The sequence below is a fragment of the Prionailurus viverrinus genome, chromosome B1 (assembly GCF_022837055.1).
Source record: "Prionailurus viverrinus isolate Anna chromosome B1, UM_Priviv_1.0, whole genome shotgun sequence".
Taxonomy (NCBI): Eukaryota; Metazoa; Chordata; class Mammalia; order Carnivora; family Felidae; genus Prionailurus; species Prionailurus viverrinus.
In genome coordinates this window covers 32026903-32315260 of record NC_062564.1, presented here as the reverse complement: position 1 = coordinate 32315260, position 288358 = coordinate 32026903, and the positions used below count along the sequence as shown (strand labels likewise).

Here is a 288358-nt window from a genome sequence, read left to right as displayed (position 1 = left end):
CTGTTTTATGGTAGTCTCATAACCCCTTTTATTTCTGTAAAACTGGCTGTAATGTCCATTAGTCATCATATTTTTATATTTACCCTATCCAATGCCTGCCCAAGTTGGGATACTTGGTAGCCATTTAAAAAGAGAATGTAAAAGAGAAAACCACCGGACCCTTCGAACCATGTGGACAACCTATCATGGGTAACTTCACTGAGAAGGGATAGACTTGGAGAAGGAGGCCACCAGGAGGAGGTCTTCAGGTCAGAACTTGGGCTAGCAGGAAAGGGCTCCCAGGGCTGGCCCTGAGTGCGGGGTGATGACTCTCTGTGAGATGTGGCAGAGTCTTCAGGCAGGGTGTGGATCAGGGAGACATAGTGGTCTGGCCCATCATGGAGCCCAGAACCTGCAGAGTGAACTTGACTTGACCATGAGTGCCAGTGGATCTAGCATGCTTCCTGAGCCCAGCTTGGGCAGTTCTTTTCACACAGCTACAGAGATGACTAAAGGTATTGTGTAGTAATCCACCTGGGAGGTTGTCTGGCAGGGGCAAAATCTGTCTATCACTGTGTTCTTGGAGAAGTAGAGTCCAGGCGAGGAATCTCTTAGTGATCTTTCTTCGGACAGGGTGGGGCACTCTGACTTCTTGCCCTTTCATAGTTCTGACCAGGAAGAGCTATAGAGAACCACACATAGTACATAAATGTTGAGAAGGCATGGCCGGCTTTGTCTCATGGTTGGTCTTCCTCCAGCAGCTTTGAGGCTCCTCTCACAAAAGCAATTCCGTAATCTGAGGGAGTGTGCCTTATTCCCTGCTATGGACAGCCAGAGTAGGCAGGCTGTTGTTTTTATGTAAAGGGCTAGTCTACTTGCCCAGCACGATTTGAGACACTCATTTGCAGTTCTTCCCTTCCCATCAACCCTGACCCCACCAAGAATCTCTCCTTACCACCTACGTTAGCTCACTTTTGCACATTCCCCACATCTCGTGCAGTGCTTGGTGCTTAGCAGGTGTTTGACAGATAGGTGCTGGATTCCTTCTATTACTGTAGTCTTTCCACAGTGCCCTACTTGAGGGAAGATGGAGAAGGGGCACATTCTCTGCTGCGATCATAGAGACCGAAGGGAAATGTGTGTGTCAATGAGTCTTTCTTCTATTTCCTTCTTCTCATTTTTATTCAACTACCCAGAGACCAGCATTCTCATTTGAGGTGTTTTGAGAAGCAAGCAAACACAGCAGATGACAGGCAATGCTAGCTAACAAATTTTTTCCCCTTCAAAGCAGGTTAGTAGGTTCAAATAAAATACACTGAAGAGGCATTACATGAAAACAAAACGGAAACTGTGAAGTGCAAGCTGATATTTTTAGAAGTTTGTATAATGACAGGTCAGATTCCTGAGGATTAGCCAAAGTGGCAAATCTAACACCACTTATTCAAAAAGGGGTAAAAGATATAGCAGGCAATTATACTTTAGCAGCAGTTGCGGGGGGAAATCAACTCTTCTTGAACTTACTGAGGGGACAGCTTGAAAAGTGTAATTTGAATATAGATAGCCAACTAGAAGGTTTCTATGAGGAGGGGGTTGGGAAGCTGGAGGAAAGGGAAGAGGAAAGGAAGGGGGTTGCCAGGAGTTCATTATTTTCATATTTTAAAGCCCTGCACAGTTTGAAAGGATGATTGCCAGAGGGGACCAGGAAAATTAGTGGTTGTTTGATTCAGGATCAATTTTCAAATCTGCCCAGTTTATAATTGTGCACCTCTCCCTGTCATCACTCATGTGATTCAGGCTCCAGATGTTCAGGGTTGAAATGTCCCCAGGGCTCACCACCTCCTTGGTATGCCTCCGGGCCTCTCTGTCTTCCCCCACCAAACAGTTTTCCCCTGGACTTATTTATTGATATCTGGAATGCCTGCATAGGGACTTAGAAATAAGAAGTGAAAAAGAAACACTTAAAACACGGGGCTCAGGCTTCATGTGTATCACCTTTGCAAGAAGTGACATAGATTAAATCCACACTGAGACATGGAGGGCCAGGATCCTGCTCTTTTCCAAGAGCAGATCTTTGTGAGGACAGAGTTCTGAGATTCCCAGGAATGAGAAAGATGAGGAGGGGCTGGATCATAGAAGACAAATTTGGATAACCTGACAGTTTTAATTAGAACTCACCTGCGTTTGCTGTTTATCATTCCTGACTTTAAAGATAACGGGAGAACTTCAGAACTGGAAAGAATCTTGAAGATCATCTGGCACAGCCTTACTCAAACTGGGTTCAGCAGACTCTTGGGATCCACAAACATATTCTTAGTCTACAAGTTTTTTTATGAGATTTAAAATTTGTCTTCTCACTCTGATGGTGATATAAATATATTATCAGAGTATCAAAGGCATCTGAATGCAGATCCAGACTTATGTGATCCTAGGACAGTGTTTATGGTTTTTTTTGGAGGGGAGGGCACCACCCAAAGGGAACTTGTACTTGGGCTTGTCCAGCTGGAAGCAAGTTGGTAGGTCCTAATATCACAACGACAGCTACCAGCCTCTGTTCTCTGTATACTCACACTGAATTCTTTACCAGCAATAAACACAAGCTTTATTTGCCAAAGATAATTTACAATTAAGAGACATTTTCATAGACTATGATTTTTGTCCCTAAAGTTTTTTTTTTAATAAATTAAGACTTTGATTTGACATCATGGAAATGACATACTATAACAGATGGCTAATGAAAAAGAACAGAGTCAGGTTTAATAGATGAATTATGCATTTCATAAAGTTAAGATGAAATACTATCATGGCACACTGTCTGAATGAAAGTTTCCAGTAATTTTAAGAGAAGAAAGTGATATGAGAAGTTTGTCATCACATAACACACAGAAATATAAACATATCAATCAATCCCCAAAGTCACTGAGTTGTAGCCTTCATCACCCTGTTCATGTTGGGGATAACAATTTAGTTTCTGCCAAACAGCATTACTTATTATCTTAAATTAATGACTTTTATTGTCTTTTGGGTTTTGTTTCTATTCACTTTGCGAATATGCCTTTGTAGTTATTTAATACTTATAAAAAGTGATGCTGAATTTTATATTTGTACAAAACATATAAAAATATATTAACATTGGGTGTTTACAAATTTTTTCTCCCCCACGACAAGGAGTCTGAATATAACTTATCCTTGAATAACACTAATCTGGTTCTTTGTTCTTATTTAAAAAAGTGACCTTTCAGTATTATGGGTATGTCTCAGTGTTGGAACCTCCACAGTCTTTCCAAAGAAAACTCAACCATCCTCTCCACCTATATATAAGTTATTCTATATTCCGCCCAGTGTTGATTGCTTTTTCCCTATTCCTACGTTTGCTTCTTTCACTCCCCCAGATTCCCTCAGTGTTCCTACGTCAACCATAGCAAACTTCTGCTCATGTTTCAAGACCAGCTTATTGAAGGCTGCTCTTCTGGAAAGCTGTTTTTTCTAGCACCATCAAGCAATTTTCCAAATCTCAGTGGATACTGACTGGGTGTCCCACAAACTTCACCCAATTCTCCCACTACCTACCTGGAGATAGCATCAGATCCCACAGGTTAAGGGCTCAGCCCTAAAAGGCTGCCCCCACTTCAGACACCATCACAGATCCAGGTTGTCACCTGACTGACTGGCTATAAATCACAGGTTTCCATGACCCTCTTTCAGGCTGGATTAATTTGCTACCATGGCTCAGAGAACTCAGGAAATCAGTTTACTTACTAGATTATTGATTTATTATAAAAGATATTAAAGTATCTGAATCAGTTGTCAGATGAAGAGATATATAGGGTGAGGTTTAGAAGAGCCCCCAACACAGGGGTTTCTGTCCCCCGCCCCCCGTGGAGTTTAAAGTGTGCCACCCTCCCAGCACATGGACATGCTCTGATTCACCAACCTGGAAGTTCTTTAAACCTGTCTTTTTTTTTTTTTAATGCCCATTTCATTACATAGGCATGATTGATTAAACGTTTGGCCATTGGTGATTGAACTCAAACTCCAGCCCCTTTCCTCTGTTTGGAGGTTAGGGATGGGGCTGAAAGGTCCAGCTCTTTAATCATAGTTCCACTGGGAACCAACCCCATCCTTAGTGCCTTTCCAAAAGTCACCTCATTAACATACTCAAGTATGGTTCAAAGAAGTTTGTTATAAATAACAGGACACTCCTTTCACCTTTATGGCTCTGGAGCTATTTTAAGAATCAAGGACAAAAGACCAAGTACTACAACAAAAGATGCTCACATTTCTCTTATCACTTAGGAAATTCCTAGGGTTTTAGGAGCTCTGACTCAGAAACTGGATGAAGACCAAATATATATTTCTTACTATAAATCACAATATCACAGAAGCCTTCCTTCTTTTCCCGGTGTGGTGAGTGGCTCTCTCTGTGTTTGCCACAGCTTTCAGTTTCTATGTCTCATGCCACACCCTTCATGAGACATTTAACATATCTACTTACTCTCTAAACTTCTGACTTGCGCTCACCTTGAGGAGCCTCGCCTTACTCATCCACGATTCTAGTCTGTGGCTCATTGTCAATTTTTAATAAAAGTCTATTAAGTAAGTTAGACCTCTCTATATTAAAACAATACATCCTAATGAAACTGATCATCACCCCATGAGGCACAACCTCTAATGTCACCCTTGCAAGATTTTTAGGAGACATTACCTGCTAGATTTATTTTTACCAAATTAGAGCATGAGAAGAATAAGACAGAAACAGAGGAAAATTTTGCCAGCAAGACATTAGAATCCCTGGAATTTATATGCAGAGGTGGGCAGGAGGCTATCTCCAGGGTCAGCTTTTGACCTTCCCATTTATGTTTGAGGAAGAAGGGTTGGAAGTTAATTCTTGCTTGAATCTGGCCTTGTGATTGGTTGCAAATGGAAAGACTTCTCGTCTCTGCAGGAAATGATGCCATCACATTGAGAAGCTGTTTTTTGGACTGGCAAATGGAAAATGTTCTTAATGAAAACACAGAATAATCACTCTGAGTGTGGGGAAGAAGCACTGGGAGGAAAAAGGAGAAAGAATACATATTAAATAGATGTGCCTACCAGCATACTGATGAGGAAAGGGATTTAGAGGTTATTGTAGGAAAAAAAAAAACCTCTTCATGTTATTATCCTAATGCCTTTCTGTAGCTTAAAAAGTGAATATACAGAATGTGTCACAGTGGAAGGAAAATGCCAATCAGTGGTCTCTAAAATAGAGATATGGTGGTCACTTTCTAGAGCTATTATAGAAACTGTCACCCAGTCCAACCCCCAAATTCAGTTTCACTTGTCAGACTATTCGTCCAAAGCTTTGCTTGGAAAATATGGTCACCAAGTTGTCAGACATATATTGTAACAATCATAGTGGCTCATGTTTACTAAGTCCTGACATATGTTCTAAGTGCTTTATAAGTATTAATTCCTTTTTCCCATTTTACTCAGGAAATGGAGTCACCAAGCAGGTAAGAAATTTGGCCAAGGTCACATAACTAGTGCGTTGCTCAGCCTAACTTCAGAGCTCCAGCTGCCTAGCATTATGACAGTCTGCCTTCATAGCAGAAAAACATGGGCTTTCGAGTCATGCCAGTCTCCCCACAAATCCTGAGCATTGGGCCTTGGCACAGGACAAGTTATTTAATGTTTATCAGCCTCCATTTTATCCTATGCAAAATGGGAATGATGATATTTAACTCATAGGGTTTTGTGTGGATATACATAGAGTTCTTGGTACAGTACAGAGTAGATAATTTCCTTGCACCTACATTCTCCTTGCCTTAGGAATCTTTATAAGACAGAGCTTTAAGGTTTTTGGAGTGAGACATGATGTGTTGAGGCTGGCTTTATGGGATGGTGTCACCAAGAAGGTATACCCCATCGGGTTGAGGTGCCAGCGAGGTCATGGACAGGTGCACGAGGATGCTCAGAATCAGAGACTGACAGAATTGTTCCTCTGTCCTTGTATGTTCTCTTCAAGGGGGATATGGCTTAGGAGAATCAGCAAGATGAAATTTAAAATTAAATTGCTTCCGCTAATCCTGTGTGCTTTCTGCAAACTGAGTAAAATACCCCCAGACGTGCACAAATGTGACTACCATGGTATTGGTGATTAGCTCATGTCATTTGCTCAAATGGAGCTGAAGTCCTGATATTCTTGGGGGAGGGTAGAGACATATGATACAGAGGCAGGAGATGAAGCAGTGCTGGAAACAATAAAAAAACTTCATGTTGGTGGGGGCTCACATCCTCAGTCCAAACCACTCACATTGGACAATGAAGCGGATTCTAACCAACGGGGAAATTCTTGAAATCCTTTCTACTGCCCTAAAAATGCCCGTCTACAAACCGGGAGTCTTCTCCATCAATATTTAAGCCAGAGTGAAGAACTACCATCAGGTGGCACCAAACCACAGCCCGCACAGGAAGGATTTGGATTGCATAGCCAGACCACTGGAATGCTTCCAGAATTTCAAGCTGGTCACATGTGCAAAGTCCACCTGGTCATTTCATTAACCTTGGACAAATGAGAGATGACACTTTGCACAACCGAAGTTTGGGGACATCACACACCATGTTATTGTGGGTTTTCTCATGTACGCTGACCACCTACTATTTGGGGACATATGTTAAGTGCTTGGGATTCAGAAGCAAAAAAAATCTAGCCCCACCTTCTGGGAGCTGATGGTTCAGTGTGGAGATGGTCAAATAGACAAGCAATCACACCGTGATGTGACCAGCGCCACCACAGTGGAAAGCAAGGAATGCTTTGGGACTGCAGAGGAGACACAGGAAGGACATCTGAACCATTTTCCTGAGGCAGAACCGGAGGATGAGAAGGGAATTCCAGGCAGAGAGAGCAGCTTGTACATCGACCTAAAGGAGTCATGGTTTGTTCCCAAAAGTCAAGAAGAAGAACATGAGAATGAGGTATGAGGCATGAAGGACCCCAGCTGCCATGATAAGGAGCTTGAGCTTTTTGCTGTGTATTCATAATCCCTAGCCTTTTCTGGGATGCAGACTATAGTGGGCTTTCTGGTCCCTTTTCTCTGGAAAGAAAAGCTATAGTGACACACACATACACGTGACTCTTACATTTGACATTCAACTTCAGGGACAGTTTGGGGCCCTCTGGCACACACTTATTTATGGACTCATACTTAATACATCCCACCTAGAAGTAGTAGAGATGAGTAGAAATCAGATTTTGGGATGAGCAGGAATGTGTCCATCAAATAACTGGAAACAGAAGATGGATTGGAAGATGTACAGCCTGAAGACGAGGAAGATGGGACCACAGTTGGGAGCCGGTAGTCACGGATTAGACAAAACAATGGTTTTGTGCAATCTCCTCCATCTCCAAAACTTTTGTTGGGTGGTGGATAAGGCACAGAACCCAATCACTGGACTCAGAGCATTTTCTGCTCCACCCCATTCTTTCTCAGGAAGGCGCCAATGATCTTGAACTCAGCTGTGAGGGAAGGCAAGGGGAGGATAATAAAAGAAGCTGTAATCTACAGGTGATATCGCCAGCCCCTAGGGTACAGATTGCCTAGGCTAGTACCCCAGAAGTTCATCTCTGAGAACATGCCCCTGGAGTGTGTCGTCTGCTTCTAACAACCACAGTGGTATCTCACTAGGAGACCAGGAAGCCTCTGGGTAGCAAGACATCATTGCTTCCTCTGTGTACTGGGGAGACGGGTAGGCATGCCAAGAGGGAAAAGTGCTTTCCTTTAGCAGTGAGATAAGGATGTGGAGATGTGAACTTAATCCCGACTCTTCCTGGGAGAACCTGGCAAGTGTCTCTGCACTCCTATTTCTACATCTAAGGGAGTAACAATAAAAGTGCTAACATGCTCTGGGAGGAGTAACAAGGAGAAGCATTTTGTAAACTCTGCAGGAAGGTGATGCAACAGTGGCGGATGGCAGGTTCACTGGAGGAAACAGCAGAATTATAGCCATCCTTGCTTTGTGGCAGACTTTTGATTTCTCCCATCACTAAAGGCCCTCCCAGAAGTAAGGGAGCCCTGCCTCCCTTTCTTGTTGCCTTCTGCAACTCTCTTGCCATGTGACAGCAATATGGTGGAAACCGGAGAAAAGAAAGTGTCCTGAAGCAGTGGGAAGCTTGGAGTGTTGAGAGAGCCTCACTATCTCTCTAAAATAGCTGCTTAGGGAAGCCAGGGCTGGCTCCACCGTACCTGGTGTGTGTGTGTGTGTGTGTGTGTGTGTGTGTGTGTGTGTGTGTGTTTTGTTTTAAGTTTGGGTTTAATTGAATTTTCATTGATGCCAAGAGCGCCTATAGCACTTGCTGTCCCCCATAAAGTGGGCAGTAGCTGCTCAGAATGGCTTGGTTTCCTTGAAGTCACGTTGTGGCAGACTGAGACCCCCATCCATCCAGTTCTACGCCTGCTGCTTTTTCCTTAGGACCGTCCTCGCACCTGAAGAAGGTGGGAATGATGAGCCCTGCTGGAGTCTAAACCAATCTGCTGTTCCCTTCAGACTTCCAAATGCTTTCTCCGCAGCGTGATGCCTTGTTGGGCTTGAGGTATTTTGTTTTTTGTTTTTTTCACGAGTCGAGTTTTGGCACCATTTCTATCAGTTGCAATGGAACAGAAGAGGAGGGTGGCTACAGGTAACAGATTATTTTTAATTCTGCCTTGTTATTTGGAACTGCTTTCCCATATGTTGTTGTTGTTCAATTCCTTGCATGAATTTTCTCAAATATTTGTAACATATGTCATATCTATATGCAGATTTTAAATTATGGATGCCTTCATCCAATCATTTTCGAAGGAGGAAAAATCCAAGTCTAATACTCTCAGGCAGGACCACAGTCTCCTGGGCATCAGTTATCGTTCAGGTAGACACATCTGGTGAAATGCATCACATCAAATTAGTATCAAGGGTATTGAGACTCTGAGACTACAGGCAGACAACCCCCTTCTAATGTACTGCTTTTTAGATTGTTGGGGAAACTTGAATCCCAATTCTCCTGTGAAATGAGTGATACTAACATGCCTGTTCAAATGCTCAAAGTGAAGATCAAAGCAGCAGTGTCCAAATTGCCTTTGCAAACAAAGCAGCCCCTTGCATCCCCCCTGGGGATACCGTGCTAATTTTATCTACTCTCCCTGGCTCTTCTGCTATTAAATAGCAATAAATAAATGTTTTTTTCTGGGTTTGCCAGTGGCTTATTTGTCTGACAAACAAGCTCATTTCCTTTTAAGTGTGAGGTTTTAGTCCAACTAATAGAATTAATCTATTTTTAATGAAAATGCGAATGGCTTTTACTTAGAAATCTACCTACCCATCTCCCTCTTGGCAACAGGCCCCTCCCCCCAGTGCCTTCTCTGAACACATACAACCAGCCATGAATATTTCAATACATCTCAGGCTTCCAGATCAATATAGGCAACTCTCAAGCCCTATTGATTTTCAGAGGTTTGACTCACAAGGGTGATAAATATTTCTCGACTTATGAAACCTGAGTTAAAGAGGCTTTGCTGGCCCTTCAACTTTTCCAGACATCTTTGTCTCCTCTTCTGTCCTCTTCCCATATCCCTTCTGCTCCTTCTCCCTCCCTCCCTTGCCCTGCACCCCGCCTTCAGTGTCGCCCTCCCCCGCCCCCAGCCCCCCAACAGCCCTGAGATGGAGTTTATGACTAAGCAATACGTCCTGGAGAAGCAGGCACTGTTTCCCCACTGGGTCCACTTCAGTTCAGAGGGAGAAGAGCCACGGGAGGAGAGCAGTCATGGCACGATTCGGCCCCCATCCATCTCGCCTGCAGGGACCCTGCCAGCTTCCCTCTTGTCTCTCTGATTCATTTATCAGCACAGCCGACTCCTCCTCCTGCACACCTCTGAAGATGTAATCCCAGAAGGCGACCCTAGCAACATATGAGGAATTCCCCACTGAGGCACAGGAGCTGAGCTGCTCCATATGGGTAGGAAATAAGCTAATTATACAGTCAGCCATGTCCAATGCCAGGATGTATGTTGTTATAAGTTTATCCAGCCTAGTTATGAAGCAGTGAGCCTGAAATTCTTGGAAAATTTTACCGAACCTTTGGCATTTGATCCACCGTGATGTGCGTTGGATTAGGAGGAGTTTGGAGACCCAGGTACGGATTTCTCTGGCTCGCCCTGGGAGGTTGGTCAAATCAGATGACTTCCCTTCCTGAGCCTCTATTTCCTCATTAACAAAATAAATTCATTCATTCATTTACTTACCAAATCATTGCGGAGTTCCTCCTATGTGCTAGGGACAGAGGCTAGAATGGCAAACAAGAGAGATACAGGTCCCGGCTCTGTTGAAGCCCATCATCCAGCCAGGACTAGTCAAGGCTATACTAATGGGGCTTCCTCCTCTGAACTCCCATATTGCATGCCTCTAGATACTGCAAAGACATTGTATATAAATATGTCATCATCAGGTTTCCAACATGATCCCTTGCTTAAACTGTGTGCGGCTTGTTGGTCTGGATTGTGCCTAGATCTTTGGAGATGCTTGTTCGCTGGATAGCAGTTGAATAAATTGGCTCTTTATACTCTGTGTCCTGCTGAACATCAAGTAGAATTGAGGTAGCAATCCTGTGTGTGGAGCCACAGCAGAAACATACTCAGTAGTCATGGATCCTGCTTCAGTGGTTTTTCATTCCAAGTCTTGTGTAAAGAAAAGCGTATGAAAGGACTTACAGAAAACGAGTTATAAACTTGAATAAGTTGAATAAATTGTAGTGAATATAATTAATATATTTGTAATGAATATAATATATAATATAGGTAAATATAATATAGGAATATAATATAATATAATATAATATAATATAATATAATATATAATATAATATAGGTATATGATATAGGTATATATAATTGTAGTGCATATAATACATAAGTGAATAAGTAGCTGTGTTTTCAATGGAAAGTTAGAGATGACCAAAATGACCCTGTAACCAAAACAGACAGACAGACTAACGTCTTTCTCTTGAAGCACAATCACGTTTTGAGTAAAAGTATGGTAGAATATGTGAGTCAGGGGATAAATCATTTATTCTAGTAGCCAGATACATTTTTGCATTTCAACTTTTGAAAAAGTTTTAAATTTATTATTATTTTCTTTTTTTTAATTTTTTTTAATGTTTATTTATTTTTGAGACAGAGACAGAGCATGAACGGGGGAGGGTCAGAGGGAGGGAGACACAGAATCCGGAGCAGGCTCCAGGCTCCAAGCTGTCAGCACAGAGCCCGACACGGGGCTCGAACTCATGGACCGCGAGATCATGACCTGAGCCGAAGTCGGCCGCTTAACCGACTGAGCCACCCAGGCGCCCCTAAATTTATTATTATTTTCAATTTGAAAAGTTTTTCAAGCTTTATTGAGATACAGTTAACATATAACGTTGTGTAAGTTTAAGGTGCACAGTGAGCTGATTTGTTATACATATATGTTGCAGAATGATTCCCACAATAGTATCTGTTGACAGACGAATGGATAAAGGAAATGTGGTATATAGTTACGGTGAAATATTATTCAACCATTATCAAGAAAGATAGCCTGCCATTTGTGACAATATGGATGAATCTTGAGGGCATTATGATAACTGAAATAAATCAGACCGGGGAAGGCAAATACTTTATGATCTCATTTACATTGGAATCTATAAATGCAGAATTCGGGTGCCTGGGTGGCTCAGTCAGTTAAGTGTCCTACTCTTGGTTTTGGCTCAGGTCATGATCTTATGGTTCATGAGTTTGAGCCCCGCATCAGGCTCCACGCTGACAGCATGGAGCCTGCCTGGAATTCTCTCTCTCCCTCTTTCTCTGCCCTTCCTCTGCTCTCTCTGTATCTCAAAATAAATAAACTTAAAAAAAAAAAAAGAATGTGTAGAAACAGTGAGTATATTGGTGGTTTCCAGGGGTGGGGGTTGGGAAAAAGAGGGAGTGAAGAAATGAGGGAAGTTGATCAAAGCGTACAAACTTCTATCTGAAATTTTTAAGTGAAGTCACATTTGCTTCTTTTTTTTAAATTTTATTATTTATTGAGAGAGAGAGATAGAGAGGGAGAGAAAGAGAGAGAGGGAGAGAGAAAGAGATTGCAAGAAGGGAGGGGCAGAGACAGAGGGAGAGACAAAATCCCAAGCAGGCTTCACACTGTCAGTATGGAGCCAGATTCAGGGGTCAAACTCACCAACCGTGAGATCATGACCTGAGCTGAAAACAAGAATCAGACGCTTAACCTACTGAGCCACCCAGGCTCCCCAAGTCACATTTGCTTTTAAGTGACCTTGAACAACACTCAAACAGGCCCGGTGACTTGGGTTGGAAAAGATGCACAAGTCTCCTTCCAGCATTGGTATTGCTTGATTCTACATGGCATTGTTTATAATTTATGTGAGCTCAGAAAAAAGTCCCCTCTTCTATGCTACTCCCTCATAAGTCATGCAGGGTCAGCTCCCCTTTCTCAGGGAAGCCCTCTCTGGGAGCGTCCTTCACCCAAGGTTCAGTGAAGGGCCTCTCCCACACTTACCTCTGTTTCCATGATAAGTTTTCTTGACTGTCTCCACTAAACTTGGAGCCCTCTGAGGACAGAAGTTATGTTTTATTCTGCATGACATTTCTAACATCTTCCTACCACATTGCTGGCACAAAATAAGTACTAATAAATATTTACACTGAGTAAAATTGAGAAGTTCTCTGCTTAACATATTGAATAAATAAATATTAATAGAAGATCTAGAGATCTAGAGTGGGGAGGTGCTGATGCAATTCCTTCTTGCTCTTAAATCCTCAGGAGGCATGTAGGAAAGAAATCAGGAATCATTTGCTTTCTGTTTCCATTTCACTGGAAGAATATGGTGACCATTTTGGTACCATTGAAAGATATTTGGTCTTTGTCCCCAGTTCCTGGCACAAACCTCCTAAAATTTTGGAATTTCCTGGGTGATAATTGTGATAGGAGCCCCTTTTGTTCTAATGAGGCAACTCTAGGCAAGCCCCAGATATGTCCCGGATGGCAGCTGGTCATTGTTTCAATGAGGGATGGTCACTAGAAAGACCAAGCCTTGATTAGAAGCTTGAAATTTCCAGCACCCCCATCCAACATCTAGGGAGGAGAGAGGGGGCTGGAGATTGAGTTAATAACCAATACCCAACAATTTCATCAATCCTGCCTACATAATGAAACCTTGATAAAAACCCCTAAACTACAGGGTTCAGAGAGTTTCTGGGTTAGCAAACACACTGAAGTGCTGAGGGGGTGTTGTGCCCTGCCTGTGTGTTTCCCTATGTGTCTCTTCCATTTGGCTGTCCCTCGTTGTATTCTTATAACAAACTGCTAATAGTATGTGAAGTGTCTTCCTGAGTTCTGTGAGTGTTCTAGGAAATTATCAAACCTGAGGAGGGATCGAGGAACTCCAAATTTGTTTCCAAGTCATACAGAAGTGTGAATAATCTGGGTACCCTACTTGAGACTTGTGTCTAAACTGAGGGCAGTCTTATGGCTTAAGCACTTAAGTCTATGGAGTCTGGTGCTAATTCAATGGTAGGTAGTGTGAGAATTGAACTGAATTGTAGGATACCCAGTTGGTGTCAGAGTTGGTTGATGTCAGGAGAAAAAGCCACACATTTGGTGTCAGAAGTGTGAGCAAAACCAGTTCAACCACGAAGACAGCCTTTGCTGTTTGCTTTGGCAATAAGGGTATCTCCTGCTATGAGAGAAGGCCCAGTCTTCCACCATGAGGACATAAGCTTGTAGCTGAGTAGGTATTTCCTGAGTGGGTTGTGCAGGGAGTCATGTACAGAAGTGATGATATCATCAAGAGTTCTTAGGGGCAGGAGCTGGTTTGGGGAGAAGATGGAACTCTACAGTCTTTCATTTGCTGTGGAAATTCTGAAGGATCTCAAAGACCTCCCTGGGGAACAATCCAGTTACTCTCCACCAGAGACAGAAATGCAAACCACATTGCAGAGTACAAAGTTGCTCTCCAACTTGACAAACTAACACCTTGATGGTGGCAGAGCTAGCAGTGGAAGTGGGGGTGGGAACATGGCATGATGTGGATGACAGCAGCTTTGCCCTCAGTCTGCCAGATGCTTTGCTGGTTGCTTCCACCAGCTGTCTCATTTTCTACCTCTCAAAACTCTTTTATAGATAAAGTACTATGATCCTTAGTACACAGATCAAAAATTAATTCTGAAGTTCTGGGGAAAGAAAATCTGATTTTCACATCAGAAGTCACAAAGGTTGCAAATGTTCCAAACTGTGTGTATGGCTAGGAGATACAATAAACAGAGCACTTACATTGCCTCAGTTTTATTCAAAGTGGTGGGGGCTTTGGTGGTGTTGGGGGGGCTGGTTGCATTTTATTTATCAAAAATGTGAATGCAAACTTTACTTCACTATGTAAAGATTAAAAGCACATCTGCAAAAGGGCTGGCTTAGTTGGTGGAGCATGTGACTCTCCATTTCAGGGTCATGAGTTCCATCCCCATGTTGGGCATGGAACCTACTTAAAAAAAAAACAAACATATCTTGGGGTGCCTGGGTGGCTCAGTCAGTTAGGCATTCAACTCTTGGTTTCAGCTCAGGTCATGATCTCAAGTTTCATGGGTTCAAGCCCCGCATGGGGCTCTGTGCTGACAGCATGGAACCTGTTTGAGATCCTCTGTCTCCCTTGCTCTCTAACCCTCCCCCACTAACACACTCTCTCTCTTTCTCAAAATAGTAATAATAACAATTATAAAAAGCCATACACATGGGGCGCCTGGGTGGCGTAGTCGGTTAAGCGTCCGACTTCAGCCAGATCACGATCTCACGGTCCGGGAGTTCGAGCCCCGCGTCAGGCTCTGGGCTGATGGCTCAGAGCCTGGAGACTGTTTCTGATTCTGTGTCTCCCTCTCTCTCTCTGCCCCTCCCCCGTTCATGCTCTGTCTCTCTCTGTCCCAAAAATAAACATTGAAAAAAAAATTAAAAAGCCATACACATCTGCAAAGAAAGTGTGCATGGTAGCAGGTTTGCACACCGTGCTCCCAGTACTTCCAGTGGCATTGTGGTTATTTGACAGAGAATTTGAAACATAGGGATGCACGAGTCCTGGGGTGTCACGGCTTGCTGTGATGGAGCTAGAGCTAGCTGAAGAAGTTGTGAAGAATGTCAAAGAATTTTTAGGCATTAACTCTGGAGTATAATTTCTTTTTCTGTTTCTGAGAAGGAAAGAGGGGACAGACTGCTTTACTAAGTAAACGTGCAAGCAACATTTGTTCTCCAGCTAGTTCTCCAGCTAGTCCCACTCAGTGACATGCCCTCCATTGCCCCCCACTTACCTCTTGTTCCAAACAAGACACCCTCATAAGTACAGTCAATCTGGAATAAAAAATCAAGTTGCTGTCTGTTAGTGTCTAAATGCATCACATGTAAACACGTGGATGGATTTCTCAGTAAATCTTGAGGGGGTATGTGGTGTGGTCTGGTTTTCAATCTAGGTTATGTAAAGTTTGTGAAATTTGCTCTGGAGCATCTGAAACTGAGTTTACTTGGGATGTCCCAACGACTTCTGATCTACAATGTTATAACTTCCATGGAAAGGGAAAAGAGTTTCATATACGAATCCCAAATTAGAAGTCTCAAAGGCAGGTGCTCTGAATTGATTCACTGTGGAGCTACTTCTAGAATGGGCAACTCTATCTTATGAGGCCCAGACTTCATTTACATGATATCCAGTGAGACTTTATTATTACCCTAAGTGATGCCGGAGGCGGCGAGGGGGGCCAGCTAGTAACACACGTTTCCTCAGCTGAGCAGCCTTCCTTTTACATTTGCCTCTTTTGCATTGAGCCATTCTCAACGTTTATTTATTTTTGGGACAGAGAGAGACAGAGCATGAACGGGGGAGGGGCAGAGAGAGAGGGAGACACAGAATCGGAAACAGGCTCCAGGCTCTGAGCCATCAGCCCAGAGCCCGACGCGGGGCTCGAACTCACAGACCGCGAGATCGTGACCTGGCTGAAGTCGGACGCTTAACCGACTGCGCCACCCAGGCGCCCCTGCATTGAGCCATTCTCTAATAAGCATTAGCTGACTATCCCAAACAGGGCTAAACATCTACTCTAAAAGGTAACCCACTGCAGATTAGCATTTTAGGGCTAAAGCGCACTGAGAACATCACCTTGTCAAAGCTCTCACTTTAACAGTGAGGTAACAGGCCCAGAGTTGTGAAGTGACTTGCCTAAGGTCATTAAATTAGCTGATAGTAACACTGAAACAGGACAGGTGTCTCCTCTCATCTGAGTGCTTTGTTGTTCCAGATAGCGCCCTATCTTTTCCAGGCGAACACCATGGAATTTTCAAAAGTATTTGGCTTATTTGAAGGTCATTTGTTTCTGAAAACAGGGAGCTCATGACTTATGAAACAAACTGAGAAACTGAAAATAATTTCTCATCGGGGTGTTATTGTTGAGCAAATGTTTCCTATCCTCCGTCTCCCCCAGGAAAGGAGTAGACTTTTAGACACCACTGGTGGGCCGTTTGGCCAGTGAAACGTGAGCAAATTTGAAAATTCCACATCTGAGCAGAGGTGTGCTGGTGTGGTGTGGGTTCTGTGCTCTCTCCCTTTCCCGTAAGAAGGACATGCTCCAGCTTCCTGGGTCCTAAAATAGAAAGTCATGAGACAGCCCTGAATCCAACTTGCTGCTGAGATGCTAATCAACAAACGCATGGGCAAAGATATAGATGTTGGAGTCTATGGAAATTAGGGGGGTTTATTATATAGCATATATTGGGGGATATTTATTATATGGCATATCACAGAGCACGCTAATGCACTCAAGCAAACCTTTCCTTATGTAGTCGTACCTTGCTCTCACCTTTCATGTTGCGGTGTATAAATTCAGACTGTCCCTTCAGTTTTCATACAAGAAAGTTGCATCCCAGGTAAGATGCTTTATATAAGGGCACATTGGAGAAAATAGAGGCATAGCTGCAGTTAAAATTCATATATCCTTCCTGATTTTCAGAATTCAGTTTCACAGGGTATTTAGACATGCGATTCGTATTACCTTTCAGGTTAGAGAAAAAACCAAGGCTATTTGCTTTTTTGGTTTTGTCTATTTCTTATCTATCCATCATCTTTCTTTCTCTCTACTCCCCCCCACCACCACTCTCCCCCACCTTTATCTATCTATCTATCCATCCAACTGTGTATTTGTTTGAACTAGAGAAAGGTAGTCTTAAAGTTCTATTGTGTTCACTGTTGTGGGGTTGACATTTTAGTGCCTAAAAAAATTCAGCTGAGTTGATAATGTTTAGTTGATCTGTCTGCATCTGATTATGCTTGTTTCCAGATCCAAGCAGTTGTTAATGAAACAGTTGCTGTTTTGTTGACAGAACATTAATTACTTGATCTTAGGACTCAGTAATTGCACAAGCCCCCTCTGTATACATTACTAATTACATTAGCAATTATATGGCATTTTAAAGACAAAGAAGTGACTGAAGCAATTGCAGTGTCACAGGTAACCTGCTGCTAGATTTCAATCACATTCCTCACGTGTCCATGATGTGCTGAAGCAGTTCTGATGCATCTGTGACACCGACTTGAAGAAATGGCCTAAGACTTCTTGCCTATGAACCCACTGCCTAGTGGGAAGCCCATCAGGTGGGCAGAGATAATGTCAGGAAAGTCTCTTTAGCACTCATTTCCTTCCTCTATTGAAAGAAAAATCAGAGAGAGAAAGGTTGGACCAGAAAAATTAATTCATGTATTTAACAGATATGTGTTGAATTTCACTACGTTAGCTAAGTTACAGGCCTAGTCGATAACTCTGTAAAGTTTATAATCTTGTGGAAAAGACAATAAGTAATAAACACTAAAATAAGTTGGTAATGGTCAGAGTAAAGCTTGTTAGCTGCTGTAACAAATAGCCCTCTAAATCTCAGCAACTTACTATAATAAAATTCTATTTCTTGTTCATATCTTGGTCAGCTCTTTCTAAGCGGTGGCTCAAGGATCCAGCTCTTCCCTTGCATGACCCCATAATTCTAGGCTTCTTCATTCCCAGCTGTGGGGACAGAAGAGAAAGTTCAGGATCTTGGGAGATTTTAGAGAGCAGGCCTGGACGGCCATACTCCATTTCCCCTACATGTTACTAGCTGAAACTGATCACAGGGCTTCTTCTTCCCTGCAAAAAAGGCTAGAAAATATAAAGAAAAAGGAAGAAATGAGCACTGATTCTGTGTCCACCGCACTACACAAGTACAAATGGTGACTGGTGCTATGGAGGACAAGCACATAGTACGATGAAAACATGCAATGGAAACGTTCACTCACTTGACATCTGGCATCCATTCTTCTTCCTGATAAGAATGCCCTCATTGCCTGAGAAGGGAACTACCCTCTATCGTGTGTAGTTTTTGTGGAGCTATCATTCAAGTTTTCCTATTTCTCCATCCTATTCCTATCAGGCTTGTGCACATGGTATGCCCATCAGATTCCCTCCCTGGACCTTAACCTCAACTGGAGAGACACAAAAGACAAGGAAAGGTAACATTTCATTCTCTACTGTGAAAGAACCATACACCGACCAACTTGTCACTTGGATCTGTATATGCCCAGTCCCTGTCCTTCTGGCCTATTTATCAGCTTTCCTTTCAATCTCCGCATGATCTCATATTGATCCAAAGGATTCCCTTTCTTCCTAGATTAACCAGTTGGTTTCTGTGCTTACACCCAAGAACTAATTGACACAGGCATATGAATTACATTGGGAGGTTTAGTGTCTCTCTGTGGAGCAGCATTTTTGCTTATAAATGAAGCATAAGTTGGGGTTACCTAAATGAAGTGGGGAAAATGATTTCTAAGGCAGAGAAAATCATATGCAGAGGCCTTGAGGTATTAAAAAAAACCTTACAGTGTCTGAGAATCATAAAGTATGCCTAGCTGGCTGGAGGTTGTGGAGTGAAGGGGAAAATAACAAGATGGAACTGGACAGGTGGGAAAATAATAAAAATTGTGAGCAGTGTTGAGCATTTTGGATTTTGTCTTAAGTGCATTGGGAAGCCACTGAAAGTTTTAAAAAGGAAAGAGATACAATTCAATTTACACTTAAAAAAAAAAAAAACCACCACCACCACCACCAACAACAACAACGCACCCAAGCTAGTCTGTGAGAGACAGAATGGAGTCAGAGTAGAAGCAGGAAGATCATTCAAGAGTCCAGGAGTCAAGAGACAGGAGGCATGACCGTGGTTTGTCTTGGTGGCTGGCAGAGAAAATGGAGAGAGGAAGGCACTCTGGATGTGCATTGGGATAAAACTGACACAGCTTGGTGACGAATAATATCCTGGAGGCAGGAAAGGAGGGACAAAAGGAATGACGTCAGTTTCAGGAGGTTACCATTACTGAGATTTAGAAAAAACTGACAGAGGGGGCGCCTGGGTGGCGCAGTCGGTTAAGCGTCCGACTTCAGCCAGGTCACGATCTCACGGTCCGGGAGTCGAGCCCCGCGTCGGGCTCTGGGCTGATGGCTCAGAGCCTGGAGCCTGTTTCCGTTTCTGTGTCTCCCTCTCTCTCTGCCCCTCGCCCGTTCATGCTCTGTCTCTCTCTGTCCCAAAAATAAATAAACGTTGAAAAAAAAAATTAAAAAAAAAAAAAAAAAAAAGAAAAAACTGACAGAGGAATAGGTGAGAGTGACAGAGTTAAGAACGCCTTTTTGGCACTGAACTGCTTTAGAGACTCCAAGCAGTCATGTCAAATGTCGATATATAGGTCTGGCATTCAGAAGAGAAGTCTTGGTCAGAAATACAAACGTAGATAGCATGGACTTAGACACTGCATTTGAAGCCATGGAGAGGAAGAGACAAGATATCTGATAACTCCTGAATCTACTACCCTGGGATGGGTGCCTAGGTGGCTCAGTCAGTTAAGTGTTCGACTTCAGCTAATAAGGTCATGATCTCATGGTTCCTGAGTTCGAGCCCCACATTGGGCTCTGTGCTGATAGCTCGGAGCCTGGATCCTGCTCCAGATTCTGTCTCCCTCTCTCTCTGTCTCTCCTCCCCCTCAAAAATAAACATTATTACCTTGGGAAGCAGACAACAATATTGCACCACCCATCCACTCACCTAACCATGTTTGGGCTATGCCATATCTTTGGGCTTAGGGCCCTGTCCTTTTAAGGAAACCAACCCTTCCTGCACTACTCTGCCGGGACACAGTTGGAATGGCTCCCTCTATTCCTGAAGCTTCCCTCACTCCCCAGTCATTTCCCCTCTCCTTTCAATCCCCTTGCCTAGTTTCTGAGCAGCAGCCCTGCTCCCACTTCCCCAGATCTGAAGCCAGTTGTGTTCCTCTAGTGCAGCCCCTGGCTCCCTCCCTCAATGGCGCGTGCTAGTTCTAATCTGTGGGCTATTTTTCCTTCCCTACCTGATCCAGCCTGGCCTTTGAGCCGTGCCCCTGGTGAGCTCCAACCTTTGAGGACTAGCGCCGTGCCCTTACATTATTTCATGGCGCCTGGCCATTGGCCCGACTACTGCTTTCTAGAGTTGAAGGAATGGGTAAAGCAGAGAGAGAACAGCAGAGACTAGCTCCTGGGAAACCAGGCTGGTGATCTGAAACTGGAGAAGTTCCCCAGACGGTGTGAGGGGGATTGTCCTCCTGACCCCTCACCTCCCCACAGCCCTGGGTCATCTTCCTCTGTTTACTTGAGAACACGCATGTGAGAAAACAGGACCTGCCTGGGCCAGTGAGCCGTGTATGAGAGAATTTGAACTTTATTGGTCCTGACACCTCTGCCTTGGTATGTGCGACTGTTCGTACACATATGGATCGGATCAAACGAGATAATTTATGCGAAAGCACTTTGAAATTTTTAGAGGGCTATCCCAAGTATTGCTTGTTGTTATTATTACATTCCACAGGAAAGCCTTTCCTCTTTAACATACCCAAGTATTTGATTAAAATTAGGTGGCAAATTGGCAAACCTATAAAATGCTTTCTTGTGTAGCCTGTCACCTATACCTATGGTGGCCATATGGTCTCCATTTTCCAGGATGGCCCAGATTTCATGTCATTTTATTCTTTACAACAGAAAAGTGATTTGTTAAATTCTTAACCAAATGTCGCTTCATTATTAAGCCTCTGTAAGATTTTTCTCAAGAATAAATTCTTAAGTCAGGATAAGGAGTTTTGTCAGCCCACGCATTTTAATTTTTTGGACAGGTACGGCCCTCCGTATTTAATACTGTCATCCATGCAGAATGGGAAGCATTCTGAAAAGTCAGAGCACCTCTTTTATCTCCTGCATCTGGCAGGAGGGGAAAATGAGAAGAAAATCAATTCTCCTCCTTTTAACAAGTGAGTAGATCCAAGCCAGAATGGCCTGGGTGGCACCATGGCCTTGTGAGGACAGCCACCCTGGAGTTAGTTGGATTTTAATGGAAGGGGAAGAGACGAAGGGGGACTGGCCACAGTACCTTTGTCCCTTGTTGGTTCTCCCCTCTTTGTTTTCTTTTCCTCTTTTTGGTCATCCAAGGCTTTCCAACAGGGACTCTGCAATGGCAGCCTTTGGGTTCTCGTTGTCCACATATGCTCCGTGTCCCGTGGCTGTGGGAAGAAGTCATGAACAGAAATTAAGAGGGGAGGAGGGACAGTGGGGCTCCTGCTTGATGCCCACAGGCTTATTCTTTAGGGAAGAGAAGGCTGTTCATGGGGTTTTTCTCTGAGGCGTCATTTCCTGATCTATTCTGAAGTAGCTGGCCCAGCAGGCATCTGAGAGATGTTTCATAAATGGCTGCATCCTCTTCGCTACTTCCTCTCCTTCTTCTCCTTTCGAAACACCTTCTCCTTTGCACAGCCTTCTCCTAAAATCCTAACACGGGGGCTCGTTTGGTGTTGTTCCACAAAGGATTCAGTGAAGAGGTCACCTTAGGTTTTCCAGTCAAGAGAATTTCTATGAGTAAGAATCCAGTTTCTAGAACATTGTAGGCCAGGTTGCATTTGAGCTTCAGTTAAATCTAGCCCTGACCCAACCACCAATGAGCACCGTGAGACAGAGCAGCTCAAATGAGCACCGCAGGCCTTACTTTGCTTGCCTGTGCTGTGAAAGAATGGTCCTTCCACCTCCGTGGAACAGTTCAAAGAACAGAACACCTTTTGTCCCAGATACTCTTCATTGGGTTGCACCCTTTAAGCCTCTGTACTCAGCTCTTCCAGCCGGGCACGCAGCTACCATTTTTCTGCTTGTATAAATCTAGTTTGATGAATCTTGGAACAAGTACCTGCTAGATGCTTGGCACTTTGACACACTTTTTTCTCATCGAGACTCATCTTCCGAAGAACAGTGTAGGAATGAGATGAAACAACATGGACAGAAGCATCCAAGAGAGAACGAGGACTCGGGGTTTCACGGAGCTCATACTCCCCGCATGAAGTCACTTAGATGAGAGGCAGCCAAACCAGGATTTCAATCCGGGTGTTATGGCTCCGGGGCCAGTGTTCTTCCCAGCACATCACAGCAATTGCATTCAGAAGTTGTCGCTCTTTAAAAAGAACCAAAAAAATGAAAATTCTGTAATCCAGGAAATCCCAAGTCTTCTAAAATTAAAGAAGTTTAGAGGAGAGTGTAAGTCATTTTGAAAAGTGAACGCTGTGAATCACCACAGCACTGCCTAGCCAGGAAAACGTTTGAAAGGAAACAAATAACAAAGATATAAATGTTACCATTCTGACTTTTGATAGTATTAAGATCATTTCACTTCAAACAAGCATGTTTATTCTTCAATATTCAACGTCCTCAGTCTTTGAGGACACTTCTGGTATGCACTTACAGAAATAAACTCCATATTCTACAAAGGGCCTAAAGGAAGACGTTTGGAACAACTTGTTCTACTTTTGCTAATGAAGAAGCTGAGGCTAGGGAGGACGGTGGCTTGCGTATGGTTGCTCAGCCGGTGGAGAAAATGGCAGAATCGTGAATGAAAGAACCTTAGCATTTTTGCTTGAATGAATGGATGCATGGTATTACCATTCGCTGATGTAAAAAACACTTGGATTGGAGGATACATTTTGGGGAGATGCAAAAGTTTATTTTGGATATGTTGGGTTGAGCTTTCTGTGAGATATCCAAGTAAGCAGCTGTCTGAACCTCGAAAGAGGAAGTATAAATGTGAGAGATGTCAGCATATAAACAGGTACTAAAAGCCAGGCTCGGACTGAGAGTGGAAATTGGCGCAAGCTCTACAGATAGAGGGGACCATTTGGTTTATCATCCAAACCAGCCACTTAAGTGCAAGAGGTATTATTATTAATAACTACACTGGGACAGTGTCCTTGGCAAGCTAGAGTGACGGTAGTCTCTCTCTTGAAGGTAATCTGGCAATATTTGAAAAATGACAAATGCACATGTTCGTTCACCCACTTCTGGGAATTTGTCCTGCAAATATACTATAACTCTTCTCACATATGTGCAAAAGGACAAATTTATTAAATACCAATTATATTATTATTAGTGGCAAAAAATAGAAAACAACATAGATGTCAATAAATAGAGGAATGATCAAACAAAATATATACATTAAAAATTGGAAGGGATTGAAAGGCGAAAAGCACTGCCCGCTGGGCCTGAAGATGGTTTGAGGACACAATCAGAGAACGGCAGGAGCCCAAAGCTGCTGCTGGGGCCACTTGCCCCATGGCTGGACCAGGTCCTGGACTTCCCTCTTGGTTCTGCCCTTCCTACCCCTCTGTAGGCGCCTCCCACCAGGAGAACCCTCCAGGGCTTGGGATCTGCTCTCTCTTAAAAAAAGAAAAAAAGAAAAGGTCTACAAGACAACCATTAAAAGCCAAGCTGTTATTTATGCACAATGGAAGTCTTTAAGATGGTTAGTTTTATATATATATGTATATGTATATATATGTGTATATATATATATGTATATATATATACATATATATACACACACATATATGTATATATGTATATATATATTTATAAATTATATATATTTATAAATTATATATTTAGTTATATATATTTAATATATATACTTATTTAATTTATATATATTTATTTAATATATATTTATATAAATATTTATAAATATATATTATAAATTTATTTATATATATATATATATATATAGTGCAGTTATATTTTTTTAAAAGGTACAAAACAGTGAGTAGCCTGTGTTACTGTGGGAAAGATGGGCAGAGGATAATATGTATATGTATATATGGAGACTACCTCTTAGAAAATATACAAGAAATTGGTAAAATTGATTACCTACAAAGAAGGAAATTGGGTGACTAAGGGACAGTTGTCAGAGGGAAATTTTTCAGCATACCTTTGGACTATCTTGAATTATGAACCATGTTAAAATATTACCTCTTAAAGAAAAAAAAATAAAATTAAAGATGAATCAATAAAATAAAGTCAGCCTGAACTTTAACCCATAGAAAAAATGTATTGTGAGGCTTGTAGTGTTTTATACATTTTCTTCTTACAAGGTGAAAGCCACAAATGCTTAGACCATGCCGGAAAAAGGGTACTTCTCATTAATGGTAACCAAGATATCCTTTGTAAGACCAACAGACTGACACTAAATAATATCAGAGTGGCTAATATGTCAGAGTGGCTAAAATGAACAAATCAGGAAACATATACAGAATTGCAAATTGAAATTAAAAGCTGTAAGAAGTTTCAGCCACGGTGGAGAACTGGGACCAGGTTAGTCCTTCTTCTTAAACAACAAGGAAACTAGACAAAATATATGAAATGATTCCTTTCGGACACTGGAAGTGAGCAGAGAATGACTGTGACAGTGAGGGAAAAGAAACAGTGAGGGGAAATCATAGCCCTACAATTACTGCGGCTTTCCGCCTGGAAGCACTTTCTGGAGCTCAGCACAGGGAGGAGGAGATCAAGCACAGCAGGGCCATCTTGCTGAGTTGAGGAGACAGAGATTGAGGTTTAAATGGTCTAAGGTGGTTGGGAGTTGTGGGGAAGACTATTAGAGGCAAAGAAGCAATGCAGAGAGAGAGAAAGATCCAGAAATCTACAGAGGAGCCTCCTAAAGTCTGATGCTAAATGTTAAGCTATCTATCTATAAGGTGCAAGTCCATGAAGCCATACAAAATCCACTGGTGAGGACGGTAAGGCTGAACAGTTGGCAGAGCTCACAAGACCTGACAGATGTTCAGTTTCCAATCAGCCCAAGAGGAGACACATTGTCTAACACCCAGGCATGTGGTAGATACCCCAGAAGGGTCATGTCTCAGTGAGAGTTAAATTAACCCTAGAGAAAAACTACTCTAGATTTTCCCCTACAAAGTTTAACCAAATCCACAAAGGATCAAACTCATCCTTTTCAAAATAAAAATCAACTCTTTCAAGCCTGACAACAAAATCCAGACACGCAACAGTGTTAGATCCACAATATTTATAAATATTTATATAATATCCCACAATAACAAAAAAATTACTAGACATATAAAGAAGCAAGAATATATGGTCCATAACCAAGAAAAGAGTTGGTTGATAGACCAGAAATTATAAAGATAATGGTATTAACAGAAAAGGACTTTAATACGGCTATTATAAATATGTTCAGGGGTTGAGGAGGAATGGGCGTATAAAAAAGAATCAGTTGGAAATTTTAGAACTTCATAATGCACTATCTGAAATTTCAAAGTTAACCAAATGTACTCAGTAGAATATTATACGCAGAGCCAGAAGAGCTCAGTAAATTTGAAGACAATAGAAACTATTCAAACTGAGGCACAGAGAGCAAAAGTTTGGGGAAAAAAAGTGAAGAGTGAAGTGACTTGTGGGACATTATCAAATGATCATATCATTGCAGTCTCTGAAAACTGCAAAACATTGCTCAGAGAGTTTTAAAAAATACCTAAACATATGCTATGTGAGGGATAGTATGTTTATTTGTCAGAAGACTCACTATTAAGAAAGTCATTCGTCCTAAATTAACCCATAGAGTCAACACAATCAAAATCTCAAAAGGCTCTTTGGTAGAAATTGACAAGCTAATTCTAAAATTTATAGGAAAATACAAAGATCTAAAATAGCCAAAAATTTTTTTTGAAAAAGAACAAAGTTGAAAGACTGATTTCAAAATCTACTATAAAGCTCTTAAAATCAGTGTGGTATTGGCATGAAGGTACATATATAGATTGATGAAACATAATAAAAGAAATAGGCCCCCACCAAATATATGCTCAACTGATTTTGATACAAATGCCAAAAAACAAAAACAAAAAAAACAACCCAACGTGGAAGGGATAATCTTTTTAATAAATGGTTTTGGCACAATGGATAACCTTAGGAGACTAAAAATAAAAACAAAAAACCTTTTACCCTTGTTTCAGGCCAAACGCCAACATAACCTGAAATAGATCATAACTTAAATATAAATCTAAAACTCAAAGTTCCAGAAGAAAACAAAAAAGAAAATCTTTGCAACAGTCAACCGTTTAACATTGGAGTAGGCAAAGATTTCTTAGCCCAGATGCATAAAGCACTATCTGTAGAATTGAAAGAGATTGATAAATTAAATCAATCCATAGAAGGGGAAGCTGTTAGATTGGACCCCATTAAAATGAAAATTGTTGTTCTGCAAAAGACTCTCTTAAGAGGAAGAAAAGACAAGCTACAGACTGGGAAAAAACCATTTGTAAATCTCTTATCCAACCAAGAACTAGTATTTAGGATGTATGAAGAATTCTCAAACATTAGAGTAAAAAACCAAAAAAAAAAAAATTCAATTAGTAAATGAGCAACTCATGAAGAAACATTTCACTGAAGGTGAAATATTAAGAGGGCAAAAAAGCACATGACAAGATATTCAATTTCATCAGCAATTAGGGAAATGCGAATTAGAGCTACAATGAAAACCACTATGCACCTCTCAGAATGGCTAAAAGAAAAAACAGTGACAAGACCAAATGCTGGCAAGGAGGCAGGGAAACTGGATCACTCACATTTTGCTAATGAGATTGTAAAATGGTACAGCCACTTTGGAAGATGGTTTGGCAGTTTCTTATAGTACTAGGCATGCAATTACCATATGACCCAGCAATTGCACTCCTGGGCATTTATCCCGGAGAAATGAAAATTTATGTTCACACAAACACCTGTCCGTGAATGTTCATGGCTTTATTCGTAATAGCCCCAAAGTGGAAACAACCTGGATGTCTTTCAGTGAGTGAATAGTTAAACAAACTGGTATATGGAATGCTACTCAGAATGAAAAAGCAACAAACTACTGATACATGCGACAACTTGAACGAATCTCAAGGGAATTATGCTGTGGGGGGGAGGGGGGGCGGGGAATCCTCAAAGATTACATCCTACAGGATTCCATTTATGTGACATTCTTGAAATGAAAACCTGAAGATGGAGAACAGATCGGTGATTGCCAGGGGGTGGGGACGGGGTGTGGGTGGGGAAGGAAGGTCTGTGGGTGTGGTTATTAAAGGGCAACACAGGGAGCATAGTATTCTGCCTCTTGACTATGGATCCATGAATCTACACAAGTGATAACTGAATATAAACACACACACACAGGAGTATACATAGGACTGGGAAAATCTGAATATGACGGGTGGGCTGCACTTAGGTAAATATCCTGGTTATAATGTACTACTGATAGTTTTGCAAGGTGTTACCACTGGGGGACTGGGTAAAGGGTCATACGAGGTGTCTCTCTAGTACTTTTCACAACTGTAAGTCTATAATGATCTCAAAAGATGCTTAACATTATTAGTCATCAGGAAAATGCAAATTAAAACCACAGTGAGATAGGCTATACACCCATTATAATGGACAGAACCAGAAAATCTGAAAATACCAACTGTTGGTGAGGATGTGGGGCAACTGGAACTCACATGCATCGCTGGTGTGAGTGAAAATGACACAGTAACTTTGGAAAACAATTTAGTCTTTTTAATTTTTTTTTAATGTTTATTTTTCAGAGACAGAGAGACAGAGAGAGTGCAAGCAGGGGAGGGGCAGAGAGAGAGGCAGGCACAGAATCCGAAACAGGCTCCAGGCTCCAAGTTGTCAGCGCAGAGCCCGATGTGGGGCCCGAACCCACGAACCGTGAGATCATGACCTGAGCCGAAATCAGATGCTTAACCGACTGAGCCACTCAGGCACCCCCAACTGAGTCTTTCTTAAAGATAAAATAAGACATATGCTAACAATATGCTTACAATTCCCTTCCTAGTCGTTCACCCGAAAGAAATGAAAACATCAGTCCACAGAAAGTCATGTATGTGAATGGTCTTGGTGCTTTACTCATATAGCTAAAAAATAGAAAAAGTATAAATATTTATCAACAGGTAGATGAGTAAATAATTTATAGTATATTCATACAACAGAATACTACTCCTCAATAAAAAAAGAATGAACTACTGACACATGCAACAACATGGATGGATTGCAAAAGCATTATGCTTGATGAAGAAAGACAGATACAAAAGATTACATACCATATAATTCCATTTATATGAAATTCTACAAGAAGCAAACTAATTTATGGAGGCAGAAAGCAGAGCTTTCAAAAAGCAGAGCAGATGCTTGCAGTCAGGGGTGGAGGATGTGTTTAGGGATGATGGAAACACTCTAATCTCAGTTGGGCTGGTGTTGATGTGCCAAAACTCACCACACTGTATACTTTAAATGGATTTTTTTTAGGGGCGCCTGGGTGGCGCAGTCGGTTAAGCGTCCGACTTCAGCCAGGTCACGATCTCGCGGTCAGTGAGTTCGAGCCCCGCGTCGGGCTCTGGGCTAATGGCTCGGAGCCTGGAGCCTGTTTCCAATTCTGTGTCTCCCTCTCTCTCTGCCCCTCCCCCGTTCATGCTCTGTCTCTCTCTGTCCCAAAAATAAAAATAAACGTTGAAAAAAAAAAAAATTAAATGGATTTTTTTTATGTCAAAATGAATCACAATCAATTTTAAAAGTAACCAAGGAAAAAAAGGTTTCAGAGAATACACAGATTCTGTAAAATATAAAGTCTCTCAACTACTCAACAAGTTTGCCAAACTCTCGCAGACAGTGAAGTCAAAGGACAGAGAGAGGCAATGAGAGAAAGAAAGCATAGATGTGAAGGTCAGACCATGGAAACTTGACATATGGCAACTATTGTCCCGAAGAAGACAACAAATGGGAATAAAAAAAACAAAAACAAAAAAAAACCTTTAACGTGTAGTCATAGGAAAGATGATAGCTAGCTAGGAGGGTAGGTAGTTAGAGCCTCAGACTGGTGTACCTGTTGCACAATTGATAACAGGATGTGAATAACTTCTCAGTCTGAGAGAAAAAGGAAACATGGTGCATACGGCTAAATAAAGAAAATTGCAAAAAGGCACAACTATAAAAAGTGGTGTATCAAACATGAGACAGGGCTTTTGTTGATACCGTTAAGCATAAATGGATTAATCTTCCACATATGAAAAGAGTATTTTGAACTTCTAAAATAACAACAAGTGAAACGCAGATATTTGATCCTTCTTCCATTTTTAACGGAAATGACAAGAGAAAGTAGAAGAAACCAGGATTTCTAGATGTTGGGAAAGAAACAATCCAGCTTCCTTAAGCTTTGGAGGTTTGTGCCAGATGCACAGAGAATGGAACCAAAACAGAGAGATAACATGAACATCCTTGAAATTTACTGCCCAAAGAGTAGGCAGAGATTTGGGACCCTACGAACATCCCTCAGCTCTTAGGAGGAAAGAGTGGCTGCAAAGGCAGCCACTGTGTCTTTAGCCACTGTGTCTCAGTGATGGTCAGCACCCAAAATAGCCAAGTACCGCAAGTCCAAAGCCAGCACTGATGGTAAATGGATTTATTCCAATAAAACAACAGAGCTCTTATCTTTTGCGGAAAATGACAGCACCAGAAAGGAAACTGACCAAGAATGGAGAAAACACATTTCAACAAATGGTGTGGGGAAAATTGGATATTCACATGCAAAAGAATGAAGCTAGACCCCCTATATTACACCACTTACAAAAATTACGTCAAGATGGATTAAATACTTAACATAAGACTGGAAACCATAAAATTCCTAGAAGAAAGCATGAAAGTAAATAGCTTTTGGACACGGGTCTTGGCAATAAGTTTTTGGATATGACACCTAAAGTACAGGCAATAAGATAAAAAATAAACAAGTTGTGACTACATCAAACTAAAAAGTTTCTGTACAGCAAAAGAAGTGATCGATACAATGAAAATACATCCTATGGAATGGGAAAAATATTTGCGAACCATATATCTGATAAGGGGTTAATATCTCAGGTCTATAGAGAACTCAAACACCGTACTTGTCATAAATAGACATTTTTCTGGAAATATATGAATGGCCAACAGGCACACAAAAAGATGTTCAACATCACTCATCGTTAGGGAAATACAAATCAAAACCTCATCTTGAGATGAGATATCATCTCAAGCCTGTTAGAATGGCCATCATGGAAAAGACAAGAGATGACAAACAATAAAACTTCTAGAAGAAAACATAGGCAGCCAACTCTTTGGTATCTGCCACAACAACATATTTTGGAAGCCATCAATAAGATGAAAAGACAACCTACTGAGTGGGTGAAGATGAATACTATATGATCTCATTTACATGTGAAGTAAGAAGAAAAACTCATATAAAAATAAATCAGCCTTGTGTTACCAGAGGTGGGGAGTGGGGTGTGGTGTGGGGTAATTAGATGAGGGTGGTCAAAGGGCACAAACTTCCAGGTATAAGATAAAGAAGTTCTGGGGATGTCACGTACAGCAAGCTGACTGTAGCGAACACTGCTATGTGATCTATGGGACAGTGGTTAAGAGGGTAAATCCTAAGAATTCTCATCACAAGGAAAAAAATATTTTTCTTTTTTTTTTCGTATCTATATGAGATGGTGGGTGTTAACTAAATTTGTTGTGATAATCGCTTTATAATATATGTCGATCAAGCCCCCATACACCTTAACAGACATCCAATTCTGCGTGTCATTTACATTTCAACAGCACTGAGGAAAAAATATGAATCTTTAAATTAACCTATATATTAAAAAAAGGAAACTGAGTACAATTTGGGGGCACAATCCTCTCAGTCCTTGATATAAATGGTTAGCAAGGGATACATAAGGCTGGAGAATCTCAATAATGTAATGACATTGATTAATAGATATCTTTCTACCCCAAAGCTTCATCTTTTTCTCCAGTATCCTGAACTACTTTTTTTATAAAAAAACAAATGCGGTCATATGTTAGACCACAAAGAAAACATGTCAAAAACACCGGAAATCAGAAAATGTATAGTCTGCATTCTGAAATAATGCAAGGAAACATAGAAATTAAGGACGAAATTATGAAATAAAAGTCCCCACTGCTTAGGAATTAGAATGCACACTAAATAATACCTTTGGGGCACCTGGGTGGCTCAGTTAGTTGAGCATCTGATTCTTTTTTTTTAATGTTTCTTTATTTTTGAGAGAGAGAGAGAGACAGAGAGAGAGAGAGTAGGAGACACAGAATCTGAAGCAGGCTCCAGGCTCCATGCTGTCAGCACAGAGCCCGATACGGGGCTCAAACTCACAAATGGTGAGATCATGACCTGAGCAGAAGTCAGACGTTCAACCAACTGAGCCACCCAGGCTCCCTGAGCATCTGATTCTTGATTTCGGCTCAGGTCATGATCTCAGGGTCATGGGATAGAGCTTTGAGTTGGATTCCATTCTGAACATGGAGCCCGTTTGGGATTTTCTCTCCCTCTCTCTCTCTCTCTCTCTCTCTCTCTCCTTCCCTTTCTCTGCCCCTCTCCCTTCCTCATGCTCATTCCCTCTCTCTAAAATAAAAAAAAATAATAAAATAAAATAAAATAAAATAGCTACTCAGTACCAATCTTGCAAAAAGCAATGCAAATCCAAAATTAAGAATATTATATCAGTTCCATCATTAAGCAACAAAACTGATCACATTATACAAGATAGAAGGAGTATTGAGAGGCTCCTGATGTAACACAAAGAATTGAAAGACAAGCTGAGCCAAGGTGTCTCAGGAAAGCCACGGAAGGCTGTTCTAGACTCTCACACTGGGAGCTCATGGGATCTCACTAAGGCTTTAGCTAAACCTGGAAGAAGCAAGTTCAGTAGACAAAAACAATAGTTATTATGACTCCATGGATCAGAAAAATACAAGTTAAAACCAGTGGGTTGGAACCAGATCTGTCCTTGGAGAGAAATTAAATAACATTAAATCATTTTGTTTCTAATAAGTGAAAAGGTAAATAAACTTCACTTAAGTTAAAACAGGAAACATCCCCACTACACCATCCCCAAAAGGAAAGAAATAAGGAAAACTTAATAAAAGTACCCTAACATTTAAATAGAGGATTAGTAAAGCTAAGAATTGATTCTTTGCAAAAAATAATCAAGTACCAAATTACTAAAAGTCTAACAAAAGGATATACTAAATTAGACCACAAGAAAAATCCAGTAGGAACTGTATGCAATTCTATGGTATTCAATTTAAAATTCTCAATGCAATGGTAGGAAAATTTAAAGTAATAAAATTGACAAGTGATGAAATAAAACTCCTTAATTAATCAATAATGATGAGTAAAACAGAAAAAGCTGTCAGATTATTATCTCTCATTGCAGCTCCAAACCCACAAGTTTTTATGAACAAATTTTAAAGTTCTTTCAAGAAAAATAATTCTTGTTACATAAGCTAGAAAATAATGAAAATTTTCTAATTTATTTCATGGTTCTATGTATCCCTCAAGAACACAAACTTAGTACTTTGAAAACTGAAAAATAAAAGCCAATCTTCCTTTGGCCTTGTCCACAAATCAAACACAGCAGCTTAGTTTAAATAAAGAACACAGCAGAATCAGGAATGCAAAAATGGCTTGATGATAGAACATCTATTCATATAACTCATTAGTTTTGTAAATAAAGGATGAGTCACATGATTATCTTACTAGATGCCAAAATACGTTGGTGATTTCCAATGTCATTCTTGATTTTTAAGAAAAAAATTTCAAATGAAACTTCTCAGCAAGAAAGGAGACTTCCTTAACCAGAAAAAGCATATTTATGTCAAATTGGCCAATATCACATTTAATTGGGAAACCTGGATATAAAAGTCAGACCTAGGCATGTGAGCTTGCTATCATCACAACTTGTTAGTTAATATTTTCCTGGAACCCTTAGTCAACAGGACATCAACAGAAAGAAATATGAAGTATAAACTTTGGAAAGGAGAGAAAAACTGTGATTTGCCTCAGAGGTTACTAGAATAATATCCTTGATGGGCTTGGGCTTTTGGAAACCAAATTCTCTTTATTTTCTGCTTTTTGCCTGTTTATTTCTCCCCTGAGGCAATGAGCAACATGCTTTCTATCTGCTTCAAGTAGGGAGAGAAGGAAAAGGGAGATGGACTGAAAAGAAAGAGGGAAGGAATCGGGAACAGCCCAAAAATATTATTGCACACACTCACGCACACAAATACACATGCACACACAGAAAACAAATCTGGAGAAAATGATAACAGGGCGTATTCCTTAACAGTAAAATAACTATTTTTTTTTTCTTTACACTGGTCAGCAGTCTCCAAATTTTCTACAGTGAACATTTATTACTCATGTAGTAGGAAAAAAAAAACATGATTTCAAAAAAAGAGGCCAAACAAGGGGATTGTAAGAAATTAGTCCCGGAGCTGTGGCTGGTGGGGAGTTGGGGAGCAGAATCCAAAGGGAAGGGGTCACCGGGATGTATTGAAAGAACTGTAGCTCCGTATCCAGAAGACCTGGATTCATTTCTGGTTGCATCGCTCATAAGCCTGTTAACTCCAGGGAAATCGCTTAACTATCCAAGACTCTATTTCCTTTGGGAGAAACACCTATGTCCTAGTCCTCATGTTCCCCCTGGAGGGGCTTCCCTGGAGAATTAGGACTTTCACCTTGCCTGACGCTTGAGCTTATGGCTCCAGTTACCATACATCGCAATTTGCCCAGCACGGTGAATGCCTTTTGTCTCACAGTATTTATACATTTCTTTCCTTCTCACTCTCAAAACTGTCCTGGTTTAAACACTAACTTACGTGGTCACCCTACTCGTGACAGCTTTGTCTATGTGAAAATGGCTATTTTTTGTTGTTTTAAATACACGTGGATTTCAGCGAACTCCGGCTGCCAGGGCAAGCAGGCTGCTGGGGTCTTGGCAAAGTCCACCTGCCTACGCGACTGGTGCCGTTTCACCTGCAACCACCCAGGCTCGATGAGGTATTGTCACCTGCTAGGCATCAGTAGGCAGAACTGTGCTTGCATCTTTGACCATGGATCTCAGCCAAGTCTGCAGGCCAAGAGTGTAAACTGTGTGGTCAGCAATGATGTACAGAGCACGAAGGTGTCTTGGGCCGGGCACAGATAAAGCGAGGCTAGGTCTGATGTCCCGGAAGTCATCCGACTGTGTTGCTTTGGATCCCCTTGGAAGCTGAGGGAGAGAACCATGGAGGGATTAAAACTCCAATTGGATTCCCATGGCTTATTCACACTTTCCAGAATTCGCCCCCGTTTGGCGCTGGTTTGTAAAATACATAAGCACTGGCCAAGATTTTAGATTTCAGGACCTATATTGTGGGTTAGCCCACAGATTTTCTCCTTCTCCCAACACTGCTTGCCTCTGACAACACTACATACTGGGTTCTGAAAAAAAATAATTGTGATAAGTTAGCTTCTCAGGTGGCTGGAGATTTCTTGTGGTTCTAAATTTTGTGGAATATGGGCCTGATGTGATGATAATCTTCTGTGTTCCATTAACTCTTTGAACCCTTTAAAAATGGAGCTCCTGGGGGACTGTGCAGGAGTCACGCCCATTCCCATGGAAGACAGCCCAGTCTGCAGCTGGTAAAGGCCAAGACCCTCTGGTTGAGACTGAGCAGGGCTGGAAATTGAGATGAAATTTTGGACATGAATTTCTCTGTGTATCAAGTCACAGGAAAAATGAAAAATTCAAATTCAACTTTAATTTCTTTGGACTTTTAACCCCACAAGTTAAAGAAATTTAACTTTGGGCCTTAATTATTTTGGCCTGAAATGTCTTTGGACTTTCTTTAGAGGAGTATTATTTAATTTTTGGACTTCAATATATCCCTTGGAATTTCCTAATGGGAAGGAGTTTCGATTGCAATTTGGTCCCCTCTATGTTGCTGGCATTATACAATCGAGTATATTGTTACTTAACCGCATTGCAGAACCTCTGAAAGGCGTATCAGAGAACATGGCTGAACAGTTTTGGGGGGAGGAACACAGAATCAGGCGTGCCTTTGCACTTGGTTAAGTTCATGTAGTCTTTGGATTCGTTCGGAGTCTTCTGAAGGCAAATTCTAAACTGTCTATCTACGATCCCAGGAGGATTTTCCAAAGGAGCCGTGGCAAGGACTGGGGGGCTGGCCTCATAGAGTGGGAGCAGCACGGCTGTGAGATAAAGCCCCTCAGAACAAACAGCCACACCTGTGATGACCATGTGCTTGGCGGTTAAATTCCAGGCATTAGAACAAAAGAGCTGGGATGTACCAGGAGAAATCCCTTCCCCTCCCCTCCTTGTGTTTCCATGAACAATATTGCTGGCTCTCCTGCCCTCTCACCCACTCAACCTTGTAAGGAGGAGGGAGTTATCCACTCGTGAAATGACAGCCTCAGTTGCATGGAGCTCATCTATCAAAAGCCTTTGAGCATGAGGGTTGCGCTCTCTTCCCCCTCCTCCTGGATTCGTGGTAAGTGAATCTGCTGTGAAGACCAAACTTGTACTTGAATGGGCTGCCCTTGGTCTATGCTGATGTCCGTGGTGTGTGCCTGTGGGGAGAGGGGCGGGGATGTTAACAGACTCATTGCATATGTCAGCCGCTCTCCCTGGTAAGTTTTAGCAGTAATAAAGCTGACATTTTCCTCTTCGCTCGCCTGGCTTCTGTAGGTTCCGCACTTGGGCAAGAACAGAGGTATTTGTTTAGTCTATAGAGCCCCGGAGAAACCTCATCTTTGAAGGGTGAATGATAAGTACCGCTACCATACAAAGTTGTATTGAAAAGTTAAGTGGATAACGGATGTGAGCATATTTGGTGAATTGCTGATCATTACGTAGTTTGGCCAATGACCACTGTTACCTTTATTAGGTCTAAGATAAGCATCACCTACTTCCCAAATCAGAATTTAAAAGGGCACTGCTGGCTGTTCAGTCGGTTGAGCGTCCGACTCTTGGTTTCAGCTCAGGTCATGATCTCATGGCTGCTTGGGATTTTCTCTCTCATTCTTTCTCTGTCTCTCTCTATCTCTCTGTCTCTTGTCTCTCCCTCTCTTTTGCATGTGCATGCTCTCTCTCAAAATAAATAAATAAGCATTAAGAAATAAATCAAATAGGGGCATTCTGGGTAGCTCAGTCAGTTACGTGTCAGAATTCAGCTCAGGTCATGATCTCAGGGACCGTGAGTTCGAGCCCTGTGTCAGGCTCTGTGCTGATAGCTCAGAGCCTGGAGCCTGCTTCAGATTCTGTGTCTCCCTCTCTCTCTGCACCTCCCCCACTCTCACTGTCTGTCTGTGTCTCTGTCTGCGAAAAAATGAATAAACGTTAAAAAAAATTAAAATAAATAAAAAGAAAGCGCGCCTCTGCCTGTCGCGTGTTAGCAGAGTGCCTGGCCACCACTTACGGACTCCCTACTCCGTGTATGGCACTCGGGATGGTTTCCCCCTCTGAGCATTTCTGGCTCTACATTTGCAGTTTTCATCAGAATGTGAGGGGAAAGGAAGCTCGTGGGAGAACCCTGCCACGTGTGCCACCGGGAGGCCCCCGGCTGTCATTTCTCATGAACACAGAATAAATACATTTGCTGTTGATAGCGCCTCATGCAAAAAAAGCTGGGAAGTGGCCGCCCCCGCTCTGTATTCCTCTTCAAGGTTGCGAGGGGGGCATAGGTTGCCCACGTCTTCTCTTCTAACTTGATATCTTTGTGTGTCAACTTCCCATTAGCTATTCTGTCGACACGGCGCTCGGCCCCAGCTGCCCCGCGCACCCTATCCCCCAAGCAGAGATAATGAGACAGTGCTACTTATATAACCTGGTCTGATTAGAGTCTCAGATCTTTGCACCTCAACAGCTGTGTGTTGTCACCAGTGGAAATTTTTAACTCGTCTGCCAATTCCCAGGTCGCCCAAATAAGTGGCTGAAAGAGTGGCTGCTGTTTCACCGTTTATTAGAACAGAATTTAGGTTCTGATAAACCCTAATGCTGAAAATTAGCTCCGAGGAAACTGTGGCCGCGGTTCCTGGTCTCTGGCCGATAGGCACAAGGAGAATTTATTCAGGTGGGTTTTTTTTTTTTTATCCTGTAGCCCGTTCGGCACACAAATTACTTCAGAGCTATTTTTAAAAACGTAATAAGACCAATACTTAGGAGAGCCAGACACAGTGTGAGGAGGATCAGAAAGCATCTATTATGGGCTCGACATTCGCTCTCCCCCAAAGCCTCAGATGATATTGAAAAATCTCTTCCTAGTCTTCCTGGTGGCTGAGCCACGTCGCTGGAATCCTCTGGGTGTTGGTCAGACTTGCCATGGGTGGAGAAGTCATTTTGGCCTGCAAAGTCATGTCGGAATTAGCCTTTTAATACGGGCAGAGTGGGGGTACCCCGCTGGCTTTCCAGACTGTGTGACACACGGCGAGGTCACCTCTAGGACCGGCGCATTCGAACCTCTGGCACTTGAACACTCTCTTCAAGGTCTATAGAGAGAGAGGCCTTGCACCCTTGGTGGTGCGTTCGAGTGTTTCACACCCAGTTCAGAGGAAAAAGGAAAATTCGTTTTCAGGCGCATTCTAGAACTTTCCTTCTTGTTGTGACACGATGAAGCATAAACCCTCCTTCATCACCACTCCCCTCTGAGTCCTTTAGGCATGGTTCTTGGAGGTTGTAATGAATTCCACCCCCTCAGCCTTTCCTTTTGCAGACCAGAGTGATCCATAGATCAACCAGGATACATTGCATCCCCAGCTGGGAGCCTCGGAGGGAGAGGAGGAGGCCGGCCACTAAAGCAAAGTTATATGACACCGTTCCTGGCCCTGTTGGAACCTACCATCTAGTGAACAAATTCTTTAATTTTTCCCTGTCAGGAAGAGTTTTCTTGTCTCTCCCCCGAGCTTTTGTTCATTTTGGCCGCGTCCTTCCCAAGCCTTTCCAAGTTCTCCCCATTCTCGCCTCAGGTCAGAGGCCCAGCTTGAATCTCGGACAGGAAAACAATAATCTTATTTTAAAAGATTTCTACATTCCAAACACCTATAACATCTTGCTTGTATTATTTTAACATTCAAATGGGAAATCAGGAGAATTCAAGGCAGGGCTTTGCCACTGCCCAGCTGCTCAACGTCAGGCAGGGCCCCTAACCTTTCCTGGCCTCAGTTATGCCACCTCTCAGATGTGGGTAGCCACAGTCCATTACAGGCTTGCCGGGGGGATCAGAGACTAGGTAGTGAAAGCTTCTTGCACTGATTTTTTTTTTTTGTCCTTGGAGTGAAACATTTTAAACGCTAAAAATTACTACTGCCTTCTCGTGGATGAAAATAAAACAGGCCCATGGTCCTCGAAAGCAACAGCAGTGCGCCCAGCGACCTCTTCTGCGACACCTTTCCTAAGACGGAGCTGGATCTCTGCCGCCAGCTGCCCCCCAACCCTCCGTGCCCCCTCCTCCACCCCCAGGCCATGGTTCAGGCTTTTCCCGCCTGACCTGGGCGCCTTGGAGTTGCGTGTCCATAAACGAGCTCCTCCCTCAGGTAATGAAGCTCCGGAGGTAATGAAGCCCCCAGGAAAACGTGGGGCGTCTCCTCACCTGGGCGTCCCCAGCACATTTGCACTCGCCTCCCAGATTATGTTAGTAACACTTCCACATGTACTAGCATATTATCTCATTTAATCCTTCCGACACTCACATGAGCTTGTTCTTTGGGCCCATTTTACAGAAGATAAAACGTGCTCAGAAAGACCGAATCACTTTTCCATGGACAAAATGCTCATGAACAAGGTCACTTGCACATGAATCTTGGTCTCTGGGTTCTCCATTCCTGCTCCCAGTTCTGTCCCTTTCACGCAGTCAACATCCTCCTGGAGCTAGACCACCCCCAGGCGTCCTGAAGTCTCAAGTAATCCCAGGGTTTGTGCATTCCAAAAACACAGCTCAAGCCCCCAGGTATCTGTGAGCCACCCAGAGAGAGAAGCCCACCCAGAGAGCACCAGGCTGCCCTGGGAGCTTGCTCAGTCTCCCTGTCGGCTTCCTCTGGGCACCAGAATCTTGCCTGAAATGGTTCTGTAGTACCTACAAAAAGCTCGTGAGTGGTTTTAAACCCCAGACGTCACGTGGACAAGAAAGGTGTCGCTGGGAATGGCTGAAGCCACACAGTTGAGTAGACTCAGAGATGTAAACATCTCCCGGCGGCTTGTGATACTAAGTCCTACTGAGTTTTACTCCCTCATCACCAAAATGCTTAGCAAGTACAGATAAGGGGATCTCTGTGCTGGTCGTGACCAGATTTATCTTCCCGAGTTATAGAGTCGCCGCAGTTCCCTGTCCTTGTCTATCAGGGGACATACCCGGCTACTCTTCCTCAGCCTCTGCCAGCGTCCCTTGCTCAAGGCCCTGTCTGAGCAGAAGTGTGGTCAATCCCCATGCGCTCCACAAACTCCTCTTTGCTTCCTCCTCTCGGGGAGAGGGAAACAGCTCTTTCTGTTTCCTGAACCCTGTAGTGTCTCAACTCAGTCGATTCTGGAAGCTCCGTGCTGTCTGGCTGGCTGTCCCAGGGCCGTGGTGAGGAGGCAGGTGCTGTCTTCCACTCCTTTTGGACAAAATGTGGGTTCTAAGATAAAAATGGATTCCCCGGTGGGCAACAGCCTTCACCTTTATCAACAGTCTTTCTGATCATAGCAGACAGCACTCTGACATTTTTTCTACTTCATTTCCTGTCATGGATGGGCTCACTGTGCGTTCAGGGAGCAGCCCTTTCTGGCATCTTCGCCTGAATTAGAAGGGGAATGGGATGCCTCCAGCATTCTTGAGAGTGGGAGAGAAGTGCTCGTTTCCATCGCCTGTGTTATTTATTTGTACAGCCTAAGGATAGCAAAGTGGGGGAGCAGGAGGAAGGGGGAACAAAACAGCCACGTAGGCCGCGCTAAGGCTTAGACACTTCTTCCCTTGGATTTATCTTTCTGTGTCTCTTTGTGTCTCTTCATCTTTCTCTCTTTTAAACCATCTAATGAAGTATACAATTGACATACAGTAAACTATACGTACGGGGTGCCTGGGTGACTCAATCGGTTAAGCTGTCTTACTCCTGGTTTTGGCTCAGGTCATGATCATGCGGTCTGTGGGTTCGAGCCCTGCACTGGGCTCCATGCTGACAGTGTGGAGCCTGCTTAGGATCTCTTTTTCCCTCTCTCTCTCTCTCTGCTCCTCCCCCGCTCTCTCTCGAAATAAATAAACTTCAAAAAAAATTTTTTAAAGAGTCTGTTTTAAGAAAAAGAAAAAAGAGACTATGAAAACGTAAAGCGTGCTCTCTGACGAGTTTCGACATATGTAAACACCCACATAACCATTACCGCAGTCAAACTAGTAAATATCTCTATGACCCTCAAAAGCTTCCCCATGTTCCTCTATAATCTTCCCCTCTATAATCTTCCCCAGCAACCCCTGGTCTGCTTCCGGTCTCTATAGATCAGTTTGCTGTTTCTAGAATTTTATAAAAATGGAATCCCACAGTACGTAGTTTAGAAATAAGCACTTTAGGGGTGCCTGGGTGGCTCAGTCGGTTAAGCGTCCGACTTCAGCTCAGGTCACGATCTTGCGGTCCGTGAGTTTGAGCCCCGCGTCAGGCTCTGGGCTGATGGCTCGGAGCCTGGAGCCTGTTTCCAATTCTGTGTCTCCCTCTCTCTCTGCCCCTCCCCTGTTCATGCTCTGTCTCTCTCTGTCCCAAAAATAAATAAACTTTAAAAAAAATTAAAAAAAAAATAAGCACTTTATTGAGAGAGAATTCACATACAATAAAATCGACTTGCGTTAAGTCTACTTTTCATCAGGGTTCTCCGGAGGCACATCACTAATACGTATATGGAGAGAGAGGGAGACATTTATTATTAGGAGTCGACTCATACAATTGTGGGGGCTGGCAAGTCTGAATCTTCCAGGGCAGCCCAGCAGGCTGGAAACAAGCAGAAGTTCGGTGTCACAATATCGAGGCAGAATTTCTTTTCCTGAAATCTTTGGTGTTTGCTCTTATTAAGGCTTTTCAATTGGGTTTCACAAGGCCCATCCATATTATCACAAGGAAGTCCTTTTAACTGATGGTAGATGTTAACCACATCCATAAAATACCTTCACAGCAACACCTGGTTGATAAATAGGTAGTGTAGCCCAGCTGAATTGATACACACAGCCACTAAGTGCACAGCTCGGTCATTTTAGTCTATTTATTTACTAAAGTTGGGCCCCTATCACCACAACCTAATTTGAGAACAGTTCCATCACCCCAAAGTCTTTACACACCTTTTCTCTCAGATTTATCTCTGTCTCTTTCTTTGCCATCAAGGTTATGAGAGGGAAAGGGACCAAGCTACCTCTAGTCTAATTCTTTCAATCTTCAAATCCAACCATTTTTAGCAAGGCTTTTCTCTAATTGCTTACTGATGATCTGTTACTTATCAATATACCAGAATTGAAAAAGTCACTCTGTAACATGAGCCCATTCCTTGATTCATGTTCAAGAGCACTGAGTTCTGCTCTGTGCTAGGGGCTTTCACAGGAGTCATATGTGATTCTTATCACAACCGCACAAAGTAAGGAGGAGTTGGTCCATTTTGCAGAACACAGCAGAGTCCCAGAGAGGCCAAGAACTGACATATTCAATCCATAGGCAAACAGATTTGCGAACCGTCCTCCCGATTCTAAGTCCTTCCCTTGCAGCCCAGCTGCCCTCTTTAGATGTCACATGTCGTATATGTGTTAGAGAGCCTGATACCGCATCACACGCACATGACTAAACCTTGCCACGTTGAAGAAAAGCCTTGTGAAGGTCCTGAATGCGGGAAGCTTGGCTGGGAAGTGAGAGAATCCTCAAGCATTTTCACCTGGTATTTCCACTGGCGCTTCAGAAAGGACACCACAAAAGGGCATTGGCATATTTCGGTAGATTTCTTGGTTACAGCTGTTGAAGTCTTTGGTTGTTAGAAAACTAGGCTAGAGCGTGTTGGGGAAAGCACCCTTCCCAGATGTATCCCTCTTGTCTTTCTATTGCCAACACAGTCCTCTGTTAGGCAGAAAGAACCCGGCACCTGTATGAGGGACCTGAAGCATTTTGCCTAAGGCTTTGCACCTCCTTTGCTCCTTCCCTTTCCTGGACCTGCTGCCTTTCCCACAGGCTCCTTCTCTTCTGCCATGCTGATGAATGTCAAGGTGAGGCTCCACGTTCTGCTGTCATTTCGAAGAATGGATGCCGTCAATCGTATATCTTGTGCTCCCACAAAGGGACAGCCCTCTCTTCATTCCCCACATCGAAATGAGTCCTACAGGACAGAACCTCAGTGGGACTTCTCCTGCTTGTGCCTATCGCCTCTGAGAATTTACTTAACTGAACTTTTCTCCAGCATGGCACTCTGCTCCATGCCAGCAAAACCCGCCATGCTAGAAAATTCTTCCTCTGTTCTTGTTTTAAGATCAAATGGGTATCGTATGGCATATTTCAAAGTCGCTAAGAGTAAATCTTAAAAGTTCTTATCACAAGAAAAAAATTTTTGTAACTCTGTGTGGTGACAGATGTTGACTAGACTCACTGTGGTGATCATTTCATTATATATACAAATATCGAATCGTTATGTTGTACACCCGAAGCCAACAAAATGTTGTATGTCAACTATCCCTCAATAAAAAAAAAAAAAGATCAAATACATACTGTGTTCTCTCTTCATTTTCTCTTTTCTTCCACTCTCTGACATTCCTCCTTAACCCAAAGCGCAGTCAAACAATTAAGGAAAGACAACAGTAACCGGAATGAAAACTATATGCTATGCAAATCCGCATCTGCTTACAAACTTGGGTCCTTTGGCCGGTACAATATGATTCAACGTAGAAGAGAAGTTTAGCCTGAGGCGTGAGCATTTCCCCAAGCTTCTGGGCACACCGCCTTCTCTACCATCGCTATGCCAACCCTGCTAAGCCTGAAGAAAGGACCAATTTTTACAAGGCTTATTATACAGGAAGAGATTTCTTTCTGGTTTCCTTGCAAAGTCAGGGTACGTTTCCCAGAAGAGCTGGTTTGATTTCTGTTCTCACCTCTTGCCCACCTTAGTGAACCCAGGGAAGTGATAGATTCTTGGGTCTCAGCCCACACATACATAAGGATGGTGAAGACAAGAACCTGTGGCTTTCAGTTTTCAAAAATAAGAAAGTGAAGCTTTCACCGGCACTGAAGCTGCACCGCAGCATCACGTGGTAGGTGATTTTCATGGCTTATACCGTAGAACTCGGTACGTCCTGGATTTTCCACGACAACACGTTTCAGATACATCTCTGCGTGTCAAATCCCAAGTCCTGATATGTGCCCTACAAAGGATGATCACCTTGGTTATAGGTGAGCCTGTGCTACGTGAGGTCATTTTGGTAACTAATTTTTCTCGGATGGTGTCAAAGATGACTCTGAGTTCTGCCACACTGTATAAATGAGTCATATTATTGAGATGATACAGTGCAGTTACCAGGTGGTTTTGCTAATAATTAGAAACACATTTCTATATTTCATAGAACCAAGGCAAGGAAAACATGACCAGGAAAATGTTACATGTGGGGACAATTATTCAATAGGTCCTTGGCTGAGATTTGTGGATATGAACATAATTCAGAGGCAAAAATGAAATACTGGAATAATACATGGAGATTTCTTTTATTGATGCTGAATTACAGAACACAGGAATTAACATTCAGCCAAGTCTTGATAATTCAAGGAATGATGACCCAATCTGTAGAGTACCAGACCTTTTCCTCCTCTTTCTCATTGCCATAGGCTTCTCAAATTTGAGTAATGTGTTTCGGAAAAAAATCTTTAAGAGGCTACAGTGTTTCTTAAGTTACGTATACTAAAATTGTAAAACTTGCACAGAACTAAACTTTAAGATCGAATACTTATGCTTTCATATATGCTTGTTTTAAATAAAAATAATTCACAAAGGCCATCAAAATCACAAAATCAACAAATTGGATATTCACAACATGCATTTACAGTGATGGATGGTGTTGTTTTGCTGAAACAACATGGAACACCGCCGATCTTTCTATGTGACCAGAAGCAGAGGGGAACGAAATATAGAGACCAGTGTGAGACCCACAAGCCCCAAGTCCTCCCATAGAACATCACGCTCCTCCCCCAGGGACGTATGAACCCTGGCTTGAGGAATACTGCTTTTATCCATTTAGAATTGATCTTTTTCTATATTCCAAGATCTACAAGGGCAAGGAGAAAATGTGAAACCAAAATGGGCCAGCTATCCTTCTTGTTGGTAAAAGTTGTCACTGAAGGGGACTTACGGGTGATTTGTAGATTTCAATCAGATCAACTTTTGACCTCCTTTTATTGGTTTCCCATTGCCCTGGCTATTAGAGGATTATCTATAATATTGCCTGTCCCAAATTGCCTACCTACTGCTCAGCACAGGCTGGAGTGCAGCCTGCAGACCCACGGCTTTTCCAAAGACTCCCACACTGATTTTTAAAGACTGGAGCACATCTATTAGGACTCCCTTACATTGTAAGCAGATCCAGTTGAAGGAGCAGCCAACTCATGTATTGTGATGTAAATGGTGTTGTTCCACACCCCGTGCTTTTCATCTTCCAAGAGTTTCACAAACACGGACTAATTAATAAGCCTCTTTTCCATGCTGGCAGGGAGGAGTTGTAAGAAAAGAGCTGATGGGTGGTTTTCCAGATCAACACATGTTAATTTTTACCTAAGGCTGAGGAGAAAGAAAGAAAAAAATGTATAGTGTTGAACACGTAACTGTGTCGGCCACTTTCACATTCTTTATTTTCTTTCAACCTCACGACAGTCTTGGCAGGAAAAGAATCTTGGCACAGAGGTCTTCTTGTCACCAGTTTTACAGATGGGAAAATGACGGCTCCTAAAGGTAACTTTCTGACAGTTACACAGTTATAAGTGAAGGCTGGAGGTGGGACTTGAACTCAGGTCTGTGAATTTCCTGCGCTCACACTCTTTCTGTTACTCCATAGGACACAGACCGGAAGTTGAGCATTTTCGCTGTATTGGTGATTATCATTGTTATTGTTACCAGTTAGTGCTATTAATATTTAATGACCATAATATTTCATAGTTATTAAGTCACAATCTTTGAGGCACTTAGAATTCTATGCAACTATTCTGCTTTTGCTCAGTTCCGAAATGGCAAATATTTGGATTTGATATTACAAGTCATTTTGGTCTCATTTCTGTCTTACAAGCAATTTTTCATGGGTTCAAACTCTTGGAACTTGCAAAAATCTGGAATTAAAAACAATGCTTGCTTTGTCCTCAGAAGTTTTGTTAATGACGCACCAGATGTTCTGGTCTATGATAAAAAAAAAAATTCTTCTTAGTTTTTAAAGGAAGAAAACACAGACGGTGTTAAGGACACATCTTTTCAGTCTTATTATCACTTACAAAGAACTGGGACTGTGGCTTCTCTTGAGTGGACCACTCCCAGGTATGCAGAGCGCTAGAGAACTCTTTCCTGGCCTGGGGTCAATTATCCCTCCTTGACTTTTGCTATCGGTTCAAAGGGCATCATGGCCAAATAATGGTCCCAGTGCTGTTCACTCTTCAATCCACCGAACAGACCGGACTGAGCCTTGTGCTCTGACTCCTTCCCTTCTGAGCACCTATTTGAGAGGCACCTGGGACCTGGGACCATAAGAAGGAGATATTAACTGACCCCAAGGCAGGAGCAGTTGTAGTAGTTCTGTTCTTTCAAAGATGATAAACCAGAGACTATAGGGTTTCAGTACTCACACGCTGGCAAGTGGGAGAGCGAGCCTGGGGGCCTCAAAAACCCTGCTGGAGCTATTGTCAAATTTACTGAGTCTCTACGGAAGGCAGGCATTTCACATATTCATTTAATTGTTAATTTTTTGTTGCATGCCTACACTGTGCCCAGTACTATTCTAGGTGTTGGGAACAGAGCAGTGAAGACCAGAAACAAAAATTCAACACTCACGGAGCTTATGTTCTTTAACGTATATAGGTGTTGCTATTTAACCATAACAATGATACATACATACATATGTATATATGTGTATATATGTATATGTATATATACTCCTTAGCCATGTATATTTTTATTGATGTGATCTTGCGTAAATCACTGCATTGAGTCTTGTCTCCTCAAGTGCAAACCAAGGACAACCATATATATGTATACGTATATATATGATATACATGTGAATACATGTGTATACATATATACATACAGTTGCTTTTGGTTTGCATTTGAGGAGATAACGATTTAACGCAGTGATTTAATAAAGATTGCATAGCTAAGGATGATAGAATTTGAATCCAGATCTCTGCATTCTAGCCATTTCCATTTTATCATACCATGTTCTGTGCATATAATTATATAATTTATGGAAAATAGAATTTTACTGTTCCAAGTGGGATCAGCTATAGGGAAATAACCAAAAGCACTGATGTGCCATTTCAATATATTTCCAACATTCAGGCCATGGGTCCCTTTTTGTATATTTTTTCATTGAAACAAATTCCAGTAGTAGTTTTGGGAATTACTTGTATCTTATTATTTGTATTTGACTATTTGAAATCATCCAGGGGAGAAGGTGAAGATGTAGCCATCGGCCTGGGCCACAGGAGCTGGTTAGCAAGGGGAATCTACAAGGTCAAAGGTAGAATGGAGGGGTTCGTAGCACTACGCAGCAATCCCTTTTTCTTGAATTACTATGGTTTGGAGAATACGAAGCCATCAGATTAACACACTATCATAAGACCTTTCCCATCAATTCCCACTCAGAATCACTCAATAGAAAATAGGGAAATGCGAAAGAGAGGCATGAATTTCATCTTGGATGAAATTAGGAAAATCGGTGACCCCAAATCACGATTTGTGAGGAAGGCATGGCAATGGCATTGAGAGTCAAACAGGAATGTGTAGAGACTGAGAAAAGATGCTTCAGCTGATATAGACAAAGCTGGCAGGATGAGGTGTGATGATCCTAAGCTCCAAACCAATGGTCTTCTGTTGAAACAACTGGAAGTAACATATAGTCTGATGGCAGACACACCTCTGGACCCCATTTGGCAGAGGCATAAAGCACACTAGGTAAGACTGATGTGGGAAGGATGCAAGGAAGCCATGGACGTATGAAGTAGTCAGTGAGGAAGAGTAGCAGCCACTGTGAGAAATAGCACAAGTGCTGTTTTACCTCGCCCAAGAGGAAGTAAAAGCTAAAACAAGCATCTCTCTCTTTCTCGCTCTCTTCTCTTGTACACACACACACACACACCCCACATCCCTCTGAAATAAGAATTTTTGCTAGCCTGTACATGGTCCTAGACCCTTCCCTTTCAAACTTCTGGCAACTAGCTGATACAGAAAAAACTCACTTTAAAGATGAGTATTATTGGGCACCTGTGTGGCTCAGTTGGTTAAGCATCCGACTTCGGCTCAGGTCATGATCTCGAGGTTTGTGAGTCTGAGCCCCACATCGCACTCTGTGCTGACAGCTCAGAGCCTGGAGCCTGCTCCAGATTCTGTGTCTCCCTCTCTCTCTGCCCCTCTCCTGCTCATGCTCTGTCTCTCTCTCAAAAATAAACATTAAGTTTTTTTTAAAAAATGAGTATTATGAAGAAGGTATCAAAACATGATTTAAATGCATACGCCAGGAGAGAAAATAAAAAAAAAAAAAAAAGGTAGGTGATGACAACACTCACCAGAAAAAAAAAGAAAAGTTTTCACAAACCTGATGGTAATTCTGATCAAGCTCATTGCCATAATAATAATAAAATAATTTCTCTATGAAACAATAGCTCAAAGCAGAGATACAATAGCTCAATGGAAACAAGCAACACAATAGAAAGCAATGGAATATAAGCTGGTACAGCTGATGAAAAAGTGAAGGAAAAAATAGAAGCATCTGAAAAATTAAGGCCACATTTGAGGGAGTAGAGAAGAAGACAAGCATACGAATGGCAATATACAGGTACGCTAAGAGTCAAGGGTGGCTAGAGAGACCATGATAGATATGAATGATGGACACTAGAGATCCAGCTTATCAATAGCTGGAGTCTCTAGCAAGACAGACTGCAATGAAGGAACAAGGAATGTATTTTATGTTACAATTAAAGGAAAGTTTCCAAAAATGAAAGAAGCCTGGAAGCTACACCTTAAAAGGGAATGCTGTATCCCAAGGGGGAAAAAATGACACATAGCTATCAACACTAAGACAAATCACTGGACTTCACATACAGAGAAAGGCACTTTTAGGCAGGCAGATAAAAATATCAAGAGTGAGACCAACTGCCAGTTTGCATCTGTTTTCCAGGCATAATTATTTACTGTGCCCCTTCTCACGGTCAGAAGTGTCTGGACTTCACCAATTATGGGATTTCCTTGCTTATATAAGGGAAATTAAAGAGAGGAATGAAAAGGGAAGGCATGACTGCAGACATCCCCATAGCAACATTCAATACTGGGAGCTAGCTTTAAAACAAACCCTTGTATGACGTTCTCAGAGATATGCGGTGTAACCCCAGAAATTTTATACCCAACTGAACAGCCATTCAAATAGAAACAGAGCAACCATTTTTTTAAATATGCATGAACCAAAGTAATAATTCTCCTGAGTCCTTAAATCAACTGCTGGCAAACAGTCTTCAGCTAACCAGGAAAGAAAAAAGGAACTGGGGCAGTTGTGCTCCAATTTAAAATCATGATATCTTCGCATTCCCCGCAATCTGTTCCTCTTTATTCCCTATTTCGGTTAACGTTATCACAGAATCCAATTGTCTAACCAGCAGACTGGGACTTAATACCAGCCCCCTCTTCTCCCTCATTCCCACATCTAATCAGTCTGTAGGTCCTGTCAAGCTGCAAGGCTCACTCTCAAATCTTTCCTCTACTTTCCATCTCTATTGGCAATCCTTAGGTCAGGTATGTCACTCTTACCAGGATTATTGCGACTTCCTCCTAATTTGCAGGAGTCATTTAAAAACACTTATCAGCGGGCATGGCATAGGTACTGATCAGTCAGTATGGACACCTGCCGTAGGCACCAATACAGCACACAGGTGCATATGAGCCATCTTTCATCCCTCGCCTGCTTGGACTCCTTGCCTCCAGTAACCACTTGCTCCAATCCATAATCCACACTGTAGTTACTGTCATTTTTCTATAGTTTAAAGTGTATCGGGTCACTCCTTGACTCAAGTTCCTGTAAGAGTTTTCCGTGACCTGCTGCACAGTCCTGGGGATGAAATCCAAACTCTCTGGCATGGTCTCCAAGATCCTTTAGGACCTTGCTTCCACTTCATTCATAAAGTCTCACATTCACTGCCCCACAGCCACTCTGAACTTGCAGTTTGGTGAATGCCCTAAAAGCTCTTTGCCATTCAAGAGTGGGATCGACAAGTCAAGTGTCATATCTGGAACAGAAATGGAATGCACATTTCCCTAAAAGTTCCCGATTCTGGTTCTGGAATTACATCATGAAAATCCACATGGGATAAGTTCCAGGGCCAAGGGGTCAAGCAACTGACCCAAGAGGCTACCAGCCAGAGAGGTCTCTTCTCTCTTGCTTTCTTTCCATTTTGAGATTTCTATATTTATTAAGCAACCAGCCACTTTACATCATAGACACACTTCATCTTTTTTTTTTTTTTTATTAATTGACTGACAAGATCGTCCCTAAGGATTGGCTCTCAAAGTGATGCTATTTCCTACCATTTGTGACAGATCAGCTACCTCTCCCACATGGAAAGGCAGAGCTGCCTCTGGGGATCAAAATTCAGTGTGTTCGTTCACTAATTTAACAAGTATTTGTTGGGCACCTCAGGCACTGAGCTCAGTGCTCCACATAAAGTGTTGAGAGAGAGATGACCCCTGTTCTTATGAGCCTTCAGCCTAAAGTAGACAACAAATGAATCCAAATCATGACAAGGACACAAGCAGAGTTCAGTTAAAGAGAGTAAGTGGGAAACCTGCATGATCAGAGGTCGGCCAAGGCCTCCATGAGCACAGGATACTTGATCTCAGGCCTGAAGGACGACAAGACACCAGGCTGCAAAGAGCAAGATCTTCCCCGTGAGAAGATCAAGGGCAAGCACGGTCAAGGCAGAGAGATAGTCTTCACAGAGAAAATCAAAACTGAGGTGACTTTCTCAGATTAGTGCTTAGAGATACCATCTCATCCACGCATGCAAGGAACGCGGTTTACGTGGTTTCAAGAAACTATACCCTTGTAGACAGAAAGGAGATAATCCAATCATGAGTATGCTTGTGAACAGTCTGCTTGAAAATGACATTGAGGAGCACATTCACCTAAATGTGCTTTGTGAATTTCCCTTTACATGTCTCTGTTTGTGACAGCCTTCCATCTGCAGCATTCACTATCAACCTCTGCCACAAAATTCCTACCATTCTTTGAAGGCCCTTTCAGCCCTGCCTCCCCCCATAGAACCTTCTCTGACCACTCCAACCCTCTGTGATTGCTGTCTTCTCCGAGTTCCTGCAGCCCTTCTATATTCCTGTATGAGCTATTCTCTATGGATTATTTCCTTCCAGGGGCATGCACCTTGCTCTCTTCCTATGACTTTAGACTGGCCTCAAGCCTTTGTGCCCAGCCTCCAAATCTTGACCCAGTGTCTGATGGGTCAGTTATAACATTTGTTCAACATGCAGTTTCAAACTTAAGTAGACCACCCACCTACCTCAAGAATTCCATACAGCCAAAGTCCAACCCAGGAAGTAGGATCCTTCTGAGTTTTTATGAAGGAATTTGACCAGATGGATACATAAATAAATGCGTACAGAAAAATGACCTAAAGTCACACATATTCTCTCCTGCAAGTGAGAACCTCAGAACGCTTTCCATGTAAGCAAAAGCTGTAGTAAGATTTCCTCAACCAGAGCTCAGGGACTAATAGTTATGAGAAAATCCCCAAACATAAGAACAAATCCCAAACTATTTTTTTTTTTTTTGCACTTCAGGGGGAAAAAAAAGGCAAAGTTCCAATCATTTTTACAGTACAAAAATTTTATTTTTTGTTAGGATAATTTAAAGTTTAAAACTGAAGTAGACGTATTCATTTTACAAACAAGATATTCTTTAATAAGTAAGACCATTAAAAACAGTAAACAAAAAAGCTGTCTTTACAAAAAGCTCTGTGCATAGCAACTTTATACTGTATATAACTGACAAAGCAAAACGATAAAAGGAAACTATACAGTGTGAAAATGAGACCTTACTGTACAAAAGGTAGAGAAGATAATGGTTTTTAAACCATGCATATTGAAATGTGCAAAGAAAAACTGGAAAAAATATGATGCTATAACAAAAAAAATGAGATAAATAACGAAGTAAATTGTCCCTTTACATGGAAAATCTTACACAGCTCCTCTTACAAAGATAGGATAGAATTTGTAGTTACCTATAGAAATACTCGTATTCCAAGTGGCACAAAAGTAACCTGGGACCGGAATGACTCAACAGCAAGACTGAAGAGGAGAGAGTAGCTTTGTTTTTAATTTATTAGTACACTAAAAATAATCCGTACACACATTTGTACAATTAAATAGATCTGTCGCTGCCAAGGTTCTAGCTGAATGGTCAAGGATGTCTGGTATTTAGTTACACACATTTTTCGGTGTCAAGCTATCAACAAATTCTACACTCATTTTGAAGACAGTACTCCGCTCATCTTCATGCAAGAGCAAAATTCACAGATTCTAAAAGCAATGCTACTTAAAAAAACATTTCCTTATGTTGGATTGGCTCGAATCCAGGTCTAAACACGCTTAGTTTTGTTCTGCCTTCACTTTTGGACGGTGGTGTTTGTATTCCACACACTCTTCCTCTTCGATCAGAATTTTCACAGGGAACTTTCTCTGGTGCGTTCCCTATGTTTTGGTGCTGTAAGCCCTGACTATGAAGGACTGTCAGCAGTAATTATAAGCATGCCAGGTTTCTAGAATCTTGGATTCTCATGTGCATAGAAATAATATTTGGGTCATATTGAGTAATTCCAGAATGGATTGAAGGCAGGTAAGACCATTGGGGGCTGGACAGCTGTGGGCAGGTATCAGTGGGGCAAACAGAAGGGAGGTGGGATTTGTGAAGTCACCTAAAATTGGCTCAGATGCACTGAAGATGTGTTTCCATGAGAGCTGCAACAATTTCTGATGTTAGAACCCCAGACCGAAATCTGTATACAGACTGTACCGTGGTACCAATGAGGCAACGAGGAGAACCCTGGCCTAGAAAAAATGACGTCCTTACCGGAAATCCAAACGAGTCTAGATACATCTTCAGGATCACACAGACTTTCAGGACTCAGCCACTGTTAGCCGCTCCTGCAAAGTTTCCCTAAGAGCTAGTCCCAGAACTAGGAAGAGTCCATTGCAGACCTGGGTACCCGTGCTGTTTCAGCACAGAGGCCCCTAGTCTCTGACCCTGCTAAGAATCTGGGTATCTATCTTTTTGAACATTAGGAGAGGGATTTAGGGCTTTTAACATTCCTCTTCCACACAACCATCCCATTCTTGTCTGGAAACTGTGTCAAGTTAGATACAGATTTTTTCAAGAAAGTTGAATGCCATGAAAGGGGAAAGCTGCAGAGAGAAGAAAGGACACGGACATTCTAAGACTAGTGCTTACGAGTCCAAGAAACAGGATCATCTTCCTTAAACCCTGTCTCTGAAGTTCCGTGGAGCTCATAACCTCTGTGCTCAGCCAGGTAACCAACAAGGAGGGGGCATGTGGCTCTATCAAGGGAGAATTCCAAAGGGGCCACTTGGTTGGGAAAGTCACATGGCTTTGGCTCCTCTTTAAGGCGAGACACGTCTTGCTCCGGGATGCAAAGCCTGGGACACACTAAAACATGGGAATTTTCCACGCTGCTTGGAGGAGAGTGTTGAAAGCCAATATAAATCTTTCAAACATTCACAAAGAGTGAATACCAAAAGGGACATGTAGACTATTTAGCAAGTGGACGGAGCTGGGAATGAGTGGATGACTTTGAGTATTTGTGTACGTGCATGGACTGAATCTTTGCTTCTGCCTTGGGCTCTTCTGTAGGAATCTGTGGAAGGTACGCGTTCTTGCCCATGGGTCAATAAAATGATGGGAAAAGTGGGGGCGGGGATGCAGGAGGGGGGATAAAAGTCTAGTAAGTAACTGCAGGAATAATCACACACCTTTTAAACTCATTACTACTTGTTTGCATCATTTTCATTTTACATCAGGAAGAGAAATTCCTCTCTCTTCCAAAAAGGTCTTAATTTCTACCTCTACTTACAATAAGTTACACGTTTATTTATTTAAATAATTGTAAAACATTTTAAAATTTTTCCCTTTTTTGTTTTTTTTTTGTTTTTGTTTTGTTTTGTTTTTTAAAGAGATTAAACTATAAGCAAACACACATACAACATTTCATCATTCAGTTCAGGTTTCGTTTAAGAATGTCTTCCATGCTGGTACCCTGTTGTGTTCAATTTTTTTTTTTTTCTGCATAAACTAAATTGGTATCTGAAAGGCTTCATAGAAAATAGAAACTTTCAACTTTTTTTTTTTCCTACAAAGAAAAACAAATAGTATCCAAAATATTAAGCATGAATTGTTTGCCAATTTTTTTTTCTTAAATATTTTACAAACATAGGAAGGTGGTTCTCATAATGTTCATAACAAAGAATTGCATTTCTGCTCTTAGCACTGACTACGTCAATGACATCTTTTGTCCTTGTCGCCAAGAGGGTCAGTTTGTGTAGCCACCATGAGAGCTATCCAGGAAGCGGGAGGCCAGGTGAGATGCAGCTCCTTGCACACCCAAATCTGTCCGTCATGTTCGTTCTGGGGCACGACTCTCCCCAAAGAGCTCATAGTGCTTTCTTCAGTATTGGTCCATCAGAGTAAGTAGTTTTGTGCTATAAGAAAGCAGTTCCTCTTCTTTACATCGGGGGCACGACAAGTCCAGTCATGGCTGCAAGGAAAGAGTGGCACAGAAATGAGACTCAGAGATGTTGACACTCGTGTCTATAACCCGGAGTGAGGGGCGGGGGGGTGGGACTGACAGAGTCTGGTACAATCCGGGGAGACGGTGCACTGATACGGGAAACCATTTTCTCCAGGTCTGGTCTAGCAGACAGCCCGGTCAGAGGCACCGAAGCCTTACGGAATCACTGACATATACACAAGGCTTGTTGAAGTTTTGTTGGGAGGCCAGGAGCTATGTTTTGTCTTGTTGTGTATCAACGGGTTGTATTCTTGACAGAACAGAGGTAAACATGTAAACTAAATACTCACATCCTTGCGTTATATTCATTTTGTAGCATCAGACTACAAAGAAGATTGTATGGTCTCAAATCAGTTGGAATAGGAAAGAAAGCTCCAGGTGCTGAGCCTATAGCGTCACTCACCGGGTGTCGTTTATGACCAGTAGGGCTTTCTATCCATCCTAGGTTTCTATCCATTCTAGCTGAAATGTGATGAGTTTTTTTCTTGTTTTTTTCTAACTAGCTCATCTTCCTTTGGTGCTTACTGCTGATACGCGATGCTCGTTCACTAACAAAATGCCGATCCCCTGGAATAGAAGACTTAATTGTGTTCCTAATCTGGGAGTCACCCGATCCCCACTCTTCAGCCCCTAGCCAAGTGTGGTGCTCAAGGTCTCCTCCATCTAGTGAGGAGGACACACACGATACCTGTTGGGGGCATCGGGTTCAAGGCTTCCCCTTGATATGGGAAACAATGCAGCCTCTGCACAATGTGGAAAAGTCACACGGCAAAATGCACCCTCTGACCTTGGCTTTCGGGTGATGAACCCATTCTTGGGAATCAGCAGAGCAGCTTCCTTGCCTCAAACCTGAAAACCCTATCTAGAACTTGATCCTTTGAGTTTTATTGTCTCTGTCTCATCTAGAGCTCACCGGATACATAGAAGCATTTTGCTGAGTGGTGCTGACCAAGCTTCTAAGCAAATGGCCGAGATTCTTCCTGCTTCCCCCAACACCACCCCTCTTCCCTCCTCCCCTCCTCTTCCTCCCCCGCCCCTCCCTCTGCCCCTTCTCTCCGTGCCAGCTAGTCTGCTCGGGCAAAATTGTCAGCCGCCTATTTCCCTGCCCATACAGCCTTTATTGAATGTTTGTGAGATCTGGATTAAGGTCTTACACAGCTAGCAAAGCCTTAATTATTTTTGCCTGTATTACTATATATTGAATCGATGTAACTTTTCAATAAAGGCAGTTCAATTCTGGACACTCCCTGATGATTTGGAGACATAGCAACCCTGGTAATTATCCCAGAGTGTAGGAGGTTTTTTATTTTATTTTATTTCTTTTCCTGGAGGGAGCTGGAAAATGAATCAGGCACATAGTGCATAATATTATCTCGACAATCTATACTCATCACTGCAAATGCCTGATAAATGAGGTAGAAGCTGGGAGAGTGAACACTACACGTATAACTCTCTGGCAGTGGGATTCTGGCTCACGTTTTCAACTTTAACTTGTCCGTTACACTTAAAACTCATCAGCCCCTTCCTTTTTCTGGGTCCTCGGGGAGTTACCCAAGCTGCTTAGGGCAGAGCCGCTCAAAGAAGAAGATCCACTGCCTGCAGGAAGAACAACAGATCTCACATATTTTCCTTCTTCCTACTCTCACCTCGGGCACCGGGTGGGCTGGATCTCCGCTACACGGTGACCCTGACTTTTTGCTTATAGAAACCATCGCCAACAGACAGAAAGCAGACGTTAAGTGGAGAAAAAGTAAGCATGCTCACTGTCGCGAGGGGAGCGTGCTTAAAACCGCACTTTGTTCAATTTCTCTCTGCCTTTGGCGTTTTCCAGGAAAGCAATAATCTCCCTTTGGTCCAGGTGGAAAGCAGGTATGGGCGAAGGGTGAAGAGAGGAACTGCACTATGCCTGTCCCCGGGGAGCCAGTGGGCTGTCGCAGCACAGGCTCTGGAATCCAAACGTCTGAGGTCACCTTGCTTGTGTGGCCTTGGGAAAAACGACTTGACTGAGAACGGTGATAATGGTACGACCTTCCCTTTTTGGTCACATGTGCGGCTTGGGCAAGGTAATCCGTGTAAAGCGTTTGGGTCACTGTCTTGCACGTGGTGCTCAAAAACGGCAAGCCTCAGAGACGGCTGGTTGCACGTGACCTCGGCAGATGATTGAGCCCCTCTCATCTTACGGACCAGCCTGTGACCACCCAGGCACCTCCGACCACACTCTTACTCTCCCGCCGTCTGTCTCTAGAGAGACGCGGCTTCGTGCTGATCGCCCCGGCACTCCCAAGACTCCTTCGCTCGGGGACTGTGGCTGGCTCGTTTGAAGCCAGCTTGTTTTCTCCTTCTAGGCATCAGCGGGACACCTGGTAGCATTGGACCTTGAAGTTCTAGTCACCTGATGCCAAATGAGGAGAAGTGGGAGTCTGCACTCCTAATTTAGGCACGGCTCTCCCCCTCCACCTCCTCCCTACTGTCTTCCTTCTTCTTCAGGCTCAAATTGCCAGAGGAATTTAGAGGGAACTGTAGGGTTCCCAAAGAGGCTTGGGACATTTCAGCGATTCTATAGAAAGGAGACTAGATCCCAGAGCCTGTGCCTACGCGCAACTGATAAAATCGTCACTCCTGCTGACATGGAACGTGTGGCTCAGACTGAGACTAGACTCCTCAGTCTAATTATTCTGACCTGTGGGGGACCAGAAGCTCACATGGCTGAGGACCCTAGGGAGGGTCTTCTGGCGACTGCTGTCCCTGCAGAGAAACCCCACTATGACTGCACAGACCCTTCCAGCATTTGGGGCCAACTCAACTCTGAACGGGTCACACCACAGCTAGACTTAGGCAAGCAGCCACAGGCAGGGGGTAGATTCCGGGTCATGGGAGCCGGTGTAAGATCTGTCCCGGCATTCCTGAGGGCCAAAAGCCAGGCAGGGCCCATCGTTGAGTATCTTCTGCCCAGAAGATCTGAGGCAACCAGCTCAACTCGCCCAGCTGAGTGCACGCGCAAGAGAGATAAAGGAGGAAGGGCAAGTGGAAGTGAAGTCGTACTTTTCCTCTTCGAAGTGAAGCTGGAAATGTTGGCAAGGGTTGCCTGCAAGGAGGAAAGGGCTGCATCCCTCCCGACTTCCTCCTACACCTGCACTCCTTCTTAGCCTTTCGGGGGGCCCTCGCTCTACATTTCCCCAGCGAGAACTGTGTGGCCCCCCGACTTGGTTAAGGGACGTGACTAAAATCACAGCACTTAGAAAGGGGAGACATCATCACCGACGCCGGCAGCAGAAAGGAAAGATACACCAAATATTCGACAACCGTATCCACTTCCCGGTCTCGAGATGAGGCCATTCATAGAAAACGTTCTGAGCATATCCCCCAAGGACGGGATGGAAACCACTGGTTGTTGAGGAGAGACCAGGCAGGTAGTGACACTGAGCCGCGGGCTGAGCCTCTTTCTCTATGGATCAGGCATCTAGATTAGAACCAAACAGATCTATATTGTCCCCCTCAAATATACAGATGTTTCCAACTACTCACACGTTGGATGGCATGTTTCCCAGCTGCTTGTCTCGTTGAAAGTGAAAGAATTTTCAGGGACCTCTTCTTAGGGCTGAGCTTCCAGTTCTCGTTTCACAGTTTGTCTGTCCAGTCACTGGACTTTGAGGAGACACCACTGTCTCTTATGGTAGAATGGGACAGGAACCTACCGTGCCTCCCAGAGCTCTGCTCGGCCACAACTGGCAGATGAACCCTCACAGGTGACCCAGAGGGTCAGGAATCTACGCATAATCATAAAGCTACTAGGCAGATGCCGTCCTGGGGACGGCACAGGTCATCTGAGGTTCTGCTGAGCTCAGAGGCTCTGATCCATAAGGGGCTAACCAAACCTCTGCCCTGCTCGGTTTTAGCCAATGCCGCTAGTCGTGAATGTTTTCATGTCAAGACATGAAAAAGAGCCTAAAAATAATGTGGGTCGTCAGGATCCATGGTGTTCAGCAGGTTCCAATTTGCTCTTTTGCCATCAGCTGGCTCCCATTCACAGCGAGATGATTAGATTCTCGTGCACTCATCACATTTGTGTAATGTTATGTCATACTCTATTTTCAGACATTGCTCAAAAATGGGTTGGATGGGCGATATTCATTTTTGTTCTTAGACGGTGTATGTCTTTTTTCTTTCTTTCTTTCCTGCCCCACCCCTGATCAGGCACCTGCTATCAATCTGACTGGCATGTAACCAGAACTCTCACAATGGGCTGGTTGCTCCCAATGGATCCTGTCCATTTGTGCCATGGGAATATGTATGCAGTGTAGACGGCAAGACAGGTAAGCAGCAATCACCATACGGTATCTGATGTGGCAACGAGGCACCTTCTGGGAAACGGTGACATGGCCCTGTGGAAACCAAAGGTCTGGGGAGTCCAGACACTCCCGGAGGGTGTATATGGCTCTATCATAGTTAACTCTGTGACCTCGAAGAGCTGTCCGACTTCTCTCTTTTCCTCCATCTTGCTCTTGGATGGAGTACAAGCTCAGTTGTACAAGCCATCTGTGACCCATGGTGAAAACACCAAAGCACCTCTTTGTAGGTACATGGTTAAAGATGGGGAATGATGCTGTGCTGTTTGCTCTTACTCTGCTGGCTCTGTGGCCCATCTAATCATGGCGGTACCAAAGTGGTACCTTTGCTTACCTCTGAATCCATTTCCATTGCCACTGGAGCAGGCAGGTGAAGGGGAGCCTTGTGGCCTGATGACAGGGGCAAAGGCACTCTTCTGTTTGACAGCAGGAAAAACTGAAGAGGAAAATGGAAGGATGGAGGACGTGCTAGAAGATCCAACAGTAGGACTTGATGACATGACTGGAAAGCAAAGGCACAATCCTCTTAGGAAGGGACAAACCTAGGAATGAAGTCCTTTCTTCAGGACATACAACCAACACACATTACTCATTGGTTCCAGGCATTGTCCCAGATTCTGGGGATTCAAAATAAAGTAGAATGCAACAATGTCCCCGCCTTGCCCAGTGGAGGGAACACACAGACAAAACAATGAACAGGTTCACAGTCCTACTGGAGGAACATACATGATGCTAAGGAGACTCAGCAGACAGAGTCCTCTTCTGCCAGGGAGTCAGGAAGACAGCAGCAGGAGGTAATATGATGATAGGTCTTTGCTCATGACTAGAAGCTTGACAAGAGAACACTAAGACCAACATCGGCAAAATCATCAAATCTACTCAAGAATGGAAACCTCTTTTTCACCCTAAAAAGAAGTCCTGGCTGGGAGCTCTGCATTTCCCTGGTAATTCTCAGTGCTCCAGAGGTTTCATCTACAGGGTTAACATCTCTGAGAGTACCATCTCTATGGGCCACTGCCTCATTAAATGTAAACGTTTATTAACATCTAGGAGATTACCTCCCTCTCTCTCTCTCTCTCTCTCTCTACTTTCAAAGCCCCTGGGAAATGAAGTTGCAAGTTAGGCCCCTCTGATGTAATGTGTAGAAAAAAAAACACCAATATTAACACTAAAATTACTTAAAGGAAGCCAAAAGCTAAGTGTTGTAATTTCCAAGAACAATAAAGGCAATTTCCACAATGAAATGCCCTACCTCTTAATGTCAGATACTCCACCAAGTTACATCATACAAGAAGATAATTTTATCTTTTCTCTTCAACTAGCTCAAGTAAGGGGTAATCTCCAGTTCACAAGGGTAAAATTGGCAGATACAGCATCTTGGAGAATAAGGTCAAGTTCCAGGGACTCATTTCAGCACCGTCTCCAGAATTCTGAACTGTCCTATGAGGTGGTGAAGGAATTACTGAAACCTAATGGTCAAGGCTAGGAGTGCTAACTTCTGCTTCGTATCTTCAGTGGCCCAGCTACCCAACAAAGTAAACTTTGAAAGTGAGGACATGTATGTGACTTATGGTTCAAAGACCAAGTACAGGGTGAATTGAAGGTCAACTGTTCTGATGTCCTCTGTAAGACTCCATTCCCGTTTCTTGTCTCTCCATATTTTCTACCTCCATATGAAGATACTCTTTGGGCTATGGTCACACAATTACATATATAAAATCACCATATAGCATCCCTGCAATATGATGTCTTTTATAGCTAAACTACAAACCAAAGACCTCAAAAAAAGAGCTTTATCTAAAAACTGCTCATCCTTATGTAGTCCTGATTTAAGCGCAGAAAGACGCATCTGAGTACACGTCTGTCTTTCCGCAAGTAATAGGAATCAAGAGAAAAAATTGGAAAGGAGGATGAAGTCTTGGAAGAATCTCACATCATACTTGAAGATTAAACTGAAGAAAAAATTGGACTAATTCACTATTATTACAGAATAGGACACAGGGCTAACCATTGGGAGTGGATTGTATTCATACTCTCAAGCAAAATCTCCTCTTCCAGCATTGGCTTTCACATCAATAAAATGAAGTCGGGGACCTTTCCCCTTTCTGGAAGGCACACAATTAGAGGCCAAAGAAAAGCTGAGACTCCGGAGGCCCTGATTCCGATCACAGTCCAATCTCCACCACTCCATGTGAACCATGCAGGCACCAAGATGGCGCCTTGACTTCTGAGTCTGCAAAAGCACCACCTCTCCTCCCACACCATGATAGAGGAGGGTTTTTATAACATTAGGCACACATATACACCCTTGATTCCATTTATATTCAGCATCTGATTCTCTTTTACAAATACCTCTTTTCTAAACAACAGATCTCAAGCTAAAGTAGATTCATTAGGTCAAATGTGGCTGCCTCTCCATGAAAGAGTCGCCTCAAACTTCACTAAGTAACATGCAACAATTGTTGCAGAGTTGAATAAGCACAGTTATAATATGCCCAATTAAAATACCTTTTAGGAAATTTTTGTGAAATGCTAAATACCCAACTTAATTTAAAATTTAATGCAACTATAACAAAAATCCCAAGAGGAATTTTAATTTGTTTATGTCCACAAACCCAATCGTTATGTTTATCTACTTAAAAAACAACAACCCTATAAGAGCCAGAAAGTTCTGTTAATACTTCAAAAGTACTAAGAAAGCATTTATCTTAACAGATATTGAATCTTAGGAAAAATCTACATCAATGAAGTCAGTGTTATATGAGTGTAGAAACAGGCAGACAAATCCTTGGAGAAAATAGAGGCCAGAAACAGACCTGGATATATATGAGAACTGAAACTTAATAAAGGCGACATTTCAAATTAATGGGGACATAAATGCATGGGAACAATATACAAGCCCCCCAGAGACAAAATTTAAAGTGCTTCCTCGTGTTAAACACTAAAGTAATGTAAGTGGATTAATGAGTTATTTGCTAAAACAAAATTATAAAGGCGCTAGTAGAAAAATTAGGAAGGTTATATAATCTACATAATCCTTTCAACCTCAAAGCCTAAACAGAACATCACGGAACAGATTTGCCCCATGACGCAAAACTTCCTTAACACGCAGAGAAAAGGCAAATGACAAATTAGGAAAAATCTTTATCATAATTATTTAGATATGTTCTTATCCTCAATAGCTAATAGGCTGTTATAAATCAATTAGAAAACAGAAAAACATCCCAATGAGGAAAATGGGCAAAGGATCGGAAAAGCAAAGTCACAAACATGAGTGAGACATGAGTGAAAATGACCAAAAGACTTTCATAGGCCTAAAACATGTTCAAACTGATTAGTAATCGAATGCAAATTAGAACAGTCATGAGAGGTTACTTTCCACTTTACCAAACTGCCAAAGATTAAGGAGAAAGGAACAGGGCAGGGAAACACTCTTCCTTTATTAAGGGAAGGTTTCATCTCTCTGGGGGGACTTTGGCAATGTGTATTTAAAATCAAAGTATTTTTCTGTCTCTGTCCCAAAAATAAATAAATGTTGAAAAAAAAAAAATTAAAAAAAAAAAAAAAAAAAAAGGGGCGCCTGGGTGGCGCAGTCGGTTAAGCGTCCGACTTCAGCCAGGTCGCGATCTCACGGTCCGTGAGTTCGAGCTCCGCGTCGGGCTCTGGGCTGATGGCTGGGAGCCTGGAGCCTGTTTCCGATTCTGTGTCTCCCTCTCTCTCTGCCCCTCCCCTGTTCATGCTCTGTCTCTCTCTGTCCCAAAAATAAATAAATGTTGAAAAAAAAAAATTTTTTTTTTAAAAATAAAATCAAAGTATTTTAAAATGTGCCTATTTTTTAACCCAGCAATTTAATTTTGAGAAGTTAATCCCAAGGAGATAATCATAAATTTGCAAAAAAAAAAAAAAATCGATCCAAGGGCATTTTTATAATTGTGAAAAATTGGGAAATAATGGAAATGACCAAGCAACGGGGTAAACGATATTAAGTCTATAAAATAGAATGCTACGCAAATATTAAAGCTAATGTTGGAGAAGAATATTTGCCGACATGGAAAGATATGCCTCCTCAGATGAATAGGACAAATTACATCATAACATATACATCAAACCCAATTTCATTTTTTTAATGATTAACTTTTTTTTAATTTTAGAGAGAGGGAGCATGTGAGCAGGGGAGAGGAGCAGAGGGAGAGGGAGAGAGAATCTTTTAATTTTTTTTTAACGTTTGTTTATTTTTGATGCGGAGACAGAGTGTGAGCCGGGGAAGGGCAGAGAGAGAGGGAGCCAGAATCTGAAGCAGGTTCCAGGTTCCAAGCTCTGAGCTGTCAGCACAGAGCCCAACGCCGGGCTCGAATTGATGAACTGTGAGATCATGACCTGAGCACAAGTTGGACGTTTAACCAACTGAGCCACCCAGGAGCCCCGAGAGAGAGAGAGAGAGAGAGAGAGAGAGAATCTTAAGCAGGCTCCATGCTTAACACGGAGCTCAATCCCATGACCCTGGGTTCATGACCTGACAAATCAAGACCCTAACAAATCAAGAGTCAGGCCTTCAACCATCTGAGCAACCCGGGGGCCCCAACCCAATTTTCTTTTCTTTTTATTTAAAAAAAAAAATTTTTTTTTCAACGTTTATTTTTGGGACAGAGAGAGACAGAGCATGAACGGGGGAGGGGCAGAGAGAGAGGGAGACACAGAATCGGAAACAGGCTCCAGGCTCTGAGCCATCAGCCCAGAGCCTGACGCGGGGCTCGAACTCACGGACCGCGAGATCGTGACCTGGCTGAAGTCGGACGCTCAACCGACTGCGCCACCCAGGCGCCCCTCAATTTTATTTTCTAAGAACACGTACAAAGCAAAAATTTAGAAGGATGCGATATACATCAAAACTTTTAACAATGTTATCTCTGGCCGATGGATTATGAATGTTCTTAAATTTATTCCTTCAACTTCTTCATATTTTCAAAATCTTCTATGATGAACATGCATTAATTTTGATGTAGCAGAAACCAATAAAAGCTGTTAAAAGAAACAAATGGAAAATCTCCTTTTTTTTTTTTTTTTTTTTTGGTTAAAAATTATATAATCCTTAGCACTAGGCCTAATAGCTTTCCTGGCTGTTAATGCTCCTCTTTGATTTAAGGCTTTACTACCTGTAAACAAGGTTGCCTGTTAACGTTTCTGCTACAAAAAAAGCAGACACTGATAAATTTTCAAAATCCCGGGAAAAGCTTATTGATTATAGTGAACTTCGCAAGGCAAACATCACTCCTTCTGTCTGTTCTCCATTCTCAGGACCCAGGTCTGCATCATTGACAGATTTTATGGAGCCTAGCTTCCAATCTGTGACTTTGATAATTTTGCCACTTTTCTTTTACTCCCTCTTTCATTGATCCCCTGGCAGAATTCCATTTGTTGTGCATCAGAGAAGACACTGCAATTTTCAAAATGTATCTATCCATGACTAGAAGGCTATCCTTTAAAAGCTAACGGCGGTTGTCCCTGCACGGAAATAAAGCGTGTCATTTCTCTTTTCCTTTTTACATATACTTGCTTTTCAAATTGTGTATAATGAGAATGTTACTATTGTAACAGGGTTTCTTTTTCCTTCCCGGAGTAAAAGACAATAGAAATATGTCAAAATGTTAACAAGGTTGTTTTTTATGGTGGGAGTACGCTTTCTTTTTGAAACTACTTCCATATGTTCTAAATTTCCTATAATAATCATTTAATACTCTACCATAGAAAATGTCTTGATATCTGTTGTTGAAAACACAAAAATATTGCGCCCCAGGGCCCAGGCGAAAACTATGTAAATGAAGTAGGAGTCCCTGAGCACGGGTTGGATTTCTGCCCGTATAGATTCTGCCCCAATCTTTGGAATTGCTCGATGGCTACCCTGCTTTGGAAGAAGTGGTCCCACAAGCGTCGCAAGCCTGTTGAGTGGACCATCTTTGGGGACACCAGCGGGCGCCATTTTAGGAAAGCTGATCACATCCACTTGCAACTGAGAATTTCTCTGGACAACTCTCTCTCTATGGATAGAGGCCAAAGTAAAGGCAAGTCCGTCTGGCCCCCAAATCTCTGTGAACATGGGGAGTTAAGGAAAAACCACTTTTCTTCTTACAAGGATTGATTGGCCTGCATAGGCCCAGCTGGATCTCACCGGGCACATATCCTCCTTTGCATCGAGCCATTGCATTTGTTGGCGCTAAGGGGTCTGTCGGCATTTCATTATAACCCCCTATTGTCAGGGGTTTAGAATTCAGCCATAAAAACCTGCACTGAGCTGGAACTTGGCACACATGCTACCGCCAGGAAGTGAAGTTTGTATGTGAAATTGAAAAAACATCTGTCCGGCCATTTTTGAAGCAGTGTGAGAGCGAAAGCAGTGAAGACGCAGGTTTTTGATACTCTGCGATGGACATCATGCAAATCAACTTGACCGAGAGGCTTGGCTTTTTATTTATTTATTTTCTTAACGTCTCTGGCAAGTGATTGCTCCGGGGCAGGGCCCGGCTGCATCAGCATCGCTTAAAAAAGAAAACAAAAAATCATAGACTGGAGTTTTCAGACACAAGCAAGTGAATTGACAAAATGGTTTCCCCTGGGCTGTTTTTTATATTTCCCAGAGAAGTTAAGACTTAGCTGGCTAGAAATACAGGTCAGATGCTATTGTAATGAACTCCATGGGGTATTCAGTATTTTTGCAGTAGGGGGTTTTATTGTAATGAATGCACTGCTTGGAATCCATTCTCGGTTTGCAACTGCTTCGGACCCTCCTTCAGAAAATAGAGATCACACAGACCCAGGAGGAGCAAGGAGAAGGTTCTCTGTTGTGTGTCCCTACTCCCGTTGGGCAGGGTGCCTCTTTCTGGTCTTTATAAGCCATCTTGTTTTAATGGGTGATTTGAAGAATTGGGTGTTATCATTTTTCTTGTGGCAGTGGGATCGAATGATCAAGAAAGGATAGTGGAAGGAAGTTGTCACTGCTGCAGTGGGAAAGGAAGCTCCCGACCAAATGAATTAGCTAATAAGAAACAAGCAATTACCCAGTGGGCATATTCATTTAGCTGTTCCTCTCTGTCACTCTCTATCTCTATCCCTATCTTTCTCTGTCCCTCTCTGTGTCTCTGTCTCTTTCTGTCCCTCTCTCTCTCTCTCTCTCTATATATATATATATATGTCTCCCTGCCTCTATCTCTCTCTCTCATCCCTACTCATCCACCCCTGCCTTTCTTTTGGTCTCTCTCCCTCCTCACCACACTACATACTATATTATTATATTGACCATTGTTGAGCTACAAAAATGACAATTAATATGGTTCAGCTTTATACATGGATTTTTATTGATAAATGTATGTTGAACATATGAACCTATTTGGGGGAAAAAAGTAATTTCATGCTGTTTGGTCTAATAATGTATTATAAATACAAAAAGTATTTCCTACAGTATTGAATAATTTTAGAACATGGTATTCTGAACCTGGTGACATATTTCTAGTCCTATTTTTATGATTTATTGGCTACAAGTCCTTGAGTAAGTCATTTAATATCCCTTGATAACTTAAAGGGAAAATGATAATAATAATTACAATCATAGCCATGGCATAAATTGTTGTGGGGATCCCACTGGGGTCTATATGTGAACATGCTTTTTAGACTGTAAAGTGGAACGCGGTTGTGAGTTACTCTTGTTGTCACCATTATTATGTGACATTCTTTACACAATGGCTCTCTTGCCTTTGTATCGCTTGTAGGGGCTATTGGAGATGTGGTCCCTTCTACACAGTGATGCATGGGAGATATCTGTCCAAGATCTCAGCAACAGAAAAATCAGGTTTCTTCAGAGCTCCCCCCCGCCCCACACCAAGAAATGTGTGGACACAAAATCTTATGACAAGTAACGTTTCTCTCTTTGCTTTCCCATCTTGTAAGCCTCCGAACCAAGTTTATGGCTCTCTTGAATAGACTGAAGAGCATCCAGGTTAGTCCTTGGACTCGTCTAATTTTCCTATCCATATTTTTTAATTTTATCTCAGTTTCTTATAGTTATTATTTTACACTTTCAAAGCACTCATCTCACTATTAATATCCCCCCGAAATATTTTTGGAAGACGATAAGGTAAAAACAAGTAAAGAACTAAACAAATCAAGAAAGCGATAGTTTGTTTATCTAGACCGCCATGATCTATCCATATTTTTAAATTTTATCTCAGTTTCTGGAGGTCATTATTTTATACTTTCAAAGCATTCATCTCACTATTAATATCCCCCCAAATATTTTTGGAAGAAGATAAGGTAAAAACAAGTAAAGAACTAAACAAATCAAGAAAGCGATAGTTTGTTTATCTAGACCGCCATGATCGAATTGATCCAGGCCATTGGACATGACAGACACAGAACTCATGTCTTTACAGCAGTACGATTTTAGTTGTAGTAGAAGAACCAACCTCTAGTCTCTCTGCTACTTGGTTACTACGTCCTTATCACACTGAGTAGACTGTTGAAGGTAATGAATTGAACAGATAACACAGAAATAACTCATGGGTGTGTGTCCACAGAGAACCACAAGGCTGTGAAAGGCAGCCTCCAGATCCTTGGCATGTCACAGCCTGAGCTGTGTGCTGCCCTTGACTTGCCCTTGGCCCTGGCCTGGGGGAACCATTCTGGTGAACAGAGGGCCTGCTGTAGAGCCTTGCAATTGGAGCCAGAATTTCAAGAACATTCCACTCGCTCACACAGACTCTCCATGGCGGCTTCTCCCCTGGCCTGAAGTATCCCCCAGGCAGGTCTGAAGAACACATATTCTCTCAGGTTGCTTAGCCCGCGAAGCAACCCAAAAGAGTTTTCACGACCCCCTAGGACATCTAGCTAGCCCATAATAGGATTAAGAGATCCGTCTCACAACACTCTCTCATGAGCAGCTAAATTCCATCTCTCGGAAGGTACGTAAGGAGGAGAGGGCCATGTAACAAAGCAACATGGGAGCATGGTGTGATACACAAATCAACCAAACCACAAATTCCGTGTTCATATGATGGCCCGGCTCTATCCTCGCTGTGTGATCTCGGATAAGTCAACTGCTGTGCGCCTGAACCTCCTCACCCACAACAAGGAGGAAGTTCTTATAAGGATTAAATAAAACATTACATCCCAAAGTGCCTAATTGAGAGTGTGCATAATGGTAGCTGAAATGGAATCTCAATTCCCCTCTCCTGTCCATATGAGCCGCATTGCCCTTTCTTTGCAAAAAGCAAGTATCTTCCCTCTTTGTCTTTCCTTCAGAAGGCTTTGAGCAACCAAGTGCACCAAAGTCCAACCAACGGCGAAGAGCAGAGGGCAGGAAGGACATTTCCTCGGGAAACTGGGTTCCTCCTCCACGAGTCAGTCAGATGTAGGGATGCAACTCTCCCTCAAAAGGGTGAACAGTAAAGCCCAGGGACAGAGAGACAGGGAGAGCCGGACAGAGGGAAGGGGCACTTACTTCCATACGGGGAGCCTGTGGGGGAGCCGTTTAGAAATCCTGGTGACCCGGGGACGCCCAGGTTGGCCATGGGGACGTTGCTGTAGCCGTTCATGCTGTTACTGGAGGTGCTGTAGTTAGACTGCTGGGGGGTGGAGCTGGAAGAGTAGCCCCGCGGAGAGATGCTGCTTGTGTTGCGGATGTACCCTGGACAGCAAGGAGAAAGCCCAGGTAAAGGAACCGGCACACGCAGCCAGCACAGGCCAAACATGGCGGCGTGGGCCCACGTGGCCCCCAGATGGCAGAAACCCCCCCAGAGCCACCCTTGGGCAGGGTGGAATGTCTGCACTTTGTCTTCAGCCTTCTATCCTCCTCTCCCTTCCCCATCCTACAACCAGGCCATGTCCCTGACAGCCCCTCCTTCCTCTTGGTCCCCCTTTGCAGTCAACATCTCCGGCTCAGACCGAGGAGTAGTGACTAGCGGTTGGGTGCAGTGACAGCTCCCAAATCATCCTTCACGTCAAGTCCTGTGAGATCTCCAGGGTGTCACTGAGGAAGGCATTCTGGGGTCAAGTTGTGTACTGTAGCTATCCCTTGTCTTTTCGCGTATGTGGGGCCTAGAGAATAAGCAAACCAGTTTACATCCGCTAACCTAGTGTTTCCCAAATTTAACACACCACAGTATCTTTCCCGGGAGCGGTGGGCAAAAGGGATCCTGATCACCTCCCAAGGGCCACCAGGACTCTGCAGATCATAGCTTTGGGAACGTGAGTTCAAGGTTGTTACCATGCCCTGGGTGGGAGTGGGGAACATCTTCATTTAAAAATTGCTGTTAAATTCATCTAAATGTGCCATTCTTTGGCCAAAGACTTGGAAGCATCCGCCATCGAGTGCAGGGAGATCAGGTCTGTGGGAGGGATGGGAAGGGATGGCAGGGTTCTCATACTTCTGAAACCCCAGCACAGAGACATCACCTAACCTATCCTGAAATAATCCATTTTGGATAACAGTCTCTAAAGCTATGTAAAAATGACCCAAATCAGAGAAGGAGGAGGAGGAGGAGGAGGAGGAGGAGGAGAAAAAGAAGAAGAAGAAGAAGAAGAAGAAGAAGGAGAGGAAGAAGAAGAAGGCTATAATACGTCCACACCCACCCTTCTATAAGAAAAACGCAGCCTGGGCATGAAAATGAGGCATTGCCTTCCGATGGATGAATGAAATTGGAAACAAAGCTATCCCAAAGTTAGGGACATGATTAGGAAATTTATTCCTTTTAAAACATGATTTGTGATAAATGTAGCACCTTAATAAAATCGACCTCGGTGACAAAAATCTTTACACGATATACTTCAGGTGTAGAAAGCACTGTTAACTAGAGAATGTGCTGCTATGTATTTGTATATGAGATAATACACACATAGAAGTCACCAAATAAAGCCAAGCCACTCACCCTTGGCTCCTAGGAAGAGAGGGTTGTGCATAATAAATAAACGATAATGGCAATGACTCAGCCTCCTTTCACTATTCGAGCTGATGATCCCAAGAGCAGAAGTGCACATTTGAGTCAAAGAGTACCTGTAAGTCTAGTTTCAGGAAGCCGAAACCATTCTAAATAAGTAACAGTCCCTCCTAACCTTAAATATCTTCAATTAAGGGGATTCAACCCGGGACCTAAAAAGCCCCAAATCTAACAAAACATCACCTATCATGTTGAGATAATCCAATATGTGATCGGGAAGGGGGGGACACGCTTTTCTGATGGTACATGAATCAAGCTTCACCTCCCTCCACTCACGCAGAACCAACGTTTTAAATGGAGAAGGCGCTTGAAGCCTGCCTCCGGGAAAGGCTGTACCTTGATTATTTCCCTGTGTTGACTCTGAGATGCTGACGCCAAGCTGGCTGCCGTACGAATTGATGCCCATCATGCCACCGTGAGCCGGAGAGCTGGAGAGAGCTGGGATCTGGCTGGGATTCCTGGGGACGCTGTACAGGGCTTCCGCGATGTCTGCGGCCCGCTTCAAAATGATGTCCTACAGAATGGCAGGTTGAGGTGAGTGTTTTTATTCAACACAAAGACTCAAGCTCTACCGAGTGTAAGAGGTCAACGTCTAACCTGGTTATTGTGTGGTGTGCCATAGAGGGCCTCCACCAGATCCGCAGCTCTTTTCAACAGCATTTCCTAGGAAAAGGGAAGAAAGGGTAAGGGATGAGCGAAAGTAACCCCCCCCCCCCAGTGGCAAACACAAAGGAAAATTATGCATAAAAATCAAAAGTCCAGACATCCTCCCTGAAATATAAGTCACTGGCTAAGGGGTCCTGTATAATTGGTGTGACAGGCAGAATATACCTGTACGTATAAATCCCGCTATAAATATGTATCTACACGGAATCCATCTAGATAAAACGGTTCCATACATGATTGCACTACCAAAACCAAAACGCGACCAGATTCAAGGTGGAGCTGGTTAAAATTAATAAGGTCTGGGAAGTGCCATTAAAAACTTTCAGACCATTCCATTTATAAGATCTGGTACTCTAATTAACCAGAAATTCTTCAAATGATTGACTGGCCTGAGTTTAGCTGCTTGCCAAGGAGTTGTCCGTAATACTGAAATGATCTTGGCAGGGCCTTCTGCAAAATTTTATTCTAATAAAGATGAATTCTTTCAATAATATTTCCCCCTGTTCACTTTAACCAGAGAGAATTAGTAATCAGTAATCCCTTTCGTCTCATTTTGTCTTTTCCACCTCCTGCTTTGAACAGCCTCTTAAATTGCTATTAACCTACTTTCCAGATATCATCTAATTTAATGGTGGGGCTGGGGATTTTTCCAAGAGGAGAAATAAAGGTGTGATGGAGAAGCGAATGTGGTACTTGAATTTTACTCACAGTACAGAGAAGAGAACACGGCATATTATAACGTGTGTACTCAAAATGCGAGTAGAGACGTTAAAGTTGAATAATGTCTCCTTAATTGAATGTCTAATAAATTAATGTGCTTTTCAATACGGAAAGCTAAAATAATGGGCCAAGTTCATGACATAATTGTCCATAAGCAAGTTCACTTAAAAGTGATTCATTTCACAGAAATTTTACATGAAGGCATTTTTCACTTCACAAAATACCCACATACGGGGTGGTGCCTCTATGAATAGCTGATTGTGGGTTAATGTGCCCTTCCAACTATGGGCACATAAAATTAGACTGAAACACAAAAAAGGGAGGACTTACATTTTTAAGCAATTATACAATTATTTATTTTCATAAAGTTGGCAATGTTTTATAAGCTGGATACTTGTAGTGTATCTGTTTTTGAGGACAAAATTTTCAGATTTCATATTCCCTCAGGTATTAATTTTCTGGATTCATCTAAGTTTGCTGAAATCCTACAATAAGGTTTTCACCTGTCAACTTCCAAAGCATTTTTTTTTACCTTAGCTAATCTCTCTGGGTCTCCAGGATGCCTTGGAATGACTTTCTGCAGTCTTTGGAAACCGTAGTCTATGGTGGGTTCATTTAATGCTGAAAAATAAAAGTCCTCTTTTTGAGTATGTTTCATGGTCATAAAGCAGAGCTTCTCAGTAAGTCTTCCACCCGCAAAGAGAAAGGTTCTGGTATTATCTGAGAATCGATACATAATAGATACAATTCATTAAGGAATTTTTTGCTGTTGACATTGGTTAATTCACATTTGTAAGTTTGGAATTCACGGTAGTTTAGTGTCTTTGCATTCAAACGATATTTCAGAATTTCGGGATTATTACATTTACTTTACCATTCTGCCTTAAGTGCATACAACTTCTCATTCTCCGCTCACTCGCAAATAACCAGAAATATTACACAATCGACCATCTCCCCGTTTTCTACAAAGACAATAAACTACCCTTACATGCTTTTTCTCTTCCCCCCTCTTCCGTTTCCCAAGTATACCTTTATCATCTATTAATTCTCCTAATTATCAGCTTTTCTTATTCTCCTAAATATTTCCATTCATACATATACAAACCTTCTGTGAATTTATTCTCCCAAAGCCCTGTTCTTATGCAATACACTTTCAGAATTTCCCATTACATTTTGCTACACGTACATTCGTATGCTGTCAGGCTCCACCATATGCTGAAAGTCCCATAGAATCAGGACACATGCTTTGCTTTGCCACCGTGTTCTCATTGTCGAAGACAGTGCCCGGCACATAGTAGGCACTTGGCATCAGCAATTTGTAAAATGAATGAGGGACAGAGTGAATGAATGACACATCTCCCCATTTCTACCATGCTAAAGAATTTTTGGAGCGGATTCCCTTATCCTTTCTCCTTCTTCCTGTCTTCTTTGAGTTCTTATAAGTCTGTTGTTTAAATTTTGTAGTTTCAAAATTAATGCATGATCAAAGTAAAGAAAAAAGATGCCAAGAATAAAAAAGTAATCACCCGCACTCCCATTAGGCAGCAGTAAACACAGGAGGGTGTACTTCCTTTTTTAATCTTCCTTTTTGCACATATGTTTTATGAATATTTGTTGCTATTATTCTAAATATCAAAGCAACACCTTTGGTTCAAAAGAATTATTCAAAAAATTTAAATGCGGAAATAAAAAATACAATCATCCATAATCTCACCATTTTAGAGATGAGCTAGGTTAGCATTTTTGCTCATATCCCTACAGATCTAAACACACACGCATACTTAAAATTATTCACACTGTTACATAACCTACTTTTTATCAATTTAGCAACATATCAAACTTTTCCCCAGCTTATTCAATATTCTTTTATAACATTATTTAAAATTCCTGCATATTTTTCCATGTCATGGCCTATAATTTATTTAAATGGCTTCCTAACGTTTGCCATTTAACGTGATCCTTAATTTCTCACTATTATAAAAATCAGAGCCATAATTATCCGCTGTGTATAGTTTTAATGATTTCAATTGGATAATTCCAAGAATTAGAATTACTGGACCAAAACTATGATTTATGTTTAAGGCCTTCCACACATCCTGCCGAACTCTTCTCAGAAGACTGTACAAATTTGTATTCCCTCCAGCGGTGCATGTGGTCACTTTAACGTCTATTTCGTCATTCATCAGTGAAACTGAAGAGCTTTTTCTTATACTTGCTGATCATTTTAATTTTTTTCTTTTATGAACTGCTTATTGATTCTTTCCATAGTCCTTTCAATTGGGGATTAGTCTTTTTCTTTTTTTTTTTACTTGTAAAAACACTTTATGTATAAATATTTTTAACACTCTGAATGTCCCCATGCTATAATATCATATCCCAGTTTGTCCTCAGGTATTATATGTAAAAAGATCATCCCAATTCCATGATAAGTACACACACACACACACACACACACACACACGCAATGCGTGTGGTATTTGCATATACATATACAAACATATATGAATTCTCTTTCTTCTTCTTTTTTCCCAGGTCCACCAATAAAATGTGTACTGCTCATCATCTAGGTAATATGTTTTTTGTTTTTTGGTCTGTATTTCACTTGTTATCATTTTTCTTGTCAATACGATTACTCCCTCATCACATTTTCTAGGAGTTTTACTAGTGCCTAGAAACACTTTTGGTTTTTATGTGTCTGTGCAGGCAGCGTGCAGGGAGTGGGTGGTCGTATATGGCCTAGTCATTAAGAGATTCCTCTTTAGAGTCAAATGGATCTTGGGTTTGAATTTCAGCTCCACCGTTAATTTCTCTAAGCCTCTGTTTAAAATCCATCTCATGGGTTTACTGTCAAAATTAAAGAAAACCATTTATATAATGTCCCAGCTCAGTTCTTGGCCCAGAAAAGTTCTTAACCAAGGGCGGCTATCTGTTATTTTGTAACCAAACCCCTGACAGATGTCATTAATGTTTTCTGTTCATTCTTAGGACCATCCATTCATGGCATCAACAGATGAGGATCATTTTGTCTGTATATTAATTCCAACTAGTTCTCTTAATCTCATTCTCATGTTAGCTAAAATGTCCCAAATGGTCTAAAAATGAGGATGATTGTGGAAATTCTTGCTTGTTTTTCTCCGAATGGGAATGACATTGACATTTCACCATCAAATTATTTATTATGTTTCAATAAGGGTTTTTTATCAGGACTTTTTAGAATTCGAGGAAATTATAATCATGAATTTTCTCATTTGACAAGTATATATTATATTTGATAAGAGATTTCCCAATTTGTCACAATTAAGTGTTTCGTCACGGATATGGTATATTTCTGAATACAGTTTGTTAATATTTTCCTAAGATTCCTGCTGTGAGGATTAAATCATTTAACTATTGAGAATAGTGCCTAGCACATACTAATCATTCAACAAGTAGTAGTTACTATTACCGTTGCTGGGGGTTTATGTATCCATATTAATAATTGGGATTGTGTGCTTGGTATTGTCCAGCTTCTGGTTGATTTGTGTTTTATACGAGCTTTGAAAAATAAATTGAGAAGCTCTCTGTATTTCATCCTATGCTTTGTAAAATTTATACGGCATGGATATTCTCTCTTGACTAAAAGTCTGGAAGAACCCTGTGAGATTTCTCTCATTAAAGTCACCAATAACATTTTAACCAAACCAAGAGGAACTTTGCCATTCTTCTTTTTTTATATATATATTCTTTGAGAGAGAGAGACAGAGAGAGCACATAGGGAGGGAGGCAAAGGGAAAGGGAGAGAGAGAGAATCCCAAGCAGTCTCCACACCCAGCGCTGACTGGGTGAGTTCTCCACATGGGATTCTATCCCACGATCCTGGGATCATGACCAAAGCCAAAGTCAAGAGTTGGGCACTCAACTGACTGAGCCACCCAGGCACCCCGGAACTTTTCCACTCATATGATAAAGACGAGTTAGCATTTGACACTGGAAATACTCTCCCCTTGGAAATTCTTCCACCCATCGCCTTTCCTGAAAGTGCACTGCCTGTTTCACTCTACCTCCTTAGTCACGCCATCTCAGGCCACTTTGAGGACTGCTCTTCCTCCATCTTGTAAATGCTATTGCTCCCCATGACTGTTGCCAAGCCAGTCTTCTGTTTGGCTATACATTCTCCCTCAACCACCTCATCAGTGCCCCCATGATTTCCATGTCAAGCTACATGCCGACTGTCACAAACCTTTGTCTCTAGTCAAGAGAGCTTGCCTAAGATTCTGCCTTATCACTCCAAGTATTGGCTGGAAATTTCCACGGGATAGCCCATAGACTCCTCCCACTTAAGATACCCCAAGCCGATGTGGCTTTCTGTGAATTGTCATGTCCATTAGGTTGCCAATCAGAAACCTTAGATTCGTTCTTTATTTCTCAATATCATTTGTATTCTTCTAGACAATTCATGCATTTCATCACGATTTTAAATGTTTTAGCACAGATTCTACACAGTATATTTAGAATTTCTAAACATGGGGCTTAGTCCCACACCGTGAGATCATGACCATGAGATCATGACCTGAGCCAAAATCAAGAGTCAGCATTTAACCGACTTGATCCACCCAGGTGCCCCATGAATAGTCATATTTCTAATTCTGTCTTCCTTTTGTTCCAAAGAAAATATCCGAGACGCTTGGCTGTTAGTTAATTATTTATTCCAGCTAATTGCATTGGATTCTAAAAGGTGGCGTGCAGAATATCTGTCTTTTGGAATTTAAGTTTTTTCTGAATTAATACATATTAGTTTTGTCTGTGTTCCATGGGTAATGCTTCAAGTATATTATTTAATATATCTTTTTTATCATATTATTTAACATATTCTATATATAATTGCTACTATAAATTTGTCCTTCCACATTCTCCATGTATTTCTGATAGTTTTTTAATGGCTATATTTCTCTCTAGTAATGAGAAAGATACACATCCTATTTTAACTTAAAACAGTGCTTTTAGGGCCACCTGGGTGGCTCAGTCGGTTAAGCGTCCAACTTCAGCTCAGGTCACGATCTCGCGGTTCGTGAGTCCGAGCCCCGTGTCGGGCTCTGTGCTGACAGCTCAGAGCCTGGAGCCTGTTTTGGGTTCTGCGTCTCCCTCTCTCTCTCTCAAAAATAAATAAATATTTTAAAAAAATTTTTAAAAACAGTGCTTTTAGGTTTCTCTGAAAATCTTTTTTTCTAACTATTTGAGTCCGGTAAGCCCCTCCACATGGAAGGAATTTGGTCCACCCTTAATTTCTCTACCTCATACTTTCTACATTTTGATTGTTCGGTTGTCATCTTCAGCTAATATTACTATCGTTAGACGTTCTATGATCCGTCTCTTTTAGACTAATTTTCACATTGACATTAGGCTTTGCCATTACATTGACAATAATTGAAATACTCTAACTGCTTTCTCTCTTGTGATACCATAACTTTTCCATCCTTACGTTTTTCACTGGTTCAATTCCCCAGCAGTCAGGTTACAGCAGTAAGAAGAGCTGAATTCTATCCAAGCCCCTGCAATGAGACAGTATCATTTTGTCTCCCTCATATGTAAATGACAACTTCTCTGGATGTAGCACTGCTGGGTACCCTGGTCTCCATTCAAGATCAAGTTTCTGCTTGTGTTGCTTGTTCTTACCCTTTGGGTAGGGGGTCAGAGGAGGCCTGGAGGGGAATGACGGGTGCAGCTTTCTACACATCCTCCAACGTAACCCTGTTTGCACACACCAGCACACAATTTCTGGCATATTGATGACACCAAACTGGCTTCAAACACGAAGACTAGAGTTCCCTTATTTTTGTTGTTGTTGTTGTCGTCGTCTTCTTGAAAATATCCTCTGATATTTTCCGGGGCTGAGGGCAGATTAAACACTTGGACTCACATTACCATTTTATCCAGAACCACATGTGAGAAAACCTGTGTGTATAATTAGAATCCTTCCATAAACCTTTTTTTTTCCCACTTAGCATTAAAACGTCAGCAGTTTCTGAATCCTTTTTCTTTAATAACAGTATTTTTAGTGGCTATAATATTCAATAATGAAAATCGTTATTGCTGCCGTTAGAATTAACCAAAGGCTTGCTGTATTACAGGCCTTTTACATACGTTAGCTCGTTTAATCCCCATTACAACCCCACGATATGGGTTTTATCCCCATTTCGAATGTGGTTCCAGGCAGTAAAGGTGGAATTTGTGTCCTGTGTTCTCTAACTCCTAGGCCTGTGCTCTGAACCTTAGAGATGTTGTCTCAAGCCTTATCCAGATTCGCCAACGGCCGCCTGGGTCAAAGGCTACCCCTCTGCACTGAGCTACTGGGCTGAGCTGGTAAAGAGCAGAGAGTGTTGGCAAGTGGCCATGCCACCTTCTGCTTCCACCCACTCTTTGCACCCGCCCTTCTGCCTTCCCGCGCTTCCTCTCTAGCTTCTGGCAAAGGGCTGCAGATCTCCAAAGCGAAGCCTCGCCAGGTTGCCTGACTTCGCAGTCCCTGAGTGTGGGAGAAGGCCCCATTTGGTATCAATCAGCAAACACAAACAGCTGCCCAGGGCTGCAGGGAGAACAGACCTAGTGACAAAATGCTCTAAATCAATCATTGCCTTGTCTGTTTTCAAACCGGCACCATTTCGTTACCTGAGGTACTGATTTTCTTATGTGGAGAAAATGGAAGTTATAGAAATTAGTATGCTCACAATGTGTTTACTAGAAAGTAAGGGAAGATCCCCTAAGGTAGAAAATCTAGCCCCTCCGAGGGCCTCCCCCTCCTGTCTCCACTACTGTCCTTGTCCTTTCTAGCCATTTGCATGGCTACTCCCCCCCCCCCCACTGACAGGTTCTCACTCCCCCTCACTACAGCTCCAGGAGTCCCCCCATGACCACCACTAATCTCCATATCCCTTGTGCTTCCTGCCACTTGGAGAGGAATTCTCTACGGCTGGGCTTTAATCAGTACACAGAAGTGGGATGTAGATGGAAGTTTCTCTTGCACAGAATTGATCGCACATTTGTACCCACTGTTCTTCCCGTTGGATGGGAAACCACCAGGTCCCAAGGGTAATGTCCGCTTTATCTTGCCTGCCCTCCTCTCCTCACTCCCCACCCAAATCAGAAATAGCAGACTATCTCGGCCACACCGGGTTAGCGATGCATGTTTTAAACTGAGAAGTTGATCAGGCATCCTCATCTATTTCTGATGTTGAGTGTTTTTTGGCAGGCCCCTGCCAGACTTCACAGCAAACTGTGGGAGGGGTTCTGTGTGTATCCCAGATGAGAAGACAATGGTAAAATACACTGTCGCCTATACGGACAGGAAAAAAAAAATCACACGCATGCACACACGCGCGCATGCACACACACGACTTCGTTTAATCAAGGGCACGTCTGAAGCACAAATCATGAGCGGTGCTTAGTCAACACCAAGCCAAAAGAAGAAAAGTCGGTCAATGCCTCCAGTTTTCGGCCGTCAGAACATCCAGGTTGAACTGGACAACCTTTACTTTGGTTCCAAACTGACTTCCCAACTGACCAGCTGGTTTTGCATCCTGTCGGTTCAGCCTCACGTTGAATCCCGGCTTCCCTCCTCCCCATCTCCCTGGGTGTTCTCTGACATTTCAGGCCTCGGCGCGAGCCAAGCAAACCTCAATTAGCTAATGAGGTGCCCAAGATCAGCACCAAGACTGCCTCCGAGGGCCAACCAGATCATTAACCACCATCATCAGTGTGAATTTCCAACCTCTCCTACCACATGGAGTGGGGGGGGGGGGGGGGGGTGCTGTGAAACGCTGCCGGCCCCTTGGCTGACAGGGACACAGAGAAGTGCTAGCAGGGCAAAAACAGAGTAAATTAAAAATGCACTTCGATCTATAGGCTCTATTTATCTATGTCTTTCTTTAGTAACATCACATTAAGGTAAAAGGTCATATCCCCGCTGAAATATAATTTATATTTACCTTTTATTAAATAATTATGGCATGGCATGAAGTTAAATATTACAGAAGCTAATCAAGGGGGAATTCAATAGAGAAAACTCAGACATGAGAATTTCGTCTTTGCTATACATAGAATGTCTTAATCCTCCACTGGGAGTCATTCGGGTTTGCTTAAGGAGTTTAATAATACACATTTCAACTGCCACAGAATCTAAATCCCATTTGGATCAGCCTTGGAAAAACTTTCATCAATACCTTGAGATTTCATAATATTTCTCCTGAGAGCCTGGATCTTATGTGTCATTTCTCATTTTGATTGCGGGTATAATATATGAGGTTTCTTACATATCTTGGATCCGGCAAATAGATATAAACTATAAGCAGTGTGTAAAGGTTTTATTTTATAAGTAAATAGTATTTAACTAAAAATATCTACTGGGAACCACTCATTAGAAAAAAAGCTGGCTGGTGTTCAATATTAATTTTCCCCAGAGGTTGGTGAGATGTATAAATTCTATATGATTATTGCTTTCCTTAAAGGGAGGCACAGACACCAGATAATGCCTACCCTCTACTTCTGTTTCCAAAAAATATATAGGGGACACTGGCTAACATGGAATGGGGAGTCTTTGTGACAGTTCTGGTCAACCCTCAACAAAGACAGCATTGACACTGCAGGCAGGAGGTCATTTATGCCCTTGGCCGACAGGAGTACTCATCACAAAAATGGCGGCTTCAAAGGCTGATCAAATTCCTTTGCAGAAATTTGGGAAGAGACGAATCAGATGATGTGGTGAGGGAAGATCTGAGTGCTCAATTGGGCTGTCACTCTAGGATGTTGGCCTGGGTTTCAGCTTTCCTCACTGGTAAGTCTTCAGCTGGAGCCTACGATCATCACAGAGTGTATGGATGGCCATCAAGAGGCCAATAAAATTCTAAAAGTCTGAGCCTAGCTGTATGTTTGCCCATATGTGCATTTATCGGCAACAAAGGATCTTCACTTTTATTAGATATGCATAGAGCCCATGGTCCACTGAGGGGTCTAGACCACATAAATAGAGGATCTCTCTAGTCCTAACTTGAAATCTAATCCTTCTCCAATAATAAAGAAAACAATGGAAAAGAATCAAATCTCTGCAATGTGACTGCCAGACAAACACCAAATCAGAAGATGGACTTTGATACGCAAGCAAAGGGGAAAAACTGCATCACGGATACCTCTCTGTGTGGCTCTGGTCAAAGTCCTGTTGACAGGACAGGAAGGTGGAGAACAACTCAGCATGGGGAAGAATTCAGATGTACAGAGACCAGCTCTTGCCTTCATGTTACCTCTAGGACTTCTCCATTCTGCTTTTCCCTCAGTGTCCATCTCTTCAAAGAGCCTTGTGCCTCCATATTGATTCCTGTGGGGTCTGCCTTCTTTGTGCTTGGATTTTAGTTTCTCTCTCTCTCTCTCTTTCTCTTTCTCTCTCTCCTCACCTTCCCAATGTCCTTGTCCAATCATCTACCTTCTGCCCCACTGCTCATGTGTCCAACATGCAAAGCCTACGTTCATTTCTTTTAAGGCCTATGTTCAATTAGCACCTTAATGCTCCCAAATTAAATTTTTTTCAGAGCATTGGATAGCCAATGGAGGTAAAATGGGTCTGGCCTGGGATCTGCTTTATTCGCCCACCCATGACCATCTTCAAGGCCAGGTGGACTTTGGTTTCTCTCTCTGCAAAGACAGAAAGAAGCTGGGGCTAAATGGCCTCTAAGATCCCTTGTAGGCCCTTGCATATGATCCGAAGGCTATTATTTATTTGGTGCAGTGAAATTCTTCTTTGAGAAGCCGAGACGGGTGGGGCTGAAGCCATAGGCTGTTGAATTACATCGTCGTTAACCTTTGCTACATTGAAATCTTTCCCCACATCCGCTTGTTTCAATGTAGCAAAAGTTCGGTGTCACCAATTAAAAAAAAGGACAAAGATAATATAAGAACACATTATTAAGAGGCGGTACCCGCCTTCGTGGATACAGGAACAAGAACACGAGGTGAGAACCAGCAGTGCATAAGTGAAAGATTAGACTGAAGCCTTTGATATTTAATTTTAAATGAAATATTAATTTAATATTTAATTATGCTTTGGTTTCAAGAAAAACTGCAGCAGGAAGACAGATTGTTTGAAGAAGGGAGTAATATACGCGGTTAAGGAGACAACTGTAAAAATTAAAGATAAATTTCAAGGGTAAATCTAAATGCCACAATGGAGCAGTTATGAATATGATCACGCTCTCTGTAATGTGTATTTAGAATATTATAGCCGAGAGCACCAGGCCATTAAGGGGCTGAGACGTCTCCAGTGAAACAACAGCCCCCTATTCTGGGGCTTCCAATGGAGACATCATTCTTCAGACTCAGCTGAATGATGGATCCGAAATTTTACAAGAGGTGGGGGCAGAGGCGACCTCAGTACAACTGCAGGCTACCAAGAGGGCTATTGATTCAACCTGTTTCCAGGGTGAACAGGGACCAATTGTACTCGGGCCAGTTTTTGATGTCTGAACTGGGTATTTTTAACTAAAAATCAGATTCATTTCTTAAATGGGAATTTTTTTTTTCAGGGTACCGCTCTAAGAAAAAGAAAGAACGAAACGTGAATTGCAATGAGCTATTCACATTTGCAATCCCACTTGCACGCCTGTGAGGTGCAGCTTTATGAAAAGAGGACCCCACGCCCTGCACCAAGCCTCGGGTATGATGGAAAGGCTTGTGGAAAAATCCAGGTCTTCCATTTCTTCTCCCAACTGCTGCCTGTTCTTGGCCATTTTCTTGTTAACGCTTTGTCTTGTTAACACATGGAATCAGATGCAATTGTTTGTGCTAAAGCAAAAGGTAAGAAGGTCTCTGGGGACGGAGGTGAGGTGACATGAATTCTTTGGCTCCTCAGCGTCCCAGGGTCCCCATCCGTTCTCATTTGCCAACATCCAAGTTCAACCACACACCTGGGCAAGCAGCTCCTCCGTGCGTGCCTGGGCCACCTGGGCCGATTAGGTGTCTTCTGTCCCCCTTTGAAAACCCGCTCCCCCTTCTCTCCACCTTCAGAGCCCATGTTCTCAGGCTGCCTCGGCCCCCTCTGGCCCCGACAGAAACCTGATTTCTAATCTAGTCCCAGCTATGAAGAGCACGGTGTGGCGGGCCTTTCAAGAAGAATCCACCTTTTTCAGAAGGGAAGACATGCCAAAAAGCCCACCCTGGATCCGACGGTGCAGAAGGCGAAGCCACGTAAAACTCATCCCAGAAACGCGTGCCCCCCTGCCAAACGCCGACAGGAGTGAGCTGGACTTCTATTTCGATATTTCTAAGCATGTGCATTTGCAAATCTATACCATTTCATTTTCCTCATGAGATATATACCTTCCTATTTGCTCACTTAGGAACCTGACCTGCAGAAGGGTTAAGTGATTTGCACGAAAGTTGGGACTCAAATCCAGGCCTCCAAACTCAGTCCCTGTCTTCCACTCCAGCACTAGGTTCTCTCTTAATAAGAAAGTGGAGTTGGTACCCCTTTCCCAACTTCAGTTATTCGTGGAGAGGATAGTTTCTATGACTTCTAGGGAATTGGAAGCACTCCACAGAGTCTCAGCCGATCACACGACATCCTCACTTCGCAATGTGGAACAGCAGGGCACAGGCAAGGCATCGTCTTCTTCTTTTTTTCAAAAATCTTTTTAATGTTTATTTATTTCTGAGAGAGAGAGAGAGAGGATGAGCAGGGGTCGGGGAGGGGCAGAGAGAGAGACGGAGACACAGAGTCTGAAACAGACTCCGGGCTCTGAGCTCTCAGCACAGAGCCTGAGGCGGGGCTCGAACTCACAAACTGTGAGATCGTGACCGGAGCCGAAGTCAGACGCTTAGCCGACTGAGCCACCCAGGCGCTCCAGGCAAGGCATCTTCTGAGCCCCTCCGTGCTCGTTGGCCAGGCTTATCTCCTGTGCATTTCCTCAGAGTACCGGCCAGAGAGGCAAGGCCACTGGCATTTGCCAGGTAAAATATTGGATGAAGCCAAAGAGATGGCCTTGGTGTAATTTCTTCTATTTGCTATACGGGATTGGTGAGTAGCATAGGTCAGTGGTGAAGAAGGCAGCTTTGAAATGAGACACCTAGGACTGCACCTATCTCGGTGACCTTAGGCAGCAGCATTCTCATCTATAAGGTCGAGATACTAATAGAACATCACCATGGGGGAAAAGCAGTAATGATATGAGCTCGTGAGGTATGAGCCTGGCCCTACCTCCTCAAACGATGCCGGATATGACTACTGAATTCGTATCATCATTTCTTTTTCTCACTAGTCCTATCTGATGACAGAACTTACGGGAGACTTCTTCACCAACAATCAAACGTTTACACCAGATGTTTAGGCCAAAGAACCAGAGGAGTAACACTGAAAAGCTGTACTCATCTACCCCCATATCCTCGATGACCTGCCTTCAAAAACCATGACCTCTCACTGGTTTCTGTGGGTGGTGCAGATTTTATCATTATAAACTGGGGCCATTCTACCCCCAGATGCACACTCCAGACATCCCCTTCCTGCACCCACAAGACAGCCAGGAAGCACCTGCACGACCAATAACCATGATCCCACTGGGCGCCTCTACCGCGATTATTTTTCTGCCCTCCAAGTTCACTGTGGAAGGGTCTGTGAGGAAAGCAGAGGTCCTTCTTCCCTCTGAGCCCCGGCTGGTATACCATGCCTCGGTCCCCAAGCAGACAGAGGCAGTCGGACCTTTCCCGAGGAGCTGTATTCTCACGTGGATCTCTCAACTCCACAGCAGCAAGCCACGCTTTAGCAAACCACGGTTGGAGGAAAACAGATCTGCAAAGTCACACGTGTGAAGCAAATGTGTTGTTTTTCAGAGCCCTGATGCTGTTTATGCTGTACTTGGCGCAACAACCACGGGGAGCTGATTACTGCATTTTGGCTAATTATATCAAGTAAGTTACATCTAATAGGCTTGGGTTTATTATGATGGTGTATCCTTGGATACAGCAACCATCAATGGTTGGACCTTGGAGCCTCCTTTCCCACCTCCTGCTTTTTGAGTCTCCTAGAAAGTTCCACCTGAGAGTAAATATTATTGTCTTCGCGGTGCAACGACTCAGTCTCGAAGGAGCTGCCCCCGAGCGCAGGGTACTTTACCAGCAAGAAAGTCTCCATGACGGCCTGATGAGCAGGACTCAGGCTTCTCAAACTTGTTTCTTTGTTTAAAATACAGATTCTCAGACCCTCCCCAAAGAGAATGATTCGGTATGTCTGGAACGAAGCCAAGCATGCTTCTCATGCTCAGCCAAATTAGGAAAACACCTATGGGTAATAGTATAATTAGTACCAGAGCTTTACAGATGAAGAAAATGAGGCTCAGGAAGGTTAGCTGACTTGTCAAAAGGACAAACAAGTCATTGGTGCCACAGCCGGCATCCGAAAGCACGTCTTCTGGCTGAGTCCAGTGCACCCTCCCCTTGGATGCCAGCCGATCGCTGGTGCCCAGTCTGTCCCCACTAAAGCTCTCTAGATTTCTCAAGGTTTTCTTTTCCTCTGGAATCAAGATGCGATTTTCCACGTGACCACTGGAGCTGAGTATTTTGTCTAGACCTCTAGTGGTTTCTGACATACTATCCTGCAGCTGAGCACATTCTGAGGCTCCGAACGTGTGGCTCAGGAGGCCGGGCTGGCTGGAAATCCATAAGTTCTCTCCCCATCACCACCCAGAGAGAAGGTCAGGATTCTCCAGGCTCCCTGAAGCCAGGCCTCAGCTCCGGAGGCATTGTAGCCCCACCTCCAGTCACGGGGGGAAGCCACTGCCTCTCCAGCTCTTGGACCAAGATTCCCGATGGGCTGGAAAGTACTTTCCATGTTGGTGGCTGCTCATTGAGTGGGCAAGACCAGAGATCGCCAAACCATTTCCTGTAGCGCCTGGGCCCCTCCGTGAATAACATTAGCCACTTGTCTCTACCAACCCTAGTCCCATTTGGCTCAGTAACCTCAGGTAGAAGTTTTTAGAGAGAGTGACCTGCCTCCTGAGCCACCTGAACAGTGTTTGTATTTTTATTTTCTTCTCTATTTGTGAAAGAATATACTACTGTGTCCCCACCCTCCTCACCCTTAACTGCTTCCCATGGTCCTTCTTTCTCAAAGGCAGTCTTCTGGAAGAAGCTTCACTGCTTCCCTGGCTGGAAATACTCTTTCTTGTGCCTAAAGAATCAAGTCGACCAATGTGTGTTGTTTCAGAATTTAAATATGGGGAACATTAATTTTTTATACCACATTTTCTTTGTTTAATTATTAATTAAAAGTTACTTATTTTTTTCAGAAAGTAATAAATATAAGTAAGCAAAACTTAAAATAATAACAATAATGCCAACACCTAGAAACCACCATTGTTAAGACCTTCATATGCAGGGCTTTTTAATCTTACTGGGGTTTTTTATACAACTATTCCTTTTTCATATATATGTGTATGTGTTTATATATATATATATGTATGTATGTGTTTATATATATATATATATATAAACACATACATACATATATGTATACACACACATATATACATACATGTATATATGTATACATGTTCATTAAATCAAAAGGAAAAGGACAGAGAACATATTCATTACTTGTGATATATTATCTTATGTATAAAAAGATTCATTCATTTGTTAGCATAAGCTTATTTTATGCCTACCATTTGTCAACAACTATGTTACACATGTGGATAATTATATATATATATACATATAAAATATATATGGATGTTATATATATAATATCCATATATATTATATATATAATATGTGGGTATTATATAATATATATTATATATAATATTATGTATATAATATGTGGATATTATATAATATATTATATATATTATATATATTATATATTATATATATAATATCCACATATTATATATATAATATATATGGATATTATATATAATATATGCACATTATATATAATATATATGGATATATATAATATATATGGATATTATATATATATAATTTATGCTTTTTTTAACCTATATCACATCTTTCATGCAACTAAATATTCATTCATAGCATTACTTTTTTTTTTACTTTTTTTTTCAACGTTTATTTATTTTTGGGACAGAGAGAGACAGAGCATGAACGGGGGAGGGGCAGAGAGAGAGAGGGAGACACAGAATCCGAAACAGGCTCCAGGCTCTGAGCCATCAGCCCAGAGCCCGACGCGGGCTCGAACTCACGGACCGCGAGATCGTGACCTGGCTGAAGTCGGACGCTTAACCGACTGCGCCACCCAGGCGTCCCCATAGCATTACTTTTAACATCTAAAATGTGTTTCAGTGTAAAGAGACTTCATTATTTATTCAATGAGTCCCCTAATGGACACTAAGAATGTTTTCAATTTTCACTACCACAAACAGTGTTCCAATGAACAGCCTTCAGGCAAACTGAGTTATTTCCTCGGTATACATTACAGAAAGTAGAATTGTTGGGTCAAAGGGTATATGCATTTTTAAAGCCAGTGCCATCAAGGTACTCTTTAGAGCCATCTACTCTCCTGCAGTAGAGTGTTAGAAGTCCCACCTCCTTCTAATTTTGCCAACTTGGGTATTTTCATTTGTTTAAAAACAATTCTTTGCCAACCTGACAGGGAAAACAAATGTTATCCTATAGTTGCCTTAATTTGCATGTATTAGACTATTAATGAGATTGGGATTTTTAAAAATACGTTTGCTGCTAAACTGTATTCCTTCCTGAATTAACTCCTGATATTCTTTGCTAGCTTTTAATTTACACATCTTTCCTTTTCTCCTTAGTTTGTGAGATATCTAACATGCATCACTTTATCCACAAGGCATAACATAGTGGTTGACAAATTTAGTGGTTGGCATAAAGTAAGCTTTTGCTGAACAAATGAATGAATCTTTTTATACATAGGGTAATATGTCACATGCAATGAATATGTTCTCAGTCTGTCCTTTTCCTTTTGACTTAATGACCATCACCCTGACATGCAAAAATTTTCTTTTTATGTCATCACAGATGTATGCTTGATGGTTTCCTTGGGGTCAAGGTTAGCAAGCCTTAAGATTATAATATTTTGAAATGTGTACATTTTTTTAATGTTTACTTGTTTACTTTGAGAGAGAGGGAGAGAGAGAGAGAGAGAGAGAGAAAGAGGGAGGGAGAGAGAGAATCTCAAGCAGGCTCCACAGTCAGCATGAAACCCAATGTGGGGCTCGATCTCATGACCACGAAATCATGACCTGAACTGAAATCAAAAGTCACCGACTGAGTCACCCAGGCACCCTGAACTGTGTACATTATTCATTCAAAACATCTAATTCAAATATTTCAGTTTATAACATAAAATTAGTTATCTAACTTTTTTTTTAATGCTTAACTAGTGAGCCCATTCCCATTGGTTAAACATTCCATCTTTTCCACATTGACTGAGATGGCTCCTTATGTATCCATAGTACTCATGTGTACAAAACCTGTTTGTTTTTAAATGTTCTCTTCTGTGGCATAACATTTCTATGTATTCCTACAAAGCCCCATATTCTTCTAATTACTGAAACTCGCAATAGGTTTTCTAAGTCTGGAAGAGCATGGCCCTTCTCATTTTTCAAAAGGAGGGGTTCTATTTAGCACCTTTATTTTTCCAGGTGAACTCTTGTAAAGTTTCCCCAAACATTTTGTTAGTACTTTGATTGGCATTGTGTTAAATGTATTCATTAATTGACATCTTTACAATATTAAATCTTCTCACCTCTCCACCAGCTGGAAGTATTTTGGCCTTCCTCTGAACTCCCTTAGCACTTTATACCTTTTTAAAAATCCCTTTCTAAACTATACCCACCCAATTTTTCAAACTTGAAACCTGAGAGCTGCCTCCTCCCCTCCCTTCCCCAACCTTCACCCCATCCAATCAATCATCAAGTGATGCCAACGCTACCTCCTAGATTCCATCCCCTTCTGCCTGTTCCCACTACTGGTACTCTGGTCCAAGCTGCCATCATTTCCGGCCGGGGCCACCACACCGGCCTCCAGCTGACCTCCTTGAATCCACCCTGGCTTCCAAGCCATTCTCAACAACTCAGCCAGAATGATCTTTTAAAAGGCAAATCTGATCATGGCACTCCCTGGCTTTAAAATATTCCAATAGCTCCCCATGGCACTCGGGGTAGAACCAAATGATCAGCCCCAACCCTCCCTTTCCAGCTCGAGGCCAACCTTTCTTCAACTCATTCTTTCTCCCCTGTTCATAGTGGCCATCTTATATATCCCATTTTCTTTCTTACTCCAGGGCCTTTGCACCTTCTGCTTCCTGTGTTTGGACTGTTCTCAGCTTTCCCCATTATCTCAGTTTAAGAGGGTTCAATTTCCCAAGCATATGTCCCCAGCATCCTATGCAACTCCTTTTTAGGATTCATCACATTTGTAACTACTTGCTCAAGTTTCCATGGTAATAACCCTGATAGTAAAAGTTTCCATGGTAATAACCCTGATAGTAAGCATAGGAATATTATTAGTAATAAATACTTTTTTTTTAAATTTTTTGTGTAACGTTTATTTATTTTTGAGACAGAGAGACAGAGCATGAACGGGGGAGGGTCAGAGAGAGAGGGGAGACACAGAATCTGAAACAGGCTCCAGGCTCTGAGCAATCAGCAGAGCCCGACGCGGGGCTCGAACTCATGGACCGTGAGATCGTGACCTGAGCCGAAGTCGGACGCTTAACCAACTGAGCCACCCAGGCGCCCCAGTAATAAATACTTTTGAATAATAAGATATAGTCGCTCCCCCTCCCAAATGCTTACATACAGAGGTGTTCTAGACCTGGTTTCCACCAGCTCGTGAGAGCAAGCTGTTAAATTTTCAGAAATTTTGTGAGCCAGCTGATGTCATACTGGTAGCTAAAAATCACCCACAGTCAGAGTATTTGCACCATGGAAATCAGCAAATACTACAAACCCTACTGCTCCCTCCCCCTGGCTTTTCCCTGAAGAGCCAATTGTGAAACTTTTACCAGCACGCCACTGTTGCCATGCCCCATATTTTTAGTCCTCACCACAGCTCTGTAAGGTAGGCAGCCCGTTTTGTAGACGGGAAGGCTACGAAGTGAAGTCACGTACACAAGATTTCAGAACTATTTAGAGGCATCCAAGCAGCCCAAGCTTAGAGCATCACTGGCTTATCTTCACATCACTACACCATAATGAAGGAAGGATCCTGCTGGTCTGACTCATCTACAGTGTCCCCAGCACATGGCACAATGCTAAGCACAGCAAACACACTCCACCAATATTTGCTTCCTGTGGGGGCTCAGTTGATTAAGCATCCGACTTTGGCTCAGGTCATGATTTCGTGGTTTGCGCGTTTGAGCCCCGCATCAGGCTCTGAGCAGTCAGCCCAGCCTACTTCAGGTTCTGTGTCTCCCTCTCTCTCTTCCCCTCCTCCACTTGTGCTCTGTCTTCCTCTCTCTCTCAAAAATAAATAAACACCAAAAAAAAAATTTTTTTTTAAATATCTGCTTGGTGAATAAGTCGATAAAATCTCAGCACATCAGGAAGGCCGAGCTGTTGGTTAACAAGAATTGCTAAATAAAAGATGCCGGGCAGGATGGCCAGAGACCTGAGTCCTTATTCTGACTCTACCTTGAGAGCCATTGGGAACAAGTCACTTCTGCCTGGCTCTCAGTTCTCCCATCAGCAAAAGAGGGAGCTTGACCACATGATCTTCAATGGCTCATCATCTCTACCGTTCTTAGAATTTACAAGTAAGATAACATCTATTATTTTCATGGTTATGTGGGCTCCTCTTTGCCAAACACTTTGTTTCCACAGGCTGTGGATCATGGCCTCTTCTGTTCTGTCTGGCAAGTTCCTACTGTGCTTTAGAAATGTCACTCCGTTGTCACCTCCTGGAAAGCCCTCACTGATTCCCCAAAGTCAGCCACTCCCTGCTCAGTGCTCCATGCATTTATACCTCTTATGGGACTTAAGCCAATTATCATAATCTCCATGTGGTCGTCTCCCCTTCTAGAACTGTAAGCTGCTAGAGACATACTGAAATGACTGATTTGGTGCCTTGAGCATAATTCAGAGCTGATGTTTGTTCAGTGAATATATGAAGTGCATGGATACCTGGGTGGGTCCTGCCCTCCGAGATTCAGAGATACTTAGTCTGGGGCCCAGGTGTCAGTGACTTAAAGTGCAGCAAAGGGTGAGGACTTCTGCTGCAGAGACAGTTTTCACATGTACACACACATATGCGTGTACAAGCACACAAGCCCTGGTTCCACACGTCCACAGCCTCCCTGAGGATTGATGTCTTTCATTACTTCACAAGAGAGCTGAGGATTGGCTGCAGTGTGATTGCTATTAGTCCTACCTGTCCCCTCACAGGCCGATGGTCACGCATATACAGTGAGTATACTAGAAAAGAACAGAGATGCCAGAGTCCTGAATGTGGCAAGTGCCCCCAAAGTGAGACCCACTCCTCACCTAACTCTGGGGACAGCCCACATTTCTGCTGTCCTCCAACCCTACCAACCACTCCTTCTCAGTCACCTTCACAGGCTCCTCCTATCACCCCGAGCCCTACATGTTGGTGCGCCGGAGGCGCCATCTTGAGACTTCTTCCATCCTGTAGCTACACTCCCTTCTGTGGCCCTCTCATCCAGCCCCGTGGCCTTCAATCCTGTCTGGATGCCGACTGCTTCCCTGTTCAACATCCTCCGTGTCTTCCCATTCAAACCCCCTGCTCTACGTGCCCTTCCAACCTCGTCTCCCATTGTCCTCCTCCCCCCCAATGCTATTCCAGCCACAGGCATTCATGCTTTTCCCTGATGATGCCAGGCTTATTCCGACCTCTCAGTCTATAATCTGTTCTCTGCTTGGGACGCTCGCCCCCAATTCACTGACAGTCAGACACTGTGCTAGAGAACACTGAAGAGCCAAACAGAAACACAGGCCTGAAGAGTTCCAGGCGCAGAGGGAAGGCAGTGTGAATGGAGGCGAGAGAAAGTGAGAAAGATACGGAGGCAGGGGGACAGCTTTGCACACCTGTGATACAGGTCTTCACGCAACGTCCCTTCCTCACAGCGTCACTCGCTGACCACCTCACCCCAAGCCCTCCCTCATTCTCTATCCCTTACTTATTACTGTTGAAATTATATTACCTGTTTTCCGTGTTGTCTGTCTTCCCCTCTAGAAGTCAGTTTTATTAAGGTGAGGGATTTTCTTGGGGCGCCTGGGTGGCGCAGTCGGTTAAGCATCCGACTTCAGCCAGGTCACGATCTCGCGGTCCGTGAGTTCGAGCCCCACGTCAGGCTCTGGGCTGATGGCTCGGAGCCTGGAGCCTGTTTCCGATTCTGTGTCTCCCTCTCTCTCTGCCCCTCCCCCGTTCATGCTCTGTCTCTCTCTGTCCCAAAAATAAATAAACGTTGAAAAAAAAAATTTTCTTTTTAATTAAAAAAAAAAAAAAAGATGAGGGATTTTCTCTTGCCCATTTCTACATCGGAGAGCCTAGACATGTGCCAGGCCATGGCAGTAGGCATGTAAGAAACACTCATTTAAATGAATGAGTAAACTGTGTCCCTCTGGGGGCGAGAGCAGCAAATAGCTTACTTTTCCTGCAATAGACTCTTCCATAGACACACACACACACACATACACACACACACACGCTAACCCTGAGAGAGAAAATTCAAAGGTGGAATTTTAAATAAATAAACCTAAAAATTACTCTCCATCTACTCCTCATTGATATCTAACCAGACACTTACACATAAACGAGAATAGGAGGCTGGATCCAAACGAGAGACGAGGACGCTATAAAATACGATCAGAATTTCGTAATGTGCCTGATATATTTTTTAGGTTCATATGATTCTTTCTCTACACCCCTTATTTTCTCCTTCAAAGTACAATGTCCTGGTTGATCTTCCTGCCTTCAGTCATTCCCCTGATTGACTCAGTCTTTATATCAATAGCATTTGTTTTTCTTACGATAACCCCTTTGAGTTACTCTCCCTTGCCTGGGAACATTTAACGTTGTCTTACAAATCAAGCCCTAACTCCCATACGAGGCGCTTTCTTTTTTTAATTTTTTAAAAAATTGTGGTAAAACATGCATGACAAAATATACCATCTTAAACCATTTCTGAGGGTACAGTTCAGGCGTGTGAAGTACATTCACGCTGTTGTGCGACCCATCTCCAGCATTCTTTTCATCTCACAGAACTGAAACTCTGTACCCATTAAACATCAACTCCCATTCTCCCTCCCCCGACACCCGATAACCACCATTTGATGTTCTGTCTCTGACTTTGACCACTCTAGGTACCCTACAGGGCTCTCAAACTGTTTTATGTTTTCCTTCCCTCCCCTGCGTGGCTCATGTGGGCTAAGTTCTGGTCTAAGTTCTACCTGAGTGCATTGCCACAGCTGTAAACCGGCCCTCTCTTCTCCAGACACCTGCTCACCTCACCCGCTGGGCCTTAGTATGTGAGATTCCCATAGCTGGAACATTCTTCCTTCTTCTCTTTGCCTATTCAAATCCTCCCCACCCTTAAAAATAGTCTTTGGGGGCACCTGGGTGGCTCAGTCAGTTAAGCGTGCGACATCGGCTTGATCTCCCGGTTTGTGATCTCACGTCATGATCGCACAGTTCGCGGGTTCGAGCCCCGTGTCAGAGCCTGGAGCCTGCCTCAGATTCTGTGTGTCTCTCTCTCTGTCCCTACCCCGCTTGCGCTTTCTGTCTCTCTCTCAAAAATAAATAAATAAACATTAAAAAGACAGTCTTTGATTTCCATCTCCTCCTTGAAAACCCTTCCTCCTACTCTAGGCCACACCAAACTCATATTCCATTCATCGGAAACACTAAACATTTTGAATATTCAAATTCCTCGGCTGTTCTGTGCAATATACCATCCCTCCTCCAAAAGTTTCTACATTTCCAAATAGGAAGCATGCCTTATAAGTCATTGCCCCTTCCATGTAGAAAAAGTAGATACAAAGTAGATATTCAACAGATACCGAAATAATAATTTCCACTTCCATAAAATTTTAAAATACTTTGAATCAGTCTGTAGTATCATTGGGTAATTTTTATGAATCTTTTTCAAGAAAATTCAGTCACAGCCAGCAACTTGGTCTATTTTTTTTTATCTGATTGCTTAGACAAAATCCCATTTTAGGTGGTTCCAGCTGAGTTAAATCTATGAGGATATATACTCATGAAATGAACTCCCGTGATCATCTCTCAGACTGTTGAGAAACTGCTTGCATAAAATAAACTTTAGAATCAAGTCTGCATTTCCCCAGTCAATACCTATCACCCAGTCCACTATTCCCACACTAGTAGAAAGGCCTAGAAAAGGTAAAATCATTATAAATTGGAGACACTGGGAGCTAGAGCAAAGGTGAACCAGGAGCCAGTCTCCCTTGGATCATTTTCTCACCCACCTGTGTAAATGAACCTCCCAGGAGCTCCTTTGCAGAACTGCTTGGATTTATAAGATAATGTCACTTCCACTACTCCAGGGATGTGCCGGGGAGGAGTCTGCACTCGGATGGCATGAGGAGTTATTAGCTGAACAGGCAGGGAAATAAAATACCTGTTATACAAGTTATCACCGAGGATATGGGGAACAGGAGCATCTCCCTCAACAACCCCCCGGGGCAAACTGGCTGTACTCACAGTGCTCCAAACGCTCCAAACGCCCCGTCCCTGTGTCGCACGTGTTTCTCTCTCCCACTCTGGAATTTCCTCGCAAGGTAACCTGTCTGGATCCTTGCCTCCCCACCAGTGCTGCTCAAGTCCCACCACCCCCTGTATTCACTCGCTCCCTGCTTCCTACACTGCTACTCTCTCACATCGTGATTTGCCACTTTCCATATCCAACCCAGCACTGTACTCGTCTTTTTGTAATGTCTCGTTGGTTTTCTCATTATGACAGTGGAACACACCTACTTTAGACAGTTTGGAAATTATAGAAAAATATAAAGTAAAATATTAGCATTGCATAACCCAGAGACAGCCACTGTTAATCTTTGGTGTGTTTCTAGCGTTTTTCTACGGATGCATTTTATATCCGTAGACCTTGTTATCCTGAATTTTTTTTCACTTACCATTATAGCGTAAGTACGATCCCCTCTCCTGTGTCATTAGAACTTTGTCAAAACCTAATTTTTAATAATGGGTTTTAACCATTCCGTTATTCAATATTTAGGCTATTCCTAATTTTTCGCAATTGTAAACAACGCGCAACAAATATTTATCTTTTTAAGGGATTCGTGCCTACAATAAACTGTAGTTTACGTGTCTTTTAATTCTTGGTGACTCGCTCCTAGCAGGTACTCAACAACAGGCAATCACGTTTTTGCTGATGATCCAGGAATTACACTTACCCAAATCAAAACAATCTTTGGGCCAAAGAAAATCAGGGAAGCAAGTTGCCTTTGCCTACCTCACTCCATACAAGCATGGTCCCAAACACCACTTGGAGGCCATCAAAGAAGTTGTCTCCAATGATGATGACCATGGCTCCTCCTGTGGTCCAGCCTTCGCTCGGGCTAATGGCTTTGATGCAGGGGGTAGCTAGGAAGATAGGAAAGGAAAAGTCAGGGCTGTCCTTTGATGGTTGAAATTTAGAGTTTTGGGGATTGGCTGCTCTTGAAAGCTGTTGGTTATTTCAAGTTCAAGTTGAGCTTTGCTGACTTGCCATCATTCCCTAATTGGTTGCTGGTTTTCACCAGGTCATTAAAGCCTAATGAGTTGACCACTATATATGAAAACGTGGAACACTTAGCTAATTGTGCAAAGGGTGTTTTTAAAACCCTGTTGTTTTCCCCCATATTTTTATAAGTTGATCACACTAGAAATGTGTAAATCCCTTTTCTCTCCCCACCTCCTCTGCCCCAAGATGTTAAGATTTACAAGGCCTGTTAATGTGCTAGCGAGAGGAGAAAGTAAAATCTATCATAGTTGAGTTTTTTTCCGGCTCTATTAAGAGACAATTTCTAATCAGTTTCCTAACTTTGTAGGAAGGATTCCGCCCCCCCCCCCCCTTCTTCCATATGTTCAAGGCCTCTGGACTTTACATCCCAACAGGAACCCAATATGGTTTTCAGGCCATAACTAAAGTCAATCCATCACTCCATTTCCAAAGTTGACAGGGTCAAAGGTGGAGGAGAACTTTGGCAGGACTCCAAAAACATGAGCCCCCTTTGAACAGCCAGTCAATCACATCCAATCAGTCAAAAGAAACTGGATGGGTTCCTAGTTCTGAACCCTGGGATTTTCTTCTCCCCTTTCAATGCCCACTGTGGGAGAATTAACACCACTCCAAATTCTTTACTGATTCAATCATTTTCTTTCAGTTCATTAATTCCTATTTAAATTGATACAAGACACATTTTAAGGGCCAAGCCGGAGCGGGGGGCTGGTGGGCAGTACACAGCAAAACATCACAATAAAATAGTAGCCTAGGTTAGCCATTCACCCCCTATAACAAAGCCTTACCCAACCCTGGCGAGTTGGGGAGTGTGAAAGATGGAATTTACTTAGGTATTTGTCAGTTATCTTCCTTGATATGCTTTAATTTTTTGGACAACTTGAAGTTGAACAGTCACCAGTATTTCTGATGACTCTAATGCACATGGAAAACTACCCAGAGCAGATCATGATTTCTTCTTGTCCAAGCAAACAAAAATCAATTAGTGTCAATTTCATTCTGCACATTGTTTTGTTTTGCCCACAATCTGTTTAAGGGTACATCTGACACTTATTCATACATGTCTGGCAAGGTAACGTTCCTGTTTAACCAAGATGTCATAGGCCCATGTTTGCCTGAAATGCCCGTCTAGCAAAAAGAAAAACACAGAACTGGATGGAGGAGACGGTGAGGCATGGGGGCCTGAGTGTGGGCTGGGACGTGTGTGGCGTTGCAGCAGAATAGGCAGGCATCCGTGTTTACAACTTCACTTAAAACCCACATGACCTTGTATGCTTTCTCCACTCCGGCTTAGACATAAATGGAAAATTCAAGCCAGGACAATTGCGGACATCTCGACCTGTGTGCTGTTCTCAGCCCAGACAGCGGGCAGCCCTACCTTCTGACGGGTCCAGCCTTCTCGCCCGCCGTCCATGCTTGGAGTTGTTATGAACAAACATGTTGTCAGAAACAGCCAGCACGTGTCCATCCACATTCACCGTTGTTGACAACACGACCTGCGTATTTCAGGTGAAAGTGGGGTGGGGGTGGAGTTAGTTGTCCATAAAGTAGTAGAGGCCGTAGCATACTGATCTGCCAGACTTCCCCATGGCTAATGAGAGACGGAACAGAATCTTGGGCCGGGGCCATGCCCTCAGCATCTCAGCAGGCCATCCCCTCATAATTATGGCAGAGCCTTCTGGAGAAAGAGGCCACCCTTCACTCACGTGTTGTTACGTATCTGCATGCAAACCACGCCCAGGTGATGAAGTGGGGAAACTGGCCATCCGCCTGCTGGTTCTAAAAACCTCATTCTCAGGAGTGCCCGGGTGGCCCAGTAGGTTGAGCATCTGACTCCTGCTTTCAGCTCAGGTCTTGATCTCATGGCTCATGGGTTTCGAACCCCACTTAAGGCATGGACTGCCAGCGTGGAGGCTACTTGAGACTCTCGGTCTCTCGATCTCTCTCTCTCTCTCTGTCCCTCGCCTGCTCTCACTCTCTCTCTCTCAAAGTAAATAATAAACTTTTTTCAAAAAGATAAATAAGAACCTTGTCCTCTACCACAGGACTCGGACAATCGTTCCCAGCTGACCCTACATCTGTAGTCACACCAAGGAGCCGATTGTGTGTGCTCAGGAAGTGAAGATCTTGACACCAGTGGGGAGGTCACTTCTCCCAGCTTGGAAATGGGTTCTCCCACTTCTAGCGTGTGCTAAAGCAATGCTGGGCACCAGGACGCTGCCCGGGGAGTGGTCTGCGGTGGCCCCGCCCACTCGAGAGCTGCGGCAGAGATGCTCTGATCTTTTGGTGAGTGGATGAAGAAGCTGGAAGTCAGTGTTGAAAATGTAGGACAGTCGGTAAATCTAAGCAGAGGAAAGGGAAGGGATGGGTGTGGAGTAGTGGAAGGGCATGGATTGGGAATGAGACAGAACTGAAACGCCACGCCTGCTGTTCCCCAACCTTGTAACCTGGGACGAATTACTTCACCTTGTCTAATCTCTTTTTTTCCTCATCTGTAGAACATACACAATAATGCCTGTCTCAAGGGCTGAATAAAGAGAGGAAGGATACGGTGAGATATTTCACGTCAAGCGTTTGGGGCAGGGCCTGGAACATGCCAAATCGGGATGACGTCCGACCCTAATTGCCTCACCTCTGCCTTGTTTGACCTGTCAATAGGACAGGTGACATTACTCAGTGAGCCCCTCCCATAGCGTAAGCTCCGGGGAGCGTCTGGAAAGGCAGGCACACAGGCTGGGTACCAAATTTACGAGGCAGGGTCCCTACCCTTAAAAAGCTCATTCTCAGGCTACAGAGATATGGCTAACACATCAAACCAATAGCATGCAAAATGAAATCCAACTGAGGTCTATGTGTGTGCCTTAGATCAGGGGTGCAGGGGACATTCAAGACAGAGATCAGTCAAGGCCAGAGCAGTTGGGAAAGCATAGCAGAGGTGGGTGGATTTGAGTGCACCCACCACCTACTTGACCCAGGAAGACGGGCCATGCTAGACATGAATCTTTTTATCAGTTATGCATGCAATTTTTTTGAGAAAGTAACGTGTTATATACATATTCATGCATATGTATAGACCTCTTGAGGAAAGACATTGAATAGGTACATAATGAGGAGCCGTATTTAAAAATGACTCTTCTGTCTACTCCCAAATTAAATTTGCTGATATTCTACTGGTAATTTTTCTGCACACCCCTTCCTTCCTTGTTAAATGAAGGGCGGGAGGAAACCTTGACCCTGCCTTATCTCTAATATGAAATAAGATTCATTAGACGGCACTGAAAATTTTCCACTACGAATAATTTCAAGCAAACAAAATAAACAGAATAGTATAATAAATCCTTCTTCTAAGTTGAAGTTTACCTACATTGAAATGTACAAATCTTTGCTGCACAGCTTTGACAAAGAGATACATTCAGGTAATTCACACCATATCAGGACAGTGAACATTTCCATCTCCCCAGAAAGTTATCTTGTGTTCCTTCTCAGTCAGTCCTATCCACTGCCTAACCCCCACCCAAGAAAACCCTTCTGAATTTTTTTTTTACCTTAAATGGAGTTTTAGATGGTATCTTTAAAAATTTTTAATATATATTTTAATGTAATAGGGGTTCAAGAAAACCCCCGTAAGCATAAGTCCACAAAATATTTCACCTAGCCTGGTGCTGTGGGCATGACAGTGGCATATAGGAATTTTCCAGGGACATAAGTGGGCTTCAGTCATTCATTCCAAAAGCTTACAATGAACTCCTGCTACGTGTTGGGTATTACATCAGGTCCTGGAGATTGAAAGACAACAGAACGTCTTCCTAGTCAGCTACGTGTCCTTCCCACACTTCAGCTCCTGACTTGGGAGTGCACCACAGGTACGGTGTCCCTGCCTCTCTGTGACATCAAAATGAACTTAAAGGAACCTTAGTCGTCACTCAGAAAATTATCGTCTGTAAGCTCACAATTCAGGGATGCAGCCTTTGTCTAGCTCCGGGTCTGTTTTTAACTGTGCCCAAGTTAACATGTTAGGAGTCTGGGGAAAGTCCTTCCAGAAAGTTCCTATCGTACGGTGGCCACTGTAAGATGTAGACATCCATCACTCTCTCACACGTGCGCAGAGGCACAAGTTCTTATCCGGACAAGCATCAGATGGCATCATAGTCAAAGGAAGAGAGAAACTAAGTCTCCTAGCGCGGGGTTAGGATGAACACGAAGGTTGAAAGCACTCACCTCTGTATACGCTCCCCCTCTGAAAACCACAGGAGAAGGCAGAGGAAAAAAAGAGGAAGCGGACCACCCTTGTAACTTGTGTGTGCGAATGGATTTTCAAGGACATGCCTGCCACCTGTGGGAAAACCTGAAAACGCAAGGGTGCTTCCGGCTTTAATTGCCAATGAGCCGTCCTAGGCACAGTGAGGGGAACCCTAGCCTGTCTGAGGATTATGTGGCCAGAAAGAGCATTCTCTCTGAGACCACGTTAATTCATTCCACAAGCTTCTTGTCATACTGTACTGTAACGCTCCTCGTGCATCCCTGCCACAAAATGTGGGGCTTTCTCGAGCCAGCTGATTTCATCATTGTGCATTTGGGTGGAGTGAGATTCAGTTCCAAAGTGAACATTTCCCGAATGACATACCCTGATGGTTCAGATGCACTTCATTATTTTCTATTAACAATGGAAATAAATTTTAATCTCTTGCTGGCTAGCGCTGGCCTCTCGTGACAGCAAGGGAATTAACCTGAATTATTTCAGTGTCTGCAAAATTTATTACAAGATTTTAAATTATGTCCAAATGTATGTGCGTGTGGGTGTGTATATATATAGATACGAGGCAAGTTCCCATTTTTAATACTCCAACCTATCTTAGACTGTGAGGTATCTAGGAGAGCCTGTCAGTGAAACGGACTTGGCAATATGTCGAGGACTTAATGTTCAAACTCCACCGCGTGAAACCAGACATGTTTGTTTGTTGCTCTCGGACATGGAGGCACACGCCGACATTGACTTTCACGCGCATTCCCTCTACTCCTGGAAGCAAACGAACCGCATCGTGGAGGCGAAGACCCACTTGGTACACTGAAAGCTTCGAATGTAACTTCCTTCCCTGTTTTCTGGTGAACGATGACAACACCGATATTATTCTATTCAGACAAGTTAAAGTTTCTGAACGTTCGGGGACTAAAGGAAGTAGAATGTGCATTCCAGCATCGCCCCACTCCCAGGCCTTCCCCTTCCACAAGCCAACTTCTTTCCCCTAGTGAGTATTTCCTGGGTCACGAAGGCTGACCTTTTCCATCTGGAATCAATCAGTCAACCCCTGACAACTTCCTGAAACACCTCACTCCATTTCCTGTTCTCTCCCCCTTCTCTCTTTTCCCCTGGTTAGCTTCACTCTTCAAAACTGCAGGCCACAGCAGCTTAATGTTAGAGGGTCAGACACAGTTAGACTCCAAAACACTACACAAGGACACCTTTGACCTTCAAAAATCTTTACATCTTAGCTAAACAAATCAAGGTCAACATTTCTTACCATTACCTTGTTAACTATTTGTATGCATCTCTGCCAACGATCTTCTGATCATATAACCATCAACACTACGTGCTATCTCAGGCTCATAAGCTGATCTGTTTTAGAAGTAGCAAACTTCGGATTGACAAAGGATTGCCATTCGGAGGTTGCCGAAACTGAAAATCACAGGTATGATGGCAAACCTATGGAGAATACGGCCTACAAAAGAGCTTCGATGTCTCATCAGTGTCTCCGACCACCTAAACCTGATACCTTGTCTTTTCTGACGCTGTCAGGCTCTCTTGGAACTCCCATTCTGCTGGCACAGCCCGAAAGAATGCCAATTAGGAATACAGATGTCCATAATTTGTGTGGGATGGACCCCCGGTCGTAGCTGCTGACACCGTGACAGCTTTCATTTGTTTCTCATATCTGGTGTATCTGTATTTTAGCTCAAAGCTCTCAAAGGAAAGCCTGCAGATCTGAAACCCACGCTACTGTAAATTATAGCTCTCCCCAACTGAAACATTTCAGTTCAACCCAAAAGCAAAAACTATCATATTCATGCAAATATTATTAATGACATGGCACTTGTAAGACAAGTTTCCAAGAAAGAGAAGTAGGGATCCGTTGAAACTGTTTTCATTAAAAAAATTTTTTTTGTAATGTTTATTTTTGAGGGAGAGAGAGAGAGAGAGATAGAACGCAAGCAGGGGAGGGGCAGAGAGAGAAGGAGACACAGAATCCGAAGCAGGCTCCAGGCTCTGAGCTGTCAGCACAGAGCCCAATGCGGGCTCAAACCCACAGACCGCAAGATCATGACCTGAGCCAAAGTCGGACGCTAAACTGACTGAGCACCCAGGTGCCCCAAAATTGCTTGCATTTTTTTAAGTGACAGTAGCTTTGCACTTCTCGCAACTCCCTATTTTGCACCGCGTGATCTCTAAGTTTTGGTGAAGCCAGATCAATATGCACAGACCAACTGGAGAGTGGCCGTGTGCGTTCCGTTCTGAATCAGCCAATTAAATGGCAGTTTTCGCTACATGAATAAAAAGTCTGTATCTCCCCTTGAAAAGTACGAGAAAGTTGTAAGAACAAAATTTACAACTGTGTTAGCAATCTGCTAAGAGTACCCAAGAAAACTGATTGGCTTCCTCAAATTATATTTTTCTTCTCATTATCTAAAAGTACTCCCATGTCCCTCGTTCTAATAATTTATACAAAGCAGGAGCTGAGCTGTAAAGAGGTCTCTCCTGCCTATACAAGGCCACGGCGGGAGTTACCCTTTAGGTGGGCACATCCATTAACCCGTACAACCAATTTGCCACGAAAGGAACTGTCCCTTTGGTATCAGAATGATAGCATGCAGCCTGGGAACCTTTACCAACCTGACTTATCCCCACCCTTGAGGTATTTTTTATGTCTCACTCTGAGACGTCTTTGGCTTTTTGGAACATCACGCTTTTGGTTTTCTTTTTAACATCTCTCCTTCTCAAAGCTCTAACTGTATGGCTTCGTTGAATTGCTTAAGTCAGAGGAACGACCAGCTAGGATTCTACCCCCAGCCAGCCTTTCTCAGCTCCCACCCAGGTGTTCCTACAAAGGCCCGAAGCCTCACACAGGAGGGTGAAGGAAAAAGAGAAGTCAAAATGAAAAATGGGTGGAATGACTACACGATCTGCTTTTTGAAACAGACGAGAATCCTAGTGTCTGTCGTCATGAGAGAATAATTACACTGGTTAGAAACCTCCCCATATGGATCAGAGCTCCTGCTTTGAAAACACACCAGATTCCACCATCAGTCAGACACGTTTCCCCTCCATTTCAGTGAGGGTCATGCACCTTCTAGCTGAACGTGGGGCCTTTCGTAGTTTAATCTCAGTAAAGCTACACTACGTAGCATTTATAGCGCACTCAAGGTGGAAGGCTCTCGTATACCTACTCACAAACACGCGTCCACCAAGCTACATAAAATGGCCTCGAAAATTCCTGTTATTTTGCCAAGTATGGAAAAAAATTCTTTATGACATTTTACATCTGGAAATGGAATTAAATTCATGATGTGCTTTTCCCTTATAACTGTTCAGTTGCTATATATGTTATTTCAGCTTTCCCAAAGCGTAACTATTATGTGGGATTTTATTTTCCACCTGTGGTAGGAGGAAAGAGACATAGAGACCATTAAAGGGACAGAGAAAATCAAGACAGACTTCTGGTTGTGGTAGGCAACCAAGTCTGGAGTCCACAGCACGAGAAAAAAAATACTCCACTGGTGTTTTTATACCCTGGCTAATTCTCACATTCGACAAGGGGACTCTGATGAAACAGTTTTGTCTAAGCCTCCGTTAATTCAACCCAGGCTGACAACAAACAATTGGCTACTGAAAATTGTTTCTCCCCACCACTTTACTCTTGGCACACGTCGTATTTTCAAACCAGATTTAAAGACCAGATTCTTCTTTGTTACTGGACTCCAGGGTCTCCAAAATTACCTTTAAACACCTACCCCACAAGTATGGATTTTGTCATCTTTTTTTTTTTTTTTAAAGGAATTCCCAGAATTCTTAGCAATCGCTGCTGTTTCGTATTCCCTAAGGCTAAACTTTCTGTTCAGTTAAGGATCAAGTGCCGAAGGAGAGAACACAAAGTTGAGTGCTGTTGAGACAGATGTGGGGCATTGCGGGACTGCTTGCTTGAAAGTAGGGGGGACCATGGCATTAATGACATAACTCCCGAGAAGACACTTGCTGAAGTAAGAAGACAGCCCTATGTTTCAAGCAGTCAATGGTATTTTTTGACACTCCCAGTGACATTCCCAGTGACACTCCACGGCTACACGCAATGGAGCCTTACAGAAAACATTGTCACGGCTCCAAGGAGCTTACCAGGTAGTTGATGAAGCATAACAAACGCTACACATAATCAGAAAAGATGACTATATAGTAATGCATAATTGAAGACCAAATTGGGTGGCCGTTGCATACCCTAGGAGTCCAAAGGTGAGAAAAGTTAACCCGAAGGCAGTAACCACCATTTTCATCAAGGACGTGAAACTTGAGATAGGCCTTGAAGAGCTGAAAAAGTTTGGTTACGTGACTTGAGGTTACTGAAATCATCATTCTGGAACTTAAAACAAAACAAAACAAAAATCTAATGGGCATAAGTGCAGTAGTATGGCATATTTTGCAAATTTGGCTTAGGATGGCTGTCTTTTAGAGCCTGTTTTTTGGGTTGTTGTTTTTTTTTAAGAATTAAATATGTACAAAAATCAAGTGGCAATTTTTTTTCCAACCCACCTTTCGTGTCATTGGGGAGCCTGCTTTACAACTACATTTGCCCCATCTCAAAGGTCAAAGACACTTGCTGCATCCACCCTACCTCATTTTATTCCATCGAACCCATTGCTTTCCCCGTCCAAAACATACTCCGAGCGGGATGGTTCTGGTCAAGGGCTGTATTTTACTAGCAAACATTTGGAGAGCCACAAGGGAGCCTTAACATATTTGATGCAGTTCTCGATTCAGTTGGGCCATTTTCTTCCACCAAACTCTGCCCACCGGGGACCTCATGAATCACCTGTCTGTCGCTCATCAAAAACCAGGAGCATGCAGTCCCCATAAGCAGCTAAAAATCTATGCACTCTTATTGCAAAACTAAAAAAGCTTTGCTTTCCAGGAAGTTCTGCATCTGATTGTTCTGGAATGCGTTCAGAGGTAGGGTTTAGGGCCCAAGCTTGAGTCTCCTAAAATGCTGGAGCATTTAAGCTTTGTTTCCACTTACCTGAAATCTGACATGTCCTTTTCCCAAAAGTTATCCAGAGAGCTACTTGCTACCACTCTCCCTTTTCTCCCCCAAAGAAGTCAAAACACATTCCCTATGGGGGTGAGTCAAACCTTTTATCCGCCTGATTCTTGTCCCCATTTGAGATGCCAAAGGTCACGCGTTGGGTGGGGGGGGGGGGGGCAGCAGGGTATCCTGCTAAGCAGAGAAAAGCTTGAAGTGACCCACAGAAAGCCTTCCCTGAGCTTAAAGCACTAGACTGAGGGAAATATCCTCAGCCCCTCGGAGGGTTTTTTTTTTTTCTGACTCCAGATAGATAATTATTCTTTCCTGGACTCTCTGGTTTATTTTACCACCAGATCATGGACTCACCTGTTGATTAGGGAGGCCATAAGTCAAGTGATTTTCATTATGAGCTTTAAACCTGCTACTCAGTAGCCCAGCAACCTTCCAAGGGTGCATGAGATCACAGAGCAGCTGGGGGAGCTCTCGATTTGAAAGATTTGAACTGAAGAAACCTGCAGGCAGCTGGAGCTGTATTAAATTTTTACCATTTGGAGTTCATTTAAACTCTCGTTTCCCTCTTCAATGGGTGTGAGAGAAACATTCAACATTTTTTATTTAAGGAAAATAGATGGTGGTGCCATTAAAACGTTTTATATAAGAACTGGGGGGTTAAGAAATCGTAAGGGTTTGTTGGATGGATCCTGGCCCTGTTCCAAGACATGAGCAGCCCTGCCCTTCGCTCATGCGTTGTTTAGTCACACAGACTAAGGGCTGACGCCCAGCTGTGGGGACTGGGTGTCTCTGTCATCCACATTAATTTCCCGGTTGTTCCTGGGCAGTAACGACTGTATCCGGGCCCCAGGCCTCTCACATTATCCAGCTACCACAGCGATGCCAGTCAGGGCTTACGCGGCCTCACTTCCTTTCTTCATTCTGATGGAGGAGATCTTTCCGCCTTCCGTTCCCTTCTCTCCACATCTCTTCCTCCCAGGTCTGGCAGACCTAGATGTATCCTCACAGGGCACAACCCTTTCTCTCACCCCCTCCAAGTACCCCTCAAAACCCCCTTCTGGCAAGCCCATCCCGGGATTCTGTGAAGATCCCTATAAACAAACAGGAATCGACTTAGCACTGATGTCCTTCCCAATCTGGCTCCACGATGACTTTCCTTTCGTTAGAAATGGATGCCCGTGCCCCTCCATATATCTTGCCCGTTTGTCTCTTGAGGCCACAGGTGGTGAGACCTGTCTGTGTATATTTCTCAGTCCTCCCCCTAGAATCAGCGTATAAACAAAAGTTATGATTTTGGTGGACCTAATCCAAAAACGGAATCATTTAGGGGTGAACCTGAGGCATACGAGAGTCACTCAGAAAAGTTCAGCAAATGACAGTAAGAGTCTTTATCCTAACTACACGAAAGCTTTAGGTTTAAATGAAGGAGTTCATTTCATATTATGCTCGGGTGAGAGATATCTCAAGGCACATGCTACTAACTTCAGAATGACTAATGGACAAGTTGGTGCTACCTATATGATGGAAAATACTGCAGCCCTCTACAGTGATCAGGCCTGTTTATTTTTTTTTAATTTTTTAAGTTTATTTTTGAGATAGAGAAAGAGCATGAACAGGGGAGGGTCAGAGAGAGGGAGACACAGAATCCGAAGCGGGCTCCAGACTCCGAGCTGTCAGCACAGAGCCCGACGTGGGGCTCGAACTCACGGACCGCGAGATCGTGACCTGAGCCGAAGTCGGACGCTTAACCGACTGAGCCACCCAGGCGCCCCTGATCAGGCCTGTTTAAAACAGACTCCTTTTTTAAAAAAATGTGTTGTTGTTTTTTTTTTTAATTTATCTATTGAGAGAGAGAGAGAGAACACGAGCAGGCGAGGGGCAGAGAGAGAGAGAATCCCAAGCAGGCTCCGTGCTGTCAGCGCAGAGCCTGACACGGGACTCAATATCACAAACTGAGATTCATGACCCAAGCAGAAATCCAGAGTCAGACACTTAACTGACTGAGCCAGACGCCCGAAAACAGAGTCCTCGTGAGGCAAGGGGAAATCATGGACACCCAGGCCTTTAAGCTTCCCAATATCAAATAAGTAAGTGATCTGCTGACGTTAGTGTCCTCTTACAGCTGATGCTCTAAAAAACTTTGAAAACTACATGGAAGAGTATCCCCACTGACTGCTATCATAACGGCAGATATCGCTTAGTTCTACCTCAGCTGGCCTTGACCACACCACTGGGTTCTGACAGTCAGGGCGAAGACAACTGGCCTCATGCTGGGCCCTGTGCTTTCAGGCAGGTCACTTGAAGACCACGGGGAAGCAGAGCTAAGCCATGTAAATCACTCATTTATCATATTTTCCCTGTGTCTCCCCTCCCCGCCCCGGGAGATAAGTCTCTAAAGGGCAGGGAATTGTATCTGTTTTGCTTGTTGATGTACCTCTAGCACCTAGGATAGTTCCTGGCAAAGAGAATTTCCTCAACAATACTGGTTGGGTGAGTGAATGAAGGAGGGCATCTATGTTTTCACTGACTTGGAGCAGAAGCAGTCCGCCTGTCTATGAGAATGAGCTGGCAACAATTGCCCTGATTGTTATCAACTTCCGTGCTTTCAAATCTGATTGGGGGAAATGGCAACATATTTCACTTCTCCTTGTCTTGGCTTGATTTTCTTCTGGATTTTCCAACTGCCTGCTCTCCACCCACAATGCAGCGAAATAAAGAATGGGGTTCATCACGTCTAACAGGCCTGTCAGCTTAAACTAGGCACAAATTTCTTTTCCTTTTCTTCACTGAGCTGTTAATCTGGGTGTTTCGCCTAACTGTTCGATTTCGAGAAGGGCAGAAGTGATTTTCCGCACGTATGGTCCATGGATTTAGATACGTTGGGGACCACAGATATTTTTACTTTCCCTTTCTTCCTTCCCTTTTTTTCTTCTCCCCCTTAAAAATGTATCTGATAACAATTTATTGAGCTCTGCAGAATGGCTGGCATTGTGCTAGGCATTGGGGAGAAACACAAAAATTAAGGAGACATAGCAGTTACCCTCAAGCAGCACAGTCTCAGACAAACAATAATGACAAGACAATGTGATCGATGGTATAGTAGAAGTGTGGAGAGAATGGTATGATGTACAGAAGAAGGAGGCAACCACTCTGTCCGGTCAGGAAGAGTGAGAAAAATGCCTCGCAAAGGAGGTGACACTCAGGTGTAGTCTCTTTTTTTTTTTTTAATTTTTTGAAAAATTTTTTAATGTTTATTTTTGAGAGAGACAAAGCGTGAGCAGAGGAGGGGCAGAGAGAGAGGGAGACACAGAATCCGAAGCGAGTTCTGGGCTCCGAGCTGTCAGCACAGAGCCCGACGCGGGGCTTGAACCCATGAACTGCGAGATCGTGACCTGAGCCAAAGTCAGAAGCTTAACCGAGTGAGCCACCCAGGCGCCCCAGGTATAATCTTGAAGCATGAGTAGAAGTCACAAATCAGAGAGAGGTGAAGGGTTCTCAGGCAGAGGGGTGACTGTGTGGAAAGGTTCCAAGTAATAGTCCATGTCAGAGAAATCAGCGAGAGGTGCCTAGGGAGTGGTGGGTATATGGAAACATCAGGAGATGTGCGTGACAGGAGCACTGCCTGGTGTATCTATGAAGAAACTATTCAGCCTTTTAAAACCTGAACTTCTGTCTAGATACTTATATTCTTTTTTTTTAACGTTTTATTTTTATTTTTGAGACAGAGAGAGACAGAGCATGAACGGGGGAGGGGCAGAGAGAGAGGGAGACACAGAATCAGAAGCAGGCTCCAGGCTCTGAGCCATCAGCCCAGAGCCCGACGCGGGGCTCGAACTCCTGGACCGCGAGATCGTGACCTGAGCTGAAATCGGACGTTTAACCGACTGCGCCACCCAGGCGCCCCCAGATACTGATATTCTAAGCAGAGGAGTGACATGTTTTCAAAGTTAACTTTGGCAGTAGGGCTGGGGATTGACTAGACAAGGAAGGAGTAGAAGCAGGGACCTATTGCAGTTGTTTTCAGGAGGAGAGAGAGATTTAACCGCTACTTGGGTGGAGGAAGTGATACTTCAACGATAAATGAGGAGGGCACAGATCCAGAGAGTCAGGACTGAGATCTGCTGTGAACATGTGCTCATTAGTGACACAAGAGAAGATGCCCAGGAAGAAGGTAGAATGGTAACTCTGCAGCTCCAGAGAAGGGTGAGGTCTGAGGACAGGGATCCAAGAGCCACCTGGCAACAGATGGCATTCATAAGAGAATGGGAAAATCCATGAGGGAATTCCCAAGTGAACAGGTCCTCTTTGTAAGGGTTAAATGGAGGACGGCCATTTGGTAGACGAATTTCATTTCTTTAGATCAGGGGTCCATGGAACCCTAAGAAACATTTCAAGAGGTCTGGCCACACCTGATATTTTAAGTAAAACTTGGTTTCAATGTAGCTTTTGGTGGGGAAACTATAGCTTCTACCAAATTCTCAATAGGTTGTGAGCCAAAAGAGGATTAAAAGCTATTGTGTTTCGATAAATAGACATATGTATTTGTATAGGTCCAAGATACTTTGGACTTGAACTGAATTAAAGAAAGGTTTGTTTTAGGTTAGAAAGTGAATGTAATATAACGGTTTTGTTCTCATGGGCTCATTTTTGGAAAAAGAATTCGGTTCCACCAGTGTTTTGGAGACAGAGGAAAGAAGAGGGGTGAGAGAGGAGAGGGAGGTTGGTTGGCGTCGTGATTTGGTAAGAAGAGATTCATATTTTTATTCTGTTCAGATCAAATCTCCACAAAAGAAGGCTTCAAATGAAATATGTTTGACTGATCACGTAACAAAGTAGAGAAACGAAGTAATTGTCTGTATGGCTTAAAAGTGTTACCTTTGTCATTCTGAGTAAGATATGTATTTCAGAAATTCCCAAGTCACCATTCCTTCAGATCACAACCCGCCCCCCCCCCGCCCCACCACCATGATTACCTACAATCTCTGGTTTGGTTCCATATGTTGAACTTGACCCAAGTCTCCCACTTGACCCTGATAGCCCATAGTCATAGTCAAGGCTTTTCTCTATGCAAAGAGTATTCATTGAAGACTATACTCTTAATAGAATCTGAGCACAGTATAAAAATTATCATTTCTTCTTTGCATCAAAGAGCACTATCCAAAAAGAGAAAAGACAATGATGGAATGAGAAAAAATATTTGCAAATCAATTATCTGATAAGGGCCTAGTATCCCACATTTATGTGTGTGTATATATATATATATATATATATATATATATATATATATACATATGTATATACAAACACACATAATCACAATAAACTATATTTTATATATAGTTTATATATATATAGTTTTATATATAGTTTATATATATATATATAGTTTATATATAGTTTTATATATAGTTTATATATAGTTTATATATATATATAAAATATAAACCCACAGAACTCAACAATTAAAAGACAAATAACCCAATTAAAAATGGACAAAGGATTTGGAATGGACATTTCTCCAAAGAAGATACACAAATGGTCAACACGCACATGAAAAACTGCTCCACGCCATTAGCCATTAGGGAAAGACAAGTCAAAACCACAGTAAAATACCACTTCACCTTCATAGGATGGCTAGAATTAAAAAAGCAACAAAGAAGCAAACAAAGAAACAAGCAGAAACCAGAAAATAACAAGTGTTGGCAAAGAGATGGGGAAATTGCAACCTTTGAACATTACGGGTGGGAATGTGAAATGAGGCAGCCACTGTGGAAACCAGTTTGGCAATTCCTCAAAAAGCTAAAGATAGAGTTAACGTATGACTCAGAAATTCTACTCTTAGGTATATACTCAAGAGAATTGAAAACATATGTTCTGTTTGCACATGAAAAAACTTGCACACAAATGTTCATAGCGGCACTATTTATAAAACCTAAGTGTAGGAACAACCCAAGGGTCCGTCAACGGATGCACAGATAAACAAAATGCAGTACATTTTTACAATGGAATATTATCCGGCCACTAAAAGGAATGGAGGACTGTCACGGGCTACAGCACAGATGAGCCTTGAAAACATCATGCTAGGTGAAACGAAGCCAGACCCAAAAGGCCACAGATTGTATGATTCCAATTCTATGAAATTTCCCCCAAGAGAAAAATCCACAAGAGACAGCAAGTGGATTTGTGGTTGCCAGTGGGTGGAGAGAAAAGAGAATTGGGAGGTGTGGGGTTTCATTTGGGGATGATGAATGTTCTGGAAGCATATAGCAGTGATCATTGCACAACACTGTGAATATACTAAAGGCCACTGAACTGCACAATTTAAAATGGTTAAAATGATGAATGATATGTTCTCTCTGGGGTGCCTGGGTGGCTCGGTCGGTTAAGCATCCGGCTCTTGGTCTCACAGCTCCTGAGTTCAAGCCCCACATCGGGCTCCACGCTGAGAGTACACAGCCTGCTTGGAGTTCTCTCTCTCTCTCTCTCTCTCTCTCTCTCTCTCAAATAAACAAACTTTTTAAAAAGGATCAATGATATGTTCTCTGAATTTTAACTCAACAAGAAAATACAAAAGAAAATTGCCAATTGATGTTAGCACTACCCCCAAAATAAGACAATCAGAACCCACAAGCTTAAAAAAAACTCTTTCTCGTTCTCTGCAGAAGTTAAATATTTTCACATGGGATGAGAACTCGCCATCATTCTGAGATCAGCAATATTTATTCTGACCCTGTTGAAAGCTCAGACACGTTGAAACCCTCACTTAGTAAATAACCGAAGAAGTAGAGGAAATATGAGCATGCGTTTGCTTAGTGGGTACGTTTCCAAAATTTGAGAAAAATAAAATGACAAGGCTTTCTATTAAAAGTCTCTTCACATTTATAAGAGCATTCTCAAATGCAAAACTCTTTGGAAGTGATGGTAGTGAACAGGAAGATAGGAATGCAAACTGCCAACCTCTCCTCCCGACTCTGTTTCTTGGGGAAGTGAAAGCCAAGGTCATTCTGGTCATCGAGGTACTTTGGAATTCTTTTGCATCTCACACTTTTTTTGGACTGACATGCTGTCCTATTGCATTTGGAACGTGGAATACCATAAACTTCCACCTTGCACAATCCTCCTTGCGTGGTCCCCAAGAAAGCTCATTTTATTCCCATTTGTCTTCACGGCATACGGCAAGGGGAAGAAATTGTGTGATGCAGAGGAAGAGAGGCTGGTAATAGTGTTCAATAATGCGCAAAAAGTGGGCCAGTGCCAGGAAGATAGTTCGATAGCCATCAGATGGTGGGGGAAAAAAAATGACAAGAATTTTCTTTTTTTTTTTTTTTTTTTTTGCAAAGTAGTTCTCTCACCGTGTGTGCACCCACCTCCCCTGGCAACTCTTTAAGGACCCTGTTCCTAAACCCGAGAAGCTCTCTGAGCCTCGGGCGGGAGCAGCGACATTATCTGTGCGGTCCAGCACAAAACGAATACGTGCAGCCCCTTGCTCAGAAATGATTCAGGTCTTTCAAAAAGTCAACAGCAAAGCGCGCACCTAGCTGTTGTACACAGTGCAAACCCGCGGTCTGGTGGAAGGGGTTTGAGCAGACAGACGCTCCTGGCTCCTGGTTCCATCACATCCTTCCTGCGATTAGAGGCAGGTCACTAAGGCCCTAGAACCTCACTTTCCTCCCCCAAAACACGAGCTTAATAATCCCCATCCCTTCCGTTGCTGCCCGATTTTTTTTTTTTTTTAAGTCTCAAGCTTGAAGGCTATTGTCTAACGTGTCTTCAATGTTTCCACGGGGAAGAGAGCGCTGTATGTTTCGCCGGGGTGTGAATGGCAGGAAAGCCTTTTGGTGGATTAAATATGGGTCCTTCAAAGATTAAGGAAGGGGGCTGAGGGGGACTGCACTTCCTCTCATCTCCTAGCTGACACACTTTGCCTCTCTCTGTGTTTTTATTAGCTCGTGTCCTCAGTACATCAGTGGCAAGGGTGATGAAACCGGTGGCAGATTTAACTGCCAGGCAGCTGGGTCACTGCCCCGTGGGTCTTGTTGCCGTGCTGCGATCTTAAAGTGACCACGGCTGTTTGGGCTGCTGCTTTCCCAAAGGCTCCGAGAGAGACCACTGAATAGTTAATCGGTGGGAAAGGAAAGGAAGAGGCTGTTGCTTGCAGAAAGCACAGAGAAGCTGCTTTGAAAAATCCCAAGGTGGCGGAGTATCAAGAACACGGTTCCTGCTGTGGGCAGCTGTGTGTGCGAAGGGCAGCCTGAGGGCTTAAAATCAAATCTCCAGCACGGGTTGGTGCCCCTCCCCTGGGGCCTTGGCAATAGAGGCCGAGGGCCTAAGCACTACAAAATGAAGAAACCCTCAATGCTATGGGATGAGGGTTATCATTTAGAGTTATCTTTATTGTTAGCAGCATCCGTGAATAATGTTTTCTAAGGCAGAAAAAAAAAAAAAAAAAGAAGCAAGTGCTAAAGACTGGGAAAACAGGATGACTTATTTAACAGGAAAGAACCGCAGGCCCCTTACCTGAAACCTTCTCATGTCCCTCGGGTTTCCTGCTGTTTTCAAACAATTCTGATTGCACTTGAGGAAAAATTTGAGAAAGAATCTGCGAAGAGAAAGCAACGTGTTACACTCCGGAGTAAACAGTTTTTAAGAGAAAATAGATCTGCATTATATTAGATTTGATTGGAAAGCGATTGTGTTTCAAAGTCTGGGGAATTTCAGCCAGCCGCCTGGGAAGGAACACCCTGCCCCAACCCACTGCAATTTGCAAATTTGGATGTTTGCAATCACACGCCAGCTCCATCACCCGTTGAGGATTGTGAGGTGGCTCCCAAGCTGGGCTCCTGGTTGTATACCCGCCCCCCCCCACCCCCGCCACCCCCACCCCGAGTTGCAAGGGCACTCTGTCTCCCAAAAATAAGAATTCCAAGGCAGCACTGACTCCTGCCTCGCAAAAATGTCTTGCTCCGGGGTAAGAAAAAATGGCATGACTTCACCCAGAATCCTAGGGTTCCTCACGCATGTGGCTTTCCGCGGGCCACACACACCTTCACGCTCGCACACCTCACACGTATCCCCTCACCCACAAAAGGGCCCCTGATATTTTTAACCAATGTATATAAAAATCAGAAAACGGTATGTTGCCATCCAAAGGCAGATCGGTCTGTGCAGGAATACACTGGGGTTTTTATGATTAATAACAAGTGTGAATGTCCTCTCAGACCATCTGTAGATTATCCCGAAAAATACAAAGGCGCAGCATAATGGTCTGAGGTTATCATTCATAAGGCATATTTTAGAGCCCACAGCCTCTGAAATAAACTATTTGTGCAGGTTTAAAATTGGGAACCTTTAATCAGACAAGGACATGGAACAACAACAACAACAAAAATGGCAGAGGTGGTCTTTTCAGCCATTTACCTATTTCATGTTTTGGATTTTGTTGCAAAACACAATAAGTTTCTCATTTATTTCACTTGCAGAGTCCTTTTCCTTAAAAAAAAAAAAAAAAAAAAATCCAGCTTTTGCAGTGTTAAAGTCCCAGGTGAGCTAGGCCTATTTCCCTTTCTGTTACTATGACAACGAAATTTTACCGCAGTCCCAAAGTCCCTCCAGAACTCTCACATCCATGCCTTGAATTAGAACTTTAAAGGAAAAGATATACATTTTTTCCCCAGGATTTACCAACAAAAATAAGTGGAAATCAACAATGCTTCCAAAAATTCTATTTTAAAGCAACGGCTGGTGAGATGCTCTCAGGGTGACCTTCTGTTTATTTTCATTTTTTTTTTTTTAAAGAATCACACAAAAGAATTAGAGCACGCTCCGGTTAATTGTATGTAGCACTTAAAGAAAAAAATAATAATAATAGCCCTGATGGAAAGATAAGCAGTACACGATAAAGGAGGAGAGAGTGGGAACTGTATTCTGCGCAGTGTTTTCCGTGTTGGAGTCTCTTTTACTCCAGATTCCCTAAAAATATTTGGCCAAGTGCTCCTGACCCCTATCTATGAATAAGGTGGGGTGTGAATTTGGAAATAACAGCTAAATTTTTTTTCGTTCCGTTACGACATCTGCTTTTCACTTCTCTCTTTTAATCTTTGCTGGGGCGGGGGTGGGAGTGGGGCGTGGGGGGTGGGGCGGGGGCGGGGGTGGGTATTACTTCCGGTGCCATGCAGCCACCCAGGGTCTCCAGCCGAGGTACCTCTGGAATGACAGGGCAGAGAAGATGCCCCGCACTGCTTTTTTATTTTTTTTTCTTTTGCCCCTCACTGCTTTCCGCAGTGTCCAAATTCACCACCTGCCTTTGCTCCCTAAAATGCAGCGAAATGCCTGCCCGTAGCACTCGGAGACCGAGCAGAATTCAAACATTTGATTTTTGTGAGGGGAAATGTCGCTCCGTTTGTACATTCTCTGCAGAGGCAGCTACTGCCACTCACGACTCACGGAGATCCTTTAAAACTTGCTTTTTCTCACAGGAGTCCCCTTGCAAACAATGGCCCTCTCCCCCCCCCCCCCCCACCCCCCATGGGTGATTTACACCTTTTCCCCTCCTCAAACCAAATCAAGTGCCTTTTCTTACCAAGTCCTTGATGTTTGGAAAGTTTTGCTTCAGCGGAGCTCCTTATAATGCACTCTCTGTGTGTTAGACTTTCCCTTACCTGCCCTACCCTCTCCCTGAAACGTATCTGGTGAAGACATTAATGTTCGCGAAGGCATTATTACGCGCACGGTGTGGTAGGTGGAAAAGTGCAAAAAAAATAAATGCTTACAAGAAATCAAATTGATTGGGGGAAACGAGGGGCCTGCCGAAAGGCTCGATTCATTTTCAATTAGGAGTTCTTTGGATGGAAAGTTTTGACTCTTTTGCTGGCCTGGGATTGGAGTTTGTAACCTAGACAGCTCCCTGCACAGTAGGGATATAACCCTCTGTTCACAAAGGAGAAGGGAGTGGTGGCGGGGGGGGGGGGGGGGGGGGGGGAGGAGGCGGGGGGGGGGGAGGAGGCGGGGGGGGGGGAGGCGGGGGGGGGGAGGAGGCGGGGGGGGGAGGCGGGGGGGGGAGGCGGGGGGGGGGAGGCGGGGGGGGGAGGCGGGGGGGGGGAGGCGGGGGGGGGGGGGGAGGCGGGGGTAAGCCAAGCGGGGAGGGAGAGAGAGAAAATTCTCTTACGTTGTACAGTACTTTCTAAAGGAAGGCACAGCGACTTCTAAATGGCTAGCTCCAGAAACTATGGCCTGGATATTTTATATGTGAACCTAAAAATTAATGTAAAGGAATTCTGGGGTTTACTGATGTCTCCAATTTTTTCTCTTCCTCTTCCTGCTGTCTTCCACCTCCCTCGCCCACACCCCCTCCACCCACCGTGCTCAGGGGCTTGCTAGAGAACCCTTTACTAACTATACCATCCATTAGCCACAGGCAGGGAACAAATCCCCTGGGTCTGGATCCCTCCGAAGCCACAGCTGCCTGGAAAATGTCAGCACTCTGCACTCAGAAACGGGAAACCAAAATGAATTACAAGATTCGGACCAAATGTGCAGATTCTCATCAGGATGGATGTTGTTATTTCCACTTTCTCCAAACAGCGTTGACTCCATAAATATTATAGCCACTCAGCATATAGTACACTTTGCAAGGCTTCTGATCTCATTCCTGAGGAGCGAACTCTAACAACTGCAGGACTGTCCTTGTTTTATAGACGCGGGGAGGTGGGATCAGAATGGGAACTCTCGAGCCATCAGCTTTCAACCTGGTTCCTAGGTCCGCTGAGGCAACCTAAGGTACCAAAAGGCATTCCCGCACTCCACAAATATATATTAAATGCTGCCAGGATTCTAGTCTTGACCTGCTACCAACCAGCTATGCAACCAGGTTACCTCACTTCCCTGGGCCTCAGTTTCTTCCGCTGGGTTTAACTGGATGATCTCCAGGGCTGAGGCAACATTAACATTCTATGATCACAAAGTCAAGCGTGTAGAGCTGAGAGCCCTCCAGAAATGGCTGCACTGATAGTAGAAAGCACTGAAGACAAAAAGACCCCGATTTACTAAAGTCCAAGTGGGATGTTTGCAGGGTTTTCTAGAGATAGGGCAAACCCACTGATCTGAGATTCTGGAAAAATAACTAACTAAATAACTAAATAAGGCAGGACAGCTGATGGATGGAAAGTGAGGCATCTTAGGTGATGCCTTGGTCAGAGCAGGTGGTACCCTGGGGCTTGGCAGGCAAACTGCTGAGTGTCCATTCTCTCAAGACCCCTTCTGGATGCTTCTGAGGCAGGAGGAGGTGGCTCAGGAACATCACAGGTCAAAGCCACCTCTGTCCCTGCTCACCATTCTGGGTTGGACCAGTGGCTGAAGGGTGTCGGGATCACAGAAGGGACAGAAAGGAAGTTTGTCTCCTCTGTGCTATACCCTGAGCTAGGTGCTTCATATACGGCGTGTCATTTTTTTCTTGCAACAACTTTATGACTGATGAATCGTCTCGCAGCCACGAAAAACAAAGGCACCAGATTTTTCAGACACTTGCCCAAGATCACACAGCTTGTCCGTGGCAGAAACAAGGATTTGAACCTGGGTCTTTCTCGCAGCAAGCTCCATCTGGCGTTCTATGTTTCCTGAACCAATTAGATTAGGGCAATGATTGCACAGCTCTGTGAACAGATTAGAAGGCATGGCGCTGTACACATTAAATGGGTGAACTTTATAGTGTGTCAGTTATATCTCAAAACAGCTGTTTTAAAACAGAAAATGCTCAGGAAGGAAGGAAGAGGGAAGGAGGGAGGAAGGAAGGAAAAGGGAAGGAGGGAGGGAGAGAGGGACGGAGGGAGGTAAGGGGAGGGGGGAGGAAAGAAAGAGAACCACGTGAAGGATTCTGGTTTCTTGGTGAGAGAGCTATAGCATCGCAAGAGGGAAACATTAGGTCCAAGATAGTTGCATGGAAGTCAATGCCTACTAATGAAAGTCATGTATTTACCTATCTGATCGACTGCAAAGTATATAGTAAATTCCACAGAAGTTCAAGCACCATGGCAAATAAGATGGACAAAATCTTTGCCCTCATGGAGCACACAATCAACCTCTTCAAAATATACTTCTTCAGATTGTGAGAGGCGTCTGGAGACCCCTGAATATGGGTCTACGATCTCACGGGATCTCCTAGTACCCCAGAACTCTTCTTCTCCCAATCTGGAATACTGGAACACGCATCACTGTTAAGAGTAGAATGAAAGTTCTAGAAGGGTGGGTCTAGAAGTGTCCTGAGCCCTTCCCAAAAGGAACCTGAGTTTAAAACCGGTTGCAGAAATAGGGCGCTGAGTGACGGCCTGGAGGGTGGGAGAAGTGGGGCGGGGCAGGACGTGTCTCTAAATCCAAGGAAGGGCAATTACTCAGTATTCACGCCAGATTCCAGAATTATAACCAACGATCCGACTAGTACGAAACCCAGCAGAATTCTGTCCGGATTTGTGGTAGAGGTCATTCAATTCACCTCCCATTTGAAATCCGAGATCTAGCGCCTTCTAAAAAAATTGCAATACGAAAAGTGTTGCGGAGAGCACTGTGGGAAGACATGAACGTCTGCAAGGAAAAGATGAGACAGGGATGCGTATCAAAAGAATGTGAACTAGGGGCGCCTGGGTGGCTCAGTCGGTTGGGCGTCCGACTTCGGCCCAGGTCACGATCTCGCGGTCCGTGAGTTCGAGCCCCGCGTCGGGCTCTGGGCTGACAGCTCAGAGTCTGGAGCCTGTTTCGGATTCTGTGTCTCCCTCTCTCTCCGCCCCTCCCCTGTTCATGCTCTGTCTCTCTCTGTCTCAAAAATAAATAAATGTTAAAAAAAAAAAAAATTAAAAAAAAAAAAAAAGAATGTGAACTAGCACCAGTAACAGCCACCATCAGGTAAAACCTTACCCTATACAAAATAATGTGTAAAATACCTTTCACTTTGAAACCTTTTCCCTTAAAAAAACATATCTAATTCTGCCTATGCTGGAAATAATTTCTGCAGTACCATGATCACATGTTCCACACCACAAAGATGAGAATACCCCCACCCTCTCCAAAAGCCAAGAGCAAGGGGCACTCTCTCTGGTTCTCTCTCTCTCTCTCTGCCACGGTGGCCACATAAGCAGGCTGGCTCACCGAAGCCTGAGCCATATGTAGACTGGATATGCCTCACAAACCGTGTAGGTGTTTCAAGGCCGAAGTCCAATGATTTTCGAGGAAGACACATGTTATCTGGATTAACTACTAAATCGCCTTTTCTAGAGTCCAATAAATTAAAATACAATTGGCTCCCACTGCTTGTGGGTGCTTCTGAAAAGAAGGTTAACTCCTGTCCTTTAAGGCACTCCTACCACTTCTGAGAACTATCAGATGTAGGGAGAGGCCGGATCATCCAGTCATATTTGAAAGAAATGAGCAGTTGCCTCTCTTGTCCCAGGGCCCTGTCACGCTTGGATCCTCGGGGGACTAGGCAGGATGAGGGGCCGAGCTGGATGGACACACCTGCGGGGGCCATTTTCTCACTCAGAACGTCCAACATGGCAGCTCCCTCTGCTTTACAAGGTAGGAAACCCCCTAAGTGCTGGGTTTCCACTTGAGACCAGTAAAAAACATGATGATAATGCTCCAGCTTTAATCTAGGTCTTAACTGTAACATCCTCTTTGAACCTTCTGACAACAGAAAGCACGCATTTTCCTCTCCCAAAAGCCTACAACAGAATCCAAATCCTGGCGGCCAAAGTGAGATGAAGGGCAGCAGTGGGCCCCATGCTTGGCTCAAAGATGACATTGCCCTTGATAAATCTATTGATTGTTTAGGTATCAGCCCAAGGAAGAAAGGGCCCTGAAGCTTTAAGGGCCTTGTGAAGGGTCTCATTCAAGTCCACAAAAATTAAGAGACTCTGGAGGGGGGGGGGGGGTGGTCAAACTCCATTGGCTCTTGCTATGTCTTAAAAACTTGACAATGGGGCATCTGGGAATGGTTGGAACTTGACATCTGCTTGGTAAGATGACAGCCAAAACAAAGGTTCAAGAAGATCCATGGAAAGGGGAGATAACTGAAAAATGTTGACTGACTGGGATCTTTAGGCTTAAATCAAATACTCCTTTCTCTAAGCTGATTTTCTAGGTGATCTATTTATTTAAACAGTCCCTTAAAATGTAAATATAAATACATGAACAGAGCAGACAGAACCTTTAATCTCCACAGGCATCCCTATGGAAGAGTTTTATTACCATTAAGGTTTATCCACTTAGACTGCTTCGGTGAGAGGTCATTTCAGATCCGAAAAATGTAAGTTTACGGAAAATCTGGAAGCACCACATTGTCTTACTTACAACTACACTCAACCCCTCTCACTCCCCATGGTTGAAAGACTAATTACGGAGATGATTGTAATAACAATAAATAAATAACCCACATTCATCGACCTCATATTATGTGCCACGTGTGATTGTATTTAACCCACCCACCTCTGACAGTAGGAGAATTAACATCTCCGTTTTACAGGGGAGAGGAACAACACTCACACAGGTGAGATGACTTGTCCAAGGTCAAACAGCTAATAAGTAGAAGAGCTAGGAGAGGAACTCTGCTTCGTCTGACTCTTAGAAAAACATGGCTCTGGTGGGAGGTTGGCTGTGCTTTTTTTCTTGTTGTCTTTAATGTTTTCAATGTATATTTATTTTTGAGAAAGAGAGAAAGAGTGCAAGTGAAGGAGGAGCAGAGAGAGAGAGAAAGAGAGAGAGAGAATCCCAAGCAGGCTCCAGGCTCCGAGCCAGCAGCACAGAGCCCGATGCAGGGCTCGAACCCACGAACCACGAGATGACGACCTGAGCCGAAGTGGGACACTCAACCGACTGAACCACCCAGGCGACCTTGGCCGTGCTTCTTTTGAAGAAAAAGGTAGGACGTACAGCCAAGTGGCTCTTTGCTTCAGGGACTAGGGCCTCACTGATCTATGGGGGGGATCATGTGACATCCTTCACCTTATTCCATGGAAATGAGAGTAAAGTCATTCTTCATGTCACAAAACAAGACAAGCAGACAAAAGTCTATCAGGTATCCAAAAACAAGACATCCCAAGAACCCACATGGTCCAAACATGACATGACCCAAAGAGTTACAGCCTTCTAGAAAAAGAACACAAAATACTGCTTGAGTGGATGATGAAGATTAGGGGTCGTTTGTCCATCAAGACTGTAGAGGGAAGGGGCACCAGGGTGGCTCAGTCAGGTAAGCATCCAACTCTTTGTTTCAGCTCAGGTCACGATCTCACCGTTTCGTGAGTTCGAGCCCCGCATGCGTCGGGCCCTGTGCTGGCAACGTTGGAGCCTGCTTGGGATTCTCTCTCTCCGTCATTCTCTGCCCCTCCCCCACTCATGCTCTCTCTGTCTCTCTTAAACAAATAAATCAGCTTAAAAAAATAAAAGACTATGGAGACAGAAAAGGCTGGGAGTCGAATGTGCAACATGAGCAGTTGAATTAAATCTTGGAAAACATTTTTTGAGAGTCAAGTCACCAAGCTAAATTTTGAAAGCATTACCCAAGGGACCGAGGAGGCTCTCCTACATTGGAGATTTTTTAATAGACCAGCAAGTTCATTTCTTTGGCCGCAGATAATTTCGGTCTTACATGTGGCAGCTCACTGGGGTGTCCCCACCAAGTCACTGCCACACGACATCAAGGCTTCTGCAATTACTGTTATTATTTTTTGCTTGCTTTGTATTTATTTTAAAAAAAAGTTAGGGACCTTCAGTTTCTTCCTCTGTAACCCGACCCCCTGCACCAGTGGCGAGGATTAATTATCCACGCCAAGTGTTTGGGCTGGGACATAGTAACTTAGCGCCCTCACCTTTCCATAGGCGAACTTACGGCGCCTCGCCCTGAATTGCCCCTTCCTCGCCACCACATGTGAAAATGGCTCATTTTCTAAACAAAATTATACCAGAGGGAGTTGCCATAAATTCAGATCTGGTTCTCTCTGCATTGGTTACCTCTCCAGTATTAATATATACTCTACTGAAAGATCTTCCCTTAATTTTCAGGGAGAGATCATTTGTTTGTTTGTTTTTTTAAGTTTTTTTAATGTTTATTTTTAAGAAAGAGAGAGAGAGCGTGAGCAGGAGAGGGGCAGAGAGCGAGGGAGACACAGAACTCAAAGCGGGCTCCAATAGCACAGAGCCCCACATGAGACTTGAGCTCATGAACCGCGAGATCAAGACCTTAACTGACTGAGCCACCCAGGCACCCCTATTTTATTATTTTTTTAATGTTTATTTTTGAGAGAGAGAGAGAATGAGCAGGGTTGGGGAAGAGAGAGTGGGGGACAGAGGATCTGAAGCAGGCTCCGCACTGACCACAGCAAGCCCGATGTGGGGTTCGAACTCACGGACCAAAGTTGGATGCTCAACTGACGGAGCCACCCGGGCATGCCCTGGAAAGATACCGTAAAAAGAAAAAAAAAAAATGCCATTAAATCTATCACAACAGATCGTAGGAAGAGAGCAACAGCAGAGGACCGTGGGTCAGAGTCCTCATCCGTGTTTTCCGCAAACTGCGGTCAGGCAAAACAATTCGGTTCCTCACTGGCAGCGGGCCCCATCAGATCATTTTCTATTCGGCGTTCACTCCAATCACAAGCTCCTGGAAGTGGCACTTCAGTTTGGCACTTCAGTTTCGGATCCTTCATTACCAAACACACTGCCTCCCGAGTGGACCAGAAGGGAGCGACTTCCCCCACTGTGTAATTCTGACTCTGTATTGATAGACTCCATTTCCGAGCCATTTCGGGATTTCTTCCGAAGTGAGGGTCTCCCAGAGCTCACGTGCCAACAACCGACTGTCAGCAGTCGCTGAGCTGCGAAACCAAGGGGCCACTTTGATTCTCCACGTCTGACCAATAACACCCTATAGTATCTGAGGACCTGGGGTTATGTGGCGGGAGGTTGTTTTGCCTTTTTTTTCCCTTCTGGAGTCAGACACACATCCTCACTCCCCTGAATTCCATTACTTGGCAACATGAGGCTCGTAGGAAAAGAATCTCCAAGGAGAAGTTCTTGTTTTTTGCACTCGGATGAAAATCTGACACCATTAATGAAAATAATAATTGAACTCTTTGGGCTTGAATTGGAGTGAAACAGAACGCTAAGAGCATGTTTGTAATTCCAATTGTTCTCAGAAAGTGTCTTTGGAGGGCTCTTGGCAATGCGCGCTGTTCCAGCTTTTCCTTTTGTTTTTTGTTTGTGTGTTTGTTTTGCTTTGTTTTTAACCCGCATCCTCTTTTTGGCCGGATCCTTCCCTCTCCCTTTAGATCAATAAGAGGAAACAAGACGGAGGGAAACCGAACGTGGTACCAGCTGACTTCAGGAAGCATCATTCAGGGAGACTTCAGAATTGGAATTCAAATCTCTTTCCCTTTCTAACGCCCACGACGACTCGGATGAAGGAGAGAAATGAAGTTATTAGCCAGCCATCAGCTTAATGGGTCCATCCTATTTCCTTAGCGCCCCTTCTCCCCTTGGACAGCCTTCCCCTCCCCCTCCCGTGGCTCTGCCCTCCCTGTGAAGCTCATCTATGCTAGGCTGAGCAATGAACACCAATTACACCAAGAGCCCTTTGCTGCTGCCTGGTCCGCTGGTTTTACTGTTTTGCCAGATGGTTGAGGCCAATGTGTAAAACTCTCTACCCTACCATTAATTCATAACTTGGTAATAACTTTCCCACGGCTCCAGGAAATTGAAATGAAGTGCAAATGTGAATATTTGGAAAGGGAATCAAGGTTGGACAACTTTTCTACCTGCCAGCACAGATAACGGTCGGACAAAAAAGATAGCCCTTTCTACACAGGTTGGAAGGTTACTTTCCTGAAACGTTGGGCGGACCGACCCAATACGCAATATTGGATAAAGTGTCGAGCAAAGTTCAGAGTTTGGGTCCCTCCTATCACCGCTTTCCCCCCACAGTTTTTAGCTTTATCCTTACTGCACCTATGGGTCCACTCACTAATGACCTTGAGTTTGAGCATCTATGTAATGCTATATTCTTATGACAGAGTCGCAGATTAGCAGATATGAGCGCATTCTCTTGGTAAGACAGGACACCATCCAATGTTTTTTAGCATCATTAAACTAAAACTGACTTTTCACCTGCTCCCATACCATATGCAGCTGCAAATTTTTAAATTAAACTATGAAGCCATGCATAAATTTACATATATTACAGACTAGCCTCTCCATTTAACATGCAAATGTACTCCAATGTTTCAGAACACCTTCTGTCGCTAATTAATTTGCTGAATTATAATTAGACTAATCCTGCATAATTAATAAGCACAGATTTTTTTTTAATTTGTAAGCAGCTTGAGGAGATCATTCACTTCCTTCTATAAACTGCTAAGTAAGTGTTAAAAAAAATCTGGAAAGAACATGTGTGAAAAGGTATGTTTGATGTCGCATACAAACTCCAACTAGTGTGGAAGATACAGAAGTCAGTATTGATAAAGGTACATATTTGAAGCCAACATTCAAACAATCAAAAAAATCTCAGTCAGAGGATGGGGACTAATTCTCCCTTTGTCTCCTTGTATATAATGTTTTATTCTTTGCCGTCTATCCGTCGGATCTTGCAAGATCACAGAGGCGGGAGAGGATTAAAGTAACCGTATGTTGTATTAGGAGAGATAATGATATTAACACTCCACTGTATATCAAAACACTCTGTGCATGCTGGGTGCTTATAAGCCCCTTTGATGGTATTTGGAATCATTTTCATTTTGGCTGCCAAAAACACCCGAGATCCATCTAGTGGAAACAATTAAGTTCCATTAGTACTGTATCCATTCGGTAATGATTACAATGAAGGGTCCCTCTTTAATGCTGAAGAGTACGGTCTCAAAGAAACGCACGCATCTGTGCGCTTGAAAACGCGAAACTATATAGTTTTACGACCGAGCACGAGGCTCAGTTTTGACCCGGAGAATAAACCAGGGGCAGGAGAGTCCAGGTAGGGGTCGATAACTTGTTTGAAATTTTGAGGCAAGGCGGGAATCTGGAAGGCCAAAGTATGCTTAACAGACAGTCACACAAATCGAGGACAAAGCTAGAAACACAAAGTGGGCAATGCATGTCCTGGCAGGGGGGAGTGATCAAACTTTCAAAGAGAGGAGAAATAACAGGCTGGGAGAAAGCAGAGAGGTCCTTGGCCCTCCCACTCTGCGAAGTCACTAATAGTAGCAGCCAAAAAAGATCATTAGGCCGAAAGGATGGGGCCACTTGAAGTGTGCCTGGCTGTCTATCACTGGAATGCAGGTTTTCACAGGGAATGCACACAACAGCAACTTCCGAAGAAGGGGAAACATTTTCCCAGGTCCGTTACCATATACTTCCTCATTACTAGGCAGCCAGCATTTTTTTTTTTTTTTTTCACAAAGCTAGGACACAAGCTAGCTCAGGAGTGGAGATGAAAGTTTAAATGTTCTTTAACGGTTATTATTTATCTTTGAGAGGTGGGGGAGGGGGGAGGCGCAGAGAACAAGGAAGACACGATCTGAAGCAGGCTCCAGGCTCTGAGCTGTCAGCACAGGGCTGAAAGCAGGGCTCAAACTCACAAATGTTGAAATCGTGACCTGAGCCCAAGTCGGACGCTCAGCTGACCGAGCCACCCGGGTACCACTCTAGAGTGGAAATGCAAGTTTAGACGTGCACTAGCCCCTCAGAGGCCTGTGGCCACTGCCAGGAGCCAATGCCAGGGGGTCAGACTGACAGGCGGCTCCTGCTTCTGCCCTGAGAGGCATTCATCTTATTTTTTCTTTTTCTTTTTTTTTTAATTTTTTTTTTAAGTTTATCTATTTGTGACAGAGCCAGAGAGCGAGCATGAGCTGGGGAGGTGCAGAGACAGAGAGGGAGGCAAAGAATCCGAAGCAGGCTCCAAGCTGTCAGCACAGAGCCCGACGCAGGGCTCGAACTCACGAACCGTGAGATCATGACCTGGGCCGAAGTTGGACGCTTAACAGACTGAGCCACCCAGGCGCCCGAGAGGCATTCGTCTTAGACCCCGGCTACGGCCTGGGGCTACTGCAGTGACTAAGCAGACTGAGAAAAATATCTTGAAAGCACCTGGAAAGAGTGCAACAATTTTTCTGAGCGAAGCGATGTCATTACTTGGACAGCTTGGAAGCATAAGACACTGGGACGGGTTTTCAGAGCCAAACCGTAGCTTTTGCCTTCGGTTTCCACCTGAGGAGATTAAAATGGTTTTAGGCAGGTTTGTAAAAGCCTAAAAGAAAGGGAGCTCTCTGTGTATCTCGTAGTGACTCAGAAGGAATATAACAACAGCTGGAATAATGCTATTAATAAGAGGCAACAATTATCTTCGGTCAAAAACTACATGCATGGCCATGGAGATCCCGAATAACACCTTCACCTTTCAAGAGAACCCACTGTAATATAGCGTGCTCGTCTTTCAAACTCCCCACATCCCATTTTTGGGTTATATGGTTATAGTAGGAAACCTGGTTTCTGTGTAGTCGGGAACGGGTGCGGGTCTGTTTTGCTAAAGCGAGAAAAGGGCTTAATCGTTAAATACTGACTGAAAGGGAGGGCCTCCCCGCTTCCTCCCTGAAGTGTTGGACCAAGGACGCCACATCCTCTCTGCAGCAGAGCTTAGAGATGGAAAGAGCCAGAAGGTCACCCAGTCAAGCCCCACGTATGGATAGGCAAATGATTTGGTTTTGGTTTTGGTTTTCTTGGCTATTTTCTCCAGCTTTACCCAGCCAATTTCAAAATACGTACCAGGGGGAGAGAGCCGAGAGAAAGCAGTTGTGGCCCATGCACAGTCAGGTTTTGAGACATTCTTGACAACTTATTAGGGAGAAAGAGAAACGACTTTGTGGCCTTTAAACACTAAGGTAAAGCAATTCGTTAACAAACCCACATCACTTGTGGCTAATGGGTTTTTTTTCCCCCTCGTATATACATTCCAGGAAATTCCTCTAATTTTACTCTTTACCGGGAAGATCTTCCCCCCCCCTTGACTATCACTCCCAGTTTCTTCTCGTGATTCGTTCTGTCTCCATCCCTCTGTCTCCCCAGTTCGTAAATTCAGGACGGCGTGTTGTGCTTTTCAAGAGTCGTGGGGGGGGGGGGGGAGGCGAGTTGGGAAGAAGGGGTGGCCGGAGCAAAGAAGCTGAGATGATAATGACATCAAAGCTCTACCTCATCTGAAATGTATGACGGCTTGCCTCCACCGTAGCCGTGAAGACCCACATTCCCGGTTAATGCAACCTTCATGCCAAAAAAAAGGAAAAAAGAAAGAATGTGTAACCTGACAGGTAGCAGGTGGTACATATGGAATTATCATTGGCTATTAACACCAGGTCGGGTATCATATTAGCCACTTTCAGACTGCATTTGCCAAACCCACATAAAAATATAAAACCAGGTATTTCAATATTCTGTCACTCCCTTAGCAAAACAGATTTTCTTATATTACTCATAGTAGAGTCAGCCGGCTTTCATTAGAATTTTTTTAAGGTTTTTTTTTTTTTTTCCTTAAAGGAAGCACTAAACCTAAATGATATAAGAGAGAAACTAGGACAAAAATCAGGTCAAGAATTTGATACAAAAAGCATCCAGATAAAGCTAATAGTATTCCAGAGTGTTGTCAGTATCGCGGCCGATGATGACATTTGTCTAATCTCAACCCAACCCCTAGATCTACATGAGGTCCCAGGAATCAGGTATTATTTCTGATTTTTTTTTTTCATTCAATTCAAACTTTGCTGATTCTAAAGCCTCTCTTTACTTTCTGGGTATCACTCGTTTTCTGGAAACTTCCAAATCTTAGTACCAAAAATGGAATCTTACTCTTACATGCCACTAAGAGATTTTTTTTTAATCTGTTCCACTTTTTTTCACACGGGGCTCGAACTCACAGACCGTGAGATCATGACCTGAGCCGAAGTCGGACGCTCCACCGACTGAGCCACCCAGGCACCCCCAAAACTCTAGTTTCTTAAATAACGTCCAAACTGATGAAAATTGGTTTTCTTTCTTTAGCCCGGTTTTATGATATGCAGTGTTTTACAAGTCCAGACCATTTCCAAAGGTAAGAATGGATTTTAGGTAATTATCCCTGCCCTTCATTAAATAAGATCTGTTCTTTCAGCCAGGGGAGTAGAATGCGTGCCTTCACAGTACCTTCGCTTGAGGCCAGAGAATCACGATGACTCAAATAAAGAAAACCTTTCTTCAGAAAAAGATTGCAAAGGTGTTGGGTATCTACAGAGATCCTCAGCTTTAACGGTTCAAACGCTCATTTCCTTCACCAGAACAGATACCATTGCCACGTCAAAGTACACAGCACACACACATACACACACACACACACACACACACGAAACAGGGTAGCACAAAAAAATGCATGAAAGTTGCATATAGTCCCCAAAACTCTGTTGAGACTTTCAATGCCACGGGCTTTCTTACTCTCCAAAATGCCTTTGAAGTAAGTGCTGATAAGCCAAATGGACCACCGCAAGTTCTTTTGGGAACATGGCGGAGAATTCAATGAATGACTAAAATTTTAACACCATGAGGGGAAGAAAGGCTTGATCATTGACACGCTCAATATTCAGCAATCTGCAAACACTAAAGACTTGGATTGCCTCATATGAGCCGTCCCTTTCCCCACAGCTTAGAGTTGAGTTTGTGGTTTCTCCTCGTGCGGTAGATCATAGAACACAGTCATTAGTGAAAAAAAAAAATCACTTCCCTTGGGGAGTCAGCAGCTGACCTGGAAGTAAAACGTCTCAGCCCTTCACTCAGAGGCCACAGAGCCTGTTCTCCTTTCTCAGGGAGCTGCCAGGACTCAAGCGAACAGTAGGACTGGGTCCAGGAGCATGGGAAAACAAGAGCCACAGCTCCCTGGGGAAGAAGCACAGAAGGTCGCACAGCCACGCTGGGAGAAGAGCAGCTCCGTCCAGCCCGGCATTTTCTGCTGACTCAGAACCCAGGGAGCCAATGCCAGCTTCTCCCTGGCAAAGCCATCGGCAGGATCACCACCCCCAGAAACGGCCCAGAAATGCCTCTGGTCCAGCACCGTCACAAGGAAGTCATCTTGGCTCCTGGATGACTCAGAGCTGATTGGCTGCACATTGGCCCCCAGTTGAAGCTACAATTCTACTGTTCCTCCTGATAGAATCCTGCCTTGAAATCTGACAGAACAGGAAGAAGAAGGCCCGTTTTTGTTACCATCCCTCAGCTTGCCAAGGTGATTACAGTTTAGCCATGCTGAGCAAACAGCTAATCCATGGCTAAAGTTCTTTGTTTTCTAAGAAAAAGGAGATTTCCTCACTCCCAGGAACATGACTACGTTAATTTTTTCTTTAGATAGTGCAAGTTCTGAACTGATCAAAATGTGTTTCCACCCCCCTGCTTTGTTAGCCAAGGCCTTGAGTTGAGGGTAAGGGGAGCACTTGAGTTCAAGTTCGAGATAGAGTCCAACTGAAAGGCCCAGGTGTGGTTCGTGGCCTTTCACAGTTTGTCCTCATCTATTTTTTTATCATTATTTATTTTGAGAGACAGAGAGAGTGCGAGTGGGGGAGGGGCAGAGAGAGGGAGAGAGAGAGAGAATCCCAAGCAGGCTCCGAACCGTCAGCATAGAGCCCAAGGCGGGGCTCGAACCCACGAACCTCAAGATCATGACCCAAGCCAAAACCAAGAATCGGACGCTTAACTGGCTGAGCCACCCAGGCACCCCTGGTCCTCCTCTTTAAGCTTATCGTTTTATTAAGAATATATTCTATTTTGAAGCTGGCCAAGATTATGATAGCAAAGCCTTGCTCGGTGAACGAAGCGAGGCAGATGAACTTTTACATTACGATTTTAAAAAGCGATAACGCAGTTCTCCAAAATTAGCGGACTCCTTTTGGTTTTAACTCGGCTATGTTAACCGGGGCTGAATGCTAACCCTTCTCCTAATGAGATGACTCACCGAAAAGTGAAGATAAATGTCACCTACTTTTCATGTGATCTATAAAATTAATCTCCCATGCTTATGTTAATACCGATAATGTAGTGTAGGAGGCAGTGCGACCCACAGGATAAAACTTAAGAGGAAAGCGAGCGTGTTCAATTACTGCCCATATTACTCACAATATTTTCACCTCTCTGTTTCACTGCCTACTCTCAGCCCCTGTACACGTTCCCTCACATATCTTCCCTGTAAAATTGGGTATTACCTCAGGGAGATGCTGGGAGAATTACTTAGGTGCTTTGGGAAACAACTTAAAACACCTTTTAGAACTTTCTCGTGAAATAGCAGATATTGTTAATGTCCCTACCGTCGCGGCAGCCTTCGGTAAATAACCATGACACATTTAGCAAATTGTCTTTCTACTCGGTGAAAGACGATCCCACACAGGTAACCCTCCACCCAAAGGGTTCCGTTTATTTCCAGAGAATAAATTACACAGAAGGAGGGCACCATGGATAATAATTAAGTCCCCAGGAAGAGATCAATGCTTACACTTCAGGGGTTAAACCAAGAGCTGATTACATCGAGAAGGAATTCATGTTCTGTATTCAGCTGTAAAATAAACCGGGAGTTCTGTGTTTGGTGTCTGAAACATCTTTCGGAACACTAAATCAATTTAATATCAATAATTGCCAGATATATGCTAGATTAAATGAACCAACACACATAGCTTTGTTCACAGAGAAAACAGGGCCAAATGGCCTTCATTAGCATGACTAATCCCAAAGTTCTGTGTTTCGATAATCAGATGTCTAAGCCTGAATTCTGACTCTTGCAATATATAGTTTGGCACAAGACATTATACACCCAGCTATTCTTTGCCTTTCACGTGCATGCAGGATGTCAGAACAGCAAGGTGACATTTATAGCGTCCGTATTAGCCACAACTGCGCCCACTGGTGCTTGGAAACATACCAGACGCACAGAAAATGAGGAACCTGCTCTTCAGTGCAGGGCTGAGGCTTTTCCCAGACCCGTTTCTGGGGTGCTTTAGAAACACCTGCTTTGGCCTCGGGAGCCTTAGGGGGACCCTCTTAACAACAGTTTCAAAAACCAGGCCTTTCTTCATAACAACTCTCCAGCAGCCCCATCCTGCTGGTCCCTTTCCTGCCATGATTATAGGACCAAATGGGCCCTGTAACTGAAGGGTGGGTAGTATTTTCACCTCGGACCTGAGAATAGTTCCCTTTTTTTGAAATTCTAACGTATCTTTTCTCCTTGCGACTTCTCAAGTTTGAAAATTATAACAAATTTTGTCCCTAAACAACCCTGTGAATTTCAGGGTTTCTCTCAGGATCTCTTAACTAGAAAAGAATGGGCTTTTCAGAAAACCAGGGGCGTAGAAAATGAGCTGAGGAAGGTCATCAGAATGACTGGTGTGGGTGGAAACTAGGGAATCGTCAGGGCCCGGCTTCCACCACGGACAATTGGATGTGCAGGAAAATGTTGGCAGAGCACTTAGAACCTTGTAGAAGGGGGCTGTGGACATTATCATTTGTCGGCCCTGGTTTTCTAATCCTCAAGTCCACCCCCTCACCCCCAACCCGCCATTACATCACCTCAGCCAGTCCTTGTGAATATACTTCACCAGCTGCCCTTTGAAGAGTGAGTGAGTGAGAGTGTGTGTGTGTGCGTGTGTGTGTGAGTGTGTGTACTGCCAGAAACACAGAATAGCTCTTCAGGGCCTAATCACAAGGCGGCCAAGCCTCTGGACAGTCTCCTTTGGAGGTCTGTGAGCCTCAGGTCAGAACAGCTGCCTCTGAGTCATGGTGGGCTGTGGGGCCCCAAATGCCTTCATAGCTGATCTCTTCAGAGCTGAGAAAATACTTAATTTTCATTTCCATGATAGAAAGGAAGTTGTTTTCTGTTTGTCTGTTTGCAAAACCCTTACAACCCAGGCAGGGAATTACTTATTTTGAGCAAGGGGGGTTGGGGGCGCACAAGCACAGGAGGGGCAGAGAGAGAGGGAGAGACAGGAGCCCAAGCAGGCTCGCACTACCAGCAAGCACACGGCTGGCTGCAGGGCTCAAACCCACGAAGCCCAAGATCATGATCTGAGCCAAAATCAAGAGTCGGCCGCTTCACTGAGCCACCCAGATGCCACAGGGAATGCATTTTAGAGTCAAGGGTGACTGTCCCTAGACTGTGGTTTTGAAAACCACAGACTCCGATTATGAACGTTGCTGGAGCACAGCTCGTATGCACAAGTACCGGCCATGTCCTTGCAGGCTCTACTTTCCTGTGCTACGTGCGTGTGCACACTTGTGCACTGTGACGGTTCTCTTCCTTTCCCCCATTGATACAGCGGCAAAGAATTCCTCAACTGCCCCGCCTGGCAGGTGCTCCAAGGAGTCTTGACCCAAACATGCAGTCAGCTCAGAGGGGCAGAGAGAGTCCTCCTGATGGGAGGCAAGACCAGCAGGCGAGGGCTCCACGTCCCCAGGTACGGGGCCACAATACAGAGCGTGAGGAGGACGTCTTTATCCTCTCCACATGGTAGCCTGGCTGAGAAGTCAAGTGTTTCTGTGAGTTTTCTGGGACCAAATCCGAGGCAGGCTGGCTCATCCACTATAGATGCTATTGCAAAGAAAGGTATTTATTTATTTGTCTGTTTGTTTTTGAGAGAGAGAAAGAACAGGTGTGTGTGAGGGAGCAGGGGAGGGGCAGAGGGAGAGAGAGAATCTTAAGCAGGCTCCACACTCAGTGAGGGGCCTGACGCAGGGCTGGATCCCACGACCTCGGGATCATGACCTGAGCCAAAATCAAGAGTCAGGTGCTCAACTGACTGAGCCACCCAGGCGCCCCCAAAGGAACGTGAGGAGGAAACATCATGTCTGGCTTATGAAATCTGTCCGCCCACCCCACCTCTCCCGTCTTTCCAACGTTCTTCTCAAGTCTCGCTAAGAGTAATGCACTAAGCGCTTGGACCGGATGGTGGCGGAATCTCTTGAGAAACAATCTGGAGAGGAGGGCAGGCCTGGTGCCTTTGTGAGTGGAACCTCAGCCTTTACACCTTGACTTTGGCAAAGGAAACACAACTTTCTCTCTGGGCATCCCCTTTCTCTGATTCTGAGCAGGCTGTATTAAGAGTTTTCATTTAGTGAGAAAGTGTGCATTGTTCCTACTCTCCGTGACACTCACCGACTCCCCCAATGTGTCCCACCAACTCACAGAGGCCTGAGTCCCTTCCACATATCGAGGCTACTTCCTAAGAGATGCGATCGCCGTTAACGCTGGCGATAGTTTATTGTTGCATGTAAAATTTGAGAAGCACCCCGGAAAATTCTATTCATAATCTTTGCAGCCATCTACGTTCACCACACTTCCCAGAAGAAATGAGAAGAGAATCGCCACCAGCTCAGAAAACCCCTGAGATCAAGAAGGACGTGCACGTGATCTTTGGGGGCCAGTAAGGAGAGGCAGAAGTCCCAGGGAGAGTTTCAGGACTGTGACGGCTAGTGTGGAGTGTCAACTTGGCTAATGGCTAAGCCCCACTGTCCAGTTATTGAATCAAACATTAGTCGAGGTGTTGCTGTGGAGGTATTTATAGGATGTGGTTAACATCTGTAGTCAGTCGACTTTAAGTAAAGGCAATTACCCTCACAACGTGGGTGCGTCTCATCCAGTTACTTGAAGGTCTAAAGCAAACACTGGCATTTCCTAGATAAGACATTCTGCTTCAAGGTTTACAGCACCAACCCCAGCCTGAATTTCTAGGCTGCATATGGGTTTTGGACTTGCTAACCTCCCCGCACCAGTATATGAGCCAACTCATATATACAAATACATATATACACACACATATACACACACATATATATGTATGTGTGTATATGTATACGTATGTGTGTGTATGTATGTCCATGCATATATATATATATATATATATATATATATGTATATATTCTCTTATTGGTTTCTCCCGAGAGAGAACTTTTATCATTCTAGAACTTAAAGATGCAAAGAACCTAAAAGTACCAAAGAGTATACACTTTTCTGCCTGAGTGGATAACTCCGGGGTGAGTTGTCCTATTCTTGGTACACAGTAAACCTTCTGGGGACATTCCTTCTGAGTGGTACAAGAGGGGGTGGGGGAGAGGAAGGGGGGAATATTTCTGTGATTCATGCTGCTGTGGCCTTATAACAGTAATTTTTACAATACCTGACTGAAAAGTACTCAATTGGAACTTAAACCCTAAACAGAGTGAGTTTACATGACATTGTCGTCATTATGGCCCAGCTACAATCAAATGGTGTCAAGTACCACGGGCTTTCTCTCCTTCTCCGAGAAATCCCTATATTTCTCTGGAAGAGTTACATAACTCTGATGAGAAAACCTCGTAGAGAATAAAACCTGGCCTTCATGGTCCCAGGACAAGACCAGAATGTATGTATTCCATTCAATAAAGATAGAAATAGAAGGAATCATGCCCGCTGTATAAAGGACGAAGGCTTGTCCCCTCCTCCCCACGCACCTGTAGCCAGAAGTTTGGAAACTGTCAGAAATGGGTTTCCCCTAGCTTAATGGGAAAAGACATGGGTTAGAATCTGGTAGGGGTGAATGTTATTCTTTAGGATGAATTCAGTTAAGAAAAAAAAAAATGCACCGTTAGCATGTATTCCTGAACTCTTTTCCCCACTTTCTTGAGGCTATTTGGCATCCTAGATGCACAGGTTGGGTCTCTACAGGCCCAAGAACCTTTTAGATACCTGGTCATTACCGGCTTAAGTCTCAGTGCTAACTGTGGAAGAGAGAAAGAGAACCCCACAGACTTTTCACTTGCTCTTTGACCCCTTTCACCTTGGAGATGGAAACTGGAAATGAAGTAGAGATCAAGCCTTCTCCACCAGGAAGCAGACCACACTTGGCCAAACTACAAACACACCAGGAAATAGTCCCTCCTTTCCAAGATGAACCTGCTGCATAGGAGGCACCTACTGTACGGAATGCTTAGCAAGATGCCTCCACATCAACACTCGATACATGATAGTTGTTAGTACTATTAGTTTTAATTCAAAAAGAATGGTACAGAGAGAGTTCAACTGAAAATAATACACCTGGTGAGGGAACCCTGCGGGGCCAGGGGTTGGGCCCACTGGGGTTGGCGGTCTACGTGGGCAGAGTTCTCCCCAGGAGTGTTGTGAGATGGGCCAGGGCCCAGATGCTGCAAGCTCACATTCTATCAGTGGGGCCCAAGGCCGAGGGCCCAGGTAGAGTCCATTTAAAAAAGAAGGAAGGAAGCAAGGAAGGAAGAAAGAGAGGGACAGAAGGAGGAAGGAAGAAGGGAGGGAGGGGGGAGGGAAAGAGGGAGGGAAGGAAGGAAGAGAAAGAAAGAGAAAAAGAAAGAAAGAAAGAAAGAAAGAAAGAAAGAAAGAAAGAAAAGAAAGAAAGAAAAGAAAGAAAGGAAGAGAGAGAGAGAAGGAGGAAAGAAGAAGGGAGAGAGCGAAGGAGGGAAGGAAAGAAGGAAGGAAGGAAGGAAGGAAGGAAGGAAGGAAGGAAATAATACACCTACCTAGTGCTTACTGGATGTTGACCAGTGATCTGCTTCTAGTTCATCTGAATACTCGCAACAATCTTGTGAGACAGGTAGCCATGATATCCCCATTTAACACAGATGGGGACACTGAGGTATAAAGAGGTAAAGGCACTCGCACAGGGTCCCATAGCGACTGGATGGTGGAGAAGGGACATGAGCCCAGGTATCCTGGCTCCAGAGCAGACTTGTTTAACCACAGCACGAGGGTCCAGCTCCCTACCTTGGGGAAGAGGGAATCATTGCCATTTCTTTTTTTTTCCTGAAGCATTTTATCACGGTTTATCAGGTGATTTAAAGCACTCAGTACACTGTTTATTGAAAGCAGACACTCGATACAGCTATTCATTATATGATTAAGATTTTAAGGCAAGAGAACTTCTCCATTTTAGTATTTATTCACCTTGTTCCTTCAATGCCTTTCTATTGGGTACTTTTTTCTATTCTGCTTTTGAAACCTTGTAAGTTCTACCCATCTTTGGGGACACACACACACGTCCTCTCCTTTATAAATCCCAATCCTTCAGTCCACGGTGTTGTTCTCTCCTTGGCATATCTACACACATCTGTGAGGAAAATAACACTGGTCCTGGGCCTCCTTCACAGCTCCTTCCTCCTCCACCCCACCCCCCGAGAGCTGGGCCTTACCCAGATCCAGATAACTAGTGGGGAGAAGAGTAATGGAAGGACTGTGTTAGGAAGGGCTAAGGTTTGGGGCATCTGGGTGGCAGAGTCAGTTAAGAGTCCAGCTCTTGGTTTCAATCAGGTCATGATCTCATGGTTCCATGGATCATGGAACCATGATCTCATGGTTCACAGGATTCAAGTCCTGTGTCAGGCTCCATGCTGACAGCACGAAGTCTGCTCGGGATTCTCTCTCTCTCTCCCTCTCTCTCTCTCCTCTTGCCCAGCGCCCTCTCTCTCAAAATAAATAAACAACTTAAAAAGAAAAAAGAAAGGACTAAGGTTTATGAGAAACAGAGAGAGAGAAACAGAGACAGAGAGGGAGAGAGGGGTAGAGGGAGGGAAGGGAAGACGGTGAGGACTTGAGAGAATGAACAACAGCAGTGAATATACAGAACTCATGGCGGCTAAGGATGGGAGAGGGATGGAGAATAAAATGATGAGGCAAAAGCTTATGAATTGAATTCCCTTTCATTACTTTACTGTTCCTTAAACTATGCCCGGAAGAAAATGAATTACTTGCAATTACGTTTAGCCGCTGAAAGGTTTGGATGTGAGACCATGCGGAGACAGGCACGCACAGACTTTTGGTTTTATTCAGACTACACTCCAAGGCTCGGCCATGGTCATGGGTACTGCTGGGCTGCACCACTCACGGAGTACTTAATCTTATGCTGACTCACACTGTGTCAGGTAGTGTCGAAAACACCAGTGCTGGAAGACCCGGGCTAGAGTCCACCACTTCAAAGCTGTGTGACCTTCGGGAAGTCGCTGAGCCACTCTGAGCCTCACGAACAATTTCTGTCTATAAGAAGCAACGGGGACAGTATGTGTGGAAGCGTGCTGGGAGCCATCGAGTGCTACCTACACATCACTTGTCGCTCAGTGCCTAGCAGGGACTCATTAAAATCTTGCCGATTGACCGACCGATTGATTAACTCTCTGGCCAGCTTCCTTAAGAGTTTCCTCATTCAGTTGAGAAACGGGATGGCCATTTGTTGGACGACAAGCAACACCCGAGACAACCCACTCGGCTCTGCAGCAGCTGAGGCCAAGAGATGTTTTAAGCTTATAAATTCACTTGCGAACACAACTTCTGCCGTTTAATGAATTTCACCTTGGTTGGGACGGTGAAATTTGTCAAGAGAAAGGACGATGTCACGTTGGCTAAGTGCACGTTTGAGCTTGGAAGAACCCGGATGCCAAAGAATCTGAGTGCAGACGGCAAGAACACTAGTCCCCACCTGCCTTGCCCCGCCAGCTCCGGACTAAGACTTTTGAGAAACACCTCAGGGCTTCCCTGACCTCATGAAAACAAAAATGACTTGAAGTTAAATACAGTTGAAGCGAATGAAACTTCAAGCCACATTTTATTGAAATTCTCTTCATTGTCAGCCGACATTTTCAATTTCCATTTCCCTGCCTCAGCCCATTTTGCCATAGAAACTTGGATGTTTTCATTGAACAGCAGCCAGTGAACATTGGACTGAAGGGGCACACTATAAATTTGGAAAAATAAATAAATGCTTCAGAACTTCCACTTGAAAACCACAGCTAAAAATGAAATCAAATCTGACCCACCCCTTTTCTTTTAAATTGTGGGAACAGACTCAGTCTGCCTCAATTTTTAAGCCCATATTAAATTTTATATAAGCACCTTGGAGATCGACGCATGGCCTGGTCTAAAGCAATTGTGGAACTTTTGACTCATACATACAGCAAGGTTGGGGCGACTTGAACCAGAAGGTATCATCCCTCCTCCACCATATTCCTTAATAAACATGTGTGCTTAACAAATAAAAAGGGAAGAAAAATCAGTTTACGGGCATAGAGAGAATAATTCACTCCAAATTGCTCCTTTGATGAATGTGGACAAAAGGACAAAATTTGTCACCCGGCTAATATTACCATCAATATTTTGTCCAGCTACATTCCTTCCAATTTAAAAACAGTTCAATATCCCTTTTACCTTCAAGTAGCAGCACTTAATAAACAGTGATGGATGGTTTTTATTTTTGTTCGCATTTCAGTCTTCCCTGCGTCTGTTACAAGGGGACTATTTTGCTTGGGGGAAATGTAGATCTTCAGTCTTTCTTGCATTGACATGCATCCCTCAAGGAAAGACGGCCATATTTAATTCATAACCCCCATCGGCTACACAAACATACAACTTCCCATCAATTAGGCAACACAGAGATGTTGTTAAAAATCAATGAGCTTATTATTAAATATATTTTTTTCACGTAGCAATGATAGTTATTGCCGCACTATTGTTATTACTGCCGTGCCAGCTGTTTAGGCAGCTTTCAGAGAGTTTGATTGGTTTTGATGTTGCTCGCAAGGCATGCCATGAAACAAGGGATCGGGGTGAGGCTTTCCTGTTCTGTCTCCTGCCTTCCCTAGAAGCCATCAAGAGAAAAGGGGGAAGGAGCCCTGGAATGTTGGCAGAAGACCTGGGTTCCAATCCCCGCTTCTGCGCATAACTAGCTGTACGACCGTGGGTAGACCCCTTCTCTCTCCTGGGGTTTAGTTTCCTCATTTTTAAAAAGGAGAGGGCCACCTACAGGATGGCTGAGGGCCCCTCCATTCCAAAATTCAGGATTGTTTCATAACTCGTTTTACCAGCAAACAAAACAGGAAGAAACTGGTACAATTCAGCAGTTCTCAGTCGTTCCTTTTCAAAAGAATCCTGATTTAAAAAAAAAAAAAAAAAAAAAAAGACGGAGACAGAGTGGGGCTGGGTGGGGGGCGGTGGGGGACACTCCTGAATCTGGAACAGACGTTAAATTGATCCGAAGACCAAATATGCCCATATCTGTGTTTTCATCCTCGTTGTGTGTTTATTAAAAATAATTTTGATATTTTGACACATGCCACTAACTGTGGGAGCCTCCTGCCTACAAACAGAGATGTTAAAACCGTGCCAGCACATGCAAAGGTTAAAAACAACATTGCACAGATTTTGGCAACTACATCATGTGCTGTCTGGCCGCAGCTGATCTGAACTGAGTCCCCCGTAATTACAGGAGAAGGTGGAACAGGTTTGCTGCTAATTGGAAAATTCTGCAAATGGCAGCACTGAAGAAAATTGACAGTCGTTAGAATATTAGCAAAATGAGAGTACTGATTAGTAAAAAGCTCAGATGCAGACTCTTTTTTTTTTTTTTTTTTTACTGCCGGATTCTACTGGCAAATTGATAATAAAAGCTGAACTTAATAATAACAGCTGTTATTTGACCTGCTAATATTTTTTTTTAATCTGTTGCTGTTCCCAGACCAATAACACATTAAAAAAAAAAAAAAGGTCTGTATCCACTGTTGCAAAATTATTTTGAATCCCAAAAGGTGTATTCAGACTTCAGGCTCAGTGAAGGAAAACTGCTTCAGGGACAACCCATCTACAGGCACATCCTAATGAAGGTACGTTCACCTGAGAAGCTGTCGTGTCGTCTTGCATTTGCCATCTTCCAGCAGGTCTTGGTGGACATGCCAGGGTGTTACGTGTCTTTTCAGAACTGGGCCCGAATCCTACCTCTAGGACACTTTAAATCTGTGACTGGTGGGGCGCCTGGGTGGCTCGGTCGGCTAAGCATCCGACTCCTGATTCCGGCCCAGGTCAAGATCTCATGGTTCGCGAGTTCGAGCCCCACGTCAGTCAGGCTCTGTGCACGGACCGCGTGGAGCCTGCTTGGGATAGTCCCTCTCCTCTCGCTCTCTCTGCCCCTCCCCCACTTATGCCCTCTCTGTCTCTCTCTCAAAAAAATTAAATACATAAATAAATCAATCTGTGACTGGTAAAAAAAAAAAATCAAAGTTAACTTATTTTTCACTTTAAAGTGAATGGGAAAGGAAATTAGACGTTGTCAGACAGACCATGAGGCTCCTATCAGCACTGAGCTGTTTCCAACTACTGCAGGCAGAGAAATACAGAGGGGGGAGGGATTTGGGAATATACGTGTTAATGAGAATTGTGGCCATGAATCGATGGACTGTTCAAGACTGTAACTTCACCACACGTAGTTCCATATTATGTGGACACACATGGATAGGCCCAGAAGACCTCCATTTTGGTACGGTCTTCTTGGCTGTATGGCAATCTGGGTCAAGAATCTTAAACCCGCATATGGCCTTTGACCCAGCAATCGTATTTTAAGGGTTTGTCCCAAAGAAAGAGACTTGGAAATGCCTAATGCTCCACCTCCAAAAGATATTCCTTGCAGCGTTGCTTAGAACAGCGGAAACCACATTTGTCCTGAAACGAATCATTGTCTCTGATGTACAGAAGAATTCTACATAATTATCTAACATATCCTGTAGAATATTTAATGACACTGAAAGATAGTCTAGTAAGTTTAAAAAAAAAAAAAAAACCAGACTACAGAAGAGCCAACATAGGATAATCACTCTTTTTTTAACTACAGAGAAACAAGAGCGGAAGAGGGCTGGCCAAGGGGATTGGTGGTTATTCCCGGCTGGTGAGCTCGCGGGTCGTTTTCATTTTATTCTCTTTTGCCTGTCCGTGTCCTCGAAATTTTCAAAAACGATCACATGCTGTTTCAGTCGGAAGAGAACATATGCATTATTTTTCGGAGAAAAAGAATCTTGAGGCTTCCCGTTGTTGTTTTAAGCAAAAAATTCAATCTGTGACGGTGGGAACCAACAGCACTGCTGAAAGCCAGGTTGGGTTCTCTGCTGCCTTACACAACGTGAGCCCACCTTCCATCAAAGTCAGGAAAAGGGTCAGCTGAAAGCAAATCTTAGAACCCCGTGTGAAGAACTGGCCTGCTCATTATAGTTAATCACACACACACACACACACACACACACACACACACCTTTTTTGATAGGTACCTGTTCTGCAAAAAGGCAGGTAGGTCAGCAACACTCTAGGCCCATATACAGACAGATTTCCTGTTACGACTTTGGACTTCACACTCTGCTAATTTTGCCACTTCCTTCTGCCCTTATGATGGTAACGCAGAACCTCCCTTATTTTGAATCAGTGCAGGAGGGAGTCATTGCCATTTTCAAGTTTTATCTAGCCGTTAGTCTAGGGGGATTGGAGGGGAGTCCGGGGGTTGGACCCACACAAACCCAAATCCAGCCCACAGCCTCACAAAATACACCCCGTTCTTGCACTATAACAAGAAAAGTTCGCTCCTAACCAGACGCGGTCGCGCTGCACAGGGCCCTGTTGACGGATCTCTGCATAGTTCACCCTCAGCAACAAAATATTAGCGGCTTGAGCTCTCACAACACTCCCTGCACTTGAACATCAGCCAAGAAGTTGAGTGAGGCTGAAGCCTTTCGGAGCCGGCCTTACAGCGCATGCACGTTTGCAAAGATAGACGCGTTGCATTTCTTAACAGGTCGGCTTTTTAAAAAAATTCGCATTAACATCCTACGGGCGCTGTGGCCAAAAACATAGAATTCCAAAGGCAAATCCCCCAAGTTCAAGCGCTGCCAGAACTGGTCCGACTAGGCTCTGCCCGGGGACTGTAAACTGCCAGTTTCTTCCAGCGAGGAGCACAAAGCCCACGCCATTAGTTTCAGCCACAGGACCAAGCCACTTTCAAGCTGCTTCTCGCCAGGAGTGTGGGTGGGCAGCGGGCAGGATCCCAGCGCGACAACTAGACTCAATTGACTGTAACCCGGAGTTTTTTTCTAAGCGGCTGTTTTGGACGGTGGCACCCAGGCCCCCCATCCTTCCTTCTCTCCAACAGTTATGCATCAGGAAAACAAAGCGACGAGGAGGGGGAGGTGGGGTGTGGCGGCAGCCAGTGTGTTGCCAGATACAGTTAAGGGTGGAGAGGGAGGGAGGATTGGAAAGGGGGGTAAAAATCAAGTCACTTTCAATCAAGTGTCGCACCTTTAAATAGTGGTTAAATCTTTGCATTATGCAGCTCATCCCTTTACAACATGGGGTTCCCTTAGAGAATTCCCTGTTTACACTGGGAATTCCTCCAGGGCCACATCAATAAAGCTGAACAGATGTCAGGGTGGGATGCCAGCGGCAGTGGCTGTTGTCAGGGGTACTGGGGAGGGAGGCACAGAACAATGAGAGAGGCATCTGCTACACAAAGCCCTCACGCGTGGGTCAGGTTCTGCCAGTGTGTAGAGATTCCACCCTACCCTTTGTCTGGGCACATTGCCTTTCTTGTTTCTCGATGACAAGGGTTGACACATGTCACCGGCCCTATCAGGAGTGTTATTTGTTTGCCACTTGCATATGCACCAGCGTTTCTGACCTCCCCCGCATCTCCGCAGAATGCAGCGAGCAATGCTAAAACTCTCCAGCGCTGCCCCAATCTACAATTTCATTATGCACTTTGAGTGGAAAGTGGGATGTAGATGTCCTTCTTTTTAATTAAAAACATGATTGATGAGACTTAACTGACAGTAGGAAATGCAATTTAAATATTCCTTAAAGAGGCACTAACCCTGTTTGTGTGGTGAGGGCTGCATTCTGCCTCCAAAGTTGCAACCAGCGGGAGAAAGGAAATTAAAATAAAAGCCCCGTTCAAGTCCGCTCGGCTGTGGAAGGGTGGTAACGGAAGCCAGCATCTGCAGGCTTGTAACCAGAAACTTCTGCACATTAGGAGCTAATGTGAGGTGTTACTCGGTAATGGTAATGTTCAGTGTGATGAAAGGCCGCAGATGAGTGGAGAAGAAGACGATATGAAACCGTGTCAAAGCAAAACACAACTACTTGACCGTATTGCTAAGGGACAACCGGCTTCTAAAAGACCTTCTACCACAACTCCCCCATTTGCCGGCTCTACAGAAGTGGTTTTTGCCTTCGCTGCCGTGTTGCTGGGTTCCTCAATCCTTGGCTCCTCTCTTGAGCTCCTTCCCCTACGCTGTCCTTTAAATACGTGCATTTTAAGGCAAGTCCTAGATGCCCCGGGAAGGTTCATCTCCAGCCTGGACTCAGGCTGCGGCACTAAGGCAAACAGGAAAACGTTCACAATTTCATTTTAAAGGCCTTCTCAGATTTATTCCCTCGGTGACCGCTAAGTTATTAGGGAAAATTACGCGAACCACAGGATGCGGTAATACACAAATCATGGGAACCCCAAAACGCAATAGTCGGAGTAGGTTTTCCCAATCACAGGGCCTTCGCATTGAGATTTTCAGTCTAGAAATAATGGGCGACGTCGAATCTTGGTCTGTACCAAAATAGCGTTAAGCTAAACACCACCAACGATAGCCGTTCAAGACGTATTTTCAAAATAAATCTGCCTTCTTTTTCTTGGTATCGTTTACAAAGGGACTTTTTTGTTGTTGTTCCCGGACGCTTGTTTTGTTTCGCTTTGTTTTCCATGGAAATAGTTATTTTCTGAGAGACAGCAACTTTGAGTCAAAAAAAAAAAGAGAGAGAGACTTTTTCCTAAATGTATATGCAAGAGTAGCCGAGTCTCTGCTATGGAGCCCACTAAGAGTCTGATCTTTGTATGTTGTTTGTGCCTAAAGATTTTATTCTGTGTCGTCAAAATCCCCCAAAGAGCAGTAGATACCACACAGTATAGATCTTTTCCACTTAATTCCTAATTAAGGACTGATAAAAAAGAAAAGCTTTCATTGAAACGCCTGGATTAGAGGAAAACAATTGGAGTTGATTTTTGGTGAGTATTTAACTAGCAAAGGTTAATTAGAATTGTAGCAATGAGATGTAAAAGAACAGATTCTGATCAATTGATTAATGAGATGTCAGAAGGTACAAGAATTCACCTTTGGGAGAAACATATTAAAAATGAAATATATTTGCAAAGCCATAATGTCTTCCCTCTTATTGGGTTTATTAACACTAGCAGCAGCTGTAGATGCTTTTCCGTCTATGACAAGGTACAGAAAATTATGGCCCCCAAATCTACCAAAAGTAGCACCAAAATATTCCAGTTTCTCCTAACCAGGTTCTCCTAACACCCATAAAAGTTCACAGAGGCTCTAGGAACAGGGCAAAATCTTCAGCAATCCCTTTCTCTGTCCCTCTCTGCCTGTCCTCCCCCCCCCCCCCCCATTCCCTTGGCTTTATATATTCAGATTAATTTAAAAGATAAGTGGTTTTGAAGTTCTGGATTTGAAATTATTAAAATAGGGCAGGTTACGCCCATTCTGGATTTATTGATTCATTAGCCCCACATCAATTTCACTGCCGACAAGGGCGACGGGGTAGGGAATGGGTCTCCCCAAACGTTTTTCCTTTCTCAACTGACGGTACCGGTGAACAGACACATCTCCCTGTTTGTGGCATAGATGTTCTTTGTCACAATAGACCACAGTATATTATGTTTATATATGTCCTTCAGGCATGTCACAACAGTTTGGCATTCCGAGCGGCTCTACCACTGTGTACATTAAATAGTCATGTAGTTACATTAAACAGTGGGGAGTTCACACTTCACAACCACTCAGTGTTTTAAAACAGATGTGGGCTGTCTGTTGTCAGACGCTGGTGGGAAAGCTCAGAAGGATCTTGGTGGGAATCTCCAAACGATTGAGGGCTCCCCAAATTTTCCACCCAAGTTCCCTCATCCCCACCCCGGCCTAGAGGGTGTGGGTACGAGAGATTTGGGGGGAAACAGATGAGACAAGAAGGTGGGGGAAAGCAACAACTCTTATGTCTTAGTACAGAGATCTGAAAAAAAAAAAAAAGAATTCAGAATTCGGAATAGTTTGTGGCATGGAATATTTTGAGCGGGGTGGGCTTGCCGGGGTGTCGTGGGATTTACTGACAGGAGAATTTTTGACAGTTGATGGACAGATGAATTCCGTCATGGAAGCGTTAGTCGAAAGCGGCAAGGCCAGATGGAAACTCACAGCTTGTCTTTAATATTAATTTTCTTTTTTTTCAGGAGATCAGAATTCCCTAATTCCCTAAAATGTTTCAATGCATCTTGAGGTATTATTTTTCAGATGCCTTTCTCCACCTACTCTTAGTAAGAGTGTTCCTTTGTGTTAATGTTATTTTTCCTCCCTTACTTTGAAAAAGAAAAAAAAAAAAAAAAGCCCGGTTCGTTCTTTCTCTCTGTCTTTCTGTCTGTCCGTCTTTCTTACGGGAGTCTAGTTGTACAGCTGTTGAAATTCTTCCATCGTTTCCAGTAAATAGGGAAGACACATATCTTAACCTCATAAGATGCTAAATCTAAATAGGAGAAATGCTCCCAAAGTGGTTGTGACTTTGCACCGTGATGGCTGAACGAGCTAACGAGAAGATTTTCTTTGTGGCCGAATGGGAGACGGAACTCTTCGTGCTTTCGGGGGGTGGAAGGGGCCATTGTTTTTAGGGTGTCCATCTCCTGGATGGGAAGAAGTCATCTACTCTGTTCCGGGATGCAGTTGGGACTTGCTTACTGACTGAGTGGTGGTACACAGGTCACTACACTGGCCTGGCCCTCGTTGTCTCCCCTTGTAAACTACGGTCGGTATCGCGAGGAGGCAGCGAGGCCCAAGTGTCACGTCTCCCTTTAGGACGCTCCAAATCTTCTGAGGGAACGCCGAGTACTCATACCCAAAAGTCACAGACTGTGGCTTTCCTCCACTCACCGCCGAGCCCCTCAGAGACCGAGGCAGTCCCTCCACAGGAGCTCAGCGAGCAGGGACAGCGCCCCACCTCTACCGTCACCTTTTTCCTTCTGTTCCGCACGAAACACAACTGCCGTGCATTTCTCTGTCACGGTGACCTCCCTCTTACGACAAAGATCTAAACATTTAAAACGAAGTGACCCGGGGTGACATTCTATATTCTACCAAAACAAAGCTCAAATGCTCCTAACGTTTCTGTTCTATGATCTTTTCCCCCTAGTTCCTTTATGTTACATCACTGGATTTGCTCAGGTTGAGAACATTACTTTAGAACTCAGAGATACTTCTTCTATGTCTATGTATTGCCTATTTGCCTAACATCGTTTCAAGTTTCATGTAAAAACATGAACGTGGGACAGCTTTCCCCAGAGTTTCCGACACATCACTTTGGTCGTATGTCGGTTCTGTGTGTGTGTGTGTGTGTGTGTGTGTGTGTCCGGACACACACATATGTTAATAAGTTAGTCTTGGTCAACCAGCAAAGCCTTTTACAATTAATGTAATGAAAACATTTAGCCACACAAAGGAACTCAAAACAAAGCAATGGACTGTGGTTTGTTGGCAAAATGAAACAGAGACCTCCCCACATAAGTTCAAAGAATGTTTCTATGTGTCTCAGGAGGGGTGGGCAGTAGTCATGAAACCTCGTGCAGGAAGCTGTCACCATACCCTGATGTGTCCCCACTACGTAATCAGGGATGAGTCACTTAACTTTGTTCTTTCTCCTTAACTGCGAAGCAGAGAAAAGTTTATTAACCCAGACAAGAGAGATAGAGTGAACACAAATACCTGTAGGTTGTTTAGGGTTCCAGAGGACAGAAAGTAGGAGCGGTGGGCAGGATTTCCCAAGGACTAGATCTGGCCCATTAGGAAAAAAATTTGGCTGAAGTGTAACACTGCTCTAAATCACATTTGGTCCCCTTGTGACCCGATTTCCCCACCATGATAACTAACCCATTGTCCAGAATTCCTTAAAGATAATCACTCTGTGACTTTGCACGTTCGCCTAGATGACATCTAAGCCCCTCCTAATTACAAAAACCTATATTTGATGATTCTAAGACACATAGCTAGACAATGGGGTGTTTCACAAATATACCTGGAAACATCCTCGCGAAAGAATAGACTATTAAAACTGAAAGAGACCTCACGGGGTGGGGGGACTCTAGGCAGTCCCTACACCCCCACGAAGGCGGTCGCGGACCCAGACACAGCAACAACCTACATCTGAAGAGTATCATACAACCTCTTTTGAGCCTCACAGCACCCTTCTAAGGTGGAACTCACGAGCTACACATTTTACTGTCATCGAAATCAAGGACAGGGAGGTTACATGGCTTGCCTAAGTCCAGGCAGCTAGCAAGGGGAAGAACCGAGGCTGGAACTCTGAGCAGCTTCCGTCCTGAGCTGTCCCCTCTGTCCCTGGCACTTCTCTTTCAAGGACCCGTGAACATTGAGAGTGTCTCGGCAGCATCCCAGACATATGCGTTACAAATGATTAGCCACAGAGAACCGCTAACTACCAGAAAGGAAACTCTGTGGTCATGACGCTCCGTCCTTTCATTTACAAAAGGAAACTGAGGCTTGGAGGAGTCGTCATTCAGCAGACCACCTGAAATAAAAACCTTGATTTAAAAAAAAAAAAGAAAGAAAGAAAGAAAATCTTGATTTCTGCAGGGTTCCTCAAAGACCTTAAAATAGGCACCCGCCCCCTTGACCAGGCAAGTAATGATTTAAACCAGGTGAGTGCGAGAATGATTTCATACATTGCATTTTGCATGTGCCTCTGGAGGGAAGGCATGTGTAATACGTATATGGAGAGAGACCCCCAACCTCCATGGCCTCCCCCTTCTCCCACACATGGTAGACTAGTAAATGTTTGCTAGCTATTTGTAAGGCTGACAGCAGGGATAATTTTTCCCATGTGCCAAACAACTTCATCCTAAAGGAAATATTTTGCTCTGGCGAGATTTAATAACAATTATAATGATACTTTATATTTATATAGCACTCTATCTCTAAAATATTTTTTCAAGCCTTATTTTATTGGTGAGTTGATAGGGTGTGACAGCAAACCTCACGGGTATGAAGAGTGGTGTGGCAGTAATGGCCGGGATACAGGCCACTCCTCGCCAGTCCCTGGGGCTCTCCCTTCCCCATGCTTCCCCAGCCACCGAGCTGGATGACAACTGGCATCCCCAAAGTCATTACTGCACCCCCTCTTTTTCACTCACTTTTCTCATCTGAGATTTTGGCGGGGGGGCGGGGGAGGAATGGGACAACAACACTACAGGAGAAGCAAAGGAGTCTGGGAAAGGAAGGGGCAGTAGAAACCGTAACTCCTCTATTACCTGACCCCCTAGTCTGTGCCTTATGCCATAGAGAAGTATTAAAGACACCCAGGTTGACCAGAAGGATCCAACAACAGTCCCAGACCATTGGCTGCTGATAGAGGGGCCAGACTCCATCCACACTGGCCATTGGTTCTGTCTCCTTCCCTTCTTTACAAAACTCCCCACTCTCACCTATGCGTTGCTTATAAACACTCCAACTTGTTAAACTTGTTAAAATATGGTAGGGGGTTTCCAAAGTCAACCATTTCCATTCCTAAGATGGCCTGGGGTTTTAGTCCACATGGCAGCTAAATTATGGATCACTTGTTGATTCAACAAATGTTTATTGAGTAACCATTATTTGCTAAGACCTGTGCTAGAGACTGGAAATAGAAAGGGACTTACGGTCCAACAGAGGAGATGAACACTGGAGACAAAACTGTAAGATGGTGTGTTTAGACCCAAGACAGAGGGGAGTCCACGTTGCGGTAGAAATGCTTAAGAAGAACAATGGACTTCGCCAGGGAACACAGAATAGTCCTCAAGCATACCTGCCAGTTTGAAAACTAGACTTTTTTTTTAAAGTTTTATTTATTATTTATTTTGAGAGAGAGAGAGCACAGGGGAGGGGCAGCGAGAAGGAGAAAGAGAATCTCAAGCAGACTCCGCACTGCCAGCACAGAGCCCAACGCAAGGCTCGATCCCCCATGAGATCATGACCTGAGCTGAAATCCAGAGTTAGGCACTCAACCGACTGAGCCACCCAGGTGCCCCCAAAACTAGGCTGTCAAGAGCCACCTCCGGCAACCTGAATTCTAATATAACCTTTCCCCAGTTGAATTTGGTGTGTGTCTGAGAGGAACGAGGTCTAGTTAGATGGTAAGCTAAATCAGACACCTCTTTTTTTTTTAATATTTTTTAACGTTTATTTATTTTTGAAAGACAGAGAGAGAGCGTGTGAGCAGGGAAGGGATGGAGGGAGGGAGACACAGAATCCAAAGCAGGCTCCAGGCTCTGAGCTGTCAGCACAGAGCCCGACGCGGGGCTCAAACTCACGAACCGTGAGATCATGACCTGAGCTGAAGTCGGACGCTTAACTGACTGAGCCACCCAGGTGCCCCTAGACACCTCTTTTTTGAAGAATGTACAATTCAGTCACCTACGTATAATGCTGGCACATTGTCAGTCCTCAGTCTGCGGAGCAAAAGAAGCCCACAAGAAAAAGAGGTGTTTCCAGGATGGGGCATAAATCCTACTATGTTGCTAAGCATTCAGTTTCAGAGAAACTGATTGAAATACAACCAATTTGTATTTGATACAAATAGGATCAAATCCTATCTGTATGATATTGTTTGGATATCATACAATATAGGATATTGTTGGGAGATGTTCATAGGATATTGTTGTAGGATATTGTTGGGAGACGTTCATAATTTGCAGTTCTGAAAATTGGTGACAAAAAATATTTTCATTTTAAAAACGAGGTAACTAAAAAGCCTTATACACGGGCCCATGCACTAACCACCAGGTACGGGAAGAGTATAGTTTTGTGGATTCACTACGTGACAGTAACTCTGGGCACTTACTTGGGCATATGTGCACTCTGCAATTTGACCCTGTGAGCGGCTTGCATTTCATGCCTATTAAGTGCCCATGCTTCGATCCTGAAGGATTCTTCGGAGGGACACAGTAAGTGTCCTAGTACTTGACATGAGAAAAATATAATATATAGTATATAACATGTATCATACATAATAATATATAAGATATAGAACATAATAAACTCCATAAATGCTTGTTGGATTGATACACTTACTAATATATTCAATAACTGTAGCTGCTCCCTTTCCAGCCCTCTTGGATTTGGAAAGCACTTCTGACACAGTAAAGAGGAGTCTAAAGCCATCTCCCCTCGCTTTGCTTTCCTTCTCGTATTCTGAGGCTTCCCCAAACCCCTATTCTCCTTCCCTTTCCAGGGCTGAGCTCTTTATTACCTGGAAGTTCGTGGGTCCTTAAATAGTCTGAAAACTGGTTCACCCCCGTCTGGCTCGGGATTGAGAGAAGCTGCAAATTCCTCCATCCAGAGAAGAGAAAGTCTTCAGGCTGCAGCGTCCTGGAAATACACTGTTTTCCTTTTCGCTTTGCTGGGAGGGGCATTCCTCCAGCGCTCGGGGGGGTTTTCAAAGCCTTTTACAGTCATTAGTGGACTGACACCACATCCCTATGGGGCTTATCCCCCTTTTAGAGAGGCTCCGTGGAGATTAACCGCTGTCTAAGGTCACCCAGGGCAGAGTCTAACCCCTAGCCCCCTCCTCAGGCAGCTTCAGAGATACATATATGGCAAAAATCATTCTGGAAATAGAAACTGAAAGCCTTTTCTAGCTTGACCTAAGCCTAAATTGGAGATTCTACACATATCTTCTATCTTTGATAATTAAGTGAGGAGGTGGGGGCTGGGAGGGCCAGAGCAACTGCTCTGTAAATGAGCAGCACTGCTCATGCCCAGTGACCCCCCGCCCCCCCACTTCCCAGCTCAGCGGCCGCGTCCCCCTGGGGCCACAGAACTTAATGACTATTGTGTGTGCTCTTTCAGTGGTCAAAGGCTGCTGTGTGGACTTTTGTGTTCGGGAAATGTTTCCTAGGCGTGAACGTGGTAAGTTGCGTGTGTTTTAAGTCAACGAAGGGGTAACTTCCTCGGGCACAGGGTTTTTCTCCACGAAAACTCGAGTTTACGTCCATGAGTAACTTCATAGGACTCTTGTCTCTTGAAGCCTAGCACCTTGCCTCCCCAGCTGTGTAGGAGCTGAACTGGACTAACGGCCAAATATTTGTTTCTTTTCTGGAATAAAACTGTTCAACTAGAGTAGAACTCCAGAGGCTATCCGGTGGAAACACCTCATTTAAGACCGAGGTTTCCCGGCTCCTAATTCACTGTCCTCTTCTCTCTACCATCTTGGAAGCAAAGAATCTCGTATGGGGTTGCCCGTGACTGCTTTAGTCCTGGAGACCTAGTCCACGGGTACGTGACAACACTCAGCCGCTTACAACGGAAACCTCTGGGTTTATCTGGGAAGCTGGACAGCCCCAGAAAAAATACAGTTCTTCCTGAAACACCAAAACACCACGAAAGAAGCCTACGGTAATCTGGAACGTTCTTCTTCTCCTCCTTCCCATTCCTTGGCGGAAATAGAGCAGAATAGGACACTCGAGGATCCCCATGACTGCCGTGATATCTGGAAGGATCACAAATGTCCTTCACAGCTTTCGAGCAGAGGAGAAAGATCTAGGGGAGAACAGGGTGGCAGGGTGCTCCAGACTCACGGCCTGGGGCCACACGCAAATAGACCCTTGTTCCCCTTTGAAAAAGGGCTTATCTGTGTGAACAGATAAGCTGAGAAAAGAGGACGTCTTCATAAAAAAATTCATCCTCTTAAAATTTTTAATTTAAGTGACGTTAAGCATTTGTCATTTGCTTGGTTCACAGTGGGCACTCTACAGGGGTAAGAGAAAAGCTAACGGCCAGGTCCCAGCCCTCCAAGAAACCACAAGCTAATGAGAGGAAAAGACACAAATGACAGAGAGGTAGAAAGAAACTTATAACGTGTCTAAACAACGGTGTCACCATTCAGCTGAAGTTAACTGTCCTCGTCTCTAAACTCCCAAGAACATCTCCATCCTGCTTCTCTTTAGACCTCCGGTCGTTGCCTGCTATAGACAGTTCACTCCTCGTGGGTATCAGTTTTCTCTCCCCTGACAAGACTAGAAGTTTTGGCAGGCAGAGGTCAAAGGATGCTGTTTGAGTCACCCTTAGCATCTAGCATAGGACTTTGTACATGGCCGGCCTTGTACACACACACACACACACGCACACACACACACACACACATATATATGTAAATATAAATATTTATAAATATATATTTATTTATATTTATAATTTATATATTATATATAATATATATTTATAAATATATATTATATATTTATATATATTTATAATTTATATATTATATAATATATTTATAAATATATATTATATATTATATATATTTATATTTATAATATCTATAATATATATTATAGATATTATATATTTATATATATTTATATTTATAATTTATATATTGTATATATTTATAAATATATATATATATTTATTCAAATATATATATATATTCTTAAGTGCAGTGTTATATGTAGCCAAGGAGCCAGGACCTTAGTGGTATGCTTTTCCAGGCCCTCTGATCCAGACTGTGGGTCCTATCACCTGCATGATTCCAACTCTCTCTTTGTCATAGGCCCAGTTTGTCAATACTCTTCAGCTGTGGCCCCAAAGTTGAGCTCAATACTTCTGCCTTATTTCACACAGATTGCTTTTGGGCAATATCTCCCCTTGTTCCTTCCACTCATGTGGTGGTTGAGATCAGAAAATTTCTAACGTAATTCCATGGGTTGCTGACTTCCAGGGCAGCTGGCCTAAGGAAATCCAGGCAAAGATGCCCCCTTCTTCTGTATTTTTCCCGCATTTTATCCTCATTTTATTTAAGCTCTGGGCTTGAATGAACCTTCTTGCACCACCAGGTTAGAGAGGCAAAAAGAGTCACTCCAGGTTCACCCAATACTCAAGGCCTCTTGTGCCAAAATCACGATGTGAGAGGCATCATTTATATAGAATCAACTATTTCTTTCTCCTACTTTATGTCTCTTCTGTGTTTGGCTTCAGGGGTACAGTGAAAGCCTATGAAGTTTGTTTCTGATAATGCAATGCTTTGAGGGCCCCTGAATAATGGGTCTGTAACTGGGATTATGGGGAAAAGACAGAGAGGGTTGGAGGGAAGGTGGTTCTGATTCCACCTCTGTTAAATGTTTCATGCTGCCGGAGGGTAACTAAATTGATTGGGGTAAAGGGAATTTTTATTCCTCGTGCTGTCTAAGGATTCGGGGCTCCTCAACCTCTTAAAATCATCTCTCTTTCATTCCAAAGATGGGAGAGCCTTTTGCTGTTAATAGAGAATGTTGAAACGTAGTCTCAGAATGAGCAAGGGGTTGGAACTGGAAGGGGGTATTCTCTACACCCACTGCTATGCCTTCATCCAAGCCTCCCTCACTTCTTGCCTCAATCATGCCAAAGCTCCCCTAATTGGTTGCCCTGCCCCAGGCTCTCCCCTCTCATGCATCCCTCACTCCATACTCTAGCCCCAGTCAAAGGCAAATCCATTCAGGCTGTACCCCCTTTTAAAAACTTTTGATTCTCGGGGCGCCTGGGTGGCGCAGTCGGTTAAACGTCCGATTTCAGCTCAGGTCACGATCTCGCGGTCCGTGAGTTCGAGCCCCGCGTCGGGCTCTGGGCTGATGGCTCGGAGCCTGGAACCTGCTTCCGATTCTGTGTCTCCCTCTCTCTCTGCCCCTCCCCCGTTCATGCTCTGTCTCTCTCTGTCCCAAAAAAAATAAATAAACGTTGAAAAAAAAAATTTTAAAAAATAAAAAATAAAAACTTTTGATTCTTGTCCAACCACCCTCAATGCTGCCACCGTGTTCAGACCAGAGTCCATACTCCTTTGTTTGGCCTAAAAGTCCCTTAATAACTTGCCTCTATTGGCAAGAGCCCTAGTTGAACTTTTGCAGTGTGGCCCATTCCCCCTTCTCTTTTGCACGTTTTGTTGTTCCTTCTACCTGGATGCTGTTCCTGTCTTCCCTGCCTTAGTAGCACCTTTTCATTCTTCACCCAGTCTGGGCATCACACACTCTGATTATCCCTGATTCTTTTTTCCCTAGGCAGAGGTATGTAGGGGCCCTTCCTATAAATTTGGTAGAGACCTCTGATAAACACTTTCATGCTCTTCGGTCATTTTTGGTTTTCTCTAACTGAACCGGGACCCCCTAGAAAGCAGCAACTACGACACTCAACTCTCTCCATAGAACAGAAAATCTGTTCCATGGAAGATGTGTAATAAATGTTTCTTAATGGCATGATGATGCCAGAAAGTTCCTCCAAAGAGTTTAGTTGGCCAAGCATGCATTGATTTGTTCATTCATTCATTCAGCCATAGGATACAAGCATCCTATACTTTGGAGGTAGAATCTGATTAGAAATTAATCCTAAGGGAACTGGTTTTCTAAGTGATCTGATTTCTCCTTGGCCTGTCTTGAAGGAACCAAAAATGACAACGTGCAGTGTCTCTCCTGCCACATACACTCACCCCAGCTCAGGAGTTCTGTGGATGAATGAAAACTTGAGCGGGTTATTTCTCCAGAGAGCAGGCATTGTTACTCTGGGGAAACAAACCAATTCCATGACTTCGAGCAAGCATCCATGTAGAGCAGCTTAGACGATGATTGGCAAGAAGGCACTCCTCTTCCAGATACCTCTCTGGTCCAGAGGAAGCAAACCAGCTCATTGCTTCACCTTCCCCAGTTACAATGTCTGGTGAGGGATGGGCCCAGAGTCCCACTCTAATTATACCCTGTTTGACTAGGAAACAGAGTTCCTGATCCATTCCTAAATCTCAAGCTGATGTGACATTTATAACTACGTGAAAAAGGAAATGTTCTTTGCTGTGTGCCTTCACCTGAGATAATTGCACAGTGATAACACTGCTGAGGGGCCTGAGGCCCTTCCCAAAATGACAGGAGAGAGCCATGACTCATAAAAGCAGAGGAGACAGTAGTTCTCTCCCGGAGCCCTGGACACAAGGGAAATAAATGGAGCCTTCGCTGAAAGATGGACCTATCTCGGGGAACTCCTGAATTCTGGAAATCTCGGGGATCCAAAGTCTAATCCCGCATTGGTGCCAACTACCTCTCCCTTCCCTGTTCTCTGCTAAAGGGGACCAACCAGCGTGTGCCTTTAATACAAACTCCAACTACGATTGCAGGCCTCTGGGCGGCTGGGGCTTACCGCAAGTGACCTAGGAATCCAAACACACACCAAAAATCATAGCTAAACAGATAACAGGTCATGCACAAATTTACCCTTCTACTTTTCAAATGCTTTCAGTCGTGACCTTCATCATCATCATCATCATCATCCCCACCCTCACCATCGCTTCTCATACGTCAAACACTTTTCAAACACCATCCGCACATTAACTGATTTAATCCTCCGAACCACCCAATGAGGTACATGGCCCTCACTGTTCCCATTTTACAGATGAGAAAACTGAGGTACAGAGAGGTCACGTAGCTTGCCCATGTCTCACAGCTAGAAAGCAGCGGAGCTGTGATTCAAGACAGGCAAGCTGGTTCTAGCATGCCTTACCCCTATTGCATCATGCTGCCTCTTCCGTTTCTAACAGTTATTATTAAAAGTACCCCCCCCCCCATAATGGCATTGGGAGTCCTGATTTTTCTAATGTTTTTTTTTTCTTTAACAAGGTCCTCATGTAGTTTGGAACCCCTAATTGGTTAAATAAGAAGGTTGCAGGAGCTACTCCCTGACAGAACATTCCTACCAATGCCTGAAAGCTGGCCATCGGAGATCCCTCCCATGGGTTTAAAGGTGGCCATCAACATGTCCTTTTAAAATGCAAGTGCCCCAAGGAGGGTAATATAAAAAGTCACTAGTACTTTAGTACCAGTGAGGTTTCTGGATCATTCCTTTATTAGCATGAAAGAAAAAATCAAGGGCATTAGAAGGATAATGTTGGAAGTAGAGGAAGGGGGGTGGGGAAAAGAGAAAAGGAAGGTGGTCCTGAAAAGGATAGAAAATGACCACATTTGGAGGCAGGCAGGGAAGTCAAAAAATAAACTTGGCCTACTTCACAGTTTTGCCTAGAGCCGGCCTCGGGGCATTCAGCAGTACCACACAGGATGCCATTTTTGGTGAGATGTTTTAAAACCAGTTAAGGGCTAAATCATTATTTCTAGAAATATTAACTTCATCACCTTTTGAAATAAAAACTGTACCAATAAGCAAGAGGCCAAGTAGATCTGGGATTTTACAGAAGACAACAGGGCATAGTTCGTCAGCCTAGAAATGTATTAAAGGCCATGGTCTGAAGACCAACTTTGATGAAGGGCAGCCTCCTTAATCAGAGCATCTGAAACGAGCCACCTTGCTGAGCTGGCTGTTTCCCCTTTTATCACTGACTGATAAATAACGGACTGCTAGGTTCCATTACTTTTGCAAAGACCTTTTCCTTCAAAAATCATACAATGGCCTCTCAAATTCCATAGTTTGCTAAAAACAAGAAGGCTGCCATCTCCGATGCCCATCCATATGAGATTTACACGTTTTATTTAAAAAATAATAGAAATATACAATAAAATTGGCCTCATTTTTCAGTTACAACAAAGGCTGCAAAACACATGTGAAGTCTCTACATAAAGGATGCTTCTGCAACACATGGGTCCTCAGAATTTAAATGCCCCTATGTTCCAGAAGGCTCCTGGCTGCCGAGGCAGGTAACCAAACCACCTTTGGCCACTGCCCCAAACATCTCATCTACCTGGTTCAGAGAGAAACAAAAGTAACTATCAATGACACTTTATTCATTGCTGCATCTGAGGAATAAGATTTACCAGAGCTAAATGAATAAGAAAAAGATTGGGTCTCCATCTGGGAGGAATGGGTTAAAGTCCGTTAAACCATTGACCCTGGGTCAAAGATGTCATCATAATTGTTCATCAACTGCCTCAGGCATAGAACTACAATCTTGGGTTGGGGCAACCTTCAGGCAATCTTTAATGCCTTGGTGCTCCAAATTGTACCAGAAACGCATAATTCACAGGCCAGTTAACAAATGAGGCCAGTTCTCCACAATTTTAACACAAACTGACAAGAAAAAACTAGAATGAAAATTAAGTGTAACTCAGAAATAAAATGAAAATAAAAGGGTTTTTGTCCTCCACCTACCCCACACGGAGGGTCCCAGTCCAGGACAAAGTAGTTTTTTATAGATTTTCAAAGGAAAAAAAAAAAATCTCCATGCATGATGTATCTCTTTCTCTCCAAATGAAAACCAAAAATAGATGCTGCTTCCCTAATCTATCTGATTTGGAAATTATTTGGCATTTTTAGAAATTAATTTTTCCAGACAATTAAATTAGCCAGGAATTTGATATCACCATCTTATGTCATTATGTAGAACACATGCTGAAATGACACACAATCCCATTTTCATTTATTATTTTTGCAAATCCAGCGCACATAAAAAGGTGTTGGATTGACTGTGCCAGCAACTAGAATCTTCCCTCCTAGCTGGGGGAGCTGAGGAGTGGTTACGTGAGCTGGAGCCCAGGCCCATCTGGGCTGGAATTACCAGCTGTGAGAGCAAGAGCAAGTCCCACATCGGACAGGACAGCCCTTTATTGCCTGCTCCAGAATCCTACTTGGCCCATCCAAGTGAACATGATAAATGGCGCCACCACTGGATGGAATCCACCCCCTCACTTCCCAATGGCCACCTGGTATTTCTATGATGCCTGTGTCCAAAGAATTTTTAAACACTTTCCAAGTCATCCAACTCAGTTCTCCAACCCTTTTAGACAAAGACAGATCTTTGAAAACCTGGAAATTCACTTGGGAGGAGAGAGAACACACACACTACTACAGCAGAGATGAGTGAGTTTTTTACTTCTGTTCAGCCGGTAAGGGTGAATTGTTATGTTCTACCAAAAGCAGAATAAGGTTGAAGATTTCACTGGGCCCCGTAAGTCCCTAGGAAGAAATGAAAGCCCCGAGTGTTTCATGGGTAAACAAAGGCACAGAAAAGAGGAGCGATGACTTCCAGCATGTGCCTAAGACAAAAAGGCAAGGTCAAAGTTCTGACATTCAGAATTCATCAGAAATGATGAACACTTGTTTAATCATTCTTAATATGGATATTTTGAAGAGTGTTCGAAAGGGGGCTCTGGTAATTACACCAGGAAAACAGGCATGTAATCCAGGCCTGTCCAGGGCTACCTGAGACATGTGTTCACCGTGTATATGTGGAATTTACAATCCGGCTGAGCAATCAGTAGGTTAAAAACGATTACAAATCATTTCAGCCTTTTGGCTCTTCCCCACTCTGCCATGTTCACTCCTTCCGCAGGCTTTGTTAATCTTTCCCCAACTCCCTGACTAGAGTATCCTCCCTAACCTGCCCTTCATCTGAGCAAATCTTATGCTTTATTTAAAATCCAAATGAATGTCCACCTCTCCCACACAGCTCTTTCGGCCTACTCCAACTCCTTCTACTCTTTTCCCATTCTGAATTTTAAAAAATATTTATTGTATGTATCATATAACATGGCACTGACCTACAAAATACTTTGGATTTTTTCCTCCTTGCTCTGTGAGTATGGAGTTCTTTTTCCAATCAGTCTTTAAGTCCCTGGAAGGCTGAGATCTTTCTTGTACTTTTCTTGCATCCTCCATCGGACAGCCTCACAGATGATTCAGGAAGTTAGGATAGGAAAACAAACAAACAAGCTTCAAAGAGAATACCCAGTCAAGTTGCAGCTCAAGAACCTGGGATCTCCCAGCCCTGACATAGCCTGGGATAGAGTCCCCTGGTCCATGGGATCTTGCGCAATTCACTTCATAGCACACACATTGTGGTGTTTCTTTACTGTAATAATTGGGTGGTAATGACTTGTTTACGTAGCTGCCCATCACTATATTGGAAAGCTCCAGAGGGTAGGAACTCTGTTGGATTATCATATCCTCAATACGTATCCATAATACATAATAGACACTGAGTAAATATCGGTTGAGTGAATGACTGAAGGAATGAATGAACGCATGGTTTTCTTTAAAGTAATAAAATAGGCATTTATTGGACTTAATCAAATTATTCAATTTAGTCAGGAGAGGAGAGACAGAATCTTCTCTTCCCTACAAGAGAAGAGACAAGTCATAGGAAGCAGACTGGGATGAGATAGCTGATTCCTGGCTTCTGCTCCTCCACACTGCCTAGCAGAACCCGTTTCCATTGGCTTTTCAGTCCCATGCCATGCAGGGAAAAAGACACCGGATTCAAAGCCAGAGAAACTACATTGAGGCCTGCCTTCCACTGGGTCTCTGCACCACCAGAAGCAAGACCTTGTGCTTTGGACTTCAGAGTCTCCACCAGAAATAGGGGAAGCCTGGCCCCAAAGACTATAGAAGCCCCTTCCAGCCCCCGAACTCCCTGGCCCAGAAGCCTACTCACTGAGCACTCCCGCAAATAAATGGTGATTCCCAGGCAGGGTAACACTCCATCAGGGCTGGATGCACAAGGGCTCCTGCTCTCCACAGTCAGGGATTGACAGCTCAGCAGACAGAACCTCTGATTCTCCCTTCAGCTGCTTCCCAGTGGGAAAGTGAGCCTCACGGTAGCACATTAGGTTGCATATTAAACAGATGGGATGCCGATTTGAGACCTCTTAAAGGTGGGGGCTTTTCCTTTTTTTTTTCCTTTCTTTTTTTTTTTTTTTTTTTTTTTTGTATAAGCTGTTGTCAAGGTGCATTAGTATCTCTTTATTTAAACAATCTCCGTAGTCTTGGTACACAGAGCTGGGACTCAAAAAAAAAAAAAAAGAGTAGAATAAATAATCTATCATGCCAGCAACATAATTATAAGAACATATGTTAGCTCAAACTAGCTATATTCTAGTCATAGTAAGGGTATGTGTGGGAGAGAGAAAGATGGCAGGAGAGTCTCAAAATAGTTCAGGCGGAGGAAGAGTGATATTGGGATACATGGAAACCCAAACTGCTTTCCTGAAGCCTCCATCGTGGCGCCCAGAGCACCCCAGAAGGCTGCCGGCACTGCTGGCAGACTGCTATTAAATGCAGCCGCCTGGGTCTGGAGCTCAGCAGCGTCTTGCTGCTCGGCGGCCCTACCTGAGTGCACAGGCCAGGGGAGCTGTGTATTCCTGCTCCCCCACTCCCGCCCCCGTCTCTCTCCATCAGGTGTACAGATAGCACAAGTCCAAGGAGAAAGATCCCCAAGAGGCAAGGGCAACCTGTGGGTCTTGGTTCTCTCAAATGCCTCATACTTTGAAGCGCGAAAGAAAAAAATCCATACATTTGACACCTTCCTCAAGGGAGTCAATAGGAAAGAAATATATACTGTTTCCACCGCGTCTTCCTCTCTGCTCATCTAGATTTTACCTGCCATTCAAGGCCCCACTCAAATCTCCCCTCTCACTGCCACCCACCTCCAGCCCTCCCCAGCCCCTCCCCTAGGGAACTCCTGCTCATCCTGCAGGAAGCCTTTCCTGCTCCTTGCCCCAGTTTGGGTCTCTTGGTTATTTGCTGCTGCAGCACCCTGTGGTTCTGGATGATACTAATACCCACTGCACTTTTAATTATACCATGTCGGTCTTCCCCGAATGGATTGCAGCCCCTGCAAAGGTAGGAGCTGTGCCTAATTTGTTAAGCACGGTGACGGCTGTGCTGGCTCTGGGAGCTGGGGTCTCCGTGCTGAGGATGCAGACACAGCATGCCAGCCTGTGAGACAGCTGTAAACAAGGTGCCCCGAGAACTGAGAACTGCCGTAGGCCGGGAGGATCAGAGAAGGCTTGCAGACGACAGCCCAGTGCGCATCCCGGAGAAAAGCTCCAGGCTGCAGCAAAGTGGAGAAACTGGACCGATCGCTGCCAGCAGAGAGAGCCACGGCTCTATCTTAGCCTGACGGAGGCAGGGACCAGGACTGGGGGGGGGGGGGGGGGGGGGGGGCTGGGGGAGTTGGAAGGGCTTTCCTCGCAGGCACTAGGAGTTGGGGTGGGGTCCTGACACAGAGGGCAGATGCCCTCAAGTCTGTGCTCTAGAAAGTTAATTTCTGAGCCAGAAGAAGAGCCTGGAGACAGGAAACTGACCGCAGGCCATTATATTTGCCATGATAAGAGATAAGGGCCTAAATTAGCGGAGGCCTTGGGAATGGAGAGGGGGATGAAATTCCAGAAACATTTGGTGAGACTCTAAGCATTCCGGGGTCTTAAAAAGTTGAGGGCATAATAGAAGTTTAACAAATATTTGCCATCCTATAAAACACATACACTCACGTGTCCAGGAAAGTATAAGAATGGAAAGGGATTTTTATGAAAATATTTTAAAGCATTGTAATTTTAACACATTTTCCGTATTTTTAGATAGCCCACTGATGTTGTTAGAAGGACAAGAAATAAAGGATCTGAAGGAAGAAAAGAGAGAGCACTCCGGAGAGCCAATTCTTAGACACTCAATATTTGCAACCACAAGCCACATTCAAGGGCACGTTCACCTAAACTATTCCCATTGAAGCCGGAGCCCTTTAAAAGCTATTATTTTGGCACATTTAAGTGCTACCTTCTGTGTTTGGTGACTACTGATACAGAATTAGGGTACTGATACGCCTTTCCTTCCCCTGGAAAGCATGACCCCGAGTAGTAGGATGTGCCGGTAGGTCTGCAGATGGAAAGGAGAGCCATGATTTCTGACCCAGGAACAGCAGAGAAAGCAGAAGGGCAAAGGTGGAGCCCTACATGGGGACGGGTGGCACAGCAGTGACAGGGAAGCTTTCACGGTCACCTGCCCTCCAGTTCTCACCTAAGGGTCGTTTCAAACGCTCACATGTAAATGGTAGTCTTTCCCAAGATGACAAACCATCAGAACCGAATGTAACCCGGACTATTATGTCCATGGCGCTGATAAAGAACACGTGACATCTGGGCTTCATCCCCAAGGAAACACTGCTGCCCATCAAGGAGAGGAAAGGGAGAAGTCCAGATTGACATATTACCCACCACCATGCAGTTGCCAATATCCATATTGATAAATCGGGACATTTTGCCAAGGACCACGGTGACGGCCACATCTTCCACTGCTCTTAAAGCGCAGGACGGAGGTGGGTCAGGGCACACGTCAAAAAGCCCTCACTTTCACTCTTTGAAAGAAGGGTACCAGTAGGACTTCTGTGTCCACGCTGCCTTCCTGCCTTGCAGCGCCTCACCTCTCTCTCTAAAACTGCCCTCTCGCTTCCAAGAGCAAACTTTCCCGCCCCACAGATGACGAAGAGGGTAACACACTGCACAAGATGATACAAGATAGCCTGCAAGACATTTTCACACGTATTCCTTCAGAGGCGTCTCCCCAAACAAACGTGGATCTCTAAAAGTCACTGGGAAGGCGCTGTTAGTCCTGCTGGGATGGCAAAGCGACCCTGTCCAGCTTCGCCCTCCTATTTCAAAGTCAGAGACTTTTCCACTCCCCCACGGGCCACCCCGTTACCATCCCCCCTGCCTATGAAGCCCTAATATCTGGCCGGGTCTCCTGCGTTATTGAATTATGCCCAAGGCCGGACAAGGAATAGAAGAGAGCGGGATACAACCAAAAAGGAGTTCAAGCCATCCTTGCCAGATGGGGGCGGGAGTGGCGACGGGGACAGAACCAAACTGGCCAGGCTTCCTCTCCAGAGCCAACAGAGAGCATGACCGGTAGGGAGGGTCGGAGCTCCTGGCTGCACGTCCTTCCACGAGGTCCCCAGACAGACAACAAACCTGCAGGATGATGCGGGCTCTCCAGAGGTGGCGCAGTCATTTCTAACTAAAGACGACGCGGTGCCTGAGCAGACCCCAAACAGAGACCAGCACCTGGCTTCAGCCTGCCTCGCACTGCCCAGAGCCTCCCCGACAGAAACAGCCCCGTCGGCCCAGAGCAGGAAAAGGTAAAAGTAAATAAACGCTGCCTTAATCTCTCCCGTAGATTGGAACAATCTGAACCAACCTGTAATTTCATCCAGACACGCGGGGAGAATAATTTTTAAAGCTTTGCTGCGCAAATGCACCTCCACTCATTATGATTTCCCCGGCATTTTTTTTTTCCTTCCTGCCCCCTTCTCCATCTGCACTTTATTCAATGAACACATCTGCATTCCTTCTCTCTCTTTTTCTGGCCAGAAACTCTATACAACCTTATCACTGACACCTCTCTGCAGTTTCAAATTCCAACTTTGTGCCAAATCCCCATTTCCTGCTGCTTAATTTCCATTCATTTACTCTTGTTTTTGCTTCTTCTGCCATTCCCAGCATGGACCAGCTCCAGCCCAGCTTCTTCTAATTTTTTAAGGAAGGCTCCCCATCGAGTGCTATTGGAATCTGAGCCTGCACTCCATGCCAGTGACTGGCCATTGTTTATACTACCTAACGACAGTTGCCAATAGGAATGCTTCTTTCTCTTCCTTTGTTTCACTCCCTGCGTGTGTAGACTAAGGCCCAAGAGAACTTTTCCCCACATATGGTGACCCAGTAGGTCTGGTTTTATTATTACTTCAGTAGACTCTGAAGTAGCCTCTTTCCATCTTTTCTTCGAGAGGAAAAAGGAAAGAAAATCGAGTCTGGGAGCTTTGTTTACAGTTCCGTTAGTAGAATGCTCAGCCCTGGCCCCTGCTAACCTGCTGTAAGGACTGGGTCCTTGGGAGCCTCATCAAGGGAGGCTCAGGAAAAAGATGAGGGAAAGGTACTGGGGGTCAGGGGCGGGGTTAAGCTGAGGCCGAACTCTACAGAGATGTGGAGGGATCACCGCTCAGTATTTCTTAGGCTCAAGGATGACTCGTTAAGATTGTTCGGCAAAGCCAGGAGCACCCTCAGGTTAGTTTCCTGGCTTCCAGGGATAGAACTCCTGTTTAAAATAAGCTCTTCTAGGGGCGCCTGGGTGGCTCAGTCGGTTGGGCAACCGACTTCGGCTCAGGTCATGATCTCACAGTTGGTGAGTTTGAGCCCCGTGTCGGGCTCTGTGCTGACAGCTCAGAGCCTGGAACCTGCTTTGGATTCTGTGTCTCCCCTCTCTCTACCCCTTCCCCACTCACACTCTGTGTCTCTCTGTCTCTCGAAGATGAACAAACGTTAAAATTTTTTTTTTAATAATCTCTTCTAAGCAAATGAATTGTGGTTTGAGAAGGTAATGAATATTTCACTTCCCACAGTGGGACTGATCCTGGTCTGGTGCTTACTCAGTTTTGTTTTTTATTTGATTCTTCCTAAATCTACAGATGAACAGAGCTCATCTGCCAGCTCTGTTCGTCATACCAGAGCCATTTTGCCATCGCCCCAAGCATCTCTACCCCCAGGTTCTGTTCCCCATTCCTTTCCCACTGGTTCTCATCACCTACAAACTACATCTCCATAGCCCCATCGAAAACATGGCATCCAGAGCTAAAACATGGCATCCAAAATGGAAGGATGAGAGGTCAAGAATGGAGATGACTCGTAGGAAATGTCACCAAGGAGCAAGAAGAGAAAATCATCAGTTATTGCAAATGCTTAAGGGACCCAAACACTCCTGACTATCTCTTCTCCCATCTGTCTCTGCTATAGACCCTAAACTGTAGACCAGCCTCCCTGAAATCATACCACAACCCCGCCTTTGGCCTCCTGAGACAAAGATTCTCCTATATGGCATTCCTTCTCTGAAGCTATAGTTAGAACATTCTGTATCAGGAGGAAATCTCCATCCCACAAAGTTTGAAATGTTCTCAGGCATGTTCTCTCTTTCCCCAGCTTGCATAGCACCAATATTACTTCTTAAGAGAGCAAAAGGAAGGTGCTGTTTTATGACACAGATGTGCCTGTAAAACATTACCTTTTGTTGATCTACTTTATTCACATTTAAGAGCAAAGTCCTTTTTCCAGTAGAGCACAGTTGGGTTATCCTCTTGACCCAACTCGGGCCAACAGTCTCTCAAATGGTATAATTCACACCCGTATAATGCTAAAGAGTTGAAAGCATTTGTCAGATTTTTAAAAAGTGAGTCGGGGGTACCTGGGTGGCACAGTCAGTTAAGCGTCCGACTCTGGATTTCAGCTCAGGTCATGACCTCAAGGTCATGGGATCAAGCCCGGCATCTGACGTAGCTCCACACTCAGCATGGAACCTGCTTGAGATTCTCTCTCCCTCTCCCTCTGCCCCTCCCCTGCTCATGCTGTCTCATAAATAAATAAATAAATAAATAAATAAATAAATAAATAAAAGTCTGTGTGTGTATGGTTGGTCCTTCTCAAGAGCAGGAATACTAATTAGGTAATAATGCTCCATTCTGCAGATAAGAAACCAACAGTTCAGGGTTGTACCCAAGGTGGAATAAACACAAATGATCCAAATTCCTGGTTTCTGATAGAGCTACCTTTGAGCACATCTATCACCCTGAAGCAATGATCCTCACGCATCTAAGGTAGAAAGTGAGGGACTGGTGACTCAGAGATTATGACCATCCATCCTTACTTTGTTCCTCCAGTGCTGGGGTCTCCACGCCATGACAGGCAGATTCAGCCCTTGCTGTAGGAGTATTCAATACCATGGCGTCATCTCAGTTCCCTAGTGATGGAAAGTCTATCATCAGATGGGCCGTCTCGTTTTAAAGAAGTGGGATTCCAACCAGAAGAACCAATTCCATGCCCTCAGGCCAGCTGTGGCTCTCTTCACAGGGCTCAACACAAGGTTCCTAAAGCTAGCTTGTAACACATGCAATACCACTCATTCGTCGTCCCAACCAAAGCGAAACCACTGTCTCTGACAACGAACTTCACGTACAAATCAACAAATTGATGGCCAGGATAAATATTCATCAGATTTCGCCTGTGTAATAAGTGAACGAGGAATTAAAATCGGGAGGGTATCATTTGTCACGTCAACAGCCAAGGGGAGCCCCATTGGAAAGGTTCAATTTACTGTAAATTTTCTTCTTTGCTGGGGGATACCTGTGGGTGCCTATCACAGCAGATGAATCAGTAAAAGAATGGAAATCCTTTGCATGTTCAAGAGACTTTATTCTTTCCCTAAAGCACCATCAAAAAGTCTCCAGAGAGCTGGGTATGTTGGGTTGGGTGGATTCTTCAGAAAGCCAGAGTAGAATATGTACTTAATTAAACTCACTAAAATCTATCTTCCCCACTTCTTTCAGTTCCCCAGTTTTAGACTCTTCAACCTATGGGTATGGTACTTACTACTGGTATATGCACAAATATGTAAATATAAATATGCATGCACCTATCCACATGTGAGTTTCTCATTATATTATTCTCTTTGCTTGTACATGTGCTTGAAGTTTTCCATAAGAGAAAGTTTAAAATGTAAACTTAGAAGATAAAAATTCCACTCTCCTGGAGTCAATAAAATGAATTTTATTAACTTGATAATTATGGGACATTTCAAGTAATCAGCATGGAGACCCTTCCTCATTATACTGGTTTTCCTAAACGGCTCTCAACTTTTTGAACAGAAAAGAGTAATAATGAGTCTTTTTAGAAAGGGTCTATGCCCCAGGGCAGCAGTTGAAAATGGGCGGAAGGTGGACCAAATGGTATTGTGTGATAGCCCTCGGATGGAAAATGCATTTGCCATTATTCTTATGAAGTTAAAAACCCTCATTTTTAAAGAATCTTTCTGTAGATTACACCCTCTCCAAAACACCCGTAGAAGATTTATAAGCCAAAGTATATTTTCCATAATTCTAAAATGTCTTTCTACCCGTTGCTGAACTGACCTGGGCATAAGGCATGCAAATTCTCTGGAGTAGCCAAATTTAAACAAAACGAATAAAGTTTTTGGGAACGTGCATTCTGAATGCCAAATACAAATCCTATTTGTTTTCTGCTCCATTCAAACACATATTGTAAGTTAAGGTGTTTACACATGGCAGGCAAAACAAAGAAATAAGAAGGTGGCCCAAATTTTGGTTCTAAGTCCTATCCGGATATGAGCACAGGGTGTTGGTAGTATTAGCTCACTGATGCACCTGGTTTCCCCTGGAACCCAGTTGCAAGAGGGCTATTTTGGATAACAAGTTAGTCCCAGGATAACAGGCCCCTCCAGAAGCAAGAAGCATTGGCCTCAATGTAAATACCCTGGGTCCCAAGGGCCGGCAACCCCCTCGGATCAGCTTCTAACTATTATCCAGACATAACTGAATCTAGCCTCTGAACCGAAACCCATCCATCTATCACGGGCAACACCACACATTTTCTTGGATCCACACAGCCTGACTCCCCCCTCCATTCCCCCCCCCAAAAAATTCCAGCAAGTGTGTGACATCAACATGTTTTCCTCAGCTAACAAGCTTCTCTATTCACCAGCAGCCAAAAATTTTAAGTGGCTCTTAAACAAAGACAGCCCAACAAAGAATAATGATGTCAAACCCAAACCATAGTTCCGTGGTGTGAACACAAAATCTACAGGACTCAAGTTAAAAATGATTTACACACAGTTTGATCAGAGTCAGATGTAAAATTGTATCTTACTGGAGACAAGCCAGTGGCTATCAATCCGAATCCCCTACAAGTGATGTCATTAGTCAGAATCAATACATTATGGAGACAATTTTCTCTTTTTGTCTCTTGGCCCAGGGAATTTTCTCAGTTGAGTTTCATCACTAGATTGCAAGGCACTCATATTACAAAGCGGCTGACAGGCATCGCAACCAGGACTCGCCCACGTGGCTCTTCTGGAGGAACAGGGGAAAAGTTAAAGGAATAAATCCAATGAGACATGGGAGACTGAGAATAACAAGTCCAAGGTCTTTGTTGGCAGGTCCATTTTGAACTTGTCTAGCCCATTCCTCTTGTTTTATCCCTTTTAAGGTCATGACTTTGGATTCTCGGGTATAAGAACAACATTAGGGAAAATGCTTAGTTCCCCATCTCCCCTGGAAGGAACGACCTCATCACGTTGGCTTAGCCACGACTTAGAGAAAATGACTCGCTGATGAAGTTCAAGACTTCCAGGCTTTGACTCTGGCCTATATGCCCTCGTTTTTCTCCTCTGTGACACCAAACAGCCCCCATTTACCCAAAAGATCTCCATGCCCATGCTCTCCTCTTTGAACCCTGAAAAATGGCCAGGATGTGGCCATCTAATATGAGGGTAGTTCTGTAAGATCCTTCCCAGGTGTCAGCAGGTAGACAGGTACTTCTTCCATCATTAATGTTACCAAGGACCTCTTGCCTCCCAGCCTTGGTGCCATCTCGTAGGACCTTCCAAAGCTCTCTTAAAGGCATGACAGAGAATAAGAATGAAAACACAGGAAAATTAAAGAAAATGAGACTCGTGTTTCCTTATTGCCTTCAAACTCTTCCTAAGGAAAAATTCTCTATTCAGTCCCATGTGCAACTCCAACACAGGATATTTTTCCAGCTCACTGGTATTTCATAAACACCATTTGTTGTCATGTGGTTAAATTAAAACTGAGGATATCAAACATCAAACAGTATGTTAATGTCAAGTATGCTTGAATAAATAGTAAGAGTTCAACTGAATGGAATATGTGGATTGCTAGCTAATTAAGCAAGAAGCAGGTGTGAAAAAAATCTAATTTAGGCAATTTTTTATAATTAATAATGTTTACTTGTAGTACCCTTCTAATGGGGCTCTAGTTGCCTCTTGTGAATTGCTAGGAGTTTACTCCAGTATTTTAAAATTATAATTGAATGGATAATTTTACGAGATATCAGGTTTCCTTGCTGATGGTGAAGCACGATGTACATAGAAGGTTCCTGACGGTACTTTGTATCAATAGGATCAATTAGCAAATCGCCCCCAGCAATTAAAACTTCGAACACACACAGGCTCACGTCCTCACCGAAAAGTTCTCTTGTCAACTCCAGCACCAGTGAAGGTAGAAGGAAGCCTGGATGAGCCAATTTGAATGAGAATACGGTACCCATGCCAACGGATTGTTGGACATGGATGGTGAGGGCTTTGGTGAATGTCTGCAAAGAGCCGCGACAGCACATTTTGTTACAATTAGGTACAAAACATTAAGATCATATCTAAACTGTCCTGGCAAATTGCATACCAGCCATCAATTAGTCCAAGTATACATTTAAGGTTCGTTTTCTTTCCAAGAAGCCAAATGGAAGCAGAGGAGGAGAAAATGTCCACAGATGCGAAAGCAGACCTGGAATATTTCATGCACGTGACATATCTACTGCATTTAATTAAAAGAAGAATGTATGAGAACAATGTATCCTTCTCAATCCGGGCGGAGGGAACAAAACAGGACTGGATTAGATAGGACAACTGCAATCTCTAGAGACCGTCACATGTTTAATGGGAGCGCCACATGTTTGATACGTAGGGAAGTAAGTGGGTGTCCTGGACATAGTCCACTATTCATCATAATACCACAGCCCTGCTCATTCCCAGAGAGGAGACTTAAAACCATGAAACCATATGTAGAATATTAAAAATCATTTAACGTTAAAATACACATTATGAAAGCATGTACTTCGGGCAAGGCTGCAGTCCAAGAGAGCTCTGAGAAATCTCCAGTTCAGGAGATAATGGTTGTAAAGGTAAACACACACACACACACACACACACACACACGCGCGCACAGGATTTCACAGAAACCTGGCCCTCATCTCTTCAGTGCTGCCTTTTATCACTCTGTTTTCCTTACTGATTTCTGCAGTGAGATCAGTATTAATAATTGATGGAGAAATGATACCTAGGGCATCAGTACATTAATTTATAATTAAAGATGAGAAACACCAGCTCCTCTCCCACCACCCATCATTTGGAATAGATATATACGGCAGATACTAAATTGTTTCTCCGACAGAGTCAATAACCTTACTATATTTTCGTGGTCTTTTCATTGCCACTGAGTTAATCACAGCCCTGCCCCTAACCACATAGAATTTTATTTCCCATAAGAGCGATGTTTACTTTGGTTTACTTTGTTGGAACTCAGAGTACTTATTCAGTCTATAAAGATTTAGTGTAACAGATTGTGTTCAGCAACGTTAAAAGCGCTCCCTGACAGACCTTGTCTTACGTTGCTTTGCTTCCATGCAGATTCTGTGGGCTTTCGACGTCATCCAGTGCTCCAACAAGGCCGATGCTGAGGCTAGCTCCAGTTGCGTGGAAATGCCAACGCCTTTGGAGGCAGAGAGTTCCAGTTATTTTCCTCCGTCGCCAAAAATAATATATGAAGTGAAAAGTGAATGCCACGAACCTGAGCATGCCCCCAGGGAGAAATCTTATTTGTCAACTTTTGGCAGGAGATTGGACAGACACCAGAGATGGTACCAACTCAAACCATCGGTACTTTCATTCTTAACCATTCCAGCTCAAAACAGAAGGACAGACGGCTGTTGTCAGAGTTACCAGAAGAATGAGAGCCCCCTGGTCAAGGCGACGCGCCTCCTTCCCCATCCCATCCATAAATTCATTGTAGGACCCTAATGCCACCCCTTCTGCTGGTTGCCTCAGTCTCCCCGGCTGGAGGATGGGAGGATATTTACTAGAAGGGCAAATATCAGACCGGGTGAAGCAGAGAGAAATCCAGAGGTCGGTACCTGACCAAGAGCAGCACAGCCATGACCTCCCGGGACAGGGCATCAGCAAAGAGTCTCCTGCCCTCAGCTCTATACTGCTGCAATCGGCCAGTGCACTCTGTGGACACAGCGTAACTCATTCAAGAGTAACTATGGGGCGCCTGGGTGGCGCAGTCGGTTAAGCGTCCGACTTCAGCCAGGTCGCGATCTCGCGGTCCGTGAGTTCGAGCCCCGCGTCGGGCTCTGGGCTGACGACTCGGAGCCTGGAGCCTGCTTCCGATTCTGTGTCTCCCTCTCTCTCTGCCCCTCCCCCGTTCATGCTCTGTCTCTCTCTGTCCCAAAAATAAATAAACGTTGAAAAAAAAATAAAAAAAAAAAAGAGTAACTACATGTGGAGAAGGAGCTTCACATCCCTATCTGTAAGGTGGGAGAAGCCAAGGGGAAATAAGGATGGGGAACTTCTAGCAACCCAGATATGGGTACCTATTCCACCCCACCCTGGATCAGGCTGGCCCCTCCTCCAAGGGAAAGAGGGCCTTTGCCCCAGGCCCAAAGTCTTGGGGACGGTAACATCTTTCCCATCAGAGAGGGAGCTATATAGGTACTAGAGATTTTGATGAGTAGTCTGGCACTAGAGGACAGGAGTGTTCACAGCTCAACACCCAAAAAGCCCAAACAATCTGATTTTAAAATGGCCAGAGGACCTGAATAGACGTCTCTCCAAAGAAGACATCCAGATGGCCAACAGACACATGAAAAGATGTTCAACATCACTAATCGTCAGGGAAATGCAAATCAGAACCACAATGAGATCTCACCTTTCACCTGTCAGGATGGCTAAAATCAAAAAGACAGGAAATAAGAAGTGTTGGCAAGGATCTGGAGAAAAGGGAACCCTGGCGCACCGTCGGGAGGAATGTAAATTAAGGCAGCCGCTGTGGAAGACACCATGGAGGCTCCTCAAAAAGTTAAAAATAGAAATACCATGTAATCCAATCATTCCATGACTAGTTATTGACCTAAAGTAAACGAAAACACCAATTCAAAAGGATGTATCTATTCCCGTGTGTTTTGCAGCATTATTTACAACAGCCAAGATAGGGAAGCAGTTTAAGTGCCCATCAATAGACGAGTGGATAAAGAAGATGTGGTGTAAACACACACACACACACACACACACACACACACTGGAATATTACTCAGCCATACAAAAGGGATGGGCTTTTGCCATTTGTGACAACATGGATAGACCGCGAGAGTATTACGTTAAGTGAAGTAAGTCAGAGAAGGACAAATACCGTTATGATTTCACTCCCATGTGGAGTCTAAAAATCAAAACAAATGAATACACAAACAAAAAAAGCAGAAGCAGACCCGTAAATACGGGGACCAAACCGATGGCTGCCAGAGGGAAGGGGGAGGGGGAGGGGGGCAAAACGGGCCAAGGGGAGTGAGAGGTACAGGCTTCCAGTTATGGAATGTGCTAGTCGCGGGAATACAAGGGGCACGGCTTAGGGGACGTCATCCATGGTATTGTAATAGTGCGGTGTGGTGACGGAGGGCAGCTACACGGAGCACACAGCAAAGGATGCAGACTTGGAGAATCACCGTGTTGTATACCCGAAACGAATGTAGCATTGCATGTCAACTCTACTCAAATTAAAAAAAAAAAAGTTGTTTTTTTTTTTTTTAAAGAACAGGTCTAGTTGATGTAAGCCATTCACACCCGCCCCTCGCCCCAAGCAGAGGGAGAAAGGAAGGTATGGCAGGGTGGTAGGGCACCTCTTTGCCTGCACACACTTCCCACCTAAGCCCAAGCTGTTCCTAGGAGACCCAAAGGAAATCATTTCATGGACTCTGCCCTCACCCACACACTTACCAAACAACAACCAAACATCAATCTCGGTAGAAAGAAAACGAGCAGTGGTTGCAAGAATGTTACTGCAATCTGAGAGGTGTGCCGTAAACAACAGGGGGTGGGGGGGTGGGGAAGGGGAAGGGGGAGCTGTGTTCCATCATATAAAGCATGAGGCGGAGGCTTCTGAAGGAACCTGAGCTCCTTTCCAACATCCTGATGAGATGGGCCCTGACTTCCCTGAATTCTTGAGAAAAGACAGCCCATTCTGCTCCCTCCTGATGCTCCCACCTGCCTGCCATTTGGGCGGTGAAAGAATTAACAGCACAAGGCCACCCACTCCTCCGCGAATGCAGTCAGAAAGTCTCACTGTACAAGAAGACGAGGAGGAATTCTCTAGACCAAGACAGCGACGCTACAAGCCTTAATGCCCTGCCAGGCACGAGGTTGGCCAGAGATCATTTTCTGTGGACCGTCTATAGACAGCTTGCCCAAATACCATCCCTGCCTGTGTATTCATATAATTTCTTGAGACAATGTCAGCAAGGGACGGGAGAAATCATAACGGATACGCTGCAGTCGACGTAGCTACAATAACGGAGGGGAGGCTAATCAATAAATTCGTCAGTAATGACGCAAAAAAAATGAAGATGAGTCTCTATTGGTTGGGAAAGCAAACCTCTAATAAATGGCACACACACAGCATGTTGCTTGGTGGGGGCTGACCCTGGGTGGAGGCTCACAAGAAAAAGACGCTATATACGCGTATTAAGTCATCGCCAAGGACGGAGGCAAGAGGGGAGAGCTGACGCACCTGCGGTTGGGTCCGGATTCAAAAATAGAAAAATAGAGCACCCCCTTGCGTGGAGAATTGGGATGTCTGTGGATATGTGCTGGGGGCGGGTGGACACATTGAATGGCTGGGATCCTCACCCACTTTCCACGAGAGACCACAGCTCTGGGGCCAGACCTCCTGGGTTCACGCCCTGCTTCCCCCATCTGCTAACTTTCTTAATATCTCTAAGCCTTAAGACATCCACATGTATAACATGGGTAATCACACAACCCGCCACACAGGAGTGTTGTCGGGAAGACGGAATGGAGCAGCCAGATGAAACCCTTATCACAGTGCCAGGCACACACCGGCGACTCACAATAGCACGCATGCACTGTCTGCATGCACGCCGTGCAGCCTGCCTGAAAGAATCCGGGCAGAGCTCTGTTTTAAAAAATATATACGGGCTGCAGGTGATACTTTTTATGTTCACTGGCTATTTAGTGAAAGACGAGGCACTTGAGACCTACTTAAGAATCTCAGTGAGTCACATAATCGGAAAGTCCTCTTCAAATGGAGATTACGGTCCCGGTCTTTGGATCCTCCCAGCATCAAAGACTCTTCCTCTGAAGACACCCCAAAGTCAAACTCTGGAGAACAAGGAACTGTCCAAGAAGATTTAGGTTCGAGTCCGACTAACGACAAAATCCATCACTGAAAGTTGCCAAATTCCCCCATCCCGTATGTGAATTGCTTCCCCAGTGTCCAGAACTGGCTCCATTTCTGGTGGGCAGCCTGGGAATCGGGGATCAAAGAATTCAGCAAGCAGCACGAGCCAGAAAGGGAGGCTCTGAAATCAATCACCTGTTTCAGAAAATGGAAGGCAACGGAGACTCTTGTGTCTGGTCTCCGCAGGCTTCCAAGGGCAGGGCCATAGACCTACGGACCCCTCTGAGTTCCACCAGGCCTGGGGCACTTTCGTGGCCGGCAGGAAAGGCGGGTAGCGACGCGTGTAGGGCCCCCATCCTGAGAAGTCACTTTCTAAACTGAGACCGTAAAAAGGCAAAGGAAATTCTAAATGAGAGCATGTCTGCTTAACCAGAGCATCTCTTAGGACATAGCAAATGCATGTTGCCACTGGAGTACTTGCAAGTTCTTTCTCAGTGAGTCTCACTTATGACAGAGCAGTTAAAAGCTCAGGCTCGGCAGTCCGAAGAGTCTGGGTGGCAGAGGAACCATGGGCAAGGAACGTAATCTCTCCTGGCACCAGCTGTCTCATTTACAAAACGTGGATGACAACGTCACCTATTTCTCAGGATCGTGGTAAACATTCAACGGGGCGATGGGTAAAACAGGCTTCGTACAGGGCCTAATGCACAGCAAAGGCCTGGCGAATATAGAGACGCATGCTTGGATAATGCTGTCCTGTCTGCACTGCTCCTTCTTCTGGTTCCGTTCTTTCTGGCCCGCGCTCAGAAGAGGCCTTTGGATCCACTGACAGGCCGGGCCAAAGGCCCTGGTCTCCGGATACACCGGGAAGCTACCTCCACGTTGGCTGCGGACTTTCCTATCCTAGGGTGGTACCCAAATGTAAGTGAAACGCTGTGCCCTGTTCTTCCATTTGCCTCGACAGGGGCCCTCATCTGCTCTGCCTTCTGGGAGACTGTGTCAGTCTCGGAGCCCGGCACTGAAGCAGGTGCGGGCGTATTTTAAGCTCCAGCAAATAACTTTAATTGAGCTCTCCTTAGACATATGAACCCACAGAGCGATTTTTTTTCTCTCTCTTCTAATAAAAAAAGACCCACAACAAACCAGATGGGTCTCCGTCCCCCCCCCAACACCCCCTCCCCGCTCCTCAGGCTCCCCTAATAAATCTTTTAACTCTAAAGAAATTACCTTTCTTGGAGTGGGTATTTTATTTGGTTGCATATGTGGACCCAAGCTGCCTCTGCGGGTCAGAATGTGGGTCTGCGGTTGGGTTCCCTCCCAAGAACGAGGTCGGAGGATGCAGCCCACTGGTTCAGGCCCGGTTGGTACTTGAATTGTGACTCATCTGGAACTTTTGCCAACTGCCTCCCTCTGTCAGCTCCCCTTACTCCTGGCTCCCTGACCACCACTGTCACTTCCCCCATCTCTCCTCAGATTCAGCATCTTCACCTAAATCTTCACCTTTCATCGTCCTGACCTAAACTAAAATCTCCACCGCGGTGTGGGCCTTCCAAAGCCGCAGGCCAATGCACGTGGACCCAGACGGAATCTCTCCACCGGGAGCCAGCGTAACTCCTCGGCCCTGTGTCCAGACAGAGCAACAAAGAAATAAGCCCAATACCTCCTGCCACCCAAACAAGGCAGTGTGGGGCATGGGGTTCTGTCTCATTTTGCAGATGTGTGTTCTTTTTTACTGTCCCCTCCGAAGATGGCAGCAGGGAGGAAGAGAGAAATGCAATGTGAATGGATTCCAGACTCCCCTAGAAAAAAAAAAAAAAAAAAAAAAAGACTCCGAGAATCGCCCAGGGCAAGAGAGAGAGAGAAGCAACACGCTCTGGGTTCTGATTTATGAGCACTGAATTATTGGTAGGAGGGCCCAGAAGGAGTCGTTTACAACAGAAATTATTGCAGGCAAATGTTGGTTGGTATTTTAAATCACTCACTAATATTGATAGGTTAATGCCTGTCACACTTGCTTAAGGGTCATGGGGGAAAAAAAAACCCACACAACTTTATCTTAGACTTGTTACCAGCTAAATATAATGATAAATACACCTTTTTGGCTTGCTTTTGGGGTGTTTTTTTTTTTTCCTCAAGCAAAGCTTGCTGTATTATTTACGGTTTTCTGAGTCACTAGCTGTCGCCTGTATCTGGATTTTGAAAAGGTTGATTTGCAAAAAAACAAAAACAGGGCACCCGTCTAGTGAGGCTGGTGGGAAGGGAGAGCGGCCCCTCCGAGGACCCTCGGGCCGCAGCGGCCTGGGCGCCTCAGGCGGCGGGGGCCAGATGGCCAGGGCGTATTGTTCCCTTTTTGGTGACCGTCCTGCTGTGGCAAATAAAGTTAAATCAAAAGGTTAGTGCTCCGCAAGAGCGTGGCCGCAGCCGACAAGGAGCAAGTTCGTCGAGCAGTGAGGACACAGCGATTGTCCCCTCAGAACGCAAAGGCAAGGCAACGCTGCACATGTAGAGAGGAAGCCCACGGATCTCAGAGGCCTTTCCTTCCTGGGGCCTGAGAAGAGCCGAAAATATCACCTGGGTCTACCCAAGGCCAGGGGCTGAGGGAGGTACAGTTGCTCTCCGTCTGTGCAAGCTCAGAGGACCGATCTTGACTTCCCCCAGACAACAGCGCATTCCTCAGGGGCAGTGGGGTGGGGGGTGATCTGGGGTTATTCTGAGAGGGTCAAGTGCCTGCCACTGTTGTGAGTGGAACAGAACTTTGGAATCCAGGCAAGCAGCACGAGATCACCCTCACGGGCGCATCAGACTTTTAACGCTGACAGAATTCGTGGATTATTTCGTTGCATGTCAGAGCTAGAAAGAAACTGTGGACACCCCCCCCCCCCCCCCGCCACACACACACACCTTTTTACAGATGGACAAAAAGGAGGCCACAGAAGCGAAGCGATCTGCTCAGGGCTCAAGGTCACATGACAAGGAGGCAGAGCTGGCACCAAGCGCCAGTTTTCTGCAGTGCACCTCCTGGGCGACCGTACCGGGAGGATACATGGTGGGGAGTGGGGTGGGGGGGGGGGTGTCCATGTCTGCCAGGGATGTGCAAAATCACAGGACCCACAACCGCAGCATGTGCCAGTTTTAAATGGTGACTGAGAGATGACGTTTTCCACACCAACAGATACAATATACAGTCGAATGCAGTACTGGCAGTGTTTTTGAAATCACCTTTTTGATAAGTCATGTTTAAGCTCCTCTTACACTTCAAAATCTGCTACCCCCTCCTCAGCTCCAAAGGTGGGATCTCCTGGTTTCCTCTCCTCCCTCCTCTGGGCTCCGCCCCGCGCTCTCACTCAACGATGCACAACTTTACGCTCCTTTTTCCGTGGAGTTGCCAAAGCACACCGTTTACCCTCGAGGCCTGCAGTTTCCAGGGCTTGGAACACAATTAGGCGGTCTGCAAAAGCATTTGTTATTTACCTGTGAGACTCAGGCCATCCTTCAGTGCCAACCGGTCTCACGGGTAAATATGAACTTGGGCAGACTTTAAAAAAAGGCAAACATCAAAAGATTGTATTTAGGGATTTTTAAATGCTGATTTCATTCTTTTTGGTTAAGTACCTTTCTTTCCACTTCTGTCCGCCCCCCCCCCAACAGAATATTATGTATGCGATTTCAGTGCTGTTGACGCTGTTCTAATCTAGACCACATTTACGGGTACTTGTTTCCTGCCACGTTCAACCGGCTCGAAGGCACAGCAATATTTCTGTTTCTGTTAAGTGATATCTTGACTTCCCTTTGAAAATACAGGAAAAGGGGGAATTTCCAAAGGTATGTAAACTCATCGATGCAACAAGTTTAACATTTTTTAAAAACGGGAGCTACATTTCCATTCAAGCAGAACTTGAAAGCAGCAAAACTCTCAAATCACTACATCTCCATCCTTAAATCTGCTTGGTTAGGTTGGGTGACCCCCCTTGAAGCTACTTGAGGTGTGTCAGTTCCATTAGGAGACTGTACGGGGCTCTGTTCCTTTGCAAAGCACATGAGGTCACGTGCCACATCTCTGTCTATTCCGAGTTCCAAATGGAAACTATTTGAGCGGTTTTGACTTCTTGCTAAGGATAAGAACTTCAGAGACAGAAGAGGCAGGTGAGATTGTGCTGTCAGACTGTGATTGTTTTCCAAAGCTTATTTATTTATTTTGAGAGAGAGAAAGAGCACAGGAGGGGCAGAGAGAGAGAGAGAGAGAAAGAGAATCCCAAGCAGGCTCTACACTGCCAGTGCAGAGCCCGACGCAGGGCTCGAACCCATAAACTGCAAGATCACGACCTGAGCCGAAATCGAGTTGGACACGTAACCGACTGAGCCACCCAGAAGCCCCTGTCAAACTCTGACTTTACAGATGAGCTCAGGAAATACCCAGGTGAATGGGCACAGATCCCAGCTAGAGTGGGCTGGACTGAGGCCAGAGGCCAGTACCTAGTGCCTGGACTCCTTACTCCGTGCTCTTCCCAGAACCTCCCACTGACTTCCTAGCGCCCCCCCCCCCCCCAGTCATGATGGGAGCAACCAGTGACTTTATATTACCGGCCTGACGGCCACCAGAAAATAAGAGGATCTATCAAAGTCCACGGCATCCCCTTGTACTTACTAGTAGCTGAGAACACTGACAGAGAGCCTGGTGATCAAAGTGAAAACAGGGGCGCCTGGGTGGCTCGGTCGGTTGGGTGTCCAGCTTCGGCTCAGGTCATGATCTCAGTTTGTGGGTTTAAGCCCCACGTCGGGCTCTGTGCTGACAGCTCAGAGCCTGGAGCCTGTTTCAGATTCTGTGTCTCCCTCTGTCTCTCTCTCTGCCCCTCCCCCACTAGCACTTTCTCTCTCTCTCTCTCTCTCTCTCTCTCTCTCTTTCTCTCAAAAATAAGTAAACATTAAAAAAAAATTTTTTTTTAAGTGAAAACCTCCACCCTGATACCTGTATTTGGACAAACCTCTAGTTTGGACTAATGTCCCACTGCCTAGCCAGTGGCTAGAGCCGAAAACTGAATAATCTGAGTTTGAACTTTCAATGTTGGGAGAATCAAACAAGCAACCGAGAATTTTACCATTCAACTAAGTATTTTTAAATAGATGTTATAATTAATATTTTCAAAATATTTTTCTGACCATACACAAACACATGAGCAGTGACGTAAGTAGGACTTGAACTACAAAAGAATGAGCCCTGCTCTCCTTCTACCCCCGCCCCCTCCACTCCCACCCCAGCCAAAAAATACAGTTTTCCAAGAACTGCATTTTTCTGACATCTTGTACATTCTGATGTCCGGGGAGACTTCCCATTTTCTACACTCAGCACTTTGAGGGTCATCAGGGTCAAGGCACCAGTATTCCCAAAAGATCCCTGATAGTTCATCCAGAACAATCACGCTCCTGGCTGCTCCGCCCCTCTTGTTACTAGCGGATGCCAATTTCCCAAATAAGCATTACCTTTTTGTTGTTTTCGTTGTTTACCAGAGATCCGAAGCAAAAAGGTTAGAGACACTGAGAAGTTGTAGCAGTTCCAGACCCTGCTCTAAATCCTATTCTTTAAACAGCAGGTGCCCAAGTTTAAAAAGAAAACAGAAAGCAAAGAAAGAAAGAAAGAAAGAAAGAAAGAAAGAAAGAAAGAAAAGAAAGAAAGAAAGAAGAAAGAAAGAAAGAAAGAAAGAAAGAAAGAAAGAAAGAAAGAAAGAGGGGAGGGAAGGGAAGGGAAGGGAAGGGAAGGGAAGGGAAGGGAAGGGAAGGGAAGGGAAGGGACCACATCCTGGTCTCAGCTTCTGTCAGCACAGGAACTACTGTACTGAACTGCAAATCACATCTTCTGCTCAACTCTGTGAGCAGGGACTACAGGGGAAAAGGAAAGAAATGGTCCATGTTTCAAATTTTACAGGAGTTTACATCACGCAAAATGGGAAGGGCCTTAGTGGTTTCATTTTAAAGCATGGTTGGTACAGAATCAAAGAGGTCTCAGGAAAACACGCCACAGGCACATAATGTAACATAGGCAAACATCGAAAGCAACATCAGATCCCTTTCCTAGTATTCCTTTACCATAAAATTTAGATGCACATTTTTACTGGGACTATTACTTAAATAACGGGACAGGGTTAAAGCAGCATTCAAGCATTCGTAAGTTGAGTAATACGCTTTGTAGGATATCAGTATGATCACATACATTGGCTTTGTTAAATGAAATATTTGATTCAGGGGCGCCTGGGTGGCTCAGTCGGTTGAGTGTCCGACTTCAGCTCAGGTCACGATCTCACGGTTCGTGAGTTCGAGCCCCGCGTCAGGCTCTGGGCTGGTGGCTCAGAGCCTGGAGCCTGCTTCCGATTCTGTGTCTCCCTCTCTCTCTGCCCCTCCCCCGTTCATGCTCTGTCTCTCTCTGTCTCAAAAATAAATAAACATTAAAAAAAATTAAAAAAAAAGAAATATTTGATTCATTTAATACATAAATACATAAATACACAGCCTGCTTTTTCATTTCTTAACACTGTGTGTTTTAAGCCTGTGTGTATATTTTTATATAAACAAGATACATATTTTCGTGTGCTAGATATCTTTATGTAAGCAAGATTCTAAGAATCTTTCATCTTTTTCTTGCCTAACCCCAAACTGCAGTATGACGTAAAATAAGTAGTTTTTATATTTCCAAGCAACATGCTGTTAAATTTTTTTTTCTTTTCATTTCTACAGTAACTCAAACTTATCCCGAGTTGTAAAAATTGGCATTGTGTGCAGAATTACTGAGGAGAATTAATAGGCAGAAAATCATCACAGAATCTAAAAATTGTGTTTAAGCAGAGCTGGTGACTGGTGATTTCAGATCTAAATTTGCACAGCTGCCAAAGGAAAGTTAAAAATTACATCTAAAAGGATGAACAGCTGTGGTCAAAATTATGCCGCAGTGTTAATCTTTATGAGCTGCTTCGATAGGATTCAAACCAATGCCAGAAATTTCCAAATAGATTCCTCTTAGAGCATGAGTCAGAATCACCATGTTCTGAGGTCTGGGTCTTCTTTAAAATAAAATAAGAATAAATTCAATGACATTAAAACTCTCCTCAGACGAAAATGAAAAACTCAACTCTGTTGCATCATGCGTTTTTATGAAGATGAATTAAAATGTCTTCATTGCTTTTAAAGGATGTGGTTAAAATTATTAAGTTATTACTGAATCTCGTTCTCAAAAACCACTCGCAGCTTTTTTCCATGTTCTTCCACATGTTATAACGGAGATCCCTAAAATTTTGCCAATTTGGCAACAGGTCCCATAGATGATTATTAAGCCGTGCTTGACTATTCAGCTTTCTAACTTCTATAATATTTTGTAGTCCTCCATAGAACTCAAGCTGCCATTCGCCATCTTTAGAATCACTCATAACGTTCTGGGCAAAACCTTAGGAAAATGACACAGCGTTAGACTTAGCTGCCAGGACACAATATATTTCAAATGAAGACTAATAATATTTGGAAACGATTTCCTGTATTTCTTTTCTACTTATTTGTTAATCTGATATAGTTTCCAGGGTTTGGACTGTTCATGCCTTTTGTGTTCTAAAAAGAGATTAGGGGCTCCCGGAGGAAAAAAAAAAAAAAGAATCAACTTACTTTCTCTTAGCTTGAGTCTCGATGCTGAAGGTCTTGCAAACCTTCTAAGTAAACATAAATGTGCATACATTAGTGGTACTTGCTTTGGGGGTGGGGGCGGGGAAAGGTTGGCCTTTTCCCTGTAAATATGGACTCTTAAGCCTCTAAATGATTTGCCAAACCGAATCGGATAATAAAGGGTTTAAACTTTGCCACTTTGGGGTTAATGTGAAAGGCTTGTCAACATCAGATTGTTTAGACATTAAAAGGAACGCGCTGTGCGCCTCCTTTTAAACCCCATGTTCACTGGAGTTGCAGCTCCCAGTGAATTTACCCAGCTGTAAGTGATTCCAGATGCGCCGCAGTGACAAGCTTCAGTCTCAGGGTACTTATTCATTTCGCATTAAAATCTCATGTTCCCAGGTCTGAGCCGTTATCTGACTGAGATCTGATTAGGGAATACAGCAAAGAGGCATTTCCAAAGCCAGAGCCTGCCCTCGCTCCCTGGCACGGATCTCTGACCAACAGGCACCTCCGATCCAGGGAGAGGTGCTGGGGGGCTCAGAGCCACCTTTTCCAAACTACATCCCATACGCCAAGTGCTCCTCCCAGGCTATCTCATTTAATCCTGGACAGAGCCGTTGACATCTCAGCTCGGCTAATTCCTCAACCAAACACCGACTTCCTCCCCCCGGGGACTTTGTCCAACACAGCACCCACACGCGGAAGGGCTCACAATCGGTGCATTATGAGAGATGATGGATCTGCCAGACCCGCAAGCCTTCCATTGTCTCTCTCTTGCCCCCAGCTCTGTTCGGACAGCGACAGCAGAAGGAAAGTAGAAGCGGTGAGGGGAGGAGGAAGAAACGTAAAACAGGTCGGGAGCCCGGAGGAAGCACCTAAGTCAACCAAGTAGTCGTGCCTTTGTTCCCGGGCAAAGGCAGTGATGGACCTTCCCGGCCCCTAGAATGAAACAGGGTACTTGGTTCTGAGTCCGTTTTTACTTCTCTACCCCAAGTGCCGAAGCACAAATGCCGTTGTCTGACACTGTCTTCCATGACACGTGTCACAGACACATGGCTGGAGAATTAGAAGGTGCACTGAGGACTGTGGACAGAGCCTACAGGTAATGGGGTGCATGTGGGGAGCATGCTTCCTCCGTGATGCCCACGAAAGGCAACAAAATTACGGATCATTATTATTTTATTTTCCCTTCCAGGCGGCCCTGTGGTTTGCTTTGGGCTTTCCTGTTTTGTTTTGTTTTTCTTTTTGCCCTACTCCGTTGTCACTTTGAAGAGGTAGAGAGAACCCCCAGCTGATCGACTGTGGTCACAGGCTGCTGGGCAGCCCCAGAGCCCGTCAGAAGCTCCTGTCACTGGACTCCCGTCACACTGGAAGCCCCGGAAAACATGCAGTGAATACCGTAACCCCCTCCCCATGGGCTCAGTCTCCCCCAAGAGGAACAAAAAAGAATCACTCAAACCCCAGATTCGGAAGGGAGAGGATTTAAAAAGTCAGGGAATCCCCAGACCGGCCTTGGGGGGAGACGGGGGGGGGGGGGGGGGGGGGGGGGGGGGGGGGCCTTGAAATGCCGGCGGGGGGTGGGGGGGGGGGAATGAGCTGGCCACATGGAAGGAAAGCAGCGGCATTTGGTTTGGCAGTGGGCAGATTTTCTTTTATGACTGCTAAATGCCTGCCTTTCTCCCCAAGCAATTACAGTGCTGTTTCCCATCAAGATGGCTGTTAGCAGCAGATCTCCAAGTTGCTGCAAATAAATCATGAATGCTATTGGCAGCTGTCGGGGACCGTGGCCTGGCTGGTCATCCTGGTCATTCCATCACAGAGACGAGGGGCATGGCAGCAGTGGTCCGAGCTGAACAGTAGTCCGCAGCTCAAGAAAAGAGAGTGGCAGCTCTCCCACGGCCCAGATGGGCGAGAGGGGAAAGGTAGCCTTTGCCCTCTTGCTGCGGGGTTCAGAGCAGGGGCACCTACGAACTTGAACTCCCCGCCAGGGCCATGCTTCGCCCAAGGAAACACAACGAAGGCACCTTCCTCCGGCACACAGACCGGCATCAAGGGCTGTCATTACAGTTAATTAGAGGCAACACAAAGGGGCGATTCAGCGCACCGTGGACACAATTCATCCAGTAATGAAAGCTTTTAAAAGACCGTGCCGAAGACGCGTGTTGGACACTGAGGGCGACTAATGGCTGTGACATACGGGGACTTCTCTCTACAACTTGCCGTGGCTTCCGGCTGGAACACAGGCAAGCTCGAACCTCCCAGCGCCTTTGATCTTCTGGAGGCAGGAAGGGTTCTCAGAACCTCGGTACCCGTCTTGGTGTGGATGAGCCGCACACCCACGCGAAGGCTCCACATGCCAAGGGAGGGTGAGGTCCCCGCATGGCTGCACGAATCTCTGCTCCCCGCCACACCCATGGCCCCCCAAAACCACTGCCGGCAACTTGCTGTATGCCCCACCGAGGCAGAAGGCATTTCCTCCGCGACAGTGTTTGGGGGTGAAACGAGAGTAAATGATTTGGGAAAGCTGCCAGGGGTGTTTGGAGGCCAGGTGGCCGTGTCCTCGATGGGCAACGCGTGCTGGGCTAAGTAGCGGTCCCCGCACCGGACAGGCTCCGTGTGCCAGCTGCAGACCGAAGCCCCGCCCCCGGCCCTCGAGTCACATTGTGTCGTGCCACACAGCCTTTGGATCAGGAGACGGCTGTGGCGTGCTGCATAATATTTTTAAAAGCCCATTTCCCTGTTCAGGGGGAAGCAGGTGGAAAGCAGGACCCCTGAAGGGCAGATACTTTGAAAGGCCCCACAGGCAATTCTCCAATAAAAGAGCGAGCAAAGCTGGCATATATCCCGAAGTTTCAAATTGACCTTCTCTCTTGATCTGGGACTTAATGCCTCCAAACCAAACTAATTCCAAAAGTCACCTTCTCAACTTCTCTGCACAATTTTTTTTTTTTTTAAAACAAATGAAAGCTCAGGTACAGGCTCCCCTCACAGCCCTTCTGACGTCCTTAGCTGCTCAAATTAAATCTGAATGGTTCGTCTCTTTTTATTATACGATGGGCCATATGTCACCAAAATAAAAACCCAGCTGAAATCCCAGTACAGATAAAGGGCATGAAAGGCTGTTCCGGCCACAAAATAGAGACCCTGTTTAAATCTTATTAAACAATAACACCCACCCAACCATCCCCTCCCCCTCTGGAAAAAAAGTCAGGAAGGAAATTGTGGTTAAATCATCTCATAGTTTGGCAAAAACTTCTACCTCTGAAAAATGAAAAGAAAAAAAAAAAAACTTCATTCTGAGCTGGACTCACACAGGCTAATAAAAAGCAGGACTGTATTGCTTTGCACTGTAACTGTCAAATTCTCAGCAATGAAATACAGATCCTGAGTCTCCTGGTCCCTCGAGTCCTACCCCTCCAGACCACCAAAAACGGAACGGCCAGGGGCGGGGGGTCTGGGGGGGGGGGGGGCGGAGGGGTGGGTGCATTTATCCTCTCCCACTCCAGAGTGAATCTTGTTTGTTGCTTTGTTTTATTTTTAATTTGGGGGTTCTGGGCCCGCGTAGCTCCTTTTCCTGAATAAGGTTTCCAACTGTTCCTACCAACACAGTTTGATCGATGTGTCAGGGGATGTTTGGGGCTGCCGTTTTAAAGAGCTGTAATGCTCACTCTCGCCAAGACACCACACACATACGTTCAGAGAAGTCCAGGCATTGCCACGACGGTATGTGTGTCTTTAAATTAAGAAAAAAAGAAAGAGAGAGAGATCAAAAAGAAAAAACATTTCCATTTCACAAGGTCCCCCAGTGGCCTCAAACGCTCCTCCTCCACCATCAAAAATTCATAAAGGGGATCAGCATTCTTTACCGAATGGATCCCAGTGGCACCATAGACCTTGTTGGGGAGAGAGGCAATAAATATCGAATTATACACCTCATGGGAAGAAAGGACTGAAGACTCGGCTTCAAGCCCTCCACATGGTCCCTGGGGGAGCTGGGTCCAGACTCAAGGTCCAGCACAGAAAGGAAATGGGTCAAGTGTGTCAATTTCTAGACTGATGACCTTTGACTTGCTTAATGACACTAGGAGGCCACCACAAAAAAAAAAAAAAAAAGATGCCAAATGCCTTGGAGGAAAGACATGGGGGGGAGCGGGGGGTTGGGGGCCACAGGGAAACTGCAGCCACAGCACTGCCGTGGAGGATGGTCCCCGGACCCCCTGCTACCTGTGATCTGTCCTTGTGAAACTCCGACCAGGTGAGTGGTAGACAGTCCACGAACGGAGAACTTGAATTCCCACCCACGTTTGGTTCCCGGGCCCAGGAACACTTCACCTTCTGACTGAAACTCCAAGAACATAGGTTTCCCACTGAACCCCCAGAATTTGCCCATGCAGAGACTCCCCTCTCCCTCTCTGCCTGCTGTGCCCCCAGAGCCCTCGTCCTCACCCCCCACTAACAACCCTTGCTTCCAGCGGCCCCCCCCACCTACGCTCAACCGTGCATGTGGCCTCAACGCTTTGCTGTTTTGCACCACCACCACCCCCTTTCCACGTGCGGGTTTTTTGCCATCTCCCCACTTCTAGCTCCCAAACAGCAGGAGCTCCCTGCCCCCACCCCACCCTCCTGCCCCACACACTGTGTCACAGACGCTGAGTCAATGCTCTGTCATCCACGTCCATCGACCGCTGCACAGGAAAAGGAAGAGTCTGGCTTCCAAAGTGAAAATTAGAGGGCAGAGAAAGTGGGGAAGAAAGCAGACACGAACGTGTTCACACAGCCCGCATCTGCGTTTTTCCAGTTGAGGAAAGCAATGCAGTTATTCACTCGATAAACAGTATACAGAAAAGGTACCCAGGACTCCATTCCTTACGTTGAGCGATCTAGATTGAAATTTCCAAAGTACTCTCACAGCTTCAATGCAAATTAGGAGCCTCAAAGTTGGTGAATAAGACGGAATAATATTTTTTACGGACCAGAACACTTTCAGGCAGTCTTATATAGCTCATGGACTAAGCTTTAAAAAAAAAAAAAGACATTTGGCCGCAGTTGTCCCAGAGGGAGGTCTCAGTAGCTAAAGCCCCTCATATTATATATAAAGTTGACCCAATTAGAGTTTGGATCGGGGTGGGCATTTTTAGCTCCTGCTCTCAGACACCTGGGCTGAAGTTGTCGTTTATGCTTCAAAAACGGTTGAAGTTCCTCACCCTCTAGCTTTCTGAACTCTACTGACAATTCGGTGAGCTAGTCCTTCAGACATTCGCTAAAGGGTAAGTGGCAAGAAACCTGCCCAGAACACCCACACTGAACTGCTGTTTCTCCCTGTTCCCAGAACTCAGGCTCGGTGGGAATGAGCCTCAGCCCGCTGCCAGCTCGCCTGCGAAGCGAAAGCTTCCCACCCGGTTAGCCGTGGCCCTGCTTCTCCGTCCTTCACTCCTCCTCCTCGCTTCTTGTCACTTCCTCAGTGCATCTGACCCTCCACAACCAGTGGGCCTGGGAAGTAAAAAGTGAACCTCACACCAGTCCCAGGGGAAGAGGTTTAATGCCAGGCTCCACGGGGAAGGAGCCTGGGACTACTATCTCAAAGGAAGCTGGGGGATTGTGTGTGGATTTCATTGATCCGTGTTTACACCGCCCTCCAAGACCATTAAGAGGCTGTTCGCCAGCCCCTAACCTTTTTTAAGAGTGGTAACACACTAGCGCTGTCAGATTTTACCAGCACCTTTCCTTCCTCCCCTTCACCTCTACAAGGGGAAAAAAGTATTCTATGCTTTTCCTTTTTTTTTTTTAAGTTAAGGTTGGTTTAAATTATTTTGGTTTTTAGAATACAGAGCCAGTCATTAAATTGAACAGAAACACACAAGGGTGACATATGGGCCAACCTTTTTGTGTTTATATTATGTTATTACAATATACATATACAATACAGATAGTGTATATAAATGCATAATTACGTATCACTATATTATATTGCCATATGACTAACATGTGTATATATTTCTAAATTTTTTTTAATGTTCACTTAGTTCTGAGACAGAACATGAGTGGGGGAGGGGCAGGGAGAGAGGGAGACACAGAATCCGAAGCAGGCTCCAGGCTCCGAGCCGTCAGCACAGAGCCCGATGTGGGGCTCGAACTCACGAACTGCGAGATCGTGACCTGAGCCGAAGTCGGTCGCTCAACCGACTGAGCCACCCAGGCGCCCCACATGTGTATATATTTCTATTTATAAGGTTCATATTTATAGGTAAGATAGATACAATCATCTCAATTCCATGGTGAAAAAAATGAGACTCAGTAATTCTCTCCACAAATCACCTAGCTAATATGTGGCAGGATAAGGACACACACCTTCATCTTCTCGAATGAATATGTTCATTACACCATTTTTAGAAACAACAAAAAAATTAGAATTTCTATATACCAGAAATAATGGCAAAATGGTTATGCAAACTATGTCACATTCGTCCACTCAGTGGGATGGTATTTATTCATTAAAAAAAGGATGGAGAATATATAAGAGCATGCCAAATGCTCACCACTCAGTGTGGAAGTTAAAATAACAGAATACAAACTCCTAGGTCCTCTATCACGCATAAAAATATGCCTATTTAGAAGACTGTAGGGAATACACAGAAGTGCTGAGAGTTACAGTGATGTCTTTCCCATTCTCTTCCAGGCTTTGCTTTTGTGTTGCTGTTTCATTTTATCATTGAAAACTTGGAACAAGCCTCTCGATCCGAGCTCAGTGCTGCCTCCAGTGGGGAGACATCTTTTACACTCCTGTCTTCTCCCTGGGGCCACCTACTGGCGCCCAATTTGGAAACTGGGCTTTGGGTTCCCAACACTACCCAACTAACTGGAGTCCAAGAAAGAGCCAGAACTCCTGAGCTCCAATCTCCAGTGCCCGCCCCCCGCAGCGCCAGCTTCCCGGGCACTACGCTTGGCTCTAGCTGTGTGTAGCCCCAGTTCATCAGGGGCCTCTCGGCTTATGAATTATGAAAGCTCTCTGGGTGTGCCCCCTCGTGCATATGGATCAGCTGAGCCCCCAGTGCTGGAGACATAACCAAGGATTTCCCTCCTTGGTATCAATGTCAATTTAAAAATCAGAAACTTTAGGGGCGCCTGGGTGGCGCAGTCGGTTAAGCGTCCGACTTCAGCCAGGTCACGATCACGCGGTCCGGGAGTTCGAGCCCCACGTCAGGCTCTGGGCTGATGGCTCAGAGCCTGGAGCCTGTTTCCGATTCTGTGTCTCCCTCTCTCTCTGCCCCTCCCCCGTTCATGCTCTGTCTCTCTCTGTCCCAAAAATAAATAAACGTTGAAAAAAATAAAATAAAAATCAGAAACTTTACTTTGTGATCTATATCCTTCCACGTCAGTAGGGTGTGGTGTAAAAGGTACCCCAAGATAACTGTTCAATGATTGCCTCAAAAAATAATAAAATCTAAGCATTTTTTTAACCAGTGGATGTATTTCCCCAACATTTGTCACGCAGCCGTATGCCGGGCTCGCTCCTCCAATCGGATGGTACCAGGGTCAAGGAGAATGAAAAGTAAGCCAAGAGGTGTGTACCTGTGTAGGTTTATGTACACACTTGGGTGCAACCTGGAATCCATAAAGGTTACATGTGGAATGTGAAATCGAGGAGGAGGTGGGTCTCCAAATTTACGAAGGCTGTAAGAACTCAAGAGTTGCATGGAGCTGTGCAAAAAAAAAAGGGGGGGGGCTGTTTTGCTGAAACAATCTTGGCTGACTCGATTTGAGTGTCAGATTCACACACAGTTGCATTCACCATATCATTAAATGCATACGTAAACAGACCCCCAAGCCCAGGTTTACCAACATTAACAAGCAAACAAGGCACAGAGCCTGGGAAAACTCAGTGAAGTCCATCAAGCCCGCGAGCACCTCAGAAAGCCCCGTTTCCGGGCGATGAAATTTGCCCAATGTTCCTTGATGTCTAAATTTTGGGAGCAGCCCAGGGTTCTTTCTTCGGGTAGAGGCTGTTAGGTTTTTACAGAATGAGATGTGCAAAGCTCAGATCTGCAGCTACCCGTCCTGGGTGTTCTCAAAGATTTTTATCCGCCTACTCCCTGAAATGGAGAAACTTTTCAAAAAACGCATCTTCTGCCAAAAGACAAAAAAAGAAAAGAGAAAAAAAAATACACTTCTACAACAGGCAAAGGGAAAGGTCTCTTTCTTCTGCCTCCAGATCTCAGGGACGGTAAACTCCGCTCTTAAGGGAAAGAATTGTTTTATATTTGAAAAGTGATACAAACAGAACTGAGCGGAGCACGGGCTGTGATGGGAAAGGAGTGTCACCAGGGTGGGAATTACCCAGTATAATTCAAGCCTCCAATGAGGTCTCGATGTTCTCCAGGGCTCCATGTGGCCAGTCCCCTTTCTCTGCCAACATCATGGAAGACAAGCCCTTTAAAACTGGCTGGGAATTTACCTCCTGTCTTCTCTGAAATACCCAGTGGCTACATATAAAATATATGGTGCCACAGCAGATTTCTTCACACATGATATACACATAAAATTTCAGCATATTCCGTCAGTAAACCAGGTGGTAGGCCTCCGGAGAGCAAAGATGACTAAATGATCCAGGGGACTGGAGAGGTTTCCAGAGTCAACTTGGCCGTAATGAGAAAGCCAGGCGCTTACTTGAGAAGCCAGACTTCGGAACGAAGAAAATGTTATAGTGCTGCCACCAACTAGCTGTGTGACCTTGGGGAAGTCACTTAACCTCCCCGGCTTTCGGTTTCCTCCTCTGTAAAGGTATACACTGAAGGTCCTTCTCAAGGCCCCGACGTTCCCTGAAATGCTACTCTTGGTCCGGCCGGGAGAGAAATTAAGGAGGACAGACGGTAATGGGAATCTTGCTACTGAAAAATGAGGCGAGGTGCTGGAAACGTTTTGTGAGCTTAATGGTGACGTTACATGGCCCTAAGACGTGCACTCGTTTATGTAAAACATAGTCGTTGAGGAACGATTATGTGTATATGCTGGAGTGCAAAACTCCATGGTTCTTGCCCTCATGAAGCTTATGGTTGAGCACGGCCGCGGTCTCTGAGCCTATCAGGCACCCTCCTGGATACTCAGATGTGCCAGGGGGGTTCACCCTGTCTGCTTTTGCTCATGCTGCAGCCGCCACCTGCAATGCCCTCTACCCATTTCAATTCCACCTCTGTTTAAACCCCCAGCTCCTCGATGAAGCCTTCCTCCACTATTAACGCGGTCGACCCTGGCTTCTTTTGCCTCTGGGCTACCATACTTCCAGGAGCACCGTTGAATATGAAATCATATCGCTTGTGAACTGCTGGTCAGTGTCCCCAAATTGTTACCCTACTAGATTATAACCTCCCCAGAGCCAAGGACGTGCCCTCTTTTGTCATGTCCCCCACGGCACCAAATTTAGCTGTGTCTCAGGACCTTCCGCCTTTGTTCGAACGCTACTATTGCTCCCTATTTTGCAGACGAGGAAACCTGAGGCACAGAGTGGTTCAGAAGCTTGCCTGCAGTCACAGAGCCGGGAAGTCGCAGGGCCGGGAGTGGACCCCAGGTAGTCTCAAGAGTCCTTCTGGTACTCACTCTCCGCCAGCCGGCTCTACGGATCATTCAAGCCTTCAAAAACCGTCATGCCACCTTTCACTTGCTCCACACTTCAGAGTTTTCTAAGAATTTTTATGCATGGTATCCCATCTGAGCCACTCAGCGATCACGTATGAGGATTACTGCCTTAGTTCTTCGGCCGAGCAAACTGAGGCACACAAAGGTGAAATCCCATTCAGAGTAACGAAGCCAAAGCCAAACCTAGGTCTCCCGGCCTCTGAGTCCTGTGCTTGTATATCATACTAACCTTCTCTAAAACCAAACTTCGCAAGGACGCCACACCTATTTAATGCCCCCTCAGAAAGCTTCTACCATGTTCTCTAGAAGCGTCTCCTCCCGGGTGGTTCCAAGCATTAACTTGGGCTCAGTGTCTGCAAACACATCATCAACCACTCAAGTATATTTTATAGTAATACGCCCCAAAAATAATTAAAGAAACCTCTTGAGCTTTGCTGATTTGGTAGGTTTTATTTTTTTTTGTTTTACAGGTAACCTTAAAATACAATGAATTCTTTTATGACACAGGGACACTCCAAGGACAGCGTAGTGCTGTCCAAGGGTTTTGCAAGAGACCTACTCTCTTAGAATTACCTGCTCCTCCCAGCCTGGTACGTCTTGTCTAGAGGCCCATTTGGCCGGCCATTGGATAGAAGGTTGAAGAGTGTGGAAAGGTGGGAAAACAAAGAGTTGGGGCACACATTCCCACCCTGGGGCCCTTACCACAGCTCTGGGGGCCCTGGACACATCCAAGGGCTGCCCACAGAGCTGCCACAGGCACAGACAAGTAGAACAGCTTTGATCTTGCAAAAATACCATTGGTCCCTGCACATCAGCCCTCAGTGACCTCCCCCCCACAACTAATAGTGAACTCCCCACACACATGCAAAAATATTCTACATGGTCACTCACGCACATGTTTAAATAAATATTACACAGCCATGTACATCCCTATGAATGTTGATACATACGTGTATTAAGAAACATTTTTCAATCTGCCAAAAGTCATCTCTGGGATGTCACCATTTGAATGGAAACGTATTGTGCACGGGGTGGGGGGGAACACAAAGGAATGGGAAGGCATGATCTCAGCTTTCCATCAATCAATAAGTCAATCAGCTTATATGTATTGCATAGCTTTTATGTAGGTAGCACTACATTAAGCTGCAGAAATAGAAAAGGAACATGACATGGTCCAGCAAGAAATATACAGTCTAGTTCATGAGAGAATTATAATAACCTTTTACATTTTGCATAATAGTTTATGTTCTATACGATGCTCTCCCAAACACCGCCCCCCCCCCCCGCCCGCTTTACAAGACATCTATCACAAATCGGAATGGATTTTCTCAAAATTGCACAACTAAAGGGTCGAAGAGTGAGAATTTCCGCTCAGTTCTTCAAACTCCAAATCCAAAGTTCTTTCACAGAAACCACACTGCCAAGCAAGACTCGCATGTGAAAACTAAACAGCCAGCATCGTTATCATCCAATTATATTAAACTAATTGTGTGAGACACGACCATGAGGGGCAGCTGAGATGTAGAAGAACCGACAGGGGACTTAGATAGAGTCAGACAGCTCGGACTCTGTCCCTGGTTGGTAAAAATCTATGACTTCACAGAAATCCCTCAGTCTCTCTGAGCCTCAGTTTTCTGTCAAATGGGAATAGCAGCAGCTACCCCGGAGAGCCGTCGTAAGGCATAAAGGCCATAATGTACGTGAAGATGCTTTACAGGCAGGAAAGGAACGACTGAATATGACTCGTTAGGGGCGGGGCGGGGGGAGCACAGTAGGAAGGGCGCTCCCCTCTGCTGGGCGTGGAGACAGATGAAACACTCATCGCATGAGCCAATGGCAGGTTAGAGCAGTTTCGCCCTCTCGTGTGTGGCATGGAGGGCCAGGTTTTGGCTTGCGGCGCATTCAAATCTGGGCTATAAAGATCTATGTTGTAGTGAACGTGTGAGCAAGACCTCATCTGATCCACCTCCGAAGATGAAAAATATACAACGTGCAAAGCACATTGGGTGCCATGTGAAACTCTGGTTCTTTAAACAAATATCCATCTAACCAGGGGGTTGGGAGAGTACAGGCATTACATCGTGCAGTCTCATACCCGAGGCCCCTGGGAATAAAATCGGTTCGGATATATGACAATCCAGATATTTGCAGAGAACTCACCCACATTTACAAGTAGTCTACATTTTTGCTGCAGTCTCTTCTTAGCATTCCTGCCACAGAAAGACGCAATGTATTCCATATAATAATAGGAAAAAGGGCAAGAGAGCTTCCCTTTCCACAAGCTCAGTCAAGTTGCCTTTCTGGATAAAAGGGCCAGTGGGTCACCCTGTTCCTCTACTTACCAGTAAATAAATGTGATGCAGGAGGAGAACCTGCCAGGAAGCCCTCCACTGAGGGTTAATGGTTTTCCTCTCTGCCAGTTCACTTGGCATCAGGGTCAACTTCTAGAGCATAAAGCTGCATTAGGATTAGCAGGAGAATTCAGCTCCTGGTGACTCCTCCGCCCAGCCTCAAAATTCACAGATAGAAAAGGAAGCCCAAGGTCAGGAACAAGAGATATGGTCGTCTGCACAAAGTAGGTGTACAATAACATCTTACTGAAACCACAGTTTTACACAACCAGTCATCCTACGTAATTGTGTCCTTATGCACACGCATGCATAGAATACACTGCTCCGGATGTACACACACACACACACACGCACACGCGCACACGCACACACTACACGTAATCAACATACCCATTTGTACAACAGTGCATCTTCCCTCTGAGCTTAAAATATTCTATGTATATGTGCATTGCTGTATTAAATAATAATTTTAAAGGTCTATAAATAGAAACTTTATGAGATCATGTACAGTCCTGTTTTAAGCAGAAAGCTTGAAATGCACAACGTTGGAATCATCTGAGAACCCTCCTTGAGGCCAATCCGTAATGAAAAATAAAAAGCTAGCTCCAGTCTTCCTGGGGGCCAAGCACTCGTGTCCAGGTTCTTAAAGACGGTGCGGCAGAAAAAGAAAAGAAATTGCCTGTCCTTCTTATCCCAACAAAAGCCACCATCTCCAGAGCTGAATTCAAATCCTCTGCATTTTTAGGCCAAGAAAAGGGAAAGGGGCTGTCCTTACCACAACAACAGAATAGCCTGGAAACATTAAATTGACTCAACCCATGTTTTATTAGACACAGCTTAACAACTCTGAGTTTACAAAACTCAGCCAAACAGCATCAGGCTTCAGCATAAACTTTTGCTAACTAGCCCACATAGTTCCCATATGCTATGAGATGTTGTTTGAGCCAACTCGGTACCTTATAATTATAAACACACGTCTTTCAGCTCTTCTGTGTATTCTTCCCAGGCAGAACGGAAATATGTCACTTAAATTAGCACTTGGAGTACAGAGTGGGTGCCAAATTTGGGTTAGCACAAACAGGGTAAATAAAGCAGCACCAAATTAAAATGGTAAAATAAACTTCTTTATGCTCCAGTGGAAACTGCTAAGTCCTAGCTGAATGGCAGCTAATGGGTCTGGGAAAAGGATATCCCTCACACTGTAGCTCTTGGCTTTTGAGTAAGATTTTCTCATCCAAGAATCTCGAAGCAATTTCTTGCAAAACCCGAGCAGTGTGAAAAAAAAGGAGATGCCATCATTTTTCTTCATCATTCCTTTCCAATAATACTGGGAAGGTTTATATTTTTATCCTTATACAACTCGTGAGGAAAAAGAAAGGTTTTAGGGGAATAAATGAAGGCAAATAGGTGTGACATAACTTGGCAAAAGCCACAGAGCTAGAAAATAATGCAGAAATCCAATCATAAAATATCTTCCAACTAGAAGCCTCTGTGCCTTCTCTGTACAATCACAACTACCACTTATTGAGCACCTACTGTATACTAGGGACTTCCTTGGGAGCCTTTCATACATTACCTCACTTTCTTCACAACACAACCCTGTGAGATAGGAATTATAGCCACACCATGAAGTATCACTTGGCAATCAAAAAGGAACAACTATTGGGGGTTGGACAAATCTTAAAAACATTGGTCTTTTTTGTTTTGAGAGAGAGAGAGAGGGAGCAAGTGGGGGCTAGGGACAGGGAGAGAGGGAGAGAGAGAATCTGAAGCCTGACATCGGGCTTGAACCCACAAACTGCAAGATTATCACCTGAGCCAAAATCAAGAGTCGGACCCTTAACCGACTGAGCCACCTGGGCATTCCTTAAAAACTTTTTTCTGAGTGAAAGAAGCCTTCCAGAAAGGAGTACATTCTGTTCGTTTCCATTTTTATGACGTTCTAAAACAGGCAAAACAAATCCAGAGTGGTAAATTATCAGAACAGTGGGGGTCTCTGGAGGGAGAAAGGGGGGACAGGGATTGGTTGTGAAGGGGCATGAAGGAACTTTCTGAGGTGATTGGAAGGTTATCTGTCTTGACAGGGGTCTGAGTTACCCAGGTGTATTCATCTGTCCCAACTCATCCAACGGCACACTTAAGACCTGCGAAGTTTATTGTGTGTAAATTGCAGCTTAAAAGTGGGAGCTGGGTGGGGGCATCTGGGTGGCTCAGTCGGTTAAGCGTCCGACTTCGGCTCAGGTCATGATCTCACGGCTTGTGAGTTCGAGCCCCGCGTCGGGCTCTGTGCTGACAGCTCAGAGCCTGGAGCCTGCTTCGGATTCTGGGTCCCCCTCGCTCTCTGTCCCTCCCCCACTCATGCTCTGTCTCTCTCTGTCTCAGAAATAAATAAACATTAAAAAAAAAAGTGGGAACTGGGTAGCTCAGTCAGTTAAGTGTCTGACTCTTGATTTCAGCTTAGGGCATGATCTCACGGTTGTGGGATCAAGCCCTGTGTCACACTTTGTGCTGACAGCACGAAGCCTGCTTGAGATTCTCTCTCGCCTTCCTGCTCTGTCCCTCCCCCTCTCCTGTGTGCTCTCTCGCGCACACAAGCTCTCGCTCGCTCTCTCTCTCTCTCAAAAATAAACCTAAAAAAAAAATGAGTTCCCTCCTTTAAAAAAAAAGGGGGGGAGAATTTAAGCAAATATTGAATTCTAGCTAACGATACACATACTAAAGTACTTATAGGGAGTGTACTGGTCACCGATACCCGAAACTTATTTTAAGATAAAAAAAATTATAGATTTCTGGGTGGATAGAGAGATAAACAGATATGTAATTAACAGATATGTACATTTCATAAGATGTTAACAATGGAATCTGAGTGTAAGTATACTGGTATCACTGTAAAATTTTTTCACTGCTGTATACTTGAACATCTTCATCATAAAGTGTTGGGAAAGAGCAGGAGGATTGGGAGAGAAGACAGAATATGAGGGAAAGGACAGGAAAAGAGGACAGGGAAGTAAAACATTCAAGAGAGGTCTAGGAAAGGAGAAGCAGAAGGAAGTCAGGTGGGCGGAGGCCAGAAAACACAAACAGAGATCAGGAAGGAAAATATAAAGAAAGGAAAGACAAAATAAGAGGGGGCAGGATATGTGATAAGAAAGGAGCAAACTAAAGGCAGATGACATGGACGGAATGGGACATAAAGGACAAAGGCGGCATACAGACTGACGAGACGTGTAGCCTAGGTCTTGTCCAAACCACCCTGCTCAGGGCAGCTGGACTGTGACTCGTGCAGCCCATCTTGCAGCTGCCGTGCCATGTTCATCTGGTGGTGCACTTGGTCAGAATCTGGATTAAGAGGGTGGAGAGGATTCAAACGTGTTTTATATTAAAACCACTTGACTCATCAAGCCCAAGACTGGAGGCAACGTGGGATCCTGAAATGGTTGTCAAAATGTATCATTCATCAATAGAATCTCTTTCAATAAAATTTTATATGTATAGATTATAAGAATATAACAGGCAAAGGGGGAATGCTCTGGCCAACATGGAGGTCACAGGGGCCAGGCCCTATGGGTAGAGTTGACCTGCCACCTCTCCCTGCCCCCACCCCACCTTCAGTGACCATTCCAGAGTTTCTGCAGAAGCCCAAGGTTCTGAATACACTCAATAGAAAGTCCACTGCGCTAAAAAACAGAAGATGTGGTCATGATTCCGCCACTAACTGTGACTTCGAGCAAATCATTGAACCACCCAGTATCTTAGTTTTATTATGTCTAGCTGCACTGTCAACCACTCTGGGTAAAAGGCTCAATTAAGGCATTACTCTATAAGTTTTAAAGCACTTTGCAAATGTCCAACTATTAAGACTCTTCATTCCTACAAACTTGCCATAAGAATCCGTGAGCCAGCTTCTGGTTCAAAATGGCCTCCAGCTAACAGCTCCCTATCCTGTTTCTGCTACCTTGTTAATATCAAGATCCAGAAAGACAGAAGAAGAAGAAAAAGAAGAAGAAGAAGAAGAAGAAGAAGAAGAAGAAGGAGGAGGAGGAGGAGGAGGAGGAGGGGAGGGGGAGGGGAGGAAGAAGAGGGGAAGGGGAAAGGGAAGGGGAAAGGGAAGGGGAAGGAGAGCAAGGAGAGGAAGAAAGAGGAGGAGGAGAAGGGGTAGGAGAGTTCACAGCAACATGGAAAATTACTTATAAAATGTATCTCAAGTTCATTTGTTTCTTTCCTTCTGTACTGCCACGACCCTGGTCTGTGCCTATAAGAGCTACCATAACTGCTCTCCTCATTGCCTCCATCCCAAACTACCTTCCAGTCCATTTTCCACACAGCATCCAGGGAGAAAACTAAAACCACTATGTGGACCACCAGCTTGAAATGCTGTCCTAGAAAACATAAGGAAAGGGCAAAATAATAAGGAAGAAACATAAAAAACATAATAAAGAAATATTTTTCTAACTTGAAGAAATGTATGCAGATTTTAAGAGTTCCTTATGTTCCAGGAATAATCAATAAAAGCAAAGTATTACCAGACTTTCACATCTCAACATTAAATACTAGAATACACTGGGCTATGTCTAAGTAGTTTTAAGTGGAAAGGAGTATGACCCAAGAGTTTTATAGCCAATATCTTATAAGTGAAGACCTCAGAAAAAGACTCTTAAGTATACAAGTGTCAGAAAATATAGCACCTATACACCCTTCCCAACAAATTTATCGAAGATGTAATCCAACTCCTGAAAAACAAAACAAAATTAGAAGCTCAAAAATGTGGGTATTATAATATGAAGGAAGTAGTTGAGGATGCTGAAACCAATTAAAATAGAGACATGCCTAACAATACAAATATCACTACAAATTTAAATATAAATGCCAAAAAATAGATATTCAGAGGAAGATATATAATGAAAAAGTCTGATGTAATCACATTAATCTGGTTATAAAGGCTAAATTTATTATTTTAAAAGACTGAGAAATGACATAAGAAGAAAAGGGGGAAAAGGTGATTATATAAATGCAAAATTGTGCTAAATTATTTGTATCAAACACAGAGAGAGAGAGAGAGAGAGAGAGAGATGCATTTCGCTTCTGGCCGACAGTAATAGAAATACAGCTTAGGAATTATTTTTGAAAAAATTTTGACCAATAGTAAAAGTAAAAGAAGACATATACGTTCAAAGATATTTGAGATTAAAAACAAAGAAAACAAGATCAATATACAGAAAGAGAACAGGCAAAGGAAATGAAGTAGAACAAGATGACAGGTGTTTGGCCAAAAAATATCAGCTACAACAATAAATGTAAATAAGTTAAACTTTCATATTAAAAGGATATTGAATGAGATATTCACATCGAATCAAAAATACATATTATTTAAAAGAATACTCAGATGTCCCATAACTCAATTTATTAAAAATCAAAAATATATACTTAAGTGGTGCCTGGGTGGCTCAATTGGTTAAGTGTTCAACTTCAGCTCAGGTCATGTTCTCGTGGTCCATGGGTTTGAGCCCCACATCGGGCACTGTGCTGGAGCCTGCTTCAGATTCTGTCTCCCTCTCTCTGCTCCTCCCCTGCTTACACTCTGTCTCTCTGTCTCTGTCTCTCAAAAATAAACATTAAAAAAAATTAAGTATATATATACATATATATATATATATATATATATATACACTTAAAATGGGAGGATTTTATTTATGTCAACCCTACCTCAATAAAACTGTTTTAAATAAAAATAATGCTCAAGTCAGAGATTAGAAATAAAAGGATGTGCAAGTGATTCTGAGGCAAAGGTAAACAAAAATAAAGCTGTCACAGGGCGCGTGGGTGGCTCAGTCGGTTGAGCGTCCAACTTTGGCTCAGGTCATGATCTCACGGTTCGTGGGTTTGAGCCCCGCGTCGGGCTCTGTGCTGACAGCTCAGAGCCTGGAGCCTGCTTCGGATTCTGTGTCTCCCTCTGCCCCTCCCCTGTTCATGCTCTGTCTCTCTCTGTCTCAAAAATAAATAAAAACATTTAAAAAAAAAATTTTTTAAATAAAATAAAGCTGTCATGAAACTAATGGTAGACAAAGTAAACTTAAAGGCAAACAACACTAAACTGGATAAAGGAGATAAGTTTATAAACTTTATTGTTATAATAATAAAAAGAGGTAACATTTATATTGATAAGAATGCATAGTAATCCTGAATGCAAATGCACTACATGAAAATATATGAATCTTAAAAGTATTAGAATTCTAAGGATAAATTTGCAGAATGATAATTATAGCTAGAGATTAACAGAGCCCTCTTGCTCCTTGGAAAATAAAATAGACTAAAAAAAAACAAGGTTGGAGATGATGTGAATAACATTAATAAAGTTGTGGGGTTTTTTTAGAATCACCCAAAATAGAAATGGTCCAAACCACATTTTCTAACCAAAATGCAATAATTCAAAAACATAAAACAAAACAAAACAAAAACCAAAACAAAAACCATTCAATCACTTAGAAATTGAAACTGCAATATGAGTACTTATAAATAAATAACAATTAGAAAGAAAAACATATTAAAACTCACAAAAACTCATGGCCAAAACATGAGGCCACAAATTTTTCTTGGCCACAAAACATGAGGCACACAGAGGCCCCAAATTTTTCTTTTCGCATGGCCCCAAATGCCTTCTTTGAGTAAAAAAAAAAAGAAAAGACAGAACAACTAAAAAATAAATAAACTAAAAATTCAATCAAGGAAACTTGAAAGTGAAACAGACCCACAGAAAGGAAGAAGATGGATTTGGCAGAGACGAAAGCAGACCATAATTAACTAGAATTGACAAAGAATTTTAAATAAATAATTTAAATGTAAATTAGAAAAACCACCAAGGATGATAAGAGAAAGAGAGGGTAAGAAAGTGAAAGAGAACAAGAACACAAATGGGTCTAACTCCTCAAGACTGAAGGACCTGGGGAATTTACCCTCGCTTAACTGGAGATCTTTAAAACCGTAGGGGAACAACTGCGTTAGGGCCCCTGGGTGGCTCAGTTAGTTAAGTGGCAGACTGTTGGCCTCACAGTTTTGTGAGTTCAAGCCCTGCATCAGGCTCGGCACCAGCAGCGTGGAGCCTGCTTGGGATTTTCTCTCTTCCTCAGTCTCTGCCCCGCCCCTACTTAAGCTGTCTTTGTCTCTCTCAAAATAAACAAAAAAACCTTAAAAAATAATAAACCTGTAGGGGAACACCATATACAATTACATGCTAATAAGTGTGAAAATGTTGACTTAAGTCTGCTACTTTTGGGATAAGACTGAATTTGAGAATAAAACGTCTTCCAGTAGAAAATGTAAACTGATCCAAAATCATTATGAAACTGGAAACATTTTCAAAAGTCATCCTTTTAAATTTTTTTTCTTATTGAAGGATAGATGGCATATAACATTGTATTAGTTTCAAGTGAATAACATAGTGATTGGACAATTCTATACATTATGCAGTGTTCACTGTGTTAAGTGTAGTTACCATATTACTGACTACACTCCCAGGCTGTACATTACATTCCCGGTGACTTATTTATCTCATCGCCAGAAGCTGACACCTCTTAATCCCTTTCACCTCAACCCATCCCTTCCTGGCAATCAGCAGTTTCTCTATATTTAAATCTGTTTCTGTTTTTCTGTTTGTTTGCTTGTTTTGCTTGTTTGTAACTGGTGAATATATGCAACGGAATATTACTCAGCCATAAAGAAGAACAAGATCTTGCCATTCACGACAACATGGGTGGACCTAGAGGGTAGTATTATGCGAAGAGAAATAAGTCAGAAGGCATCCTTTGGGCCAAGATTTTGTATCACAAGTGGTCAGGAACAGACGGGAGGTGGAGGAGAGGAGGGGTCAGCATGAAATCCTGGAGACTTGCACAGCTAGAATGGACCTCATAGGTTGTGTCGGGTAACCCACTCCCTCCTGCCCATCCCGTGCTAAAACACATTCTATGTCCTGGCATGTTTCATTCCACTGAGATCAGTAGGTCCCAGAGCTACATTTCCTCAGATTATCACCACTGTTTATGCAATCTTAATTTTTTTTTTTTTTTTGAATCTAACAGACCAATTCTAACCATCTCCATGGGACACGGGGAATAACAGGAAGAGCTTTCAAACTGGGGCCCAGAAGCCTGAAACCTTGTCCTGTGCTACCACTAACAATGGTTTGTACACTCTCTTGGAGAAGGCAGTTTCTCTCTCTTGGCCCTGAGCTGGCGCATAAGGTTCACTTTGAACGTGTGGTCCACAGAGTTAGTTTTCAAACAAAACCTGAGAGGAAAAACAGCACTGTTGGTCCCAAAAAGCAGTTCCTTGTGCACACATATTTTATACCTTCTTCCCCAACCCCCTCACCCTCCTCACCCTCCATCGCATTACTGAAAAGACTGGACAGAACCTAGAAACTTCCATCTGGAAGATCACTGGACCCCTACGATGCAAAATAAGGTAAGACACAACCCTACTTGTGAGAGGCTCCCAATGTCATGGAGGGGATACAACTGACAACATCAAGCAGTGACGGACAAGAGAAGAGAATTAAGTAACCAAACGGGTCGTTTAGGCAATAGTTGTGAAAACAGTCAGACAAGGATCTTGGTGCAAAGGGGAGTGAGTGCGGGCTGACTCCACGGCAGAAGCCAAACTTGAACTTCCTCGCAATATTTCAAGCAATACACAAGGAAGGACTGTCCAGTCTTGAAGGAGTCACAGGCAACATGAAGAGAGGTTAAGAAAGTGCATTTTCAGTGGTTATTTCAGCGCCAAATTGCCCTAATTTGAATGATCTCTGCCTTGTAACTGAGAGGGATCATCCCACATAAACTCCTCTTGGTAATGTTCTGCTTTCTTCCTATTTATTTGTAGTACTTTCTGGGTTGTGTTTCAGAGTGTCATTTATTTTTTTTTTTTTTAAATTTTTTTTTTTTCAACGTTTATTTATTTTTGGGACAGAGAGAGACAGAGCATGAACAGGGGAGGGGCAGAGAGAGAGGGAGACACAGAATCGGAAACAGGCTCCAGGCTCCGAGCCATCAGCCCAGAGCCTGACGCGGGGCTCGAACTCACAGACCGCAAGATCGTGACCTGGCTGAAGTCGGACGCTTAACCGACTGCGCCACCCAGGCGCCCCCAGAGTGTCATTTAATGTCATTTTATGACTCCCTGGTTGTAAGTGTCTGAGTATTACCAGGGCTTAGAGATTTACAGCCTATTTTAAACTCAGATAATGATGTTTAATTTGTTATTGGCTGTGTAAAGGTTAACAAAGAAATAACTCAAATTATCATCTCAGGGATAACACATTACAAGAGGGCAATTAAGCGCAGTACCTGGCATTACACAAAAGATTGATATCTCGTTACCAGAGTGCAGATGAGTTCCGATTTCACAATACAGGAAGTACACTCGTCACCACCATCCCTCTTTGAATAAACAAATAGCAGGTCCCACTTATCAGCGCCACTGAGTAACCAGTAGGGGAAGAAAACAATTTTCCAGCAAACGAAAGACTGACATACAGCCAATTTCTTGGAGAAGAGCTGGAGACCAAAGAAAGAAGCTTGGCCTCCTAGCGAAATGAGGTTGATGCTACTCAAGTAAAAGATCGGGTTCCCTCTTGGTTGTAAACAAACGACGCTAAGGGGCAAGCAAAACAGACATGGGGCCAATAGGCCCTTGAGAAGAGGAAGCAAAATAAATAAAAGCATCAAAGCCAAATTGTTATTAAATTGTCTCTGAAATGGAAAATGAAAGACAATCTATTGCAATAATCATTTTTGTCTCTTTTCTTCTCCCCCAAACACCTTTCTATGATGATCTGGTCTGCATTCCATGCGTTCCCATGCCAATGAAAATATAAATAGATAACATTTTTTAAAACCCATCAGATTAAAAATATATTTGTATTTCCCAGCTCCCTCTTTCTGGGGTAAGCTAACAAATGCAGCATGTCTCATAGAAAGTCTCGTCTAACTCACGTTCTATTTATCTCCCTCAAAGAGAACATCCACCTTTTTTTTCCACATTCACTTTCCATCTCTTGCCTTTTCTTCCCTCTGCAGTCCGGGTCTCTCTCCATCAGGGTTTGTAATTTCCTCTTTCATTTCCCTTCGCATCTTTCGCTTTCTTCCAGACTCTCACTCTACATCCCTTCTTTCCTTTTTTGCCCCCCTTGTCTCTCATTGCCGCAACCTACCCCCATGTGCTCACATTTTCTCTTCCGTGGGCGTCCCGCTTCCTACCTGTTACATTCAGTCTTCCTACCCAGTTCTTCTTTGTCTGTTATTTCTACTATGCCATTCTTCAGCAATTCTCTACTCCTGCACCCTTTTCTTCACTTCCCACTTCCCACCAAACTTCTCCAGTCCAAGGTGCTCAAACCCCGCTCCATTCGGACCATGACATCCAACCGAGGTCTCAGGAATGGGTGTTCCCCCACTTTGCTTTGACCTCGGAACTGACGGGACCAGCAACTCGAAAACAACAGGTCTGTCCGCCATGGCTGAAAACTCCCCAGCAGCCAGAAAACTCAGGTCATGACAACTGCAGAAATCACAGTGTCATTGTCTGGTGTGGTCGGGGGGAGAAGCCGTCCCCCCGCCCCCCTCCCCCCCCCCCCGCAAAGTACAGTCCAGTAAGAATCTGGCATTTTGAGTCCTTACTCCCAAATCAAGCTACCACTGGGGATTTGAAGCAGGCCCAGCTTTCTGTCTGGCTTTAGATTGAAAGAAACAAGGGCTTGTCACCAGCCATCACGTGTTCGGCTTGCCCAACTGGCAAAGCAACGCAAATACGAGCAAACGCCCCCTTCCTCAACGCCGTCGAGGAGCGTTTACGAAGCACCAACGTATCTTGCCTCTGGTGCCAAGCCTTGTGGGAGACAGAGGGAGACGAGACACGGCCCCTGTTGTCAAAGTGCTTATGGCCTGGACACAAGTACCGCCAGCAATGATCGCCAGTGCTGAGGCCACACTGTATGAGGAAAATCAGATAGTCAAATTCAGTAAGTAGCCTCTGTTGACACATAAAGGAACGCGCTATTCATTTGTTCCTTTAATCAACTGGCTGTGCCTTAGTTCTGTAGCCCCTGATAAATGGAACTGTTCGTATTTCATAAGGATGTGTACATTCTACCAGTCACACCAGGGAGTCAAAGCCCAGACAACACTGTCATACGGGAACACCTGGGATCAAGGGATAACACATTAGTTAAGCAAACTAACCTTGCGCTTTTGGAACTGAAATATCAACAAAAGGATAAAATAAATGTGCAAATTGTTCTTCCCTGTGGACATTAGCCAGGCGTTTGTTCTTTAGCCAACAACAATCAACAGGCACAACACAACCGTAAAAATGCCAGCCGAGGAGCTAATCCAATAAATAAAGAAAACTCCTTGTATTATGGATAGGCCACCAATGGTCACGCCGTCGAAAGTGAGCAGTGAATTCAAACAAGAATGGGGAGGTCAGAGTCAAAGTCGGGCCTACCTCAGGGAGGGGCTCTGACTGCTAACATAAATTTCAGATTTAACGCTTTCTTTAGCATATGATTTCTAGCCTGCAAAGCAACCATATGCCACGTGGGGTACCTAAAAAAAAAAATTGCAGTAAAGCCTAACTCAGTGAGTGCTGAGTGCATACGGAGAGCCAGGCACCGTGCCTGGCATTGGCTCGCTCGGCCCTCAAAAGGCCAAATCCTGCCAAGCCATTCATCTAAGACCGGAAGGGGAAGGAAAGGTAACCATGAGTCAGCATTTTCTAAAAGTGGCTCCCCCACTTGAGAGATGCTTGACCCTTGAACAACACGGATTTGAACTGTGTGAGTCCGCCTATATGCTGATTTTTTCCAATAAGATACAGGACTCTAGGTGTATTTTCTTTTTGTATTATTTTCGTAACATTTTCTTTTCTCTAGCTTATTTCATTGGAAGAATACAGGATATAATACATACAACAGACCAAACATGTGTTCGTTGACCATTTTATGTTATTGGTAAGGCTTCCAGTCAACAGTGGGCTATTAGTTGTTAAGTTTGGGGCAAGTCAAGTGTTACACATGGATTTTTGACTGGAAGGGGGGCAGTGGGTGCCCCTGAGCCCCCACATTGTTCAAGGGTCAACTGCATTGATAGGAAAAGAGGACAGAAGAAAGGGAAGAAGGAAAGAGGATGGTACAGATCTAACTAGATTAACTCTATATCTGGAAAGATAGTAACCAAACGTTACTAGTGGTTAATCCTAGCTCATAGGCTTATTTTTTTTCTTACAACGTCTGTAATTTCAAATCATCATTCTCCATTAAATACAGAAGGTGTAGAAAAGAAAGTAAGCTTACTTAATATATATATTTTTTCCTCTTTTTCTTTTTCTTTTCACTTAATATATTTTTAAAACAGCTCTGTTTTCCCTCCCCCGCCTGCTCCCCAAGCAGCCGCCGGATCCTAATGACGCTGTTCACATGGGGGCACCAGAAATAGGAAGGATGAAGGACAAAAGTGACCTGAAATAAACTGAACTCAGCAAGATGGTTATGAAAAACAAGACAGGGGGCGCCTGGGTGTCTCAGTCGGTTGAGCGTCCAACTCTTGATTTCGGCTCGGGTCACGATCCCAGGGTCGTGGGATCGAGCCCTGCACTGCGTTCGGAGCTGGGCATGAAGCCTGCTTAAGATCCTCTCTTTCTCTCTCCCCCTCTGCCCCTCCCCCCCAAGTTAAAAAGAAAAGAAAAAGAAAGAGAGTTTCCTTTTATGAGGCTTGGTAGCCAGAAGAACCCCAGCGCTCCCTGACCGTTAGCTAGCATGGATGAGGTGAGTGAAGTGTTCAGAAAAAGGAAAACAGGGATTCGGGGCCTCTGGCCCGAAAGCTGCACTCCAGGTCCCAGCCAGCGCCGGGAGCCCACATCCGAGCCCGTGACCTCCTTGTCTGCGACTCCACTGGGAAGTCTGCCCGGGTGGGGTGAAGTGAGGGAGACGGTGTCCAGGGATGGGCTTGATAGGAGATGGATTCTATTTGTTGTTCGGTTCCTGGAGAAGGGTGTTAGGAAAAAATTATTGATGAACTACTTTGTCATCGTTAAGAGTATTGCTGACACGCTCACAGCAGGCCCACTGCGAGGCAGACAGCGCCAGTCTACCCAACGCCTTTTGTAGCCGAGACATGTGCTGTGCATTAGGCAAGGTGTGTAAATTATGACAGCCCGAGTTCTTCGGCGAGGGCCCGCTCTGAGCCCTCTTCTGCCTCCTTCTCCCTTCTGTGTTCTATTTCCCCACGGCGCTCGCCTCAAAGCAAGTGGCGCTCCTCGGAGAGAACGTTAACAGGCAGAGGCTCTGGCTCGGAGTAAATATTGCAGGATTGAAATGCGGAGGGAATTATACCTGCTCCCTTGCAGACTTTGGAGTGCTGGGTGAGTAATAAATAATGAGGGTAATAATGGGCCCGGTTCTTCTCGGCTGTGCCTCTTCCCCCCCTGGGCATCGAGCGTCTTCTAAAGTCGGTGTGGCTGTTTGTGGTTATGGATTCGATCTTGAAGCCAATGGACAGGCAGTCTTGGTCAGGAGAGCAGGTGGCCAGAAGAAGCCGGGCTCCGGGACAGTTCCCAGATGCTTTCATGTCCTCCCTGTTCCCGGCCTCCTTTTGCAGACAAGGGGCCCAGAAAACAAAGAAACTCCCTGATTGTTTGGGGGAAGGAATATGATCCTAGCTTGCGTTCCAAGAGACTATTTTGAGTCACTCCTTCTGAAGCCAGAGTGGGAGAGCCTTGGAACTTTGAATAAAAACGGCACACTGGAAGGGGTTTGAGTACCCTTTGTGATGGATACGTAAGTGGTATAGCTCATCCGTGGGCACTGAGCCCGTGGGAAGCCCTGCTAGAAAGTGGTTAGAAACTTCCAGGCCCTTTGAGAAGGCACTGAGTGTCCCCCTGCCTCTTCACCCCTACCCCTATTCAACGACTGCTGCGAAATTGTTTTCTGTGAGTGAGCATTTTCAGAATTCCTCCGATAGCTCTGTCTTTTCCCGCTACTCCCGATCCCCTCTCCAAAAGAGGGCAATGGAAGTCATTTACAGTTACTTCTACGCAGTGAAAGCAGCAGGTAGATCGATGTCCTGCACTTGAACTTCTGGAATCAAATCCAGCCGCGGGAAGATAGAGCCTGCAGCCTCAGGAGGATGGAGTTGTTTCTATGGTGAGTGCAAGCGGTGCAGGAAGGAACCTCCTCCTGGTCACTGGCAAGTTCAGGTTGAAATCTGAAACACTGTAAGAAGCAATGCCTCCGGGAGGTGTTCGGAGGCAGCTCTCACCGTGGAGAGCCTTCGGGTCAATAACCGAGCAGGTCTTAGAACACTGGGCCATCAGGACAGGTGAGCGAGCGATGCCCCTGCTTCTGCTCAGAACTGACCCCTAGGAGCTGGTGACGGTCAGATTCGCTTCCAGCCGTGTCCTGAGAGGGCAAACGTTGATGGCCCTTCCCACTACCTCATTCTCAATTTCTTTCATCCTGAAACAACACCTCTCTGGCGAAGCACCAAGAGAACAGTTAGGGATTCACCGAAGTGCTGCCTCTTGCCAGCAAGAGTTTGGACTCTCAGGGGACCAGGGGCAGTTTGTACCAAAGCTCTTTGTCTCTGAAACTCCTTCGTCTTTGTTTTCCATCTCATTAGGAGATGCATTTTTCTTTCCACCGTGCAAAAAGACTTTTGCTTCTAGGTGTCATTGAATTGTTGACTTAGTATTTTCCCCATGTCCAAAGGCCTTAGGACAATAAGTGACCATGTTGAAAAAAAAGGGGGGTATTAAAATCACTCAAAATCAACATATAATTTGTTGTTACTATTGGCTTCAATATCTATAATTCCTTCACACACTGGCTTTTCCTAGAACACAATTTTAACCCCAGTGTCTCTAAGCCAGCATCCATCTGATAAAATTATTGCAAGAAAAATTAACAAGGCAGAATTTTTTTTCCTGATTTTTATTGATACTCAACTTCCACATTGCACTCCAAGTGCAAATTACTTCAACTTCTGAGACAGGACTAAAATCAAAGTGGTCCCTTATATAAAGTTACCTATAAAAAACACTCCACCAAAATTAAAAACATAATTTTTTAAGCACGACAATCCCCTAACAGACACCTAAGCCCCTCGACATTCCATAACCAGGGCTGAGAGATGGGTATCATAGCTCAAATTGAGCCCCACCTCACCCCACAATATAGATAACAGATTTATCTTTGATTTCTTCATTCATCCAGAACAATGAAATCATACACAACAGTCCCGTGGGGCTGCTGATATTCCTTTGAGGCACACAGGAGACATGGAGAAGATAATTGAGGCACATAGACGAAGAACCACCTGTCCACAAACACAAATTTAACAGCAAAAAATCAAATTAAAGTGCAGGATTTCCTTTTCTTTCTCTACCAGGTCATAAAAAGCCTGTGGAACATTGCTAAGGAGTTACTTGTATGTTGGAGAGCAGCTGGGCTATTTTTTTCTAAGAGATGTTTTCTGCACTGATGTACACAGCAACGACTCTATTATGAGACCGAGTATCCTGTGTGTGTGTGTGTGCACGTGTGTGTGTGTGTGTGTGTGTGTGTGTTTAACGGGAAGAGTTTAAAATGATACTAGAAGCTGGACCCATTTGATAAGTGATGACGTCAAAGCATGAGTCTTCCCAAAAGTAGCCACAATTTAATTTCCATTTTCAAATGGTCAGGGCCTCCATGTAGCACGTCTTCACTGGCATCTTGGTTCCTCCTTAGCACAAGAAAAAAAAAATCCCTTCCTGCAGGATAAAGATTCACTTTTTTACAAATGGCTAAACATCGTGGAACATGATGAACCCAGAGTGGGAATAGAAAGTTAAAACATACTCTGGGTCAAGATATCGAAAAGCCGGTCCGAGTGATCCTTCTTGGGAACATTGGTTGTAATTTACATTAAGGCAGGAGAATAAAAGTAGGAAATAAAAAACAGATCCGCAGCCATAACTGCACCACCTTAACCACTGACTGTTTTGACTTTCTCTGCTTCCTGGGGGCATACTTTACAGAGCAGCAATCTGTGAATCCACGATATACATTCCATTTTCCACTAAACATCTTCCCACATTTGCTAGCCAGCCCCCATAATCCTCCTCAATGGCTGTTTAGGGGTGCATCCAATTGCTGTGCTATCATGTGCCTACTCATTCTCTTTCCTCTACAGGATATGCTTTGGGTTGTTCAGGTCTTAAGTTAGAGAGGGAGGGAGGCAAACCATAAGAGACTCTTAAAAACTGAGAATAAACGGGGCACCCGGGCGGCTCAGTCGGTTGAGCAACCGACTTCGGCTCAAGTCATGATCTCACGGTTTGTGGGTTCGAGCCCCGCATCGGGCTCTGTGCTGACCGCTGGCTCAGAGCCTGGAGCCTGCTTCAGATTCTGTGTCGCCTTCTCTCTCTGCCCCTCCCCCGCTCATGCTTTGTCTCACTCTGTTTCTCAAACATAAATAAATGTAAAAAAAAAAAACTGAGAATAAACTGAGGGTTGATGGGGGGTGGGAGGGAGGGGAAAGTGGGTGATGGGCATTGAGGAGGGCACCTGTTGGGATGAGCACCGAGTATTGTATGGAAACCAATTTGACAATAAATTTCATATTAAAGAAAAAAAAAAAGGTTGTTCAGGTCTTTACTATTCCAGATAATAAACAAGGTAATGAACATCTTCATGGAGGGAGGGGGTTTTTTCTGTTACGCGATCCACTATGAGTCTATTTTTAAATAAACAACCTCTTATGTACTTCCTGGTGGGAAAACTACATCGTCCGGTTAATTACCTTTTCTGGACACCCTCTCCTTGCCAGTGCTCTGCAGGGGTGCTTCTGAGCAAAAATGAGAAGCCCACTCGCAAGGCTGATGTTGGCTTTAGTGAGACATGGCATCCTGCCAAGACCTCATCTCTCTGTTTCTGAGACCGGAAAGAGTATTTTCACTGCTGACTTGTGTCTCTTCAGAACCAGAGTAATTCCTTTTCCCCTTAGAGGTCGTGGGACTCGGCAATATGAACACAGCAGCACCCACTTAGCACATACTTTTCAGGCCACAATCCAGGGCCATTACCATCAGGGAAGCTCTCCTCTGGCCATCTTGACATTGTTACCTTTGTGTGGCCCAAGATGACTGTGAAGTCTTCCTCACCAGATGAGACAAATAAATTTATCTGTTACTGAAGAAGTGACCTTTCCTCAAGCCATAGTAGCAAAAAAAAAACCAAAAAAACAAAAAAACTGAGTTAATAGAAGCCTTAAGAAATATTCTCCATGTGGGGGGCGCCTGGGTGGCTCAGTTGGTTAAGCGTCCGACTCTTGATTTCAGCTCAGGTCATGATTCCACAGTTCATGAGTTCGAGCCCCCCATTGGGCTCTGCACTGACGGTGTAGAGCTTGCTTGGGATTCTCTGTCTCCCTCTCTCTGTTCCTCCCCCACACGTTTTCTTTCTCTCTCTCTCCGTCTCAAAAATAAATAAATAAACTAAAAAAAAAAAAAAAGAAATATTCCCAATGAGAAAGGAAGTATAACCTAATGAGACCTACTGTTGATCCTTGCTCCTCCGGGCCAAGATTCTCCAGCAAAGGTTGCTCCTGTGGCCTGATCATTTCACATCACCATGTTTTAAGTGACTAGGCCAACAGGGAGAGAGGCTGGCCTTTTGGTGAGCTGTCAGGACACCAGGCTTTGTGTCCTGCCTTCCGCACTGATTCACTCCACGGCCTTGACCAAGTCCCTGAGCACTCCCTGTGGCCTCCGACATTCTCTATTCACAAGATATGAATCATTTTGGTATCAGCTCCCTTTGGGGAACTAGAGATGCAGTTTGCCTCATCGTGTTTTCCTGCCGATATTGTCATTTACGATTTGTTCTCCTCTACTCCACTTGAGTTGTGCTTTGCAAATTACCTAATCCAGGCTAAGACTAGAACAGCCTTATGGAGAAAACAAAAGAACCCGTGGAGGAAGCCAGGAAGGGTGAGACTACAAGCATTCAGAAGTGTAAAAGACACTAAAACTTCGACACCCTTCTATGGAGGTCCCAGATCACACTGGGCCTCTAAACCAAGGAGTAGAGGCTGGGCTGCAAGATTGGGGTCATCCTGGATTCTGAGATCAGACTCAGATCTTGACACCCCCTGCCCCCCGCCTTAAGGACCATCACTTTCTCATCTGCTCGTGACTTTTTGCACGCCACCCACACAGCATGCACACACCACAGAGAAAGCGGTTCCCAAGGTCACACCTAAGCCCAGCCTGAGCCTATTGGAAAAGTAAGACACACAGGTTTCCCTGAAAACATAATTTTACCAGATATCTCAGCATTTTTCCCTGAAAAAAAAGGAAGATATCACTGCATAGTTTCCAAGTGAAATAGTTTTAAATGTCCTACATTTGGGCCGTTCACAGAGGCTAATATTTGAATCCACTTGGGAGACTGTGTCCCCAATTCCGATGCAATCATCATGACCAGCAGGGCCTGGGATATCTTTGAGGTCAATACGAGCTTTCACAAATTGTGTACAAGACAGACTTCAGTGATACGTGGGTGTGGGCCTGTTTTCACCAAGCGGTATTTACAGCACATGGCAAGAGGCAGGGAAGTCTTCTAACGCCCGGTCCTCAGGCAGGATACGGAAAATCACAACACGTGTGTCAGCTGTATTTATGCTTTTTTTTCCACCTTCTCTTACTGCAGTCCCCTTCACACCTTTCCTAGTCTGCATTTCACCACGCAACTGCAAAACGCATTCTGCCTCTGTCACTGCGAGAAGCCTCGTTCGACAAGGACCCGGTCAGGTCATGAGTCATGCCCACTAACCCGATGTTTAAGCTAGCGTTCAAGAGCAAAATGTCAGCCTTTGGGGGGCCCCAGAGACAGACTGGGGTGCTGCCTGAGCTACTCGGTGCCTCAACCTACTCGGTTAACCATCAAGATGCTCACTGCCATAACTGCAATTAATGTGGGGGAGGGGGTGCTCTTTAGAAAAGTGCCGTAAATGCAGTTAGAACAAAAGTTATGTTGGGGCGCCTGGGTGGCGCAGTCGGTTAAGCGTCTGACTTCAGCCAGGTCACGATCTCGCGGTCTGGGAGTTCGAGCCCCGCATCGGGCTCTGGGCTGATGGCTCAGAGCCTGGAGCCTGTTTCCAATTCTGGGTCTCCCTATCTCTCTGCCCCTCCCCCGTTCATGCTCTGTCTCTCTCTGTCCCAAAAATAAATAAACGTTGAAAAAAAAAAATTAAAAAAAAAAAAAAAGAACAAAAGTTATGACATTACATTTTATTTTCCCCTTTTGCCTGAAATCCTAATGCCAATATTAAGTTAGTGGCATTTGATCATGATTTGCTTTTCACATCCCAGGCATTTGTTCCCTTAGAAACTAAACAGAGGGAAAAAACTGACTCTATATAGAAATACACAGTTAACTAACTCTCCATCCCCAAGATAAACAAACTACTCTTGGCCTTATTTATGCACCACTCAAAAACAAAAACCTAAAACTACAATAAAAACAACAACACACCATGTGTGTGCAAAACTGTAGGCAAAGCTAGTTAAGCCACAGTTTGTGATGTTTTATACAGCAGGCTCACAAACTGAAAACAAATTTTTGATTGCTTATATATTCTGAAGTGTTTCCTGCCTACATATCCTCAGAAATCCCAGGAGCTTTCCTGGACACATGGAAAATTTCAAGTTGAGCCATTTTTAAGTTATCCATGAGTGAAAGGGGAAAAAAAGGAGGAAGAAAAAAAAAAAAAAAAACCCCAGCACATGGAGTGGGAGTTTGAATTTGTCATAAAAAAGAAGAAAAAAGTTATTTTGTTCTTTGCCTGTCTTTGAGTTACTTGACAATGGCTGAACATACTTTACCCAAGTTTTTTTTTTTTTTCATTTTTTTCAGAAAGAGGAGAATCACCTTTGTGCCGCAGCCAAGTATGAACATATTCAGCATGTTCTTTCTATACAAGTGCGCACCAGGGAATTCTTAAGGCAGATCTACGTGTAACCGTAAAACTAGCACTACCAGGCACAAATCGGATCGCACGTCATAATGACAAATAACTACCAGAATAGGAAAGCAAGCGTGCACTTGGCATCCAGCATCCAAAATAAGAATTCGACTTTTAAAGTTACTGTACAGCATTTAACGTGGAAATAATCACCTCCGCGGTGGAGATCGCGGACGGAGACGCGAACCCCGCAAAAACCCTGGCGACCGGGCGTAGACCCGCTTTTGCGCCTTCCCGCCGCGCCTCGGAGAAACACCGCCCCCGGATTCAAGGTTTCCCAGACGCTCTGCGCACGGCATCCACGTGGTAGATGGCAGAGCCTAACGGTGGCTCGGGTGCCCGTGACAGGCGGGGCAGGGAGGCGCGGAGATTCTGGAACGTTTAAAGTAAAAGAGTTGAACAAGTTAAGTAGAGGGCAGAGGCCAAGACTGTTTTTGCAGGGAAACACCCCACTCAGAAATTCAGTTCCTGGCTTCATTTCCCGAATCTCACATAAATATCTGAGGACATTGCCGGCTTCCTAGAGCCAAGAGGGAAAACATGCATTGAAAAGAACGAGCAAGAGGAGCCAGAGCGCGGGATGATCGTTTCGCTGGACGCCCTCCCCTTCAGACACCGTTGGCTGGGGCTCCCGGTAAGAAGGGCCCGAGAAAATGGATGAGCGGTGCTCCCTCACCGGGAAGGGAAGAAACTCTGCTTTTATAAATAAACTTGTCACGGAGATAGGCCACACATCAAAAAAGGAAAGTAGGGGGGAAGCCTGGAAGGACAGGGGGCCTGAGGTAATGGAGCCCTCCTGTCTCCCATCGCGGCTGGTGCGCACGGCGAGGGGAAACCGAATATTAGCATTGTCTGGCCCTGGCCATTTTTTCCCTTCTCATAATATAACTTTGTGAATATGTTTAAGAGAGTGTCTGCTGTTATTGGTCTAATGAGCGAACTCTGAAATCTGAGCTAAAGACAGCTCCCTAGTGGCTGCTCACTGTTCCACAGACCGAAAGGAAACTCCTTTCAGGGGCCCATCAGGGCGAGCCACTGCTGACAGCTTGGAACGGCACAGCACACAGATTTATTTCACAGACAGCCACAGACAGGAATTTAGCACCCTGTGCTGGCCTCCTGCTTAGTGGAGAAGGTGTTAAAATGCAACCATGCAGAGCTCTCCCTTGAACAAAACCCAGTAGCGACTAATCAAGCGGTCACCCGTCCCCCGGCAGAAAATTCCGGGTGCCGAGCAGCTGAGCGCCGAGCGGGAGCACCATCCTGACAGCTGCTCGGCGGCCGCTGCAGCTTGAGAGCTGCCTCGGAAATCGCTAAATATTTTGCGTGACCTTTCAACTTACAAATTAATTGATTTATAAACAACGGCAAATGTTATTTATTTATTTATGACATCTTGGAATGCCTTCCCTCGATTTAAGGGCACAGAGCTGCCGAGAATATTCCCTGAGGCCTCCGGCGGAGCTTCAGACCCAGAGGGTGGCGGCTCTTGCTGTCCCCTCGCCAACGCGCCTCCCCTGAACGTGCGGCTGAAAGGCGGGGACCAAAGTGGGTGCTGATGTGTAAGACAGTCACCGGCCCCCACTAAGCAAGTCTGAACCGTGGTGTCACCTGCAGAAAATAAGCACACTAGCTTTGTTCTATACGTATATAGATAGATAGATACATATATGTGTGTATTTCTGCATGTACCGTGTGTGCATATATACCTGTGTGTGTACATGCGAAATATACATACACACATACACATATGTCTCTAAGGCAGCCTTCACCTTCAGATTTGTAGCCAAAGTTACTCTCTCCCCACTGCTGCAAATTCTAAACAAGTACTCAACAGCTGATGGGCTGAGCTATTTAGGGATAAAAGCGAACTACATTTATCGAAGCGATTGCTACCGCATCCTGGTCGCTGGGGGTCGTTCCTAAGGAAACTGCACACAGTCGGCAATATTGTTTATATTGATTAGTTTGCTAATCTCACTCTCCCTCACGTATGCCATGCTTTCTCATACTTAGTTGGTGTGTTTATGAAACTACCGACTTGTTCTGGCAAAAGGAGGAGAGAAAAAAAAAAGAGAAAGAAAACAAGGAGAAGGCAGGAGGAGGACCAGAAGAAACATTTTTCTTTCGTATTTTCTGTGCTGGAAGTAAGCCCCTGGGTCTCTCGTTTTTAATTCCATTTGCAATGGCTCTGAAAGCTGTCCTCGCCTAGGTATTCCCAATAAACGTATCCCTTCAGCTGGCTTCTCTTTCTCCCCACCTTAACTCTTAAAGTTTGCCAATCGATAAATAATAATGACCAGATGCTCCCTCAGTCCGGTGCTGGAACCATGCACGATGCCAAAGGCAGGACACATCGGGTCAAACAACGATCTGCGTCCCAGAAGGTCTTTAAAGCAAGGGACACAAGAGTGAAACGCGATGGCACATGGACCGAAAGGACCCTGCCCGAGACCCCAAAATGCATCTTCACAGAACCAAGTCTACATTTGCTGCGACTACCCTGTGGCACCCCTTCCCCTGTGCTATTTGCTAGCATTCTTAGAGGGAAATAATATTCATTTGGACTTTTTTTTAATGTTTATATATTTTTGAGAGACGGAGAGAGACAGAGTGTGAGCAGGGGAGGGGCAGACAGAGAGGGAGACACAGAGTCCGAGGCAGGCTCCAGGCCCTGAGCTGTCAGCCCAGAGCCCAACGCGGGGCTTGAACCCACGAACCGCGAGATAATGACCTGAGCCAGAGTCGGATGATTAAGTAACTGAGCCACCCAGGCGCCCCTTGACTTTTTTTATTTTTTAGGCCAACATGTTATCAAATCTTGCAGAGCCAAAAAAAAAAAAAAAAAAAAAAAAAAGGGCACAGTATGAATAAGAAACTGATGCCTAGGCAAGTGCCCCTCCCAGAGCTCCTCCTCCAGAGTGGTAAAGCTTTCCCCACCTCACTGTGGTAACTTTACAAAGGGAGCCTTGAAAGAACGAGAGCGTTAGAAAACCAAAGTGGGGAAAGAAACCTCATCACCTTAGGAAGCCAAATCCGTCTGCTCCCATTCCAAGACAGAAGAGAAAAAATTATGCCCTGTTTATTTTTCTACTTCTCCCACTTCTTTGCAAGCATATCATTTTCCTAGAATTCTTGTGTCGTAGGTTTTGGTTAAAGGGATAAGACTGTATTTTTGTCCCTGAAGTCAAAAGGGGTGTGTGTGTAGGGTAGTGGTGTGGAGGAAAGAGGAAGGGAAGCCACAGGTACGATGTGACGGAGGAACTTTGTATGGAAGGTTCCTTTGCATGTGTATATACATATAGATTCATATATACATATAGATTCATACATACATACACATTCATATATAAATATGCATACATATATATACGTTCATATATACTTACATATACACATATACATATATATTCATACATACATACACATTCATATTTAAATATACAGACATACATATACATTCATATATACTTACATATACATATATATTCATACATACATACACATTCATATATACATATATGTATATATGAACGTAAAGTTCACATCACACTTACTAGTATAGGGAACGTGCAGAAAAGTATATTTTCACTTAGATGCAAATAGTTTATAGGAATCCTATACAAAGAAAAATGCAACCAAAAATAAGTAGCTTGAAATAGAGAAATTTGCCTTAACCCCAAGTTGAAAACCATCTAAGTGATTCCTGATGCACACTAAGCTTGTCCCTCTCACTCTTACTCCCTTGCTCTCTTCCTGGAGTCAGTATTTCGTATATTAAACAGGCCCTTTCATTCTATAAATGTGTTTGCATTCCAGATGAAATCTATTGAGGCAAGGATGAAGTGCAAGCCAAGATGGGCAGAGAGGGTTCTCAATTCTTCCACCAGTGGACACGGTTACAGTTTTTATTCTGGACTTACATAATATGTTCTGCCTTTGAAATGCTTCCCCGTTGGTGCTAGTTGCTAGATTTCAAACAGGTGCTACCAGTGAGGCACCCAAGGTAAAAGGACATGTCCCTGTCCCCTTGCCCAGTGTGCATTTGTGCATTATGTATACTCAAAGTGTCCCTGAGACCCCTGACCACTAGAACATGAAACAAAGACTTCCACAATGTAGGTCTTCTTTTATTCATTCACTAAATAAACGTTCATTGGTACCTACTATGTGTTAGGCATTATTCTCGATGTTGGAGATGAACCACTAAACAGAAAAACAAAACTCTCTGCCCCTTTGTAGTGGGAGTCAGCGAGGGCAATATACACAAGCAACAAATGAGAAAAATACAGAGCACGTTAATTAGTGAAAAGCGTGATGAGAAAAATCGAGCACGGAAGGGGGTTAGGAACTGCAGGATCGAGGAGGAAGATCTTCACCGGGGTGACATTTAAGACCCCAAGGACACTGGAGCAAAAACTTCACATTGAAACATACAGTCCCGGGGCACCCGGGTGGCTCAGTCAGTTAAGCGTCTGACTCCTGGTTTCAGCTCAGGTCATGATCTCACATCGGGCTCTGCGCTGACAGTATGGAAACTGCTTGGGATTTTCTCTCTCTCCCTCTCTCCCTCTCTCTCTGTCTCTCAAAATAGATAGATAGATAGATAGATAGATAGATAGATAGATAGATAAACAAACAAAAGAAACATACAGTCCCAATTAAAAAGTAGATATGAACTAACTAACGACCAGGATTTTTCCGTTGGTTTTTATCATGCCAATCACAGCCAATGGTAAAACAGCTGAATTTCTCCCCATTTTCCCTCCAGAGACCAGATTGTGCTTTCCCGCACCCTTTGCTGTTTCTTTCCCACTGAACTTGCACCATTTGGTTCCTGCTGTCCTAACAGTAGGTTCTGTCATTCCTTTAAGTAATATTTGCTGGGTGTCTACTCTGTGTCAACATTTGAGGAGGAAATATCAAAATGGTGTAAAAGCAACAACATCTATGAAGTCTTCCCTCCTCTGTCTCTCCCCCCAGCTCCATCATACCTGCTCCCCTTCCTACTTAAGGCAGAAACATTCCAAGATCCCAAATCAGTACCTGGGAGTTTTAATTTCAGGTGCCAGCTCCTACATGGTAAATAGAGGTGCTCCAGTTATGGCAATCCAGACTCCCTGGTTTTCAGATACGCCCCTCCTAAAATCACATGTCTACTCGCTATTAAAAAAATCAAGTCAAGCCACAACAAAATGACTCCATGCAATTGTGTATCACAGGTAAAAGAAAACCTTGTCGATATGAAATCAGACAGTGTAAAATTCTCTCCCAGAGGAATCTGGCATTATTACATCCCCCATCAATCATGGTGTTGTCTCTCCAACAACTGTATCAGATGCAACATCCAGATATTGCTGTCATCCTACCAATTCAGCAAAGACTCCAGATACCATTACAAACAATTCGGTCCCACCAAAATCTAAACTCTGCCCAGAGATTTCAGAGTCCTCACTTGTTTCCAACAACTATGTCCAAATTCCGGGACTTTGCCGTTGAGTGTCATGGAATTTGACCTAAGTATATGTGTATGACCTACACATGTACATTTATGAGGAAATCATGGATCTGACCTTGGCATATAAAAGAGAGACTCTATACACATTATCATAGAATAATGTCTGACAATGCATTATTGGATGGCATGTACTCTAAATCTTACCAAGATCAGTTCCTATTCTGGGCATGCCATTTAACGACAGGCAATGATTCCCCCCAGCCCATATTACGGATCACGTTATCGGAAGCATCCAGGCAATGCTCCAAGTATACAGGATATAACAGGTAGACACACGGATGGACCCAGCAAAGCGTCTGCCTTCTGAATTTACTTTTTTTTTCCAGTAAGGAGGGAGTTTTGGGTTTTGTCTCGTCACATACTCCCGATGTGGGTGAAAATCACAAAACCAAGCTTAAACTTCAGTGCAGATATCAGGTGAGCATTCAAATCACCTTCTCTTTATCCCCTGATGCCATTAGGATAAAAACGCTTCCCCCTCTCCTCCTTCCTGCATCCTCACGCACATATGCACACGCACAAAAGTTGACTCTGAAGCTTCCGATTTCGCTTAACGTCTTCCCTTTGTCCCCGCCACGGATAACCCAAAGCAAGCGAAGTGAGGATCTTGCCTTGGGCCCTGCACAGAAAACACCCACGGTACTTTCACCTTATGTAGCTTATTTATAATCCTCTGTAAATTCACCCAAAAGTCATGAACTACATAATACTAATTCTTATAGGTTGACATATTTCCCTGATCTTTCATGAGCCACATGGGGAAACAGTTTTCTCCTGATCTGAATGAAGAAGAAAAACAGTGATCCTAATCAACCATTTGCCCTTAGTGGCTTCCCTAAACAAATCTGGGAAAGCGCTTAAAGGCTTGGGAATAACCATGACCCTGCTTGATGCACTGTAATAACCCTACCTAATTATACTGATATAAAAACTAATTGGAAAGATAGCAAATGTCAGGGTAAGATGCAAATCGTAGGGTGTTAATTGCTGAACAGGTGCTGGAATAGAATTAAATGAGCATTCTGATTAAAAGAGTGGAGGAAACAAATGTGGACCCCCGATACAAACTTGGCCATGTGACTTCTTCAGCAGTCCATTCCACCAGGAAAAGGTCATGGTGCTGTGACCTCTGTTCTGTGATGGGTGGACCAAGAAAATAATAGTGACCACAGAAGAAGAAAAAACAACAACCTAGCAATAATACCAACATGACTTCTAGAACCGACTGCTTGGTTTGAGCCCCAGAGACATGCAATGTGTTTTAAGAGTTCTCAGATACAGAAATAAGCCTCGCTAGAATCAAGAATGCAGAAATGCTCACCTTTCCCCTTCCACCTTGGACCAGAAGTGCTCCTATCCCGCCCCCAAGTACAGCACTACACAGTGCTAAGTGCTACGAGGGACTCACAACACACTTGGGGAGGGACGGAGTGCTTGATTAATTAACTGAATCCATAGCATCGCTTGCTTTGAATAAGGTGAAGCCGTATACGAGCCATGGCATTGGAGTGAGACGACATGACAGAGAATATATCGGCGGTTCCAACTGCTATGAACTGCTCATTCTTATTGCAAACAGCATCTCTTGATGCTCTAGCCATCCAAACCGTAAACTGTGTCTATAAAGGCGATTTTCTCCTTAGCCCGGCATGCCAATGAAGAATGCTTCCTCCCAAATGCCTGGTGCTTTGGTCAAGCTCTCGGCCAATCGTCATTCATCTCCTGACATTTGGAGAAGCCTGGACCCACAGCGCCTGCATGCTGACGCCATCCAGAGACGAAACCCTGAGGGCAGCCGCTGCATGTGGGTGCTGGGTGACAGAGATACAGCTCCCAAGCTCCAAGTCAATAGGATCCCTTCCCAACACCATGACACCGTCCATGCTCCCACCTCCTAAAGAGGCCCTTTGCTTCAGCACCCCCCTCGAAGAAATGCTCTACGTGAAGTTCCTACCCCTTTTCTCGACATACAACCACAAACCACCCAGAAGGAAATGACTCCCTTTCCAAGGAAGGATGCTGCAGCTTAAGGGTTCTTTTCTCCCCGTAGTTTGCGGGGCTTTGAGATGTATGATGCTAGACACCTAAACTAGCTCTTCAGTGCAGGGAGAGGGAGGCAGCGCAGTTCTGCCCTGTTCTACTGGTGTTTCTCACGCTGCCCTGCCCCGGGGTAGAACAGCAATTCATTTACAGTGTTCGTTCCACGGCGGGGGGGGGGGGGGGGGGGGGGGGGCTCTTCACCCAGTGGCTGCCAACCGCACACCGTTCTGCTTACCTGTATTTGCTTTTGGTGATAGAGCCCAGGGACGGCAGGGTGCACAAAGCAGCAAAGTTAATCCTTCTAACTCAGACCTACGTCTCCTAGAGTTAGAGCAGAAAGCGCAGCAACCCAGTTTGCTTCCTTTTATTTATTTATTTTTTTCTTTGCACTTAATAGATTTGGCCTCCACTGACAGTGGGCAAAAGAAAATAATACGATGGTGACATGAGACAATGCATCAACTCAGCAGCCCAATTTCAAAGTGCAAACAGAGGAGCTCCCAAATGCTTCAAGAGGGAAATGTGGGTACAGGAGGCAAGGGTGAGATTTCACCGTGTTTATTTATGCTTTTATAAGGACACTGAGAATAATAACAAAACAGGATGGGAAAGAGAAAATTTTTTGCTCCAGCATGGAGATGGGGGGGGTGGGGGTAGAACCTCCTTGCTCTTTCTTTTTCTTTGATCTTAAGAGAAGCTCACTCTCTCTTGTTCACTCTTCTCTTTAAGGAAAAAAATAAATAAACTGTCTCCTGAGTAATAAAGTCAAGACACTTGCCAGTAAAAATTGGTTAAGGTCATCACTTCCGAAGGTCAAACGAGTTTTAGACAAGATGCCATGTGGGATCGCCATTCAGCACATTTCGTTAAATGGTTAAAAATAATAAAAATAATGACAGTAGTGGAGTTATTTAAAAAAAAAAAAAGCACAGAAGTCAGAGAGAAAATGAGAGAACCAGATGTCTTGAAGGAATGCTGGGAAATGCTTAAGAGGAAGATTTCTCCCACCCCAAACAAAAGCTTCCCCAAGGATCTTTTGAGATGCGCTGTCAGTATCTGATGCAACACCATATATCTTTTTTTGTGTTTTGCTGTGGGGTTTTCTTATTTATTTATTTTATTTTAACAAAGAAGACACAACAGGGCAAACTTTTTTAAAAGGATGGCGATTCAAGTTGACCCCAAAGCAAGCATTTCCCCAGATCCCTTGTGCATCGGCCTTGTCGAAAGATCCAAAAGACGGCAGAAGCGATGTTCCAATGGTAGGTTGGCATAGAGGGGCCAACCTCATGCTCGGCCTTTCTGAAAATGATACCATCAATTGAAGTGAGAAGATACCATGATCCATGCAGGTTCCGAAAGAAGGACTCTGCTTTAAACAGGTGGAGGCCAAGAGACTGTTACGAGATGCAAATGAACTCTCACAGGAGACCTCCGTGGCTCCAAAAACAAACTCGGAATCCACACTGACAGTGCAGCCCACGTTCCAAGTTATGTCACATCCTTTCGCAGGGCAATAGTGGGCCGTCAGGCCTGGTGCTTTTTATGATCCGTTTGCTTTTTCAGGCCACAGCTCACCCACGGAACCAAAAAGTCTCTTGTGCCAAGGGATGCTTTAAAACTCCAGTGAGGCCACTGCAAGACTCCGGTTCCAAGTACTGTTCGTTGCCAGTGACAATTAGAACAATCTGAAAATGTTCCTCCCAGAAAAATACACTCTTTTTTTGTTGTAACAGGGGTGTAAACGCCAGCCAATCTCTTTTGGCACCCAGTGCCGTAAGAAGTGCTTTCACTGTGCCACCTCTCGACAAAAACGCCCTCAATGAGTGTCCTCTAAGGACCAGCTTTGAAAAGGGGTTTCGCGTATCAGGTTAATGCATGCACTTGGCACGGCCCAACTTTTGCACCAAGGCTCTGGGGTATGGGGTGATAAGAGCCAGGTTCTGTTTGTTACCGATAAGGCAATTATTTCTTTGGTACTTCATAGGAAAAAAAAAAATCTTACAGCAAAGATTCAAACAAGGATCCCTAGGGAGACAACGGAACTCGTAGGTTGGAAAAGTTTCTTTTTTTTTTTTTTTTTCCTGCACAAGAGCAAACAAATGGGCCATTGAGAGCAACAGAACGGCTGAGACCAAGTTCCCGACAAACACACTGGCTGTCGGCTCCTGCACAAGTCCGCGATAACTTAGGGAGGGGAAGGCAGGCAGCAAGGGGAAAGAGAGACAGGAAGAAAAGGCGCAGAGTGAGAGGAAAGGAAAAAGAAAAGGAGGCAGAACAAGAACAGAATAGGAGTAAAGAGGCAAGAAAGAGAACAAAGGAGTGGAGACGGGATAAGAGAAAAGAAAGGGCACAGTACATCACTGGTGGAACTTTCGATGTGTTTGGGGATGGAAGAGATCCATGAACTTGGAAGGATAAACAAATCAGATCTTTATTTTCACTGCCCCCTAATTGAAATTTAGCATCTAAGCATCTCTTTCCATTTTAAATGTAGACAAGCCCCAACGGGATCAGAGATCCACAGGCTTTCCTGGACCATCGATGGTATCCATGATGAAAAAGGAAGGGATGTGGTGGGGGAGATGAGAACACCAAAATCTTGGGATGGTATCAGGCAACCTCTCTCTCCATAGACATAGTATTTCAGAGGATAGATATGTATGACTTGGGTTTGGAAAAAAGGTCCTTTCATTTACTCCCTGGGTCTGGTTTTCTGCCTTCAAGCCCTGGCTCCCTGACCTTCCCCGGAACCCTCTAACGTGCAACAAGTCTAGGCTTCCCATGCCAGGGAGCTTTCAGGAAGTTTTCTCAAGGTCATCACATCTGATTAACAGCTGAGAGTCAGTTCCACAGCTCTGCAGGTCAGGTCAAGCATGACAATCTTTTCGGACACAATTTTGCCCAGCTGGTTCCTGCTAAGGTCTGTAAAACTCAAAAAAAAAAAAAAAAAAAAAAAAAAAGAAGAAGAAGGTAGGCTGTGACTTCCCAAAGAAGCATGTCACTGACGCCTCGTTTTTAGTTTTCTACTAGGGAAAAAAAAATGCCGAAGGGACCGAGATTAATCTACAGACACAATGGGTCTCAAGACAACCAGCCTTCTGGGGCGCCTGGGTGGCTCAGTCCCTTCAGCATCCAACTTCAGCTCATGTCGTGATCTCACAGTTCATGAGTTCAAACCCCGCATCCGGCTCTGTGCTGTGGGTGCAGAACCCCTTCGGATTCTCTTTCTCTCCCTCTCTCTGTCCTTTCCCATGCACATGAGTGCTCTCTCTCTCTCCCTCTCAAAATAAGTGAATAAACTTAAAAAAAAAAAACTAGCCTTCTTTCCAACCTTCCTTGTCCTCAGAATTACATCACAGAATCCCATTTCCACGGAACTTCAAATCCTGCTGTCAGGGTAGACTAGCATCCTGCAGTCAGTGGACCACTGACCCCATGACCTGTGCCATAATCTACTAGTGGTCATGCCCCTTTACAGATGTGAGTGGGGAACAGCTGAGCCCCTGCCCTTGGAAATTCCCACCTCCTTCCTATTTCAGTATCACAGGTCAGCCTGGCCCGACCAATAGAAATCATGCCAACTCATCAAACTGATCTCCCTGCCCTCATCTGCAGATGCTTAGGTTTGGGCTCTGTTCCCAGAGGCTCCAAGCCAAAGCATCCCCCCCCACCCCTGTCTTCATGAAGCAAGAAGACCTAACACCTTAACTTGGGGCTTCTTGGTGCTGGACTTTAGCATAGGTGTCCCGCTCAAATCCAGCTGCCTGCCCAGGGGTTAAGAATGAGGGAGGCGGCCTGTTTCAGGCCGATGCCAATTTTGAAAAAACGTGACATACTTCTCTCATCTAAGGAGGGGAGGGTCTGAAAGGACAGGGGAGGGCCTCCCAAACAGGAGCCCACAGCTCCACCTCTTTGGAGAGGGCACGTTTCTACCTGGCAGTAAGAGTCCATGGGACTCCAAATGATAAGTTACACCCCCGTGTAGGCAGGTTCCAGCCATCAGAGTGGCGGGGGGTCAGGCACGGGACGGAGAAAGACGCTAAACAAGATACGCCCTGACCAAAACCACATACCGGCTTACCTCGCTGTCTGGTTAATTTGCTTCCAGTCTCAGTGATGGGAATTAGGCAATTGCTTTAAAAACTCAGAAGCCACCATAAAAATAGAAAATTATTGCTTCCTGTCATGACCAAATATTAAACACAGTGCACACCTAATGACTCTATCCCTCCCCAGGGAAGAAGCTTTATGAACAATAAAATCCCAGCAGACTTCTACTGTTTGGGTTTGGAGGTCTCATTATGGGCTCACTGATCCAATACAATTTACAAGCTCAATGGACTCCACTCGAAGTGAAAACCGCCAAGCCGGAGTTATAAACAGAACACCTACAGTGAAGCCAGCGTTTCATTCTTCATCAGGGAATGAAAAGAAGAAAGAGGGGATTGAGGAGAAAGGCACTCGGGTACCAGTTGCTCCCGGAAATGTTTCTGACAGCCTGTGTCTGACTCAAGGTTAGACACCTCACTAAAAACGCAAGGCAAGGTGGGGGGAAGCTAAGGAGTCCCTAAAGCCAAAGGCAGGAAGTAAAAAAAAAAAGAAAGGTCAGCAAAGGAAAAAGAGGGAGACGGGGTCAGAGTGGGGCGCGACGGGAGTGAGGGAGGCAAACGCAGAATTTTAAAATCTGCCATCCGGTGTTTCGACACAGGTTGACTCAAAAACGACACCAAATTTTCAAAGTTAGATTTTTTTTTTCAGCTCCCTAAATTACCCAGATATATGTCTAAATGGTGGTGATCCTTCATCTTGTGACTCAACATCTGGATGATAAAATGCATTAGCCACTCTACATTTACTTGGGCAAGCATCAAGTGGACTGCTAGCATTAAATCGAAGTCGAGTCTGGCTCTTGTTCAAACGTCAGCCAAGACCAAGTGGGGAGAGAGGAGCTTCCCCTTTACCTTCAACTCCGTGCAATTTATCACTCGAGCCTAAACAGTCCCACATGTTTGAAGCGCTGAAGGAGACTTGGGGAACGCTGAACAAAGGCTTTCAGGGAAGTCAGTATAAAAGTGAACAGTAGGTAGACAGTGGGCACTAAACAAAACCAATGCAGGGGAGGCGACAAGTCCATAAAACAGGGTCTAGACAGAGCATGAGAGCAAGGCACCGAGAGGTGACAAAAAGAGACAAGAGACAGAGCGCCGAAGAGGGGGCCTGGGTGGCGAAACTGGCAAAGACTGGCGGGGGAGGGGGAGGGGGAGGGCCGGCAGGGACTGCTGACGGTTCCCAATAATGTTTTCTGTTCACCTATCAGCTTCCGAACTGAACCCCCTAAGGGTGAATCAACTTCCACGTGGACAAGAAGATCATTATGAGCCCTACACGAAGGCAGAACACACACACACACACACACACACACACACACACACACACACAAAGGAAGGAACTAAGCCAGCATGAGCCCATCATGGTACAGGGCTCTCTCATGCATCATCTCCCCATCCCAGCACCGTGCGACAGTCCTCACTCCCCTATTTTTCAGATACAAACTGGGATTCAGGTAGGGTTGCCAGATAAAATATAGGATGCCCAGTTAATCTTAAATTTCAGACGACAATGAATAATTTTTCAGTATAAGTATATCCCAAATATCATGTGGGAAAGGCCTATAATGAAATTGCATTTGTTTTTATCTGAACTACAAATTGACTTAGGGCATACTTGCACCCAAAAAAAAATCATTCATGTTTACGTGATATTGAAATGTGACTGGACATCCTATATTTTTATTTGCTAAATCCGGCAACTCCGGATTCAATGAGAGGGAGGAAATGAATGAATGGGTAAAGGCATGAATGGTATAGTGGAGTGGTCAAACCCAGATCTGAAGCCAGATTTTGCCAGTTATCACACTCCAGGAATAACAACCACTTCAAGTATGCAACCCACATGTCATAAGTCTGTGTTACGTGCACAACCTTACTTCTTCTGAAGAAAGAAAAGGCCTTTTTTCGCAGAACAAACTGGCTACATACAAAATTACTGATTATAGGGAAGCAAAATGTCATCAGTCTGACCCATGGCATGGTGCTTGAAAGGTGATGAATCCTCCAAAGCTCCCGTCCAGTTAGAAGCTTTGAGATTCAGCGACACCCTATTCATTGGGAATGTCATTGTTCCTCCTGTCCTCTCCTTACACAGACCATCACAGCTGTGTCCTGGGAGTGAGAGATCTTGTCTCTAATCCCAGTTGAGTCTTTGACCTGCCTGCTACATGGCCACTGAAGGAGTTGCTCTTCCATGGAGTTTTCTCATCTGAAACGTGGGTGACGGTCCCAATGTATAGCTGAGTCATGTGCAAAGCTTTAAATCAATCAGGAAAATGTCCTGTGCAACTGTGCAAATCTGGACCAAAGTCAACCAACCAAAAGGCTTGCCCTTTCTCTCCATAGAGACCCACCTCAGGGCTTGATTGGAGGACCTATGTGTGAAGGACAGCATACAGAGCTACGATGGCCCAGACTGCATGACCATTTTGTGAGCTCTCTTTTCTAAAAGTCCTGGCATCCTATATGCCTTAAAAAATGCAGGTGTTAACCCCAAAGTGCTGGCCGGAATCCAGATGGTTCCATCCCTGCAAATTCTTCCATTCCTGCCATGGTATCAGTGGGATTAGGAATTTCTCCCTATTTCCTTTTCAAAAGCTCCTGTTATATGTGAGCAGCTGCAGCATTTCTCACCAGTTCTGGCTCCTTGGTGGTCTTGAGGGGGCTGGGAGAGTTTGAGTTTAGAACAAAACCTTCCTGGAGGACAATCACTTAATTAATTACCAGTAGAGACTGACGAAATGCTGACTCCTTATAGACTTGGGTCTAAGCTGCCTGACGTGCTTTGAGCCTCTTGTCACTCGACCACTTTCCTTTCGATCAAATGCCCCCTCCAATCGCAACTCTAGGTCAACATGAAGAACAGGGCAACAAAGAACATTTCCTATAAGATTTCAATCAGCATATAATCTAATCAAGTCCTAACAGGTAGAGCCCTGAGTTTTATAAATCATCTGTGGATAACTTCCTTCCTATCTCCTTAGGATATGTCATATTTCCCAACCGTTTGGCCTGTTAGCCTCTTGGCTGGTCATAAATAGACCCAGAACTCCTCTAGCCCTATTTGCTCAAATAGAAAGAAATAACTGGGAGTTCTAGAAAGTTCTCTCAGGATGAACATGTGGTCTTAGCAATCTTTCCCAAGTTCTGGGTCCTTTGTTCCCCCTAAAGCCAGCTAGACAACTCTGGGAAGAAATACCTTTCCTAGAAACAAACATCGACTTCTTATTTCCAGCATTGAACAACGTCACAGTGCTGTTCTACTTCTCCTGACTCATCCCCTTTCTGGCAAACCTGCAACTTAATCACATCATACAATTTTATACGGGAGAAACCGGAAGTTGAAGCATACCATTATTTTGCTCCGCATAACCGCATACATCCACTTGGTCCTCCGATTTTCCCTGGGAATTGATCCAGGGGACCTAACGCGAGCACTTCGAATGAGAGAATGCTAGTAAAAGTGAACTGGTTTGGGTTTTTCCCCTTTTTTCTAAAGAATTACTTGCAAACGGTTTGGAATCCGGCTTCCGAGTTCCTGCTCTCTCACAAACATCCAGGCTACTAAAAAATTCACAGATTGCCAGATGGTACAACAGCAGTTCTTTGCAAAGGATCTGAGCTTTCCAGTGAACAAAGGACGCGTACTCATGGGGACAAGTGGCAACATCAGCAAAAGCTTTGGAGTGGTGGGTGTATTTGGGGAGGGGAAGTGAAATGTGGAGAGGTGAGAAAATGGGCCTTTTACCTCCAGTGACTGGTATCTGGCAGGGAAAACCCAACTCCCAGCCACTGCTGATGGTAGGAGGGAGCATATCCAGAAGAAGATGAAAGAAATTAAATCAGAAACTAGGATATTTTGGGGCGCCTGGGTGGCTCAGTCGGTTGAACTTCCGACTTCGGCTCAGGTCATGATCTCACGGTCTGAGTTTGAGCCCCACGTCGGGCTCTGTGCTGACAGCTCAGAGCCTGAAGCCTGTTTCAGATTCTGTGTCTCCCTCTCTCTCTGCACCTCCTCCCGCTCATGCTCTGTCTCTGTCTTTCTCTCTCTCTCTCTCTCTGTCAAAAATAAACATAAATAAAGAACTAAGATATTTTTATAGGAAGTCACTAAATTTGAAGCCTGTGCCCATTTTCCCAATTCCTGGCGGTGCAGGGTGATAGAAATAATGCCCAAGTTTTGGCAGGCAAACTGATACATTCCCAAAAAAGTCACAGGAAGCAAAGCATCCGTGAACTATTTTAACGCCTTCCTACAAGTTTCCCCTACTTCCATTCTCCATTTTCCAATTCATCCTCAAAATCATCCCTCCAAAATATTGACCTGACCATAAAATTGCACTACCTAAAATCCTCTAATGTCTTTCCGTCACCAACGAAAGATGTCAAAATACTTTTGTCCAGGCATATAAAGTCTTACAAAATCTGGACCCAAATAATCTTTCTAGCTTCTCCTACTGCCCCCCCCCCCTTCACATACATCCATGCACTTCTAAAACTATGAGCAGATTTAGGAAATTTTTTCCTTTCCATGTCTTCTCCTACCCACTTTCCTCCTAGAATGCCCTTTGATCTCAACTATGAATGTCCAAGTTATAGTCGTCACCTCTCGCACCTCTACCTAGATGAAAATAATCTCCCCGCTACAGGTCTTCAGAGCTTTAATCTCTGCCTCTCTTATGGCATTTTTTTCTGCACACTTTTCATTTTTCCATCTGAACTATAAGCTCCTGATGGGAAAGCTTTGTGTCAATTCAATTTTATTATTCCTAACAGCACCTTGCAAAGTCCTTAACATAATAGACCCTTGATAAACATTTACTGAATGATTCATTCTGCCTCACAACCCTAGATATCTGTTCTTGGCATTGTTTTGTTCCTACCTGTCCCTGGGGGTAAGACTGCTAAGCAGCAGTCAAATACAAGTAGTTACAGGAAAGGTCCTATATAAACTGGCAAAGGACTCAGTCATCCAAACTCTTCAACACTTGGCAGTCACAGACTAATCTGCCAACTAACATTTACTGAGTGGCTGTAGTATCCAAGCCACTGGACAGATGTGACAGGAGATACAACATAATAATTGCTATGACTTTTTTAAAGCATCTATTCAGTCATACGCTATGGTGGGCACCTTACACTAATATTCTTTTTTTTTTTAATTTCCAATAGAGGTTTCTTTTTTTTATATTAAACATAATTTTTATCAAATTGGTTTCCATACAACACCCAGTGCTCAACCCAACAGGTGCCCTCCTCAATGTGCATCATCCACTTTCCCCTCTCCCCCACCCCCCTCATCAACCCTCAGTTTGTTCTCAATATTTAAGAGTCTCTTATGGTTTGCCTCCCTCCCTCTCTGTAACTTCTTCACTACAAGCGTGAAACCTACAGATAACACAGTGACTCTAAACCCATATCTTTCCATAATATTCTTAATACAACTCATTGAGAAAGAAGTATTATTAGCACCATCACAAAACCAAGAAATATCAAAGACTTAAGCCACATATGATCCCCGACATCCAAGAATTACAGTGTACTTGGAAATGTAAGGCAAACCCAATAGGTAAAGAAGATAACAACATCCAAACATCCTAGCAAGAGCAGGCACAGGGGGCAAATGTCAAGTGAGAAGACTTGGGCTATAAGAATTGTTATCTTTGAAGAGGCAGAATCTGAAGCAGGTCTTGAAAAACTGATAGGATTTATATCGGCAGAGTTTGGGGTGGGTGTTCCAGGCAGAGCTGGTACATGCAAAGGGAGAGAGGAAGACATTTTCAAGGTCTGCTTGATGAAACAAACATTTTGATTCATGGGGAAAGACAGGACTGAACTAGAAAGTTGGAACCCATCTACAATCCACTCACCTAGTTTTCACGTACTTTCCACAGTTTGTAAATAAATATTTCTCCGCGTGATCATTTAAGCTGTGCGCTCCATAAAAGGAGGAACCATGGCTGTTATGCTCCCCAATGGTCTCTTAGTGCCACGAGTTCACAAATATTTGTTTAATAACTGAATAACAACAGCAACAAAATCCTAAATGAATAAACGATGGAGTGAACCAACGTACAGATGATTGAGCCAGTGTGAGTCAAATCTTAAAGCTCTGTGAGTTTAGGAAGACCGGTGAGCCGAGTAGAACAAGTGTAATTCTTAAACACTAGCCCAACTACAGAAGTAAACATCAAAACTCTTCCATACCACCTCTTTGATCAGCAGGGGAAGAGTGATTTTCTCAAACGAAATATCATTTATTTACCACGTGGTCCAGGCTGTCATCTGGTGAAGTGCTTCAACCCAAAAGGATGTATTTTCTATACCAGCACATAGAAGAGTCCCTTCTCCTATCTGTGTCTAAAATGGCCAAGAAACTAGCAAAGATTTTACTGGAAAATAAAGGACAAAGAAAATGAAAGAATGATGCACTCACTTCGGGTAGATAATCTGTGTTGTTTGGTGAGAAAATCTACACCCTCTCTGAGAGAATAGAATTTTCAGTACAAAAAAAAAAAAAAAATAGCCCGGGGCCAGGCTTTTGTAGACTCTTCACAGCACTGGGCTCCCTACACTGGAGATGGGGAATCTGGGCATGGAAGGCACATATTAATAGCTCCCGTAAATTATTGATGAGCAAGGATGATGAATTAGCATGCCTGACACCCAAGCCTGGGCCCTCTGCTAGAATCAGAATTCAGAGCTGGAAGGTAATGCAAAGGTCATCCATTAATCCAATGCACTTCCTTTTACAGATAGGGAAACTAAGGCCCAGAGAGGCAGCTCATGACCTCTGTAACATGAGACAGCTAGTTAGTGCATGATCCGGGGCCAAGAGCAGGCATCCTGATCCTAGTCAAAGGCCATATCTGCTACCAAACGCAGCCTCTCAGTCACGGGGACTGGGGACTGATACTCCATCACGCCCGTCACACACATGAATGTGACTTGTACAACCTCAGAGTTAAATGGCACTTCGGGAGCCAACAGTGCTTCCAGACCATACTCACCAGGCCTTTCCATTCTTACACAGCTCTAAATTCTGGAAAGGTTTCCCTTCTTTACCAAAATCTTTTTCTCTGGAACTTCTACCCATTAACTACACTCCAATTTCACCACTGAAACTGGCTCTGTGACCTTGGCTAAGTTCTCCAGCTCCTTAAGATTCATATTCTTCTCCATAAAATTGAACTTTTCTTAACCACCAAAGATGAATTAAGAAGATAATTAACGCAAATTACATAGCCGAATGCCCAGCACATAGTAAATGTCAATTAAAGGTTGAGTATCGGTCGCATCCACCCTTTTCAGGGACAGAAATCCTTGTTTGGGATGTGCCTCTACTGACATATCTGGCTTGTCCATTTCCAGGGAAAGGGAGGGAGCTGTCACAGATTGAAAACCAGTGTGAGTGGCCTAAGACGGCAGGAATCTACTAGGCTTTGTGGACATAAATCTCAGCAAGAGCTCAACTCCAACTACTATCCAAATACTGCTTCTGTGCTGAAAGGAACAGTGGGGTTAAAAGCTGAATCGACATTACAAATCAAGAAGAAATTAATATGGAGTTCGTTTGGTAAATTAACAAAAACTCTAGTGTTCAGGTTTAATGCAATAGCCTCTAGCATGCCTGGGAGGTCGGTAAGAGCTTTACTCCCCACAGTTATTCTCTGGAAATTCCCATCCCACAAATAATACTTTCCTGGAGTTAAGTGATACACTGGAGAGAGGGATAACAAGCACGGGCCAGAGGAGAGAGGATCCAAACACGCACTCCAGTGGAACAAGGTGGTCGATGAGGCAGAAAAAGGTGGGAAAAGGATGTGCCAAACGGCAGGAAAAGGGCAAACAAGAAGCCTGGACCAGAGGGGAAAGCAGCAAGTGAGGATGCTTACCAAGATGAAAAAAGGAGCAAAACTTGGGATTACAATTACTGAAAGAAAGAAGGAAAGAAAGAAAGAAAGAAAGAAAGAAAGAAAGAAAGAGGAGAGAAAGAGGAAGAGGAAGAGGAAGAGGAAGAGGAAGAGGAAGAGGAAGAGGAAGAGGAAGGGAGGGAGGAAGGGAAGGAGGGAGAGAAAGAAAGAAAGAAAGAAAGAAAGAAAGAAAGAAAGAAAGAGGAGAGAAAGAGGAAGAGGAAGAAGAAGGGAGGGAGGAAGGGAAGGAGGGAAAGAAAGAAAGAAAGAAAGAAAGAAAGAAAGAAAGAAAAAAGAAAGAAAGAAAGAAAGAGGAAGGAAGGAAAGAAAGAAAGAGGAGAGAAAGAGGAAAAGGAAGAGGAAGGGAGGGAGGAAGGGAAGGAGGGAGAGAAAAAGAAAGAAAGAAAGAAAGAAAGAAAGAAAGAAGAAAAAGAAAGAAAGAAAGAAAGAAAGAAAGAAAGAAAGAAAGAAAGAGAAAGGAAGGAAGGAAGGAAGGAAGGAAGGAAGGAAGGAAAAGAAGATAAGTAATGTGGGGATCTGGAGAAATTGGGACCTTCATGCATTGTGGGTGGGAACGTAAGTAGCTGCAACGGAAATGGTGTGGCCATGACTCAAATTACTATTTGGTAGGAACAAGGGCAGAGAAGAGAGTTCCATATTCCACTTCTAGGTCTATACCCAAAAGAATGGAAAACAGACAGTCAAAGAGATATTTGTACACCCCTGTTCACAGCAGCATTGTTCACAAAGAGCTGAAAGACTGAAGCAGCCCAAGTGTCTGTCGACAGATGAGTGGATAAACGAATGTGATATATCCAAACTGGGATATTGTTCAGCTTTCAGAAGGAAGGCAGTTCTGGCACTCTACAACATGAAGGACCTTGGAGGACATTATGCTCGGTGAAATGAGCCAGTCACAAAAGGACAAATACAGTGAGGATTCTGCTTATGTGAAGTCCCTAGAAGTAGTTAAACTCATAGAGACCAAAAGTAGCATGGCGGCTGCTGCGGGTGGGGGAGAACGGACGGTCACAGTTTTGCAAGGTGAAAAGATCTCTGCAGTGGCTCTCACCGCTCAGTAATGTGAACGACCTAAACCACTGAACTTAAAAATGGTTAACACTTAAAAATGGTTACGACGGTCAAGTTCATGTTGCGTGCATTTTTCCTCAATTAAAAATTTATTTAAGGGGCGCCTGGGTGGCGCAGACGGTTAAGCGTCCGACTTCAGCCAGGTCACAATCTCGCGGTCCGTGAGTTCGAGCCCCGAGTTGGGCTCTGGGCTGATGGCTCAGAGCCTGGAGCCTGCTTCCGATTCTGTGTCTCCCTCTCTCTCTGCCCCTTCCCCGTTCATGCTCTGTCTCTCTCTGTCCCAAAAATAAATAAACGTTGAAAAAAAAAAATTTAAAAATGTATTTAAAACAAAGGGAAGATACCATCAGGAAAACCCACCCATGAGATACTTTTAAGTAAACCTTTTGAATAAGGTTCATTCTGTTGTTTGTCGGGCTTCTTGAAAAAGAAAGTCAACAAAACTACATCAACATTTAAAACGGCCCTCCTGGGGCGGTTAAGCGTCCGACTTCAGCCAGGTCACGATCTCGCGGTCCGTGAGTTCGAGCCCCGCGTCGGGCTCTGGGCTGATGGCTCAGAGCCTGGAGCCTGTTTCCGATTCTGTGTCTCCCTCTCTCTCTGCCCTCCCCTGTTCATGCTCTGTCTCCCTCTGTCCCAAAAACAAATAAACTTCGAAAAAAAAAAAAATTTAAAACGGCCCTCCAGGAAACAGCTCAGAAATATGGAAACCAACGTCCCAGGACAGAAGATCTTGGGATATTTAGCGTATGAGACATAGGCTGATCTGTCCTTCTGATAGAAAACACCGTACCAGTGTGCACATGGGCACAGACAGCCTACAAAGATGCAAAAAGAACGTTAGCCCTCTCTACCCATCTGACTTTTTATGGGCTACAAGAATTGGTACTTTAAGGACTCTTTTGTCACTCTCCTATATCAGTGCAACTGTCCCTAAAGAGATCTTCCCACGGACCACTAGATTATCCCTGAGCCCCAGAGAGTCAGCAGATACTCAGAAGAAGTTTCCAGACGGAGAAGAGAGTCTGAGAAGAATACAGCCCAGAAAAAACAAGCTCTGAATTAGCGCTGAAACCACAAAATGTAAATCGGCTTGAGACTTTTTATTTTTATTTACCACACACAGATCTTTATAGACAAGATTTAGGCCGAAGACCAAAGGAAGGATTATGGTTTCATTCTTGGTTTGGTCTGTTCCGGTTTTGGTGGGTTTTTTTTTTTTTTTTCTTCTTTCATACAGGAACTTTGGATTTTTACACTAAAAATTAATCAGCTTTACTGCCACTCTAGACACGCACACATTTGTACACAGAAGGAAGGCTCTACTGGAGGCCTGTGATTCAGCAGCAAGTCCTGCTGGGCTGTGCATTGGCCTGGCTTTTTGGAGAGGGGTGGGGCTGCCCAAGAATTCACAAAAGCATGCTGAAAAGACAGCTGAAAATAAAAATTAAATTTATGTTTCTAGAGAAATCAAGGCAGAGAGCAATTTAGTAGGAAAAAAACAAATCCTAATCTGCGGCTAAGTCTGAGGACCTAGAGAACTACATCTCTGATGGGGGGCGGGCGGGCGGGCACCCTATTATAGAATCCGATGATTTTCAATGAAGGGGCCACATGGTAGTAAAAGCTATCTTTCATCTTTTAAGCAGCCTATTGGAAACTGAATATCTGCCCAAGATGTGGTCACAGGGGCTAAATGAAAAGTCAAGTTGTTTGGCGTTTGAGCTGGAAGCCTATCAAGTCAGTGTGATAACACTGCTTGTCTTGTCCCCATCCAAAACTCTGACTGGCCATTGATGAGATCAAGGGCATTTCTGGAATGAGGTTTTTCCTTCCCATTCCATTGTATGTCTTTGATTAATAAAAATGGAGTTTACAGCTGAATGGTTGGTTACTTGTCGATTGCAGTCCAGCGGGCAAAATCTGACAAAACGCTGGGCCGGCCAAGGAAAATGATCGAAGGGGTCTTTTGTGGTGAAAAGTTTGGGAACCACCCTTGAGGCTCCCCATCCCCTCCCCCGAACATGCACAATTCCAAGGGAATAAGCAGGCTCCCTAGAGCCAAAGTGGAACGTGCCTGTTGTGTGAGAAAACTCAAAGAGAGACAGTGTAAATTAACTGCATCTGGTTAGATGAGCGAGCAGGGGGAGGAGATAATTAGTTGGCATTATAGGAACGAGGGCAGAGAAGAGAGTTCTATATTTACTCAGAGGAAATCCAAAATAGACTACTTTGCACCCGTTTGCTGCTCGTGGGGGATCTCAACATTTCCAAGTTGGCAGACGTTGAACACAGGGACGGGATGCAGAACTCAACCAAACCCCTGAATGACACAAACCACCCATCCCACCTCCCACAAATGGAAACCTGACTTCACCTCCTTTCACATCCACAGGGAAGGGAAGGAGGCGAGGGTAAGCCCAAAAGACATTCCGAAGTAATAAGGCAAGGGCGATATCTCCAAACAAAAGCCCTACAATGAGTAAGCAGAATAAATGCACCTGTTTACAATAAAACGGGTGCTCTAAAAACCTGATGATGGCCAATTTACGGCACCCTTTGGTATGTCTCCGTGTGTAGATGCGCAACATTTCAAAAGTAACACGTATTTCAAGTGATGCAGAGATATCACTGGGCTGTTTTATTGCGCACAGGATAGTAAAGAGTAAATGCCATAGTCCCATAAAGCTCTATAATATGCAGCCAAGATACAATTTCCACCTTCGAAGACGAATTTAAGGCATTCTAGCACAAACAATGAAAGCGCCTAATTTGAAAATCTTCTCTCTCTGTAGATGCTAAAAGACTTTCTTTTGTATGGGTACCATGCGTATTACATAGGATTAAAATGTAGATATGTCAGGCTTTATCCTCGGGTGCAAGTCGTATGCGGGTTCTTAAAGTAAGAACTGCTAAGTGCAGAGTCATTAAGATGTGTGCTTATGAGATGGAAGGTGCAGATTAGGATTTATGGGTTGGCAACCATCTTTAAAGCTGATTTGTGGGGACCTTATTCCAAGAAAAGATGCCATAGTCATGAGGTCGGAAGACCTTCTTCAAAGGGGAGCAAAAGTGTGGGGAGGAGAGTTGAAGATTAGTGAGGTCAGCGTGCATCCTGGAAAGGACTGGGTCTGCATCTAGCTGTTCTCATATGCTTCGAATTCCCCCAGAGGATCCTGAGGGCATCCTGGGAAGTTGGGAAATGGGGCCACGTGCGATCAACACATCCAACTCACAGAAGTCAGGACAGACAGTGCTTGGGAGAGGCAGGCTGTGGCAGTGAGAAGAGCACGAGCCGAGAGGGACAGACAACTGTGTTCTAGAGCCAGCTCTGCTCCACCCAGTCATGCAATCGTGGGCAAGTCACGTCACCATTCCCGGGTCAGCCTTCCGTCTATCGGATGAGGGAGATGGCTGACCCCAGAGAGTTCTTACAACCCCTGCATTGTAAGCTTCTATGCACTTTCAGAAAAACAAACAAAAAAAAAAACAACGGAATTCCAAACAGCTCTCTAAAATTGGTCCCCCGTGAGCCTCCTACGATGGCAAAAGCACCCTGCACATCCAACAGACATTTTACATTTGGTTCTCATCCTCTTCCAAGCACCTCAGAGAAGTCTGCAGAACCGCCACGGACATTTCAGGAGCCTCCTGAAACCTACAGCGGCAGCCAGTACCCTCCGATCGTACCATGGAAGAACAGAGCTGCTGAGTGCTTTGTCCAAGGTCAGAGGCGAGGACAGGATCAGGATTCCAGCCTCCCCGTTCGTAGGGCTATGCTATACTTTCCACAAAGAAACCAAGCTGGCTTTCTGGGAAGAATGCCAGAGGTTCCATTCTCCCAACTGAGAATTCATTGGGATATTGGAATAACAACTTTGGAGACTGTGGTCTCTCCAATCCATTTCAGGACCTGGCTAGAAACACGAAAACCCAAAGAAAAAAGCAATAGGGAATTATTCCGTTTTTTAACGAAAGAGAAAAAATTAGGGGTGGGAATATGGGATTTCTTAAAAATTACATGATTGCTGGAAGTTAATTTGGTATTTCTTCGTTGGTTTGTAAGTTCTGTTTCCAATCACAAAAACAGACAGCTGAGGATGCCTAAATCACATTTCAATGAATTAGCATCTTGTCCCAGAGAATCTTTCCCACTCTGAATAGAACAGAAGACCCAGAATGCAATGCTCTGTGGTAGAAAGGAATCTCCCTCGATGCAAGAGAGAGTTTGTCATAATCCCCTAAACTGTAATCTAAACTGATAGTCTTCAACCCAACAGCCATCGCGGAGAATGACAAAGGGGATGATGCTTAACTCGGGGTACACTGCCTCTTCCAAGAAACTTAGTGAGACCCAGCTCTGCCAAATAGGAGAGCTGGCCTCCTTTACCAGCAATATCCACACACTCCTTATTAGGTTGACATCAGTGCACCTGGAAAAGAATCCCAGCATAGATTTAGAGACACATGTTCAAAAAGGAAGGTTCTGACTTCTTCCAAGAAAGGCCAACCAGAACAAGAGAACACATGTTGGACTAGCTCTGCCTTGAAGATAACATGAAACCAACCTTATGGCAAATCCCAAGTGATCGATACTCAGCGTCGAGGTTCATAAAGGAGAGAAACCAGAAATGATCGTTTTAATCACTTTTGCCCCCTACCTGTCGATGATGACAGGGTCTGAAGGAGTCTCATTTCGGTTTCCACAACTTTTCTTCTCGCAACATCGACTGTAGATTGGGAAGGAACCAAAAGAGTAAAAGAAAATTGTTAAAATCAGGAAGATACAATGAGCATACAGCATAGAAACATTCACAAAAATACACACGTCCTAGGTAGCCTCTTAGCGTTCAGAGGCTCGAGCACAGAGTTTATGGCCATGTTTCAAAACAACGCTGGACCTGAAGCCCAAAGATATTCCTTCAAATACTCTGTGGCTTATGACTAGGTAATTCTCAGCAAATCACAACTTTCTCAGGAACCATATTTGTGGGGCGCCTGGGTGGCGCAGTCGGTTAAGCGTCCGACTTCAGCCAGGTCACAATCTCGCGGTCCGGGAGTTCGAGCCCCGCGTCGGGCTCTGGGCTGATGGCTCAGAGCCTGGAGCCTGTTTCCGATTCTGTGTCTCCCTCTCTCTCTGCCCCTCCCCCGTTCATGCTCTGTCTCTCTCTGTCCCAAAAATAAATAAACGTTGGAAAAAAAATTAAAAAAGAAAAAAAAAAAGGAACCATATTTGTATTCTGAGCCACGAGCATTGGACTTTTAAATCTATAAGGTCACATCTTATAGACCCATGTTGAATGACTTTATGATTGTGTATTTTAGATCTTTGTGTCTCAATAAATATTTGAAGAAAGAAGGGGCAGGAGCACGGACACAATAGACCCCCAAGTAGCTGCCTGGACTTATCAACCTTATTTGTGTAATCTTTCCAGAAAACTCTGTGTACTTTATAAACATTTATTTATTTATTTATTTATTTATTCATTCATTCATTCATTCATTCATTTCTATCACTTTCTAAAGATGATGGGAGAAGACCAGAACCATTGTGAAATAGGAGAGAAAATGAGGCAGGGAGCTCTGAAATGATATCTCCAATGATTTTCGCCAAGTCCAGAACAGAAATGGGACTTGATGCGTCAAGTCCCATCTTGAAAACTCCACCTCCCAGGGCTTCCTCCTGGCAGAGTACCTGGTAGGGGCTCAAAAACCACTTGTGGAATTAGCTGGGAGGGAGGGACAAAGATGAGGCCCGACAGCAATTACGACAGATAAGCGGGACCCCGTCAAACCTGAGCAGAGAACAAAATGCTCCCTTCCAAAGGTGTCCGTGCAAAAGACCTAGACAGATGTGACAAGAGCAAAGGAAGCTGGGTGGTGGGGAAGCACTGAAAAAATCACCTCCCCACATGGCTGCCGCTGCAGACTTCTGAATACCTCTTGGCTCATCCAAGCACATGGTCTACCATCAATGGTAGTTGCTTATGGATGTAGGCTTGCAGGGCATAGAAAAAAAAAATTACCACCCACACTGATGCGAGAATATGCCTCATAAACATTAGCAAAGTATATGTAAGCACTGCCTTCCCCCGATCTGTTGAAGAGTGAAGCAACACCATAGGAAGATTGCCCAAGTGAGAATCAGGGCTCTGGCGTCCGACCCAATGCTGTCACTAAGCAGCTGCGTGAGTTTCGTCAAATCTGTTTAACCCCCCTGGGCTTTGCCAACCTTATATATAAAATTAAAATATTGGACTAGATTGGGGTGCCTGGGTGGCTTGGTCAGTTAAGCGTCCAACTTCAGCTCAGGTCATGCTCTTGTGGTCTGTGAGTTCAAGCCCCATGTGGGGCTGTGTGCTGACCGCTCAGAGCCTGGAGCCTGTTTCTGATTCTCTCTCTCTCTCTCTCTCTCTCTCTCTCTCTCTGCCCCTCTCCACCCATACTCTGTCTCTCTCTGTCTCTCAAAAATGAATAAATGGAAAAAAATTTTTTTAAATATTGGACTGATTATCTCCAGAGTCCCTTCTAGGTTTACAAAGCCTGTGAGGCAGTGAGATCCCCAAGCACCCTTTGGAGGTGACGACAGAGTAAGAGGGAAGCCATGTGGCAGCGATACCGAAGCCTTATACCGGCCCAGACACAGATTTGCTTTCTGCCTCTTCTCCGTCCATTTGCCCTCGCTGGTCCGCCACAGAAGTACAAACAAACAAATAAAGAAGAATTTTTAAAACTTTTAAAGTTCCTCTTCCCTCCTTGCAGGGATGTGTGCGTGGATGACGCGGCGAACCAACTCCAGCATTCTCAGAAAGCAAAATATACTTGAGAGATGCTAAACAAGTTCCACCAAATGAGCGCTAGGAGCTTTTAAGAAACTTAATCAAATTAGCAGGAAGTAAAAGAGAAAAGGTCTCCACTTCCCTAAATACCAGAGTTTGCCACTGGGGGCTTTCTGAAATAATATTTTGCCTTTGAAATTATATTAGGTCTTAACTTTTAAGATTTCAATCCATTGCAAGATTAACACCAATAAAAATGCTGGCCAGCTGCTTTCCTAGGTCCCAAAGCCCTTGTCTCTCCTCCCAACTCCCTATCACCACCCATTTCCGTCTCCCTCCTCTTCTGTTTCCATTGCTCATGTCAGCAGAATACCTTTGCAGTTCAGGCAAACCTTTTCCTCTTCAGCAACACAATCTCAAAAGCCCATACATGCTTGTTACCTAAAGACCTTCCAGCTAGACTCCCCTTTGACATCACCAGCATGTCAACGTGACCCAAATTATGTGTACGGTGCTGGGTACAATTTAATTACAAGAGCACACACTGTTGGGATGTGCCACTGTGTCTAGTTTGAGAAGGAATGATTCTGAAGAGGCCGAGTAAGTTTGCAAGAGTGCTCGGCCGAATTCAGCTGCTTTCCGTGGGGATTTTCTCTGAAGGAAAAGAAAAACAGGTAAAAATGCAAGCCTGGGGCCAGTGTGACACAATGTGGGGAATCTCATCAGGGAAGGAGCCGATGCTCCAAGAAAAATGCAGAAGAACTTTAGGGCCCAATCTTCCATTTTCCAACAGTAACGTCTTTAAGCATAATCTCTAATGTTCACGGGGCAAAAAAAGATGGAGAAGACACTCACTTGGCAGCTGGACTGAAATAGTAAAGGTATAAAAATAATAGGAATTGGGGCGCATGGGTGGCTCAGTCAATTGGGTGACCGACTTCAGTTCAGGTCATGATCTCATGGTTCGTGGGTTCGAGCCCCACGTCGGGCTCTGTGCTGGCAGCTCGGAGCCTGGAGCCTGTTTCCGATTCTGTGTCTCCCTCGCTCTCTGCCCCTCCCCCACTCATACTTGCGCGTGCTCTCTCTCTCTCTCTCTCTCTCTCTCAAAAATAAATAAACATTAAAAAATAATTTTTTTTTGAAATTAATTAATTGTGTTTGCCCCATTTGAGCCCTTCTTAAAATGTCTCTGGGTTAGGCAAAACTAACTCTTTTTCTTTCTTTTTTTTTTTTTTTTTTAGAAAATGTCTCATCAAGATGTCCTCACTATTTTTTTTTCCAAATCTCGTTTCTTAAATGACATTCTGTCCTCATGCCAATAATATCAACATAAGCAAAGGGAAGTGGGAAGTGGGAGACATTCGTGAACCCACAGTCGGTCTCTAAACAACTGCTCTGAGATCAGATATGTGGATGGTGGATGTGGAGGACTGGGGCCCTGAATTACTCAGATAACAAACGCCATTCTCCCCTCCCTTTGCTGTATAGACAAAGCCTGTGCAACCAACTTCAGGTTCAGCTACTTTAGTTAAAAGGCTTTATAGGGTTATTTTCTAATAAGCAAGTCTCTAGGTCTGAAGTTCCTGGTGTTTCTAAAAACCGAACAACACTGTGAAACAGGAAAGGAAGGGGAAAAATAAACAAAGAAGAGGAAACTGAACTTGGCATCACGTTGACTGTGTCCCTCTCCCCACGGAGAGGCTCAGAAGTGCTTTTTCCCTAATGAATGAAAATGAAGGTTGGTCCTCCCCTCCTCACTTTGGCTGGGTTTGGTTTATTTTATTCTAATTCTGATTCAGAGAACCTTTTACCTGAAATCCTCTCAATTTGCCTACAGGACTCTGCCCTTCCGCATCTCCTCACAGAGTCTTTAGAGAGGGAAAGGGACAAAAAAAAAAAAAAAAAAAACATGGGGACGAGGCTGGGGAATATGGAAAATTGCATCCCAATCCTGAATCTTACCTGCATTTTTCAGAAAGGAAGAAAGAAGGGGGATGAGGGATGGCTGGAGAAGAAAAAAAAAAAAAAAAAAAAAAGCCCCAGCCACGGACACAGGGTGTCCAGTCAGTCAAACTCCTGCTCGAGACGAGCGAATGTGCCCTTTCCCCTCCAAAATGGTTTTTAAAATTCAACCCTCAACTTTCAAAAATCTGTCTCTAATTTCAAACTCAAATAAGCGCACAGCATGGTGGCTTTTGTTTTGTTTTCTTCTCCCCAACTCCTCCCTGCGATTGCATAACAAAAGTGTCTAAATTCACACCATCTGGCCGATAAAGACACTGGCCCCACTGCCCGGCTGGCCCATCTGATTAGGGCCCTGTCTAGCCTGCGCCTTGTGGCGAAAAGTCACAGCTGTGGGGTTTGCTCGCGCTCAATACAACTCTGTTATTAGCCAGCTGTAGGCCTTGAGACGACTTCTGTTCAAATTATAATATCTTTTAACCCTCTGAGCATTGAGGGCACAGGGGTGGCTGGCAGCAACATAACAACTAGATTTCTCCTTGCTAATAATTGGCAAAATGAACTAAAGCAGGGAAGAGGGGAGCAGAGACAACTGGGGAAGAGAGAAAAAGTTATTCCTAAAGAGATTTATTTTGTTCCCCTCCAAAAGCTAAACATCAGTTTATGAGCTCTCTCTCTCTCTCTTTTTTTTTTTTTTCCTAAGGATCACAGAAACCATTCAGGGCAATTCCCAGGTATGCCCAAGAACACCATGCAGACGGAACTAAGCATGAGCAGGAATCTCTGAGAACATCCCTCTACCACTGACTGCTAGCACTTGCCTTGAAAATGTGGGAGAAAGAACTTTTTTCCCTTCCTGGAGAAATCAACCAGCTCTGACTGACAAATTGAGATCTTCCCCTCTGGATACATCCAACATTTGCCATCATCCCAGTGATCTCCCAAAACACACACGCATGCACACACACATGCACACTCCATGCACAGTGCCCATCCAATGGATCATTTATTTACCCATAATTAATATGTGTTTTAAATTCTAGTTTGGGGAAGAAAATAGCAGCGCGTCTTCCCTGGTCTCAAATGCGGAGAAGTTACAGTACATTAAATTTTTATATTGTGTTACTAATGCAGACTAAACTAGAGGCTTTAAAAATTGATGCTGCTACTTAGACAGCATAAAATGAGGAGGATTTGATTGGGCTTAAAAATAAAAATGTCAGCCTTAACTACAGCTGGATGGGGCGTGCGAGTGTTATTTAAAGTGATAGGTGTAATTCGTCAGACAATGGGCCAGTTTGGGGGTTTGTTTTCTTTTCTTTTAAGAAGATAATCTCTCCAAACAAAGACATTTAAAAGTATAAAGAGGGATAAAAAAAAAACGCCCTTCAAGTAGCCAACTAAATCAAAGTGTTCTGACTATTTAATCTAGGTATTACACGCAAGTTCATCTTGGAATTGTATTTTCTTTCTGAACGAATCTATCAGGGGCCCTGGGATCATGGCGTGGCTATCCGCTTACTCCATCACCCATCACCTCACCCGGCTACTCAGGCAGGGAAGCTCTATTCCCCTCGGCTGAGGCCCCTGGCAGAACTGAACTTTGCATTTGGCAAAGTTTGTTTTTCCTAATACTTGGTCAAAACCAAAACAAACATGGCTGATTGTTATGGTTTCTTTCTGACTGGGTTGGGAGGGAGCCGGGGCTGCTAGGAGCTGCCCATAAAACAGTCCAAGCTAAATCAGATGGCCTGCAATTACCCAAAACTAGCAAGTCTGGAGCTGGTAGACATTCGCCGGAGCAGGAGCAGTCAGAGTAAGGAAGAACTGAGGCTTTCTCCCCCGTCAGGGATTTTGGAGAAAGAAAAACACGTATGGAATCAACGCTTACATTTTTAAAATAAAATAACCACCTCTTTCAAGAGTTTCCTTCTTATACCCTCTCTCGCGTGCTGAGTTCCCCACTACCCAAACGGTTGTTTGAAAGGATGAAGAATTAAGAACGGACTGCACTTTCTACCCAGTAGTTTCTCCTGAACTCAGAAACTCCCCTGACTCGTGAAATCTTCGGAGAAGCCACATCCCCGGAGGAAGGAAACCCTTCCGCAGCACAGACAGGTGCCTCGGCGGTTGGGGATGGGGGTCTCCACCCTCGGGTGGTCCCTCTCCGGGACTGCAAGGTTTTCCAGTGCTTTGACTCGGTCCGCCACAAGTGGCCCCTCCTGGAAATCTACCCAGAGCGGGCCCGACAGGCGGGAACCTAGCGGTGCGGACCTCGGGTGGAGACCGGTTCAGGCAAAGTTCACGACCCCAAATTCGGCCGGGGGCTGCCCGCCCCCTCCCCGCGCTGCCACCGACCGCTGGGCTACAGAGACTTTCCACGTAACGGAGGAGACTCCCGAGATGCCAGGGCGGTGAAATCCTGAGTGGTTGTGGGTTTCCTTTTAGCGTCTTAACGGATATGCTCTAAGAATCTGACCTTTAAGGGGAAGTTCTAGCGGATCGGCCCCCGGGGTAAGGCCTCCCTCCCTCCCAGCCATCATTGCTGAAAGGCAATGCCGGGGGCTCACGGGAGCGCGGCCAGCGAGGCTCACCTGCCCCGCTTTCCAGCAAAGCCCGCAGGAAAAAGCGACACTTACCTGCACATCACTTCGTGCGTCAGGAGAACTCGGCACATTTCCGGATTCTTATTTTGTCCCTCGTAAGCTATGGGCTGCAGAGGAGTCGGGGGCAGGGAGGGAAGATAGGAGGGCAACGGAGAGACAAAGGAAAGGAGACTTCAGAGCAAGCACAGAATCGTGGGGTGGGTTTTTGTCCCCTCTCTGCCCACTACTTCATTAGGAGTTAGCACAGAACCTGAGCTGTGGCCCGGTTAATTCAGGCGACAATGATAATAGAGTAGCGAAGTTGGCCCTAGTGAAAACATATTTTCTGCAAAGGGGGGGGGGGGGGGGGACGCGATCTCGCAACAATTCTCTCTTCGCTCTTTTGCTCCCCTGCCCCCACCCCCCCACACCCCGGCCAGAAAGAAACAGGACAAGGGGGAGAGAGAAGAAAGAAAAAAAATTGTTCTCCAGGTTGGACAGGTTCTTGCTATTCGACGTGGAGAGGCAAGTGAAGTCTGACCCAGGAAACCGCGGGGGGTGAGCAGAGGTCAGGGACAGACGACAGGGGGAGGGGGGCGCGGGAAGAAGAGGAGCCGGGTGGACCTCCGACTTACCTGCTTGGTGACCGAGTCGATGAGCCTGACGTACAGGTCCTGCTCGGTGCGGACGCCTGCGGGGAGAGGGGGCGGGCACGAAGTCAGGGCCGGGGAGCCCCTCCCCCGCACCCCCAAACCCGTCCCCGCGGTGGGGGAAGAGGCCCAGGCAGCCACTCCAGGCTCCGGGCTGCTGGCTAGCCGGCGGGCTGAGCCGTCCAGGGGGCAAAGACCCCCCGCCCGTCCCCTGCCCCTGACCGAGGCTCCCGCAGCCCTGCCCACCCCAGGCCTGGAGGCCGCCGGCCAGCGACGGCGGCAAGCTCAGCTGCCCTCCTCGCCGGTTACACGTGCGGGCGCAGCCGCCGGCGCTGGGCGCTCACCATTGCTGTAGAGGAGCTGTAACTTGTAGTGGGTGCCGTTGTTGGTCTTCTCGTTGCCTTGTTCCTGAAAAGACAGGCAGCGTTCGAGCCCCTTTGCCTTCCAGCACCCCCCACCCAAAGGAGAGACTGGAGAGCGTGCCCCACACCGCCTCCCGCCGCCTTTCTCGCACTCGCCCTGCAGCTTTGAACAACCCCCTGCCCAGCCCCAGGTCAAAGGGCAGGAGCTTCTGCAGCCGCCAACCCTTGAAACTTACTACAGCTCGGACCACTTGATGCTCTCCAAACCCTCTGTCCCTCCCCCTCAAAAATGTCCTCAGAAGTTTGCCTCCGGAGCCGCCACCATCGGACTCTGCGGCCAAAGCTGCCTCAAACAGGCAGCCCCTCCGGATCTCTCAGTCCTTAAGAAGCCCCAAGGCTTCTCTCGGCCGAAAGATACAGGTCTGTCATTTGGAACGGCAGCATCCCGGCTCCATCCCGCCAAGACTGGAGCTTCTGGGGCCACAAGCTCAGGGACCCAGGGCCAGGTTCGAGAGGGCCCTCCGGAAGCCCCTTCCCTAAAGCTCGCATTGTAGAGCTGAGGAGACTGAGGCCCAGAGAGGGCAAGAGACTTTCCTTTCCTCACACGTCCGTTTCATCTGGGATCAAATCCCGACCACCGAGCCTGGGTCGGGAGCAGGCACTGCGCTCAGGAGGGAGAGTGGGAGAGAAGGTTCATTGGGGAAAGCGGGCCAAGACTGGGCTCTGGGTTTGCACCTAGTAGCTCCCCACTCTGCCGGCGCTGGCAGGTGCAAAATAATAAATAATCCGGAGAAGGGCATGCTCTAGTCTGAAGGGCGTTTACTCCGCGGCCAGTCCAGGACCAGGCTCTAGGACTGACCCGGAGGCTAGGTGCGCAGAGCCGCCAGCGCCCCCCCCCCCCCCCCCCCCCCCCCGCAGCGTGTGGTGCGGGAGCGGAGTCTGGAGGAGGCGCTGGGAAATCGACTGATTTAGAGGCTTGGGCCAGAAGCCTCGATTTATCATCCCTGATGATGTGAGTGGAAAAGTGTCGCGAGTGACAGATGGAATCTTTAGTGCTCTGCAAGGTGGTAGTTATTAGGCCGTGAGAAGAGGGGGGACCTCCGCTTACTTTGTCGTTCTCCACAAAATCTACGAAGGCTGTGCGCTCGATCTCCACCGGCTGCCCCTGCCTGTCATAAAGCGCCAGAACGAAGTGAAAGAAGTTGGATTTCCTCAAGTTGGAGGGAGGCTGCTTCTCAAAGTGGGCCCGGGACAGGGCGACTCCGCTGCGCAGGAAGAGACACCGAGGGGGCCACCGGACAGAGGGAAGAAGAGAAAGACACAATGTTACCAACGTCCCACACAAGCACCGCGGAGGAGGGTCAAGGGTTCCGGTCCCGGGTCCAGAGCTCTGGGCCCTTCAGATCTTTTTTCAGTTCGGTTTAAGAAGAACGGACTCCTTAGAGTAGTCGCCGCGGCCACAGGGGTCGGTTGGCGGAGCCGACGCCCTGTCCACTGCCACGCCCGCTGTTCCAGCCTCCGGGAGTCCCAGCGCCTGGCAGCTCACGGTCAGGCCTTTAGTGGAGCCCAAAGGATCTCGGGTGTGGGCCTAGGCTCAAAGCGGTCCCCTAAGGAGGCGGCCCAAGTCCTATCCCGAAGGGCCGCCCCTATCTTCACCCTCAGGTGGCGCCGCCGGCTGGATCAGGATTTGGAGCTAGGACCCCGGGTTAGAGCAGTAAATGCTTCCTTACTTTTGAAGAAGTGACTCTGTCCTGTCCTAGAGCTACTGCCCGCTACGCCTTCCTTGCTCTCTCCAAAAGTTGGTGGCTGGGAACGCCTTGGGGGCGGGCGGGAAACCCAGAGCCCAAGCCTTGGCCCTACAGGGAGAGGCCTCACCTCCGGCTTCCCTCGCTCTTCCGAAAAGTTGCACCCCGGACAGTGGCAGAGCGGAATCCCTGGGACCTGGGATGGAGGGCCACTGCCGACAACGTGATACTGGGGACCCCGCCCCCAGAACTGCTGCGCTTGAAGCAGCCAAAATGTTATTAAGAGGCAGAGAGCGTCCTCGCCTGGGGCCAGAGGGATCCCCGCTTAAGCTGCATCTCCCGGCGGCGCCAGCCAAACCCGCTGACCGCGAAACCCATGTTGGAGGACCCGGGAGGCGCCCTCGAGCGTTTTGAGTGTGCGCACACACCTCCCTGCAGACCCGTCGCGGCCGGGGACAAACTAGCCGCCAGATCACATTTAACAGAAGTCTCAGGGCCCAGGCGAGCGCGCAGATGGCCAGTGCTGCCCCGCGGCGCCGGTATCGCTGGGCCTTCTACCCTGGGGCGCGAGCACTTTCACTCTTTTGAATGGTGTAAAATTTTGGCTAGAACCCGCCACTCGGGGTGCCTATTCCAAGTTTCACAATTATTTGATCGGGGGAAAGGAGGAAAGTAGGGAAGGTGTCTTTAAGGTGCTTGGCTAAGGAAATGCGCCTCGGAGCCTTCTCTGCGAAGCTGCCTAATTTCTCCCGGTTGAGCCCAGAGAGTACCCAGACTGCTGCGGAAAGCCGTCGCCGCCTTATGCTGTCTGCCTTGGGGATACTGGCGTGCCTGGGGCTCGGGCAGAAGGGAGGCAGCCGCCGCCAGCCCCGGTCTCCTCTCCTCCAAGGGTGGAGGCTGGTTCGCTCTACCCGGGACACCTGGAGACATGGCTGGCCTGGGAAAGGAGTTATTTCTCTGCGTGATGTTAGGACTTAGAGGGAGATGGCTAGGAGAACGGATAGGAAGGCTGAAGTCTTGGGAAGAAGTTCGAGAGCACTTTGGGGTTGGGGGAAGGAGGCTGTCTCTCCAAGACAAGGACGCGCAGACCACAAATCCCAGCTCAGTAGTGGTGATGAGGGAAGGGGACCAGGATGTCTCCGTGGAGTGTCATCCTAGACAAGGCGTTTACTATCTCAGCAGGCGGAAGCTTAGAAACAAAGTCAACTTCAGCAACTAGCAAAACTAAAGGCTGGTGATCCCTGCGTTTGCGGCCCATCTCCTCGCCTTTCTTCTGCGGCTCTTTCCTTCGTCTTTTCTTTTTAATCTCTTCTCTCCCCTCACCCCCGTCTCCGTGCGTCTAGTCCACTGTTTTTATCTCTGCGCCTGGACCTCCAGCCTGCACCCCCTCCTCCCGGAGCTCCCAGCCGCTTTGCCTTCCCAGAAGCGGCTCCGGCCTCTCCCACTCCTTGCGTCGCCGCCGCCGCCATCTGGCCGCGGGGCTTCCGGCCTCCAGGAATCACCCGGCAAGTTGCGGGAGGAGAGGCGCTTGCACGCGGAGTGGCGCAGCCCGGGAGTCGCCGGGAAGCCGGCTCTCCTCCGGCGGCCGCGGCTGCCAGCTCGCGTCCTCACGCTCCGCTCCGGGCTGGCATCGCAGGACTAGGGGCTGAGCTGCAAGGCGTTGGATGCCACTTTGCTATTTTTCCTCCCAAAGAGTGGTGTGTGGGGAAGGAATGGGGGAGAAACACAAACGACCCAGGCAGTTCCGGAAACTTGAGTGCTGGCTAGGGGGTAAGTGTCCCCCTGACTGCAGCGACCTGCCTGCCCTGGGTCGAGCCCCAGCGCGTGGGGCGAGGGCGACAGATGGGGGAAGAGGGAGGGGACACACAGAGAGACGGTGAGAGAGAGAAAGCGAAGGAGGGAAAGACTTAAGAACGTAATAACTGTGAGGCCGTATCGTTACCTCTGCGCCGCGACATTGGCGTCCACCACGCCGACATTCCGGACCCAGGACCTGACGGAATCCATCTCGGCACCCAGCGATTTGTCTTTCAGAGCTGGTCCTCTTCCTAAAGTATCTTGAATCCCAAACATTTAAAAAGTCTGGTCTACTGTCGCTTTAAAAATACGAGTTACAACACTGTCCCTACTGTTCCCAACGCTGTCACCAAACGGTCTCCTCCAAAAGCAATCCAAGAAAAGGGATCAAGAGCCGAAGTTTGAGTCTCTCTGGAGGGGAGGGGTGGGGGGAGATAACCCGTCCTTTGCTTCGCGCGTGAGGTGCGGACTGATGTAGTTAAAGTTTGGGTTTTATCCTCCGCAAGTTCAGATCTGCCGCCTGAGGCCCTCCGTCCTAGGTCGCTCGCATCCTTCCAGCGGCAGCGCTGCCTCCAGAAAGTGATCACAATTTAGAAGCATCACCTGTTCTGGGAGAAACGGGAGATTGATGGCTGCCTAATCTCTCCCCTTCCTCCTGGTCCCCCCCCCTCCCTGCTCCTCCCCACCGCTCGAATTTAGAAAAAAAAAAAAATCCCCAACAGGATCAGTTGTAAAAGGAAGGGGAAGACCCGGAGCCGAGAGGAGGCGGTGGCTGCGAGCACCGCGGAGCCGGGCTGCAGCCGCGCGCGGGCCCCATGAATGGGTTACTACGGCCGCGGTCGCGGGAGGCGGAGCCGCGGCCCGATAAGGAGCCTCATTTGCATGGACGCTCGGGATTGGCCGGCGCTGGGCAGGCCGGGCCGACGTCCTCCGGCGGCGCGCGCCACGCTCGGCGTTGCCTGGAGTCCGGGAGGTGAAAGGGGACAGAAAGCTGTGGACGCTGCGTCCTTGTCCAAACTCCGTGTGCGTGCGTCGGCTGGGGGACCCAAATCCTGCACTGAAGGCTAGTGATCCGACCCTGCAGGTTGGGATGCGCCGGCTCAGTCCGGCCGCGGGAGCGCGAAGCCTTCGTGGATCCCGCCTCTAGATGCAGATTTGTGCAGCCTGCCGGAGGCATATTCATTCTCGGGGCTTGAATCTGCGTGCGTATTTGTGAAGAAGCGGAGAGTGTGACCACATGCACTTATGTTTTGTGCAAACGTTCCCCAAAGCAACCCAGTTCCCTGAATGGCTCTCCCAAGTCTGTTTCATGGTGACACTCAAGATTTTGTGTGCGGTTTACAAGTTGTTGAGAGAGGAGGATATATGAATGAAAGCGGCACGGTGGGGGAAGAGCAAGGCTCCAATGCTAGTCAAATAAATACAGTGTCCGGGGAAACGGTCAAGGAGCTAAGGAAAATACCCCCGGGCAGACACTAGCGGGGGTCGCACCCGTGCGGATGAGAGCTTGCTGACAGATCGTGGTAGGCTGAGAGCGAGAGCTTCCCGGTGTCGTCCCAGAGGCCCCCTTCCGTCCCCCCCCCCCCGCCAGAGCCCACCCCATTCCAATTCGCGAAGCCGGGGGCGGGTGAGGGGGGGGGAGCCAGCAGGGAAGTCGCGGAAACTTTGCCCAGGGCGCGCGGTCGCCGCGTTGCTGGCCGCAGGCTGGTAGCTGCGAGGCGGCGGCGGCTCAGCCAAACAGCTGAAACCCTAGACGGCTTTTTAACTACGCCGGGCAGCTCCCGGTGCCTATTAAAAATCCTCCTGGCTGGGTGTTATTTTCTTGCTTCTCCTTTTGTATTCTGATCTGCGCATAGATCTGCTGCTGAAATCTAGAACACCAGCGCGAAAACAGATTTGAAGACAATGAATGCAAATCTGTGCTCAAAGACCATCTGCCATGGAGGAGACAAATCAGCTGTTCCACAGTTCGAGCGACTGCGCCCGAGCCTCCCGGCTTCATTACCAGGAGGGCCTTGGCGAAAGCCTGGATTACATTCAGGAGACTTTCCCCTCACTTAGGACTCAAATTTGAGCGTGAGTTGACTCTCTGACCAGATCCCATAGGTGTAAGTGAGCGCTCAGAAATGAACTGCGAGAGTTTGCCGCTAGAGGACACAGCGCCTTGCTACTCATTGGCCTGAGCGGACTGGAAGCTCACGCTTTCAGAAAATGCCGCTCTCTTGAGAGAGGGACAGGTCTGCGCCTCCGCTCTACCCCAGGGGCAAACTGCGACCCTAGACTGCTCCAGCAGACCGCGCCCCAGGATGCGCAGGTCCCTACTGCTGAGATTCACTTGAAAACTGAGGAGGAGGAGGGGGAGGCGAGCAAACCCTTTAGGCACAAACCCAGGGTGCAGGGATTGGAATAGTTGATTTAGGGGGTGGAGAACGTGAAACCCCAGCCTGTGGGTTGTGCTGACTGTGGCACTGGGACCCCAGAGCTCTGGCTTGGACAAAAGGGAGAAATGAAGGAAGATCGGGCACCAGAATATGGAACGGGACTGTCATAGAAGCCAAGATAGAAGTTGTCGATAGAAAAAAGGAGGGTAGGAGAGAAATGTACAGGATTGAAACTTCTACCCTGTTTCAAACCAGCAATTCTCTATGGATAATTTCGGTTCCTGCAAAAACTAAGCCCTCGGAGTCTTCTACCCCCACCCGCTGTCCTTGTAAATCTCTCTGAACTTAAATCACCCAGCCCCATTCTCATCAGAGATGTGTGCCCAGCGGAGCCTATGCCTCGGGTTCCTTAGACTGTGGAACAGCCCTCGAGTCCCTCAAGAGGTGTTGATGAGCCCGGCGATTTTTTCCAAGGGGCCTCTCGTCTGCTGCACCTCGATGCTGCCCAAGAGAGGTACCCAGCGCAGTGCGAGGGACTGTGAGGCAGCAGTGGGGCCAAGCCCGGCCGGACCGCCTGCCTCTCAGGCCTGGGGTGGCTGGGGTTAAAGGGCAGAACCCGGGTCGAGGACGCTGGCTCTTCTCTCCCCCAACAGCTGCTACCCAAATTATGCCCCTCTGGATGTGAATGAATTGGTCCTTTCTCCGGGCTCCCCGCTGCCCTCCCCAAACCAGAGGGCCGCGCAATGCGGGCGCCCCCACCTCACCTCCCAGAGACAAGTTCAGGGGCCGTTGTGCCCTGCCAGGAGGTAGTTTGAAGAGTCGAGACCCCGGAACTTTGACCGGGGAGGGGATGGGAGCTGCACCGCACCCCTCCCAGCCGCCTGCGCTAGGGGCGCCCTCCCTGCGCCGGTTAGGGAGCTTGGGCAAACACCCGCCGCACCGCTGGGGGCCTTTGGGCTGCTAGCCGCCGGCGTCCAAGTTCCCTCTGGGCGGGGACGAAGTTCCGGGGCCAGCAAGGGAAGGACAGCTGAGGGGACAGGGAGTGGGGGTAGCAGCCTTGGGCCCAGCAAGGCGTCGCTCGACCTTTGGGGAGCAGGGAGCGTTTCTGCCAACCGGGTTGGGTTTAATTCTGTTTGTGCAGATTTTGGGGAGGGCGGACGAAGTGTTGGCCACCCTCGCAGAAGGAGCGTTGGTTAGTGGTGAAGTGAGCCGCTGCTCCTGGAGGGTCACTCCCGTCTCTGTAGCCTCTGGCTACCTCCAACAAACCTCCTTTTAGAGCACGCCACACAAATCCCGCCCCGAGCCGCGCGGGGGCCCGGCTGGCGCAGCTGCGGCCAAGGGAAGCCCGGCCCCGCGGGGGTGCCAAGCCCGCGCGCGCATCCCCGGCTCCGGCCCGCGAGCTTCGTTCCGCCCCTTGCCAGGGTCGAGAAAAATCTTAAATGACCTTTATTCCAATTCTAAACGACATTCGATTGACACAAAATTGAGGTGGGGGGTGGTGTTCCGTCTTTTACCCCGTCCCCTCCTTTGTTCGCTCTCCCCAAGGAACTCCCCGGGTTTCTTTCCGTTCACGTTTCACATCCGCACCTCAGTGCGGTGTGTTCAATTTCCTCCGGATCGGTTTGAAAGCCCGGTTCCCCAATATCGTTCGGTCCAGTCTTCTGGGCGCCGCATCTCTCCTTCGGGTCAGAGGTTCGGAAATTTTTCTTCGAAAATTGCTCACCAAGCCTCGTTCTCGTCGGGCAGGACCCTGGGGTGAAATCAGAGGTGTGAGAACACCCCCCACCCCCCGCCCCGGCCTTACAACCTGACCTTCACCCCCACCCTCCCAGACACTCCGTTTGGGGCCTGGGTCTGCGCAACTCGAAGAACAGAGGCTGGTTAGTACCCAGGGAATTCGATCCTTAGGGACAGTCAGTCTGGGTTTCGTAAATGGAATAAGTAAGCCTCTCTTCGTGGTTTTTCCAGTTTGTTTGTTTTAGTTGGAACCTTTGCTTTTTTTTTTTTTTGTAATGGAAATAAAGGGATTTGCTCACCATCTCCGAATCCTGCCGAATATGTAAATCACAATCCTTCGTGGAATATTTTTTCCAAATATCCAACTCCACTAACCCCCACTCCAAATTTCAACGTTGGCATTTTTCTTACGAAAACTGGGCTTGTATGCTCCATAAGTAAAAATTCCCTAGAGAAGGAGGGGGGAAAGATACTACTGTACTCACAAACGCACGACAAATATTTCAGGAGGACTTCACCATCCATACCGAACACTTCTCTTTCGGGACAATTTGGTGTGAAGTTAGATTCGCTTCCTGATTTGCTTTTACTAAGTAAGGGGGACGGGAGCAGGCACCGCGGCCAAAATGCGGGGGCACGGAACACGGAACGACGTTTTACGGCCACACGATATTGCTCACACCCAGGCCAGTCGGGACGCTGCAATGAGTTTACCCGAAATGGGCTGTGGGACCCAGAGTTGCCTCTACCCTAACACTTAAAAACTCCAGAAAGCACTTCCTCCCCCTTCTCTCCTCTTTTTCTTCCTCCTCTCTGGCTTGCTCCCTCTCCCCTCGGTACCCCGCCTCTGAAACACCCTTCCTTCCCGTTCTCCTATTCCCGGCGCAGAGAGCGAGGGAGCCGGAGCCGAGGCAGGGAAGCAGCAAGGTCAAGAGAACAGATTTTCGAAGCCGCGGCCGCGGTTGGGGGTTTGGAGAGCTGGCGTCGGCCCTGGGCCCGCGGCCGCGCGGGAGTGGCTGCCCCGGGAGGTGTGTGTGTTGGGTGGCAGGTGGTCTGCAGCCTCCAAGCGAACCCGGGGGCCTGGCTTCCTGGGTGGGTGGGGTGGCACGCGCGTCAAGCCCCCCCCCCCCCATCGGCGCCGCGCGGGGGTAAAGCGGCCGGTCGCAGGCCCTTCCAGGTACCCGTGCACGACGACGTTGGCATCTCCGCTGAAGGCTCAGCGACCGAGGGTCAAACTGACCCAAATTAAGCGACCCCGGAGAGCAGGTCCTCACTCAAGAGGAGGTTGAGGGGAAGATACAAAGGACCCGCCCGAGGCAGGACGTTCACCCAGCACTAGCCACACTCTGTCTTACCCTTAACCTCGACAGCGACACTTTCAGAGGGATTTGCTGGCTCCCGGGATGCAGACGTACAAAATGAGAATGGGAGACGGCCTTTCGTCCGATAACTTGGAGAACTGGGAACAAAGACCCAGGCCAGTCTTCGAATACACCACGGTGGCAAGCAAGATAAGGCCTTTCAACCAGAAAAAGTTTAATGTGACTTTTCCCCCCCTGTCGCCTTCTTCCGGTGTCTCAGCTCGGCTGAGGGGAAAGATAACTGAAGAGATACTCTGAGATGCCCCCGCTCTTTTCCTGGTGGTCCCCTCCCCCAGCCAGCCGGCAGGGGAAAGCCCTCGGGACCTCCCAGCTCCCTCCCAGCTCCCTCCCGGCTCGCGGCGGAGGTGTGAGCGATGTGTTGATTATTCATATTTTTGCCGAGCGTACACTCCGCCGCGGCCGGCGCCGCCGCATTTCACACGTACACTCACGTACACACAGGCACACGCGCTCACTCGGGCCGGGCGCTCGCTCCGCGCCCGGTGCGCGGGGGATCGCGGCCCCCATCCGGCGCCGCCCTCCTCGGAGAGGGGGAAGGGTGGCCAAAGGGTCCCACCCGGCCTCCCCAGGTCGCCTCTTCCCCCCTGGCCCCCAGAATCACCCTTGGCCTCCAGATCCAGCTTGCTTCTCCATAATACACTTGTCTTCCCAGCTCCGGGAGGGGGTCGGGCGTGGCGGAAACAACTACAAATATGACACCAGCTGGAATTTCCGTTTGGCACTAGGCGAACTCATCCTCCAACCCACCCACACCACTGTCACCTCCACCCGCACCACACACCTCCGAGAAAATCGAGAAAAAGGCACTTGAGCAAAATGCATGCTTTCAACTTGTCTTTAAAGGTATAAAGTGGATTTCTAACTGTGGAATCTTCACAAATGGTCCCCAAGGGCTAGAAATTCCATCTCTGGATCATGGGGACCCCCCACCCCCACCCCCGCACCCTCTGGAGCTAGACACGCATTTCGTGGCCTGTGGATGCAGGGAGTGCGGGCCTGCATGAAACCTCAGAACCAGCTGGGAAAACAGAGCTAGCTGGCCCGGCTGGGCAGCTCCGTCCCACCCTCAAAGGGGCTGCTTACTTCCACTTACTCCGGTTTCCCGAAGGAGAGCAGAAGGGGGTCAAGGGCTTGGCGGTCACCCGCGTGGGAGCAATCCCGGGGGCCAGCCGCTCTTAGAGCAGCATTTTTGAGCAATGCCGGCCGCGCCAAGTAGGGGGCGCTGGACTCAAGGCTGCAAAGCCGTCGCAGCTCCGCACTTTCCGCGGCTCTGACCCAGGACAAGTTGGGGCGCTTCAGTTGCTCCTACAGGGCGGGCAGCGTGACGAAGGAGAAACTCTTGCAGCTGTGGTGTCCGCAGATCCGGGTTACAGCCGCGCATTCACTGGTGAGGTTTGAGGCATCTGATCTGACCCCCCCTGAGCCTCAGTTTCCTAACCGGTAAAAATGCGGGGCGTTATTCCTCCGAACCTGTTTTTCTTATGTTTATTCCCCCTAGAGCTTCCCTTGCCCTACGGCGAGAAAGTGGGTTAGCTCATGAGAGTGAGCATCAGGCACGTAGTAAGTGTTCAGTAAACGCGAGTGTGCCTTCACCACCTGCATCTGTAACGTGCGCATGCTAGTGCTCGCTTGTGGCACCTCACTAGGTCCTGTGAGTCTCCTGTGGGGGTGGCATTCCTTCCTACCTGGCCTCGGCGCTCCTCGAGACCGCAATTCTGACTTGCTTGTCTTTACAGCTGCTCGACCTGCTGGTTCCCGCAGTGGGCGCTGCGCCGTTTTGGTTAACCGTGGAACTGTACCTAGGAAGGCGCTTTGGAGCCTGTTTGGTGCTCGCAGGTGTCAGAGGGCACGGAACGCAACCAAGTGGGGGGCTCCCGGGGGGAGGGAATGGCGACTTCCTAGGGGTCTGCTTTCGGGGCTCAGCGGTGCCATTTTCCGCCGCAGTTGACTGGGCGCAACCAGGACCTGCCATGCGGTTCGCTGGGAGGACCGCGGCAGCAGGAGCGCTGGGATCGCGGAGAAGATCACCAGGGAATTGAAGAAAATCTCAGAGTTTAGGAAAGGTCCTTGGGTTCCTGTGACAAGCACCAGTCGATTGGTGGTTGGGGAGAGCCGGGAGCCTCTCCCTGCCCTGCGCCCTACCGGGAGACGCGGCTCCAAGGTCCGAGCAAAGCAGAGCTTGGGAGCCACGCTTTCCCGAGACCACGTTAAAGGAACCGGGAGGCAGGGAAGCAAGGAGGCTTAAGAACCCAGACGCAGAGACCGGAGTTGGCAGAAAAGAGGGAGAAGGACAGAAGGAAGAGAGGGGTTCCAAAACTGTGTTTTCCACAAGACTAATGCCTCCCAGAATCCCCTTTTTTATTGCACCTTGAATGCCAAGGCAGTGCATGTTCCTGTAGGAAAAAAGTATACAAATACACATAAACAGCAACAGAATAAATTCAGGACCATCCCTAACCGCATCAACATAAACAAATGCTAATATTTGGGTGGGTTTCCTCCCAGTCTTTCTTCTATGCATATTTGTGTTTTCTAATTTGTCTTTTGGCTGACTTATAAGCATATTTTTCCATACCATTAAATATTTTCCTACAGTAGCATTTAATATTGGCTTAGTATTTCATTATCCAGAAAAGATCTACCGTAAGTTGTTTCATCAGTCTGCTGTTGTTGACCATTTGTTTCTAATCCTTCACCATTATAAACAACACTGTGAGGAACATCTTTGTGGCTTTTCACATAACTAGAATTCATTCCTTGAGATTAAGTCCTTGACATAAAATTGCAAAATCAAGACTATGCATGTTTCGAAGCTTTGATGCAGATTGAAAAATGGTCCTCTTTTTTTTCTTAATTTTTTTTAACGTTTTATTTATTTTTGAGACAGGGAGAGACAGAACATGAACAGGGGAGGGTCAGAGAGAGGGCGACACAGAATCCAAAACAGGCTGCGAGCTGTCAGCTCAGAGCCCGACACGGGGCTCGAACTCACTGACCGCGAAATCATGACCTGAGCCGAAGTCAGACGCTTAACCAACTGAGCCACCCAGGCGCCCCAAAAATGGTCCTCTTTGAAAGACTAAATGTACACTCTCTTCTCCCCCCACCCCAACCTTCCTTAATCCTTGAAGTTATTTTCTTATTTTAAAAATTTGCCAACTGGATATCTGTTGGTGTTTTTATTTCCACGTTATGTCTCTTTCATGAATTTCCAGTATGGGGAAATTATTTTTTATTCATTTTTTTTCTTCACCCCATCATCGTTTGCATGTTGAGTTTTTAATCTCAATTTCACTGTCTCATGGTGTTGAGATGGTTGATGGAGGAGCAGACACCATAGCATACATTCAATGCAGGAAGCAAGAGGAAAGAGGTACCGGAAGATTCTGTACCTTTGTACAGCAAAGTAAAAGCTTTTCTAGAAACAGCCCTCATGTCTCCTTGGCTACAACTAAGTCGCATGTTCTTATCCATAGTCAGATGGGTAACTGAGAAAGCAAGTCCTCGCTTTTCCGTAGTTGTGTGATTGGCCTCAGAGATGGGGGTTGAGAATCACATTTGGGGGCGCCTGGGTGGCTCAGTCGGTTAAGCGTCCGACTTCAGCTCAGGTCACGATCTCACGGTTCGTGAGTTCGAGCCCCGCGTCAGGCTCTGGGCTGATGGCTCAGAGCCTGGAGCCTGCTTCCGATTCTGTGTCTCCCTCTCTCTCTGCCCCTCCCCCGTTCATGCTCTGTCTCTCTCTGTCTCAAAAATAAATAAACGTTAAAAAAAAATAGTTTAAAAAAAAAGAGAATCACATTTGGATTAGACGAACAAGCCCTCCACAAAAAATGTGTCTTCAATTGCATGTGACTAAATCTATTCATCTTTCTCTTTATAATATCCTCCTTTTAGGTTATTCTCAGGTAATCTGCCCCCATTCTAAAGTAATTCAAGTATTGCTCTAAAACTTATGATGTCTTTTCTATGAAGAATTATCCCGTCAATAAACAAATTTGTTTCTGTGGTTTTGGTTTCACTTTCATCAATAAGCACCAACATTTTGAAAGCCTGATTTTAATAGAAGATTAATCATAAATGTATCTAAATATTTAATTAATTTGTTCTTTCATTCAAAACATATTTTATGTTTATATATCAACTATATGCCCATCATGATCACAGGTCATGATCTCACAGGTTCGTGAGTTTGAGCCCCACGTTGAGCTCTGTGCTGACAGCTCAGAGCCTGGAGCCTGCTTCCGATTCTGTGTGTCTCTCTCTCTCTGACCCTCCCCTGTTCATGCTCTGTCTCTCTCTGTCTCAAAAATAAATAAACGTTTAAAAAAAATTTTTAAGAGTCTATATATCAACTATATGCCATCTGGAATTTATTGTGGTTTATGTTATGAAATAGAAATCAAACTTCTGTCACCAAATAGTTGTAATAAATAGTATTTATTAAATAATCCACAATTTCCCCCAAAATGTGAAATGTTACTATATATATATAAAACAAATGCTGAGATTTTTACATTGGAATCGGAGATTTGTGATATATTTAGAAACTAGAAAAGCCACGTGCTATTCAGTTCGTTCATTTTATTTTATGCCCTACAGTTAACCTTTGTCGTATTCCTTATATAGATCTAGCAAATTTTTAAGTTATTGCTAGGTAGTTTGTGAACACACTTTTTTCTATTATAGTTACCAACTGATTATTGTTGAAAAATAAGGAAGTTGTTTGTTCATTGTGGAATCAGTCATCTTACTTACCTCCCATTAGTTGCTGTAGGTTTCTTAACTGATTCAGTTAGACTTCCCAAATAGACAAATATATTACCTACTTAATGATAACTTGGTTTCTTTCTTTCCAATAAGTATACCTGATTTATTTTACTTGTTTTATTGCATTGGCTAGGACCTCTAATACCATGTCAAATAGTAGAAGTGTTGAAGATAAACTTTGTCTTATGTCTGAATATTATGGATATTTTTGTAATATGCCATTATTAATTTAACTATTATGTCAGATATTATCAAATAAGTATGTTAATTCTTAGGTTTCTAAGAATTCTGAGCACAAATATATGTTGAACTGTATCAAATACATTTTTAGCACTTATGAGGATAAGTATAGAATTTTTCTCCTCTTTCTGTTATTGTGATAAATTATTAACACATTTTCTAATGTTACCCTATCCTTGCATTTCTATAACAAACTAAGCAGGGTCAATCATTTATTCATTCATCACAAATTTATCAAACCCTCACCTTGCTGGAGGCACCGTGCCCACCAATGCCCAGTCTGTGCCCTTGCGGATGGAATTTATATTCCAATGGGAAAGATGGAAATTGATTTACAGTTTTCTCTTGTTAATTCTATCTTTGCAAGTCTGTGATGTATTTGATCCCCTGACACTCAGCATTCATTCTCTTCTGCTGTGCCTTCTTGTCCTGGAGTTTAATGCTATGAAGAAGCGGTTAACTCGAGGGGGACCCAACGGGCTACAAATGATCTGAAGAGCTGTTCAGCCACACTGGCAATCCAAGAAATGCTCATTAAAACAACAGTGGGGTATAACTTTAGATCTATCAGATGGACCAAAATTAGAAAGTCAAGTTTTTGGTACACTGTTGATGGGAATGCAAACTGAGATAGTCTTGAGTAATTAAAACGAAACAGAACACAACATTCAAATATGCTCTGTGGGTCATTGCTAAGTCCCTGCTTAGAGTCTGCCTCTCCAATTATTCCAATAATTTTGTAAGCACCATATTTCTTTTATCAAATTCCTTTCTGCTTATGATGTTTAAAGGAATTTATATTTTTTGTGCCAAACTCTAGCTAGCACATCAGGTTTTGGTATACGGGTTATACAAATACTGCAAAAAATAATCTATCTTTTCTTACATTCAGGATTAGTTTAAATAGCATATGACCTATGCTTTTTAAAATAAATTGACAGTATTTTCCCATAGGCATCTTATCTGTCTAATTTATCTAATTTATTTGATAAGTTACCCAATTTATTTGATAGTTATTGATTTATTCAAGTTTTCTATTTCTTGGTGATTATATTTGGGTAACTTCTATTCTCACAGAAAACTATTTTAAAGTGTGCAATTATAGACATATACCTTGTTTTCTGCTGTAATTTACATTTTCTATATCTGAAATAATTTTTCTCATTTCCATTGTTGCATATTTGAATGTTGAGTTATTGCTTTGTTTTAATTACTCGAGACTATTCCAGTTTCTAATTTTTGGTCCATCTGATAGATCTAAAGTTATACCTCACTGTTGTTTTAATGAGCATTTCTTGGATTGCCAGTGTGGTTGAACAGCTCTTCAGATCATTTGTAGCCCGTTGGGTCCCCCTCAAGTTAACCACTTCTTCATAGCATTGTTCATGTTCTCATTGGATTTTCAGCCTTGGAGACTGTTGTTCCGAACGCCTTTTGCCGCTGCTGCTGTTGTTGATGTGGATGATGCGTCTTGTGTGTTGAGATGTTAATCCATTGTTAGCTTTAGATGTTACAACTATTATCTCTTAATTTCTCATTTATCCATAACTGTCAGTATTGTCTTTTTTTTTTTACTAGAAACACTTCATGTTTATATTGTCAGTTCCATTCATTTTTGTGCTTTGCAGTCTTATTTAAGAAGTCTTTCTGGGGGCGCCTGGGTGGCGCAGTCGGTTGAGCGTCCGACTTCAGCCAGGTCACGATCTCGCGGTCCGGGAGTTCGAGCCCCGCGTCGGGCTCTGGGCTGATGGCTCAGGGCCTGGAGCCTGTTTCCGATTCTGTGTCTCCCTCTCTCTCTGCCCCTCCCCCGTTCATGCTCTGTCTCTCTCTGTCCCAAAAATAAATAAACGTTGAAAAAAAAAAAATTAAAGAAGTCTTTCTGTCTTCAAGGTCACAAAGAAATATCCCTATACTTTTATTACACTTTTCTCTTTCATATTCATGTGCTGAATCTCTCTTGAGTTTAACTTGTAACATAGTCTACGATAATGGCCCAGATTTTGTTTTCTCCATTGACTGAGCCACAAAAATGGATGGCTAAATTGTAACATGGTAAGAAAGAAAATTGTCCCAAATCTGGTTTAGGACAGAATTTCCTTGTCTATGTGATGTAATATACAATTCCTCCTGGGGAATGATTAGCATTCCTAAGCAATTTTTTGGTAGACTTTACTGAGATTAAAAGCACCTTCTGAGCTGTGGGTCTTGAGAAGAATCTGATATTAATTGGCACCCTTTTTATTGTAGCATCTTTTTCTGTGAATTTATTTTCCAAGAGAATAGTCTTTGAAATTACTGGTTCAGGACACTCTTCCTTCATGGCAACTTTGAAATAAAGTTTTGACCAAGGCTTATAATCATTTCACCAGAAAAGTTGTTTTCACGATTGTTTATATGCTCTTAGTTTATAGACACATTTCTCAGTTCACCAGAGTGCCTCTTGGAGTAATTTTTCAGAAATGATATGTGGATATTATCCTTTTTTCCAGCACTATCACTACCTTCATCACAGTTCTGTTTGATAATAATCCCCAAGAATTATTTAGAATCCCTTCATAGAATGTTGACAGTAAGTGTTAGCTCTCAGTGAATTCTTTACTCTCATTGTGGTGACAATTGTGTAAACAATAAATTCTTAAAACTGTTATTTTTCCAGTGATTCTACATTGCTTCAGCAGACTGATCTCTCTCTCTCTCTCTTTTAAATACAAACTCTCTTTAAATGTCTAAAGATTTCACACAATCTCAATCAAAATAACACCAGCATTCCTCATGGAGCTAGAACAAACAATTCTAAAATTTGTATAGAACCAGAAAAGGCCTCGAATAGCCAAAACAATCCTAAAAAAGAAAGCCAAAGCTATAAGCATCACAATTCCAGAATTCAAGCTGTATTACAAAGCTGTAATCATCGAGACAGTATGGCACTGTCACAAAAACAGACACACAGATCAATGGAACGAATAGAGAACTATTAGTTGTATGGCCAACTAATCTTTGACAAAGGAGGAAAAAATATCCAATGGAAAAAAAGACAGTCTCTTCAGCAAATGGTGTTGGGAAAACTGGACGGCGACATGCAGAAGAATGAACCTGGACCACTTATACCATAGGCAAAAATAAACTCAAAATGGGTGAAAGATCTAAACGCAAGACAGGAAGCCATCAAAATTCTAGAGGAGAAAACAGAAGACAACCTCTTTGACCTCAGCCACAGCAGCTTCTTAGTTGATACATCTCTGGAGGCAAGGGAAACAAAAGCAAAAATGAACAATTAGGACCTCATCAAGATAAAAAGCTTCTGCACAGCAAAGGAAACAATCAGCAAAACTAAAAGGCAACTGACAGAACGGGAGAAGATATTTGCAAACGACATCACAGGTAAAGGGTTAGTATCCAAAATCTATAGAGAACTTATCAAACTCAACACCCCAAAATCAAATAATCCAGTGAACAAATGGGCAAAAGACATGAATAGACACTTTTCCAAAGAAGACATATAGATGGCTAACAGACACATGAAAAGATACTCAATATCAGTCATCATCAGGGAAATACAAATCGAAATCACAATGAGATATTACCTCACACCTGTCAGAATGGCTAAAATTAACAACACAGGCAACAACAGATTTGGCGAGGATGAGAAGGAGGAACCCTTTTGCACGGCTGGCGGGAATGCAAACTGGTGCAGCCACTCTGGAAAACAGTATAGAGGTTCTTCAAAAAATTTAAAATAGAACTACCTTACGACCCAGCAATTGCACTACTAGGTATTTATCCGAGGGATACGGCTGTGCTGTTTCGAAGGGACACCTGCACCCCCATGTTTATAGCAGCACTATCAACAATAGCCTGGGGCGCCTGGGTGGCCCAGTCGGTTGAGCGTCCGACTTCAGCCAGGTCACGATCTCGCGGTCTGTGAGTTTGAGCCCCGCGTCAGGCTCTGGGCTGATGGCTCGGAGCCTGGAGCCTGTTTCCGATTCTGTGTCTCCCTCTCTCTCTGCCCCTCCCCCGTTCATGCTCTGTCTCTCTCTGTCCCAAAAATAAATAAACGTTGAAAAAAAAATTAAAAAAAAAAAAACAAAAAAAAAACCAAACAATAGCCAAAGCATGGAAAGAGCCCAAATGTCCATCGATGGGTGAATGGATAAAGAAGATGTGGTATATATATACAATGGAGTTTTACTCAGCAATCAAAAAGAATGAAATCTTGCCATTTGCATTTATGTGGATGGAACTAGAGGGTATTAGTGAAATTAGTCAGAGAAAGACAAATATCATATGACTTCACTCATATGAGGACTTTAAGATACAAAACAGATGAACATAAGGGAAGGGAAGCAAAAATAATATAAAATATAATATAATATATTCTAAATTAATAATTATTTAATAATATAACTATTTAATAAATTATATAATAATAAATAAATTATTTAATAAATTATTTAATAATTTAAATAATATATATTTTAAGTATATAATGATTTATATTATATATTATAATATATAATATAAAATATATATAATATAACATAATATAATTTATAATATAAAAACAGGGATGGGGACAAAACATAAGAGACTCTTAAGTATAGAGAACAAACAGAGGGTTGCTGGAGGGGGTGTGAGACGGGGGATGGGCTAAATGGGTAAGGGGCTTAAGGAATCTACTCCTGAAATCATTGTTGCACCATGTGCTAACTAACGTGCATGTAAATTATGAAAAATAAATAAATTATAGAAAGTAAAAAAATAAAAAATAGATAAAATATGAAATAAACTTTTCCACATAAAAAAAGATGTCATATATATATATATATATGACATCTTTTTTTAATATATATACATAATGGGATATTACTCAGCAATCAAAAAGAATGAAATCTTGCCATTTGCAACAACATGGATGGAACTAGAGTGTATTATGCTAAGTAAAATAAGTCAGTCATAGAAAGACAAATATATGATTTCACTCATACGTGAACTTTAAGAAATGAAACAGACGAATATAGGAGAAGGGAAGGAAAAATAAAATAAGATAACAATAGAGGGGGAGGCAAGCCATAAGAGATTCTTAAATACAGAGAACAAACCGAGGGCTGCCAGAGGGGTGTTGGGTAGGGGGATGGGCTAAACGGGTGATGGGCATTAAGGAGGGCATTTGTTGGGATGAACACTGGGTGTTACATGCAAGTGATAAATCACTAAATTCTATTCCTGAGATCATTATTACACTATGCGTTAACTAGGTTTTAAATTTAAAAAAACAGTATTCAGATAAAACTTTTAAAAAAAAATAAATGAAATAAAATAAAATGTCTAAAGACTTCACATACCCAGTGATTGCTCGTCCTAGGGTGGGGGGAGGGGCAAGCACGTCCGTTTGAGTTTCCTAGGTTGGTCCTCCACATTTCCATGCTTCTGTTTCATCTATAAAATGGGATAATGCCACATTTCAGCTCTCTTGCTAACGTTTTCAGGCGATGGGAGTTGAGATGGAGTCTTGTATGGATTTTGTCGAGCTGCGCCAAGACTCAAGGAAAGAAGAGAAATACTTAGAATTACTGTACCTTTTACTTTTCTAGATTTAGGCTTTTCATTCTATGGAGAATGAAAAGGAAAGCTACTGCTAGAGGCAGTTGTACTCAAGAGCGCCACCCTTGTGTCTGAGAGTTTTGTTTTCGTATTTAATATGTTAAACCGGGTCAGTGTTCCCTGGGGCAGTGACCTTTTGTTTGGCGACGCCGCTGCCCTTACTATGGCCAGCCTCTGCAGTGCCCAGGCTGTGTTTAGAATACAGCCCCAAAGAGATGTCTATTCAGAGAGCTGGAGCCATCCGCTCGCCCCGAGACTCTCACTGTGCCCAATGGATGGCTCTGTGGCACAGATAGAACAAAATTCTCCCTGATCATCTCCAGTCCCAGCTGCTTTGAGTTAGGGCATGCTGGTGGGGTGACTTCCACTGGCCCTAGCAGTTTTTCAGTTGAAGAAAATGCATAAAATGACTACAAAGGAAACACCTGTTTAGGCAGACCCTTCCCTCAATCCAGTCTCACCTGCCATATATCTTGGAGGAATTCCTTGAAGTTTATAGTATAAGAATGGCAAATCTCTCTAGTTTCCAGCAATAATATGCCTTTTTATTATAATATTCTTTTGGCAATCTCAATAGGAATTTGAAGCATGGGCTCAGAGGACTGGAATCTCTTACTCAGTTCTATATCCCCAGCACCTAGTAAAACGTAATACGTGTAAAGAATGTGTGCGTGATGAAGAAGAGATGAATTCAGTGAATTATGAGCACATAATTCAAGGTCTAAATCAGGATCCTTTTGAGAATTAAAGGGGATATTTGCTAGATGAATCATCAGATTAGCAGTAGTAAAATAGTACTGTCCCCAACAAACCAGGATATATGATCACCCTATCCATAAGGAAAGTGAGGGGAAAAAAAGGAGAAAGAAAGAGGAAAAATATGAGGCAAAGGAATGAGAGAGAACATAATGTCCTTGGATCCCTGGGAAAGTAACTCTGAGATAAAGCCTGGGCTGCAGGGGAGTTGATTGAGGAATGTTCTTGTCGACAGTCATTGAGGGGGTGTGGGAGAAGGAAGATTGGGCAGAGGGAGAAGTTCACTTCCATGGGCCACAGGGAAGTCTGAAACTGAGACGGCCCTTCAGAGATGACACAAATCAAGGCAAGGAGCCTGCGCTTTTGTACTCCAGCATCAACTGTTCATGGGATGTGGTATGACCTTTGGTGAGGCTGCTTCCTTCCGTGGAGGTCAACTCCCCCAGGGTGTGCAGCTATGGGGTCTCACCAGACAACACACCCAGCACTAGGACATTCCTAGGGCCAGAAGGACGATCAGGTTCTACTCCCATTGGCCCATCACGCTACTCAGTTACCTCCTTCATGGACGATGTTTACCCTCATCTGGGGAAGTTCCTAAAGGATTCGATGGGGCAAACTATGGTTCCTGCACTGCAGCTGGACCCAAGGTCACAATGAATACTCATCATCTTTCTCTGCAACCTATTCTAGATTCCCTTCATTCTCAAAAGGCATTTTAGCTGGTCAAGTTGACTGAGAGCGCCATCCATGAGAAGTTTCAGTGTCTGGTGACCATACCTCTCTCAGGCTATGGCTGCTGGATTTTTCCATTTGCCATCACCATGGGGTAGGGTACCAAGAGCTTCCCCCCACTGGATCATTGGTCAGCCAAGCCCATCCCTCGCTGTTCCCCTCATATAACAGCATCACCCTCTTCTTCCGGTGATCTGGGCCAATCACCCGAGCCAGGAGAGTGGCTCCTTTCTTCAGTTCCTGGTTTCTTAGCACAAGAGGCCCCAAAGAGCCAAGCAAGGGCCATCGCTTAAAGTTTAAAGTTCTTGTCATGTCCCGTGTTGAAAGTTTCCTCCTGGAAACTAAGACCTCTAGGCCCACCTAGAGTTTCAGGGAAAAGAAGCCTAAGTTCCCTAAGTGGGTCACAGGAAGTGAAGAAATGGGGCTTTTCCTGCTTCCATACTGTGTTCTTCAGCCTATCAGGAGCGCAGTGCCACATGATGGCAGAGATGAACGGAGGCTACTCATAGGATATCATCTCAAAACCGGCACCTCCATCATTCTATCAGGCCAGCGGTTTCTGGGTGATAGAACAAAATAGAGCCAATGGGTCCCTTGCTTGCGTACCCACTGCCATACCTCCTTTGGTGGCAAGTGGGTCCTCTGGTTTGATGGGACGTTTCGCAGGATCCCACGTGGATGGGTCACTGTTGTACAAAGAATGAAAGTTGTGCTGGCGTGGGCGCCACAGGCAAGAAAAGCAAATTCACATCCCGATTCTGTGTTCATTCTAGTCAAGGTGAATAACTGGCCACTCTCCACCAAGTGGCAGTTCATCCTACTCCAGGGAAGCTGCTGTCGAGAGGGCCAGCATTAGTCCATTGCCGGCAGGTTGGACATATGGCAGCAGAGTGGCCAATCTTTGTGTGTGGCTGCTCACGCTGTTGGCTCGTGAGTCTCCGCTACCTTGGCCGTGCTGTCAACGTGCTCCTTGTGTCAGCACTGTGGCGGTCAGATACAGAGACGGGCTGAGTCGTTGTCTGCTTAGTTGTTAAGCACCTCTTTCCTGGTAGATGCTGTCTAGTGTGTGGTAACACGCACGTCAACACGTGACGTAGATACCTTCACCCTTTATATCCACCCCAACAGGTCCGACCATGTGCCTCTTCCCCTGTCTTCTTTCTTTCCAAATCTTTCTCCTTCTAAAGCCCTAACAAACCACTGATCTGCCACTGCCCACCAGTCTATGTGTATTCTTCTTTTAGAAACTCATTTTTCGCACACAACATGGATGACCAGGCATACTGCCCAAAGCACTTCCCATTGAGAGGATTCTCCCTGCCACAGTCGTTCAGGGTCACCCCAGAGTGGGGCTGTAAGTCAGCTGTGGTCCATTTTGGACTTGCTCTACATACCGTGCCGGTCCATCTGTGAGCCACACTTGGCCTTTTCCTACCTCCATCATCTGGCCGTAGGGAACCACCCAACTCCAGGCCAGCCAGAGGTATGAACAGAGGGAGAGACACCGCTACAAAGATAGTGGTGGGTTCAGCGAAGCTTTGGAGGTTGGGCTTATTGACCTATAGCTTTCTAATGTTCTCTGGCCTCGAACATGCCCCACCCCAGATGGACCACTTCCGTCTCACAACATACGGCTGCTGGGACCTCCAGACTTAGCACTTCGAAGGGCTGACAGAGCCCAGCTCATAACAGGCAGTTCTGGCTGCATGATCACTTGATGTCTCATAGTCAGTTGTCCCCTCTCTGCCAGAGTCCAGAAGCCTTCCGGGAATTGTTTTGCAAACATATAGCTCTCTGCTGAGATGGCCTGCTTGCTCCAGAACTCTAAGGACTTGTATTGTGATTGTGCTGTTGGGGTTTTTCCATAAACTCTACCGGATGCCTTTGGACGCCACAGATACCTCTCCTTCCATGGGGTTTATTGGACCATAAGGCCTGAGTATCACATTGCTAGAACCTCAGCCTTGGACCTGAGCTCTTTCCTGCTCTGGGTACCACCAGATTTGACAGCCAATGGGAAAGTAGTATTCCTAGATGTGAAGTATGTGATTTCCAGAACCTGCGGCCCGCTGGGCATTGTGCTTCCTTCCTGGTGGTGAGCGGTACAAGATGTAGTAATTTGTCCTTTACTTTGAAGAAAAGGTCCCGTGATGTTCCGGACCAACACACCCTTGGAAACTTTCCCGCCGTGGCAGGCACTGAACCTTCACTGGGTTTACCTCTCATGCTCTGAAGCACATGTGTCTTACAAGGCTTTCAACACACTTGCCTCCCCTTGTTCATCTGGTCTGATTAACAGATGTCAACGGGCACCTGGGGCGGCTCGGTCAGGTAAGCATCTGACTTGGGCTCAGGTCATGCTCTCCTGGTTCATGAGTTCGAGCCCCACGTCAGGCTCTGTGCTGACGGCTCAGAGCCTGGAGCCTGGTTCCGATTCTGTGTCTCCTTCTTACTCTGCCCCTTCCCTGCTTGCACTCTGGCTCTCTCTTTCATATATAAATAAACATTAAAAAACTTAAAAAAAAAAAAACAGATGTCAATAGAATGGGCCACTGTTATATTATAAGACTAAGGATGGGAAACATATCCCTGGGGCAATATGATAAATGTATATACTTGCCTGGCCCATATGAATGTGAATTGTGTCTAATCTTCTTTTCTAACCGGCAATGGAAAAGAAAGCATCTGCTAGATGAATGAGTACATACAATGGCTAAGACCATCTTAAGTCACTCTAGCAAAGACACTGTAACCAGCACATCAGCCGAAATCGGAGCTGCCACTTGTTTTAGTTTGTGACTGTCTATTGTCATCCTGAGAGACCGGTCTGGCTCTTGTAGGAGCTGGGATGATGTGCTTACATGAAGATATAATGGGGACCACTGTCCCTTTATCCTTTGGGTCCTTAGGAATGGCATGAATCCCCCCACCACCCCCATCAGGACACAACATTGTTCTTAATTTCCTGTCTTGGTTGGGGAACAGGATCAAATTTCAGAGATGCTACTTGCTCTTCCCCACGATGATACTTCTCATCCGTGGGCCAAGGAACCAAGGTGACAGTTCTTCCAACTACGAAATGTGTCCATTCTGATAGCGCTTTCAGAGACTAGGGAAATGGCATGAGATCATGATGGGCACAGTGAGCCCACTGCGAGCCAGACTCAGAACAGAACTGTATGCATTACCAAGCCCTCATATGCCCCCTCTCTGACCCAAGGGCCATGATGACACTTCAACTGCCCAGGTATCAGTGGCAACTTGGAAGCTGTAGCCAACAGTCCTCCAAATGTCCGAATGGGCACCTTTCCCCAGGGAACAATTACTCAAATAAATGGCCATCGATCCCCTTACAGAAGGACTTCGGCAATGACTATAGACTTGCCACGTGTTGTGGAGCCCATTCTTCGGAGGACTCTTCCTTGGAAGAGTAGGTCCCAGGTCCTTCCTCTTCAGTAGGTCCCAGGTCTGAAAACTGCTCAGCTCTGGAAACTGTTCAAGAGTTCATGGCTTTTATCTGGATGGCTGCCCTCAGTTGATTTCTGTTTATCCTATGCATTGAGTAACGCCTTTGCTGGCTGCTCACCTGTTTTGTCCCTTGGGATAAACTCTAGTTGAGTTCAGGGATTTCAGGACTGGTCAAGGACAAAGATGTAACCACAAGGGGGCAGTGGCACACAATAAGCTTACTTCAGGCAGTGCTTTGATAGGATTGCTCGCAAAGGGAAATCCCTGAGGACAGGAGACTTTCCCAAGACAGGACGGGCCACTATCCAGAAAACTCCAAGGAAAGAGGGGAATGAGGGGGGGCATAGGTGTCTGGGAGATGTCCCTCAGCAACATAGAGAGCTGTCTCTGGTTTGGAAAAGTTCCAAAGGGCAGCAGTGGTGTGCCGTGTCTTGTAGACCCCGGGTTTGTCTTGTCAATGGCCAGCAGATGTTGGGTACAGATGTTCTGGAAGGTAATGCAAGCAAGCAGGCCCTACATGGCTAAAAATCTATTTGTGCTACATTTAAAGCAGTCGGATGGCTTAAATTTAAAATTTTGAGTTTGACTGTGGCGGGTTTTTGCGCTAATGATCTCAGTCTGCTATGAAGAAGTAAACAACTTACAGGCAATACCCAGGGGCTGCCTTTGGCTCATTTATATAGCAATGTTCACGTAACCATCTCTGTCCCTCTTCCTGAGTCAGGCCCTCCATTCTGATTTTGCTAATTATGATCATTGCCTCCACCTTTGTTTGTCTCAAGGCCACGTGCTTCTACTTGGCCTCTGCTATTTAGAGATCCTATCCCCCTTCCTATGGAAGCCCAGTCACCTAACAGTATTTCCTGCCACCTGCCCAGGCCAGCAGAGGACAGCCTCCTCCCCTCCCTTAATACCATGAATTTCTCAGAGTTGCTGGTGCCCCTCTTACCAAGTCATTTCTTATTGCTTTGGTGAACAGAATAACCTCCAGGTTCTCCCAGGGGTCATGGTTCTCTGGTGAATCGTCCAGCCTTTATGTGGCATGCACTCTTCAGTGAAACTCTTGACCCCTTCTTCTATTGTCTTATCCAGGCTTCCTTAAACCATTCAAAGTATGCCAGCAATGTCTCCAAAGATCCCAGAGTCCCAGGACCCCAGGTCCTTGACAAGTATTTATACTGCAGTGTGCCCCCATATCCACACACTCACCTTTCCCCAACTTTATGGTCTGCCCACCTTGACCCAGTGGCCTCCAAATCTATCTTCACACAAACTCTCGCGGATATTGCTGGTACACAGGATGTAGGTCCTGCAGCTGTTTGGATGCCTATTCCTCTGTTAGCAGGATCAGCACTTTCCTGGCCCTGTTACGTTGGGACCTCGGCCCAATGGCCAGGACTGGAGATGGGGTTAGGCCCTGAGAGGGGTGTGTGCTACCTTCAAGCATTGAGGGCTATGCATTGTCTTCAAACAAATGGCGCAGTGACCACTATTTCAGGTGCAGGATATTCAAGGGCTTCTGGGAATTCAAGGTGTGTGAATATAGACGTCATCGTCCAATCCCTCAGGGTCCCATTCTTCTTGATCGGAACTCTTGACATCTGAGACCTTAGCTAGTGATGAATCTCCTTCAGTCCTTCATTGGCTTCTCCGAGGCGTCAACTACACTCAGCAACAGTGACCCAGTTTCACAGAGCTTATAATTCCTACTGCCCTGGTTGTTATTGAACTGAACGTCTGTGCCCCCTCCCCGAAATTCACATGTTGAAGCCCTAACCCCTCGTGTGATGGAACCTGGAGGTAGAGCCTTTGGAGGTAATTAGGTTTAGACGGGATCATGAAGGTGGGGCCCTGTGTTGGGATCGGTGGCCTTGTAAGAAGAGACCAGAGTTGGGCGCCTGGATGGCGCAGTCGGTTAAGCGTCCGACTTCAGCCAGGTCACGATCTCGCGGTCCGTGAGTTCGAGCCCCGCGTCGGGCTCTGGGCTGATGGCTCAGAGCCTGGAGCCTGTTTCTGATTCTGTGTCTCCCTCTCTCTCTGCCCCTCCTCAGCTCGCGCTCTGTCACACTCTCTCTCTCCAAAAACAAATAAGCATTAAAGGAAATTGTTTTTAAAAAGGTTTCCTAAGAAGAAAAATGCAAATTCTGTCTCCCTTATACTCCTCAGCCTTTCCCTTTTTGTTAGTCCCTCACACTCTCTTTCCTGGTACTACTTGCTTGAAGGTAAGTTTGAATTATGTCCCCCCATATGTTGAAGTCCTAACCCCTCAGGACTTCAGAACGTGGCCTTATTTGGAAATAGGGTCTTTGCAGATATTGGTTATGATGAGGTCTTTAGGGTGGCCTCTAATCCAATATGACCGATGTCCTTAGAAAAAGGAGAAAGAGGAGCACCTGGGTGGCTCGGTCAGTTAAGCATCCTCTGACTCTTGATTTTGGCTCAGGTCATGATCTCATGGTGGTGAGATCGAGCCCTGAGTATGGCTGTTGTACCCTGGAGCCTGCTTGGGATTCTCTCCCTCTCTCCCTGTGTCCCTCCCCTGCTCACTCTCTCTCTCTCTCTCAAAATAAATAAACAGATAAATAAACATTTTTAAAAAAGAAAAAGAAGAAAGAAATTTGGTACAAAGACACACAGAGAGGGGCGCCTGGGTGGTTCAGTCGGTTGAGCGGCCGACTTCGGCTCAGGTCACGATCTCGCGGTCCGTGAGTTCGAGTCCCGCGTCGGGCTCTGTGCTGACGGCTCGGAGCCTGGAGCCTGCCTCGGATTCTGTGTCTCCCTCTCTCTCTGCCCCTCCCCCGTTCATGCTCTGTCTCTCTCTGTCTCAAAAATAAATAAACGTTAAAAAAAATTTAAAAAAAAGAAGACACACAGAGAGAATGCCGAGTAAAGGTGAAGGCAGAGATCGAAGTGATGTTTCTACAAGTCAGGGAAAGCCAAAGATGACCAACAAACCACCAGAAACCACGGGAGAGGCAGGGAGCAGATTCTTCCTCGTGGCCCTCCGAAGGCGCCAACCCTGCGGCCACCTTGCTCTCAGACTTCCAGCCTCCAGAACTGGGAGACCGCACATTTCCGTTGCCTAAGCAAATCACTTTATGGTACTTTGTTTCTGCATCCCCAGCAAACCAATACAGCAAGTTTGCAGCAAGTAAACAAAGTCAGTGTAGAGAGTAAGGAGGTTAGCAGATTTGGTGTCCCCTCCCCCCAGCAAGGGGCCTGGTCAGAATTGGAGACCCTAGGGAAACACTATGACATCCGCAAGTTCATTTTCCGTAAAGTTGAACTTTACAGAGCAAAGTTCTCTTTGCTGTGCCCAGAGTGTGTTTGATAAAGTGGTCTGGCCCTAGTGAGCTCCTGAAGGATCACTCTGGGACACTCAGGTAGTCCTTCTGAGAAACAGAACACCCCTCCCAGGGATGCAAGGATTTATGCCAAAAAGAGAGAGAGACAGAGATGAAAGGAAGGAAGGAAGGAAGGAAGGAAGGAAGGAAGGAAGGAAAAGAGGGAGGCAGGGAAAGAAAGAGAAGACAAACCTTCATACTCATGTGTCCAATTCCTTCTTGCCAAGACATCTGTCCCTTGGGGAACCAGGTCCTCAGACAGCCCTACAGGGTGGAGTTTGGGCACAAGCCACATTCCCCCACTCTCCCCACAGGAACTCACTGAGCAAGTGATGTTTGTGGGCAATGCATCGACCAAGTTGAGAGCCAATGTGAGCTCTGCATCTTAACGAACAAGGAAGCCCTGTTCAAGTAGCAGAAAGAACCACCTCTCAGATTTCTATTTGTTAAGTAACCCAGAAGAATGAGTGACAATACAGGGCACAGAAAATTGGAAACTTAGGGGCGCCTGGGTGGCTCAGTCAGTCAGGCTTCCACTCAAGTCATGATCTCACAGTCTGTGGGTTCGAGCCCCAAGTCGGGCTCTGTGCTGACAGCTCAGAGCCTAGCGCCTGTTTTGGATTCTGTGTCTCCCTCTCTCTCTTTCTCTCTGCCCCTCCCCCACTCATGCTCTGTCTCTCTTCCGCTCTTTCAAAAATAAATAAACATTAAAAAAAATTTTTTTAAGAAAATTGGAAACTTAAGCTGTATTTCTGTTGCGCATTCTGTTTTTAGAGCACTTTCTCATCTGTTATGCCATATTTTTACCACATTTCTGTAAGTCGCAGAAAGGAGAGTTATTCCCATTGAGCGAATGAAACACTGGGTCATAAAGAAGTTAAAGAGGTAGATAGCAATGGCTGCTGGGATTTGTTAGGATGTTTGTGCTTTCCTGGTGGACGTCAGAAAGGACGGTAAGAGGACAATTAGTGAATTTTCTAAACCTGTTTATTACTCGCTAAGGTGTATTTGGTGTTTGGTGTTTAAAAGATACACCCATCAGTTTTTATTTCCAAACATTTATAAGCCTTCCAAAGCCTTATGTGTAAAAATTTTGCCTGTAACAAGTATGGCTAGCATCATGATTTTAGTTACGTAGGGAATGCCACTGTATCGGTTTTGTTCTTGCAACTGCCCTCTGTAAATAAAAGAAAAGCGTGGTGGTCCTTGGGAGTTCACGGAGCATGCAAATCTATTTTGAGCCTTTTCCAAAGGTAATGGAGAGAGTCAACGTTTCCTCAAACTGCCCCCGCTGATTCGACTAGAAAATAACCAACAGCCAAAAGAAACACTACTTTGTTCCAGGATGGATCAGAGGGAAGGATTCCCCTCACCACAGCCAGGCAAATAAACCCTGGCCCACGATTTTACGTCCTGGATGAAGTCGGGAAGTGGCATGTGTGTTGTTTCCGCATGATTCTGATAACGCACAGCCCTCGTCTTGGATGTCTTCAGCAGGGTGTCCTGATAGACTCCGGCTTGACTCCTGGAGTTCACCAGCCAGCCACATGGCATTCGGAACGTTCAGGAAAATTGTTTGCATCTGTGGGTTAAGTAACAGACACCCAATGATGGGTGTGGTAAGGGGATGGCTATGGTAATAGTTTCAGACTGCCTCCCCTCGGATTTATTTAACAAGTATGAGACATGCAGAAGGTCCGTGGGAGTGACTGAAATAAAAAAGCTTGATGATGCTATTGGATAATAATAAAGATCAGGTTGTCTGGGTGGCTCAGTTGGTTGAGCATCCGACTCTTGATTTTGGCTCATGCCATGATCTCACGGTTTGTGGGTTCCAGCAGCTCCCTGTCCCCCTCCGTTTTGTCACTGAGGAGCCTGCTTGGGGTTCTCCCTTTTATCCACTCTCTCTGTCCCTCCCCTGCTCGCATGCCCTTTCTCTCCAAATAAATAAATAAGCTTCAAATACGACTACTAATACTAATAATAAAGATCAAGATTGTAGTCAGGGGATGCCCGGCTGGCTCAGTTGGAAGAGCATGCAGCTCTTAATTTGGGGTTGTGAGTTCGAGCCTGACATTGGATGTAGAGATGACTTAAACATAAAACCTTAAAGACGGAAAAAAGGATGGCAGTCAGGACGGTAAGAATGTCATGCTCAGGCAGCCACGGTCCTGCTTTCTTTTCCTTCATTACTGCTTGTAGCACCCACCCCATCTGAAATGCCCAGCGTCTGGACAAGAAGCTACAGGGAGGCCAAAGCAAACGTATCAAGGTCCATATCCCACTAGCAGTGACATCTTCCCATACGAAGGACAGCACAGCTCAACATTTCTCACAGTTTATACCTATTATGGATTAAGACTCCATAAAAAACTTAAATCTTCCCTACCTCATCCACAAGCGGGACAGGAAGCAGAAGAGAGAGAGTGAACGTGTTGTATTAAGGGGTAACAAAGAGTTAAGCTGTGCTGTCCAATATGGCAGCCGTCAGCCACATGTAGCTTTCAGCGCTGGAAGTGTGGCTGGTGCCACTGGGAAACTGCCCTTTCAATTATACCTCATTTTAATGAATTTGAATTTCAATAGCCACCTGTGGTGGGGACAGCACTGAGTTAGAGGCAGAGAAAGAACAGAACCCGCAAAATCATCGGTCCTGTTTCTCAGTGATCTTTGATGTCAAGCTTCTCATCGGAGTCTCGTAATGTTGCCCTGTTGGGCAGGAAGAGAACGTCATGTCATCTGCATTTTCAACAGCCATAAAAAAGACACACAGACTCACTTAGAGTCATTAGGTAGTTTGTAACAGAAGCATGCCTCCAGCTCACAATTTCTGACAACTGGGTCAGAGCGTTAGCCTCAATGTCTGTATAATAATGGTGACAATAATACATGAGCGACATAGCCAGTATTATGAACGGCTCACTATGTGCCAGGGAGCTCTTGACACGTGTAGCTAGGTACTTGCCAACAGTTGCACATTGTGGCCCTCAAGGAAAGTGACACTGCAGGTATAGCACGTGGGGGAAGGGTGAACTGGGATAAAGTACACCCCTCCGGTGTGCCATCTGAAACAATCCATTACACCCAATTTACATCTGATAATTAAGATGAAAATAAAATGCAAAGCAAAAGGGTAGATATTAGATGTTGGTTTTATATAAAACTTCCAAATGTTTCATGAGAAATCTAAGCTTCCCTCTCTGACCATATATATCGTTTAAATATCAAGTTTTTTTTTTCAACATTTTTTTATTTATTTTTGGGACAGAGAGAGACAGAGCATGAACGGGGGAGGGGCAGAGAGAGAGGGAGACACAGAATCGGAAATAGGCTCCAGGCTCTGAGCCATCAGCCCAGAGCCCGACGCGGGGCTCGAACTCCCGGACCGCAAGATTGTGACCTGGCTGAAGTCGGACGCTCAACCGACTGCGCCACCCAGGCGCCCCTAAATATCAAGTTTTTAAAACACAATTTTTTTAACGTTTATTTATTATTGAGAGACAGAGAGAGACAGAGCATGAGCAGGGGAGGGGCAGAGAGAGGAGGAGACACAGAATCCAAAACAGGCTCCAGGCTCGGAGCGGTCAGCACAGAGCCCGACTCGGGGCTCGAACTCACGAACCGTGAAATCATGACCCGAGCCGAAGTCAGACGCTCAACCAACTGAGCCACTCAGGCGCCCCTAAATATCAAGTTTTATGAACGAAGTATACACAATTCCTGACCAAAACTTTTTTCTAATTTTTTAAAGCTTATTTATTTATTTTGAGAGAAAGAGAGAGAGCACTGAAGGGGCAGGGAGAGAGGGAAAGAGAGAGTCACAAGTAAGCAGAGCCTGATGCCAGGCTCGAACTCACAAACAGTGAGATTTTGAGCCAAAACTGAGAGTTGGCCCCTTGACCGCCTGAGCTATCCAGGCACCCCATGACCAAACATTTTTTTAAAGGTGACCTCTTGAGTTCTCGACGTTCACCACGGAAGAGAAATTTTGCCAATACAAATAGGTCACAAAAATTTTAAGCCATTTTTACAACCATCCAAAAATGTACAACAGTTGAAATTATATTTATTTAAAGAATCTGCAAGGCCTTTCGTTGACAAATACACCATCATTTCCTGTGATAGGGTCAGTGTTTTGCACCCAAACTTTCTTCATGGCAAATATTTCACGATCATGATGACACTGTAATTTGTACAATACACATGTATTGTGAGACCGCGTCACTACAGCTAGCTCAGACGACATTGAGAAAGGGTTCATTAGCCACCGAACAGAAGCGAGGAACGGCCAGGAGTGTGACCCTCCCCCGAAGCTAGGCACACCAGGAGCACCTGCGTCCCCTGCCCAGGCCACCTCCCCACCAGTCCGCTGGGCCCTTGGCACATGAACGCTGCCGTTTCCCATGGGCCCCCTCGACAGTGGCGGGCAGAGGAACATTCGGTGCCTCACTGCCAATGTCGATTTCGATTTCGGGGCTTCAGACCACGTGACCAGCAGGTGCTGATGTCCCTCATCGTGCTCGATACCTGCAGGCAGAGCCAGCTTCGTGGACACATAGCCCGTGCAACCACCCAGGGCCACGTGATGAGAAAGACCCCACACTTGATTTTCCGTTCTCTGTCACCATCCTGAGAGTCGCAACAGTTCCTTCCCAGGAGACCCTGCCTTTTCCTTCCACACTGGCGCCCACCATCATGCTGCCGGCCCTCTGCACGCGGCTCATGACCTAAGGCTGGCAGCCGGGGCCTGGTGGGAGACCTCAGCCACAAGGTTCACGAACTCCCAGCAACTTGCACATTGGCGCACGGGTTGGGAGCCTTGGCAATACCTCATTGAATCCTTAGAGCCATTTCATGAGGCTGTTACTAGTACTGTTCCCATTTCAGAGATGAGACAATTAAGATGTAGAATGGCCAAGTAACATCCCAAGGCCAAAAGGCTCTAGCGAGCCCCTAAATTCACACACGCTTGGACAGATGGACTCAGAGACTGACTTCCTCAGTTTGTCTGCTTTCAGTCCTGGGCCTCATCCGCGGAGTCTCCATAATTAATACTAGAAAAGGTAGCAAGAAAAACAATGTGAAAAAAAGATTCGGGGCGGCTACTCTGAAAAATGTATTTAAAAAAAAATCACCCTGATAAGATGAAACTCAAAAGATTTTTCTATTGGTCATAGGTACAAAACACAAACTAAAACGCGTTCTGACACACTCGTGGCATCTCCAAGACTCTTAAGCACAAAAAACTGACTGATTTGGACAATTTGGGGCTCATAAGAATGGAAAGGCTGGCCCCACAACCTCCCAGGGAAGTGAGCTCAGGGCTCTGCCCCACCCCGTGCAGCCCCTTTTCACATCCGTCCCAGCGTTCACACGCTGTCCCCCACGCCAGCCCTCAGCTTTTGTGACATCTGCTAGGCAAGAGTGTGGTGGCTTGTTTGACTAGGACACAACTCTGTGAAGGCCTGAGGCAGGGCGTGTGGACATTCGTGTGCTCCGGAACCTTCCCCACGTGTGCATGTGCAAATCAATGCATCCGTGCACACGCATACACGCACACACTTACACGCACATTTATATGTACAGACACACATCTACGTACGCTGTGCAAGCCTGCACATTTCTGCGTGCACACATATGCACACATATGCACACATGTACACGGGCACACAGACATACACGCATGCTGGCATGCACATGCACATATGCATGCAGACGTGTTTGCATGTGCGTGTGTCCACATATTCCAACACGTGCACACATATGCACATACACACAGACACAAGACACATACACACGCAGACACACACAGCTCCGGCCCTCCGTGGGGAGCTGCGGTCAGCTCAGTCTAAACACTGCAGAACGTAGCACCCTCTCTCTGCCCATTGGTCGCTGTGCAAAAACAAGCTCTCGACCAAGTCTGGGCTTTCTTTCGGGATTTGCACGCAACGTCCCTCTGAGGGCCGTCGGAAAGGCTCTTGGACCCGACAGACGGAAAGTTGAGAAGCCGATGTCATTTCCGTGAGTTGCTGCGGGTGTCCTGAGCGGGTTGATGGCAAGGAACAGACCCCAGAGGCCGAAGCTGCCTTGCCCCTTCACAAGGGGCCCCTGTGGGGGCCCTGGCATGGCCTGCCAAGGCTGGAAGGACTCGCTTCTCTGTCGTGTTGCTCACAGAGCCAGCTTCCATGCTACGAGCAGGCCTGTGCGCTCCCTGGGCTGTGTCCACAGCCTCCAGACCCTCTCTTTTCAGGACTCCTGAGCCTTAGAAGAACAAAGCCTTTTTATTTATTTATTTATTTTGAGAAAGAGAGAGAGAGAGAGAGAGAGAGAGAAAGGCAGGGAGGGGCAGAGAGAAAGGGAGAGAGAGAGAATCCGCACAGAGCCCTACGTGGGGCTCGAACCTGGGCACAAAGACTTTTATGACAAGTTGTATTAGCGATGCCTCCTGTGCTAACTCTCGGGGACAGGTGAGCGCTATTAACCCCGTTTTACAGAAAGGGAAACAGACCCTGAGAGGTCAGATGCTTCACTCAAGGTCACACAGCCTGTGCTGGGCGGAGATTGGACCATTAGCCCCAGGCTGTCTGTTGGGCCAAGCCCCCAGGATTTGTGAGGCAGGACTCTAGGGGTCCTGGAGCTCAGACTCCAGAAGGCCAGGGATGATAAGGGGGCAGCACCCAAACCGTCCCCGCCCCTACACCCACTGCTCTGCCCCCCCCCCTCCCTCCACCAGCTCCCCTCTGCCGGATTTTCCACCAGCTGGGTGAAGTGCTCCAACGGCCCAAACACAGCGAGGCTGTGGCTTGCAAAGAACTTCAGTAGCTATCGGACCTTTGGGGTCATGAGCCGGAGTCCAAAGGCAGAGCAGAAAGAAACTGGATTCCAGCGTCTTGATTTTTCCTCCCCGGTTGAATCGCTGGCCCCTCACAGCTTGGGGCGGGGGGGGGGGGGGGGGACGTCGCGTTGTCTGTCCCACGTTCCTCCCTCGGTCCCCCGGCACTTAACATGTGGCTGGATATAAACAAGAGGCCGGTACCCACTTGTGAAAAGGAAATGAAAGAAGAAGGCAAGGCGAAGATGCCAGGCGGGCCAGCCGGAAAAACACAAACACCCAAGACCACAAACCTCAGCTCAGAAAGCAGGTCCCCGCAGCCAAAGCATGTGTTTATGCCTGGCTCTCCCAGGGAGCTTTACAACAGGCAAGGCGGTCTGTGAGCGCTGGTCACGGGTGCGTCCTGGGAAGGAGCCCAGACCCGTGGTGCGCGCCACCGAGCTTGTGAATTTCGGCTGCCAGAGGCACACGCGTTTGCCAAAGCCAGCGTGGCCCTGCCAGCTTCGGAGCTTCCCAAGAGCACACCGACCCGGGCCTCCTAGGCTTCTCCACGCGGATTAATGGAGCACGCCAGAAGGTCGTCCGTAGGGAGCCCTCCGTGTCTTCCTACTTCAAACGCCACCCTCCCTCCTCCTCCGAGTCTTCCTTCCTGAAGTTCTCCCTTTTAGCAAATCCCTGCCCACTCTGGCGAGCGACACCAGACAAGTTGGGGGTGGGGAGGGCACAGGCACGTTCGTCATCCATTTGGCTCTTCAACATTCGACCCCCTTCCCTGGCTTGGCGCTCTCTTCTGTCTTAGTCCATGGGGCCACCAGCACAAAGTACCACAGATTGGGCGGCTGAATCACCAGGCATGTGCTGTCTCACAGTTCAGAGTCTGGAGGTCTGAAATCAAGGCGTCTACAGCATTGGTTCCTCCTGAGGCCTCTCTCCTTGGCTTGCAGACGGCTGCCTTCTCGCTGCATCTTCACACGGTCTTTCTTCTGTGTGCACACATGCTTGGCCTCCTTGGTGTGTCCAAACTCTCTCCTCTTACGAGGACACCAGTCAGATTGGATCAGAACCATGGGGCGCCTGGGTGGCTCAGTCGGTTAAGCACCTGACTTCGGCTCGGGTCATGATCTCATGGACACTGGGTTCGAGCCCCACATCGGGCTCTGTGCTGACAGCTCAGAGCCTGGAGCCTGTTTCAGATTCTGTGTCTCCTTCTCTCTCTGCCCCTCCCCCGCTCATGCTCGCGCTCTCTCTCTCTCTCTCTCTCTCTCTCAAAAGTAAATAAACATTTTTAAAAGTTAAAAAAAAAAGAGGGGCGCCTGGGTGGCGCAGTCGGTTAAGCGTCCGACTTCAGCTCAGGTCACGATCTCGCGGTCCATGAGTTCGAGCCCCGCGTCAGGTTCTGGGCTGATGGCTCAGAGCCTGCAGCCTGTTTCCGATTCTGTGTCTCCCTCTCTCTCTGCCCCTCCCCTGTTCATGCTCTGTCTCTCTCTGTCCCAAAAATAAATAAAAACGTTAAAAAAAAAATTAAAAAAAAGAAACTACCCTAACCCCCTCACGGTTTTTTTTTAAAGCAATCACTCTTTAAAGTTTATTTATTTATTTTGAGAGAACAAGTGCGAGCAGGGGAGGGGCAGAGAGAGAGAGAGGAAGAGAGAGAATCCCAAGCAGGCCCCCTGCCGTCAGCACAGACTCTGACGCAGGGCTCGAACCCACAAACCGTGACGTGGGGACCTGAGCCGAAACCAAGAAGAGTCTGCCGCTTAACCTACCGAACCACCCAGGTGCCCCCCACCCCTCCCTTTCACGTGGTCTCTCTCCAAATATGGTCACTGAGGTGCTGGGGGTTAGGGCTTCAACATGGGAATACGAGGAGGACCCAATTCAACCCACGACACCTTCGTGGGAGTCTGAACAGGAGACAGAGTCTGATTTCCATCTGCCCTGTGCCAGCTTCCTTTGCGCCGGGCCGGGTGTGGGGCTGGGCGCTGCCTTGAATGCTCGCGCTCCGAACGTGGGGTCTGGAGCACGTGAGGCAGGCACCGGGGCCGACTTGGCAGCATGGCAGGAGCGGCCTGACCCTGTTCCTGGCACAGGAGAGGGGGTGTGGCTGGCAGGGCAGGCCATTTCCATAAATCTGTGCTCCTGGCGCACAGGACAGCATCGAGCACACAGCTGTGTCTGGTACTCAGCTTGGCCACAGAAGTTTCCGGTCTCCACGGCATGGTTTGGGGCACGTCCTTGGCTGCTTGGCCTCAAAATCTGGTTCCCTAGCCCTCGCTATGCTTCTCCGAGCTGCCCAATAGGCTTTCTAGCAAGTTCCTTGTCTGCTGAAAACAGCTACAGCCAGATTCTGTTGCTTGCAACTGAGGATTCTAATACACAAGGGGAAACTTTTCTCTTCAGAGGCAGACCTCTATCTGACTTTAAATAAAATAGAGCATAAAGTCCATTTTTCTTACAGTTCAGGAATAAAACAGGCCGTCAATATGACAATTAATTGAACTGCATAAAAAAAACAGTGGAGGGGCGCCTGGGTGGCTCAGTCGGTTGAGCGTCCGACTTCAGCTCAGGTCACGATCTCGCGGTCCGTGGGTTCGAGCCCCGCGTCGGGCTCTGGGCCTGCTTCCGGTTCTGTGTCTCCCTCTCTCTCTGCCCCTCCCCCGTTCATGCTCTGTCTCTCTCTCTCTGTCTCAAAAATAAATAAACGTTAAAAAAAAATTTTAATTCTAAAAACCACAAAACACTCCCCCTCAAGAACTTATGATGGCTCCCTATTGCCCAGGGTTTCAAGTGCAAGCTCCCTCGTCTGGGTTTTAAGAACCTCCATCATATATTGATAGCCTGTCCGGCCCATCCCATGGCCTACTGCTGACATCTTCTGCATTAGAAGGGCCCCCTCCTCAGTGGTGGGCACGCAGCCTTTCCCATCAGACTGCAGGCCTGCCGCCTCCTGGCTGTGTGAACTTGGCTACTTAAACTTTCTCGGCCTCAGTTTCCCCATGTGTAGAACAGAGATGACAGCGGTCCACAGAAGGCGTTTAGTTCGACCTCTTAACATCCGTGCCGTCCCCGTACATGCGTCCGAACCAGCAAGTCTCAGGTGTAGCCACAGGAAGCAAGTTCTAGAAACTTGTCAGAGATGTCAAATGGCGGGCCATCCTAGACCTGCGGCCTCAGACGTGCGGGGGTAGAGCCTAGAAGTCGGCTCCGACAAGCTGTCCGTGGGGTCCTGACGTAGCCTGTTCGAGGACCGCCAGCCACGCCAGGCCAATGCAAGCTGCACCCCCACCGCGAGACGCTGGTTCCAGGGCAGCCGGGGCAAAAGCCAACAGGACTCAAGGAAAAGGTTACTGTGGCCTCGAGAATTTTGAGGCCTTGTTTCGAGAAAACAAGCCTCTGGGCTCTTCGGTGCAAGCCGCCGGCCGCCGGCCCCCCTCTTCCCAGGGAACGTAGAGGAAACACGGAGGGAGGAGGCAGCCGGTGCATGGAGTGGGCAGGAAGGTGCACGGAGGAATGAGAAGCCCTCACTAGCCCTCTGAGCTGCCCGATAGGCTTTCTAGCAAGTTCCCTAGCCCTCACTATGCTTCTCCGAGCCGCCCGATAGGCTTTCTAGCAAGTTCCTTGTCTGCTGAAAACAGAGGGGGGGGGGAACCCTGCCGGCAGCCCGCCCTCCTCCCACATACCCAGACAGACAGGCCAGGAAAAGGCCTTGCTTGTCGGCTGACTTTGAGTCCGGTTTCTGTGACGTGCAGCCAGAAGAACCCCAACGCTTTGCCTTCTAGGGTTGCTACGCGGGGAGATTACCTAGCACGGTGCCAGATGCCCTGGAACACGTGGGACGTGTCTCTCGTGGTCACCGCTGCCGTCATCGGCTCCTCCGGCCCTGAACACACACCCTCATCTGCTTTCCTAAATCTCTCTCCCTGGTTCAAGGCCCGCCTCCAATGGGACTTCTTCTGGGAGCCCATGAGAATCCGCCAGGCCTCTCCTATGAAGGTCTCTGACACCCCCCCCACCCCCCTCCCCCACCACCCCAGGAGTCCTTGTTGTATCTCCTTGTACCCTCAGTCCCACCCAGTTTGGCACGTGACTGTGATGGCACTGCGTCAACCGGGGCTGTTCGTGCAGCTGTGCAGAAACACTACCGGGTCTTTCCTGCCCCGTGGGTGAGGGTCCTACCGTTTTCTCTTCCCAACTAGAACGCAAGCTCCCTGCGAGCAGAGCCCGTGGTTCTTTCTTTCGCTCCTCTGCCAAGACCTGGCACGGTGCTGAGGCTTGGGCAAAGGAAGGGGACACCAGACCCCACGGGAAGGCCCTACCTGTATTGCCACGTTTAAGGCACGCAGTGCTTCGAGGTGATTACGATCTTCTGCCTTCTTCGGGCCACACCAGCGTGGCGGTAAAAACAGCGGCAACAGGAATCTGAAAAGACTATCGTCTCCGGCTTCCACCTTACTGGGGATTCCAGCCCATCTCAGAGACCAGCCGGATCGCTCTGAGATCCGCCCCCCCCCCCAAAGTGCTCACCGGCATTCGGTGGACCATCCTCCCGGCTCAACCCCCGGCACCTGCCGTCCTCCTCTCCTATCTTCCCCAACCTTACTCCGACTTAATCCACGCTGTCCCTGCCACCGCCCCATAGCCAGGCATCAGACCCGCTGGCGTCCAATGTCCCTGGGCCGCTGCCCCGCCCCCCAAGCCCCGGATACACGCGCTGCGGGCCACCCTGCGCACGGCAGTCATGCCTTCCCCGCCCTCTGACCTTGACGGAAGTGCTCTGACCTTGACGATGCGCTGTCTTCCTTCTCGTGGCTTCTCATCCCATCGCGCGTCACGAATTCCCTTCCGCCTGCCTCTTTGATGATTCCCAAACCAGCAAGGCCTCCGCGGACCCATTTCATGGGCTGAGCGCAGTGAAGAAAAGCCACAAACCTCCGCTGCCTGTGCTTGTTCCCCCTGACGCTCGGCGATTGATTCTTCCCTTCATTTCCTGCCGCCGGTTAAACTCTTCCAGCTCGTGCGTGCTCCTCCAGAGACGCCTGGCCCCGCTGAGAAATAACTTCATCTGCCCCAACCTCCCAGTGTCTCCGAATCCTCACCTCCCTCCTTCACGTCCACGTTGCAGACCCTGCCGAGGATCGTGGCTGCTCTCGTTGCCAAAGCCAGTCTCTGTCTCCCCCTGCCCCCTGGAGCTCCCGGCCCCCTCTGGATCCTCGAGCTGTCGACTCTGCTCTCCCCCTTTGGCTTCTCCCCCTCCGAAGTCCGCTCCTCCCGCATGTCTACACAGGGCGGTGTTTGTTCTCACTGAAATGAAACCCCAAGCCCTTTCCCTGCACCCCTCCCTCCGCAAGCTTCTGCCGTCTTCTCTGCTGTTCACCACTCAACCTCCAGAAACCACATCGCCTCCGCCATCCCCTCTTCCTTATTGCCCCACGTTCTCCTCGAGCTGGCCTCTCGCCCACTCTTGTCCCAAAACTGCCTCCTCAAAGGTGAGCAATGACCTTCTTAGCACCCCCCCCCCCGTTCTTGATGGCCCTGAGCCTGCCGAATAGCATCTCTCTTGTGAGAAGCTTCTCCTGCTGCTCTGCCACGACCCTGTGGTATCCTGTGCCCACGTCACCTCCCTGCCTTCCCAGGAGCACCTCCTGTCTCCACGCCCTGCCTTCTTCCCTTCTCCTCCCGTGCTATCCCCCCCAAACGATCTCCCTCCACCTGCAGTTCCGGCCACCTCTTCTCCCCAACGAGATGGACCCCCACCCACCTCTCTTGCCTGACCTCCCTCCCGAGCCCCACACCCGCAGACCAGCTCCTTCTGGAGCAACAACCCTGAAGAAGCTGTCTCTTCCTCAGGCTGAGTCGAATCATGTCACCCCCTTGGTCACGGCATTGTATTTTTGGACAGATGATCATCTGGTCTTTGCTTAAATATTGGCAGTGGTGGCAAGGTCCCTATTTCGTGAGATGCCTTGCTCTGTTTTTAAATGGTTATTAAGTAGTTGTTGAGTTCATCTACCCATTGGTCCTATAAGGTAGAGTCCCTTGGCATAACATGCTCGTGTTTCCCTCTTCTCTCTCTCATCTGTCCTACGTGTTAGCCAAATTGGACCACTCACTTGGCCCTAACTCGTCCCCCTCTCCCGCTCCACACTCTTGCTTATGCTGATTCTTGTCAGAAACATCTGGTGCCTCAGCTCAGCATTTCCGTCCCTCAAGATGGGGCAGATGCCAGCCCCCCCCCCCCCCCCCCCCGCCCAGGAACTTCTTACCAGCTAAGTGCCCTTTCTCCCCTCCTGAAACCACAAAGACACTTTGTTTATGCTTCTTATCTGCTCGTTTCTCATTCTCCTCACTCATGCATTCATTCTGTGACATTTCTTTTTTTATTATTTTTTTTTAAAGATTTTTTTTTCCAACGTTTATTTATTTTGGGGACAGAGAGAGACAGAGCAGGAACGGGGGAGGGGCAGAGAGAGAGGGAGACACAGAATCGGAAACAGGCTCCAGGCTCCGAGCCATCAGCCCAGAGCCCGACGCGGGGCTCGAACTCCCGGACCGCGAGATCGTGACCTGGCTGAAGTCGGACGCTTAACCGACTGCGCCACCCAGGCGCCCCCATTCTGTGACATTTCTAGAACTGACACCCCGACCCAGACTCTGCTGGGCACTGGGGACAAGGTATGGAGCCCCTCCCTGGAAGAAACATGTCTTCCCCACCCCCCACCCCCCACCCAGGAAAGGCAGGCGTTAAAAATTGGCCACCATAAAAATGTGATGTGTTCAAAAAGGAGATTTCAGGATGCTCTGGGAGGGCACGGCAGGAGGAACTAACTGGGTCCAGGTACGTCTCTGAAGAGGTTAGCTTCACTGAGCCCCCAAGGCCACAAGTACAGCAGCTAGCCAGAAAGGAGAGACGGTGTTGCTGGGTTGGGGGGCAGAACCACAGGAGCAAAGCCCAGAGATAAGGCAGCCATGCAAGGATCTGAAAGGACTTCTCCATGACTGGTATTCAGAAGATGAGCAGGGAAATCGTAAGAGATTTTAGAGGACTTGGGAAAGTAGGTTCAGAATTCTGCTTTCGGGGCACCAGCGTGGCTCAGTCGATTACGTGTCTGACTCTTGATCTCGGTTCAGGTCATGATCTCGCAGTTCGTGAGTTCGAGCCCAGCGCCGGCTTCCCTCTGCCCCTCCCCTGCTCGTTTTCTCTCTCTCTCTCTCTCTCTCTCTCTCTCTCTCTCTCTCTCTTTCTCCCTCTCTCAAAATAAATAGACAACTTAAAAAAAAATACTGTTTTCATCTGGAAGGTTAATTGGAGGCCCCCACAGGACGTTAGAGGAAAGGGGCATCATCAGTTTATCAGTTTCGCAACATCTCTCTGGCGTTCTGCCTTTGTTGTGCTTGTGTTTATGGGTCTCCCTTCTCCCACCATTTGGTTTGAACTTCCTTGCATTCAGGTGGCTGCCTTTTTTGGCCCCCACAACGCCTGACCTGATGTGAAGGGCAGAGGGGGCGTGGTAATTCATGAACGCTTGCAGAACTGACTGGAAAGGAGCTACCTGTAGTGGCTGTCTTCTGAAAGGCGAAAGCTAATGACTGTGTGACTATAGGCTATAAAACCAAAAAGGGCAACAACCAGTTAAATGAACGTATCTGTTCATGAAAACACATTTGGAGGCACTCCCTAAAACCTAAAGGGGATAAGGGGCACGTTAGTTAACCCTTTGCCCTAGGTGTCTTGGGAGCAGCTTCTATCTGAACTTGAGATTTCAAGGGGCACACACGTCTGGCCCTCCTCTGGGTAAACGGCACCAGACTCTAGACTGGGCAGGGGGCCTCTGGGATGGAGGGACAGAAAACGGGCAGGTTTATCCCCTAAATGACTCGGGTCAATGGGGAAACGCTGCAACCCTCACGTTAGCTTTGACGAACTGGCCGTGACAACATAAAATGATAGCAATGGGGGAGGGAAGCTGAGACTGGGGGGGAGGGGGGGGAGGGTACAGGAACTCTCCTATCTTGGCTTCTGTAAAGATAAAAGGAAGCCCCTAAAAAAATATATTTAGAAGCAAGAGGGAGAGCAAATCAGGGACCCCAAAGGAGGGCAGGGCTGCACTCGAGTCCCACATCGATCTCCTGGGCCAGGACCAGCCAAGAAGGGAA

The 288358-nt window shown here is 45.1% G+C and overlaps 2 protein-coding genes and 1 long non-coding RNA gene across 3 annotated transcripts in view; 1 reads left to right on the top strand and 2 right to left on the bottom strand.

The window, feature by feature from the left end:
- LOC125164738 (COP9 signalosome complex subunit 6-like) overlaps positions 1-2174 on the bottom strand; it is a 3272-nt gene extending 1098 nt beyond the window's left edge. Inside the window, 1 exon segment of the mRNA XM_047857568.1 lies at positions 2155-2174. Within this exon segment, the coding sequence (XP_047713524.1) occupies positions 2155-2174 (20 nt within the window).
- Positions 2175-53344: 51170 nt separating this feature from the next.
- On the bottom strand, positions 53345-249204 carry EBF2 (EBF transcription factor 2). Its single transcript, XM_047857489.1, has 16 exons — positions 249107-249204; positions 246528-246684; positions 245402-245465; positions 245043-245098; positions 244462-244535; positions 237743-237811; positions 112562-112643; positions 96127-96244; positions 94482-94612; positions 93478-93604; positions 71562-71650; positions 70241-70306; positions 69980-70157; positions 68149-68334; positions 58996-59163; positions 53345-54282 (listed from the first exon to the last, which is right to left on the bottom strand). The coding sequence occupies exons 1-16, from the start codon at positions 249169-249171 to the stop codon at positions 54251-54253; spliced, it is 1662 nt and encodes a 553-aa protein (XP_047713445.1). The 5' UTR covers positions 249172-249204; the 3' UTR covers positions 53345-54250.
- LOC125164657 (uncharacterized) lies at positions 212809-216573 on the top strand. Its single transcript, XR_007151849.1, has 2 exons — positions 212809-213040; positions 216226-216573. It is a non-coding gene; the product is annotated as an uncharacterized LOC125164657 (long non-coding RNA).
- Positions 249205-288358: the final 39154 nt, after the last annotated feature.

Excerpts from the sequence above, each read along its gene's own strand:
- EBF2 (XM_047857489.1), bottom strand. The coding sequence starts at position 249,171 with ATGGATTCCGTCAGGTCCTGGGTCCGGAATGTCGGCGTGGTGGACGCC. Across the intron at positions 112,644-237,742 it reads GACCCTGTCATCATCGACAG|ATTCTTTCTCAAATTTTTCC; the intron begins GTAGGGGGCAAA and ends TTCTCTTCGCAG. Across the intron at positions 59,164-68,148 it reads CACAGGCTCCCCGTATGGAA|TCATGTCATCAAGTCCTACT; the intron begins GTAAGTGCCCCT and ends TTTGCTTTCCAG.